Consider the following 288,358-nt stretch of genomic DNA (forward strand, 5'->3'; position numbering starts at 1 on the left):
ATATATATACATATATATATATATATATATATATATATATATATATATATATATATATATATATATATATATATATATATATATATATATATATGTATATCTTTGAAACAAAAGCCACTTGTCCCTCAGAAGCTTTGCTGGATTTCTAGGATTTATTTTTTCACCTGGCAAGAGTGTGAGCCTTTTTTTCCCACTCTTACATGTGTTTTGCTGTGTGTTTAACATTTTCTGTGTTCATAGACTGTGGAGGCTCACCTATTCCATAGGCATCATCTTTTTTTTGTGTATTACGCAGCACCTTCAGTGCAGTGACACAGGGTTGTCTTTTTCAGACTTCCCATGTTAAACTCCATTTTCTGGGACTGACTACTGTATCCCAGAAACATGTGAAGTTGCCATTGACTTTATTAGGCTTTTTTAAATCACAGACCCAGTACAAACTATCTTACATAGAGTTCTGGAAAGGGTTAATAGTTATCCCTTTTTGTCTGTTTCTCACGGAACATTGTTTCGTTCCCTTTTCATTAAGATTTGGCTGGTGGCAGTGGTTTTTTGGCACCATTTCATTTTGTAAAAGTCTTTCTCGTGTTTTTCTTTGCGCGCCAAACCGGGGTTGATTCCTTTGTTCGCCGACCTTTGGCGGGCTTCTGCACAGAAGCCCTCCTTAGGCGCCTGAATGTCTGAGTGGGAAAGGATGTGAGGGAGGGGTTTGAGACTCCCTGCACAGAGTCTCCTTGGAGACACATGTTGCACTCTTGTATGATTGGCTGTGGTGACTGTCCCGGCGGGACAACCACCCTGCTGTGTGATTGACAGCCAGGCTGTGTGAATGGGGGGAAACTGCATAAAAAGCAGGTCTCTGGGGCTGGAAAGGCAGAGTCGCCACTGGAACGAGAGAACCAAAGAGAAGCTGGAAGAAGAGGATCCTTACCACGACAAAACCTCCCAGTGAAGCCCTGCTGCAGGCCCGAATCTCCGACAGGGAAGATCTGCAAGGAATCTTCTCCCCTTGAGTTGGTGGGACCAACCAGTTCGCCAAACTGCTAGCCAGGCCTCCCTCCTCTGGTCGAATTTGCTGTACAGAGCTACAGTGAACCGGATAGCCAGGAGGAACGGACCCTGCTTGAGTTTTAAGGAGCGCACCTTTTATTTGTCGTTTTGCTCCGCTGTTGGTTTCTTCCCTGAGCAGTGCAGGACCCTACAGTCTTCCTCCTTCTTGTCAGTCCGACAGTCACGCCAGGAACAGTGAGCCTGCAGGACCTGCCAGGAACGTCTGCCTCAGCTACAGCATTCTTTCGCTTTTAAGATACTGTGCTAACCCGGTTGTTAGTTTCGTCCAGTCGCGGTGAAAGTGTGTGAAATCTTTCGCCAAACCAAGGGCTTGTCCTTCTCTATGCTTTGAAGTATTTTTTCGTCTGACCAACTTCGTTCTGAACTCTTGGCAAAGACTTAACCACAAACTACTCTGAACTGTGTGATCCTCTGCATAAGACTTTGGTCCATTGACTTTGGGCCAGGCCCCTTGAATTTCATTTCCTCATTCTAGTTCCTTTTTCTAGATTGCCCATCTTACTTACTTGTTGGTGCTGCTCAATTTTTGTCTAACCTTGTCTTTCCCTCCCTTTTAAATTGCTGAAGTGCCATTTTGCTCACACTTAACTTTGAGCCAAACTTGTCCAGAATCTATTGGGTGCGGTGTAGTGTATCTAGATTTTGATTTTTCAACTGCTTGATAATAGTGAAATGTTTAATAACTGATGTGTAAATAAATGTATATTCTTTTACTCAGAAACCTTGAGTCAGTGTTTGTTTGAATCATAGTAATTGCTGTCCTTTGTGTAACTATTGAAACTGCTCACTTTACTCATGAGATAAGTCTGGCTGCTCAGCCATCGCTACCACTTTACTGTGTAGTACAGGCTTGTACCAAAGGTGAATTTGTACTGTCATTTGTACTCTTAATTGTGTGTGGTGTTCCCAAAGGGTACTGCATATAATTCTGCCTAACACCGGTGTACAGCGGTGAGGATCAAGTATAGTGATTACACTTAGAGTGCTGCTATTACCTTGGATCAACTAACCACAAGGCTTAACATCACTAAAAAGCAATATTAATCATGTCTGATATGGAAAGCAGACCCTCCATAGTTACACTGTGGATTATCTGAAAAATCTGTGTAGATAAAGGAATCTCTCTGTTAAAGGCAAAATGTCTGAATTGATTGAAAGGTTGTTAGAGAAACAAAGTCTGGAGGATGGTTCTGAAATACCTGACCCTCAGCAAATGTGGAAAATAATGAGGATGATAATGTGTCTGTTATTGATGAGTTAGAGGAGGCAGATTTGTCTCACAATATAGGCCTCACTGCTCCCTTACCTGCTCAGCAACCTCAACCTTTGTACACTGGGACCCCTGCAGGTCCTACACTCAGTCCTGAATTAATTGCTCTAGAAAAGATGAGGCTTGAATTGGAATTTAAACGTTTAAATGCTCAAACTGAACAAAAGCATCAAGAACTTAAGCTCAGAGAAATGGAGATGAACCCTGCCATAGAAATGAAAAAGTTGTCTATTGAAAATGCTTCTCTCTCAGAGTCTTCTAGGTCTTCCAGTCCTAAGAGACCCTGTATGCCCAAAGAAATTGTGGGTATGTATGACGTTAAGCTTGCTGTCTCTATGTGACTCGATTTTCTCTGCTCTACACTCTCCTCAATGGCTATCCTTTGAATATCGTTTTACTTTTTTAATTTTCTTTGTATTGTTTTTAGGTACCTCTATGGCCTTGTTCCTCCTTATCTCTTGTCTCTTGTCTTTCTATTCTCCTACACGCTCTTTTCGTTCGGCATCTCGTATTCTTCTAACTGTACCACTGCCTCCTTCCACTTCCGTTCCTTTTCTCTTCTTGCACCTAGGCAATGGAATGTTTTGCCCATCTACCTCCACTCTGTTTCATCTTTCTCTCTTTTCAAAACTCGTCTAAATGTATATCTTCTTTCCAGCTAATTTTAATTCCATTATTTACTTACTAATTTGTTGTGCTTTTGTTGGCTCTGTAAAGCACTTAGGCGTCAAGAGCTCTACAAAAACAATAAAAATACAAAAATACAAAAAAGAGGACCTCAGTCTTGGATGTGTTAAGGTGAAAACCGCTTGTAAGAACAGAGTGACTAGATGGGGAACAAGAAGAGAGAAAGAGGAAGAGCTCTATTGCAGTCTCCACTGGTTGCAGTCCGTGGACAAGGGATGTGAAAGACCAAAAGACATAATGATATAGACAAGCGGAGTCGTGTGAAGAGAAAATAAAAGACCACGGAGCACAGAACCGTGCTGGACACAATAGGGAAGAAGAAATACTGAGCCCCCCCCACCAGGAAACCGAATAGGTTTGGTTTAAAAGATGTCAAACGCAGTGCTCAGATCCATGAAAGCCAAAGAAATAGGTTCATCCTTGGTGAATAATGAATGTGCCACCACAAAGAAGAAATTCAAGACCTGCTCTGCGGTTCCCAGACCAGGTCTAAAACCCAACTGGATAAACTACAATCTCTCAAAATGAGCCCTCCCCAAGATCTTAATACAGAATCTAAAAGAGAGATTGGTCTGTATTACGCTGGTAGTCCCCTTACCCACTTCTTATAAATTGGATAAATCACACGTGGGACCAGGAAGCAGGATGGATACCTCCAGCACAACAACATAAAACCACTGTGCCAAAATAGGGGTCCACAGACTTGGTTCTACAAAAAAACAAGTCTGCAAGAACATTATCCAGCCCTGAGGCCTTGTCCTACCTTCACTCTTGACAGCTAACACAATTACCTCAACAGTGAAAATAATGTTTCTTTTGTTGACTGACGTACTATGTTTTTCTTTTCCTTTGTAGCTTGCAGCTGTAGGACTGGCAGTTTCAATGTATTGTTAGATTATTGTCTGTTCCTGGGCTTGGGATATCCAACACATCAATTTATAATGGACATTAGCCCATCACTGCCACCTAGCCACGAAATAGGAACATAGGCCATACTTTGTAGGGGCATGATAATATTCAAGGGAATTTAGAGATGTACTTGGGAATTCTTATTAACAATGTTGGAATAATATGTGTACCAATAATACAATTATGTGATTAACAAATGTAAGTAGGTTATTCATTGCTGTGAAAATCTTAGAACTCAAGCGTAACATGTACTAGTCAGGCACCCTCTATACACTTACATGAATAATATAATTTATTGTCTATAACAATTTTCATTAGAATGTTCTAGCCTTTGTGCCCGAAAGCAGAACTAGACTGAATTTAGTCGTTTGTGGGAGTCCTGTTGGACAAGGTCCACATTAGGATTTGATCACCAATAACATTCTTATAATTTAAAATCTCTGTAGGTTATATGGAGGAATGTCATCGTAGCAAAACATTTACAAATATTATATGGATGCGTTGGATTATCATCTATTCTTGCATATGGTCAGTGTCGTATATTACTTACTATTATCTTCGCAATACTAGTCTCAAAGAGTGGCAGTAAGATTAGACTGTACTAGGTCTAACGCAGTCGAGCAAATGAGACAGCAAACCATTTATGCTGTACTAGTTCTACACACAGGATTAAATTAAACTGTGTTCATGGCATTGGTTTTTGACAAATCCACAATGCATGAAGGTTGCACCAGAGATTGACCAGAGGTTGAAAGCATAGATTAAGGTGTTGCATACATATATCGATTGATAGTCATCTGATTTTCCTTTCAATACAGTCACAGAACAGATCGACATGATGGTTGGTTCTGTGAATTAATAACCGATCATATGCATTGACTAAGTGTCTGGAGCAATATATTTGCGAATGTTCGCAATTGATAGTGTTTCTTTAAATAAAATGGCATTCACGAGATCGAGATGGGTCGTCACTGGGAGTCTCACGCACAGGTGATGACCCACCTGATGACTCATTCTCTATGTAAAGGCATGTCAAAATTGCGCCCGCTAAATTTTGTTCGCGGGCACCAGATGAGGGCTGGGACCTTGGGATGAGAAAGCACCCCTGATATTTCGAGTTAGATTCATGGACTACGGTAAGAGCACAAGAAACTACCAACTTATATTGACAATATGAAAGATATGTGACCACTCTAATGGCAATACAATTGTTATAGGACAACATTTATCAGATGAGGGCTGGGAGCTTGGAATGAGCAAGGACACGCAACGGTATCAGTCTAAGGAATCGTGTTCGGGTAAGCTCCTAGTGACTGTGCGGAATACATAGATCTTGTGGTTCAGCTTGATCATAGACTACAGAACCGTAAGGCAGATCGAGTTAGAATGGATACTCAGGTTTTTGTACGCCCAAAGGAGAATGCATCCAAGACTTCCGACTTGGCCGAACCCATGCAGATTGGAAGAGTGCGAGGGCTGTTAACCAAGGCTGAAAGAGATAGAAGAAGACAACAACAGCTATGTTCATATTGCGGCTCAGCTGGCCACTTCCTTCGAGACTGCCCTGTAAAACCACCCAAGAAGGCAGTCAGATTTGCCGGCAAAGTGGAAACGGAGCCGGAGTCGGAAAACGTCCTCGCCCGACAAGCGTAGAGGTCCGCTTGTCGAGCGAAAAGAAGGACTCTCAGACCTCGCACCTCGTCTTGCCAATGATCCTCATAAATCACCAACAGCCGTCTCAAATGCATGCAGACAGAGCATACATCGATAGCGGAGCCATTGGAAATTATATGGATCATGATTTGGCTACAAGGATGAATCTTCCTCTGTGCGAAAAGGCAACTACAGATTTAGGGCCTCATTACACGAACGGCGGTGGGCCAAGGTGCTATTAGCACCTTGGTCCATGCCAGTAAAATACTGGCACCGCCTTGGTGGAAAGGGGAATTACCGCCCCATTCCAAGGTTGGTGGGGCGGTAATTCCCCCTTCCCCCATTGCCCTTCCCCATTCCCATTTTATCCCCATAGGGCATAATGGGAATGGGGAAGGTGCTAATTACGGCACCGCAAATTGCGGTACCGTAATTAGCTCCCTGGTCCCTTTGCGGGTTGGTTTTTAACGCCTGCAAAAAGCAGGCGTTAAATTCTCCAACCCGCAAAGGGACCTCGTAGTAAGGCGGTAAGGGTTTACCGGTACCGGTAAAATACCGGTACAGGTAAACCCTTACCGCCTACCGTGTAATGAGGCCCATAGTCACTGTCAATGGAACTGAGATTGCTTGGGGTCCAGTGACGCACTCAACAACAGAAATTACACTTTTGTGCCAAGACGGACATCGGGAAGAAATTGGGCCTCATTACACGGTAGGCGGTAAGGGTTAACGGTCACCGGTAATGGTACCGGTGACCGTTAACCCTTACCGCCTTACTACGAGGTCCCTTAGCGGGTTGGTACTTTAACGCCTGCTTTTAGCCAGGCTCATGAAATGGGCTGAACTTATGGAACTACTTAATCTGCCTAGTGAGGCTGAGCCTTCTGTATATCCAGGGTGTGGCAGAGGGACTACTTTTCCTGAGAGACAGGGTGTGGTAAAGGGACTACTTTATCTGGAACTACTTGCAAGGCTATTTAAGCCACATCCTGCAGGCAGAACACGCTTCGCGTTATTCTGCACTCTCGCAGCGTAACGCTCGCCGGGTCTGCTCTGTCCTCGAGTTTCTACAGCCACGCCCGTCTGATATTTCCATCCATCGGTGCCTGGAAGAAGAAAAGGAGAAGAACAGGTGTTACTACAGCGACAAAGGCCTTACCTGCAATTCCGTCCATCGGTCTCGTCTCCAGCTGGTCTTCCAACCGCCGCCCCTGTTGGAAAAGGACTTCTGCGCAGGCATCCAATACTCACCCGGGATTCCGCATTCCTCTGGTTACTTTGGAGCGGTTCTTCCATTCTTCACCTTGCGGCCGCGCCGCGCCTGCAAAAAGGGAACAGAAAACAGCAGGTTAGTCGCGCACAATACAAAAACGAACAATTGTGCAGCCATTGTGCAGCCATCCAGCGCCACTCATCCACGCTCATACTCACCTGGAGACAACCAGTTCAGCATCCTAGGAGAGTCAATTATTCCTCTAACCTTCCGTACGAAACCGCGTCTGTAAGAAAGACAAAACACGTTTAAACCTTGGAACAATAAGACTTTGAGCATCTATACCAAGCTGTCATTGGGATAGAGACTTACCTGATTAATCCAAGCATTCCCGAAACACAGCAACAGACACTCAGGAACAGTGAAGTAATTGTGCCCAGAGAAGGACTGAGCCTACCGCGCCCCTGCTGAAGGTCAAGCAGGACGGAGAGCCAACCTCACCAAACTCAAAGGTGAGCAGGAGAGGAGTCGGGCATCAGGAGGTTGCAGGAAGTGGGACCAATCCAACCCACTCATTAGCTAACATCTTGTTTCAACATTGCAGGCCAACGCCTCCTGGGAAGATAACAGGGGAGAGGACACCATCATACCATAAAAACTACGCCAGTACAGATATCGGTCAAAAGACTAGGTGAGCGTGACAAATATGCATGAAGTCTTAATTGAAGATTCCTTTGGAGACTACTATACAGGGTAGTTACTGCACTTCACTTAAGGGTGAGTAACGTTAGAAGCAAATATGTCAGAACGAATCGTAGACTGAATAAATTATCAGGTTTGCTTTCCAATCACAACGGGTGTGCTATAATAGTACATTGTAAAGTTTCTTGAAAATATGGTAGACCCAATTAGCAATTATATGAAGTATAGCAATTATAATCCAATCACAAAGTGGAAGAAAGGATTGCGTTTGGGCATTGTACAACACACGTCTGTGTCTTTGGGTAGTTTGGTAGATATTCGGATTTCGGGCACACGTCTAAATTAGGGTTTAAAAGCATCACAGTTTATGATGCATTCGTTGTTCTGACTATCTAAACCTGTTACGGACAAAAAACAGAACATTTGGCTCTAAATGTGTGGTATGGAGAGTCAATTTAATTTGTAAGGTATTTATTTATGACATAGACTGTCACAATTTGTCTCATGGAATTACGCTATTTAATAGTAGACAGAAACTCTGCTTTATAAACAAACTATCAATTTGTATTATCAGGTGGATCAATGTCAGGATGAATTTATGCATTTGAGATCAGCGCTCTTCTAACTGGTGTTTGTCTTCTTTTCATTTTTCTTCTTTTTTTTCTCTTTTTCTTTCCTTTTTTCATTATAATCTTTGTTTGATATGATGCAATGTATATTTATTGCCATATGCAACCCCTTTCTTTTGTCTCCATTCCAACAGATATGAATTATTTCCATTCCATGTAATGTTAATGTTTTCTTTTGACCAATGATGATTGGATAATTTTGGTCATGTATAGATTAATTACGATCAATTTGAACACTGTTTAAATTTTGCCTTGAGAAAGACCAGAACGGTCGAAACATGTTTTGGCAATTGTAGAGGAAGAATGCATTGAGATAACTAGGAGAAAATATTTTCGTGAAAACTATCTTTTGTTGGTTGAATTATTCAGGCTATCTACACTAAAAATGAGTACTTAGTTGATCAAGGAATTGGGACAAGTGCATTGAGCCTTGCACATATGTTTGTAACTGTGAAAATAATGCTGTCTTCCATAGTACTTGATAACCGATTAGAATCCAAAACAAAGGGCCAATCAATAGTCCCATCCACCAGACCGTTACTACATAAAGGGAGTAATGGGCCACCCAGCCTGGGTCAGAAACTGTCACAGAAGAGCCGCCAAGCGTAAATGTATAAAAGGGCCCATTATTAACAATGTCCCAACAATGTTTGATAATATTTGTGACAGATGAATTAACTAATTCCTTCCAAGACTCTGTTTTAATTTCATGCTTTCTATGAGCTGTGGCTTTCTTATAAATAGTTTGAGCCGTAATAACATCAGACCTTGTAAACAAAGTATCCTTCAAAATTCTCAGCAAGCAAGACTTCAGTTTTACACACTCTGCATTAAACCAACTACGATGAGGACTCCTCTTACGTCTACCCAGCCTCAGGGTAAATGAGACCGAAATATTGGTCAGGAGTAGTGAAAAGTCAGACCAAATGTCACCCTGATTTAAATTGCCATAGAAATTATGTTAAAAAAACAGCCAATTATTTAAGACAATTTGCCTCATTACACGGTAGGCGGTAAGGGTTTACCGGTACCGGTTTTTTTACCGGTACCGGTAAACCCTTACCGCCTTACTACGAGGTCCCTTTGCGGGTTGGGGAATTTAACGCCTGCTTTTTGCAGGCGTTAAAAACCAACCCGCAAAGGGACCTTGGTGCTAATTACGGTACCGCAATTTGCGGTACCGTAATTAGCGCCTTCCCCATTCCCATTATGCCCTATGGGGCAGAAATGGGAATGGGGAAGGGCAATGGCGGAAAGGGGATTTACCGCCCCGCCTACCTTGGAATGGGACGGTAAATCCCCTTTCCGGCAAGGCGGTGCCGGTATTTTACCGGCATGAGCCATGGCGCTAATAGCGCCATGGCTCTCCGCCTACCGTGTAATGAGGCCCAATGGGCCTCATTACACGGAAGGCGGTAATGGATAACGGCCACCATTAATGGTAACGGTGACCGTTAACCCTTACCGCCTCACTACGAGGTCCCTTAGCGGGTTGGTGCTTTAACGCCTGCTTTTTGCAGGCGTTAAAAACCAACCCGCTAAGGGACCTCGGAGCTAATTACGGCACCGCAAAATTGCCGTGCCGTAATTAGCACCTTCCCCATTCCCATAGAGCCCTATGGGGCAGAAATGGGAATGGGGAAGGGCAATGGCGGAAGGGGGATTTACCGCTCCACCAACCTTGGAATGGGGCGGTAAATCCCCTTTCCGCCAAGGCGGTGCCGGTATTTTACTAATAGCGCCATGGCTCACCGCCTACCGGGTAATGAGGCCCAATATCACTCTGCAGGCTCCCAGTCAGCTGGCTGCCTTTTTAACCGACGCTTCAAGCAACCAGGGGACAAGTTAGACAGACCTAACCTGGAGCTTAAGCTCCACTCGGATAGGAAAATGATCGCTGCATGTATCATCCATCACCTTAGACCCAATAACACTATCCCAGAATTTTACTGGGACACAAAAATAATCCACCTCACACATAGAAAATTAGATGATACAAAAATTTATAAGATATACATCGATAATAGAATTCATTAGAAAGTCAGCACATCTCTAAAATAATTATTCTCCAATCAATACAGCAATAAAAACCTATTATATTAAAAAAAAACATTATAGAAGTCTTTCACCATCTAAGTTGAACAATTCCTTCATAATGTAAGTCTAATACAGACAATTGTAAAAGATGTAATCTCCTCCTCCGAAATGCTGGAAAATGCATCATTTAAATTCAACTGCCAGACATTGTGAAAGTGAGGAGTCAATAATCGTGTTCTTTGCTCTTTTAACACTGAACATTCCACCAAAATATGTTATTTGTTTGCAAGAAACCCACTTAAAACAGGTCACAATTGCCAGTTACGTACATGCCAGCAGCTGATCTAGCATTTTGGACTTCCCCAGTTAATAAAAGGTTTAATCTGAACCTCGAAAATTGTGTTCTCCAATATGAGTTAGGGAATCTTTTAAGATCTGCCGGTAGGGATCACAATGGTTATCAAGAACAGACATGGGAGGTCATTATGACCTCGGAGGTTGCCATGCCGCTATTTGCGGCATGGCTACCCCCATTCCGGATATCATGTCCGGGTTCCCTGAATGGGGAATTACCGGGCCATTTCGGGAACCCGGATCAGGTATTAACCAGGTTAATGACGGGCCTGTTGTTAGCATGCTGGCCCGCTCGCGGAACCCGGTAAGGACGCCTGGTTTTACCAGGCGTCCTTATTGGGTCCCGCGAGCGGACCTCGTAATGAGGCGGTAGGGGTTTAACGGGGCCGACAGCTCGGCTGGCCCTGTTAAACCCCTACCGCCGAGGTCGTAATGACCTCCATATTCCTATGCAACTTTAGGGCTCTTCCTCTTTCAATAGTACATATCCAAGCATTTAAAAACACTTTCTTTTTAACAATTACAGGATTTAAAATCAAAGTCCCTGCTGACAGGTCTCAACTCCTTAAAATAAGCACAGCCACACTTTTATAAATTATTCAATGGTTGGAAGGACGTTACCTTAAATGGACGTGACAGATCGACCAGCAGAGACCCAGCATTAGGATGCAACAATTTCAGATACCGTAATACAACTCTCCAATTCAAATGCAATCTCAATTAAAATCTCAATGCAGGCATTCGGACAGAAATGGGTACATTTATCGGACCCTTTCATATCTTTGCATTTGTATTGGTATTTGTATTTGTATTTATTCATTTGTATAGCGCATCAAGACCCTGAGGCAACTGAGCGCTTCACTTACATAGTGTATGAGTTTACAGTTTATAAACAGCAGTGTACATGGGAACATTTCAAAACATTCTACAACAAGAGTAAATATATATAGGCAGATAATATACAATTTAAAGCAGGTATATACAATCTTAGCCTTACTAGTTGTAGGGCAAATATTATGGCAGAGGTTCAGTTATTGTCCTGATCCACAAGCCACGTTTTAACCTTGTTCCGGAATATCATGAAGGAAGGCTCTGCTCTAATTGAGGCGGGGAGTATGTTCCATTGTTTGGCAGCTAGGACTGGGAAGCTGACTCCTCCCGCCCATTGTAAATTGAATCGAGGTATGACGACACAATGTGTTTGTGCTGTTCTGCTAGGTCGAGATGATGTATGGCGTGCAAACGTGTCACAGAGGTATGTGGGTGCCTGATTATGTAGACATTTATGTGTTAATGAGAGTGTTTTAAGTTCAATTCTTTGCTTAACATTCAGCCATTTTAGATTCTGTGTAGCTGTGGTGATAAGGTGTTTCTTAGGGATATTGCAGGCTGATCTTACTGCATTATTTTGCATGACTTATTATATGATTTTTTTATATTCTGTTGGGACGTTCCTAAGTATAATGCATTGCAATAGTCTAGCTTGGATAGCACAGGTGCTCTTGCTACTGATGCGTAGTTGGCTGAGGAGAGGTATGGACGACAGGCTGTAATAAGATTGCATGCATGTGCTGTGGCTGATGCTAAGGCGTTAGTTTGTCTTGTAAGCAATAGTGCAGAGTCAATATAGATGCCCAATGTTTTCACATTATTGGCAACATTGATCGTATTACCAACAATGATAAAGGTTTAGAAGGATGTTTCTAGGTTATTCAATTTAGATGGCAAATCAAGTAGGAGTAGTTCAGTTTTATCGTCATTAAAACATAAACCATGCTTGGACATCCATATTTGTATAGTACTATAGATGTCATTCTACGTTTTACTGTCAGCAGCATAGTCACCAGTGATAGGCATGAGTATCTAGGTGTCATCCGCATAGTTAGTATACGTGACACCCAGATAGTCTAGTATATCAAATAAAGGCTTGGTGAAGACATTATAGAGTGTGGGGGACAGACAGGAGCCTTGTGGGACTCCACAGGAGACTGACGTAGGCGTGGCTGAGGCAGATGGTGCAAAGACCCTCATGGATCTGTTACTGAGGAACAATTTAATCCAAGAGTTAGCTTGGACCGAGAAATGCGCAGCAGATGACAGGTGCTTGCACAGAATATCATGGTTCACTAGGTCAAATGCTGCGGATAGGTCGAGTAGTAGAAGAAGGGCAGATTTATCTTTATCTTTTAGAGTCTGGATATGGGTCTTTATGTCGATGAGTGCCGTCTCTGTCCCAAGTCCAAGTCTAAAGCCTGACTGGCTTAGACCCAATAATTTGTTTCTAAATATTGCTGAATCTGGAGATAAACTGCTCGATCCAGAATTTTCAGCAAGAAGGGGACGGTGGTGATTAGGCTGTAATTAGATGGGTTACTAGGGTCCAAGGTAGGTTTTTTTAGAAGTGGGAGTACTGAAGAATCTTTCAAATTAGTGGGCACAGTAGTAGAGTCGAAGGATGCATTAATTAATGTGGTGATAAAGGGAGTGAGTGCCGTTGCAGCTTCATTAATGAGCGTGGCTGAGCAGACATCTCCCTTGCAATTCTATGGTTTAAGTTTAAGTATAATCAATTCTACTTCTCTGGTAGATAATGGTTTAAAATTGAATTGTGGCAACATTGCAGAAGGGGTAGATGGAAGATTCTGAGGTAAGGCAGTGTTGATAAGATTTGTTTTCACACTTATTTTGTTGAGTAGCAAAGTAATTTTGTCTTGTTTGTCTCAGCATTTTCGTAATTCAGAGTCTGAGATATACAGTTAAGGTCAATACTGTACAGTAATACTGGAACTGCTTTTATCACATAGAAATCAACCAATAGCTGCACTGAGAAATGACAATATCTATGATTGACCCTTTTCATTGAAGCCCTTAGCTGTAAAGCTGTTAAGATGAAAGAGAATGTAGTTCCTATCCCAGGCTTAGCTTCAGCTGAAAACCCAGATAAATACATTCCTTAGAGGGCACCCTAATTAGGTCGATTACCTCCCACTTAAAGCCCATCTTTTTCTTACCATTCTTAGTAAAGCCGATGATGTTTGTATTTTTTTCGTTAATCATTCATTTGTTTTCATTAGCATACTGGAGTATAGTGTTCTGGGCCTTTCCAGGCCTATCTGGGTCCGGTCTAACAGAATCACGTCCACATAAGTTAAATATGGCATGGGCAGGTCTTTGCCCAAATCAGACTGGTATAGGTTGACCAGGCATAGAGCCAAAATACAACACTGACAAAGCCCTCTAAACATTTCAATTTGATATGTCAAGGCTCCCGACCTGTTCAACCTCACCCGTAAAAAGGTATTTTCATGTAAATGGTCCACCACCGAAAACAGAGTGGGGGACAAACCCATGACCCCAACTTTGCCTACAAGCATTCTCGATTAATAGAATTGAAGGCCAGGGAGAAGTCAAACGCAGCCATATAAATGTTCGCACCATCCACTGCCCCTACATATTACTGCTAACAATACACCACAAGTACGTTAACTGTTGTTGATAACCCCCTGCAGACCCCTGTTTGCTGTTTTTGTAACCGCCTGAAGTGTTCGCCCCCAGGATTCTAACTCCACCAGCACCAATTGAATCTATGTGATCACTGCACCACCCGTTATTCCACCACGGAAAATTTCGACTGCATTTACTGTGCAGCGCAGTGATCAGATAGATCACTTCTGCCCGCCTGCGCCTGCCCCGGCCCACAAACCTCCACCCTGCCCCACTTAGCTTTATCGTAATGGTAAGCGGGGGCACCCACAGAACCGCTCTGGCGCAATATTAGTAATGTTACCACAATCGTAGTGACATTATGATACGATTCCCACCAATTTAGAAATGTAGCAAAAACATTTCTATAGCAGACGAAAAGGCAAATTGTTCTATTATTCTCAGGATTGTTCCTGTCACCATTTTTAAAGATCAGTAGTAGAATAATGCCAGGACTGAGGAATGGGCTTCAATCGAACAATGTTGGAAGAAAGAATGAAGAGTACTTTAGCCCAAAGCTGTGTGTCTCCTTTAAGCGCCACATTACACAATACATTGGGACCCAGTGCCCTTGGGCTCAAAGACTGCCTTTTTATTCTCTCGATGACTTGTAACATAGGGTTATCGACCATGGATCATCCAAATGGGTGTAAGGAACAGGATGTTTTGACATTCGATACAGGAAGCTAAAACGTCTTTCCCAACCATTCTCAGACACTGGGTTACTCTGAAGGTGATGCTGACATTAAGATAAGTTATTGATTACCACCCAAACATTCATAGAATCCTTTTTCACTAAAATCTGGAGCATCCTTTCTCCTTCATTCTGTCTGTAACATAAAAAATCTCTAGGACTTGATCCAATTTTTAAATGCTTGTTTAACATGTTTAGTCTTTTCTTTATCCACTGCACCCAACAGGATACTTCTTGATACTGCTCTGATGCCTTTCCTCAATTGACTTTTCCTATCCTGAACCACACTATCAAATTGATGAACCCGGACTCCCGCCGGTTTACAACCCTGTGCCACTTCACGATTGAGATATCAATACAAATTTGAAAATCTTCCGGGGGAAATCGTCTGCATTTATTTTGTTCAAAGAGGAATTCGCAAAAATAAGCTAATAGGTCCTTGTTATACTTGCCAACATTGACAATTCTTTTTGCTAATTTCTTCCAACCTGCATTCACCACCATGTTCCCCTGGATAAACCCTTTAGCAATTGGTATGCTTAAACCAAATGTTGCCCTCCTCATGTTGTGGTCACTCAATCGTGTATCCAACATCCTAAACTCCTCACAGCCAGAATATAAAGTATTTGATAAAATTAGGTAATCAATACATGAAGATTATTTTTCACTGTTCTTCCACGCTGGATTAGATTTAAGTTACTTACCTGTAACTATTGTTCTCCAGCATCGGTCTGACATGGATTCACATGCTTATGAATATTCCCCGTTGGCAGGCTAGGAATCCTCAGTAAAAAGAAAAACAGTTTCACTTTCACTTTTAAAACTGTGTTTCTCCTCTAAACCAATCACTGTCCTTCAAGTCATACTGCCCCCATCCAATGACAGTCATCTCCCTGAGTCTCGCTTCTGGCAACCATCTTCAGATGTGGTAAGCACGTAAAGTGGCAGTATGACCAAGATGTGCTGCAGAGGGGCCGGAGGGAGGGTTTGCATGTGAATCCATGCCAGACCCATACTGGAGGATAATAGTTACAGGTAAGTAAATGTTCTCCAGCATGGGGTTTGACATGGATTCACATGCTCATGAGTAACAACTACACAGCAGTTCACATTGCACAACCACAGGAGGTAGCAAGGCTCAACAGAAGAAATTAACATTGACCCCTTTAACAGACTCACCTCAAGTGAACAGGTTGGGTAGCACTGCCTTGTCCATCTATGGACTCCTCCCTGGAATCCCTGATGCAGCAGAACCTCGTTAAGGTATGCGTGGACCTCCACGTCGCAGCCCTGCAGATGTCAAGCAGGTGCACACCAGAAAGGAACACTGTCATCGCAGCAATCGCTCTGGTGGAGTTGGCTCTCAGAAGATTCGGCAGAGGCTGGTTAGTCAGCCGATGAAAATGCATGATGCAGCCAGAGAGCCATCTTAAGATGGAAGCCTTGGGAAAGGCCTTCCACTGATTCACAGGTCCAAAGTTCACAAACAATTGTGAAGTCTTCTGAAAACTCTTAGTGTGTGCCACGTAGAATTTCAAGGCATGAGCAACGTCCAGCGAATGCAATGTCCTCTACGCCGGCAACAAAGGGTTTGGGAAGAAAACAGGCAACACCAAAGAACCTTTGGCATGAATGCGGGGTGCGTACTCAGCCCCACCCTTAATTTGTGTAAAGTCAGATATGGCAGCTTACAAGACAGGGCCTGGATCTCACCCACTTGTCTGGCTGAGGTGATGACCACAAGGAATGCCGTCTTCCACAAGATGCATAGGTTTCTAAAGGTGCCCCCCTGAGTCTTGTCAGGACTATGTTGAGTTCCCATGCCGGTGCAGGTGCCTTCACTGGTGGGAAAGATTGATAAAAGCCCCTTGAGAAACTCCTTGATGAGTCTGTGGAACCAAAAGGATCTTCCCAGGGATCTGGTCTAGCGTGAGATGCCTGCCAGGTGTACCTTGATGGATGCATGAGCCAGACTAGCTTTGGCCAAGGAAAGCAAGTATGGAAGAAGCTCTAGGGTCATGATCCTCAGAGGGGTATTCTTTTGTGACCGGCACCACATAGAAAAACGCTTCAAATTATGTCCATAGCACTTTAGTGTTGACAACCCCCTGGGTTTGGCGCGGACCCCCCTGAGGTACGCTGGCAGCGCATAACCTCCAAACTCTAAGGCTGCAGAAGCCATGCCTTCAGGTTCAGAGATCCTGAGTCATGATGAAGGATTGCGCCTTTCTCCCTCGTGAGCAGGTCCGTAAGTACTGGCAACTTGACTAGAGGAGTCACTGACAGGCTGAGTAGGTCCGTATACCAAATCTGCCTCAGCCACACCGGGGCGATGAGTATCATCTTACACCGACACTGTTTGAGTGTGTTGATCACACATAATAGAAGTGGAAATGGGGGGACAAGCGTACAGAAACAGACCTTCCCACGGGAAGGTGAACCTTTCCCCCCATGCTCCTCAGTTGGTGGAATCTGCTGGCAAACTTTTGCCATTTTGAGTTCGCCGTCGTGGAAAAATAGTCGATTGGAGGTTTGCCCAACAGATCCTGATGAAGTTCCCACTCGTGGCAGGAGCGCAGTCCCCTGCTGAGGGAGCCAGTAATGGTGATCTTGATGCCTGGCAGGTGGAACGGGACGAGGAACATCGATTGCCCGATGGTCCAATGCTACAACCCCTGAGCTTCCATGGAGAGCGCTGGACATCGGATGCCCCCTTGCTTCCTGATGTAAAACAAGGTGGTGGTGTTGTCCGTGAAGATCCTCACCACCTTGCCCCTCAGAGATGGTAGGAAAGACTTGAGGACCCAGAACACTACCCGTAGCTCCAGGATGTGGATGTGCAGATCCTTCTCCTCCGGAAGCCAAAGACCTCTAGCATGTAGTCGTCCGGTGTGAGCTCTGAACTCCATTTCATATTTTTCATTTGATATAAATGTCACACTTTCGAATCTTCCAGTCCAGTCCTGTTTTTTGTTTGCATTCTGGGAGTTGTAGTCTGAGTTTCATAATGGGAGACGTGGAGAATGCAAAGAAATAAATGAAGACTTGATAAACACCCACAGATTGGAATGGGTCATGTTGGCAAGTATGCATGTAATGCGAACACACCTAGTGCCACTTGAAATTGTTCTGCAAATGTTTTGCATCTGCTTTTTCTTTGTTGTAGAAACAAGTTAGACAGTGCTGCTATAAATGCACATATGCATTTTTTTACTTTCATCAAACTGCTTCTAAAAAACCTTTTTAAATGCACAGCATTGTGAGCATTTGCTGCTTGATGTGGGCAGGTGCTGAATGCTGCAATGCATGGCATTTGCTAGAGTGGTTAAAAAAGAAAATATGATTATTAAGACGCTTATCACAGGGTGAGTGGCAGGAACACTCTATATATATGTGTGTAAAAGAGTTGAAGAAAATACTTAAAAAAATATAAGAAATATAAGCATAGCTGTACTATGTCTTGTTAGATGCAAATGTTGTTGAATCTGGAAATCGAAATCTTGGAGAGTTTCTCAGTAGCTTTTGATGCAAATGGCTATGATTAACAGGAGATATGCACTCTCAGAGTTCAAGTGTACAGCTGAGATGTTGAACTGAGATGAAAGGGTTAGGTGTAGAGTTAGAGTTGGTGTAGAGTTTTGGATGTGCTTGATGGATGGATTGTTGTGTGCAGGGAAGATGGCTGTGGCTATTGCTATTGCAAGGCAGAAGATGAATGTATGGATGGTGGGAGATTATTACATTAATTCATTAAAAGGTTATACTGATCAGTTGGGACACTGGCAGTGCGGCTCTTCCTCTTTTTATTTGTGGTGGACAGGGACCCTTGGGATACCCTTATGGCAACCCTGTATCCCTAGTGTATGTTTTTGGGCACCTGTGTGTTGTCCACAGAGCAGGGTATGGGCTGGTGGCAGCTCCATGCTGAATTTGACAGGAGCTCTGAGTATCCTCCATTTTAGGATACCCAGGCCCTGCTATAGGAATCAGTAGATTCCTGATAGACGGCCAGATGGCCCCTGGGGTTTCTTGGTTTCCATTGCCTGTTACCTTGCTTTCCCAAAGTCCTGGGAAGCCCTGATTCTGTCCCTTCCCCTGACTGGCCGTTGGGTGGAAGAACTAAAGCAAGATGGCACATTCTAGGAGCCTAACCCCACGTTGAAGGGCAGCTGCGACACAGGATGCAGAATGTCAAATTAAGTGTGCATATTCAAGGTATTGTGGGGATGTCCAAGCCAGACTGGCTGGAGCCTTCTCAGTGACTGTATGTTGTGGGTACACCCTTGGGGTGGTACCTGTGTGAATAGAGTGTGTGACCAATATGCATTCTATGTTATGGGTGTCTGGTTTCTGTGTGTGATATACAATGAATGAGACAGCCCTGCCTGAAATTGGCATGAATGCAGTGTGGTGTGCTAAAAGGCTGGACCTCTCACTTACCAATTTGTTCAGAAGCTGAAGTTGAAACTTGAAGCTCATCCTTGAAGCCCAGCTGGAAGGAGAAGACTGCTGCTGCATTTCCTTTCGACGGAATCTAAAAGCTGTTGAGTCTGTTGAGGACTGATCCAAGAGAGGACCTGACCAGGAGACCTCTCCCCGAGTTACGAGGCATCATCGTGCAAAAACTGCTCTCCTTGATCGAGGGACCCTGGAAGCTAATACTGCGAGTCTAACGTCCGGAGAAGGGGTCCACCGAGAATCCTGAAGAGATCACCGGCACATCAAGGCCATCGAAGTCCATTGTCCTCGACCAAGGTTCGGAAGATTTCCGTGACTGCTCAAAGCCAGTCTTATCGTGTTGGCCAGAAGCAGGGACACCTTGACACTGTGCTGCTCGATGGCCAAAGCCCAGAAAGCTCCACCATTGCCTAAGAACATTTGAATGAGGGCTCCTTGCCATCACCGTTGACCACTTTGTCCCACCGGAGAAAGTCAAGGTCGTCGGCTACCGAGGAAAGTCTGCCGGTCGGTTTCCCGCCACCAGAAGCCGACAAAGCCATCCCGATGACACTCACCACGTGAAGATCTGAGCTCCAGCCTGTGGTCGAGTCCCGATCGCTGAATCTATCCTGAGGTACATGCTGCGGCTGCAGCACCGACAGGCCGGAGGACCGCCGAACGTGACTCCCAGCACCCGATGCATCCATCACTGAGTCTTTTTTGTGGCACTGAACTCTTTGCATCGATGTTTACCGCACGCATCATCTTCCCAAGACTTCCATGGTTGATCGTCAAAGAGTACCGCGAAGGTCGAAGCTGCAGTATCCGCATCCATGTTCCACTTTTCTTAGATCAAGGATCTCGATGCCCAGTGGCTCCTGGTTTAAAGGGAGTCCACCCTCAAGGGGCATCGTCGACGAACCATTGAAGAAACTCTTGAACTGCAAGTAAATTGGGGTGGTAGAACTTTGTGACCAGGAAGCAAGAGTTATTAAGCATTTATGGACTGAGCTTGTTAATAGTTTTATTACAGGTTGCCCAGGTGGTGGGATCATCACTCAGAATTGTGTCTCTATATCTAAAGAAAGCACTCTGCCATTGCTTAACCTTAACCTACCTTCCTTCCTTATTATCTATGCTGATACACCTTTCTACATGATTTGCATGCTCCATTATAACTGCCAGCAGCTGATGCATTGTAAAGGAATCTGAATCTTAAGTGTGGTACCACATAAAAATGATATATATTTGTCATTTGATAATTACCAAAGTACAAAGTGTGTTATTGAATTGTGTATATAGCTCTGAACCTTATTTTTATATAAAGAACTGTGTTAGCACATAACATAGTGTGTGGACATTCCTTTGTGGGGGCTTGGGGCCTCACTGTACTTAAGAACCAGCCCACATCACCTCCTGAGAGCTTAAGCCTTGGTTGATCATCCATAGCTACCATATAGAGAACATTGGCTGGGGTGTTCTGTGCCTCTACTCGGCCATGTAGAGGGCAGAAGTACAGATAACCCCCTCCAGTCTTTACAGTGCAGTATTGTTTTTGTTCTCAGACACAAATGGGACAGCGATGACAGCAGTGCTCACACAGAAAACGACCTTAGGGCATACACCTGTAGTTTATTACAGTGGGCATTTAGACCCAGTTATGAAAGGCCAATATCCTTGTGAACACATGCTAGCTGCTGCTACATTCGCAGAAAAGAAGTCTGCAAGTGTCCCAATGGGCTGTAGTACCACTCTATACATGGAGCATGCCCTTTTTGCCAAACTCTGAAAAGCCCAAAAGCACATTGACCACACGGAGGGCATCTGGATATGAGGTAATTATCTCGAATCCGGCAGTAAAAATAGTGAGATGCAGAGTTGTAAATTCAGCGCCATTTATAACAGAATCCATAGAGGAAGGAGCCGATGTACATGACTGCGCTACATACACAGAATATTATGATGACATTTCTAGAGCACGAGAGAATGCCCTTGAGTGGGGAAGGTACTTTTCATTAACGGGTCCTCGACCATTGACCAGACGACAGGAGAACGACATACTAGCTGTGAAATTAAAACAGGAAAGGATAGTTGAAGTAGTGAGGAGCACGAGATTACCCTCTAATTTTTCAGCACAAGGGGCAGAATTATAGTGCTAGAGTCACATGAGGATGTGGTGATCACAGAGGCTGTGGAGATCACAGTGTATTCTGACTCTGCATATGTGATGTCAACGTGCATGTAGGACTGTCACGTTGGAAAAGTAGAGGCTTTCGACGTACCTAGCCAATAGTATGCACCCCTATTGGATAGGCTCAAAGGAGCACTAGAGCTCTCAGCAGCCAATGCAGTGGTAAAGTGCAAAGCCCACATGAGGGGGGGGACGTGGGTTCCCGCGGCAACAAAGCTGTAGATTAAGAAACAAAGCAAGCAACTTATTTTCCCAAAATAGTTGAATTTGACACAGCACCCAACAAATGCATGCACACGCTCAGCATGATAATGCGTGAAGGGTACAATTAATTGCCCATTGCTCAGATAATAGAACTACAAGGGCGAGCACTGGCAGAGGAAAAGGAGCTATTGGTAAGGATGGCATGCTTAATATCCCCAACTGATGCAAGGTGGCGTTAGGAGAGCACTGTAAAGCCAGTGATGCCCCAAACATTTTTGCAAACTGCCCTTACGCAACTGCATCACCAGACCCATTTGAGCAAAGAAGTTCTTGCAACACAGAAAGCGGAAGACTGGTTCTGCCGAAACTTGGCAGAGCATGTTGACACCTTTATGAATAATTGCCTTGTATGCAAACAGTTTACAGGGGGGGACATGTTGTGTGTATTAAGAGGAGCAATACCCCGCCCTATTGGACCCTGTCAACACCTCCACATAGACTATGCAGATATGATTCAAGTATGTAACGGATAAAAAAAGTACATGCTCATGGCGTTGTGTCCATATTCTCGTTGTATCGAAGCAGGTCCATGCTCCCACCCTGATGCTGGGTGTGACGAAATTCCTCATAGGAGAGGTGTTCCCATGGTGAGGGGGTACGAAGTCCTACGTTCTGATAATGGGCCTTACCTTGTAAATGAAGTGTTTGAGCCCATCACAGCCCTGCTGGGAATCAACCACATGTTTTCTTGCGCTTATCACCCGCAAGCAAATGGCTTTGTGAACGCCTCAATGGCCTGCTCAAAGAATAAATTGCAAAACAGAAAACTACATTGAAAAAGGGATGGCTCAATTGCCTACTCATTGCACAATTAGCCTGCATCTGATCACCATTTAACCCCTGAGGTGGTGACAGGGCAACACAAGCATCTACCACTTGCTCCTCCCACTGGAGCTTTGGGGCCACTGTTCTTGGAATTGAAATGTATGAATATCTCCCTTCAATGATGGCTAGTGTCTCTTTTATATCCCAAAAACTGGACACAAGGTTTGGGAGGTCGAAGAAGGGTGATAAGATAACAAACCAAAAGAACTACACAAACCTCTCAAAATGCCTCTTTTGTGTCCTGGAGACGAATGTTATTGAAAAAATTTACAAGGGCATGGCAAAAGCCTCGTTTTCTAGGCCCATACATACACTGTGGAGCAAGCCACAGAGAAGGCTGTAAACCAACAGAACAGATGACCTTAGATAGATTATCATACATATTTTTCATTTCAGGGTGCGTAACAGGATAAAAAGCTAAATAGCTAAAGATCCAGGGGAATTCTGGATAACAAAAAGAGTGCTCTTCTAACTAAACGGTCTATGCAAACACAGGAAAATAAAGGAGAGCCTACAGTGATTATGGATTTCTCAATCAGGGCAACCTGTCTCCATCTGGAACTCTGTCTATTTCGTAGCAGCTTTCATGCATCTTGCCAGGAACAGGGTATTACAGCCCAACTCACTTCTTGTCAACTCTCACCTGAAAATGTGTCAAGCAAATAGTTAAATCTACTCAACAGCTACCTTCTAGTCTTGCCAGTCTAATTAATTCCACGCCCCTCAGATTTCACAGTCTTTTCAGTGCACTGCGGTCTCTCAACTCTCTTGGACCTTTGCGCTCTCTCCCTCTCTCAGCTCTTGCAGGCATACCAGCTGATACAACTTGCAAAGTCGTGCCCTCTCGCTCGAAGAGCTTCTTTGTCATCATGAAGTTCTTTCCACTATACCTAACTCTCCTCTTGCTATCGTTAGCTGCCCCCTCCCTCTATATATGTGCCTTTATACGTCTTCAATGGGTTAGGCCCTTTTAATCCACCTTGGTATTGTTTGGGTCCTGTCACTACTTGGGTCCTGTCTCTCTGAAAAGCTGAAAAGACACAGTTACCTACTGGAATCACCTGCTGGCTGTCACCATCCATTTGAGGCTTCACATGGCATGCAGCCATCTTGGGATGAGGTGGATGTCATCCTCCTGATCACGGCTCTGTGGCTCCAGTGCCACCGATTTTCCCAGTCTTCTCTCCACCATCATGCCGCTCTACAAGAACTCCCACCTGTTAATAGGTTCCATTGGAAAAGCATTGTTTTCTTCCTTGAGTGACAGCGTAGCTGCTGCACACTCCCAGAGTACCCAGGCCCCATGGTGGTAATGCTGGGAAATGTTGCTTCTTCTGCACGGGCCATCAAAGCTCTGATTACATGATTACTCTGGCTAGGATCAGGGGTCGGTGCCACTGCCCTCATGTACAACTGTGGTTAGGGAATAAGCATCCTTTCTGTGGGTGCCAACCTCAGGGAGTGTGTTGCATTGTTTAGGGGAAGCGGGTTCTGCGGACCCCACCCTTCGCTACCTCCAGGTAGCTCACAGCCCTGGCCTGAGGTTGTGCAGGTTTCCTGGTCTACAGACTCCCCGCCAACACTTGGGGTGGCCGAAATTACCGTCAGTGACTCAAATTGGCAAAAATCGCCAAGAATTCCTTTCCACGGGTGTGCAATTTTTCCATTTCCCCCCCACTTTTGGCAGATTTGTTTTTCAGCAGAAATGTAGTTCTTCGCCGAAATTATAATTTTATGTGGCCCGAACACAAATAAAAACAAAATTTCGCTGAAAAACGAGACTCAGAGCATCGAAATACCCCTTTCCCGCCCAAAATTTCCTTTTTTTAAAACAAAATTTAGCGAAAACGCAATTTAGGGTGTGGAAAAGCCCCAAACGGCCAATTCCGTTTGGAGGGCGACATTGGCGCATTGGGCAAAATTCCCCTGGAATACGCCAATTTTTTTCCATTTTCGCCACCTCAGGACCCTGGTTTCTAAGCGTAGCCTGCCCTATTCCATTCTGCAGATGTCTGACCAGCAACACATACTGTAGTGGTGCAACACCTTTTCATTTGAGCAGGCTAGCTACCTCCATCCTAAGAGGTCATGTAAGGGTTCAGAGCCAAGCCTCTTACACTGGGTGATTTTCTGAGCTTTTCAGGTTACATAGATGGCAACACCCTGGCCATTGAATTCTGGCGCCTCCAGAGACTGCACACTGAACCTATTTCAAGGTAAGTCTCTTAGTGCTGGGCCTTTCTGCAGTCTGACACTGATAGCAACAAAGCTACTGTGTGTGTAACACACAGGTCTAGGAGGGCATTATGGAGGTAGGTAATGAACCCACGTGTCTAAGGTCTTAGCAAGCATTCGAACCCAGGTCAATGTGCATGCAGAGCTCTAAAACAGTGCCGTGTTATTTGAAAAAAGAAACTGTGCCTGGCATGGGAAAAGTATAAACGTAACATATTCTCATGTACATTGTATGCAACAGGTTGCCATTTAATACTTGAAACTGAAACTGCACTGGTTACCTGGCTGCCCTCTGATTTCGGTCCCAGGTCTCCTCCCCACCAGTTGTACCCCTGCACTGCCCCCCTGGCAACCCTTGCACTTGGGGAGTGTTTCTGTATCCCCACAGCCCCCCACCAGCACATGACAACTGATGTCTGCACTTACCCTTGCACTTGCCACCAGCTGGCCGCACTTTCATTTATTGTCTTTCTTATTTATTTGGACTGTTTATCCTATGCACTGCACTGTCCTCTCCCCTTCCCCCTGCACCTTTCCCTTTCCCCCCTCCCCTGCACTTGCGCGATCTCAATGTCACCTGGTCTAGAAAGATCGTTGCCTCTGTTTTCCCTCTGTTCCCCCTCCCTTGCCTCGTCGCGCCTTGAAACCCTTGTGCATTGGCGCGTTATAAATGCTATATCATATCATATCAATATAGCCTTAGAGTCGCAAGGAGGGGTCATTATCGTGGGATAATGACCCGCCACCAAGTTATGCCATAAATTGAGGAAGGGTCATTATTTCAAGTGATGATGACCCCTCCTGAGGGCTATGAGGCTTTCAGAACATAGTGGAGATAGAAATACATGTCACTGGCGTAACAGGGGCCCCCGCAGCCCCTGCGGTGCGGGGGGGGGCCCATGGGGTGGGGGGCCCCGCCAGCACATGTCCTGGGAGGGGGCCCCAGTTAAAAAAAAAAAAGAAAATATTTTTTTTCTAAAAAAAAAGTTTCTTTTGAAATTCACTCTGCATTCATAAAGAACATTTCTGTAACAGAAATCATTTCTTTATGAAGGCAGAGTGACTACAAAAATAAACTTTCTTTTTGAAGTCCGAGGTCCCCCGTACCCTATGACATGGAAGACCCTAGGATGGAGGGCTCCATTTCATGGGGAGGGGGGGAGCCCTATGCCTTCAAAAAGAAATTGTTTGTTTTTGAAGTCACTCAGCGATCATAAAGAAATTATTTTGGTTAAGATTCGGTCCTTAACTGAAATAATTTCTTAATGAAGTTATAGTGACTTAAAAAAGAAACATTGGGGCTCATTCTGACCATGCCGGTCCGGAAACAATGGTGCTGGTAAGCTTACAGGCACTGTTGTTTCCGGACCGGCATATTACAGGTCTGCCTGGTGGGGCTGCCGTGCCCGACAGGTCTGACCCTGCCAGGCACAGCAGCCACGGTAGGCAGACCTGTCATGGAAGCACCGGCACCGTTAACAATGGTGCAGGTGCTTCGGTGTCCCCGTTCCCGTGGAGTCTGGGGATTAACGAAATTAATGGCACCTGATTTCCCAGCAGCCAGACTTGAAATAGCACGGTGGCACCGGGAAGTCGGGCGCTAGTAATTTTTTACGGGCCCGGCGGCAACCCGCTGGTAGCACCGGCACGGTTACTGCTGGGCCTGTAATGAGCCCCAATTTCTTTTTGAAGTAATAGGGCTCCCCTCAACTCCATGACGTGTGCGTGTGTGAGTCTATGGTGAAAGGGTGCACACTCAAATGTATAGCTGGCTGCCTGTGTGTGTATGGTGAAAGGGTGCACACTTAAATGTATGGGTAGCTGTGTGGGTGTGCCTGCATGGTGAAAGGGTGCACACTCAAATGTATAGGTGGCTGCCTGTGTGAGTGTATGGTAAAAGGGTGCACACTTAAATGTATGGATGACTGGGTGTGTATATGGTGAATGGTGTGTGTGCTTGTGTACAGGGGCACAACAAAACCTTCATTTCGGGGGGCTAACCCTTCAAATGTTGGGAGAGGCGCTAACCTCACATGCGGTGGGGAGGGGGAAACTTATTTGTGTGGGCGCATCAAATTATTTACGCATTTTAATGAGGCTATTCTAGTGCAGATTCAATGTTACAATCAGTTAACTCTCTCCTTTCAGTCTCCTGTTCCCTCTCTACCCTTCCAATCACTCCCCTGGCATGCAAGTACTAAACCCACATCACAATTTCAATTGCCTAAACAATGTGGCATTTGAATGCAGGTACTAACAGTGAAATGCTTTAAGTTGGTAATTGCTGGGTTCTTGTTAACAGCAACAACCAGGTGCCGTTTAACATCTGTGTCCTGTTCGGTCCGACAACTGCTCTAAAGGTTAGCCAGGTTGAGTCAATATAGCCCAAAATGTCAGGGGGGGTAGTGCTGAAGCCCAGTCAACTCAATGGTGTTGCGCTACTACTTGTGTTTAATGCCTTGCTTACTCCTAGCCCTATTCTTCCTCGTCCCAGTACTTATGTAAGAGGCAGTACGTGTGTGTGAGACACTCTGCCTCATACACAAGTACTGGGAAGAGGTAGAGGTACATGGAGGTAATGCCTGATTTAGCTACCTGTAATCTTCATCACTCCTAGTCCCACTGTTCCTCATCCCAGTACTTACCTATGAGACAAGGAGCCTCATACGTAAGCTCTGGGACAAGGAAGAGGGACGCAGAGGTAATTCTGGGCCAAGGAGCTGATTGTGGAGGTTGGGGTAGTGGGTGGGAGGGAGAGGGGATGTTTGGGGGGCGGTATTGTGTGATAAATCATAATGGTTGTCCATATCCAGGCTAAGCAGACATGATGTGTGGCATTAGTGGCTAGAGAGCCATTTTGATGTAGCCAGTCTAGTCATTCCTCAGTTTGGTATGACTTTCTTTTAACTGGACATTTCTGATAAAGCAGTCCTGCTAACTTTAATTACCTGGCTAGATTGGCATTTGGGTGCTGCCAGTCTAGCCATTTCTTACTGCGGCATTGTATATTTTTCTGGGCATCTGTGATAAAATGATATGATGTGATTCAAGTCATTTATAACGCGCCTGTACACAAGTGTACACAAGGGAGGGATGATAGAGGGAGGACAAGACAAACGATCTCACTAGGCCTTGTGTCATTGCGAGAATGAGAAGTGCAAGGGAAAAGGGAGGGGGGAAGTGCAAGTGAGAGGGGAGGGGAAAACAGGGCAGCAATGCTCTGAGTAAGTGCAGCCAAGGCAGAGCGGCTATTGGTTGTGCAAGGAGAACAAGGGACTGCAGGGTTACAGTTACAGCCCCTAAGTGCATGGTAGGCTCGGAGGCAGTGCAAGGGTGACTGATCAAGAAAGAGCCTGGACTCTAAGAAAATCTGAGGGTAGCCAAGCAGCCAGTGGGTACAGAAGACAGGTAGGTCAGCAGGGGGGGGAGAGAGAGCGAAAGCAGAGGGGAAGAGGAAAGTTTTTAGCTGCTTCCGAAACTTCAGGTTGTCCGCCTTAAGTTTGAGATTGGGGCATTGAGGCCATTCCAGAGGGAGGCACCAGCAGAGGAGAGAGGTCTACTCCCACTCTCTGCTTGGAGAAATGTCTAAGCCTTAGAGAGTTGGAGGTAGCTGAGTGAAGGGCTAGAGAAAGAAGGTATTTTGGAAGAGAGCATTGGATTTAGTGTGGGCACTGGCCCCAGAAAGCCTTGTGGGCAATGCAAAGGTTCTTGAACTTGATCCTTGCGTCCAGTGGAGAGATTTCAGGGCTGGAGAAATACAATCCCGGGCTTGAGGCCAAGGCTAAATCTTGCAGTCCTGTTCTGGATTATTTGCAGATGACGGAGACTAGAGGAAGACAGATTGAGAAAGTGGCTGTTGCAGTAGTCCAGCCTAGAGACAGTGGGCTTCTGGTGGAGAGTGAGAAAGGGAAGATTCCCTTTGAGGAGGAGCAGCTGGTAGTAGGACTTCTTGGTGATGTTCGAGATGTTAGGAGAAAAGGGGGTGTGGCGTTGAAGATGACACCAATGTTTTTTGCCTCGCAGGAAGGCAAAGGAAGAGGGCCCAAGATGGTCTGCTATAGCGAGAGAGGAAACGCAGAGGCAAGGGTCCCAATGAGAAGGATCTCTGTCTTACTGGCATTAAGGCAGAGATCGTTGGAGGTGCACCAATCCTGAATCGTGGATAGACAGTCAGGAATGAACAAGAGAGGAGAGGAGGCTGAGGGGAGCCTGAAGGAAAGCCGAGTCATCCGCAGAACACTGAAAGTTAGAGGAGAAGGTAGAGATCAGGGAGGCCAAAGTGGCCAAGTAGAGGTTGAAAAACTAGCGTGAGAGGATAGAGCCCTGGGGAATGCCACAGGTAGAGGTGACAGAGAGAATGGGACCACAATGGACCTGGGAGCGGAGTGGCGGTCCAAGTGGAAGTAGGTCAGTCACTCTAGGGTCTGATCCGTGATTCCCAGGTTCTCAGAGTCCATTGATCAGGATGGCGAAGTTGACCCTGTCGAAAGCAGAGGAAAGATGGAGGATGAGAACAGAAGGAATGCTGGAATCAAGGTTAGAGAGCAGCACTGGTTTTAAGGAGTGCAGTTTCCATGCCTCTAGCAGCTCTGAAGCCAGACTGATGGTCATGGAGACAACCAACAGATTCAGTGTGGAGAGTAAGCTGGGAGATGGCAAGCTTTTCCAAGAGTTTGCTCAGGAAAGTGGTGATGGAGATTGAGCGATAGTTTTCCAGGCAGGATCAGCAGACGGCTTCTTGAGGAGTGGGTGCACAAGGGAGTGCTTAAAGGGAGAGGGGAACATTGCAGTGGCGAAAGAGTGATTACAGAAATCGGACAAGGCTGGAGCGAAGGTGTCAATGTGGGCTTTGATGGTTCTGGAGGAGCAGCGGAGCACCTGTTTGGATGACACTGTCATAGATCGGACTTGTCTAGAAACCTCGTCAGGTGTTGTCGGAGAGAAAGAGGAAAAAGGAGGAGGAGAGGTAGAGATGCCAAAAGGGGCCGAGAGAGGAAGAGGACATAGAGGACAGGATGTCCTGAGATTTAGCAGAGAAATGAGAGGCCAGAACTGTAAGAGGGCCTGGGAGGGAACAGGAGAGGTATAGACCACAACAGGATTGACCAGTTCCTTGCAGATTTTAAAGTTTGGCCCTGTTGTTCGAGGCTGCGGAGGCGCATGCTTTAATGTGTGCTCTCTTCTTGAGGAGTCTTATTGCTTTGACTGGCATTTTGCTGCAACCAGTCTAGGTATGTCTAAATGTGGCCTGGCATGCTTTACTATAATGTCATTACGTGTTTACACTGGTCTACATTGTGCAGCCAGTTGGACATGTTTTCATTGTGGCATGCATTCTTAATAGCAAAGCATTAATGTTCCTGTGCACTGTTGGTGACTTGCATGTATTGGATTGTGTTACCCTACAAAACAATTGCAGACACTCTGGCTTTATAGCCAATTTATCTCAGAAAGTGTGCTGTATATTGCATTAAAACATAAATATATATATATATATATATATATATATATATATATATATATATATATATATATATATATATATATATATATATCTTTTTCCTAGTGCAGTGTACCCCTTCAGCAGCACGTTCATGCGTATTGCGCAAGCGTGACAATCTAGGCTGGCCCAGAGTGTGGCGTGACCCGTGATTTGTTGCCGAGTTGGGGGGGCCCCCTCAGCATAGTTCGCAGGGGGGCCCCCACATTTTGTGTTACGCCACTGATACATGTTACAAAGTTTTGGTGGTGAAGTAAAAACTTGACTTTAATAGTGAGTAAAGAGACAACCTGAGCTAGTAAATTCTATGTGACTATATTTTGTAGTGATTAAATAACAAAGTCGTCTTCATAAGTTAAGAATGTTAATTGCAAACTTAGTTTAACTGGAGTGTGTTTAACTTGCATTGGGCATTGTGTAAAAGTAAAGAGTTAAGCAATAAGGAAGTGAAAGCACATTCAAATGGTTTAGCTTGCTCTCCCTGGTGTGTTCAATAGGGGGTTGCCTTGAAAAACGTTCCTCCCACAAAGGAACTTCCTTTTGAAATAAACCTTACCTGAAAATTGCATTGTTGATCCCGTCTGATTCTGAAGGCAGAATGCAGTCAATACCAGTAGTTATTGACTGTACTCTGAACATTCTGATTGGTTGACAGGAGCTCAATAACGATCCACATGTGCTAATACCAAATGCAATTAAGGTTTGCATCCCTTTATTTGTATGCCCCGAAATGTAAATTTTACCAGTTACATACCAAGTTATTTCAAAGCTTTTTATGAATATTCATTTTTAAGTTTGGCTGTTTGATGCAACAAAAATTCCACCAACAAGCCGAAGCTATTGCACTGGAATACAGCTGGATGGGAGTTGATCTGAGGATGGACACATGGCTGGGAATACAGCTGGAAGGGAGCTGATGGAGGATGGACACACGGCTGGGAATACAGCTGGAAGGGGGCTGTTCTGAGGATGGACACACAGCTTGGAATACAGCAGGAAGGGAGCTGATGGAGAATGGACACACGGCTTGGAATATAGCTGGAAGGGAGCTGATGCAAGGATGGACACACGGCTGGGAATACAGCTGAAGGTAGCTGATCTGAGGTTGGACGGCTGGAAATACAGCTGGAAGAGAGCTGATTTGAGGATGGACACACGCTGGGAATACAGCTGGATGGGAGCTGATGCGAGGATGGACACACTGCTTGGAATACAGCTGGAAGGGAGCTGATGCAAGGATGGACACACGGCTGGGAATACAGCTGGATGGGAGCTGATGCGGGGATGGACACACGGCTTGGACTACCGCTGGAAGGGAGCTGATGTGAGGATGGACACATGGCTGGGAATACAGCTGGAAGGGAGCTGATGGAGGATGGACACACTGCTTGGAATACAGCTGAAAGGGAGCTGATGGAGGATGGACACACTGCTTGGAATACAGCTGAAAGGGAGCTGATGCGAGGATGGACACACGGCTGGAAATACAGCTGGAAGAGAGCTGATTTGAGGATGGACACACGCTGGGAATACAGCTGGAAGGGAGCTGATGGAGGATGGACACACGGCTGGGAATACAGCTGGAAGGGAGCTGATGCGAGGATGGACACACGGCTTGTAGCTGATGCGAGGATGGACACACCGCTTGTAGCTGATGCGAGGATGGACACACCGCTTGTAGCTGATGCGAGGATGGACACACAGCTTGTAGCTGATGTGAGGATGGACACACCGCTTGTAGCTGATGCGAGGATGGACAGACCACGTGTAGCTGATGCGAGGATGGACACACAGCTTGTAGCTGATGCGAGGATGGACACACCACGTGTAGCTGATGCGAGGATGGACACACAGCTTGTAGCTGATGTGAGGATGGACACACCGCTTGTAGCTGATGCGAGGATGGACAGACCACGTGTAGTCGATGCGAGGATGGACACACAGCTTGTAGCTGATGTGAGGATGGACACACCGCTTGTAGTCGATGCGAGGATGGACACACCGCTTGTAGCTGATGCGAGGATGGACACACCGCTTGTAGCTGATGCGAGGATGGACACACCGCTTGTAGCTGCTGCGAGGATGGACACACCGCTTGTAGCTGATGTGAGGATGGACACACCGCTTGTAGCTGATGCGAGGATGGACAGACCACGTGTAGCTGATGCGAGGATGGACACACAGCTTGTAGCTGATGCGAGGATGGACACACCACGTGTAGCTGATGCGAGGATGGACACACAGCTTGTAGCTGATGTGAGGATGGACACACCGCTTGTAGCTGATGCGAGGATGGACAGACCACGTGTAGTCGATGCGAGGATGGACACACAGCTTGTAGCTGATGTGAGGATGGACACACCGCTTGTAGTCGATGCGAGGATGGACACACCGCTTGTAGCTGATGCGAGGATGGACACACCGCTTGTAGCTGATGCGAGGATGGACACACCGCTTGTAGCTGCTGCGAGGATGGACACACCGCTTGTAGCTGATGTGAGGATGGACACACCGCTTGTAGCTGATGCGAGGATGGACACACAGCTTGTAGCTGATGCGAGGATGGACACACCGCTTGTAGCTGCTGCGAGGATGGACACACCGCTTGTAGCTGATGTGAGGATGGACACACCGCTTGTAGCTGATGCGAGGATGGACACACCGCTTGTAGCTGATGCGAGGATGGACAGACCACGTGTAGTCGATGCGAGGATGGACACACAGCTTGTAGCTGATGTGAGGATGGACACACCGCTTGTAGTCGATGCGAGGATGGACACACAGCTTGTAGCTGATACGAGGATGGACACACAGCTTGTAGCTGATGTGAGGATGGACACACCACGTGTAGCTGATGCGAGGATGGACACACAGCTTGTAGCTGATGTGAGGATGGACACACCACGTGTAGCTGATGCGAGGATGGACACACAGCTTGTAGCTGATGCTAGGATGGACACACCGCTTGTAGCTGCTGCGAGGATGGACACACCACGTGTAGCTGATGCGAGGATGGACACACAGCTTGTAGCTTATGTGAGGATGGACACACCGCTTGTAGTCGATGCGAGGAAGGACACACAGCTTGTAGCTGATGCGAAGATGGACACACAGCTTGTAGCTGATGTGAGGATGGACACACCACTTGTAGCTGATGCGAGGATGGACACACCACGTGTAGCTGATGCGAGGATGGACACACAGCTTGTAGCTGATGCGAGGATGGACACACCACGTGTAGCTGATGCGAGGATGGACAGACCACGTGTAGCTGATGCGAGGATGGACACACAGCTTGTAGCTGATGTGAGGATGGACACACCACGTGTAGCTGATGCGAGGATGGACACACAGCTTGTAGCTGATGCGAGGATGGACACACCACGTGTAGCTGATGCGAGGATGGACAGACCACGTGTAGCTGATGCGAGGATGGACACACAGCTTGTAGTCGATGTGAGGATGGACACACCGCTTGTAGCTGATGCGAGGATGGACACACAGCTTGTAGCTGATGCGAGGATGGACACACCGCTTGTAGCTGCTGCGAGGATGGACACACCGCTTGTAGCTGATGTGAGGATGGACACACCGCTTGTAGCTGATGCGAGGATGGACACACCGCTTGTAGCTGATGCGAGGATGGACAGACCACGTGTAGTCGATGCGAGGATGGACACACAGCTTGTAGCTGATGTGAGGATGGACACACCGCTTGTAGTCGATGCGAGGATGGACACACAGCTTGTAGCTGATACGAGGATGGACACACAGCTTGTAGCTGATGTGAGGATGGACACACCACGTGTAGCTGATGCGAGGATGGACACACAGCTTGTAGCTGATGTGAGGATGGACACACCACGTGTAGCTGATGCGAGGATGGACACACAGCTTGTAGCTGATGCTAGGATGGACACACCGCTTGTAGCTGCTGCGAGGATGGACACACCACGTGTAGCTGATGCGAGGATGGACACACAGCTTGTAGCTTATGTGAGGATGGACACACCGCTTGTAGTCGATGCGAGGAAGGACACACAGCTTGTAGCTGATGCGAAGATGGACACACAGCTTGTAGCTGATGTGAGGATGGACACACCACTTGTAGCTGATGCGAGGATGGACACACCACGTGTAGCTGATGCGAGGATGGACACACAGCTTGTAGCTGATGCGAGGATGGACACACCACGTGTAGCTGATGCGAGGATGGACAGACCACGTGTAGCTGATGCGAGGATGGACACACAGCTTGTAGCTGATGTGAGGATGGACACACCACGTGTAGCTGATGCGAGGATGGACACACAGCTTGTAGCTGATGCGAGGATGGACACACCACGTGTAGCTGATGCGAGGATGGACAGACCACGTGTAGCTGATGCGAGGATGGACACACAGCTTGTAGTCGATGTGAGGATGGACACACAGCTTGTAGTTGATGCGAGGATGGACACACAGCTTGTAGTCGATGTGAGGATGGACACACAGCTTGTAGCTGATGTGAGGATGGACACACCACGTGTAGCTGATGCGAGGATGGACACACAGCTTGTAGCTGATGCGAGGATGGACACACCACGTGTAGCTGATGCGAGGATGGACAGACCACGTGTAGCTGATGCGAGGATGGACACACAGCTTGTAGTCGATGTGAGGATGGACACACAGCTTGTAGCTGCTGCGAGGATGGACACACAGCTTGTAGTTGATGCGAGGATGGACACACCACGTGTAGCTGATGCGAGGATGGACAGACCACGTGTAGCTGATGCGAGGATGGACACACAGCTTGTAGTCGATGTGAGGATGGACACACAGCTTGTAGCTGCTGCGAGGATGGACACACAGCTTGTAGTTGATGTGAGGATGGACACACAGCTTGTAGCTGATGTGAGGATGGACACACCGCTTGTAGCTGATGCGAGGATGGACACACAGCTTGTAGCTGATGTGAGGATGGACACACCGCTTGTAGCTGATGTAAGGATGGACACACCACTTGTAGCTGATGCGAGGATGGACACACAGCTTGTAGGTGTTGTTTGGTCAGTTGTATCCACTTATTGACTGGCCATGGCCATGGAAATTCCTTGCTCTATCCCTTTCCGCTACCTGCCCCTCCCTGTGCAGTACATATCCTCCTTGTTTCTCTTTGTGCTAGATCTATCAAGCAGTAACATCACACTTCGTCATGACAATGTAATGTATAAGTAATCTTGCGAGTTTTCAGGGCTGAATTGCTGCTGTCAATGAGCTGCAGGTGTAATAAAACATGTTATAACCAAGTGTGCTTTCAGACACTTCATTTACGTCTGTTATTCGCACTGATGTCCTGTTAAAGTCAATCATTGATGAAGTCAATAGTTTTGGTTTGTGCATAAGCATTGGAGAGGCCTTTGTCAGGCCCTGGTACCCTATGGCAAGGTGACCACACCATCTTCCAGCTGTTGCAATCTTATGACAGGTAGTACCGTTATGGAAGTGCCTGGCAAAAGAAAAGACTATCCCACGTCTACCAACATCCAAACCTGTTGGCTTTTCCAATGCTTGTTCACGTATGCTATTTGCTTACTAGAAGCCAGCTTTGTGTTTGTCACTTGTGCAAGTGCTCAAGATGGGATATATTGGACGGGAGGACAGACTCGGTGCACGTGCTCGCTTCACTGAGCACACCTGTGGCAGTTACCAGGGCACATTAATAAGTTGCCATCAGACTTCCTCTTTTCTACTTCCTCTCACGCGCACTGAGCTCCCCCTGCACTCACCCCGAGACCCGAGGCGGGATGGCCGAGTCCTGCACATACGCGGACCTGAGGTTTCTCAAGGCGCCCCCCAAGAAGCCGCTGGAGACTCCGGGGTCCCCTCGTGCAGGTGACGTGTGCTCCTCTGCTACCCAGCGCCCCCTGCGGCCGGTGCACTGTTACCCCAGCCAGGGCTGCACTTTATACATAATGCGTCCTCTCCTTAACAGGCGCAGGCGCCCCCTGCAGAGGCGATGGCGAACTCACGTATGAAAATGTCAAGTGTAAAGGGGGTTCAGAAGAAATACCTAAAAGCAGAGCCGCAGAAAGAAGAGAATCACTGGAAAAACAAGGTAAGTGAGGTCAGAGGAAAGGGGTGCGGAGACGGCACTTGGCGGAAGGAAGGGAAGGAAGGAAGGGAGGGAGGAAGGAAGGAAGGAAGGAAGGAAGGAAGGAAGGAAGGAAGGAAGGAAGGAAGGAAGGAAGGAAGGAAGGAAGGAAGGAAGGAAGGAAGGAAGGAAGGAAGGAAGGAAGGAAGGAAGGAAGGAAGGAAGGAAGGAAGGAAGGAAGGAAGGAAGGAAGGAAGGAAGGGAGGGAGGGAGGGAGGGAGGGAGGGAGGGAGGGAGGGAGGGAGGGAGGGAGGGAGGGAGGGAGAAGGAGAAGGAGGAAGGGAAGGAAGGAAGGAAAGAAGGAAGGAAGGAAGGAAGGAAGGAAGGAAGGAAGGAAGGAAGGAAGGAAGGAAGGAAGGAAGGAAGGAAGGAAGGAAGGAAGGAAGGAAGGAAGGAAGGAAGGAAGGAAGGAAGGAAGGAAGGAAGGAAGGAAGGGAGGGAGGGAGGGAGGGAGGGAGGGAGGGAGGGAGGGAGGGAGGGATAAGGTAAGTAATAACATTAATTGGTACACCTCAGTGGCGGAAGCTTTCAAATTAATGGCTAAATGTCCACATTCAGGGTGGCAGAATAATGCCAGGGTGCCAGCCTTATACTAGCACTTTATGAAGTGACTATTTACAAGTTCAGGCAGAGATCGGGGGTGAGGACTAGGAGGGATGGGCTTCCCGCACTGTCTGAAGGCATGCTATCATGGTAAGGGAGGGCCTTAACAAGAGGGGTAGGGTGACGGGTGAAGGGAGAGGTGTAGGCGTGGTGGGGAAGGGAGAGGTGTAGGCGTGGTGGGGAAGGGAGAGGTGTAGGCGTGGTGGGGAAGGGAGAGGTGTAGGCGTGGTGGGGAAGGGATAGGTGTAGGCGTGGTGGGGAAGGGTGAGGTGTAGGCGTGGTGGGGAAGGGTGAGGTGTAGGCGTGGTGGGGAAGGGAGAGGAGTAGGGTGACGGGTGAAGGGAGAGGTGTAGGCGTGGTGGGGAAGGGAGAGGTGTAGGCGTGGTGGGGAAGGGTGAGGTGTAGGCGTGGTGGGGAAGGGAGAGGTGTAGGCGTGGTGGGGAAGGGAGAGGTGTAGGCGTGGTGGGGAAGGGTGAGGTGTAGGCGTGGTGGGGAAGGGAGAGGGGTAGGGTGACGGGTGAAGGGAGAGGTGTAGGCGTGGTGGGGAAGGGTGAGGTGTAGGCGTGGTGGGGAAGGGAGAGGTGTAGGGAGAGGTGTAGGCGTGGTGGGGAAGGGAGAGGTGTAGGCGTGGTGGGGAAGGGAGAGGTGTAGGCGTGGTGGGGAAGGGAGAGGTGTAGGCGGGGTGGGGAAGGGAGAGGTGTAGGCGTGGTGGGGAAGGGAGAGGTGTAGGCGTGGTGGGGAAGGGTGAGCGAGGTTTTTTTTTAGTGCGTCAATGGTCTAAGAGCGACTCGTCGCAACTACCAGTGTTTCCTCAGTAGCATGAACTACACAACTGACTTGGAAGGCATCTATAATGAGACACAGTGTAATGTCGGGGATTGCTAATCGATCATCAGAAATGAACACTCAGGGACGGCAATGGGCATAAAAGAAAAACTAAAGCAGTGCCCGTGCAAGTCACATTTCTGAATGTTACACCAAATATTCTGTGCCTCCAGGAGTGCCCCTATTGTATAAGGGCTGGAGGAGGGTGGGCAGAAAGAAATGTGGACTAGCAGATACATTACAATTGAACACAATTGTATCTATTAGGGGAAGAGGCATTTTAATCTGCAGTCCCAACATCTAATCGTGATGACATTCTTTGCCACACAGGGCGATGGGTTATTATAACATTTATGATCTCGAATAATCAGTGTTCAGTCGTTGTTGCATATGGACCAAACACAGATCAACCTCACAGACACTTTATAACCAGATTGCTTGCCCGTATAGTCATTGCACTCATTCTTTACAAAAGCAATACCTAAGTTCCCAATATCCCAGGCACCCACTCCTCTCCCCAGAGGTGACCTTCAGTGCTTGACCACAGCCCCTTCCAGGTGATCCAGGGACAACTTATTGCTTGCCTACCCTGCTAAGAAAAGCTTGCCCCTGATCCCTGAGAATCTCATCAGTGGTGCCCCTGATCCCTGAGAATCTCATCAGTGGTGCCTCTGATCCCTGAGAATCTCATCAGTGTTGCCCCTGTCCCTGAGAATCTCATCAGTGGTGCCTTTGATCCCTGAGAATCTCATCAGTGGTGCCCCTGATCCCTGAGAATCTCATCAGTGGTGCCTCTGATCCCTGAGAATCTCATCAGTGGTGCCCCTGGTCCCTGAGAATCTCATCAGTGGTGCCTCTGATCCCTGAGATTCTCATCAGTGGTGCCCCTGATCCCTGAGAATCTCATCAGTGGTGCCTCTGATCCCTGAGAATCTCATCAGTGGTGCCTCTGATCCCTGAGAATATCATCAGTGGTGCCCCTGATCCCTGAGAATCTCATCAGTGGTGCCTCTGATCTCTGAGAATCTCATCAGTGGTGCCACTGATCCCTGAGAATATCATCAGTGGTGCCCCTGATCCCTGAGAATCTCATCAGTGGTGCCTCTGATCTCTGAGAATCTCATCAGTGGTGCCCCTGATCCCTGAGAATCTCATCAGTGGTGCCTCTGATCCCTGAGAATATCATCAGTGGTGCCCCTGATCCCTGAGAATCTCATCAGTGGTGCCTCTGATCTCTGAGAATCTCATCAGTGGTGCCCCTGATCCCTGAGAATCTCATCAGTGGTGCCACTGATCCCTGAGAATATCATCAGTGGTGCCCCTGATCCCTGAGAATCTCATCAGTGGTGCCTCTGATCTCTGAGAATCTCATCAGTGGTGCCCCTGATCCCTGAGAATCTCATCAGTGGTGCCTCTGATCCCTGAGAATCTCATCAGTGGTGCCCCTGATCCCTGAGAATCTCATCAGTGGTGCCTCTGATCCCTGAGAATCTCATCAGTGGTGCCCCCAGTCCCTGAGAATCTCATCAGTGGTGCCCCTGGTCCCTGAGAATCTCATCAGTGGTGCCACTGATCCCTGAGAATCTCATCAGTGGTGCCTCTGATCCCTGAGAATCTCATCAGTGATGCCCCCTGATCCCTGGAATAGCATCAATGGTGCCTCTGATCCCTGAGAATCTCATCAGTGGTGCCCTTGATCCCTGAGAATCTCATCAGTGGTGCCTCTGATCCCTGAGAATCTCATCAGTGGTGCCTCTAATCCCTGAGAATATCATCAGTGGTGCCCCTGATCCCTGAGAATCTCATCAGTGGTGCCTCTGATCTCTGAGAATCTCATCAGTGGTGCCCCTGATCCCTGAGAATCTCATCAGTGGTGCCCCTGATCCCTGAGAATCTCATCAGTGGTGCCCCTGATCCCTGAGAATCTCATCAGTGGTGCCTCTGATCCCTGAGAATCTCATCAGTGATGCCCCCTGATCCCTGAGAATCTCATCAGTGGTGCCCCTGATCCCTGAGAATCTCATCAGTGGTGCCTCTGATCCCTGAGAATCTCATCAGTGGTGCCTCTGATCCCTGAGAATCTCATCAGTGGTGCCCCTGATCCCTGAGAATCTCATCAGTGGTGCCTCTGATCCCTGAGAATCTCATCAGTGGTGCCCCCGGTCCCTGAGAATCTCATCAGTGGTGCCCCCGGTCCCTGAGAATCTCATCAGTGGTGCCCCCGGTCCCTGAGAATCTCATCAGTGGTGCCACTGATCCCTGAGAATCTCATCAGTGGTGCCTCTGATCCCTGAGAATCTCATCAGTGATGCCCCCTGATCCCTGGAATAGCATCAATGGTGCCTCTGATCCCTGAGAATCTCATCAGTGGTGCCCTTGATCCCTGAGAATCTCATCAGTGGTGCCTCTGATCCCTGAGAATATCATCAGTTGTGCCCTTGATCCCTGAGAATCTCATCAGTGGTGCCACTGATCCCTGAGAATCTCATCAGTGGTGCCTCTGATCCCTGAGAATCTCATCAGTGATGCCCCCTGATCCCTGGGAATCTCATCAGTGATGCCCCCTGATCCCTGAGAATCTCATCAGTGGTGCCCTTGATCCCTGAGAATATCATCAGTGGTGCCACTGATCCCTGAGAATCTCATCAGTGGTGCCTCTGATCACTGAGAATCTCATCAGTGATGCCCCCTGATCCCTGGAATAGCATCAATGGTGCCTCTGATCCCTGAGAATCTCATCAGTGGTGCCCTTGATCCCTGAGAATCGCATCAGTGGTGCCTCTGATCCCTGAGAATCTCATCAGTGGTGCCCCTGATCCCTGAGAATCTCATCAGTCGTGCCTCTGATCCCTGAGAATCTCATCAGTGGTGCCTCTGAACCCTGAGAATCTCATCAGTGGTGCCTCTGATCCCTGAGAATCTCATCAGTGATGCCCCCTGATCCCTGAGAATATCATCAATGGTGCCTCTGATCCCTGAGAATCTCATCAGTGGTGCCTCTGATCTCTGAGAATCTCATCAGTGGTGCCTCTGATCCCTGAGAATCTCATCAGTGGTGCCCCTGATCCCTGAGAATCTCATCAGTGGTGCCTCTGATCCCTGAGAATCTCATCAGTGGTTCCCCTAATCCCTGAGAATCTCATCAGTGGTGCCTCTGATCCCTGAGAATCACATCAGTGGTTCCCCTAATCCCTGAGAATCTCATCAGTGGTGCCTCTGATCCCTGAGAATCTCATCAGTGGTGCCCCCTGATCCCTGAGAATATCATCAATGGTGCCTCTGATCCCTGAGAATCTCATCAGTGGTGCCCTTGATCCCTGAGAATTGCATCAGTGGTGCCTCTGATCCCTGAGAATCTCATCAGTGGTGCCCCTGATCCCTGAGAATCTCATCAGTGGTGCCTCTGATCCCTGAGAATCTCATCAGTGGTGCCCCTGATCCCTGAGAATCTCATCAGTGGTGCCTCTGATCCCTGAGAATCTCATCAGTGGTGCCCCTGATCCCTGAGAATCTCATCAGTGGTGCCCCTGATCCCTGAGAATCTCATCAGTGGTGCCTCTGATCCCTGAGAATCTCATCAGTGGTTCCCCTAATCCCTGAGAATCTCATCAGTGGTGCCTCTGATCCCTGAGAATCTCATCAGTGGTGCCCCTGATCCCTGAGAATCTCATCAGTGGTGCCTCTGATCCCTGAGAATCTCATCAGTGGTGCCCCTGATCCCTGAGAATCTCATCAGTGCCCCTGATCCCTGAGAATCTCATCAGTGGTGCCCCTAATCCCTGAGAATCTCATCAGTGGTGCCTCTGATCCCTGAGAATCTCATCAGTGATGCCCCCTGATCCCTGAGAATATCATCAATGGTGCCTCTGATCCCTGAGAATCTCATCAGTGGTGCCCTTGATCCCTGAGAATTGCATCAGTGGTGCCTCTGATCCCTGAGAATATCATCAGTGGTGCCCCTGATCCCTGAGAATCTCATCAGTGGTGCCTCTGATCCCTGAGAATCTCATCAGTGGTGCCCCTGATCCCTGAGAATCTCATCAGTGTTGCCTCTGATCCCTGAGAATCTCATCAGTGGTGCCCCCAGTCCCTGAGAATCTCATCAGTGGTGCCCCCGGTCCCTGAGAATCTCATCAGTGGTGCCCCCGGTCCCTGAGAATCTCATCAGTGGTGCCACTGATCCCTGAGAATCTCATCAGTGGTGCCTCTGATCCCTGGGAATCTCATCAGTGATGCCCCCTGATCCCTGGAATAGCATCAATGGTGCCTCTGATCCCTGAGAATCTCATCAGTGGTGCCCTTGATCCCTGAGAATCGCATCAGTGGTGCCTCTGATCCCTGAGAATCTCATCAGTGGTGCCCCTGATCCCTGAGAATCTCATCAGTCGTGCCTCTGATCCCTGAGAATCTCATCAGTGGTTCCCCTAATCCCTGAGAATCTCATCAGTGGTGCCTCTGATCCCTGAGAATCTCATCAGTGATGCCCCTGATCCCTGAGAATCTCATCAGTGGTGCCTCTGATCCCTGAGAATATCATCAGTTGTGCCCTTGATCCCTGAGAATCTCATCAGTGGTGCCACTGATCCCTGAGAATCTCATCAGTGGTGCCTCTGATCCCTGAGAATCTCATCAGTGATGCCCCCTGATCCCTGGGAATCTCATCAGTGATGCCCCCTGATCCCTGAGAATCTCATCAGTGGTGCCCTTGATCCCTGAGAATATCATCAGTGGTGCCACTGATCCCTGAGAATCTCATCAGTGGTGCCTCTGATCCCTGAGAATCTCATCAGTGATGCCCCCTGATCCCTGGAATAGCATCAATGGTGCCTCTGATCCCTGAGAATCTCATCAGTGGTGCCCTTGATCCCTGAGAATCGCATCAGTGGTGCCTCTGATCCCTGAGAATCTCATCAGTGGTGCCCCTGATCCCTGAGAATCTCATCAGTCGTGCCTCTGATCCCTGAGAATCTCATCAGTGGTGCCTCTGAACCCTGAGAATCTCATCAGTGGTGCCTCTGATCCCTGAGAATCTCATCAGTGATGCCCCCTGATCCCTGAGAATATCATCAATGGTGCCTCTGATCCCTGAGAATCTCATCAGTGGTGCCTCTGATCCCTGAGAATCTCATCAGTGGTGCCCCTGATCCCTGAGAATCTCATCAGTGGTGCCTCTGATCCCTGAGAATCTCATCAGTGGTTCCCCTAATCCCTGAGAATCTCATCAGTGGTGCCTCTGATCCCTGAGAATCACATCAGTGGTTCCCCTAATCCCTGAGAATCTCATCAGTGGTGCCTCTGATCCCTGAGAATCTCATCAGTGGTGCCCCCTGATCCCTGAGAATATCATCAATGGTGCCTCTGATCCCTGAGAATCTCATCAGTGGTGCCCTTGATCCCTGAGAATTGCATCAGTGGTGCCTCTGATCCCTGAGAATCTCATCAGTGGTGCCCCTGATCCCTGAGAATCTCATCAGTGGTGCCTCTGATCCCTGAGAATCTCATCAGTGGTGCCCCTGATCCCTGAGAATCTCATCAGTGGTGCCTCTGATCCCTGAGAATCTCATCAGTGGTGCCCCTGATCCCTGAGAATCTCATCAGTGGTGCCCCTGATCCCTGAGAATCTCATCAGTGGTGCCTCTGATCCCTGAGAATCTCATCAGTGGTTCCCCTAATCCCTGAGAATCTCATCAGTGGTGCCTCTGATCCCTGAGAATCTCATCAGTGGTGCCCCTGATCCCTGAGAATCTCATCAGTGGTGCCTCTGATCCCTGAGAATCTCATCAGTGGTGCCCCTGATCCCTGAGAATCTCATCAGTGCCCCTGATCCCTGAGAATCTCATCAGTGGTGCCCCTAATCCCTGAGAATCTCATCAGTGGTGCCTCTGATCCCTGAGAATCTCATCAGTGATGCCCCCTGATCCCTGAGAATATCATCAATGGTGCCTCTGATCCCTGAGAATCCCATCAGTGGTGCCCTTGATCCCTGAGAATTGCATCAGTGGTGCCTCTGATCCCTGAGAATCTCATCAGTGGTGCCCTTGATCCCTGAGAATCGCATCAGTGGTGCCCCTGATCCCTGAGAATCTCATCAGTGGTGCCTCTGATCCCTGAGAATCGCATCAGTGGTGCCTCTGATCCCTGAGAATCTCATCAGTGGTGCCTCTGATCCCTGAGAATCTCATCAGTGGTGCCCCTGATCCCTGAGAATCTCATCAGTGGTGCCCCTGATCCCTGAGAATATCATCAATGGTGCCTCTGATCCCTGAGAATCTCATCAGTGGTGCCCCTGATCCCTGAGAATCTCATCAGTGGTGCCTCTGATCCCTGAGAATCTCATCAGTGGTGTCCCCGATCCCTGAGATTCTCATCAGTGGTGCCTCTGATCCCTGAGACTCTCATCAGTGGTGCCCCTAATCCCTGAGAATCTCATCAGTGGTGCCTCTGATCCCTGGGAATCTCATCAGTGGTGCCCTTGATCCCTGAGAATTGCATCAGTGGTGCCTCTGATCCCTGAGAATCTCATCAGTGGTGCCCCTGATCCCTGAGAATCTCATCAGTGGTGCCTCTGATCCCTGAGAATCTCATCAGTGGTGCCCCTGATCCCTGAGAATCTCATCAGTGGTGCCCCTGATCCCTGCGAATCTCATCAGTGCCCCTGATCCCTGAGAATCTCATCAGTGCCCCATATGCCTCACAAACATACATATTTTATTTTATTGATTTTTTATAACGCGCCGAATACCGTACCTGAGTTGGTTTTCTATGTGCGTATCTGGACTTCAAAGCTCTGTTGCTCTGCGCGGTCTTGCTTCCAAGACCAGCGCGTTCTATCCTCCGTTCATACGTGAAGGGTCTGGCACGCTCTGGCGATGACGGTAACCTCGATAGCATGAATAAGGTGGGTCTTCAGTGGATGGGCGTATGATTTCAAGGATTGGCTATTTACGCTCCACCGCGCTTAATGTCATTGAGCCAGAGCAGAGGAAGCAGTCGTGTGTAATTTACATAGCGCTTTGAAGTGCCTCAGTACTTAGTCAGAAGTGGGAGGGCTTGGCCATTAACACCTCAGTGTGAATTAGACAGGAGGATATAGAAGTCTGGAGAAAGAAGTATAGGAAGGCTATAAGACTGAAAGACTGGAAACCTATGTGTACAGTTGGACCGAATTCCTCAGGGGACTCTGCTGTGTGCGGGAGAGAGAGATAGCAGGAGAGATGGGCACGTGGTGGCAAAGGAGCATCTCTCTCAATGTACTCTCTGCGCGCCTTGTGCCGGGCACATGGCCTCTGAATTCCAAAGAAGGGAACTCATACAAGATAGCATTGGCATGTGGGAGGTGTGGCATTCAAAGGAATGAGTGAGGTCCCTCGACTTACCTTCACTGTACTCTTCTCTTGCCGCCAAAAGACAAAGTAAGGTTTGGAGTTGAGGGGATGTGAGACGCAGACGTTGCAGAGCGAGTGAGGTCAACGGTGGTCTCTTGAAAGAGGAGAGGGTTGTGTCACAGGGCTCTACTATGTGGATGACATTGTAACGATGCAACAGAATATGTAATCTGAAACCTACACACTTGGAAACTGTGCAACAAGAAAACCATGGCTCACAGCCAGATGTCCCAGTTTCATCAAAATATGTGACACAGCCCCTTTCATGCTCCACTCTTCTATCTCCGATACTCTTGATGTTCTTGCCCCTGTCATGAGGATCTGCTTGAAGCCCAAAGCCAAGTGCAACTCCTGGTATGACTCTGACTTTGTTACCCTTAAACGCAAGTGCAGGGTTTCTGAGAGGAATTGGCTAGCTTCTTGTGCATCCTGTGACAAACTTGCCAGCTGCCTGCTCCAAAGGCAATACTGTCTCTCTGACTGCACTAAGAAGAGAGCCTGCGTATCTGCAGCACCCAACAGCTCGACCGAACTGTTTCACATCTGCAAGGAGCCGGCCAATCCTGCTGCAGTTTCTACCTCTCCTGTCCACTCCCAGACCCTCTGAATGGCCCTGGCCTCTCATTTTATCTTTAAAACCCAGGTCATCCTGTCGACCCTCTCATCCTCTACTCTTCCTCCCTCTACTCTTTACTCTACCTCCGTCCCCCCTGTGGGCACCTCTCCTCTCTCTTTCTCTTGCTTTCTTCTGTTCTCCCCTGACGAGGTTTCTAGACAAGTCCGATCTATGAAAGTCTTGTCAAAACTGGTTCTTCCCTGTTCTTCCAAAACCATCAAGGACCACATTGACACCCGTGCTCCTGCCTGGCTGACTTCTGCAACCACTCCTTTGCCACTGGATCCTTCCCTTCCCCCCTGAAGCACTCTCTTGTGCACACTCTTCTCAATAAACCCTCAGCAGACCCCCCATGCCTGGCTAACTATCACCCGATCTCCATCACACCTTTACTGGGCAAACTCCTGGAAAAGCTGGCCATCTCACTGCTTAATCTTCACACTAAATCTGTTGGTTGTCTCCATTACCATCAATCTGGCTTCAGAGCAGCAGAGAAGCATGGAAACCACTCTCCTGAACATCCGTGAAGACCTGCTCTCTAACCTTGATTCCAATCTCCCCTCTGTCCTCATCTTACTCAATCTCTCGTCTTTCTCTGACACGGTCAACCATGCCATCCTGCGCAATCGTCTCTGTGATAACTTGGGTATCACCGATCAGGCCCTGGCCTGGCTGACCGTATTCCTCTCTGATCAACACTCCAAGGTCCAACTTTTGTCCTTCCTTTCCTCTATCTCACTCTCTACCTGTGGTGTTCCCCAGGGGTCTAACCTCTCTCCCTGGTTTGTTCAACCACTACCTAGCACCTGTTGGCCACTGCATTGCTGCACTCTGCTCCAACTTTCAGTGCTATGTAGATGACACTCAGTGCGTATTCAGGCTCCCCTCTGCCACCTCTTCTCCTTCTCTGATCTCTGACTGTCTGTCTGCTACCTAGGGCCGGTGAGCCGCCAACGATCTCTGCCTTAATGCCAGTAAGACGGAGATTCTCCTTATCAGCACACCTCCACCATCCTTTCCTGTCACTCTCTGGCCGGCCTCCCTTTGCCCTCTTCCTGCTCCCACACGTGAGGCCAAGAACCTTGGGGTCATCTTTGACTCCACACTCTCCTTTTCTCCTCGCATCTCTAACGTCTCTAAGAAGTCAAACTACCAACTGCACCTCCTCAGAGGTATTCTTCCTTTCCTCTCCTTCCCCCAGAAGCTCACTCTCTCTAGAGCTCTGGTTCTCTCTAGGCTGGACTACTGCAACATCCTCTTTCTAAATCTGCCTGCTTCTACTCGCCGTCCTCTGCAACTCATCCAGAACAGGACTGTGAGACTTGTCCTTGGCCTCAAGCCCAGGGATCGTATCTCTCCAGGAATGAAATCTCTGCATTGGCTCCCAGTGTCTGCACGGATTAAGTTCAAGACCCTCTGCATTGTCAACAAGGCCTTTTGGGGCCTGGGGCCTCAATACCTCCAACTCTCTCTTTGTAAATATCTTCCTACTCGAGCACTTCGCTCCTCAGCCTACAACTCCCTCAGGGTCAGTCGCTTCTCCAAATAACGAGTTGGTGGTAGATCTCTTTCTACGGCTGGGGAATCCCTCTGAAACAGCTTGCCTGCCTCTCTGAAACTTGAGGAGAACCATCTCCGGCTCCGGAAGCACCTCAAGACTTTCCTCTTTGCTTCTGCCTTCTCTCTTCCTCTAATCTGCTGATGTGCTGGCTGTTGGACCTGCCACCTGCTGTCTGCACGTCTTGTTATTGTTTTGATCCCATGTACAGCACTGCCCCCCTTCCCTTTCACCTGGCACTTTTCCCATCCTCCCTCCCCTGGACTTGTGCGATCTCAATGTCACTTGGCCAAGTAAGATAGTTGTGTCTGTCCTCCCTCTGTTCCCCCTTCCTTGCCTCGTCACGCCTTGAAACACTTGTGTATAGGCGCGTTACAAATGCCATATCATATCTGTGATCCTGGGAAAAACGCTCAACATAAATGTGTCTTATTTTATTTTGGCTACCAAAACTGACATCACCTAGAAGTGATTATCCTAAGTGTGCACTACACAAAATGCCTCACTCATGCATGTGTAAATAGACTACAATGTTTGCACTATGTATGTTAATACTAAGAAATGGCTTAAAAGACTGTAGTTTTTGAATATATAAGAAGGATGCTGGGAGCCCTATAGATAAGGGGCGTATTGGACACTTTCACTCCCTAATAATAGACAAATAGTCAACAAAAAAAAAAGAGAGAGTAAAAATACTCCCAACTAAAAAATAGGTAAAATCATGTAGGACTTTGTGCTCCTGCTTTCACCCTGGCAGCTGCATGGATGTGTTTGGACCAGTAGTGCACATGGTACCACAGGAAGAAACGACTATTATAACTGCCAGACCGGAAGAAGTAAACATGTCTCTTTTCATGTGTATGAATAACTAGGTGCAAAGAAATAACTATTACAAAAACATTTGCGTTTTCCAGTTAAAACATTTCTACTCGCTTATAAAATACTCTCATTGGGAATTGGACATCCAAATCTTATCTGGAGCCCTGGAGGCAATATTAATCATGCATATAGCTCACACCACAGGTTGCTGATTTCACCATTACCCATGAGACATGGTTCTCTCCTAACAGTAAAGTGAAATGTTTTGTTGACTTGCCTGGGGCCTGAATATGTAAGCAGGCTGCTGGCTAGTTTGAGAATGGGGCAGCAGAGCAATGCTTGATACCTGCAACACTTGATTTGGTTTGTCTCCCCTCTCTGCCACTTCCAGTACATGTGGGCGATGGCTTCTGAACCCAATTGTCCCAGTTGGTGCACTTGGGAAAGCTACTCAGGCGCCTAAGACTTCTAGCAGTTCAGCTCTGCTTGCTGGTCTAGTTTGCCCTCTCCTCCCTAGATAGGGGGACATAGTCAATATCAATGCAAACTCAATATCAATGATTGTATCCCCCTCAAAGGGATGACATGCTATGCTTCCTCATCCAGGATATAAACAAATGCTCTACAGCTTGCACACAGCTCTCTGCATCAGGTGCAGCAAGCCACTGAGCTACTATACACATGTTATATAAATGTGCTGTTGCATGCATTTACCTACGTAAGGGTAGGTGGTAAAATATCAGTTGGCGAATGGAGAAGAAAACAGAGTAAAATCAAAAAGTGAAAGATGCAAGGGTTTGAATTAATCATAACCCCGATCATTGCTCTGGCAATGTTTCAAACTAACATTTCAAACTGACCTTTACAATTATACAAAGGGGCTGGCCCAAACAAGCAATTCTTTGTCACACTTGCAAAAGGAGCAGTCCATTAGGAATTCCCAAAGCACAGGAACACAAGCCATCCCTGCCGTTTTACAGCCTTGTGCTCCAGCAGTAGGATGCTAAGAAGGTGCCTAGAGGAAGGCTACTGACTATGATTGATGCACAGACTTTCATCAGAGAGAAAGAGAGAGAGAGAGAGAGAGAGAGAGAGAGAGAGAGATAGAGAAAGAGAGAGAGAGAATTAGAGAAAGAGAGAGAGAGACATGTCAGAGGCAAAACATCCCGTCCATACTAAACCTGTAAGTGGCAAAAATGAGGGAAAGTGATTCCAGAGAATGAATGAAACTAGAAAGGATGAAGGGATGACAAACAACAACGACAACTTCAGGATAGTGATAAATTATTCAAAATCACATAAGAAAATCCCATGTGTGTTGGGGAGGCCTCAGGCCCACAAGATCGAGGAACACTGGGACTGGTTGGCCAGTACACTTGGGCATAGATCATAATGTCCAAAGTCGAAGAACATCAACACCATGCCCCATGTTCTACCGGGAATCTGGAGCACGCGTGGGTTTAAACATCTGCTGGGTAATGGGAGTATTCGATTTGACGACTTTGACATTGTTTGCCTTCAGGAGACGTGGCTACCGGTCCAGCCCATTTTGGAAGGCTTTGTTTCCATCTTTAACCCAGCAACCAAATGTCCAAAGGGTAGACCTATGACAGGTCTTTTGACTGTAGTCAAAGAGAGCTGTGGACTAAGAGTCAGATGAGCAAAGAACGTCTCACCTTTAATTCAGATTCTTTTGCTCGAATACCAGGTTTGTGAGGGGGATGTTACGATGAAGATCCTACTTTGTAATGTATATTGGAACAGCTTGGGTCTGGCTGCAAAGTGCTTTTTTGATCAGTTGCTGGAAGAAGTGGAGACCGAAATTAATGCAAATTCCAACTTGTACATTATTCTATGCGGTGGTCTAAACATTCTTTGTTTTGATAAATCTAACATTTTAATAGATCATCGAACTAGCAAATTACAAGAATCTGAAACACAAGGATTGCTGTTTAGGAAAGAACTGCAACTAAGGAACATCTTCCTATTAAATGGCGCAATTATAGGGGACATACCGCCAAATCCAACTTGGAAGAGTAGGAAAGATTCCTATATACTGGATTATTTCTTCGCTTCCAACAACCTTTACTCGAGTGTAAGGGCTATGACGGTTATTGAAACCCCACCAAGCGATCACAATATATTGAAGCTATCCCTCTCTTTGGGTGTACAGACAATTCCAGCCATGGGTGCAGATATCTTAGAAGTGCATTCTGGAAGAAAGAGATTGAGGCTTTCTCATAGGAACGTATTGGATTTATCAAGAAAATTGAGAAATACTGTGAGGTTGAAGGATACGGATTATACAAAATTCCTGGCTGTTTACTCTGAGAACATGGGCCCAGGGAGAAAGAAAAGATTTTGCCATAGACACAAATGCGATCACAAAGTCGATGAGCGAAAAAGGAATTTAAAGACCCTAATTAGAGCGAATAAATAAAATCCCTTAAAGGGATACTCTAGTAAAAAATGTTATTTTAAAAATAGAAATGCCACATTAAAAAAAAAATACTAGCATCCTCCATTTTAAAACTTCCTATGTAAAATTTTGAGCTATTCAAGCTCAAAATTCGAAAAAGCAAGCACAGGGGGGCCGTCATTTTGTGAAATGGAGGCCCTCCTGTGCTGGCTTTTGCTTTTGCGGCACTAATGAAGGAAAAGCCACCCAGCCAGCCAGTCTACCGCTGGGTGGCTTTCCCTTCATTAGTGCCGGGACTCGGTGGACGCGGACCGGAGACCAGAGCAGGAAAGCTGCAGCTGAATCTCCGTAAGTGCTATTTATTTTTTTTACAAAAAATAAGCGCTAGCTGCGTTTTTTTTTCTAAGTTTTCCGGGCTGGAGGAGCCCGGAAAACTTAGAAATAAAACCGCAGCTTTTGAAGCGACCGTAAACATAAATACAACGTTATTGTGTTGGAAAACGCTGCGGTTTTTCGTTCCAAGTTTCTCAGGCTCCTCCGGCTCGGAGGAGCCTGAGAAACTTGGAAAGAAAAAACGCACCGTTTTCCAACACAACCGCGTGTGTTTCTGCCTGCTGTGGCTATCACTTTGGGTCTCCGGTGCTCCCAGGGGAGCACCGGAGACCCAAAGTGAAAGCCACAGCAGGCAGAAACACACGCGGTTATGTTTACATGCCGCGTAGTGTTTCTACCTGCAGCTGATTTCCCATTTGGGGCTCTCGGGCTCCCCGCGGGGAGCCCGAGAGCCCCAAATGGGAAATCAGCTGCAGGTAGAAACACTACGCGGTTTAGTGTTTCTACCTGCAGCTAATTTCCCATTTGGGGAGCCCGAGAGCCCCAAATGGGAAATGCTACGTTGTCTGCCTGAATCTGCTTTTCCATTTGGTGGGGAGCCCGAGAGCCCCAAATGGAAAAGCAGATTCAGGCAGACACAACACGGTTGTTTTCCGCCATGCCGCGTTGTGTCTGCCTGAATCTGCTTTTCCATTTGGGGCTCTCGGGCTCCCCGTGGGGAGCCCGAGAGCCCCAAATGGTAAAGCAGATTCAGGCAGACACAACACGGTTGTGTTGGAAAGCGCTGCGGTTCTAAAACCGCAGCGTTTTCCAACACAATAACGTTGTATTTATGTTTGCGGTCGCTTCAAAAGCGACCGCAAACATAAATACGTTTTTAAAGCTGCGGTTTTATTTCTAAGTTTTCTGGGCTCCTCCAGCCCGGAAAACTTAGAAAAAAAACCGCAGCTAGTGCTTATTTTTTGTAAAAAAAATAAATAGCACTTACCGAGATTCTGCTGCAGCTTTCCTGCTCTGGTCTGCGGTCCGCGTCCTCCGAGTCCCGGCACTAATGAAGGGAAAGCCACCCAGCGGTAGACTTTGTTTACTACAGCTGGCTGGCTTTTCCTTCATTAGTGCCGCAAAAGCCAGAGCAGGAGGGCCTCCATTTCACAAAATGGCGGCGCCCTTGTGCTTGCTTTTGAGCTTGAATAGCTCAAAATTGTACATAGGAAGTTTTAAAACGGAGGATGCTAGTATTTTTTTTTTAATGTGGCCTATCTATTTTTGAAATAAATTTTTTTACTAGAGTATGCCTTTAATTATATCATACGAAGCTGTTAAGAAGATCAAAACAGCTCACAACAACTGGATGAAACAACATAGATACTTGCTAGTGCATTCTAATGCGGAACATATGTTGAAACCCATTGCTTCTAAAAATTCAAGGGAGATTTGGCAAATATTTAACTCACTGGATAGCCCACAGCAGAGCCTGATGACTTATCCAATCTCAGCAAAGGACTGGACGGACCATTTTTCCTCTCTGTTCTCAAGAAAGATGGACCATGCAGCAAAGACTATAGAGAACTCTTGTCTAAGGTGGGCATTTGAGACTGAAAGGGAGGACATTGTCACACTAATTAAAACCTGTAGTAGCTCAAGAGCTGCAGGACCGGACGGTCTCACGAGTATTGGGTAACCTCTTTATATCATCTATTTCACTGATTAAAGAAAGACGTGTTATTCCGGGCCACATGGACAAAATCCATTGTTGTGCCAATCTTTCAAGAAGGGCGATAGGTCGGTGGCAACAAACTACAGACCTATCGCCCTCCTGGATGTTATTGGTAAATGGTTTGCAGCCTTGATCCTGAACCATCTTACCGACTGGAGCTGGAACTCTAAACATTTGCTGGGTTTGAGAAAGGCATTGGAACATTGTTGAACCTATTCTTAATCAACTATCTGGAATTGAGAACTGTAAAGAGGAACAGCAAAAATGTGTACCTGGCGTCAGTGGCTTTATCCCAAGCCTTTGATTCAGTTAACAGAAAGAAGCTCTGGATCAAATTAAAGGACTGGGGATGCCCTGATGACCTGCGTGAGGCAATTGAAGCCCTACACTCTGATACCCGTATCCAGGTTAAATTAAATCAAAAGGGGGACATGACATGCCCCATAAAAACAGGAGTGGGCCTCAAGCAAGGATGTTGCTTGGCACCAGCCATCTTTAAATTGTACATCTCCGACATGGTTAATGGTAATGCATTTGAGGGTAGAAGATGTTTTCCACCATTTATTGCCGGAACTCCAGTTAACAGACTGCCATATGCGGATGATGTTATTCTCCTCGATGAAACTCTGATTGGGCTCCAGCGCCAACTGGACACCCTGGCGTGTTATTTATCGTCTAATGACCTGCGAGTACACGCTGCCAAATCTGCAGTTCTGACTCTTTGGAAAACAAAACAAAAGATCTCCAAATTCAAGGGTTGGTACATAAATGGCAATCGAATTCAAGAAACAACAGACTTTCTTTACTGGGGGATATCTATTAACATGGACAACAATGATGCCCCAGGGGAAGCATGCTTGAGAAGCAAATTAAACATGATTACAGCCCAGGCAAGACTGATTAAATCCACGTACTGCAAATTTTCATTGACACTGCTGATAACTTTCTACAGCATGAAGGCTGTCCCTATATTAACCTATGGGGCTGAATGTTCACTCCAGTTAAATTGGAAGCTGTGGTAAATCTTAGAGGGGTCTTTCTGGAGATCTGTTCTTGGGCTCCCAAACTGTGTACCAATGGCGGTGATAAGAAAGGAGCTAGTTTTGACATCTCTTATCACATATGTGAGGTAGAAAACGCTATCCTTTTACAGGAAATGTAAACTGCCACCACCTGAAAGTGGCTTCATGCTGCTGGAGCGGGTGCTTGAAACAGAAAGAGAGCACTTACTTGTGGAATGGGGCAACAAATGTTTGGTACTGTTGGACTCAGTTGATGCGAGACATTTATTAACTAATTGCCATGTCATGACCAAATCCACCCAGGCAATTTTAGCCAAATATGTTCATAATTTAGGAACCATTGGCGATCGATCTTTTTGGCAATATTGAATAAACTCTGGGAATATGAGCCTATTAGTGGTTTTATACAACATATGGACAAGTATTGAATCTAAATTGGGCCCTCTGCTATAAAGTGTGATAAAAAAAACCATACTAATTGTGACTGAGGTTATCCTGAATTGAGTATCAGCATAACTTTTCATGGGCAATATTCTTTTCTTCTTTTTAACATTTCCTGTGTTAGATACAGGAAGGTATTTTATCTTGACAACTCTGTCTAGACAGTGTCACCGACAGATTTGTGCTTGTGATGCAACTTCCTGAGATGTCATATCATATGATGTCACTCCCTGTGATGTCACTTCCCAACGGTCACCTAGGTCAAATGTTGTGCCAAAGGACCAGCCTCAGTACATTTGAAAGGTAAGTGGACATCCCAGAATAACCTCCTCAGAAGTATTCTTCCTTTCCGCTCCTTCCCCCATAAGCGCACTGTCTCCAGAGCTCTGGTTCTCTCTAGGCTGGACTACTGCAACAGTATCTTTCTAAATCTGCCCGTCTATACTCTCCGCCCTCTGCAACTCATCCAAAACAGGACTGCAAGACTTGCCCTTGGCCTCAAGCCCAGGGATCGTATCTCTCCAGGCCTGAAATCTCTGCACTGGCTCCCAGTGGCGGCGAGGATTAAGTCCAAAACCTTCTGCATTGTCCACAAGGTCTTCTGGGGTCTGGGACCTAAATACCTTCAACTCTCTCTTCCTAAATATCTTCCATCTCGAGCTGCTCTTCGCTCATCCGCCTCAAACTCCCTCAGGGTCAGTCACTTCTCCAAGTAGCGAGTTGGTGGTAGATCTCTTTCCTCTGCTGGGGCCTCCCTCTGGAACAGCCTCCCTTGCTCTCTGAAACTTGATGAGAAACATCTACAGTTCCGGAAGCACCTCAAGGCCTTCCTCTTTTCTTCTGCTTTCTCTCCTCCTTTCCCCTGCTGATCCTGAAACTGCACTGGTTACCTGGCTACCCTCTGATCTCAGGCCCAGTCTCCTCCCCGCCAGTTGCACACCTGCAATGCCTCCTGGAAACTCTTGCACTTGGGGAATGTTTCTGTATCCCTACAACCCCTACTAGCACTTGACACCTGATGTCCGCACTTACCCTTGCACTTGCCACCGGCTGGCCGCACTTTTATTTATTATCTTTATTTATTCAATGTTATCCTATGTACTGCACTGCCCCCTCCACTTTCCCCCGCACTTTTCCCATTCCCCCTCCTCATCACTTGCACAATCTCAATGTCAACTGGCCTAGTAGGATCGCTGTCTCTGTCTTCCATCTGTTTCCCCTCCCTTGCCTCGTCGCGCCTTGAAACACTTGTGCATAGGCGCGTTATAAATGCCATATCATATAACACTTATCAGGAAAAGGGGGTGGCCAAGACATAGTTTTGAATCCCGGATCCGTGCTTAGAAACCAAACTCAGTTATTAAGTGTGTTATAAAAAATTCAATAAATACATAAATAAAGGGTCCAAGAGTGGTGGGAAAACAGCCTCCTAATTAGCTATTGCACTTGACATAGACTGATCTCTCAGAGCAATTGTTTGCCGAAATATGAGGCAGTACATTGATTGGTTTTATTTTAACTGTATTATTCTCATGGCCTGAAGTATCCCGCGCCATACCACGCCCTCTGGCATTTTCTACAATCAGCAGCCTGTGGGAGGACTAGTGGACCCGCTCTCTTCATTGCACATCAGCGTCCTTCCATTTGGCTTTCATACCGTGCGCCATTCACGCGCACTGCCATTTCATTACAATCAGCTGTTCCCTGCTCGGCGTGCAGGCCACACATTCTTCCCGTTGGATGGATCAGCTGTTTACCACCATCTGCCTCGTTATTGGAGCCTGCATATAGCACAGGTAAGCCTTGCTGCCCTCTCTCCCTGGCACAGGCATCCACGAGGATCTTGAACTGCGATGTAGGGGAAAGTGCTTACTTTTGACTTGCAATAAGAAAGACCATCTAACCTACGACTTTAAACAGAAGATCAGATTACGTTCATTATTTTGTTTGGTGCGCTCATCAAACGCAGCGCATTTCCAGGAAAGCACATTTGCTTGATCACGTGTTTTCTGCACAACTTTGTGCTGTGTGAGCCACTGGTTTTTGTTTAAATGTAATCTAAGCCCCGCACTGTACTCTGCGTTTTTAACTGTTCCAAGATGGTGGACTGATTTTGCCTTTGTTGTGTAGCCTTTCCTGGTCCCTTTCCTATTGGCTGCCCTCTCATTCATCTCCAAGCCGGTCGGGCCGGAAGCTGGGAGCTGGCCTTTTCTTCAAAGGCCCACTTCTAAAGCCCCTGTCAGCTTCCCTGTCCACTTATTGAGAAGCTACATTCCACCGCTACAACAGCCTGACCCTCCCTGGGGCCTCCAGCTCCCTCATCTATAGCACTGGACTTCTTAGACTCTCTTACTTCTTCTCTATTGGTTTTCAATCCCTCCTTCTGCCTACCCTTTCGGGCTCATTCATTGACCTTTCACTCTACCTTCTTCCTGTTTACAACTAGTCTCCCTTCCATGCTCTCGTGTAAGCATTCACCTTTAACCCTATCTCATTTCATTTACTCATTAGTGCCTTGAAACTGCCTTCAATTCAAATCTGAATCTATCAAATTGGGGTGTTTTTGGGGGAAGTCAAATTTGGGTGTTTTTGGGAAAGTCAAATTTGGGTGTATTTGGGAAAGTCAAATTTGGGTGTGTTTTTGGGAAAGTCAAATTTAGGTGTGTTTGGGAATGTCAAATGTGGGTGTGTTTGTAAAAGTCAAATTTGAGTGTTTTTGTAAAAGTCAAATTTGGGTGTGATTGGGAAAGTCAAATTGGGGTGTGTTTGGAAAAGTCAAATTTGGGTGTGTTTGGGAAAGTCACATTTGGGTGTTTTTTGAAAAGTCAAATTTGAGTGTGTTTGGGGAAAGTCAAATTTGCGTGTTTTTGGGAAAGTTAAATTTGGGTGTGTTTTTTGTTTTGTTGTAATTTGTAGTTTATTCTAACTTTTATTACAATACAAAACACAGAACACAGAAACAGAAAACAGATAATTATGATGCAGCAGAAGCAAAACAATGTTCTTCCTATTCTATTGATGATTTCATTACTTCTTTTGGTATAATCTTTTCCAAGAAATTAATCACTGCACATGTTAAATGAACATTGTTACTAGACAGCATCCTGGACCACCAATCGTCAACATTGTCATTTATACTTTCCTAAAAACAGTGAACAAGCTTTTACCAACTCCTCACATTCCATTATTAAATGTTTTAAGGATTCTACTGATACTTGATAAATCTCCAAGTATTGTCCCTTGTTTTTTCATCCTGTCTAGCCCAAAGCACATCTTTTGTATGATATATATTTAACCGTAGAAGCAGGAATTTATTTTGGTGAAACCTGGAGGGAAATTGCTTTAGATATTTGGGTTAATGATCCAAGCTGTTATCTGCTAGTCCTAAATCCAACGTGGTCTTCAAGCCAGCTCGGTTTTCTGAGTTCTGTTTCCAACTCCATTGACGTAATTTTATTTTGGCTAGTTGTGGAGTAGCCATCACTGTTTCCCACTTGATGTGGGCAGAGTCGACAATTTGCTTTATTTTGTTGATCCAACAGCTCAGCAGCCCTTCATGCGGTCGTAGCATTGAAGCAGACAAAATCTTATAAGCTGGTGCTGGATCGGTCAGATCTATTTTCCTTACCATACCGATTGATCTCCATAGCATTGTTGTATATAAGGAGTCAAGGCCTAGCTCATGTCTAATTGATTTTACTGAGACGTGTACAGGAAGTCTAAGTACACGTCTCCAGAACTTGCCTTCCAGTGTTTCCCAGCACTTAGCGCTCAGATTCCACCCAGTTTCTGTGCCGAAGCTGATCGCAGGAACCACCTTCTGTTTGTAGAATGTCAACAAAGGGAGTGTTGCAAATTTACCATAGTCAGCATGAATCCGGGCTCCTTGTAGAGCGTAGATGTTCATACGATTTTTTAGATCCGTCATCCAGTCCGCCTCTCTTATTGAGTTGTTAAAAAGTTTTCCCTGATAACGTATGGAAGAGACAATTTCAATGTTTTCGTGACTGATGGACCATTGAAATGCACGATCCTTCCTAGTGAAAACATTTCCCATTGCCAAGATCTTTGTCTTTTTTTCGTTTATTGTTAAGTCATTTGCTTCACAATACGCTTGGAAGCTACAGAGCAACCTCTGAAGCCTGATTTGTGTAAGATCCATTAACACAATATCGTCGGCGTATATTGCATAGCTAATCTTTTGCCCATTCACCTTTGGTGAGAAGCAATTGACGTCTCTAAATGCTGATGGAATGTCTGCGATGTACAATTTAAATAGTAACGCCGCAAGGGGGCAACCCTGTTTAACTCCATTTTTAGTCTGTATTTTATTTGTTAGCTCTCCTTGGGAGTTCATCCGCACACACACTGTGGTATTCGAGTGTAGTGCAATTACTGGATGTAATAGCGAAACTGGGCAATTCCACTTAGATAGCTTTCTCCACAATTTGTCTCGATTGACTGAGTCAAATGCTTGACGCATGTCGATAAATGCCAAAGAAATCTTTGATTTTTTCTTTAACGTCTCCAGTTTTAACAGCGTTAGTATCATCAAGTTTACCTCGGTACCCACACCTTTTGTAAAACCTGTTTGTCTACAGTCCATCAAGCCTGATTCATTAGCCCATCTTGTTAGTTTGCGTTGTAGGCAGGTTGCGAAGATTTTTCCAATAGTGTCAAGAAGCGCAATCGGCCTATAATTTGAAGGGTCGGTCCGACTGCCCTTCTTGAACACAGGTACAACAACCGCTGATCGCCAAGAGTCTGGTATTTCTTTAAATGATGCGATTATTTCAAATAGATGGACAATGAACTTGGACCATTGCTCTTTTTTTTCTTTCAGCATGATGTTAGTTATGCCATCAGGCCCTGCTGCTCTAGAATTTTTTAGATGCTGGATTATGTACGCAATGTCCTCCGTGCTCTCAATGACATCCCAAGTAACGTTGCTTTCTAATGGCAACGCAGTACTGCATGTAGAGGCAGCTCCAAATATTTTGCGAAAATGATCTTCCCAATTCGCCTTTGAGATGCCATTCGACTGGGATGACTCTTGGTTCAGCGTACCTTTATTTAAGATCTTCCAAATTTCTCTTGAATTGTGGGTCAATATTAATTTTAGTATTTCTTCGCCTCTTTCTTGATCTCTTAAGCACATGAAAGACTTCAACCAGATCCTGTATTTCAACTTCCTCTTTTTAATTTCTTGGGCAACATTATGACATTGTAATTTCTTAAGGCGTCTGATGTCTTTACGCAGACTCTTTTTTTCATTGCACACAGTCCGGCTGAAGACGTGTTTTGGATCTTTAGGTAAACTACCTCTTGACTTACTTGCGGTACTAAATTTCGTAAGCATTGGTGCGAAATTTATTTTGCTTCGTGGTGACAGATTTCCTTCTCAAAGATTTTGTGATAGCCTATCTACTTGAGCCGCATTGATTCGAAGCCTGTTCTCACCTTGATTGACCTCAACAGCGGTTACATAGGTGCTATCCGATGTGATTTTGTCACACATCCAACGCAAAACCAATGGATCATGGTCACTATTAACACTTTTACATATTTCAAGATCTTCGATGTCAGCCCATACATTATTTGAGATCCATATATAGTCAAGCATTTTATGCCATGTCCCACCATGCCAGGTTGGTTTGGGTGGATTATCACTCTTTGTCTTCCCATTCAGCATTTCACGGTCCCGGGATTCCATAGCACTATACCATAGGTATCTTCTCTCCGCATAGGGATCAGATGATTCTTTTGTGAGCCAAGTCGTAGACTGGACGTCATCAAACCAGGAACAGTTTAGATCGCCACATATAATTATCTGCATTGCGTGCCATTTCACCAGATTGTTGTCTATGATTGCTGTTAATGATTTCAAATAACAGCTCGTAGACATCATCTTCGGGTTCCAATACGTGTTTAACAACAGTAACATTTTCGAGACATCGAAGACCGTTGGTTTGAATTCCATCAAGATCCCTAGAACAAATAGGTTGGGCATATAGGTTTCTTTTTATTTCCCAACCAAAGGAATTGTTCAACATTATTAACAGCCCGGAAAATGGGCGACCAAAACGATTTTTTCCTGCGGGGTTTAGTATTATGGAATAACCATCTCTTATTGGTTCTTCTCGTAGCCACGTTTCTTGTAGACATAATGCTAGGTTGTTCTCTAGCGAGAGAGGAAGATCTTGAAAGAGATGGGTAAAACCCTGTGTGTTCCATGACACCAGTCCAGTGAGCACTTTTCCATTCTGCAAGACTAGTTACTTCCTGCGCTGACCAGTCGTATTATCTCTGAGCTTATTCTGGGCAATTTTGGCAGTTCCTGCGGGGTGAATGTTAAATACTTCTTTTAGGATATCTCTCCTCTTTTCGTTGGTAGTACGGCTATCTTCGGCCATAGACTTGCTCAAAGACCGCTGTTTCTTACTTTCTTCTCTTTGGAATGACACCTCGAAACCGTATGAGAGCAGTTCATCTTTCGCTGCTAATAGGGTTTTTTCTACCGCTTGTGAGCAGATATGTAAGAAAACTTGGTCAGAGCACGTCTCCGAAATGTATTCAACGAGATGGATATCATCCGTCGTGATTGTACGTAATGGAGGAATTACATGAAGTAAACGCATCACGTTATTTCTGTTCAGGTTTACTTCATTGCCATCTGGAAAGATGTTCACAGTCCAGATTTTTCCTGTCGCTCCTGAGTGCACACGACGATTCTTGGCACACTCCTGAGGTTTTTGATCAGCCTGTTTTGACCTTTGTGCTTGTGTTTGTCTCATTTTTATTCTTTGAGTCTTCCTTAGGTCGATTGATCCCACTCGGCGGTACACTCTTTGGTACCTTAATTAGGTCTTTATCTTCGTTTGGGAGGTGAGTCATTTTGCCTTTTTTCGCTTTGCATCCACCGGGCGAGTGGTTAGCGGTTAAGGATCTGTTCAACAACGCCCAGGAAAGCGTGCCTGATGTGCCCTCGTTTTCCTCATTTGCTGATTCCTCATCACTGTCAATTGAGTACGTAGACCACTCCTCACCAGCCAGGGTCTCCTGTATAGCCTCTCCAGAGCAGGGGACCCCGTCCAACCTGGGGCATTTATTTGGGATTGAATCCGGAAGCCGGTCTCGTCGTCCGGTTTCTTTCAATGCCCCATCATTGGTGTCGTTAACGACTTGGGGTTCGAGTGGCTTGTCTGCCGTCCTTCGCTGAAATAGTCCCACTTTTCGGGGTGTAGACAAATTGCGAATGAATTGTTTGGTTTTTACTTGTAACTGCTTACGACGCCTTTTCTTTGTACCGGCAATCGTTTTATTACTTCCATCGCTTTATTTTATGGATAGGTCCAGTGTCTTTGCATTCCCCTGAAATATACCAAAGGTATTGCACTGGATACCCTTTGTGGGCTCTTGCGGTTTCACTTCTGGTAGAATTGCCAGAGTGATAGGCTCAACAATCAATGACGGTAGAGCCTGCTCGACAGGTTTTGCAATTGTCTTGGATGCGTTATCTAATCCGACTTCTTTTTGTCCTGGTTTTGGAGGTACTGCTGGAACTCCAGAAGGTCTTAGTTGACTCGAGATACATGTCTCTTCAGCATGAATCGCTGTATTGGCCGGTTTGGGGAACCCCTTTGACTGCTGTTCGTCTTGTGGGTTATTGTAGCACAACTGGTCATTCAGGCGATTTTTGTCTAAATGGCGAAACCATTTCATGCATTCTAAAATGGCCTCCATTAGGTCAGCAGAATTTGTGTGCTCTTTCATTGCCAAATCGCCCAATCTATGTTGCCAATGCAGCGAAGGGTTAGCCTCCCCTTCACTTTTTTGTTGTAATAGCGAGTAGCTGTGAGTCAGATTGGATAATTTGTTTTCCATATTTATCAGTATTGCGCATTGGTCCCTTATTGACTCATTCAGAGCTTCATACAATTTTAAATTGACTGTGTTCTTTTCTTACCTTAGTTCGGCCCTCAATTGTTACCTGCTAGCCCAGTGACTGCTCCATACCTCTGACCTTGTACATTTCTCCTACTTTCTCCTCTCTTTACCTGCCCATGGAATTATATGTTTCTCCCATCTATTCCAACTGTTTCTCTATCAACATCCCTTCCCTTGTCACTAAGTCTGGTAAGAAGAAATTCAAAAAGGATATCTTGGCCTCCAACCCAGGTCTCCCCATCGATCATACTTATTCCAGAGCCTCTGCCAGACAAACCCTCACTGACATTCTCTTTTTCGTTCCCTCACCAGATCTCTGGACCCCTCATATGATCTCTATGCTCTGTCCTGTCTCCTCCTCTCCCATTAATGGTGGCACCCGCTGGGAAGTCCGTATGTATCTCTTTGACTCCTCCAGAGTCTTTATTATCGTCTATCTAAATGGTACCGTCATGGTGCAAGGCCCTCAGGCTAATCTCCTCCTCTTTGATAGGCGGTTCCCTTGCCTCATTAACTTCCTCCCATCTCCAGCTGGCCTCTACTCTCTTTCCCTGGCTACCTTGCCTTCCTCCACATCCTCTTCTGCCCCATCTCAAGCTCCTGCCACACCTCTGCAGGGCGTACCTCTGATCTATACCCCTCCCTGGAAGGTCTTTAAGGCTGGCAGCCTTCTCCACCTCGCCACCCTCAATTTTCTCTTGGCTGTTAAACACTCCTCTGACATCTGTCACCTCGTTGAAGAACTCGACCTTGATGTCCTCGGTCTCACCAAGACGTGGTTCACGGCCAGCTCTGTCACAAGTTTTGACACCCTCCTCCCCAATGGCTACAAGATCCTCTCAGCCCCTAGATGATCAAACCAGCCTGATCTTTCCAGAGTGAATTTTTGCCTCTCATTCCCACTCAAGCTTACTCCTCTTTTGAATGCCTAGTCTGCAGGCTTTCTCTCTCTTCTAGCCACTCTCTTACTGTTGCTACCCTCTACCGGCCCCCTGTTCAAATCACCTCTTTTCTCTCTGAGGGGCCGACCTCTCCTCCTCCCTCCTGGCCTCAACCACTCAACTTCTTCTCCTTGGTGACCTCAACATCCATCTTGATTCTACCTGTCCCTCAAGCGCACTCTTTTGCAACCTCTGCGATTCACTCTCCCTCTCTTTCCTTCCCTCCGGCCCGACTCACTTTGCTGGGCACACAATTGATGTCTTGATCTCATCCGGCCTCTACCCTCCTTACAAGCCCTCTCTCCTGGAGTGATCACTGCCTTCTCTCATCTCTCCATCTCCTCCCACAAGCCAAGTCCACTCCTAGATTGCCATCCACCTTCTCGGATATTCGTCCCATAAATCGTGTGTCAGTCGAGGCTTCGCTGATACCTTCTGCCCCCCCCCCCCTTCCTCCACCCCAGGCTGACTTACACCCTGACACGGCCCTCTCTCTTCTCTACTCCTCTATTTCTGCTACTCTTGATACTCTTTCCCCTGTCATGAGGATCCGTTAAAGTCCAAATCCAAGTGCAATTCTTGGTATGACTCTGAGCTAGCTACACTTAAACGGAGGTGAAGGGCGGCGGGGAGGAAATTAAGGGCTTCTTGCTCATCCTCTGACAAACTGGCCTACCGCCTGCTCCAGCGACAATACCGACTCACTGTCCGCACTAAGAAGAGAAAATAAAAGGGAGGGAGGGGAGAAGATAGGAGAAACAGGAGTAGGAAAGAATCCAAGAAAGAACTGGAATGGTGCAAAGCGGTGGAGGGCCAGGGTGAATGGTTGCGCTAGAAAGGGTTCGTGTGTCATCTTTGGTAGTGGATGGAATAATTTCTGATCGGGAATACATCGATCGAAAACCTGCCCACGAAATATGCACAAAGAAAAGTGCATGTTTCGGAGAGATCAGCATTTTCTGAAGATTAACATTGGCATAGACCTTGCAAGAGCTTCACATATGAGTAATACATACACTACAGTGGGGCGTACCTTCCCCCATATATGTTTTGATTGGTGAGTAATTAAATGTCTTCTCTTTCTTTTAGATCATAGACTAGATCCCTTCTGGAAGAGGCACATTGTGCATATCCTGCTGCTGATCTGCCTCATTCTGCTCACAACATGCCTGGCACTTGGGATTCAGCGTAAGTATCACATGGTCTGGCTGTTCTGCTCACAACATGCCTGGCCCTTGGGATTCAATGTAAGTATCACATGGACTGGCTTTTCTGCTCACAACATATCTGGCACTTGGGATTCAGTGCAAGTATCACATGGTCTGGCTTTTCTGCTCACCTGCCAATCTACCAGGTACCTGGCAACATGCCTGGGACTTGGGATTCAGTGTAAGTATCACATGGTCTGGCTTTTCTGCTCACCTGCCAATCTAGCAGGTACCTGGCAACATGCCTGGGACTTGGGATTCAGTGTAAGTATCACATGGTCTGGCTTTTCTGCTCACCTGCCAATCTAGCAGGTACCCGGCAACATGCCTGGGACTTGGGATTCAGTGTAAGTATCACATGGTCTGCTTTGCTGCTCACCTGCCAATCTAGCAGGTACCCGGCAACATGCCTGGCCCTTGGGATTCAGCGTAAGTATCACATGGTCTGGCTGTTCTGCTCACAACATGCCTGGCCCTTGGGATTCAGCGTAAGTATCACATGGTCTGGCTTTGCTGCTCACCTGCCAATCTAGCAGGTACATGGCAAACTGCCTGGGACTTGGGATTCAGTGTGGGTGTCACATGGTCTGGCTTTTCTGCTCACCTGCCAATCTAGCAGTTACCTGGCAACAGTACAGGAAACAGCATTCACAGACACACACAATGCAGTGAAGAGGTTGGGCATGAATTGTGTAAATGTGTGCACTGTATGGACTCAATCTCTCTTTTGATGCAGACCTGTCATTGCTAATCTTTGTTCCAGGGATATTTCTGTTCAACCCGTAATGTCATTCTGGGCAGTAATAGATTGAGAAATATGTTACCAGCATTAATTTCTTAATACATAGCACATGATACCCATTTGAAGTCTCAGTAATAGGTGTGAATATCTCATGCTTTTTTTGGCACTGTCATATTTTGGAATGAATTGTAGCCGGGGAAGGATCAGTAAAGCGGCCAGAGACACTGAAAGGTGCTTTACAAATCCCCAAATAATGAATAGATGAATACATAAACTTTCTCAGAGATGCAATATAACTAGCTGGCATAGGAGCCACTCACTCCTTCAAGCCTGTCTTAGTGTCAATGGGAGCAATGCCATGGAGGCACAATGGCGCAGAAAACAAAACTGTTTCGCCTGTGATCTTCACACCTTTATTTCTGATAATTTATCAACAAATCTTTTTTCTATAATCATAGCGCCTTTAATTAAAATAAAATGTGAAATGCCAAAATGTAAAAAGCCAACACTGATGCATGTGCTAGTCTTTCACTTAATCAAGGCTTTTTCAAGGCTGATACAGAGTACTACTCCCATTGCAATATCTAATAGATATTAGATCATTAGGTGGACAGATACTGCCCATAGTGGCACGTGCACCAGAATACCTGTACCAATATAAGAATTGCATTGTTACCAAGTGTGGCGTGGGCCGCCATTGACAAAAGCCAGCGGTCCTGTGAGAGGAAAAGGGTTGGAGCCTAGCCCACTTTGTATGTATTCGCCTTTCTGCTAAACCACCTGGGCGAGGAAGGTACGGCCCAATTGGCCCAGGAAACCAGTGGGATAAAAACAGTGGGAGTATGAGGGGTTTGGATAAAATCAGCGACAGGAAACAGGAAGGGCTGGATTGCTCAGATGAGGTCCGAGGAGGCAAAGGTGGTGGACCAAGAGATCAGAAGGATGGATGATGATGTGGAGGAGATTTCTAGAAAAGGTGCAGTATTGGTTGGTGAGAGAATGTGGCACTCTGCAGTGAATGTCCGTGCAGGTAATGTGAGTGAGAGTGGTAGTGGGAAGATATGGAGTGGGTGAAATGGTGACGGAGAGAGTGGAAGGAGGGTGACTAATTAGTAGGGGAGTGGGGAGGTGGAGAGTAGTACTCTAGGGGAAAGTAGTATTGGAGTGTAAAGGGGAGAGTAGTAGTAGAGTGGAGCGGTGAGGGTAGATGTGCAGTGGAGAGAGTAATAGTGTAGTGGAGATTGGCGGGTATTAGAAGGACGGAGAGGGAAGAGTAGTATTGGTAGGAGGAGATAGAGAGAGCATGAGGGAGACTGGGGTAGAGCAAAATACATGCAAAACATAACAGAGAGGGTGAACGCCAGGGTATCTGGAAGGCACAAAACTCAAATGTCTCCTAGGCAAATCATAGATAGGAACCCGAGATTGTTCCCTGAGGGAGACTAGATAGATAAGGCAGTTCACCTTAATCAAGGCTTTTTCAAGGCTGTTACAGAGTACTACTACCCTTGCAATATCTAATAGATATTAGGTAGATAGATAACTGCCATAGTGGCACGTGCAGCAGAATACCGGTACCAATACAAGAATTGCATTGTAACCAATTGTTGCATGCGCTGCCATTGACAAAAGCAGAAAAGGTTTGGAGCCTAGCCCACTTTTTATGTACTCGCCTGTCTGTTAACCCACCTGGGTGGGGAAGGTAGGGACCAATGGTGACGGAGAGAGTGGAAGGAGGGTGACTAATTAGTAGGGGAGTGGGGAGGGGGAGAGTAGTACTCTAGGGGAAAGTAGTAGTGGAGTGTAAAGGGGAGAGTAGTAGTAGAGTGGAGCGGTGAGGGTAGATGTACAGTGGAGCGAGTAATAGTGTAGTGGAGATTGGCGGGTATTAGAAGGACGGAGAGGGAAGAGTAGTATTGGTGGGAGGAGGGAGAGAGGAAATAGAAGAGTGTAGGGGTGGAGGTAGAATGTGGAGTGAAAACATCAGAGGGACAGAAGAGGTAGAGCCAGGGACAGAGAGGATAGACAGTGTGTGGAGTACAGAGGAGAAGAATAGGAGGAGATAGAGAGTGTGAGAGGGAGACTGAGGAAGAGCAACATACGTGTATAGGCGCTTTACAAATGCCATATCATATCACATCATATCATATCATATCATTATATCATATCATACATGCAAAAATAACAGAGAGGGTGAACGCCAGGGTATCTGGAAGGCACAAAACCAAATGTCTCCTAGGCAAATCATGGATAGGAACCCGAGATTGTTCCCTGAGGGAGACTAGATAGGCCACCACAAGAAGGTAGACAGATTTTACACTCTAGGGCTTACGCTCACTAGACCCAATCCAGGGATTGAGGGATTCCTGGTTTAGGGTGGGGTTGGCCATTCCTGCATTAGTAAGAGGGACAACCATTAGGCCTATTGAAAATAAAATAATAAAATACCTTGAATCTCATCTGGAAGTTGGTGTGTTCTTGAGTCCATCTGTGACACTCAGTAAAGCATGACATTGTTGTGCTTAACTTGTACAGCCATGCCAGGTCCTATTATGACCAGTTAGCACACATGGCCTGAATCCATTACATCTTGTTAGTACACAGTCACATTCTCATATCCCATTTTTCACCATATGGCTATATTTAATCAAATCCAGTGCATTATTTATACAGCACTTTTATCCAAAGAGCAGTTAGCACGGTACAGTCATATTCCGTAGGACCATTTATCCCTGTGCGGCCATATTCCTGTAGTATGCTCAGTAAACGCAGTAAGACATATTCAATTAGGCACAGTTAGCCCTTTAAGGGTAGATTTCAAAGGTCCTGATTCCACATTAAGGCCTAATTACATCATTATCAGTTGTCACTGTGATAGCAATTTCCATTATATTTGGTTGGCACATCAGTGCCAGTTTCCATTATGTCAGTTGACCACAGTAAGACCAGATTGCATTATGTCAGATACCAGCATGGCAATTCACCATACTACCACCAGATTACAGTATGCCCAGGTGTCGTGGTAATTCCACAGGCCGTTATACCCAGGTAGTGTTTATTCTACAATGCCCAGTTTTGCTAGCAACAGCTGATAGCTGTTTGCCATCTTAGAACAGTAAGAGTAGATGACATTAGTACCACTTAGCACAGCAGTATCAGATATTATTATGCCTCGTCACTGTACAATGATAAAGACATATTCCATTATACCCAGTTACCACAGTAGGCCGAGAATGGAAAATGAATAGTTAGCACAGTATGGCCAGACTCCATATGTGAAAATAGCATGTGAATGTCAGATGCCAGCAGAGCCAGATCATGCAGAATCCATTATGCCATGTTTTTTTGGGCAGCAAATGCAGTTTCAAGGGGGGCCCCTTTAGCATATTAAGGGCAGGCCCTTGCATGCACTGTTAGCAAAATCAATGCAGATTCAAATATTCCCTGTTTGAATAATAGTGCCTGATTCCATTATGCCCAGTTACCAGTGTAAGGCCGGATTCCATTATGCCAAGTTAATAGGTATGCCAGTTCCATAATGACCATCTAGTATGTCAGATTACAGCAGTAGGCATAGTTAACAGAGTACAAGTAGGGAGATCTGGGGCAGGCAACCAATTAGCTCAGTGGGGCCACTATTAATTATTCTTAGTTAGCACTGTAGTGGTAGTTTCCACACTGCTGAGTTTGTAAAGTAATCGATCTATGGATGGGTGTAAATAACTGTAAATAACTGTATTTACAGTTAGAAATGTAAGGGCAGCTTCTTTTTATTTATTTTTTATTGTATTGTATTGATTTAGTTGATTAAATACCTATCAACCTTTCAATAATACAATGAAAAAGAGAAACAATTCTATATTAAAACACATTAAAACAATAATTTTAATTTTTTCCAGATTAAAAAAAAATGTTCTTAATTCTTCATATTCCTTAAAAAGATCGCCAAAATAAGGGTGTCGCAAAAACTCCAAGGATAATAAATAATTGATTAATGCCAGGACCTCTGTCCGTAAAAATGTCCCTTCTTGCATCCGCAGTCAAACTTCTAAAATCTCTAAAGATACTCTGCACAAACAACTTTCTCTTTGACAGTAAATACGGAGATAGGACCACCAAATGCTCTAGAGTTTCTGTTTCCTTAACGTTCTTACAGAAGCGACAGCACTTTTCTTCTTCTGGCAAACTAGATCTAACTCACTGAACTTCTTTAGTGGGCAACAAATTAAAGCGTAACCTTAAAAATAGCATGCTTATCTTCGGGGATGGAAACTTTGTGAGGTAATGCTGGAGTCTGTACAATGGTTTAATACAGAAGTGTCGTCTCTTAAAAATGTCATATCTATCACATTGTTCGCAGGTCAATCTCCAATTGTATAGCAACAATTTAGTCTTGACTCTGCTAGGATTTTCTATCAGTGGATCTAGCTTAATGTCCAGCATTAAGGCTAGTTTCCAAGCCAACCATGACCGATCCTCTGCTGAGTCATGTACAGCGGCTATCCTTGGCACTATGGATCTATGTTCTGGGCCACACATGATACATTTCCTATACAAGTTAATCAGCTGCCATCTGTATAAAATATCCATAGCTAAGAGGCCTAGTTCAAAGCGTATTACTTGCACTGGTGCACACGCTGGAAGAAATAAAGCTTTTCCCCAAAACAGACCTTCTTCTTTCCTTAATGGGACATAGTCTGTCCCAGTCTATCATCTTAGTCTCCGCACCATAAAGGATCATTGGTATTACCTTCGGTCTATAGAACGTTATCAGAGGTATATAAGAGAATTTACTGTACTTCCTATGTACAACAGCTGCGTGCACAGCCGCTCCCTAAACGTTTGTTCGTATGTCTAGGAGTTGCGGTATCTCTCTACTATTATTGTTCATACTTATTCCCAGGTACCTGTACATTTATTACCAGCAAAGGCTTCTTACATAAAAACCATTTAAACACACATTTCTTTGAGCCTCTCTTTGACCCTAGCAGCAAGACTTGCGTTTTCTCAACATTAATACCCAGTTAGTTTACCTTCACATATCGTTCCAGGACTGCCAGAGATCTTTGTAGACCGATTTGTGTTTTGTCCATAATGACAAAATCGTCTGCCTAAAGCAGCCATTGCATGAGACTATTACCCAATTTTGGAGGGTTTGCCACAATACGGCCAGGAAGTTGCCAATATCAGAAATAAAATAATTTAAAAGCGTTGGTCCCATAAAACACTCTTGCTTCAACCCCCTTCCGGTCCTAATTGCCTCTGTTAAGAGCCCCGCCTTGTTTAATCCAATTTGTATCGAAGTGTCCGTGTATTGTTGGATAATAAAAGCAAAGATGTGTGCCAGACAAGCTGCCTTTTCTAGTTTTGAAAAAAAAAGTTCCCTTGACACAGAGTCGAAAGCTACCTTAAAAAAGCTATAATAACTATGTATACTGTTTGTCCAGACTGGATTACTCTCTTCTTAATCTGTGTGAGTGCTCATAGGTTTACCGATGTACCCAAACCCCGGACAAATCCTGATTGCTGTCTACCCCCCAGAATTACCCCCTAAGGAGCAAGCGAGCAAGAATCTTACCGGTGACGTCCAAAAGAGCCGATCATTTTCTGGCTTCTCTCTCGCGCCTTTCTTAAAAATGGGTACAGCTATTGATTTCCGGCAAGTGCAGTGAATCGGCCCTGATCTGATTACCTCATTAAAAATCGAGAATAATATCCTAGCCCATTGTTCATGGTATTCTTTCAGTATTATATCCTCCTGGTCAAAAATACAGTTTTTGGCCTCCCCAATAAAATTAATTTTGAAATCCAAATGTAGGCGCTTAGAGTATAGTTTTTGGAAATACTCTGCCTACACTCTCTTGTACAGAGTTAATCTGAAGTGCCGTGTTCAAGAGGGACCCTATCTGAGCACTGTTCTTTGAGGCATCGTTCTTAACATTTGCTCTCCGTCAGCCGGGTACTTGCAGGATCTCTGAGCATTCAGCCAATTTTTTGATGGCTTCTTATGCTTTTTAGTTCTTATTATTATTTCTCCTTCTTTACTTCATGGTCAAAAGTATGTTTATGCGTATACTTTAATTTGCTGCTAGCCATATTTATTTCCTTAAATAAAGAGAGAGCTGCCACATACAATGTGTCTTTGACCTTCGGAAAGCGTGATCCTGATGTATGTTCCTCGTCTATAAAGAAATTTAATTGGTTCAGAGATGAAGCAGTCTATCTAACCCTATTTTGGCCCTCTGTTAGTTCTAAATTGAAATTATAGGTTGACCTTCTAGGGACTAAAAATGGGATCTCGCAAGTCAGCAGTAGCAAACTATTGTCACTATGTTTTTGCAGTAATACTTCTAGGACCTTTGCTCTCCAGAAGGTCTTTCTGTCAACGTTAATGTAGTCGATGGTCAGAAATTGCCAATTCCCGGACCACGTTGGTCTCCTGGGGATATCCCCTTTTAGAGTTCCATTGAGCTTAACATGATACCGATCATCCATCAACGCGGCCCATCTATTTGCTGCCTTCGTCCTAACCGTAGCTAGATTATCGGGTTTGCAGATATTTAGATCATCCATTATCAATGTAGAGATAATGTAATTAATCACATCTAGTATCAACTCTATCCCTTCTAAAAATTGATTGTCTTGTATAGCGTCACAATTCCACTATACATTTAGTATTGCCAAATGCCCCAGTGCCGTAATTAGCTTTGAAAATTGAGTAAAGGACTTCGGAGAGGCCCAGGCGATCAATTCCACTCCTGTGTTCTCCTTAATAGCCATTAGCAAACCTACTGCTGGTCTGCCCCTATTAATTTTCACTCCTGGCACCACTGACAATATATACCCATCCCAGATTGGTTTATTTATTAGCCATGTTTCTTGTCAAACCACAATGTCTAAATCTACCAGAGGATTCTGTTCAACTACCAGGAGATGCTTAAAACCTCTGGTAGTCCAGCACCCTAACTTCCACACTGCGGTTTCCTCTGGCTCTCAGAGCTAGTCTTCATAATTACGTTTTGGACGGGAACCCTCTGCACGCCTCTCGTATCTTGTCCACTGTTTCGTTGTTCTTTGGGTTTGTCTTTCAGGATTCTCCTGTCTCATCTGCTTTATCTGCACTCTCCCACCCTGCATGAATCTTGTGTTTCTTTCGGGTTTGTACAGGAAATGGCTTTTCTTATAATCCTGCACACCCTTTCTCCTCATATTTGTTGGAGATTCTGAACCACTGCCTTCTTGAAGGATAAAGCTTTGTTTGTAGAGATGATGTCTAGCTCTCCACAAAGCCCTTGCTACCAACTGCAAGGGTAATGTAAACCTCACCTTTGCCAGGTTAAACTCCCTTAGGAACTCTAGCTGGGCTATATCAGCCGACTGGAAGTCCTCTAAGCCAGGCATGTCTTGCAGGAGGTTCGTAACACATTGTCTGTTCATAGTATATTGCGGGAAAGAGCCTTTCCTACACTCCAGCATAAAAGAACTTGGGCCTCATTACGACCCAGGCGGACTTCGCGGTGCTAAATGCACCGCGAAGCATGGCGGAAAGCCGCCGATAGCGCCATGGGGGTTGGCGGATTTACCGCCCCATTCCGACCTCGGCGGAGCGGTAAATCCCCAATCCCCATTCTGCCCTTCCCCATTCCCATTTTTGCCCCATAGGGTATAATGGGAGTGGGGAAGGAGTTAATTACGCCACCGTAAAATACGGTGGCGTAATTAACAACGAGGTCCCGTAGCGCCATGGTTTTCTCCGGCTGGTAAAACCAGGCGGAGAAAACCTCCATGGCGCTACGGGAACTCGTAGTATGGCGGAGAGGTACGCCATGCACTACGCTGGCGTAATACCCTCTCCGCCAGGGTCCTAATGAGGCCCCTTGTCTTTTTACAGCTAACTGCAGGAAGCAGACTATCTTCAGCTCTCACCTCTTTTTCTTTAGTAAATTCCCTGTATCTCCTATCCTTCATATTTTCACCTAACAGCTGTTCTTTGCTTTGATGGGAATTTCATTTTGACTCATCTTCCCTATGTAAGTGACTTTGCCGAAGTGACATATTCGTAGGCTCATATGCCCTTTGCAATTTATTGGAGCTTGAGGGCATACTGCTGGGCTACCTGTTAGGGGGCTGCAGGACAAGCTGATTGGCTACCTTCTGTGGGGGCTGCTGCTGCAGCAATGGAGCAGCTGATCGGACTAAAGAGTTACTGAGGGTGTGGCAGTGGTTCCATGATTGAGCTGTTGCAGGGGCTGTAGCTGCTTCTTTAGCTAATTTAGGGCCTTCTGTGTGACTCGCAACCCATCTTTTTATGAGTTAATTTAGATGTTATAACTTGAGTAAACAGCCATCATTATTCCACTGATAGATCCTCATTACGCGTTTGGCAATTAATTGGGTGTAAATTTGCTGATTTATTTCCTGACTTCTTACCGTTACTGCCACCCGGTGACATTACCAGGAAATTACAAGTTGTGGTATGGCTGTGTAAGTCTGCATTTTTGGAACCCGTAGGACTCCGTAGCTATTCTTGGCAGATTTATTGCTAGTGATAATTCCGCCCAGTAAATCCTCCAATTACTGGGGGTAAAGTGGCCGATTCACACCCACCTTTTTGCTGGAGGTGAATACTCCACTTTACCTACAAACATGACATTCAGTGGTGCGGTAAAAGTGATGGTAATTCCATTACCGTGGAATAACCACCACTTTTTTTATTGCAACGCCAAACTCATAATGAAGCTGTGTATGTTTATAGTTGGTGAAATTGCACGGCCCATACACTTGATGGCACCCCCTGTGCAAGGATGGTAATTCTGCATATATTTTCCATTTAATAGGCCCTCATGAGCATTACTTGTGGACTAATATAGTGCAGAGTGGATGTATCAGGTATAACGCATTTAAACATGGTGGTATCTATGCTTTTTATGGTCCACAGTCAATCAACATGAGTCCCTATGTGATTATTCTGTACCTTTCTGCATTAGGGATGAAAAAAGGCTACCAGTATCGGGCTTCGGTTGTGTACTGATACTGTTTAAAACATACATCTGTCAGGATTAAACCTAATTGTGTATGCGCTGTGTAACTGCAATGCTATCTGTGAAAATTCCTATTGGAGTTTGGATGGCCGTAGGTACTATTGAGTTCTTTAGATGAATGTGTGATTATGGCTTTCATGCCTGGGCTGGCAGGTGGACACAGCCTTTAATGGCCCATCAGCTCGTGCTGCAGGCCGTTAAAGGCTGTGTGTGCCGTCCAGCCTAGGCGTGAAAGCCATTTTCACCCCCGAGTTCTCCGGTGTGCAAATTGCTTTATTTAATTTAAAGTGCACAATTTAGTTTACAATGCAAACTTTTATCACACTGTCCTTTTTCTTTTGCTTAAAACTAGACGTGTTCTGTATATCTCACTCGCCCATCTTCATCATTCAAATTTGTTTCATGTCTGATACTGATTTGTTGTCTTTGTCTGTCAATATTTTCTCCAACAGGTTTATTCCTGCATAGGTAAATGTATGATTAATCCCTTGTATGAAGTAATCCTATCGTTCATCATCACTTCTATGTATCTGTGAGGTCATGTGGCTTCTCAACATTTGATTTCTTTCTTTTATTATTGCTGTACACTTCATCAAGGGATGGAAAGGGGTTTCTTGCTGGTTGTTGTCTAGACAAAATCTGCAATTTCCTTTATTGACTCCTCTTCGTCCTGTTCTATATTTGTTAGTCGCGTATTTTTAACAGTTTGCCTCTATGGGTGCTTGAGGGAAATTTTTGCAGGTAATCAGGTAAGACATTTCTTTTCCTGTGTTCAGGTGCCATGTTTCCTATGTTTTTCAATTTCATTTTTAATTCTCTAGTTAAAATCCAGTCATTTCTTAAAAGTTTTTCTTTTACTCCATTTGGGTTTGTTACCAACTCGTCCTCTCAAGATTCTAGTTCCTTAAGTATCCGACACCATTCGCTTTTCCAATGGTTTAGGTAGATAGACCTTTTAGCCTGACCTTTCATTCCCAGTATTTTATATCCCTCTGCCGGATTTTCTTCACAGAGTTTTCTCAGTAGTCCCAGGGATTTCCATTTAATTGTTGCCTCCAGGGACTCTAACCCGAGCTCTGATCTTATTGCTACTATTGGCAAATATTTTGGCAGTTTTAGCAAGGGTTTCCAAAAACCACTTTCCAGCTTGGGCCAGATTGAATGAGAGAGATTTACTCCGGCTTCATTTCCGAATATTAAGGAAGATATCACTTTCTGTACATAAAACATTCTTACTGGAATCAAGGAGAATTTTCCAAAATTTGCCGTTTACTACTCTTCCTTGCAATCTTAAATTCTTGACTTTTGTGAACAAAACATCTTCCCAGTTTTTCTCGAGATGTTAAATCCCACTCCTATGTATCTTATCTCAGATACTGATTCCAGCTGTTCTCCTCCAATATCCCATTTGAATTCTTTCATTGATGTTTTTTTCTTTCCACCCACGGTCATGATCTTTGATTTTTCCACATTGATCATTAAGTCATTCTTTTTCATGTATTGCTGCAAGTTAGTTAGAAGCCGCTGCAAGCCAATTCTCGTTTCGTCCATTATCACTATATCATCGACATAGCAGATTAGTGCCACCTCCTGATTGTTTAGTTTTGGTGCGAAATGCCTCACATTCGCAGTAATATCCGTCAGGTCTGCAATGTATAATTTAAATAGAGTAGCCACGAGCGGGCAGCCTTGTTTTACACCCTTTTTAATTTCGATTTTTGCTGTTAATTCTCCATCTTCACTTAACCGAATTTGTGTTGACATATTCTGATGTAACGCCCTTATTGGGTTCAATAGTTCATCAGGGTAATTCCACTTTTTTAGCTTTTCCCACAGCTTCCTCCTATTGACAAAGTCAAAAGTTTGACTTAGATCAATAAAGGCCAAATGTAATTCTCTTTTGAACTCCAGAGCGTTTGTTTTTAGCATTCATAGAATAACGAGATTTAGGTCCGTGCTGGTTCTCTTTGTGAACCCTGATTGTCGGGAATCTGTGATGTTATTTTTTTCTGCCCACTTTGTTAGACTCTTCTGTAAATCTGCTGCAAATAGTTTTCCAGTTGTTGCTAATAGCGAAATCGGTCGATAATTGCTGGGCTTACATCGCTGTCCTTTTTTGTATATTGGAACCGTTATGCTCCTATTCCAAATTTCAGGAATTTTCCTTTGTTCTTCAATCATGTTGAACAAGTTATTTATTATTATCGCCCATGTTCTTGGGTCTTTTTCAAATGAAGGTTCGATACGCCATCTGGCACTGCTGCAGAAGAGTCTTTCAATTTCCTGATTCTTTTTCAATTTCTTCTGCGTCCATCATTGCCTTCCATGCGTGCTCGGTGATCGTGTCTGGTAAATCAACATCCTCTTTCTGCGCTGTAAAGACTTGCGTGTAGTGCTTTAACCACTCTTGTTCTGAAACAACACCAATTAACCTCTTTTGTTGGTTAACTGTACAATTGTTGATTAAGTCCCATGTTTCTCTTGTATTTGTATTCCCTTGAGTTGCCAAGTATTGCATCATATTGGTCAACCTATTGGGATATTATCCTAGTTACCCACAACATTTACACAGCACTCTGCTTTAAAGGAACCTAAAAATAGGGTCTGCTTGTGAGGCGACATCCACATGAAGGTGGTAGTAAGGATTCTGGTCAATGGCCTGGAAGATGTAGGCTCAAGGCACGATGACACTAGACGTTTCGGCTGTGTGAAGGGAACAGCCTTCTCCTGGGGCCAGGTACAGCAGGGCTCCCTATAAATAAAAACAATATAAAGATATATTGTTGAATGGTCCAGGAGATGGATCATTACTAGGAATTTTTAAAAGCCTGTGAGAGGCTACCCTGAGGGCTGTCCCTCCAGTCCCCGCCACTAACCTTGCGTATGAGGGAAGAGGTTCAACCGCGCGTAGTCAGAACCCTCATGGTTAGGTGGTCGATGACCGGGTGCAAAGAAGGTTCACTGAGGGGTGATCTGGAAGTAACAGGACATGTGTTGGAAATTAAAGGCAAAAGATGCCTATTGGGAGAGAGAAAGAGCAAAGCAGAAATGGGGGTACCTTGTTTAGGCAGTAGCGAAGGGACGTTGCTGCAGGGCTCCCGTAGTGAGCGTGATGTTTTCAGAGGCAGGTGGTAAGTAGTTGCCTGTAGGTCTGGGGCTCCGGTGGAGAGTCTAGGGAGCAAGGAAACGAATGGGTGAGTTTACCAATACTCAAGGGTGCTGCACGGGAAGACTCTGGGTGTGCTACCTGGGCTGGGCAGGTCGACAGGTATAGAGCGCTCACCTGAGTATCTCTGATGAGCTGCTCGCGCTGTGTACGAACAAGAATGGCGCTCGCGTTCGTTATGGAGTGAGCTGTGTGGGAATGTAAGGAGCGTGTATGCGTGGAGGAATAGTGTGTGGTCCTCGCGCATGCGCTGTGACCACAATGTCGGGTCGTCAAGGAGACGGGACGCGAGGCAACGTCTAGCCTAGTTGGCTACTATAGTGGAATAGTGGAAGATCGCTTAGCCATGTCTCTTGCAGACACATTATTGTGGCATAATTTAGTTGAGGATTTTCTTTGTTCATCAGGTGTTTAAATCCCCTTGTATTACATGAAATCACTTCTTCAGGTCTTCTTTGTTTATCCTTTTTTTGCTATTGACATTGCCCATCATCTACCAATGCACTTGCCAACCATTTCCAATCTTTTTGGTCATTTACATCTCTCTTCAGGCTCTCCTCCTACTTCCTTTTTTATCTTCACATTTTCTTTCCTCGACTCTCTCGTCCTCTCTCAGAATCGAGTTTCGGTTTTCCACAGTTATCTTAAAGTTTTTTTTCTGATGTTTTCCCTTTTCTTTGTTTATTACTGGAGGTGCCACTTTCGGCTTTTTTTGTTTTTGGGTGGCAAATTCTTTATTCGTGCTCTCTGATTTTGTTTGTCTGTCTACATCTCGTACTTCGTATCCTCGTTTCCTCAGCTCATTACCTTCTCTCATTATAAGTTCTTTATCTGAAATCGACTTTAAGTGTAATATCACTCTGTCCACACGTTCTTCGTCTGTGTATTCTACCACCGCTATGTCCTTGTTCCTCATTCTTAACTGTGGAACACAATGGAGTAGATACATCACGTTTTTTCGATTCAGGCTTTTATCCTCATTTTCTGCTAGCATGTTTGCGATCATGACCTTCTTAGTTACATGTCCATGTTCTGCTTTTTGTGTTGGTGATTTTTTCCTATAACGGTCTTGTGTTTGATCCACGCAGGGCTGTTTTGGATTCCATTTCTTTTTGTTCTTTATTCTTTGTTTTTCTTCTCTCACTCCTCACTCCACTCCTTTTTTTTAGTTAATACCTTTCTTTTCTCGTCCATTGTTAAAAACCCTCTTCGTTCTTCGAGATCTTCCTCGTCCGAGTCAGCCTGTGTTCTCTCGAAATCGATATTTTCTCTTATTCTTGTCCTGTGAAATTTGGGTTGGTTTCGTTCTTTCTCTGGATCTTCATTAGGATTTTGTATAGAAGGTTTGCCACTTCAGCAAATTGCTTTAATACTTTTGCATCGGGAGATCGGCTGCACTGCATCCGATCTCCCGATGAAAAATGAAAAGAAGATGGCCGCCACCATATGGTCTAAGTCCCTTTTCCATGTTTATGGCGGTGGCCGGCAGAAAGAGGACCTCGGGACCAGAGCGCAATGCTCTGGTCTGCAGCTAGATGACAGGGGGTGGGGAGGGGAAGCGGGTCATTGCGGCATGGCAACAGGGAGAGGCTCCCTATTGCTTTGATGCAATGGAAAATAAAAACTGCACCAGGGAAGGGCCTAGGGTGTCATTGTGTAATCATGTCCACTGTTCCAGCCACCTGATTGGCTGAGGGCTGAGTTTCATTTTTGTTTCAATGGGCCTTATTACAATTTTGATGCAGTGGGGAAAAAAATTCCATTACCTCAATTTTTCCCAAAAATTACCACTAGCAGAATTAACGAGTGGTAATTCAGTCGATTTTTCGAGGTAAAGTGAGGGAGCTACTTTCAGCTTCATGCTGGAGGTATATCCTCCACTTTACCTAAAAAGGACGGCAGAATTATGATTCGGTAATTCTGCCAATGGCAATTCCGTCAAAAATAGGGATTTACACTGGCTACCACCATTTGTAATCCTGTGATAAACTCACTGGACCAAGTGGCAGTAACAGTAATTCTGTTTGGCGGTATTCTGCTGGATTTACTGCAGGAATACTGCCAAACTCGTAATGAGGCCCAATGTGTTTTAATCAGATTTTAACTGGTCGAATTTCTTTTCACATTTAATTTTTATTTTTAACACAGACTGCAGGGCAGACACCATATCCCCCCACACAGTCTACCACACTTCCACCCCACCCCAGACAATATTTCTTGACCCCAACAAACCATCTAACTTTTGATAGTGAAACAAAAAAACGTACAAATGATTTGAGGAAAAAAGAAAGTTGACCACTAGGGGGTGGACTAAATCACAAAACCCCTCATTTGTTTTGTCTGGTATGGAGTGGAGGCACTGTCAAATGAGTTTGTCATTGTTTTAATGCCACCTACATTAAAGTACACACCTGTATGATCTCAAATGCTCCTAAAAAGAGGGGTTTACAGCCATGCACAATAACTTTTCAAATAAACAAGAGCAGTTGAACCCAAATAATTAGTCCTGTCCTTTGCAAAAGTCTAATCCAAGCTATTTAGTGGTCTGAAATAAACGAATACCAGCACTGTAGGCAGTGTCCACATGCAACCTGATACTGTTCCATCGGTATAAGGAGGGAAGGGAAGGTAGGACAAGGAACTTGAGTGAAGTGAATACAAAATAGACATTTGAGGTTGGGGATTTTGGGAGTGATGTTTTTGGCGTGGTATTGGAAACCAAAACCCCAAGTTTAGGAGAAACTCGTATTAGTATGTGTGACTAATTTCATAGTAGCATTAATGTCAATTTTTTATACTCAGTCGTTCAGGTTTCTAAGAAACACAATCGACAGAGCAGCAACTTCACCCTCACCCTCCGAATGCAGGATGATATATTGGAAAAGCAGAAGCAAAGCTGTTGGGAGGCTCAGTTGGCAGTGAACCAAACCACCAATGAGGTCTTTCATTCCTGCCAGAGATCCCTACAGATAATCCGAGAGCAAGGGGAGCAATGCCGGCTGCAACTACAGACTTCCCAGGAACAATTCAACCAAATGGTGAACAAACTAAACCAGACAGAAACAAAACTGAAGGATATTGCAAAACTACTGACAGACACACAACAATTGCTCGAAGGTTATGACGAGACAGGTACGCTTTTTCTCTTTTCTATGTTACATGAAGAATATTAGGGATAGTTGGGCAGGAAACAAGACTACTGAAACATTTATGGACTGGGCTTGATAATACCTTTTATTAAAGGTTTCCCAGGTTGGGGGGGATCCTCACTCAGAACTGTATCTGTGCAGCTGGAGACAGCATTCTGCCATTGTTTAACCTAACATGCCTTCCTTCCTATGATCTATGCTGATACACATTGATATATGATTTGTATGCCATTATAACTGTCAGCAGTTGATGCATTTTAAAGTAGTCAGTAGCTAGGTGTGGTACCACATAGAGATTGTATATATTTGCCATATTAGAATTGCCAGAGTACAAAGTGTGTTATTAATTGATGTATATATCTTGAACCTTATTTATATATAAAGAACTGTGTTGGCACATACCATAGTGTGTAGACATTCCTTTGTGGGGGGATTGGGGACTACACTGTACTTAAGAACCAGTCCGCAGCACCTCCTGAGAGCTTAAGCCTTGGTTGCTCGTCCATTCTACCATATAGAGAATCTTGGTTGGGATGTCCTGTGCTTCTACTCTACCATATAGAAGGCAGGAATACAGATAACCCCCCTCCAGTCTTTACACTGGTGGCAGCGGTGGGATGCTAATGGTTTTAAGCATCAGTGTGTAACCTTGACACCTTCAAAATATCCCCACTTGGTTGATTTGAGGTTTTAGTTGTGTACTAGGATAACTTCACTACAAGCAATGGAATCTATTGCAAATGGCAAATTGACTAGGAAGAGCTTAGAGGCTCTCCAGCGTGCTTGTGAAGCCAGGGAGTTAGACTTTGTGGATAAGTCTAGGGCTGAGCTGATAGCTTGCCGGGTGGACTACCAGACTGATTTTGATGCTCTTAATGAAGGGGGGATGAAACCACTGAGGACCCTGCCCCTGGGGTTATTATTGAATCTGTTTCTGAGACGGCCACCTCTCCTGCTGCCTCTATTCCGAAACCCAGCATTATTTCTTCAGGGAATGCCTTGAAACTTGAATTGGCCTTTGAATATAAAAAGTTGGTCGCTGAAGCTGAACTTAAGAAGGAGGAGTTAGCACAGCAAGAGGGATCTTGAACTTAAAAACAAGGACACCCGGGACGCGTGTTTCAGCGCTGTGAGAGATGGCCGCTTAATCTGTGCATTCCTGCGCCGACATAATATTATCATATCTTCTTTTCTGCCCAGCGCATAACATTCTTGATATAATACCTCCAATACCTTAATAATACCCATTGTGGTCCGTGGAGTATCCTGTTTACCGTGCTGTGGCTGTGCTCGATGTCCTGCACATGTGGGTGGGCCAGGACTAAAAACTGCAAGGTTCCGTGACTTTGTAGCTGAAGTTCCAGTCAGCTATTCAGGTTTGTGTGTCAGGCAAGGCAAAGCACACAGAAAGAGTGGGAAGCTCTTTCCTTCACACCACAGGCCCGGCTATTCAACATAACTCTGCGGCCTTCTTGTTTTACTGGACTTAAAGGTACATACAGCATTTTAAGGTGCACCAGATTAAATATTATTACCTCATATTAAAGTTTCCTTTGCTATTTCAATTCATAGCAGTCAAATACTGTTTAAGCACACGTGGCTGATCTCTTGCTGGCTACTTTGTTTTCACAAGTATTGAAAACTCGCCTGTCATTAAAATACCACATCATTCTAATGCGCAATTGGTTAGCTATAATTTGTTCACATGAAAGTATGCTTGCCATTTTTAAAAAATAGTAGTCAAATGCCTTCAACAAAATATGGCTGAATAGTAGCTGGCTACTTTTTCTTATAACTCTGCGCAGTTACCAGGACCGCCTTGGGAGTTAAAATCTCACCTGATACGAGGGTATCTTTAACTATTTAATGCACTATTGATGGAATACGATTATTTCACATAAAAGCACAGCTGCTATTTTGAAATATAGCGGTTTATGAATTTATGGCTGAACTTTAGCAGGCTATCTGTCTTGCCAATTGACACATTCACCAAAGATACAATGAGAATTGAAGGATACATTTTTAGTGGTTCAAAACTGATGCCATTATTCCCTCGTTAGCATTTGCCATGACATACCTTTGTCTTTGGACAATTTACCTGTAAAGGAGATACCTGCTGGCGAAAGAATTGTACTAAAGACAAGTGCAGTGCAGGTGTACAATGAATAGTAGGTGTGCCGTTGGATTTAACTTCTCAATATGTCATCAAAGAAATACCTATCTCTCCATCTAACAAGAGACAGAAAAGTGAATTGCCGATGCCTAAAGAAGACGCTCCTGATTCTACTTGCAAGCCATTCTTATGGAAATAAAAGCCCTGAAACCCTTTATGGAGGCAACCAATGTTCAAGTACAACAAATCGATGACAAATGGTCCGCTTTTGAAGCAAGTATCACTGAAGTTAGTAGTACTGAGGACATTATGGGTAGAGTTCAAGTACTTGAGAATACTGTTAAATCCCTGCAGAAGCACATTGTAAATTTGGAAAATCGCAACAGAAGAAACAAGGAACAACATACAAATGGTTGGACTTCCTGAAGGCATTGAAGGAGATAATCCAATTTTTTTCCTTAATACTCTTCTAATGAAGCTCCTAGAACTCCCATTGTGAGTTAAAGTAAACATTCAGAAGACTCACCGGAGTGACCAATGAACTCAATCAATACAGCCCTCCAACAGTACTAGCAACAATTCATCTAGAACCTTTATATTTGCTCTACTAGACTACACTCATGTGCTTCTGATCTTGGAAATGCCAAAATAATAAAACCACTTGCATGGAATGGTAGAAGGATTTTCATCACTCAGGATGTATCTAATGTTACAGCGGCTAGAAGGAAAGAACTACTTGCTCTTAGACCTGCTCTTAAACAACTCAATGTGAGATATGGCATCATACATCCAGCCATTCTTAAATTGATTCTTAATGGCCACACATCTACTTTTCAAGACCCAATTTCCCTAAGACAATTCATCCAAAATCGGAGGAGAGATTACATGGATACATCAAGACCCCCTACTTGACCGTTACTACTTATGTTTCTTTAATCACTACTGATTTTCGCCATAAAGGCTCCCCATCGGAGCCGGGTGTAAGGATGGCTATCTCATCAGTGGCTCTCTCACCACCATTTTCTTCTTTTTACTCAACATGGATTGGAGTGGTTGCTTCCTGTTAGCCACAACTGTTTTCAATGTATTTTTCTCTCGTTTGATGTTATCCATGCTGAGCCTGTTGGTCTCCCCACTCCCTTTATGTATCCTACCTTATGTGTCCTTGTCAAGTGTGCTTATGAAGTCTGCCACCTTTTTGAAAACAATATCTAGTTCTTGGTTTAATATAACTCCTTCAGCATTTCTTGTGCCTTTCATAACTATTGCATCCCTACGTTTTGTTTAGTGTTTATTATCCTGCTGTAATTTCATACATTCAATGTATCAACGTGGAATGTTTAAGGGTTACATAACCCTATTAAAAGGCAGAAAATTCTCTCTCACCTTAATAGAACTAAACCCTCCATTGCCTGTATTCAGGAATCTCACCTTTCTAATGCAGAAGCGGCTAAGCTTGAGCGTTATTGGGTTGGTCACGTCTTCTCGAGTGCCTCTAATGGAAAGAAAAATGGCGTTATAACTCTAATTAATAAGAAATGTAATTAGCCAGTATTAGCAAATTAATCCAATGATATAGGTAGATGGATAATGGGAAAACTTTTAGTTGACTCGACTGAATTTACTGTCCTTAACATCTATGGGCCTACATCACAAAATCCCTCCTTCTGGGTGCAACTTAAAAACCGTTTCTCCAACCCAAAAATTCTGATTGTATGTGGAGTCTGCAATGGGATCATAGACCCATACTTGAATAGGAAATCCAATGTTCATTATGAACTTACCAAATCCCATATGCAATTCACCAAATTTATTTCACTATTGGGCCTTATTGATATCTGGCGTATTACTCATCCCTCGGACTCTGAATTCTCGTTCTTCTCTACCCCTCACAAAACTCTATCTATATCAGACTATATATTTGTTTCTATTGCGAGTTGCCTTTTACACACCAAAAATGACTGTATAGCATTATCAGATCATACACCTGTTCATATACAATTATCCTCTCCACAAAAGTTTAGAAACTCTAACAGATGGAGATTCAATTCAGCCCTCCTCAAAGATGAACCATTTACGCCCTTCATAATACAACAACACGATAATAGAAATCAAGACACCTCAGTTTCTAACAACTGGGACTGCTACAAATCAGTCCTTCGAGGACACATCATCAAACTTAGAATTCAATATAATAAAATCGTAACCCAATACTCCTGTGATAACCTTTTAAAATACAGATCTAAAATCTACCTATTTTCTCATAGATTAAGTAAGTTCCCGGCCACTATTGCAGTCATTAAAGATTGCATAGGCAATAGAACGTTTTTGGTTTAAGAAATTATTAGTCTTCTCTGATTTCTATAAGAAACGACATACTTCTGAAACATCTCCTAAGAATGAGCTAATTCAGAAGTTTCTTCATGAGACACCTCACTCTTCATATCCATTAACCAATCTTCAGTCGCTCAATGCCCCTATATCCATTAGTGAAATTCATAAAGCCATCAAAGACCTCAAAAAAGGCAAAGCTCCTGGTCCTGATGGATACTCAAGTGATTTCTATGCATACCTTAAAGAAATTTTAGTACCTAAACGTAATGAACTCTTCTCTCATTGTATCCAAGATGGTGGGGCTCAGGGATCATTTTTGGAAGCCATGCTCATAGTATTTCCCAAACCTGGTAAAGATCTTGGACTCCCCCAAAGCTACAGGCCCATCTTCCTTATCAACACAGATTGTAAAATCTTTGCGAAGATTTTAGACCACAAACTTCTATTAGTACTGCCTAAACTAGTTAAACAGGATCAAGTAGGCTATATTAAGAGTAGACTATCCTCTTCTAACAGAAGATTGGTTCTAGATTATTTAGACTTTATTCATGGCTCCAAAGATCCATATGCAACGGTTGCCCTTGACGCTGAGGAAGCTTTTGATCAGGTTGAATGGAGCTATATGTTCGAAGTTCTCAAATGGCATGGTCTTGAAACCCCTTTCTTAGAAATCATCAAAGTTCTTTACTCTAATCCGATGACCTCCATTTTCATTAATGGACACATATCCCCTTATTTCCCTTTATTTAGAGGCATGCGCCAAGGATGCCCTCTGTCCCCTCTCCTATTTATCTTTTCCGTAGAACACTTCTTGGAAAAAAATAAGACAGAATATTGACATAAAAGATATAAGATGTGGTGATCTACAAATTAAATTGGCAGCATATGCTGATGATGTCTTATTACTACTCAAATTCTCAGTTGTCTCAGGATATAAACTGAACACAGACAAGTTGGAAATATTACCTCTTAATGTACATTGTACCAAACGCCAAATAGTAACCTCAGTTATGAAATGGTGTCTGAATGGTTTTATATTTCTTGGCCTACATATTTCCTCCTACATCAAAGACATCATTAAACTTAATACTGCTTCCCTAATATATCGAATAGAGGCACACACACACTCCTGGTCCCCTCCTGTCATGGTGGGGTAGATTAGAATCCATTAAAATGATGATTTCACCTATTATTTGGTATCTTCTACTCATGTTGCCTATTCCTCTTTCCTCCTCTTTCTTAAAAATCCATTGATACATGTTTGGCTACATTTCTTTGGGGCAAAAAGAAACATATATTGGTTCTCAGTAAACTCAAACAACCGCGGGCAGCTGGAGGGGTTGGGTTTCCTGATTTTAGGAATTATCATATAGAAACATATATTGGTTCTCAGTAAACTCAAACAACCGCGGGCAGCTGGAGGGGTTGGGTTTCCGGATTTTAGGAATTATAATATAGCCTTTGTGTTAAAGCAAGTTCAATTATGGTTTACCCATGAACGTTCTATGGATGTACCCCAATGGTTATGCCTAGACAGAGCAATGGTATCCCCTCTAAGCCTTGCTAATTGCTTTCTCATTAAAGCTAAAACTAGATTTATCAAGTGTACGACTACTATTTGATCTGCCCGCTACCTAAGAATGTATCTATTCCCCCCAAATACCGAGTCCCACCTTTGCATCTCATCATAGATTTGGTTTAATCCTCTAATTAAAATCAATAAAAAATAATGTTTTCGTGAGGCGATGGCTCTCTCTGGGTATCAAATAACTTGATCAGCTATTTGTTCAAGGTGTTCCAGTCAATTTACATGTACTTGTTGACGCATTCAATGTTCCACTCTCATTTATGCAACAATTCTTGTTTATTATTGATGCAATTGTTGAAAACTAGGACTCTCACTTCAATAAAACCATTGCTCCAAATGCTGAAAGGCTACAATCTCTCTACATACCGATTATGCCTGCATCTTCATATTACAAAACTCTTCTGCAAAACTCTTCTACACACATATTGCATGACTGCTTCTTAGCCTGGCAACAAGACTGTATATTAATGGATATTCAACTGGAATGGCCTAAAGTTTGGAACCACATATGTAAGGTCACAACTTCGGCAAACATATTACATACTACGTACTTTTTTCATCACAGAATTTCTATTACCCCTTTTCATCTTTTCAAATGTGGCCTTATGCAAAATGACAACTGTTGGAGCTGCCATCAATCTTCTGGATCCTTTAAGCATATGGTTCTTGATTGTAGATGTGTCTGGTCCTTTTGGCTTGATATTTGGTAAACCATCAAAAGTATTTTCAACATTTCAATTGACTTCTGTCCTCAAGCTCTTTTGATGGAAGCTCTATTGTTCAAGATGTTACTAGTAGAAATGAGAATTTTCTGTTTCATTTATTAATTATGCTAGCTATTAGAAAAATCAAATCCAATTTGAAAAATCTAGATAAACTTCATTACAGAATGTGGTGGTATTCAATGTGCAACACTCATAGACTAGAAAGGTGTAATGCCTCTACTGTGTCTCTATTACATAAACATGAACTAAAATGGAATCCTTTTATTGAATTTCGTGCACATTCATCAGTGGTTTAACAGTCATTTATCTAATCCTTGGTACGCACTCTTCCCCATTATCTTCTCCCCTCATTTAACTCATTACTCCTCCTGTGTATTTTCTGTTCCTGTTATGTCACGTCCCTGTTCGTAAATGTATACGTATTCCCCCTCGCTCCCTTTAAAATTGAAATTTGAATGATGACGGTAAAGGCACCTGAGCCGTTAACCCCTTACCGCCCTATTACGAAGTCTGATCGCGGCACCCTCTAAGGACGCCTCGTTTTACCAGGCATCCTTAGCGGGTCCCGCGAGCAGCCCAGCATGCTAACAACAGGCCCGTCATTAACGGGTCCGTTGTTAGCATGTTCCCCATTCCCATTTAGCCCTATGGGGGCTCAAATGGGAATGGGGATGGTCCGGGTCCCCTGAATGGCGAAATACCGGGCCCTCCAAGGTCAGAATGGCTGGTATTTCCCCATTCAGGGAACCCGGACCCGAGTTTGGAGGCCGCCATGCCCTACCTCCAAACTCATAATGAGGCCCAATGTATTCATGTAAGGCTATCCTATATCTCAAAAGTTGAGTTTTATGTTGTTACTTCTTTGTGCTCAGAGTGGATATAGGATATAATGTGATTCCTTTACACCTTGTATGATTTGATATATATAAAAACCTTTAAACACAAAAACAAGGACACTGAATGTCAAAGAATCCAGCTAGAGAAAGCTAGACTGGAGACTTCAGCCAAACCAGTTCGTCCCCTGCCACCAGGTTTATGAAAGATTTGGTTGGTGTGTTTGCGGAGGGTTCCAATATCCTCCAATGGATTGATGCATTTGAAATGGCTTGTGGAATCCATGATGTTGATAAAAGAGATTGGGCAAAGTGTTTGTTAAGTAGAGTGCCTCAGACTGGTTATGACTGTATTCTGAAACTGAGTGTGGAAGAAAGGGGTCAGTATGAGTGCATGAAAGCTGCTTTGATTGCCAAGTTTGGCAAGACACCTATCCAATACTTTAAAAGGTTCAGGGAATATAAAGAGAGAGAATGTGTCTTGGGTTGGCTGGCTGAGTGCTGCACATATGAACATGATGGAGTGGATTGATGGATACAAAGTGAAAACCTTTGTTGAATTGTCCCACAGTATTCCATGTTAACAGGCTCAAGCCTTTCCACATAAGAGAGGAAGTCTCATGTCTTCTGCTAGCCTCAGAGCAAGATGAGGATGAGAGTGAGTCCCTTCCTAATTCGCTGCATAGCAACCCTCAGGATGGCTCAGTGGAGAGAGTACATCTCTCTCCCGATCTGACACCAGAACAGCAGAGGGCCTGCAGGGCTTTGCTCTGGCAGTATGCCCCTCTGTTCTCACTGACACCAGGCCTCACCCATGGTGCAGGCACGGAATTGACACTGGTGACAGTGTACCTGTCAAAAGCAGATTTGATTGAATGTCAGATACTGTTAAGAACCACATACAGGCTGAGGTCGACAAGATGTTGGATCTCGGTGTAATTGAACACTCAACCAGCCCCTGGTCCAGTCCTTTGGTCATTGTCCACAAAGCAAGTTCCCAGACAGCTACCAAGCATTGGAGGTTCTGTGTGGACTACAGAGGAGTCAATGCCATCACCAAAACTGACGCGCACCCATTGCCCAGGGCTGATGAGCGTGTGGACCCCATATGTGCTGCCAAATTTGTATGCACCTTTTTATTTTTAAAACACTCTTTATTGGCATTTATAACAACAAACCAGAAACAATCCCAACATTCCCTTAACCCCTGCCCTTCTCCCCATCATCACCGTCAACCCTCAGTTTATTTGACTGATTCCACTATGACCCTTGTAACCTCCTCCCTGTCTCCTTTTCACCAACCTCAACCCAGTTCCTTGAATAGTGGACCCCGTTCTCAGCTACCGTCCACTGAGGTTCACTCCATGACCTTTCAACCCCATTTTCTACCCCCCCTTCCTACCCCACCTCCTCCTCATCCCATGGCTCATGGTGGTTTCAGGTCTTTAGATATGGATAAATCATTCAGCAGCTGACTCCAGTCCTCTGTTATTCTTTCCTCCTTTTCATTTGTGGGTGCTGTTAGCCTGTAATATCTCCAATCCGGCCATCCCCCATTTGCGGACATCCCCATGCCATAACACTACTGACTGTTCTTGTGGATGTTTCCAGGTAATTGCCATTCGACGTTTAGCTAAGATCAAGAGGAACCTCACCATCCTATTCAGCGACTTGTATCTTTTCCCCTGCGGGAGGATTCCACGGACATTCTCTTGGGTTATATTCCAATCTTGTCCCCAATAGATCATTCATCCCTTTGACCACCTTATCCCAGTAACTTGCTATGATCCCGCATTCCCAAACCATGAGCCAGTATCCCGCTCGGCCCCTCCCGCACCCCTGGCAGTCGTCACTCAGGGTCCCCTTCATCGCTCGTAGCCTGGTTGGTGTCAACTATACCTTGTGCAGGAGGTTAAACTGAACCAGTTGGAATCTAGCATTCCATGACACCTTCTGCACTTGTTCCCAAATCTTTGTCCATTCCTTCTCAGATATCTGGATTCTAACATCCGCCTCCCATTTACCCTTCACCTTCCGTTCCCCCCAGGGTTCCTCCTCCTGTAGAGCCTTGTATATCCGTGAAATCCTCACCTTCCCCTCTTCTGCTCCAGTAATACCTGCAGTAGTGGGCTGGCCTTTGGCTCCTCAGGTATTCCCTCGTATAGCTCTGCTAACCTCTTAACTGCTGCCCCATATGTCAAGAATAATCCCTTCGGGAGATCGTATTTCGCGCACCATTCTGCAAGTGGCTACTGACATTTACAGAATGGTGCTTGAAATATGAACCCTCCCTCAAACAGGTCCCCCACCACGCAGCAGCCCTTTGTTCGAAGCCTCTGTTCCCCCACCCTCCCGATGGCCTGCCTTAATTGCGAGACCACACTTCAGGGTAAGCTTCGTATAGCCCTTTAGGCCCTCTCTTTTGAGCATATTTCCTCCATACCTCTCTAACTGCTTTGAATACAATTGTCATCCCTTTGTTCCATAACATTTCCACCCCCTGTCTGTGAGATGGAAGACTTCCCACCAGCCCTGTCAGGCCTTCCCCATTTACTTGCCCCAACAATTTGCAATTGGGCCGCTATGAAAAACCTCTCATAATCTGGCAAACCCGGGCCGCCTTCCGAACTCAGCTACCGTAATATCACCAGTGATACGCTCCTCCTTCCTGTGTTTTACAACAGTTCCCCAATTTTATCATCCAGTATTTTGAAAAATATCTTTTTGGCCATATACGGTATATAGGCGAAGTAATAAAGCAATCTTGGGAGTACCACCATTTTGCATATACCCACCCTTCCTATCAAGGAGAGGGGTAATCCTTTCCAGAACTGTATCGAATCCCCTATTTTGGATAATGCCTTCCCCATATTATGTACAATGGTATCCTCTATATCATGAAATATGCGGATGACCATTGTATCCCCCTGCCCGTTAGCTCCTCCCTCTCTCTACCATGTAGTCCTCCCAAAGGAAACAACAGGGACTTTTCCTTATTTATTTGGAAACCAGATAGGTGTTGAAAGTTCTTCAACACCTCCAGCAGCATCAGGAGATTTTCCTGAGGATTGTTCACGTACAACAATATTTCATCAGCGTATAGTGACACTATGGCCCTCATTCCGAGGTTGGTGCTAGTCATGGCACTATTAGCGCCATGACTAGCACCAATACCGGTACCGCCACTGACGTGGTGGTATGGGGACATACTGGTCCATTCCGCCCTTTGCGGGACCGGTAAATCCCCATTTGAAAAGCCATTCCCCATTCCCATTTGAGCCCCCATAGGGCTCAATGGGAAGGGGAAAGGCGTCAATAATGGTACCACAAATTGCGGTACCGTTATTGACCTCGGTATCCCTTTGCGGGTCCCGTCCATAACGCCTGGTAAAACCAGGCGTTAAGGGAGGGAACCGCAAAGGGAGCTTGGAATAGGGCGCAAAGGGATTACCGGCACCGGTGTCATTACCGGTGCCTTGTATCCCTTTGCGCCCAGGTTGTAATGACCCCCTATATGTCTCACCCCCCCACAAAGATCCCCGCTTCCCCCATTTCTTGTCACAAAAACCCTGCCAACAGCTCCAAAGCCAATGTACATCCCTGCCTTGTCCCGCTGCCCAATTCCCACCTCTCAGACACCCATTAGTTCTTACCACCGCCACTTGCTTGTTATAAAGGAGGCCCAACCACTTACGAACACAAACCGCTTCAGTACTCAAAATAACCAGTTCCACTCCAGTGAGTGGAACGCCTTCATGGCGTCGAAAAAGAGGCTAATGCCATTTCTCCCTTCTGGGTCTTGGTTTGGTCCATTACATGATGGAGACGGCTGATATTTCTTGTTGTGTTTCTCTCTCCAATAAACCCGCATTGGTCTGGATGTACCAGCTCCGGGGCCACTCCCGCCACCCTGTTTGCCAAAATGCTCCCCAGAATGTTCCCATCAATGTGCAACAGAGATATGGGGCGATATGACATACAGTATAAGGGATCCTTCCCTTCCTTCAGCAGGACCATTATAATGGCCTCCTTCATGGTGTCCGGGAGAATATCACATTCAAAAGCTTCATCATAAACCTTCTTAAACCATGGGGCTAGGAGCTGTGCTGGAGGTGGCTTGGCCTGAGGGGTAGGGTGGGTGAGGTGGGAGGAAAGGAGAAAATTATCAATCTTTGAGAGAGTTGTGGTGAGAAGGATAGAAAGGGAAAGGCCTAAAGAGATCAGAACATCCAGAGTGTGCCCTGCAGAGTGAGTCGGGCCAGAGGGGAGAAAAGAGAGTGAGAGAGAGTCGCAGAGGTCGCAAAAGAGTACAGAGGAAGGACAGGAAGCATCCAGGTGGATGTTAAAGTCTTCAAGAAGGAGGAGCTGAGTGGTCGAGCCCAGGAGGGAAGAGGAGAGGTCCGCCCACTCAGAGAGGAAGGAGGAATTCTGGCCAGGTGGCCGATAGATGGTAGCCACAGTAAGAGAATGTCCAGGAGAGAGCGAGGGAGCCTGCATATGAGGCATTCGAAAGAGGAGTAGTCCTGCGTAGGAATGACAGAGGCAGGAATCCACTCAGGGAAGATCAGGGCTACACCCCCACCGGAACGGTTGGATCTGGGCGCGGAGAGGATATTGTAGCCATCCGGGAGGAGAGTGTCAAAGCTTGTGACAGAGCTGGCCGTGAACTATGTCTCGGTGAGACCAAGGACATCAAGGTCAAGTTCTTCCAGGAGATGGCAGATGTCAAAGGAGTGTTTTACTGCAGAGCGAGAGTTGAGAGTGGCAATATAGAGAAGATTGCCGTTTTTACAGGGAGGCGTACAAATCAGCGGTACGCCCTGCGGAGGTGTAGAAGAAGCTTGAAGGGGGCAGAAGAGGAAGGAGGAGAGATCAAGGGAGTCAAGGAGGAGACAGTAGGGGGGCAGGGAAGCTGTGGGGGAAGAGAGGGGACAGCAGGAGAGGAAAGGAAATTGATGAGGCACGGGAAATGTCTATCAAAGAGAAGGTTGGCCTGAGGGCCTTGGATCAAGACAGTACCATTCAGGTAAACATTAATGATGACCTTAGAGGAGTGGGAGGGGGCCAGGAGGGCCTCCCACTGGATGCCACCCTTAATGGGAGAAGAAGAGAAAGGAGAAAGCACAGAGACCATATGAAGAGTCCATAGGTCTGGCTAGGGAACGACATAAAGGTCACTGAGGGTTTGCCTGGAGGAGGCGCTGGTATTGGTGTCAGCGATAGGGAGGCCTAGGGTGGAGATCAGGATGTCCTTTTTAAACTTATTCCTACCAGATTTAGTGAGGAGAGCAGGATAGTCGATAGAGAAGCAGTCAGAAAAGATAGGAGAAACAGAGAGCACCATGGAGTAGGTAGGGAGAGGAGGGACGAAAAGGGGGAGGGCAGAACACTAGGGAGGGGCGCAAGCTGACGAGACACAGAGACTAGACAATAGTAGATAATTGGACAAGATGACAGGAGCTCAGATAATGGTAGAAAAGTTTGTTAGATTAATGCTTTTCTAAGAATGTAAAACCGCAGAGTGGCACTACTTTCATGATGCAATTATAAATGTTTTCACAATGCAATTTTAAATACCAGAGAAAACACACCTACATCTGCGAGTCCTGTATACTGGAAAAAAGGCCTAGGTTTCACAATGCAATTTTAAATACTTTCACAATGCAATTATAAATGTTTTCACAGTGCAATTTTCAATACCGGAGAAAACACTCCCAAGTCTGAGAGTCCTGTATAGTGGGAAAAAGGCCTAGGTTTCACAATGCAATTTTAAATACTTCCACAATACATTACAAATATTAATGTTTTCACAATGCAATTTTAAATACCGGAGAAAACAAACCTAAGTCTAAGAGTCCTGTGTAGTGGGAAAAAGGCCTAGGTTTCACAATGGAATTTTAAATACTTTCATAATGCAAGTATTGCATTGTTTTCAAAATGGAATTTTAAATACCGGAGAAAACACACCTAAGTCTGAGAGTCCTGTATAGTTGGAAAAAGGACTAGGTTTTACAATGCAATTTTAAATACCTGAGAAAACAAGAATAACACACCTAAGTCTGTTAACAGCTATCTAGCCTGGTTTACAGGGTAGAGTGAAGGCTCAATACCTGGTCTGGGCCACTCCTACCTTACTTTGTCGCTGCTGGTTGACCGCTGGCAACTGGCTTCCCCTGCTGACACCTGCAGACACTGTCGGGAGCCACAGATGTAGGAGCGGCCCTTTGCCTTGGGGGCCATCGCCGCAGGGGCTGTTGGGCAGAGGGCTGCCCTGGGAAGGTCTGTTAAGTGAAACAAGGTGGCCAATAAGTGGATGTGGGCAGGCTGGGAGGGAGTTGGAAGGGAAAGGGGAAGCAAGCAGGAACACCAGAGCCAGGGAGGGCCCGCAACTAAAATTAACGATGGATTCAAGGCCCCAGGAGGGTCGAGGGCAGCACACTCACCTGGGTCAGCCCCTGTGAGAAACGGCGAATGTACGTGGATGCCGGCAGCAAGGCCTGGCACACAGATGGAAACAGTGTCCAATCAGGGGAGGTGGGTGTGCTGGGAGGTGGGAGGGAGATGGAAGTGAAAGGGGAAGCAAACAGGGACACTGGAACCAGGGAGGGCTCGCAAACAAAATTAACGATGGATTCAAGCTCCCAGGTGGGTCGAGGGCAGCACATTCACCAGGGCCTGCAGTATTTCTGTCATCTGTTGCCTTGCCGAGCAGTATTACTGTGGGCCTCATCCCTTTTGTCCATATAAACCTGAAATGGCCCTGCGATTAGGTTCCCCTGCCCCCATAGCATGCATCATCCTATTATTTTAGAGTGGTATGTGCCCACCATACCTCTGCTAATGCCTTGCCCCCATTCTCTTGCTTTGCAGCACTCCTAGACCCCGCGCCACTCAGCCAGTCACCGGGGGTATGTGGTGACCCTGTGTCTGCTCTAGGGCCTTTTAGAATCTTGCCAGCATCTTCTCCGCTCACCTCTCATACCTGGGGTTGCCTACGTGTGTATCCTCTGTGTAACTAGGCCTCTGTGACTGGTCCTTGTCTCAGGTCAAGGAATCCAGCTTCCGTTCCCTAGTGCGCTGCCCTGACGTTGTCACTCCACAGTCACCAGTTTGGTCTGCTGTCCTCCAAAACGTTGCTTGCTACATGTTCCTTTTCGGGTTAATCAGCCCAGTATGACGTCCCGGTCCGTGTCTCCACCGCCGGGCTTATGGGCCAGCCTCTCCTTGTTTCACATGGCCCTGCAAGTCTCCGCTCTTCTGGGATTATTCTTCCCCCTGATCCGACTGTGTCTCCATATAACGTGCTCCCCGCGAGGTCCGCCTTGATCACTGCGGTGTCCTGACTCCCATCTACCCGGATGTATCGGTCTCTACCGGCCCCGCACACTTAAGGCTGCGGCGAACAGCGCTCTCTCCGGGACAGCTGCCCTGTACTTGTCCTGCCCCCCACTGGCTCAGACAGCTCATTTCCCACCAGGACCGAATGCTGGCAGCCCTGGTGGACCGGCTCCCGTTTGGGCCGACTGCCCTGCATTTCTCTGCCCATTCCACCCTGACAGAAGGTCCCGTCGGATATCTTGGTTTTACTGGCTCTCTTCCTTGCTGCCAGGCGTTCGTCCACTTCCTTCAGGAGTTAGGGCAGCTTTTCGTTCCTCCTTTCCCGCTTGGCTGCTCCAGAACATACAGTGTAAGTTTTTCCCTGCTGGGCTTTTTGTCCGCCCTCTGGAGTCAAATTTTAGCAGGATTTCAGCTACGTGCTCGTACCTCGGCTGCTGGCCAAATTTGTAAGCACCTTTGACCTCAACTCAGGCTGTTGGCAAATAAATCTGACAGACCAGGTTAAGGAAAGAACTGCGTTCTCAACACCTGAGGGGCTCTACCAGTTTAGAGTCATGCCTTTCGGGTTAAAGAATGCACCTTCCACCTTCCAAGGGTTGGTCAAACATGCACTCAGTGTGCTGGAGGCCTTTTGTGTGGCCTATTTAGACAACATTGCCGTCTATAGTTCCACCTGGGAAGAAAATTTGACTCATTTGTATGGGGTGTTGCATGGCTTGCAAACAGCTAACCTCACTATTGAGGCCACCAAGTGCCAGATAGCTCAGGGGAAAGTCACTTATCTTAGTCATGAGGTAGGAGGGGGTGGAATCCAACCTCTCCCCCATAAAATCCAGGATGTACATAACTGAGAGACTTCCACTACTCAAACCCAGGTGAGAACTTTTTTGGGCCTCACTAGGTATTACCGGAACTTCATGCGGACTATGGAACCATTGTTGCCCCTCTGACATCGCCCAAGCAATGAAGGAAGCTTAATTGGATTTAAGACTGTCAGAGGGCCTTTGTTGGCTTGAAGGAAAGTCTGTGCAGGGCACCTGATTACAGCAAACCCTTTATTGTTCAAACTGACGCTTGTGACACTGGAATTGCAGCTGTCTTGTCCCAGTTTGATGACAAAGGAAGGGAACATACTATCATATTCATCAGTAGGCAACTCAAAGGTAGAGAATTTAGGGGGGCCACTGTTGAAAAGGAATGTTTCAGTATAGTTTGGAGCATTACGCGTTTTAGTCCCTACCTTAAGGGGTCTACCTCCAAGGTCCAAACCGACCATAAACCCTTAAAAGGTGGTCCATTATCTTGCAAGGGCTAGACTTCACTATTGAGCATAAACCAAGGAAGAGTCAAGATAATGCAGATGGCCTTTGCAGAAGGTATGTTGACTGTCTGAATGAGGGTGTCAATCTCGTGACCACCCTAACCTCAGTCTGGGGACGGAGGGGGTGACTGTGATGCTGGAAATGCATTGGAAGGACAGGGCCTCCATGTCCTCGTCCTGTAATCCCTTATCATGTGTGTTCTGTGATGTTTTCTGCACAGTTGTCCAGTTGGGACTTCTGGCAGTGCAGCACTTTCTCCTTTTGGTTGTTGGTGAACAGAGACCTGTGGGATACCCTTATGGCACCCATGGGTCGGGGTACCACCCTGTACTCCTAGTGTATGTTTATGGGCACCTGTGTGCGTCCCACAGAGCAGGGTATGGGTTGGTGGCAGCTCCATGCTGAATTTGACAGGTGCTCTGAGTATCCTCCATTTTGGGATACCCAGGCCCTGCCATAGGAATCAGTGGATTCCTGATAGAAGGTAAGATGGCCCCTGTGGCCTCTTGCTTTCTATTGCCTGTTACCTTATTTTACCAAAGTCCTGGGAAGCCCTGACTCTGTCCCTTCCCCTGGCTGGCTGTTGGGTGGAAGAACCATATATGGTATTGTGGGTACAACCTTGGGGTGGGACCTGTGTGAACAGAGTGTGTGACCAATATGAATTCTATGTTATGGGTGTTGGTTTCTATGTGGATGATACAATGAATGAGACAGCCCTGCCTGAAACTGACATGAATGCAGTGTGGTGTGCTGAAAGGCTGTGTGCTTGCCCCAATCCACATTCCTTGTTATGGGTATCTGGGTGAAGTGAATGGTCTGAATGCACTGTGAGCCTGATTGGGTGCCTGCATGAATGCCGGCTGTCTGAATGGCTGACGAGCTTGGCTCGGCAGTGTGAATGAGGGACAGATGTGTATATCTGGTGACCTTCCTCTGCCCAATTTGTTCAGAAGCTGAAATTGAAACTTGAAGCTGCTTATCCTTGAAGCCCAGCTGGAAGATGAAGGTTTGCTGCTGGTTTCTGTCGATGAAATCTAAAAGCTGTCGGATCTGTCAAGGACTGATCCAAGAGAGGACCTGGCTAGAAGACCTCTGCCCGAGCTATGAGGGAACATCATGCAAAAGCTGATCATCGAGGCACCTTGGAAGCCAGTCCCGAAAGGTTGTCGACTGAAGACGTGGTCGCCGAGAAATCTTGAAGTAAAGCACCAGGACATCGAGGCCATCGAAGTCCATCATCAGCGACCAGAATTCAGAGGATTTCTGTAACCGCAGGAAGCCAGTTGAGTCATGTTGCCCAGAAGTGGGGACAGCTGCTTGACGACCGGAGCCGCAACACTCCACTACCATGATCTCCGCTTCCAAAAGATCAGGACTTGCCCGACTCCCTTGGAAGCAGACCCATAACCCCGGTTCCGAGTGCCAGCCAGTCCCAATTGGGACCTTTTGGACCCTGTCCTGGCACCAGTGGCACCAGGCTCATAAAGATGCCCAGTCCCAGCGCTGGAAGCGCCGGGCTCATAATGCTTGGGTGGACTTACCTGCAGCAGACCATGCTGCTTACTTACCTGCCAGTTGAACCCCTGATCCTCTTCTGTTTGGGACTACTTTTCCTGTTGGGTGGGGCAGGAGCCACTCCCTAGGTTCAGAACACTGGAACTCTTCTGGAAAGCAGGAACTCTTTTCTTACCTAGGCGTGGCTGTGGAAGGAGACACCTAAGCACTACAGGAGGCTATTTAAACCACACCCGATGGATGAATCTTGCTTTGTGTTATTCTGCATTCTCTGCAGCAGAACGCTCATCGTGTCTTCTGCTTCTGATCCTGGGCCTAAGGGAACAAAGGCTTACCATCCTGGAATCCAGTCTTCAGCAGCACCTGTAAAGACAAAGAAAGAACAGGTTAGCACTACGGTCTTCAGTGGCAGCGCATCTCTTACCTGGTCCATCGGCTGTCACCAACGCCTCGTGCTGCATTCCGGCATCTGAAAGACAAAGGCTTACCTACTCTTCGCATGCTCCGGAGGTCTTCGCACTGCATTCCGGCATCTGAAAGACAAAAGCTTACCAGCTCTTCGCACGCTCCGGAGGCCTTCGGCGCTGCATCCCGCATCTGAAAGACAAAAGAAGGTGCGTTTAAAGACATTGGGCAACTTTATTACTCACGTGCCATTACTCCTTCCCACGGGGAATCCAGTGGGTATTCCAGCACCCTTCAGCTTCTCTAAAGCTCCGAACTTGTACCTGCAAGATAAAAGGGACAGTTAGTGCGCATCGTGAAGCAGGCTACAAGCGCTTACTTACGTGCTTCCAGGGGCTTCTATTCCTCACGCAGGTTCGATCCTCAACTCTCATCAGCCCGCCATCCGCCATCGCGGGAAACATGCAAAACAAGAGATATCATTACAAAAGACTTTTAAGACATTTGAAGTGCCCAGAACTTACTGTTTGTGCAGTTAACGACGGACAGCAGTCCTCTGAGGTCAAGAGGCCTGCACCCTTATCCCGTGAAGAAACTGGTTACGGCACCCTGCCCCGAGGCAGATGGAGAGCTCGGCGTTCACTTACCTAAGACATCTTACTCTTCGAGTCAGACATACAGTGCACAGAGGTCCAGCCCAAAGAGCCAACCGTGTGTTACACATCACCTTTGAAGATACGGCATTCACCCAGTCAAGACCGGCGCCTCTGCGGGAATCAGGTGAGCGTTACAGAACACAAAGCCTACCGCAAAACTCCCACCCAGGCGCTATGGAAACCTCGGATACCGACCAGCTAGCCCAGTTACTTGGGGAACTAAGAGCAGAAGTGCATGCAGCCCGTCAGGAAACGAATGCTCTAAGAAGGGAACTGATTATTTCCAAAGAGCGAACAGACGATCTCGCTAGACAATTGCTACAGTCACAAGCCGGACAAACTCCGTTATCCGCATCAGGGGCAAAACTTCCTTCAACATCCTCTACGAACCCAGTGCAGATAAACCTACCTGGGAATGTACCTCTGGCTCCGCCCGAACGATTTTCTGGTGACCCAAAGAGGTTTGCAGTATTTATTAATCAGTGCCGGTTGCACTTCTTATGCCGGCCAGCAGCCTTTCCATCTGATCAAGCTAAGGTAGCTTTCGTGCTTTCGTACCTTAGTGGCAATGCAGCAGACTGGTCGATCCCTCTAGTTAATCAAGATGATCCGGTTCTCCATGATTTTCAAGCTTTTCAGCTCAGTATGGAAAAACTGTTTGCAAGACATTCACAGGGGCAGGCCTTGGACAAGGAGCTCCTTTCATTGCGACAGGGTAATCAAGACCTTTTGGCTTATATTGCGTCTTTCAACAGACTGATAGTGGAAACTCGATGGCCTGAGGACAAAAGGATTACGCTGTTTTATAGAGGTCTACGTGGAGAGCTCAAAGATGTGTTAGCCCAAGTAGTGAATCCCCCGCAAGACTGTTCGGACTATATTGACTTAGTCGTTCAAATTGACCACAGACTGCAGAACAGGAAGGCTGATCATTCCAAGTTTGATGCTCGAGTATTTTCCAAACCACCAACTCCTACCAAAGGAGTAGACTCCGGGGAACCCATGCAAATAGGGGGCCTGAAAGGACCACTAACACAAAAGGAGCGGGAAAGGAGAAAACAGCTGCAATTATGCCTCTATTGCGGAAACTCGGGGCACTTTCTTCGAGACTGTCCGGTGAAACCAGCCAAGAAGGCAGTAGGAGCCGCAGTTACCAGGGTCACAAACTCTGAGCAGGGACACGACCTCGCCCGACAAGAATAGAGGTCCTCTTGCCGAGCGTTAAAACCAGTTCCGTGACCTCGCATTTCGTGATACCTATGGTCCTCATTAGCCATGAACATCCGGATCGATTACATGCGATTGAAGCTTACGTCGACAGCGGTGCCATCGGCAATTATGTGGATCATGAAATGGTTTTGAGGATGAATCTGACTCTTTGTCCAAAGGCTGTAAAGGACGTCATTACTACGGTGGATGGTACGGAGATAGCCTCCGGACCAGTAACGCATACCACCCAAGAAGTGACGCTAGTAAGTCAAGATGGACACCATGAGAAGATTGTGTTCGATGTGATCAAGGCCCCTCAGTTCCAGATTATTCTAGGAATTCCTTGGTTAGAGAAGCACAATCCTCAGATCGATTGGCGAGTAAGAACAGTTCAGTTTCCAGAATGTGTCTCTACTTGTCACCCTCGACCTGGTGTTGCACTGGCAGCAATTTCCTCGGAGGCTCCCCAGTTACCTCCTGAATACCTAGAATTCCAAGATGTTTTCCGGAAGGATCAGGCTAACTCTCTATCTCCTCATAGGTCTTATGACTGCCAGATAGACCTGATACCTGGATCTACTCCTCCTTGTAGTAGAATTTATGCCCTCACCGAGCCTGAAAATCTTCACCTCCGACAATACCTGGATCAATACCTAGCGAATGGGTTTATTCGTCCTTCCAAGTCCCCTGCTTCCTCAGCTTTGTTCTTCGTTCCAAAAAAAGAAGGGGACCTTAGAACTTGTATAGATTATCGCGCCCTGAACCAGATCACCGTTAAGAATAGATATCCGTTTCCTTTGATCCCTGAACTCCTGGACCAAGTCAGAAAAGCATGCATATATACAAAGCTGGATCTTAGAGGAGCCTACCACTTGGTACGAGTAAAAGAGGGCGATGAATGGAAGACGGCCTTCCGCACCAAGTATGGGCTATTTGAATATCAGGTCATGCCCTTCGGACTTTGCAATGCCCCGGCCGCCTTTCAATATTTTATGAACGATGTCCTCAGAGAGCTCATAGATGTGTGTGTTGTTGTTTACATTGACGACATCCTCGTTTATTCTTCATCGGAAACTGAACATCGGACACACGTGAAAATGGTCCTCGAGAGATTGCATCAACACAAACTTTTCGCTAAGTTGGAAAAATGTGTTTTCAACGTGACTGAAGTTGAATTCTTGGGATTCATATTATCACCTAGCGGAGTGCGTATGGATTCAAAGAAGGTCGATGCAATTCTCAAATGGCCATCGCCATCCTCCGTAAAAGGTGTTCAAAGCATGTTAGGCTTCGCTAACTTTTACCGCAGGTTTATCCCCGAATTCTCTCGAATAGTCCAGCCCATCACCGCCTTGTTAAAGAAAAACAAACGTTTTTTTCCAGAATTTGAAGACTAGATTTATCTCTGCACCGATCTTAAAACATCCTCGCCCAGAACTCCCCTACATCGTTGAAACTGATGCTTCGAGCCTTGCCATGGGGGCAGTTCTATCACAAAAGGACCCAGTAACCAATCAGTTGCATCCCGTGGCATTTTGGTCCCGCAAATTCTCGCCTCCTGAAATCAATTACACTATTACGGATAAGGAACTTCTAGCTATCAAGTCCGCCTTTAAGGCTTGGCGGCATTATCTTCTGGGGGCCCGACACACCGTTACTGTGGTTACAGATCACCGAAACCTGCAATATTTGAAAACCGCAAAAGCTCAATCCTCTAGGCAACTCCGTTGGGCACTATTCTTTGCCTTGAGTTTGACTTCATAATTACCTATCGACCTGGTACAAAAAACAGTAAAGCTGATGCCCTTTCTCGGATGGGAGTGGAAGAACATTTGATCAATCCTAAACCTGTACCTATCATTCCCGAACAAAGAATTCTAGGTGTAATGCCACACAATCCATAAAGGAAGTTAAGGATAAAGCCAGGCTACTGGTAACTCCAGCAGACATACAGAATTGGCATCTGCAGGGAAAGGACTTTACGGTGAAGGACAACCTATTATATTTCCAAGAACGGTTATACCTGCCCAGCACAGATTTACAGAAAAAGGTAATCTCTTGTTATCACGATTCTTTAATGGAAGGACATCCCGGTATGACCAAGACCTCGGAAAAGATCAAGCGCTACTTCTGGTGGCCGTCTTGGAAAAAAGATATCAGAGACTTTATAATGTCCTGTGGAGTATGCGCCCAAAACAAGAGTCAAAAGGAAAAACCAGCCGGCCTCTTACGCCCTATTGACATCCCGCCTCGCCCTTGGCATACGCTTTCTATGGACTTCATCACCGATCTACCTCCATGCTCCGGATACAATACGATCCTAGTAATTGTGGACCTATTCTCCAAGATGGCGCATTTCATTCCACTCAAAGGCTTACCAACAGCAGCAACTCTGGCCCGAGAATTTCTCGAAAACATCGTCCGACTGCACGGTTTTCCTTCAGTTCTAATTTCGGATCGAGGTAGTCAATTTATTTCTCATTTTTGGCGAAGTTGCTGTCGGTCGGCTCAAATTGATGTGAGACTTTCGACCAGCCACCACCCTCAAACCGACGGACAAACCGAGAGGACCAATCAAACTCTGGAACAGTATTTGCGCTGCATGCTACAACAAACTGAAAAAACTTGGAAAGATATCCTTTGGATAGCCGAATATGCCTACAATAACTCTGTCCACTCGGGAACTGGGAAGACCCCGTTTTTTCTTTTATACGGTAGTCACCCTCGAACCTCGGAGTTGGATCCACTCCAAGATCTTGGAACACCAGCAGTAGACCACCTGCATTCTACAATCACCCAAGCCTTTAAGGAAGCCGTTTCTCACCTTCGAAGGGCTAAAGAACAATACAAGAAAGGAGCAGACCAACATCGGAAGGAAGCCCCCCAATATCAAGTAGGAGATCAAGTCTGGTTATCCACCAAATATCTACCTCTAAAAGGACCACGCACATTCAACCCAAGATACCTTGGTCCCTATTCCATCACTACCATAGTAAATCCAGTAGCGGTCAAGTTGGACTTGCCCCCTCACATGAAGATACATCCGGTCTTCCACGTCTCTCTATTAAAACCCGTGCAACCTCAAACCCGACTAACTACATCTCCAAAACCTATTCTAGTTGATGGAGAACTCGAGTTTGAAGTCAAAAGCATCCTGGATTCCAAGATCTCCAAATCTAAACTATTTTACCTGATTGACTGGAAAGGCTACGGTCCCCAAGAAAGATCCTGGGAACCTGCAGAATATGTCCACGCGCCTCGTCTAATCAAAAGATTTCATCGAACATTTCCTAACAAGCCCAAACCCCCGGAGAAGCCCGGTTTGGGAGGGGCCTTGAGGGGGGGTGCTGTCATGATCTCTGCTTCCAAAAGATCAGGACTTGCCCGACTCCCTTGGAAGCAGACCCATAACCCCGGTTCCGAGTGCCAGCCAGTCCCAATTGGGACCTTTTGGACCCTGTCCTGGCGCCAGTGGCACCAGGCTCATAAAGATGCCCAGTCCCAGCGCTGGAAGCGCCGGGCTCATAATGCTTGGGTGGACTTACCTGCAGCAGACCATGCTGCTTACTTACCTGCCAGTTGAACCCCTGATCCTCTTCTGTTTGGGACTACTTTTCCTGTTGGGTGGGGCAGGAGCCACTCCCTAGGTTCAGAACACTGGAACTCTTCTGGAAAGCAGGAACTCTTTTCTTACCTAGGCGTGGCTGTGGAAGGAGACACCTAAGCACTACAGGAGGCTATTTAAACCACACCCGATGGATGAATCTTGCTTTGTGTTATTCTGCATTCCCTGCAGCAGAACGCTCATCGTGTCTTCTGCTTCTGATCCTGGGCCTAAGGGAACAAAGGCTTACCATCCTGGAATCCAGTCTTCAGCAGCACCTGTAAAGACAAAGAAAGAACAGGTTAGCACTACGGTCTTCAGTGGCAGCGCATCTCTTACCTGGTCCATCGGCTGTCACCAGCGCCTCGTGCTGCATTCCGGCATCTGAAAGACAAAGGCTTACCTACTCTTCGCATGCTCCGGAGGTCTTCGCACTGCATTCCGGCATCTGAAAGACAAAAGCTTACCAGCTCTTCGCACGCTCCGGAGGCCTTCGGCGCTGCATCCCGCATCTGAAAGACAAAAGAAGGTGCGTTTAAAGACATTGGGCAACTTTATTACTCACGTGCCATTACTCCTTCCCACGGGGAATCCAGTGGGTATTCCAGCACCCTTCAGCTTCTCTAAAGCTCCGAACTTGTACCTGCAAGATAAAAGGGACAGTTAGTGCGCATCGTGAAGCAGGCTACAAGCGCTTACTTACGTGCTTCCAGGCGCTTCTATTCCTCACGCGGGTTCGATCCTCAACTCTCATCAGCCCGCCATCCGCCATCGCCGGAACCCTGCAAAACAAGAGATATCATTACAAAAGACTTTTAAGACATTTGAGTGCCCAGAACTTACCGTTCGTGCAGTTAACGACGGACAGCAGTCCTCTGAGGTCAAGAGGCCTGCACCCTTATCCAGTGAAGAAACTGGTTATGGCACCCTGCCCCGAGGCAGATGGAGAGCTCGGCGTTCACTTACCTAAGACATCTTACTCTTCGAGTCAGACATACAGTGCACAGAGGTCCAGCCCAAAGAGCCAACCGTGTGTTACACATCACCTTTGAAGATACGGCATTCACCCAGTCAAGACCGGCGCCTCTGCGGGAATCAGGTGAGCGTTACATCCACCTTGCCTAAGAACATTGAATGAACGGCTCCCTTGCCATCACCGTCGACCGCTTTGTCCACCCGGAGAAAGTCAAGGTCTTTGACAACCGAGGAAATTCCGCCGGTGGGTTTCCCACCACCCAAAGTCCACAAAGACGCCGACAAGTGAAGATCCGAAATCTAGCCGTGGTCTATTCCCGATCGTCAACACCAACAATGACAGCGACGACCGCTGCTGGGCCTACGTTCATCAAAGAGTCTTCTTTGCAGCATCAAACTCTTTGCATCAAGGTGCACCGCTTGCCTCATCTTTGTAGGACATCCACAATCGATCGTCGACGAGCACCGCGAAGGACGAAGCTGCAGTCTCGATGCAAGTGTTCAAATTTATTCGGGGAATCTCAACGTCCTGTGGCTACGAGCTGAGAACAATGCCGTCATACAGTTCCCAAAAGGTGTAATGTAAATGCAGTGAACCTTGTGAGGTTCAGACTGAGGAGTCAGTGGTGTCCTTGATCATCGACTCCAACTCATCTAAAAGTGAAGATAAATTATCAATTAAAGAGGATAACTGATGCTCAGGGTTCAGAAACAAGAGAACATTATGGTCCTGCATATTTTGATCATCTTTGGAGAGATTTAGATCCAAAAGACTTCCATCATTTATATAGTTACGCTCTCTGTATCTAATGGGATCTATTTGCTTTGCATTTTGAGCTTTCTTTAATTTCCTCATCTTGTATTTGTGCAAGGCCGTGGAAAGAAATTGGTAATTTTGGCTGACATCACAACATTTTTAAGTTTATTGTTTTTTTTTCCTTAGGGCTGTGTTACGTTCCTCATTAGGAACACTTTCCAGTGAGGTGATGACACTTTGATGTGTAGTTAATGCATCAATCCTGATTTCATCATTTACCCCTTGAGACCAAAAGTATGGGTGCCGCAACAGAGGATACAATAGGTCTAAGCAATGTTAAAGAGTCTGGGTGAGGATCTGGTAATCCCATAGAAGTTGACTTTTGTTGTAAAGCTGAAAAAACATTATGAGGAGGGGTAATTGAGGGCTTGTACCACACTTTTTCGAGCCATGCGTAGGATATGGAATAACAGTAATGCAGTCAGCCGAGGAAGACAGCAATTAATTGCTGTTCGCGAGCTACCATGAGTGAATCTATGTTAATAAAAATTGTTAATTAACATGAAGTGTTTTGTAGACCATTCCTCTTGAGTACTTGTCGTATGTTAGCATCTAAGGTATTGACAGGAACTGTGTTACATTGTATTAGGTCCCTCGGAGAACCCACAAAGAATAGGCTTGAGTTCCAGCTCGAGCAGAGGCTGGCATTTTATTAACTCAATTGTTGACATCACATAACCGGTCATGTCACGCGTGCGAGTGCGTGCGTGCGTGTGTGACGTTTGCTCCAACAGGATGCGTATCCATAGTTTACTTAGAAAGATATGAAAACAGTACTTTATTGACGCTGAGGTTGTACCATGATTTTCATGATAAGTTAATCGTCAAACGCCTTAATGTCTGTTGTAAAGCCTCTCTGTAGTCATCAGCACCCAGCACTCATACACAGACCTGCTGTGGAGTCTAGATTGGTCCCGGTAAGGCTGTATTATACAGCATGTACAGTATGTACATATTCCAGTCACTCTTGTAGTATTTACAGTCACGTATGGACAGGACAGTAATATGGATAGATATTAACAGTACTAACAGAGGACTAGACCCACCGGCCATCCTATCATCCCAGTTCAGGCCCCCAACTGACACTCTTAGAATATTCACACACAGATCCACTCAACATTCTCCTGACCTGCATTCATGCATCAACATTCTAATAGCAAGCACTCCAGGCCAGTCACAAGACAAGACTACAATATAACAATGTCTTATCTTTTAAAGGCGATTCATGGTTATATTATATTCAAACAAGTCACTTAGGTCTAATCTTTGCTTTTAATAAAGTAAACTGTGGGAACGTAATCAATGTTATTTTATGTGTATGTTATAGTAAGCCCTTCGGATATGTGGAACATTTTAAAGCATTTTTTTTACATTGTTTCAAGAATGTTGCCAAACGGGCTGGTATTTACTAGCTGGGAGCTGTTTCAATTTTTCTGAAGATGAGAAGATGATGAGTGTGGCTGACAGAGACTGTGTATCGAAGGGTGCTCGTCTGGTTGGCAACCGAATCTGGGACGATGAAGTAAAGGTACAATTACAAGTATTTCATGATAATCAAGATTCTCCACCTCCCTACTACTCCTTGAGGAAATGTGTGACAATTGTCTTCCAGCCCCACTCTTTGCGCTTTTACTTTTTTACATTAAGTCTGAAGTCTGTTTTTTATTTATTTAAACTTACCGCACTAGCAAAACCAATTGGGAAAAACATGTAAAAGAAACATATTTACAATTTTATCATTCTTACGTAATCGAGCCGTACAATCTTTAAGAACCATTTGTTTTTTTTCGATGTTCCGCCATAATTTAGTCAGGGCTAAAAGTCAATGAAATTAAATGGCCTGATACACATTTCTGCCATAATACGTCAGAGTCGGCCATGCTAATATCATATACAAATTTACTCAAGAATAGACTATGATAATTTAATAATACCTGGCATCAGGTAAGTAAACTTCTCAGAGTTTCCAATTCCTCAATTTTCAAATCTGCAGTAACTTTTACTTATTACCATACCTACTCTTAGACCAAGGACGTCTAATGACGTCTTTGTTGACTCACGGTCGGCTTGTGACTTGTTTTTAGTTTAGCGCAGCAGCCTTAGGGTTCCCAGCATTGCAGCATAATTTACTAGCTTTGTAGCATTAGTGACGATCAGACAGGATATTTTAGACCTCGCCGTATTTTTAATGTAAAATTGTTTTTAGGATCATTTAATTTGAGTTTTACCTTGTATTACACTTTTCTATTGCGTTTAGAAATTCTTTCTTGCCTGTCTAAGCCTGCTAATGCTGTTTTACAATAATAGTTTGTGCATATACTAACAGGCAGCTTTCTAGACTACATCCCCCAGAGGACATAGCGGCTCCCGCACGTTTAAATTTTCAGAACAGGCGCGAGGTCCGTGAAGGACCGGAAGACAGGAAGCATCGAAAATCTCGGTCACTTCACTCCCTGGGTATCCCTGAAGTACTGTCTGCCATTGCTGCTGCCAGAGCCATTTTTGATATCGGTAAATCAGCTCCAGTTCACAGAAATAAGGTACATTTCTGCGTAAGTAACAAGAGTAGTTACCACCATGAGCAAAGCATTGTCACATCGCCACGTGACAACTCACAGAGAATATTAGATGGTTTGGTTATGAAAGAGGCCGCAGTCTTTTCAGGATACTAACAGCACCATGGAGGGTGCTCCTGACCCAAGCTGACCCAATATTGGGCCAGGTGGCTCCACTCCTCCCATGTGAGATGTCCACCGTCCAACAGGATGCTAATACCAAAATGTGTTACACTCATAAGGAAAACAAAGGCCTTGATATACAGATGGGTGACAGTATGAACCTCTGAGTTCTCTTACTTAATACTAAATCAATTGTTAATTGACGCTGTTGAAATAGCGGAATACATATTTCAGCAAGACCTAGATATCTGTGCTCTGACTGAGACGTGGATGCATGAGCCCACAGACCCATCCCTGGCCCTTGCTACCCCCAAAGATGATGCTATCCTATGTGGCAATAGGGAGAATCAGGGGGGCGGGAGGGTGTGGCAATCATATAAAAAAGAATCCCGTGATATATGGAAGGCAGATTTTCAGGGCCCTAGTGGGTGTGAGCCCCTCAGTCTTAAAATTAGAACGGATGCTTCCACCACTGTAAATCTCTTGTTGGTATATTGTCCCCCAAACACTATGCCAGACTTCATATCGCAACTGAACAGTGTGGTCCTGTCTCAATTTAAGGGTACTTCCAAATGGCTCATAATGGGAGATTTCAATCTTTGGAAGGATGACCCCAAAAACCTTGCGGCTAGAGAACTTGTTAGATTTATGAACGCCCTGGGCTTCTTACAACACATAGATAAGCCCACTCATTCTAAGGGTCATATACTGGATTGGGTATTCTCACTCAATGTAAAGAGCAATATATTTAATATCTCCTTATGTCCCTGGTAGGATCACACCTTTATTGAATTTGATATAGACATTCTGAGCCTGCGCAAAAGGACTACACCAAAACAAAGATGGATTATGTCCAGAAATCTGAAGAGGATCAATGCTGAAACTTTGAGGGACTGGATACCACCCATACCCCAGGGGGATCTGTCGCCTCCCATGAATGTGGAGGGCATGACTGATTCCTTTTTGGATACCCTCTCTAAGGGCCTGATTCATGGAAGTGTTTTATAATGGTGCAATTCCATCGGAAAATGTTCCATGAATCAGGCCCTAAAGCCGTTGATGTAATAGCTCAGTTAAAAAATAGGAAGGTACTAGTCACACAAAAAACACCTGGTTTTCAGAGGAACTCAAGAAATCAAGAATAGTAAAAAGGAAAACCTTTAATCAGTGAAAAAAGTCAAAGGAGGAAGAGGACAGGACAACCTATCAGGCGGCGGCAAATAAACTCAAATTGGCCGTTATAAAAGCCAAAAAAGAGTTTTATGAAGCACACATTCAACATGCCCAATATATGATTCCAAGGAAATGTTTGCTATCCTTAGGGAATTGGAGAAACCTGATATTAAATATTAGGAATCTATCTGTAAAGATAAGGTGTAGTGTACACATATTCAAGAAGCCATGATAACCAAGACAAAAAAAAATCAAAAACGTCATTGAGCAAACCTTAAATACACGGCTAATAGAAGTCCTTAAGGTCCCACAGAAAAATCCTACCGTAGTGCAATCTATACCTAAGTTTAATTTTAAGAGTATTACAGGAGATGAACTTAGCACTATTTTAGCTAAACTCATGCCATCTGCTTGCAAAGGGGACCAGTTTCTAGCCACTGCTATCAAGGCCTGTTCTGAGCTTCTGATTAGCTCAATCACCAGGATTGTGAATGCTTCTTTTAGAGAGGGAAGAGTTCCCACTAGATTGAAGGGTTCCTTTATCACTCCCCTGCTAAAGCAATTGATCAGGACCCCAAAATTGCTACCAATTACCGGCCAATCTCCTACTCTCCTACTCTCCCTTCATTTTGAAGATTATGGACAGACTGGCGTATGAACAACTCTTGTGCCACATAAAAGATCATCCTATCCTGAATGAAGGTCAGTCTGGTTTTAGACCAGGTTTCAGTACTGAATCAGCATTGCTGGAACTAAAGTCTAACATGATGACTAACATCAATGAGGGCAGAGCAATGTTGCTGATGTCCTTGGATTTATCAGCTGCATTCGATTTAGTGGATCATCCTCTCCTCATGAGCAGACTAAAGAATATCACTAATTTTAGTAACTAAGCAAGGGTCTGGATGCAATCGTTCCTAGGGATGAGGACTATGCGGGTTTGTAGCAAGCAAGCGGAGGCAGACCCGATTCCACTTAACTATGGTGAGCCCCAAGGGGCCTCTCTATCCCCGGTCTCATACAATCTCTTTACAGTTCCCTTTTTTCACATTCTAGGGGAGAAAAAGATCTGCTTCTTAAGCTAAGCGGATGTCTCATCCCCTTACAGGTACTTATGAGAAAGACGCCATAGCAGTATCAGAGGTATATGACCTAATTCATGAGTGGATGGACACAAATGGGCTGGCACTGAATCGTAGCAAGACCGAGTTTATGATCGTTGGTTCCAGGCCTAGACTCGCTAAACTTGACGAAGAGTATGAATTTTTCCGCATTTTTCCGCATCGCGAATTATGACATTACAACAAAAGAAAAAATCAAAAAATTAGGAGTGACACTGTATCATAACTTGAGCATGTCTGCTCAGGTTAACAGCTTGGTCTCAGCATCAGCCTATTATATTAGGCTTCTCTCGCATATTCACCCTTTCCTATCTCAAAAGGGCTGTGAAGGGGATATTCAAGAAACGTTGGCAGAATTTTATGAATCCCTATATACATCACAAAACCCCCAGCCCCATCTGCAAGCAGAGTTTCTAGGAAGGGTGAAGTTGCAAGAAATAGGGACGGAGGCGCAGGAGACCCTCAACCGAGAGATCACGTAGGACGAGGTAAGGAGAGTGACCTGCCACTAAACCACAGCCTTTTATAAAACATTTGTGACCGAGCTAACCCCACACCTGACATTCCTCTTCAACACCCTCAGGTCCACAGGTAGAATAGCGCCATCCATGGAGGAAGCCAAGCTAACCCTTATCCTCAAACCTAACAAAGACCCCGAGCAAAGGACATCCGATCGGCCCATTGCACTGATAAATGTCGATGCCAAGATATACACAAAAATCCTGGCGAACAGGCTGGAGGAATACCGCCCGGACCTGATCCATCCGCATCAGGCAGGCTTTATACGAGGCAGGCAAACAGCGGACAATATCAGAAGGGTGGCACACCTAGTGGAAAAGGCACAAAAAAACAGACACTCCGGTGGTCCTAATGGCCCTGGACACAGAAAAAGCGTTTGACCGGTGGAGTGGTCCTTTCTATTTCGGGTGATGCAGGAAATGGCCTCGGAGGGGAATACCTAACGATGGTACAGGCGAATTACCAGACGCCATCAACGAGAGTGGTGGTGAATGGGGTGCTGTCAAGGCCCTTTAAGCTCAGTAGAGGCACAAAACAAGGATGTTTCAGAGCTCTGGAGACAGTGTGCTTCTGGGGGAAGGAGAGGAAAGGAAGAATATCTCTGAGGCGGTGCAGCTGGTGGTGTGACTTCTTAGAGACGTCAGAGATATGAAGAGAGAAGGAGAGTGTGGAGTCAAAGATGACCCTGAGGTTTTTAGCCTCACAGGTGGGTCCAAAAAGAGGGCCAAGAGAGGCCAGCCAGAGAATGACAGGAAAGGAGGGAGCGGGTTTGCTGATGAGGAGTATCTCAGTCTTACTGGCATTAAGGAAGATATCATTGGCAGCACACCACTCCTGGATGGTGGACAGACAGTCAGAGATGAGAGAGGGAGAAGTGGTGGCTGAGAGTAGCCTGAAAATGAGCTGAGTGTCATCCGCATAGCACTGGAAGTTGTGGCAGAGCGCGGCAATGCGGTGGGCATGAAGTGCCTGTTATTGGTTGAACAGCAAGGGAGAGAGGTTATACCCCTGGGGAACAGCACAGGTAGAGTTAGAAATAGAGGAGAGGAAGGAACCAACTTGAACCTGCAAGGATCGATCAGAGAGGAAGGAAGTCATGTCATGAAGTCAGGGGCACAGACATGAAGGGGTTGCATTCACAGGAGACCCTGCTGTCCCCTATGCTTTACGCACTATATCTGGTGCCCCTCCTACAGGCTACATGGGAAGCGGAAGGAGTGAGGGGCATTCGGTTTGGGGGGGGAACATCAAAAAGTGGCAGCATTCGCTGATGACATACTGCTCCCCCTGACAACACCATCAGACTCTATCCAAGTGTCCATCCAAGCGAGCAGATCCCTGCTGGAAGACTTTTGAGAGGTCTCAGGCCTGACGGTGAATATCGGCAAATCCTAAATACTGAACCTAACCCTGAAGGTAGGGGAACGAGAAACAGTGAGGGCGAGCACCCGCTTTGTGTGGAGTCCAGGGGGTATTAGATATCTGGGGGTGAAAATCACACCAACCCTCCCAAGCTGGGTCATGGCCAACTACCCCTCAATGTTGAAAGATATTAAGCAGGACTTTCATAGGTGAAGGACCCTCTGGGTCTCGTGTTTGGGTCAGCTAGCTGCAGTCAAAATGGTTACATTCCCACGATTGCTGTATCTATTCCAAGCGATACCCCAAGAGTTACCAGCAAGCTTTTTCAGGGAGCTGAAAGCCCTAACTAATGACTTTGTATGGGAGGTAGAGAGAGCAAGGGTTTGTAGGGCTTTGATGATGGCACCCAAAGGGGAGGGTGGTCTGGCACTGCCAAATTTTCAGCAGTACTATGAGACCTCGCAGTTACGGGTGATCAGAGAATGGCTTCAGGAAGGGGAAAGCATGCAAGACAAGCAATGGGATTAAAATGGATAGAGTGGTAGCATCCCACAAGTTGGTGGAAGTTCTGTGGCTACCGAAACAACACAGGCCAAAGCATCTGTACGAGAGTACTATAACCAAATTGGTGGCGTACAATTGGGATAAAATGGTGAGAACCAGGGGATAACAACCTTCCCGTCCCCCTTTACCCCCATTTTCAACAACGGGACTTCACTCCGGGACTAGAAACAGGGGCATTTAAGCAGTGGCAGGATGGGGGGTGTAGGAAGCTGGGAGACATGTTCTGAGGGGAGGAAATACTCTCCTTTGTGGACTGTAAAAGGGAATTCTCAGTGAAGGAGGGGGAAAGGCTCAGATATGCACAAATAAGGCATTGGCTACTGAATCCCGAGAACAGGGAAGCAGCAACCAGGGAAACAACAAAGCTTGTAACGACGGGTCCAAGGGGCTCATCTCCAAACTCTATAGGATATTGAACAAAGCAAATGCTAGGCAACAGTGGCCGTACATGCGGAGATGGGAGCGGATCCTGGGGAGGGAGATTGAAAGGGAGGAGTAGGAGAGGTTATGGAGAAATATTCCCAAGTTAGCTAGGGCATCCCAGTTGCAAGAAACCTGGTATAAGATCCTTCTAGGCTGGCACTATACACCAGCCCGACTTCACAGGATGTACCCGGGGACCCCAGGGGACTGTTGGAGGGGTTGCGGGAGTGTCCTAAAATATCGGCCTTTTGGCAAGAAATACAGAGGGCACAGGACCAGGCCTTTGGGCCAGGGGAAAGCCGACCACCGGAGCAGAAACTGCTAGGAATCAGAGGGAGCACCGCAGCGGGGAGAAAGCAAGAGAGATCCTAATGCTGGCGGCCATGACATTAATAGCGCAGAGGTGGAAAAGCGTGGAAGTTCCCATGATGCAGGACAGGCTGCGGAAGATATGGGAAATTATATCTCTCGAATGGGCAATATACGCTATGAACAACAATATGGCTAATTTTGCAAAAGACTAGGGAGAAACGTTGGCATTTCTCAAGGACGATTTTAGGGTAGTGTGGTGCCCCCAGCGCCTAAAACTGTTGGATCTACGTTGAACCTTGGTGGCTGGCCTGTGGAAGGAACAGGTCAGGGGCCAGGCAGAACTGCCTTTGGTGGGTAGTCGGAGGGGGGGGGTTGTTTTGTTTTGGTTTAACATGTTGTAAATTCAATAAAAAGATTTTTTTTTAAAAATAACCCAAAAAAGGGCTGTGAAACGATTGCTCGAGCCATCATCTCCTCTAAAATTGATTACTGCGGCTCACTTCTTGTAGGGGTGGGAAAAACAGAACTCGCCAAACTCCAAGTGGTGCAGAATAGCATCATTAGAGCGATCATGGGGATGCAAAAGTTTGCATATGTGTCGGAGGTGAGAACAAAACTGCACTGGCTTCCTATTGCGGAGAGGATAGATTTTAGGTTGCCTACTATCACTTATAGATCCCTCAATGGATCTCTCTCCGCTTATATTGCTGACAGACTAAAAAGTAAACCGGTAGTGAGCTCCCTCACTCAAACAATGCAAAAACTCTGCAAATTCTGAAAACCTCACTTGAATTGGTAAGAAGGGGGGCTTTCTGGGCAGCTGCCCCGGATAAATGGAATGCCCTACCTTTAGATTTAAGAAACTAACTGAGGTTGCGCTGTTACGCTCATACGGAATGGCCGCCTGAGTGTGTAGCTCCATCCAGTGCTGCTCGACTGGTGTGTCCCGGGAGGGGACCGTTGCAGAGAAAATGCTGCTTTGCGGATTTCACGGACCATTCTGCACCGTGACAGCTCGATTCGTGACCCCCCAGATCTCCCTGCAGCGTATACTTGTGCACTAACACGGTGGGTCGCCCTGCCTGCCCTACTTCCGCAGGGCCCCAGTCAGCAGCCCGCCACTTTTGGACTGAGCTCCCGGCGCCCACTCAAGATGCACCTCACACCTCCTGAACCCCACCGGCTCTCCACTGGGTTCCGCTGAGGGCTGCATGGCCCGAGGGGAGCTCCCCCTTGGGTGACCCTGCAGACATCCTGTGAAGCATCCAGCTGCGATGCAAAGAGACAGTGCCGTGAGGTACTGCGCCATCCCGTTACCAGGATACAAGGTACGGGAGCCCCACGACTTGCAACACCGCGGGCTGTGCCGCACACCAGACATCCTACCCTACTACTGAGATATTGCTGTCGGGGAGGCATAAAGGTTGCGGCTTGTCTCCTAGATTAAAACGCATCCCTGGCCAGTCCCATTCCACCGCACCTCACTTGCATGGGCTGGACATCGCTGCAAGTGGCAGACAGCCGAATACTATGACTACAGCCAACGCATAGCCCGCGGATCCTCTAACGTGCCGGGCACCTCAGTTAATCCCTTGGACACCTCTGCTCTGACGTCCAACAGGGAGGTGTTTTGTATATGGTAGCAACATGTAGAAAATGCATCAAGCCACTGCTGAATTTAATATCAATATTACTTGGTGTTAGGGAGGTTTACTAAAGTCTTTTGGTGAGGGGTTCAAAAAGACACAATCTTTAGTGTGTGCACAGGTTGTCCACTAAACTTGTCCAAACTCTCTGTATGGTACCATGACATATCAGTCTAGTTTCACTCCGAAGAAGGCGGAAGCCTGATACCATCAGCAACACTCGTTTTCCATGGGCACTAAGATCTGGAATTCTCAGCTACTTCATATCAACAAATGCAAGAAAGCGTTCTCTAAAACTAGTATTTGGTTTGGATACTAAAAGATCTCGCCCTCAGATATATACACTAAATATACACTATATATAATATCCTCCTACATACCAAGAAATATAAGACCTTTTCTATGAAACTAGTATTTTGTCTGAGCACTATAACACACTGCTGTCACTTTCAACCAGTAAAGATAATCTGCTGCCTGCCAAGAAATATAATACTTTTTCTTTGCTGGTAGTATTTGTCTGGCCACTAAAAATTGCAATGTCATTCATAGCCACTGGATGCAATCTCCCCTTTCCTTACAAGAATGATAAGAAATGTTCTCAGTAACTAGTATTTTATTTGGGCACCAACATATATTTAAAGCCTTGGAATTTGATCTCCTCCTGTCTACCAACAATTACAAGATTTCTTTCCCTGGAACTAAAATTTTGTCTAGCTACAAAAAAATGGTACAGTCCCTTAGTCATTGAATATAATCTCCTCCTGCCTACATAGAATTATAAGAAATTTTCACTGCAACAAGTGTTTTGTCTGACCACTAAAAAATGTCTCAGTCACTCACACCCACTGAATATAATATCCACCTGCCTAGCAAAATATAAGATACTTTCTTGCTGCAACAATGGGCTAAACCTCCTCAGCTTTCCTTGCTCTCCTCCTGGCACTTTTCGGTCTGCCGGACTTGTTGACATTTAATATGGCCACTTCCCTATAACTAAAAGAAGATGGCACTTTACAGATTGATGTACAGCTACTGAAAACACTACCTTGCCTCAAAAGAATTTTAGGAATTGTAAGTCACAACTTCGGTAGATACAAGTATTATCATTAATAATCTCAACTGCCAAAGCAGCTCAGGTATTAGATGTAGTGCATATTGAATGTATTGACTGGGGTGGATCCCAATGTTTATATCCTATTATTGCTGGTTGCAGGAGTTGAGTGCACAAAAGAAATTAGATCAACACACAGACAGTGAACTACTGCTTGACATGCTTTATATCTATATAGGGCAGCGACATTGGAAACAGAAAACAGAGAAACATACAAAGAGGTAATCATAAATAAATAGCAACACAGTAGAGAAAATACAGTCCACTCTGGAGTGTCTTCTATATGTTGTGATTAAATAGCTTTGGTGGAGCTGATCAAAACTGGTTCCCAAATGACTGAGTAGTTCACCAAGTTCATTGAAAGGTTCTGGAGGAATTAAGCCTGGTTCGGAATGATTTGATGGTACGCCAACGTGGCGTTCATCAACGGGTCCACCCATATTATAACCAACGGTGGATGTCTATCTAGTATAATGTGATCTACCCCAAAGACAAGTATACAAAGGAAAACACCTAATTTTAAAATCAATACGTGAACTGAATCCTGGGCACAGCATCTGAAAGGCACAAGCAAAGAAGTGTTGAGAAGTCAACAATCGATCTACAACAAGAGTATATGTTCAACGTAAATGACAAGGCACAAAATGAAATCTTTTCAGTTACTTGAAAGTATCCAGTGACTTTTATTTAAAGTTGAATAGTCCAATCTGGGAGGAAAAGTATTTTATAGAAAAGTAAAAAAAATGAATCGTTGCTTGCATTGTGTATGTTTTCCTTTAGAGGATGAGGAATAAGCATTACAAATATAAACCTACATAAACTTGCAGTATAAGTCTTTGACATGAGTGTGATAGCAAACATACAATGTTGCCCTGTTTAAAATAACAATTGCAACACGGAAAGAAAATTACTTTTAAATGCTACATTGGTGAATGAAGCCAGCAACCTTGGTTTAGGAGGCAAATTACATTCCTTGCCCCACAGCAACTGGAGGGGGATGACTTGCTTCAGAGAAGAGAAATACAGGTTTCGAAGCTCAACCATAAACTGTATGATGCTGTTTGTTTGCCTTGTTTGCAGAACAAGTCTGGGTAATAAAAATAAATGCTTCCCCTTTACAGCTTCCATCTGCCTCAAGGCCTAGATGGAAAAACCCTTCAAAATAAAACTAATTTGCTCTGAGATGTGGACTGCAGTGGTTTGTTCTCCAAGAAATAAGATCTTCCCATCAGACAGGTCTTCATAGGAGGATGCGATTCACACCTTCAGAGACTTGGAGTCTGGCTAAAGTGACATAAAGTGGCTGTAATTACTCTAGTGTCAGGGAGCTTCGCCGACAAATCGATATAAGCAACTGGATTTCAAAGGACCTTTACCATGAAGACCTGCCCTCTCTAGGTCCCAAATGCCCAAGCTCTGAGCCTCAAAGAAGCTGATACCATATGGGCATGCCCAGGCCAGGAACCAGGGATGTCATTTAATATTTTGTAAATAAGAAAAAAAATGCAAATTTGTGTTTAGAATTTTTGAAAGAAATGTCGAAGAATGCTTATTTTTTGAAAATTGTTCAAGGTAAAAATCTAAATGAGACTCTTCACCATGTTCTGATGGTCTGCCCGGCTTTATCAGACAAAAGAGCCCTGTTTAGAGGAATGATATCTACAAGTCGCCCTGACCTGAATCCTCATGAGAGATGGAACACCACACTATCAGGGAACAACAGAAGCCTAACAACAGTCATTATTCTGTTCTGGAACCACTTAACTCTCATGGCGAATCCTGGGACCTCGGAGATTGCGGAAATAAATTAGACAAACTGCAAACTCACCTAACAGATCACAGGGATTTTCTTGTTGCTTTCTGCCTCTTTGTTTTATTATTGTATTAAATTTGCCCACAATAATTTAAATATGTATGATAACAAAATCAAAAATGAAATGTTTTATGAAAAAAACAGTACCATTGTAATTTAAATAATTTAAAAAATCTCCATCAGCTGAATGTAAAATGATATTTTTGATACTTGTTAAATCATGCAAAATAGGTAAATGTGGACATTTTTGCACAGAAACTGTGTGTGTTAGTGAGTCATATATCCTAGCATCTGCGCCAGCAAGGCCTTTATTATGCACTGAGGAAACAATCTTTGTGAGTGGAAAAGACAAACAACTGTCACACATATATCATATGTTGTTCTGAATTCAGACTGATTAGTAACATGATCACATGTGAGGAATATGATGTTTTAGAAAATTACATTTGTTTAATGTATTAATAGCCAAGATAACAGCATATTCAATGGGGGGAAACTGGTGTGATTAATCCAATGGTGTCATCACTACTTTCCCAGAGGTGACCTCTTCCCATGTGACTAGGGGACAGAAGCCGCTACCTGATCCTGACCTTGGGGGCGGCTATATGAGGGAGGATACATGGGGGGAGGCAACCCTCAGGGGAGTGGCATAACATTGTCGGATGAGACATGGTATTCCCCTTTTTCTTTTGTGGATACCCCGTCCATTCCCCATGCCTTTATGGCCTGTTGTATACCCCCCCTTACCCAACTAGGGAGACGACTGAAAACATCTTCTCATGCTCTGCACCAAGAATGGATTTGCCTTTCAAGATCACTGAGAACACTGACCCAACTTTGCATACAAGTCATTAATAACTGCCTTGCCTTTCAAGATCACTGAGAACTCTGTCTCAGACTTGGCATACAAGTTATCAAGAACTGGCTTCTATTTTCCTAAATGCGAAAGTACTTTGATGAAATAGATTTATTTATTGGTCATTTGCAATGCACCTATACACAAGTGCTTCGAGGATCAGAAAGATGTACTGAGCAATGCAGATCACTGAAGGCGAAGAGCACAAGCTGAGCTCTAGTTGTTGCAGGAACATGCCTGATGCCGTGAGATTTAAACTGGTGAACAAACTGACAATCATACGCTGGCTGGAGAAAGCCCTGACAGAGTATAGCAGGCCGTTGCATGTGTGTTCATATAAGAAAACCCTGGCAGGGGACTATAACAGGTGGATCCAAGTGCAAGTGCGTTCATGGACGAAAGCCCTGGTAGGGAAACGCACCAGGCAAGGACAAGTTGAACAAGTGTGCGTGAAATATCTCATCTAAAGAGGTCCTAAGTAGGATATATCAGGACTAGTAAAGACTGTGTTAAAGCATCTTGAAAAACAGTAGAAACATCATGTTAAACATTTCCTTTTGAACATTTGTGCACTGCTCAGGGCCAAAGACATGTTCCCTTTTCACCTTAGAATTGATTTTTAGAACATGAGGGCCAGAAAAGCACTTTGGGCACGGAACATTTTGCTTTGGACATTCTGACATCCGACAGACCCTTAGTTTTGTTTGAGGTAGGAAAACACCTCTTAGTGTAGGGCCAGAAAGGCATTTCCCAACCCCCTTTTCTTTTGTCTATAAATGTTTATGGCCAAAACCCTGAACCCCCTGTGTCCGAATCTCATTCCTGGCTCCTCACACTGGGTTTAGAAGTTAATTCCCAGTAGACAGCCCTTTTATTAATATGCTCAATGAGTACGAAGAGGATGGTTAAGTGTGATGCCACTTTTGGAAAATTGTCCAATCAAATACACTGACCAATTGGATTAACGTAATGATACACACCTCCAGAGGGAGGGGTTATTAATCTATGAAAGGCCAAGCCCATATATTTAAGGGACTCAAACACTCACTCCATAACTGACTGGCTGATTGATTCATGGGTAGATGGAGAAAAAGAAGAATTGAAAATAGTAAGGAGAAGGGGATCCATTGCTTTCCTTTGGACCCATTTTGATTCCAATCAGTGCTCTGGTAGAGAAGCCCACCTTGAGTTAAAACCCCATGCCCTCTTCAGTGGAAAATAAAGCAGACAGGTGTAAAACAGCCATGGGATCAAGAGAAGACACAGACAGCAGATTATGAATGTAACAGTAGAATCTTTGTTAAGTATCAGGATAGATGACATGCCTAACTTGCCCTATAGCTATGGTGGGGATTTCCCTACCTAAAGAAACTAAGGAAAGTCTATGTCCGTAAGTCCAAATCAAATGTCTGTCTGTGTCAAAACCTATGCTTGCCCTCACGTCTAATACAAAAATGCAGTGTGGGTTTATTTGAATCAATAGTGTTCAACACAAAGTCTGGAGCAGCCTCTAGCTCCCTTTTCCCAAGTTCAGGATACAGTTCCAACAAGTAAACAATTGTTTTGCAAACACACTGCGCATAAACACAAATTTAGTCCAAAGTGGTATAGTGAATTTAATTGTCACTGAGGTAGCCTGACACGTGTTTCGGGCACTTGCCCTTCAACTGAGGCTACAGAGTTGTACATATATACACATCCAATTTGCACACTCAGGGCAACAGTCAGCCAACTTGTGGCCAAATGGTACACCAGAGGCCTTTTAACAGATGTTGAAAAACTGTTTCTTACTGTAAATGGTCCAATTATGCCCACTGCCTACTTCCTGCCCAAGATTCACAAACCCTTTACCAGAATACCAGAAGGAAGACCAATCTTGAGTGGGGGTGGTGGGATCTTTGAGCCAATCTCCATGTACATTAATGAATGTCTTGCTCCTCTTGTGACTTCTATCCCCACCTTTATCAGAGATACCATGCACATTTTACACATACTGGATCAATTACCTGTACTTCCAAACATGTTACTAGTGACACTTGATGTCAAAGCACTCTATACCTCCATTGAGCATGCGAAAGCAATCATTAGTGTTGATCATATTTTCCGGGAGCACTCTGCCTCATTTTATGAACACATAGAAATGATTAAAGATCTCTTATCGTGTGCTCTCTCCAACAACGTATTTTTGTTCAACAACATTTATTACCGCCAACTTATTGGAATAGCAATGGGGGCAAACTACGCCCCAGCCCTTGCAAACATATTCATGCATCATTTTGAACAAATGGTTGTCTTTACAAATACTATGTTCTCACCATATATCTATATTTGGAAAAGATATATAGATGACGTAATTCTGATTTGGAATGGCTCCTGTGACACTCTGAATGATTTTGTGAACTATCTTAACACCAACATATGGGGAATTCAGTTTACACAGACTGTTAGCACCAGTAGTATCAATTTTCTTGATTTAACTATTATGATTTCTGATGGTAAACTGGTAACCAAAACTTTTCGCAAATCCACTTCAGTTAATTCTCTGCTTCATGCGAGCAGTTGCCACAAGAAATCGGTTGCACGCAATATCCCCAAAGGGGAATTTATACGTGCTAGACGCAACTGCTCAACAAATGAGGATTTTAAAATTGAATGTTCATTTATTCGCAACCGTTTTCTGGAAAGAGGTTATGATAGTCACCTCCTTGACAAAGCTCAACTGGAGGTCCAATCTCTGCAGAGAGAGGTTTTACTCACTCCCAAAGTACGCCCTCAGAGTACTCATAGCAACAAATTGAAATTTATTACCAAATATAACACAGAGAGTTCAAAACTGTATAGCATAGTCAAGAGACATTGGCACATTTTACAATTGGACAGAGATATCACCCCCTGGGTAGATGATTCGCCAAATTTCATCTACACCAAGGCTAGCAATCTTAAAAACATTCTCTCTCCTTCATTTATGTCCAACCCACAATCCAAACCAACTTGGTTACAGCTAGCCAGTATAACTGGTTTTCGTAAATGTGGGGGGTGTTCCATGTGCATGTTCGCACTTGAAACTAAGCAACTAGACTTTGGCCATTTAGGTAGATATTCAATCAACTCCTTCATGAACTGTAATACCAGATTCTGTGTATATTGCATCCTTTGTGTATGTGGGAAGCGCTACATTGGCAGTACAATTCGGCCTTTGAAGATTAGAATCAGGGAACACTTGGCTTCCATCTCTCAAGTAGATTCCAAATACCCTTTATCTGTACATTGGCAACAAGTCCACCAAATGGACAACAAGGCTGAAATCAGATTCACTGGGATGGCCAAGGTTTCATTACCACAACGAGGTGGCAATTTGGTTCTGAAACTACGCCAATTAGAAGCGCGACTCATTTGTCGTTTTCGCACGGTCATACAAGGCCTCAATACAGATCATGAACTGTCTGTGTTTTTATGAGCAAATTTGCAATATATAGAATGTTTATTTCAATTGGTATGTAATCTACAAAATTTACCCTCCTCCTTCCCCATGCGGGGGTTTCTTCGTGTGCCATACATCTAGCTGCCGACAATTCTCTCCCCTTCCTAAAAAAATTTTTCTAAGTGCCCATATGAGAGGGTTCAGGAAGGTATGATTTTTCCTCTACGTTTGTTTTGAATTACTGAGTGTCTTATGTATCATCTGCCCTTTGCTTGTCCAAGGAATCCTGATTTCTCTCCTTTTGAAAAGTCAGGCCTTTATCTTTTGCCTCCTCTATTTTCATTCTAAAGTGTCTACTCGGCACTTACCCACATGGGCTTTGTTAATTTTAATTAATTTAAACATACACCACAATGCTGGGTTAAATTTTATTGCAAATTATTGTAATTGATTAAAGTGAACTTGTTGTCTCAGCTCACTTTGAGTACATCTGTGCATTGCTCGCCTCTTCTAGTCCCTTCTTTAACCGTCTTTCGTTTTATTCGGTCGACATCTCAATACACACAACCAAGATGGCGATCGCACGTCCCTTCACGTACGGCTGCGGTCGCTTTACGTCTGCCGGCTAACATAATAATGTCAGTATGAGTCGCGGCCAGCCGGCTCCATTTCGTTCCATTCAGCGGAGACGCTGGTGAGTTCAACACTTTCACGCAGATCCCTAGTTGGTAGGGACTGCGCGGCTCGCAATTATGTAGCCAGACACGCACCCGCAGCCAATTAATCTGTCTCCTTACCTTTTCCTTTTCCCTCTCATCTTGGACACACGCCAATTGGACGGCCTCTCCCTTCAATTTCTACCTTAAAGATACGCGGAAACGCTTTTATATAAACCCTTGAGTGCAATTGCAAGTGACAGGTACCATTTTGGCACTTGCCTTCGATTTTAAATGCTATTTGACTACAGATGTGGATTTGTCTAATTAGCTGCGCCCATTATTGTCTTTCAGTGGAGCGCATGTTAAATTATTCTCTCATTTACCCTAATCAGGGTAAGTACCTTGCCAGTATTTCAATACTCAAATGATTGTAAGCTCCAATTTCTCATGGTAATAATTTATATGCTGCCCTAATTAGTTTTACGGTTTTCTACCTCAGTTCACACTGAACACACCTAACTCACAGGTAAAAAGGCTCCCTTTTCAACACCAATCCAAATGATGTATGGCCCGCTTAGAACCTCCCAGCTAATGATTTTCTGGTTAATCTTTTTCCCCAATTCACTTTGACCTGATGAATCTTACTCATACATATGGTATGTTTTTTCGTTTTTTTCTTTTTATTTATTCTTTCATTTGCAATTGCGTTTGATTGTATTCTGTCTTGTTTTGTGACTCTTTGAAATTTGTTTAAAAATTGGAAACTTGACTCTTGATATGATGTACCAAAAAATCTTGTGTTTCCGTACTATTAATGTATGTTTTTGTGGTCTTTCACCTTGGATGCACCGATACCTTGGGTCCCCACACCTTGCATCAACCTTGGTTTCAAAATTACTTTTTCCTTCTTTTTCTTGTTTTTGGTTAACCCCGTATCAAAAATGTGTATATATGTACAACTCTGTAGCCTCAGTTGAAGGGCAAGTGCCCGAAACACGTGTCAGGCTACCTCAGTGACAATTAAATTCACTATACCACTTTGGACTAAATTTGTGTTTATGCGCAGTGTGTTTGCAAAACAATTGTTTACTTGGTTCCTTACTTGGCGTTAGATTTGGCAAATCGCGCCTCCTGCATCCACCTGCAGCTTTACTCACTCCAACCAAATATATTAGATCCTTGCGCTGAACCTCAAACCCCCCCTCTTGCCACTCAATTCGGATACAGTTCCAACAATTATAGGTTTCAAATTTTCCGTCAGGACTTGGGTTTCTCTTCCCCAAGTTTCAAGTACACTTGGTTTTAGTATATAAAGTTCAAAAGGAGCTTAGGGTTCCTTTCCCCAAGCTTCAAGCACTGGTTCACAAAACAATGTTACAAAGGAGCTCAGGGTTCCTTTCCCCAAGCTTCAAGCACTGGTTCATAAAACAATGTTCCAAAGGAGCTTGAGATTCCCTTCCCCAAGCTTCAAGCATGGTTCACAAAACAACCTCACACTGTTCATCTTTATCTTGTTCCAGGGTTGTGTTCACCATTCTCCTGGATTTGTTGGGGTTTCCTGCTCTAGGCACAGTTGGAAGGTGCACACCCACCCATAATAGGTCACACAACCAGTTACCCTTACACAACTTTCTGCCCCCTTGAATTAGATTGGTTTGGCAGCGCACAACCAAATCCGAAGCTCCCAAATTCATAGATTAATGGTTTCCCTTTCTTGGCACTTCCTTGGCTCTCTTTTCCAATTTCCACTTTATTAGCTTTCATTTAAAGCCTTCACTTCCACTTATTCAGCTTATTTTTGTTCAGTCGTCATTTTTTCTCACACTTCACTGACTCCCCTCAACTGCTCAATCACAGCTTTCATTCTCGTTTTCACAGCATTAACAGTTCACATAACTTTCTTAGTATCCTTGATTGATCAGAGATTTTTGAACACGTATAATTATTTTAGACGTGACCACTCTGATGTATTGTTTCTGCAAAGTCCACGTCTAACATCGCATTCATTTCAATTCATTCTTCTGCTTTGATTGGAGGCTTTCGAGAACTTGCCGCTTGCATGCAACCACTCCGATACTGTGTAACCCAGCAAATTACACACGCGCACAGGGTTTCTCACATTTTCTGTAACTCACTGGTCGTAGCGCTCCTTTCTTTAACTTTCTCGTTAAGATGATTTCTTATATCTCAGGTCCGGGTCTCACAGCCTGCCCCTCAGACACCCCTGGACTGGTACTTCCATTCAGGGCAACAAGCACTGGTTGTCCACAGCAAAGGGACCGGCAATCTCCATGGTTTCCTTCTCCCACCTTTACCAGCACCCTAGGGACACGGCTACCTTGCGACACATTTCCACTCTGCATCACTGTGCAGTCCTTCAGCATCTCAGCGTTCCGTTCTCCTTTGGCTTTTTGCAGGTTGGGGTGGCCGTCCTGCCTCCACCAAGGCAGCCCTCTCTTGGCCTGCCATTTCTCTCGGCCCAGCGTCTCTCTCTTAGTTCTCTGGTGCTCCACCTTTTATATACCTGAGCCCCATCAAGGGGTTTCAGGTGTGATTCACTCGCCTGGTTTGCCTGATTCCAATTAGGCCAATTACTGGGACATGCCTGACCATCAGCCCTGTAGTCATCAGGATCCCTCTTCGACCATCAAATCAAAGAAAATGCTCTCTTAGTCAAGTCTTGTCAAAATAAATTGCCTATACTAAAAAACCCATTGCCAAAACCTTACTGAAGACATTAAAAGGGGGTGGGATGATGATGTGTGTAAAGAAACAATGTGCAATAAACAATATGTCTGGAAAATGGAGCAATTCGGGATTGTGGAACTATAACCTTCCAATCCCCACATTTCAGCATGGGGCAAGGTGGCCCACTTAAACCTTTGAGCACACTCTGACTTCTCCTAGCAGAAGGAGGCAGTCTCTTAAGGCACACCAGAACCTTCTAAAACAAAGTCTCTTGCTTGCACAGAAAAAGTCTCTCAGTCGTAGAAAGTCTTGTTCAACAAAAAAAGATTTATCAACTTAAAGTTCTCTTCTCTTGTTGGTAAACATTGGGTGGGATGTCCACCCCAGGTCTCCCTCAGCTTGGTTCGGACCCCCTTGTCTTGCCTCTAAGTCACTGTAGTCTCCCCTCGATCGGCCACAAGCCTATCTTTCACTACTTTGGATTTTCCTCAGGATCAAAGACTTTCGATTGTGCTAGAGACTTTTCTTAGACCATCGAAGGACCACTTCGATATTTTCTCCATCCAAAGATGTCTTTCGCTTTCACATTTGCCTCTATTTGAGATACTTTTATCAGAGACCTTCGACTGTGCACACACGGTTGCTGGACCATTCTGCAACAATATATCTCAATGCACAGTTCAAAAGAGGCCTTTGATTCACTTCTTTCAGCGTCTGTCTTTCACTTGCGTCTTTCATCAAATGCTTCAATGAACATTCTGTCTCGCAACGATGTTGCCGTTCACAACCTCCCTTTTCACACAGACCGGTATTGCACAGTTTCCTCCAACTCACTGGCTGTATGGAGTGTTTTGTTGCCAGCTTTGTTCTTGGAGCCAAGGACGATACTCCAGCAACTGCAGCTCCTCCCTGACTCAGTCGGTCGGGCAGAAGGGCCTCGGATACCATGTAGCAATTCCTAGTTTCCCGTCTTTGGCCTTGCACCTTTTGCTTTCCAATTTCCATGAGTAGAACGATCACTTGCGAAAAGGGGCCGGGGCTTCTCCCTCCTTGCACCCCGTTCTTGCTTCGTCATCTCTCCCTCTCTGGGTTCAGCTGCCACCTGGGAAGACTTGCTCCTTCCGGTGCTTTGCCTTGCTCAAAGTGTGCTCTCATGCTCCAGCTTTTAATGCCAGTGGGGAAGGGTAATGGGACTCAGGTGTGAGTCGTTACAGGCAAGTGCCTGACTCTGCCTTACTCTGATGTTTGGACATATCAAATTAAATGGCTGGGCGTGAATCTGTCTTCCCCCAGAGCACTCCATCCATGTAGTAGTGTTTGTGTAGGAAGGGTGGTGTGTAAGCTTCCTGGATGGCAGATGGGATAGGAAGGGGTAAGAGAACAATGGGATTGGGGATACTGCATCTCTCCATTGGGTGCCCCACTCCCACTACCCAGGGATCCCTCATCGGTGTGAACCTCCCGCACTGGTCCACCCCCTTCAACTGGAACCAAAAGTGATGGCCGTGTCCTGGCCACCTGGATGACCGATCCTAAGGAACTAGTCCATGAGACACCCCCTATTACCATAGCGGGAGAATGGAACCAGCCGTTAAGATGGTACCCACCTGTCTGTGAGACAGCCAAAAGACTATTTCTATGTAAGTATAATGTTAATGGAAAATATAGAGAATGAAGGGAACTATACTCTAACAGTTAACAGTTAATAGATTAAATCCCAGCCCTTTTTATTTGTGAAAGTATTGAGGGGGCATATAAATTGACTTGACAATATGGGAAATTAGTAATTATTTCAGAAATGTATGTGCTTCTGGAATCATAGATTTGATAGAATAGGGGCCTCATTACACGGTAGGCTGTAAGGGTTTACCGGTACCAGTATTTTACCGGTACCGGTAAACCCTTACCGCCTTACTACGAGGTCCCTTTGCTGTTTGCAGGCGTTAAAAACCAACCCGCAAAGGGACCAGGGAGCTAATTACGGTACCGCAATTTGCGGTGCCGTAATTAGCACCTTCCCCATTCCCATTATGCCCTATGGGGCAAAAATGGGAATGGGGAAGGGCAATGGGGGAAGGGGGAATTACGGCCCCACCAACCTTGGAATATGGCGGTAATTCCCCTTTCCACCAAGGCGGTGCCGGTATTTTACCGGCATGGACCAAGGTGCTAATAGCCCTTGGTCCACCGCCATCCGTGGATTGAGGCCCTAGGTCTGATTTTGTGTATATTGGGAGATCCCCTTACTACTTCTCTCTGTAATGCCCAAGCACAAAAGAGGTATTTTGGGAGCCAAAAGGATATTTCACTGTCTAAATGACTAAACAAATAATGTAATTGAAGTAATTCCCTGGTTACATCACTTGTTCTGTTACTGGCGCTGATCTACTCAAGAATCAGTGGAAAGGGTTATTAACTGCTCCCCATTTTTACCAACTTTATGTGCCCATTTAAAATGACAAATGCTCACATTTACACATTACGGAAATAGAAACACCACTGAAGGGAATCTAGCAAACATGCATGTACTTTTTGCAAGTGATTTACATGTAGGGATGTCAAATAGCTTATCTTTTAAATCTAGTTTTCTGGAATGCTTTTTGAGATGCTCACATGTCTAGTGGGTAAAGAGGAAGTGTTTATTTCTAGTGACTAAGTAATCGAGAGAATAATGTGAAATGTTCTGATTTAACTTTGATTTTCCTGAACCCTCATACATGTTTCAATCCATGGTGGATGTTCAGGCGACTAGTGTATTAATCATTCTTCAATGCCAGCAGCAGTCAACCAGCAGTAACTGACAAGATAAGTGTGGTGCAGGCAGGGGGTGCAGCAATCACTGCACCCCACTAAAGTGCCCCACCTCTCTAATTTCTCTTAGTTCACTACCACCCAGAAGATGTCATATAAACCAATTGTCTTAGTCTCTCACACCTAGAGACACTGGGCCTCATTACAATTGTGCCGGTCCAGAAACAATGGTGCAGGTAAAATCACTGGCATTGTTGTTTTCCAGTCCGTCACACTACGGGTTTGCCTGCTGTAGCTGCTGTGCCTGACAGGGCTGACACTGCTGGCCACAGCAGCCACAGTAGGCAAGCCATCACAGAAGCACTGGCACTATTGCCGGTTCTATAGTGGTCCTCATTCCTATAGAGTCCCATAGGACTCTATGGGAATGGGGACTTATCATGTGCTGGCGCCTGAATTCCCGGACCGCGGGGTTTGTAATCCCCAGGTGTTACCAGGAAGTCAGGCGCGGTAAATCATTACGGTCCCGGGGCAACCTGCCGGTAGCACTGGCACGGTTACCGCCGGACCCGTAATGAGGCCCACTGTGTTGCTTAGCCATCTCTTGCATCTGGGCGCACTGTGTTAGTTAACAATATCTCACATCATTAGCATTCTGTTAGTCATTACAGTACTCCATTAACTACCCCACCTGTTTCATTTCCCAATTCCCTTCTCTCCAGGCACTCAGCCTACTTGTTGCTTATTAGCCATAGTCAGCATTTACCCCACTTGTATAAGGTAGCCTTTCTGAATGTAGCCTCAATTTGTAAGGTTACCACAATTCACATCTAGACAGAATATTGAAAATAAGCTTGCGTCACATCTAGACAGAACAGTGAAGATTACCCTGCATCACATCTAGACAGAATATTGAAAATAAGCTTGTGTCACATCTAGACAGAGCCGTGAAGATTAGCCTACGTCACATCTAGACAGAACTCTGGCCACAAGAAAGCCATGATCACAGCCAAATGTTCTTTGTAAAACTATAGAATCACCAATGCCACCTTTGAATCAAAAGAGCTCTTTGCCATCTTTAAAGAAGTATCCACTCCAGCAACCAATTCACAAGAGATCGGTAAAGATAAAGCATGGCGTACTTGTGTACAAACAGCCTTGATAAATAATATTGAGCTCCTGCAAAAGAAGATCCATGAGCAGCACAAAAACCTCTCTAAACACATCATGTTAGCATCCCACCCTGACAGCAAGGTCACCAAAGACAAAATAAAACTCTTCTGCTTCAGGGAAGTTACTGAGTCCGAAGTAGTAGACATAGGACCTCATTATGACCCTTGCGGTCCCGTAATGAAGGGTGCCGGTACGGGACCGACACCCTTCATTACGGGAGCGCTGATTACAAGGTTCCCTTTGCGGGACCCGGAACAGATGTCTGGTAAAACCAGATGTCTTTTCCGGGTCCCGCGAGAGTAAGAGGGAGTTAATAACGGGCCATTTGTAATGTGCCCGTTATTACCTCCCTCCCCATTCCCATTGAGCCCTATGGAAGCTCAAATGGGAATGGGGAATGGTTCCTTCAAGGAGGAATTACCGGGTCCTGTTGGAATGACCCGGTTATTCCTCATTGAAGGAACCCGGTAATGGAGCCCGGTTTGGAGGCAGCCATGGTGCTAATAGCACTATGGCTACCTCCAAAATCGTAATGAGGTTGATAGTCAATTAAAATTAGGCCATCTAACTGTAAAGGAGATGCCTACCCAGCCAAATTAGTCAAAGGGCCTCATTACGAGGCTGGCGGTAAGGGGTTAACGGCACCGGTAAGGATGCCAGTGCCGTTAACCCCCTACCACCGCATTCCGAGGTCCCTTAGCGGGTCCCACTAAGGCCGGCTGGTTTTACCAGCCGCCCTTAGCGGGAGCCGCTAAAGGACAAGGGAGCTAATAAAGGGCCCGCAATTTGCAGACCCATTATTAGCTCCTTCCCCATTCCCATTGAGCCCTATGGGGGCTCAAATGGGAATGGGGAATGGTTTTCAGAATGGGGACTTACCGGGTCCTCCAAGGTTGGAATGACCCGGTAAGTCCCCATTCTGACTACCCGGCCCGGACACAACTCCAAAGTCGCAATGACCCCCAAAGACTGTGCAGAAACCCTAGCCCCTTTCATCAACGCCTCTTTCAACTCCAATACAGTCCCCGACAGCTTAAAAGTAGCCTGGGTTCGCCCACTTCTGAAAAAACCCTCACTAGACCCTGAAATAGCTAACAACTACAGGCCCATCACCACCATCCCATTCTTGCTCAAAATCCTGGATACGGTTGCCTATATGCAAATCCAGCAATTTCTGGAAGAAAACAAGATCTTAGGCAAAAGGCAATCTGGATTCTGCCCAGGCCGTGGGACAGAATCTGCTCTTCTCGATCTTATGTTACAACTTGGCGACATTATGGACAAAGGCAAACCGGCACTCCTCCTCCTGCTAGATCTGTCGGCTGCCTTTGATCTCATCAATCATGATATTCCCGGTTAGCAACTAAAAAACGCGGCCCACTTCTCCCCGCAAGCCATAACATGGATTGTGTCCTTCCTCAAGAAAGTCTTTTTCAGACTATGCTTGTGCTTCTCTCACCACCATACACTGTGGAGTCCCACAAGGATCATGTACTGCACCCACCCTCTACAACATCTTCACCCTCCCTCTCTTCAATGACCTTGATCGTCTTGACATAGCCTACACAAACTATGCCGACGACACGCAAGTCCTACTCCCTCTAACTGGCATGTACGAACAAGACTGTGCGTCCTTAATTAATATCTACACAGCCATCCAAACATGGATGGCAGCCAACGGCCTTTGCTTTAATGGAGATAAAAGAGAGATCCTTGTGATAGGCACCAAGAAAACGCTCAATAAACTCTCCCCCCAATACAGCACGTTTAAAATCGACAATACCATTATCACTGTTTCATCAGCAGTAAAAACATTAGGAATTTACCTTGACTCCTCCCTGTCCATGACACGCCAGGTAAGTGCCATAGCCTCCTCTGCTGCACTCACCACAAAAGTTATCAATGTGGTCAAATCATTCCTTTCAACCAAAAACTGCCTATCATTTGCCAGAGCCACAGTCAACACCAAGCTTGACTACTGTAATGCCCTCTTCCTGGGCACCACTGCCAAAAATCTTAACAAGCTACAAGTAACACAAAACAATGCCTTCAGAGCAGCACTGAGTATTCCCAAAAGGGAACACATCTCCCAGGCAAGGAAAGACAGACACTGGCTGCCGGTTAAAGAAGGCATTGGGGGTCATTACGACCCAGGCGCTAATTGCGCCAACTTTACCACCATGGTGTAAACTATGTTTACACCATGGTGGATGGCGGATTTACCGCCCCATTCCAAGGTGAGTGGGGCGGTAAATCCCCATTTCCCATTTTCCCTTCCCCATTCCCATTTTTGCCCCATAGGGCATAATGGGAGTGGGGAAGGCGCTAATTACGCCACCGTAAATTACGGTGGCGTAATTAGCATCATGGCAGGTTAGCGCCATGGATTTTAACGGCTTCTAAGAGCAGCCGTTAAAATCAGAATAGGCGTTAAGGGTTAACGACGGCGTTAACCCTTAACGCCTGGGTCGTAATGAGGCCCATTCTCTTTAAAACCATGGCCATTACAAACAAATGCCTCTTACACAACGCCCCACCCCCCTAGCTATCTGAAAGGATCACCCTCAGCTCATCAACCAGACCAACGAGATCCCATCTCACTAACAAGATCTATGTCCCTTCCTTCAAAAGAGCCAAAGCAGGAGGCTCCAGTTTTCAGCACTTAGCACCCACAAACTGGAATGCCCTCCCCACAGCACTCAGAGATAAAAAACCTATACAGTCATCTGCAAAATGCTGAAAACCAAACTGTTCAACTAATTTTGTCAATACTATGTAACCTGCAACATTTTTTCTGTCTTGTTATGCTGTTGCACTGTAAACAAGGAACATGTACAGTCCTACGATTGTCAATATTGTTTGCACTGTTGGTTATCTGATGCAAGCCTGTACCAAGCAAGTATTCTGTAACAGCGCCACGATGCCCCAGGGCTGCTGTGCGCTATATAAGTTTAAATAAATAAAAATAAGAACTCAGCAAACCGCACACACTTCACAACACAGCAACAACAAGACATAGCGCCCACAACCTTGCACAATCCGACATGACGTCCGCCACCAGAATCGCGCACCCAAGCTGAGCAAACGGTACATCCAAACTGAAGCTACCAACAACACATCACAGCTCACTTGCTCTTTCTCCCGCTCCTCCCACTAACCCACCTCCCCCCTCTTATTTTCACAGAACTGCCAGAGCGCTGAGAGACCACACAAGTGGCACCTGTGAGTGGTATATGAGCCTCTGTGCAAACATGTGTGATTCTTGTCCTCAAAGGTGAAGTAGGCTGTACAGAATCAATATTGTTAAATTGGTGGTCTTCATAAAAAGAACTTTATTAAATAAATACAAATTGTGCATGCCTAGACGTCGTTTGATCAAAACCCCTTAACAATGTTCTTAAAGAACATCTAAATTACAGTGTGCAATCGTCTTTGTAGGGTAATTCATAACAAATCCAATAAATGCAAATCACTAACACTGCACAGGAGCATTTCCCAATGCATTTTTCCTTCCCAAAATCTTTGCCAGTATATAAAGCATTTTCACACTGCCTGTGCCCATACATGTTGATGCTGACTGTACCTATATATGACAGTATTACCATTTAAGAACATACTCATATTGCGCATAATGCCAGTATTGATACCATAAGAAAACACTTCCAAACCTGCACATAAGAACAACAGTGTCATGCCACAATAAGAAAGCATATTTCAACTGGCTGATCCAATGCAGGCCAGTCCAGACACATAATAACACTTACCATGCCTGCTTCATCATAGATGATCGGTAGAAAATGACATTCTATAGTAAGATATTATAGCTAAACCGGCTGCACCAAAATGTCAGTCTAGTCATGTTGTAATGTTTATTATGCCTCGTCTATCATAGATGGAGAGCAAAAAAATGTCATGCCAAAGTAAGAAATGGCAAGACTGATTGCATCAAATGACAGTGTAGCCACATGATAGCACTTTCCATGCTTGCTCTATCATGCTTTTAAAGCAAGAATGATAAGTGTTATTACATGGCATTTTGGTGTACTAAGTGGAGCCATTTCTTACTGTGGTAAGACATTTTTTACTGGGCATCTATAATACTATAGTTAGGGTATCATATATGCCCAGTAAAAAATGGCATACCATAGTAAGAAATGGTTAGGCCTATTGCATCAAATGCCAGTCTAGCCACAAATGTGTATAATTCGTGCTTTATCATGCCTTTAAAGAAAACATGATAAGTGTTATTGAGAGGGAATTATTACTGTGACAGAACATGGAAAAGCCCACCCTAGGTGACAGTGGGCCTCATTACGACCCAGGCGGTAAGTTACCGCCTGGGTCGTACCTTTACCACCATGGCGTAAACTACGTTTACGCCATGGTGGTTGGCGGACTTACCGCCCCATTCCGAGGTTGGCGGGGCGGTAAGTCCCCAATCCCCATTTACCCTTCCCCATTCCCATTTTTGCCCCATAGGGCATAATGGGAGTGGGGAAGGCGTTAATTACGCCACCGTAAATTACGGTGGCGTAATTAACATCAAGGTCCCTTAGCGCCATGGATTTCAACACCTGGTGTTAAAACCTCCATGGCGCTAAGGGACCTCGGAATCAGGCGGTAAGGGTCGGCGCTGTTTACGCCGCCGTAAACCCCTTACCGCCTAAGTCGTAATGAGGCCCAGTGTTTACACATCTTTTAGAGGTTAGGCCTGAACCACCCAAAGGTTTGGTGGCAATGGCTGAGCAGCCAGGCTTAGTCTAAGGAGGGAGAAGGACTGTGGTGAGGCACACAGTACTTAGAGCATACAATCAGTTCAAGTAAACACTGACACACTAGCAGTTATATAAACATAGTTATTTATTTTATATCCGCTAAGGCTTTAGAAATAAGTCATGCAAGTTCTATTCACACAGTAATATCACTGTAGAATAAAAGGTAGCACACTTAAATCAAAAGGTAGAAGAAGGCTCAAGTAAGGAAAAGTCCTCATGAACAGGACTTAAAAAAGTACAGCCACAATTTTAGGAAAATGGTGACCCCTGGTTCCCCTACTGCAGCTGCAAAGACAGCCTGCGGTTGACGTCCCCAAAAAGTCATGCAAAAAGGTACACTGCCACCAGCCCTTCAGATGAACTTGTAACAGTAACTAAATGTTACTGGAAAAGTCAGCAAAGGGATACAATTGGCCTCATTACAAGTGTGGCGGTCCGGAAACAAGGGTGCCGGTAAGCTTTCCGGCACCCTTGTTTCCGGACTGCCACACTATGAGTCTGTCTGCCGGGGCCGCTGCGCCCGACAGGTCTGACACGGCCGGGTGCAGCGGCCCCAGTAGGAGACTCATCACTGAAGCACTGGCACTGTTAGCAATGGTGCCGGGGCTTCCAAGTCCCCATTCCCATGGAGTCCTATGGGACTCCATGGGAATGGGGACTAACATTTTCCGGCACCTATCCTCCCGGTCTGCCTGCACTTGTAATGTCCAAAGTGGCACCAGGAAGCTAGGTGCCAGAAATGGTGTTACGAGGTTGGCGGCAACCGGCCGATAGCACCGACAGGTTACCGCCAACCTCGTTTTGAGGTCCAAGGGCCTCATCATGAGTTGGGTGGTATATGGGCATTATTAACGTCGAGCGTTATTAGCGTTAACGTCGGGATTAGTTGTGCAGAAACCGCCGTATCACGAGTCTGCGGAAACTCGCACATGTTCACAGTGATAACACAAATACCGTCTGATGCCAATAGTGCCGGGAATAGGGCTACTATACGAAAATCCAGTGCAAAAAGCGCTACCGCCGGCAACACCCCACAATGCGCGCAAATAGCACACGCTATTAGCGCCGCGGGACATTTTTCACCACGGGAGACAGAGCAGCAGCCATGTTGGAAATTACAATACACCAAATATCAGAGCCCCTGGAAGCCATCCTGTGAATCTGTGCACGGAATATGTCACAGGAGTGTGTTAGGGGCAAGTCTGCCCTGGATAGGCAGCGCAGGCCCAAGTTCACCGAGTGGAGGAGGTGCTAGGGCACCAGGATGAACTCTATGGGTGCCAACAAAAGAAGACTGGGTACCCGCAGCGCACAAATATCTGGATAGAGATCAGCATAAAGGTCACTGCGGCCTGCCGTGTCCCCATGGATGGCGAGGACTGCCGTAAAAGATTTAATGACTTACGGGTCCGGGTCACTCTGGCACAGCACAGGACTGACAGCATGGTAACAGGGCCACCACCACCACCATCGGAACTGATCCCATGGGAGGAGCTGTGCACCAGCATAATTCAACATGGCCCCCATTGAGGAAGTTGGAGGAGTGGAGGTAGGAACTGGCATCCAGGAGGCTAAATGTGAGTCAACCCTCCCCCCCTAATCCCAATTGTAATGTGGACAGGCCACCACACCATCCCCTAGTGTGAATACCCATGAGCCAGGCATTGTGAGTGTGTGCAGTGTGTGGGAGCCACCACAGGCACCCACGGCAGCACCTATGTGCCAATGCACCCAGGCCACCCCTGTGACCCAGAACTATGGGGGGGGCAGCCAAGGGACATATCCAAGCACCATGCAACACACAGCCATGGTGGGGGCACAGCAGTGCCCCATTGGCAGGTGGACGTTTGAAGAACCAGCACCCCCCCGATCACTGAGTGCAACAGCACAGCTGGTACTGTGCATCAGACGCATGCAAGACAATGGCTAGGCCATCAATGCCCCTCTGCCATGCCACCACAGTAAATACACATTACCAAGAGCGTCCCCCCTCCCGCACCAGGCAAAAATATTTACCTACCCATTGCAAAATGCAGGCAGACCAGGTGTATGCATGAGTCCAACCACCCTGTGCAACACCCCACCCTGTAAGTACAGCTATGCATGCCAAAATACATGAGGGAATGTGCCCTAATGCCATTCCCTATGTATCCTACGCTTTTTGTCCCTCCTGTTTTTTTATTTTGTGAGATCAGCACACCCCACCTTATGGGGAGGGGTGAGGGGAAACATTTTTTATTTTTGCACTTCACACATCACATGAAATTATGTAATCTTTTGTAAATGCATTTACACAAATGTGATTTAAGATTCCCTTCTGCAAATATTTATGGAGTTGACTCCAAAGTGAATTCGTTAGTAGATAGGTTTAGGTGCTCCATTGTATGCAGGGTGTTAGGAAGGCAAAATTAATGCAGACAGGCGCATGACATGGAAAGACATTGAGGGTCATTTTCCAAGTCCCGAAGTGTAGAGGTAAGCCATAAGACCAAGTGTAAGCCGTTTATGCCTTACCACTATACTCCTTGAGATTTTAATTCTATTTGGAAGTGGAATAGGGACACACACGCGAATTGCCATTTCCACCTAAAATGACTCCTGGTTTTACGACAGCATGACATGTTGTGCTGGTGTAAAACTGAGATATTCCCATCGAATCCACATCTTTTATAGCTGCTAAAGGAAGGATTCTGTCGGAACCCATTGTTAAGTCTAAATAGAAAGCAGCATTTTGACCTTTTGCAAAAGGGAGTGCAGAAACCAATCTGACAGGCAATGTCGCTGGTTTTTACTCTTCGGTTAGTACTCCATTTTGCAAATGATTCAACTTGCACGGAGGGCACCCAAAAGCATGTGAGTGTTAATGTTGACGTTTGTTAGGCAGAATTACATGCAGTATCCTTTGGGAACACTGCACACAATTAAGACTACAGGTGTAAGCACAATCTCACCTTTGGTACAAGCCTGTACTACACATTTATGTGGTAGCAGTGGCTGAGCAGCCAGACTTATCTCAGTGGGATGTGAGCAGTACAAGATGTTACACAAAGGACTTGCAATCACAGTAGTTCAAACAATCACTTACTCAAGGTTTCTTGATAAGAAGCATCTCAATATCACACTATAATACACTACAGTACACAACCAATTAGTTTCTGAACAAGTTAGGCTCCCCTGAAGTTGGAGCAAAATGGCACTTCAGTAACCTTCAAAAGGGGTAGAAAGACAAAGTTTATAAGAATCAAAACACAATTACTTTCAGAGGCAGGGTAAATAGTTTCAGTTCACTAGAGGCAATTCAATTCAATAGGTCTGTGGCAAAGTCAATGGTTCAGTGTCTTGGATAGGATAGCATAGTTCTGGGAGTAAACCGTTAAGTCTTTGCCAATGTTCTTAGAGGTGGTTTGCCAGAAAAAGAGTTATATGTTGGATTAGGAGCGAACAAGACTCCAAAGTTGGGAAAGTTTCACAAACTTTCACCGTGGACAGGAAGGATTTCCACACTGCGTTTGCACAGTACCTTATGGATGAAGAAAAGCTGTAGCTGAGGCAGTTGTTCCTGGCAGTTCCTGCAGATCTCGCTGTTCCTGAGCTTCAGTCGTGGGGACAAGAAGGAGTATGTCGGGAGGTTCCTGCACTGCCCAGGGAAGAAGCCACAAGCTCGGCTAAACGTCAGTTTTAATGTGTGAGTGCCTTAAAGTCCACCAACTGATATCCTTCTCACTGGCTATCCGGTTTTCAACAGCAATGTGAAGAAAATTCGACCAGTATGGAGACGGTGTCCAGGTGGCTTGCGTGTTGGTCGTTCCCACCAGCACAAGAGAAGAAGTCGTCCTTGAAGGGGCTTCTCTGTCGAGGGAGTTTCAGGCAATTTGGACCTGCAGCAGGGCTTCACCTGGCAAACCAATGGTCCAGGAGTTGCAGCAGTCGTCTTCCTTCAGCTCGTCTTCGGTTCTTTCGTTCCAGTGATCCACTCTGCCTTCCAAGTCCCAGAGACCTGCTTTTAAACAGTTTTCTCCCATTCATTCCAGCCTAGCTGTTACTCACTCAGCAGAGTGGCTGTCCTTGCCGGACAGTCAGCCAGCCAATCACGCCAGAGTGCATTCGGGTCTCCTAGGAGACTAAGCACAGGGAGTTTCGGGGACCTCCCTCACATCCTGTCCACCCCAGACACTCAGCCGCCAGAGGAGAGCTTCAGCACTGAAGCCCGCCAAAGGCCATCGAACAAAGAGACAAACACTATAAGGACCTTTCCTAAAAGAAACGGCAAAAAAAGATGACCGGAGTCTGTTTTTACAGAGGGGTCTTGGGCGCCATATTGAAAAACATGGCTGACCCGATTTTTGGTTACCAGTGTTTGCGGTCTGGAAAAATCATAGTAGTTTGTTCTAAAACCACTGCCACCAGCCATTTCAAGAGGAAAGGGTAACATTTGACTGTTACATGAGAGTTTAGACATAGGGGATGCTAGGCAACCCCTCCCGCACTTTATAGGAAGATAGTTTGTGCTGGGTCTATGAATTTAAAAAGACTAGCAAAGTCTATTTTACTTTACATGCACTGGGAGACAGTAGTCAGTCCCAGAGAAGGTATTTAAACCTTGGGAAGTCTGAAAGACACCCCTCTGCCACTGCACTGAATGGGCTGTGTAACACACAAGAAAAAGATGATGCCTATGGAGTTGTCTAAAAACTCCATATCCAAAGAACACAAAAGTAAAACACACATCAAAATACATGAACGAGTGGGAAAACAGGTTCATACTCTTTCCAGGTAAAAATTAAAGTCTTAGAAATCCAGCAAAGTTGCTGGAGGTCTCAAAAGGTAAGGGAAATTAGCACATTTCTGAGAAATCTCCCTAACAGCGTTCCACACAATGCAATTATCACTTATTATAATGTAGCCCAGATTGACAGTTATCCACTGCACTGTTTTTCCTCTGCACGGTATTTCGAATGGAGACCCCAGGGAAAGGGTCTTGAGCGGGTATCAGTATTGATCTGTCCTCCTGTTCATAGCATAATCTAACTAGGGGAGGCATATTTAACGTATGTAGGCCAACCCTAGAGTGAACTAAGCGCCTCCCAACTGCAAAAAATGCAAGTATTTCCCTAGGAGGCATCTGTTGCCCACTGAAATGTACACAGCAGGCGCTGATTACATTGGCAGAGAAGAAACTGCAGAATGCCAGTACTTTCTGAAAGTGCATATTCTTCACTCGTGTCTCATGAGCTGTGAATGTCACATTTCTTGGTAATTCTGTCGAGCGTGCAGCTGCACAAATTCAGGTCGAAATCATATAAGCAACTCTTTTTTCAAGTAAAGCATTTTTGGAATTGCTGTGTAACATATTCTTTTGTCATTTTTAGGAATTCATGAAATCTCATCAATTAGAAAGAAAGAAATACTGGGTTGGTTTAAGAACTAACTGGAACAGCGGTAAATGGGTTGATAGCAAGTAAGTGCTAACATCTATGTTTGTTTCTTCAGTTAAAGCTGGAGTTCGATTTGTTTGTAAAAGAAAAGGGGATACAAAGTTTTTATAAAAATAAATATACATTGATCCTAACTGTTGATGTTTTATCTTATCTGTATTCCAGTGAAAAAAACGTTCTTAATTTTTTTGTAAAAATGTTTCCCATCTCTGCCACTTGGTTTGGCAGAATTACCGTCGGATTGCAACTGGCAGTGTGGCGGTGTTAGTCCCCATTTATTGAGTCCATAGGGCTCCATGGGGATTTCGGCGGAATTACCGACGGCGGTAATTCTGCCAATTTTGCTGAGCAGTTTTGGTACAAAAGTGGAGGATTTAACTACAACTTTTTGCTCGAGGTTTTCCTCCACCTTACCTCAAAACCCATAGTTAGGTGGTGCGGTAATGTGGCAGTAATATGGTGGCAACGGAAGTACAGCAGCATTACCACTGATATTTCCTGCACCGCCGAACTCGCAATGAGGCCCACAGTCTTTTGAATCCACTATAACAGTAAAGAAACAAAGGACAAAATTGCACATTCTCTTTTTACTTACCTACTAATGGCAACGTTTTAAAAGTAGTAGTACCAGAAGTAACAGTGCTATTAGTATTAGTATAGTATTACCCGAAGAAGTGGCACTATTAATAGTATAGTAGTAGTAGTGCTAAATATAATAGTTATGATAGCATTACTACTACCAACAGTGGAACGATCACTACCAACATTGGTGCTCCTACTTCCAGCAGTAGTGTCACTACTAAACGTAGCACTATTATTAATGATAAAACCAGAAGTAATGATTTAACTAACAATATCATACTTTTCAGTGCTATTAGTAATATTATTAGCAGTAGCATACTATTAGAATGGAAACATTAGTGGTAGCAATACTACTACTACTGCCAGTAATAAGCATGGTAACACTACTTCCAGAACTAGTGCTACAATTACTACCATTCCAGTAGCAATACTATTACTACTACCATTAATAGCAGCAACAGTGGTATCACTACTAACAGCATCAAAAGCAGCACTATTGCTACCAGTAGTACTGCTAGTACTGCTGGTAGTGCTACTAGAATGATTGCTCCTGGCAGTAATACTAGCAGTTATGGTGGTATGCATTGGTACTAATTGTAGGACTGCTTTTAGTAGTACTGTAGCAGATGTAGTTGTAGTAGTAGTAGTAGTAATTGTGATGATAACAGTAGTAATACTACCGCTAGTGGTAGTAGTGGTTATATACATGTGGTAGTAGTTGTAGTGCTACTAGTAGTGCTAATATTGCAAGCAGTGTTAGTACTGGTTGTCATTGTAGTACACATGGTACTGGTAAAATGAAGGCTTCTACTACTACTGTTAGTCATCATGCTACTACTTCTGCCTTACAACTGGCAATAGTGTTTCTACTATTAGTGGTTGTATTACAAGTGTTAATCATGGGAGTCGTACTACTAGTAGTAATGCTAGTGGTTCTGAAATTACTACTCCCTGTGTTGGCAGTAGTACAATCTATGGTACTGGTAGCTACTGCCTCTTCCTTTCTGTTCTTAGCTCTTAGATACAAGGGTGTCTCTCTTCAGACATCCAAAGAGAAGGGCAGACAAAGAAAAGGGCAATTCCTGTTGGGACTTGTTCAGACCGGGAGGCCCGAGGACCAGAACCCTTGTCCCTCTTAACATCAGATAAGCTCCCATAAATATGTGTTTCACCCCTCTCTCCCAACAGCCCATTCCTGCCACCAGCACTCATCGCCAACCACGCCGCTCACCAGCAACACCATGGACACTGCATCGCAGCAACCTCACTCACGTCACCATATACCATATCACCACTCCAGTACCAAACACAAAATGAAAAGTGAGGCTCGCCAGTGTCCGCTCAGCAATCAACCATGCATCCGACATCGCCAACCTCATCACCACACAGGACTTGGATGTCATCTTCATGAGTGAGTACAAGAATGTCCAAACAAGATTGGCAGTGGCCTCGCCATCATTCACAAGGCATCATGGATATGCACCCAACTGGACGTCGCCACCATTGTCTCTTGCGAAAACTTATCCTGCCACTTCCCACTCTCCCCAATGGACACAGTCCCTTTTCATCTCATCTACAGACCACCCAAGCCCAACACCTCCTTCATCGAGGACTTCACAGACTTGGTCACCACTATATCTCTCACGCACACCAAAAACATCTTCCTCAGCGACTGCAACATCCCCAATCCAGCAACCGAGTCAATGAAGGAAGCCTGTCTGTGCCTGTCCTTCACTCCAGCACAGCAGCGCGAAGGAGGTGGGCAGAAGCCCCCTCACTCCCAGCAGTGCCTCACCTGAGAAGCCTCCCATCGATGCTACACGCCGTGCCCTGGACAGCCACCCGATTCGCATCTGCGACGCCGATCCTCGCAGGTGAAGTCCCTCATGGCCCCCAACAGCCCTGAATAAGATCTGCCTTCTATGTGCTGTCCGCCAATTGGTTGTGCCTGATTTTGCACACTGCAAGGCTTCGGGACGCGACTCTCCTAAAATGGCCGACGTCGTTTAGTGTATGAGTTGCTAAGCAACTGCTCCTCTGGCTTCAGCCTCCTAATTGGCTGTTGCGTGCCTTCTTCCTGAGTCGCCCCCGCCGGAAGGCGACAGCCGGCCCTCTGCAGGAAGGGCCACGCAGAAAGGGTCAGGCCTGTCTGTGCCTGTCCGTGATGGACCACAGGCACAGGGCCAATCCGAGACACTGCCCCATGTATGTAAGCCTTCTGTTACTACTAAATCACAAGACATCCTGTCACCTGGGCCTCATTTCCAGCTCACCCAAGCACCTTGGTGCTCTAACTATAGGACAATTTACTGGGTGGTCTCGGTACGCTGACATTCTCTACGCCCTCCTTCAGAGTTCTAGTCCCCCATCTCCTGCCTACCTTGTTATCAGCAATGTTAACATCACCTTCTAGCGTCACCTACTGCTTCTATGAGCTACTATCTTAGTAGGCTGACCTCAAGTCTACTAATTGATTCTCCTCGTACAGCCGCCAGCTATTTATTTTGACACTAACCCATGCCTCCCAACTATCTGCTTAACTTAGTATGGTTCGTCTTAGGCAATTCATTAGTCTCCTGGCCCTTGCTACACTGTATCTATGCGTCGCCAGTGAGCTAACTGATCACCTTCCGGTCCAGAAAATGTCCTGGTCTAGCCAGATCAAACCTACACCTTTTCTTCCCTCACTAATAGCAACTTATGTGATCGCCCAGAGTAATCTGCCTCCATGTTTACCTACCCACCCCCCATCTGCAATAACAACCTAACTCGCCTGAATGCTCCCAATGACTTACCCCAGCTCACGCCGAGCCAATGGATTGAGAAATTCACAGCCAAACCCACGCCTAACAAACCATGCCGTGGACCGACCAGAAATTCTAGACTTGGGACCAGACTCCTGTAAGACACTAACCCAGTTAACCCTTACCTGGATACAGCAGTACTGCCACCTCCTACTCCACTCACTCCGTGCCAACCATCCCAGTCCTCCACTCGCACAGACAAAAAACCTAAACCTAAATGGGATAGACAGCACATCCCATTACCTACTAAATGTACTGATACCCTACTCCCCACCGTTAAAGGAGCATTAACAAATGCAAGGTCAATAGTTGCACATGCAATAGACATAGCTGACCTAATTACTAACAAGGAACTTGATTTCCCTCACTCCCAGCAGTGCCTCACCTGAGAAGCCTCCCATCGATGCTACACGCCGCGCCCTGGACAGCCACCCGATTCGCATCTGCGACACCGATCCTCGCAGGTGAAGTCTCTCATGGCCCCCAACACCCCTGAATAAGATCTGCCTTCTATGTGCTGTCCGCCAATTGGTCGTGCCTGATTTTGCACACTGCAAGGCTTCGGGACGCGACTCTCCTAAAATGGCCGACGTCGTTTAGTGTATGAGTTGCTAAGCAACTGCTCCTCTGGCTTCAGCCTCCTAATTGGCTGTTGCGTGCCTTCTTCCTGAGTCGCCCCCGCCGGAAGGCGACAGCCGGCCCTCTGCAGGAAGGGCCACGCAGAAAGGGTCAGGCCTGTCTGTGCCTGTCCGTGATGGACCACAGGCACAGGGCCAATCCGAGACACTGCCCCATGTATGTAAGCCTTCTGTTACTACTAAATCACAAGACATCCTGTCACCTGGGCCTCATTTCCAGCTCACCCAAGCACCTTGGTGCTCTAACTATAGGACAATTTACTGGGTGGTCTCGGTACGCTGACATTCTCTACGCCCTCCTTCAGAGTTCTAGTCCCCCATCTCCTGCCTACCTTGTTATCAACAATGTTAACATCACCTTCTAGCGTCACCTACTGCTTCTATGAGCTACTATCTTAGTAGGCTGACCTCAAGTGTTACCTTCATCATATGCTATAGCAACTGGAGCGCCCCACCCCATGATGACTAATAATGTTATGTACAATCTAAGCACGGCAATATGTATACCAGAACGGTCCGTCTGTGATGTTGTCTACTGCCTGTAACCAAGATTGTGGCACCTACTCTATGTACATACCAGGCGCACTTCCGCCTCCTCTATGCCTGCTCCAGCAACTATCCAGACAATGCTTTAACGCCGTTATATGCCTCTCTGTAATTCACATGCCTGTTACGTCCGCATGCCACTTTATGCTATGCTAACATTACTAATTGATTCTCTGAGAATATGTACTGTACAGTCTACTAATTGATTCTCCTCGTACAGCCGCCAGCTATTTATTTTGACACTAACCCATGCCTCCCAACTATCTGCTTAACTTAGTATGGTTCGCTTAGGCAATTCATTAGTCTCCTGGCCCTTGCTACACTGTATCTATGCGTCGCCAGTGAGCTAACTGATCACCTTCCGGTCCAGAAAATGTCCTGGTCTAGCCAGATCAAACCTACACCTTTTCTTCCCTCACTAATAGCAACTTATGTGATCGCCCCGAGTAATCTGCCTCCATGTTTACCTACCCACCCCCCATCTGCAATAACAACCTAACTCGCCTGAATGCTCCCAATGACTTACCCCAGCTCACGCCGAGCCAATGGATTGAGAAATTCACAGCCAAACCCACGCCTAACAAACCATGCCGTGGACCGACCAGAAATTCTAGACTTGGGACCAGACTCCTGTTAGACACTAACCCAGTTAACCCTTACCTGGATACAGCAGTACTGCCACCTCCTACTCCACTCACTCCGTGCCAACCACCCCAGTCCTCCACTCGCACAGACAAAAAACCTAAACCTAAATGGGATAGACAGCACATCCCATTACCTACTAAATGTACTGATACCCTACTCCCCACCGTTAAAGGAGCATTAACAAATGCAAGGTCAATAGTTGCACATGCAATAGACATAGCTGACCTAATTACTAACAAGGAACTTGATTTCCTAGCAATATCTGAAACCTGGCTCCACGCGGCGGCAGGGCCTGCCCTAATGCTCGCCATTTCCGACTCATACACCCTTATCAGAGCCGATAGGCAGACATCCAAAGGAGGAGGAGTTGCCTTCATAGCTCGAAGCAACTTGGCACTCAGACTCTGCCCATCACCCACCTTCAAGTCCTGTGAACTTATATCAGTCAAATTAACTACATCCCACTCCAGTACTATCATGCTCCACCTCATCTACAGACCTCCGGGACCTATAAAAGAATTCGAGGAGGATATTACCACATTGCTCTCTAATAGCATTAAACCATCCTCACAAACTATAGTCCTAGGCAACTTTAATCTAGGCTTCGCCGACCCTAATGACCAGGATGCTAAATCCCTCGAAAATGCCTTGGGCGCTCTCAATTTCACCCAAAGAACAAAGAACCCACTCATGTGAAAGGTCGAACACTGGATTGGCTTGCCCACCACAACTGTGAAACTTCCATAGCCGCCATTGATCCTATGTCTTGGACAGACCACTCCCTGATTACATTCAATACTAAGGCCACCCGCCCAAACACTAAAATAAGTATCATGGCTCCTCCATCACTGACCAGAAAGAAGCTTAATATAACAGCTGAGAACTTGGCCCCCATCCTTATCCCTATTGTGAACTCTTCTACCACCAAAGACCCAGAAGAGCTAATCAACCTATTCAACAACACATTGACTAAAGCCCACGACACCATTGCCCCTCTGAAACTCCGTAGAGGCAAACCTAAAGCACATCTTAACTCATGGTTTACCCCACACTTAAAAACTCTAAGAGCTGAAAAAAGGAAATGCGAGACCACCTGGAAAAATCTACCCACCAAAGAGAATAAAAACAAAATCACTGAAATCTCCGCTATATACAAAGCCGAGACCATCAGAATTAAACAGGAATTGTATAATGACAGGATCTTAAACACAACCTCTAGCACTAAAGAACTATTTGAAATTCTAAGAGAACTAGAATCTCCCACCACTCCAGACGATTCTCTCCCTAAAAATAAGGATTGGTGCACCAGCATACAAAACGCTTTAGCAAACAAAATCACCACACTACAAAATAAAATTGCCACTAAACGTCTAAATATCAACGGCCCTGAGACTCTCAACAATCCCGAAAAACACAAAGCATGTAATGGCCTGGAGGAATTCAAATTCGCCCAAGTCACCATACCTGAGGTCGCTAAGATCATAGCCTCCCTTAAACCTTCGAGATGCCAAGGCGACATTTGCCCTCCTCAAATCATAAAAGATATGGCTAGTGATCTTGCCCCCTTCATCACAAGACTCATAAACACCTCTTTCAAAACTTGTCAGGTTCCTACCAATCTGAAAAATGCCTGGGTGTTGACCTTAATCAAAAAAGCCTCTCTAGACCCCACCATCCCGACTAACTACAGACCCATAACAACGGTCCCCTTTCTCCTGAAAATTATTGACAAGGCAGCCTATCTCCGAATACAGACTTACCTGGAAACAAACAACCTCCTAGGACTTAGACAGTCAGGCTTCAGACCCCTCCACAGAACAGAGACAGCCTTAATTGACTTGAAAACACAAATCGACCTCCTGAATGACAACAGACAATGCGCCTTTCTCCTCCTGCTTGACCTCTCTGCCGCCTTTGACCTGGTAGACCACAACATTCTCTGCAAACACCTCACCTGCCAACTTTTCCCAAGAAGCCTCCAACTGGATCAAATCTTTCCTCAACAACAGAACCATGAGGGTTTTCTCCCCCACGGACTCGGCTGACCCCATCCACATCACATGCAGAGTACCACAAGAATCCTGCATCTCCCCCACGCTACACAACATTTTCACCAAACCCCTTTTTGACATTCTGGACCATCTGGGCGTCATCTACACAAATTATGCATATGACACCCAGATACTGATTCCCCTCTCTAGTGACTATGACTCTGACAACGCCCGACTTAACCAAATCTACCTTGTCATTCAAGCATGGATGGCCACCCATAGCCTCTGCTTAAATGATGAGAAAACTGAAAGGTTCCATGTAATAATGTCGCCACAAAAATCTCGCCATGCAAAAATATCGCCGAAAAATGGCCGTTTTTTGTGGCGGCATTATTGCATGGAACATGCGGGGGACACCCCCGCAACCCTCAAACTTTTTTTTTTCTTATTTTTTTTTTAACATTTTTTTTTTGCCCCTGTCCCCATATATATGGTCACCCAAATAATATCGCCACAACATTTTCCCGGCGATATTATTTACGGCGACCATATATATGGGGATATTATTACCTGATACCAACTGAAATTCCTATCTTAGGTGCCACCCATTACCTTAACAAACTGAATAATAAATACACCTCCTTCAACATAGACGGCAACACAATCAGAACATCCCAGGAAACCAAGACACTAGGCTTCTATATCGACTCTACTCTGAGCCTGAGGAAACAAGTTAACGCCACCGCTTCAGCCACAGGCTACACTTGTAAGCTGATCAATGCCAGCAAAGCCTACCTATCAGTAAACAGCCGCATCACACTAGCTTGTGCTGTAATCCTATCCAAACTTAATTATTGCAACGCACTATACGCAGGAGCTAATAAACACGTTTTAAATAAACTACAAACCCTACAAAACATTGCGCTGAGAACAGCTCTCTGTATTCCCAGGAATGCACACATTTCTGAATTAAGACAGAGCCACAAATGGCTCTCAATTAATATTCTTCAAACTTGTCTCCACTACCTATAAATGCCTCAATAATGCTGCCCCCCCATATCTCAAAGAGAAAATTACCAGGAGAACTTCCTCCCGACCCACCAGATCAGTCAACTCCTGCTGCATTATCACTCCTCGCTACAAACTAAAAAAAGCAGGGGGCTCTAGCTTCCCGGTTCAAGCAGCCTTAGCATGGAATGCCCTCCAATTTAACTTAAGAACTGACCAAACCTTCCACTGCTTCAGACTGAACACCAAAAAGTGGCTCCTCGCCAATGACACCACTATGTCCCTTGACAACTGACCTTCCTCTGACCTCTCCTGCATGCTACCTCGAGCACTTATTGCATTACTGTCTGATTGTAAAATATTATCCTACTGCTGTACTGTTCGCAGTCTCTTTCCTGATTGTGTATCTTTCTATGTATGCCTCTAAATCGTCTCTGTATATGTAACCTAAGCTGTCTTGCTATGCGCCCAATTACCTCAGGGTCCGGTGCGCTCTTTAAATAAATAAACAAACAAACAAACAAGTTCTCCACTGGCTACTCGCCACACTGAACCTCAAACAGCACACAAAAGAACCAACTAAAGGAAAGATAATAGCCTCGACCTTATCATCACCACACTGCCCACCATCCATCACAGCTCTCCTATTCCCCTTGACTGGTCGGACCATCTGGCAATACCCTTTGAAATAAGTCTGACTACACCTCTCAAACAAACCATTTTCAAACCAAGCAATCAAGCCTTCAGATCTTTCAAGAACTTCCCAGTGGAGGCTCGCACAGAAAACCTCACCAAACTCCACCTCACATTGGCTGATGTACCTCTAACAAACCAGGACTGCAACTCGCTTCCCCAAGAACTCAACACCACCCTCATAAACAACATCAACCACCAAGCCCCCATGAAATGGGGCACCCCCAAGCCTAAACCTTCAGCACCCTGATACACTCAAGAACTCAACCTCAACAAATGAACCATGAGAAAACAAGAAAAGTATTGGTGAAAATCCTGAAGCACATCCGACCTTGGGCTGCTCAACGAACTCTGTGCTAAGCGCAGAATATTGATCAACACTCCAGTCCAACTACTACCAAAACACCATAGCCAAGGCCAACAAGGCCATAGCCAAGCGAGTCCTCTTCAAAGCCTTCAAGCACTGCATCAACCCTCTGGCCGACCCACCCTTAGCACACCCCATTGAAAAATCCACCACATTCAGCTCTTTCTTCATCAATAAGATCCACATGATCCACCAACACATAGACACCAGTGCGATAACTGACAGCACACTACACATCCCATCTCACAGGGTTGCTGCCGGATTCGTAATGAGGCATTATGTCCTGGCACGCTTTCCTTAAGGTTCGAGCGATCATGGAGCTTGAAAGATACCATTTACGCATGTTCACTCTATAACAACATACTATCTAAACACCTGCCTTAGCCATCTGTCCTGGTCAGTGTGATAATTTCGACCTGTTCTCACTTATAGGGGCTGCCTCGCCCACTAATTGGGCCTGATCTTGCTCCCTTTGATGAAATATCCACTACTTGATTAAATCACAAGCCCTTTTGAAGCATATCAAGTAACTGGAGGTTACATCCATATGTCTAATTTTGGTGTCGACACTATGTTTCAAATAAAGCACCACAACAACTCCTATTTATCCTTTTATTACACTAGCCCTATATATGAGTGTGTTTTTGTAGGGAATAGCTGCAGCTTCACTGAGAGTCTGCAGCCAGCACTGGTGGATTACCCAAACTGAAAATTGGTAAGCATCACATGTGTCTACTTTAAACTCTTAATTAGTATTGGAGACCATATAAAGGAACATCTATCACTAATAAGGTTTTTACCTGACGGCCACATCATTTGCAGGGAATGAAGGTATTTGGTGGAAGCGCCTGATTACAGGTGAAAAGACTCGATGGCACACGGCGACTGCTAAACTTTTAAACCTGGCTTTGGAAAGAATAAAAGATACTCCAGAAGTTAGGATCTAAATGCACAAACAACGAAGTAAAATGCAAGGCACGAATCACTCATCAGACAAAATCAGAAAGGACTTCTCTCAGTTTAGAAAGCGCTCTTGTAAAAATCTTTTTTATGATTAAATACAAGTAAAAAAAAACAAATAAAAAAAAAATAAGGTTTATTTCTATCTTGTGCTATGGTCTAGGGAGTTCCACTGATAAGGAAGATACAGAGGAACTAAATTAAGAATACCCCTGTGCTTGTATCATATGTCAGTCCATGTTAGAGACTGCTTACGTTTTGGAGTTTCACAAGTGCCACGCACAGCCACCACATGATAGACTGATTTAGTTATTATTATTGTTGTTCACCCCTGATGAAGTTCCCAGAATTACCTGTTAATTAGATTAGAGAAACGAAACATTTTGGGTTTTTTAACAATCCAGGAGAAGGTGTTGTGTTATGATTCATATTGAAAATATCAATTGAAAGGCTTATAGAAACAAAGCCTTTATATGTATTGTTGAGCAGGTTTGTCGAACATGTTGTTGTTCTAAATGAGAATCATGGTCTGTAACATAATACTTGTATCTTTACTCAAAGTCACTGATAAGGTGTTATGCACTGGTCACTTTATCTAGCACGAGTCACTTTAATATGGTTTTAAATTGAAAATGTATTTTAAACTTTTTTGTATTAAATAAATGAGAATGTTCTTCTAGTTATTATTGATGGTTAACTTTGTTAGTCAGGTTGAATACTCTCTCAACAATGTTAACTTAACCACATGGAGCTCTACATAGACTTATTCTAAGTCCCCAAACCCCTAGAGACCCATATCATAGGCCACAAGAGATTGGGAGCTGTTATTGTGTTTTACTTTCCCTTGACCCTCAAGACTGGATAAATCCTCCTGCTTCTTAAGAAACCAACACTGGACCCTGTAGATCTCAGCAACTACCACCCCATCGGCCATCTTCTCTTCCTAGATAAGATCCTTTAGAAAGCAGTAGCCAAGCAACTTCTCCAAACCATTGTAGCCACTAACCTCCTTCAGTCCTACCAATCTGACTTTAGATCCTGATGCAGCACAGAAAGGGCTACCATCAAGGTGATCGACAATGCCCTTAACATCCTTGATATTGGCCATCATTGCCTCCTAGTTCTCCTTGACCTCTCAGCAGCATTTGACACAGCAGACCACCAGACACTCACCGACAATCTACATCGCTGCATTAGGATCATCGAGAACATCCAGAGCTGGTTCACGTCCTGCCTTGCGAATTGCTAACAGTTTGTACAAATGGATTCTTCCAGATCACCAACTCTACCCATCACCTGTCGAGTCCCACAAGGTTCCATCCTGTCCCCCAAGATCTTCATTCATTGGAACGGTTCGGAACCCTACTCGCTCCACACAACATCCACATTCACCAATACGCAGACGACACACACAATAGCCCTAATACCGTCACAGTGTTAAAGTTGAACATACAGGGTATTCACAACATCAATGAGTGTGCCCTTATAGCATCACAGTGTTAAAGTTGAATCTAGAAAGTATGCCTAGTAGCGTCTTCTATGGTCCGGATAGAGACAACACCTGTTCACCAAGTGCATGGAAAGGATGGGATGGATGGAGTGGATGGAGTGGATGGAGCGGATGGAGCAGATGGAATGGATATATCTCTCTATATCTCTGTATCTCCTATATATGCTATGTATATGCTATGTACCTGTATCCCCATGTTATCTGAATCACATGTCTACCCCTATCCATCCTATCGCTTTATATATGTATGCCTCTATGTATGCCCCTGTCCTGCTCTCATGCTTGGTCGCAGGCGCTTTAATGATAACCACAATATCACACTACTACGCTTACTCTCTCCTATACACCATCATTCAACTAGAACACATCTATGCTATGACACATCGGCCTAGCTGTTCTCATACTAACATGACCCCATGAACACCTCATCATCCTAATAAAGCCCAACTAGCTGAGCACATTCCGGCTAGCTTAGGCGTCTCCTCAGGCCTAATGCAGCCATAACTCAATATGGGTGTCCACTCTCCAGACTGAACACATCCAACTGATTTCCTCAGCACCTCACCTCGCACTAAGAAGCAGCTATCATGCAACAGCCACACCAGCTACACACATATTCGGGTGTGCCCACGCACCATACGACACTCTCTCCCTCTACTGACTTAAACTGCGGTTCCAGAGAACATTCAACCTACCAGCGCGTTGAGGTCATACCAATGATACACAAGGCGCTATATAAATGCCAAGTAACATAACATAACATAACATCTACCTCAAGATATCCTCCATCGAAGACATACACAGGCTCAAGGCCTGCCTCATATTGATCCAGTCCTGGATGTCCAGTGTTTACCTGAAGCTCCACCCCTCCAAGACTAAATTCCTACTGCAGACTAAGAACACCGAACACCCTGACATCCAGACTTGGCTCTCTGCTATGAACCTAGAGTGATTCACACCCCAGCTGGATACCAGTGCCAAGTGCCTTGGGTTCAACATCGACAGACCACGCACGTTGAAACAGCACATAGCAAGGAAAACACAAACGGCCTGGTACCAACTTTCTCTCCTGCGGGAAATCAAGCCCTTCATCACAGAAAACAACTTCAGATCCGCTGTCCAAACCTTGGTCCTCTCCTACCTGGATGGTGGCAATGTCCTTTTGGAAGGCCTTGCAGTGATTACCCTGGCACCCCTTAAACGTGTCCTGCAGCAAGGCTCATTAACAGACTCCGCAAATTCGCCGCAAACCTCATTGAACTGCATTGGCTCCCACTGCAAGCCTGTATCATCTTCAAATCCTGTTGCATCATCTACATCCTGAAGTCTCCAAGCTATGTCACTGAGAAACTCAGCATCTCCGGAGGACTACTATCCACAAGAAGTAAGGAAATGTGCCGGCTTGAATTACGACGGTGCAAGAAGGAAAGAACCAGAAGACAGGCCTTCTCTGTCTACATCCAAGACTCTGGAACCTCCCCCACATAAACATCAGACTTTCCCCATCACTTCTACAGTTCAGGAAAGAGCTCAAGACTTTCCTCTTAAAGGAATGTCTCCTCTTTAACACCTAGGTCCACACACCCCGCTCTCTCCACCCTACCTGAGACTCTGTGATCGTCTCCCCCCTGGTTGCTTAAATATCCCCTTCTGCCAATTTCCCACCACCCTCAACCACCCCTCTTAGCTCCCCACTGCTTTTTCTCTGTTTCCCTCACTTTGTTCTCCCCCCTATGATTTCAAAGTGCTCTGTTGCTTCACAAAGCTAGGTCCGCACTGAATATATAACCTAATAATAATAATAATAATAATAATAATAATACTGCTACTATTGGTGGGGACTGTCATTAAACCAGCACTAGAACTAATAGAGATACCAACTTTCTTTTCATTTATTATGTTGCGCACAATACATCAAAATAAAATAATAGTATGTGTTGCATGCATTGTTTCATTGTTTCACACATGTTTGTAGTTGTTACAGTTTAAGGAGATGGTTGCAAAGTTTTTCCAATTGACATTTGCTGCACAAAAACTGTATTTGTTGAAATATGTGTAGATTCACGAATTTGTGTTGTCTAGTTTGTAATGACAGCAGAGTTATACTATATATAAAGGTATGGCCATGGAAGTCCATGATATAATATTTCCTAATTTTGCAACCGACAATTTACTTGCATGATTTAAAATATCTGTTTCTCAAAAGGTTATTTTACAATAAATGTAAATATTTGGGATTGGTATCTAACCCTTTTTAAAATATATTAAGTAAAATACTAGTGTGTTTCTAAATGTGATGCTTTAGAAGGGACCATGAACAACTGATACATTTCAGAAATTACCTGTTGCACATTTTAAACAAACAGTCCAAGAAACATTTAGAACATTTACTATAACAATTCAAATTCCCTAAATCTTCTCCTCTAAATATGTGGTTACCCATTGATTATGAACAATTTCAATTTTTCAGCCTCTTTAATAACATGTATAACATTTCAAAAAGTCCTAAAATCATTTGACAATTTTCCCACCATTATGTTGGGTGCCTCTTTGCCCCCTCTTTAAAGAGGGTGAGGGTTATGCTGATGCATAGGCTGATTACAGGCCTCCATGTAAACTGTCATCAATTGTTTTGGAACCCCCATAATGTTTTTGTGAAGACCACAGGTTGCCTCCTATTCTAGGCCATAATTCCTCACTGTGTGCCATGATGGAGAGGGAGATTTGATGGTCTGGATTGTCTCTTTCCTAGTGACATAGACACTTTCATTGGGGAGTAGTAGTCAGAATATCACCACATGACCGCCTTTGGGGGTGGAGGATTAAACATGCAGGGTTTTTTCAAAGCATAGTGCGCCAAGTACACCTGTTATATCAGAAGGCAATGTGCAGGCTTTAGCGCTAAGGACATTAGGGTCTTGCAGCAAAATGTCAAAGCAGAGCCTGCCAAGTCTGTAATTCTCCCTTTGAAGACATCAGAAGAAATGTTCTTGAAGGATCTAGTCAAAACAGTAAGACCAAGGCCCAATGGAGCATAAGGGACTATTTGAAAATGGCAAATGTATAGTATCAGTAATTGGCCATATAAGTCCTGGCATGTCTCCAGATAGGAAATAGCTACTAATGGAAGCAAAATATTACTTTGAGAATGAATTAACTAGTGACTACCTGAAGGAAGTAAGTGAGAGAGGTTTGGGATAATTTGAATGCATATTAAGAAAACACTTCCCCCAGAAACATATCACAAAAAAGGGTGCATAGTAATGTTATTAGACATAATATACTCCAACATATTCTTACAAATATTAGGAATATCAATGTATGAATGAGAAGCTCAGTACAATTAAGGAAAGCCTAGATTTTGGATGGAAATATGATCTAATATTCCTTGAGAAGGCCATTTAGAATAGAGTGATTCTTAGGGCATTCCTAAACGTTAGCTGATTTACATATAATCTCAAACCAGATGATAAACTGTTCCACAGCTTTTGGGCAAAGTCAGGCCCTTCCTCCGTTTTTTGGGCGTGCAACGTTTGTCGTTGTTCATAAGATTTCCCCGCCGCACGGACAAGCACAGGATCCAGGGCATGAGTAGCCTTTGTATTTATTTTATGTTTGCCTGTTTCTGCCCCCAAGTACCTCCACCATGCTCCTGGCCCCTCTGACAGCTCCACCTCCCCCTTCCACTACCCACACTCGTAGCATCCGATTGGTGTTCTCCAGGCCACAAGACCAGGAAAACCAAGAGACCAGGCGACAGAAGCAAACTCTCCCATTTCCCTGTTGCTGCCAGAACAAGCACAGGACCCAGGGCATGAACAACCCTTGTTTTCATTTTATTTTACCCCTCTTGCGCCTGGTGTGGCCTTAAATGACGCCACTGCTCTCCTGGGCCCCTCCGAGGCAGCTCCACCTCCCACGGCCTGTCCTTGCAGCATCAGATTGATGTTCTCCATGTCACAAGACCCAGAACACCAAGAGGACGCAGCGACCATGAGAAAACTCTCCCATTTCCCAGACACTGCAAGGATGAGCACAGGACTCAGGGCATGAGTTGCCCTTGTTTTAATTATTTATTACCCATCTTGGGCCTGGTGCAGCCTCAAGCGCCCCCACCGTGCTTCTGGACCCTCCAAGGCAGCTCCACCTCCCCCTCCCACTGTCCACCCTCGCTGCATCTGATTGATGTTCTCCAGGTCACGAGACCCAGAACACCACATTTGGAGCTCTCCCCCCAGGTCAGCCTTGCCGGGCAGTTGGGGAAGGGCACAGGCTAAGGGTGCCGCATTAAGATGCCTTTCGTCCCTGTTTGCCTGTTCGCCTGGCACCCTAGCCCTACCAGATGTCTTGCTATCCATCTACAGCTACTTTCAGGTAAGGGATGTCTACTTTGAATCTCGCTGCTGTTGTATTTTGCTACATCTGCATAGTGCTTTCCCCGAGTGTTCCAACTGTAGGTTTGTTACATTAATTCTCACCACTGTTTGTATTTTGCTAAACTAGCATTTTGCCTGACTAGGCTTTCCAATTTAGTTTGCTACTTTAATTCTCGCCACTGTTTCATTTTTCAAGGCTAGGTTTCCACTGTGAATCTCACCACTGCTTAAAGTTTTGCCAACTTTGCGTTCTGCTTCTGAGCGTTCCAAATGTAGCTGTTCACATCGCCTCACACATATTTGCATGCACACTATTTGGCTATATCCTACCCTTAACATACACCACCCAAGGCCCGAGCACAATCACCCATAGAATGCAGCTGAGTCGCACGTAAAATTCGGTCGAGCTGTTCACATAGTTTGACCCTTTTGATAATTTGGCACAGCACCCACCCACACACCTGTTTATATGGGCTGCTGTTAGGGACCTAGCCATTTACCTACCTCTGATTAGGCTGTAAATGCACACATGCATTTTATCACTCCTCTCACTACTTCTCAACTCAGACGATGGTCTTCCAAAGGGCGTTCATCCTCACAGTACTTCGAGGCCATACCAAGGACTGGTGAGTAACACAGAGTACTTTGGAGGTAACTCTTGCTTCATTTGAGAGTCAAACAGTGAAGTGATCTTAGTGCTGGGCTTGTGTGCAGTGGCGTCGCTACGGGGGGCTTGGAGGGGCCGGGCCCCCCCCCTGTGAATCCCTGTGCCCCCCCTTGGCCCCCCTACCTAAGACGAGCAGTGACCATGTTCTCCCCCTACTTTTGTCTGTGCCCCCCCTACTTTTGTCTTTGGCCCCCTCTGTGCCCCTCCTAAATTTGATTCCTGGCAACGCCACTGCTTGTGTGCATTCTATAATACATGATCTGTGGTTTTGTGGTAGTTGTAATTGCTTTTCAAATTAAACAAGAGTGTGGGACCCCATCTATTGAGAATGAACCTGGGTCCAAAATCTTGTTCTGTGGAATTGCATCAGCAAAGGCAGGTCTACAACCACATGTTAGCTCACTGCAGTCTTCACAGAGGGGAAATAACCATTTTCATATCATTCTGGCCCCACCCACAAGAACAATCCAGCACCGACATGCTAGGCAATTCTTCTCTGAACAAGAGTACCATCAGTAACCCCAGACACGTGTTTTCGACTTTTTTGGGCCTCTTCAGAGAGGTGAAGCTGAGCCTTTCTAAGGTACAGTGAGGAAGGGGGCCACATCTGGATTACCTTGGGTTACTTACGGTGAACACCCAAGTTTTACAAATTAAGAACCTCCATACAACAGGTTTGTTCTCAGTACAGGGGCCCCCACCCTCTTTCCTAATTTTTAATTGTTTTACTGTTTAAGGCAGGTATGCATATGTCCATTTACAGCCGTTTTTTCTATTGTGGTATACTTAATCTTACACAAAAGAAAATTACAATAATCAATTTCCACAACAAAATTAACCATAATAAAGCACTTAGATCATAGGTCATGATAAGATTAGCCAAAATCATACGTCACACTAAAAACAAAATTAACATCCACTAGTTACAATTGGGATGTCATTAGCACAAATGTTATATATATATTTTTTTAATGATATGTTTGTTTCCAAACTTTTCATTATCTTAAGGTTTTATGTATAACTTTGTCTATTATAGTTATTTTATTCGGTTACATGAAGCCACAATTTTACGATGGTAAAAATTAGGGCTTTGTCCGTTCCACCAAGAATCTGAGTCCATCTTTCCTGCGTTGTTATCTGTTTTGACGAGATTTTGAAGAAGTCTCGGAAGAGGTTTTGTTTCTGTGTCAGGGCAGGGCATATCATTATTACGTGATAAAGAGATTCAGTTATACTTTCTTCATTACAGAATCTACAGTGTCTTTGATCTGTGGGTATTTGTTTGATTTGTGCTAAATATTCTCGGGTAGCGAGTATATTAAGTCGAAAGCGCAGGTAATGGTCGCAGATTTTCTGATCTGGGAATTGAATAAGATAAGGCGGTAATTCATTTAAGGCTCTGGCTTCTGTGTCACAGCGAAGAAATCTTTTATAGTTCATTTGATATGCTTGAGTTTTAATCCAGTCATTGCGTTGGAGTTTTCTTTTTGCATATTGTGGAGTTAACGTGAGCAATTCTTCAGAGATTTCTTCGTGTTGCATTCATTTCTGTATCTGGATTGTCCATAGGGTGAATGCAGTGACGCGCATTGCGCTTTTTTTTTTTCCGGAGGATGTCTATTGCGGGTATTTTTTCAAACGTTATCTTAAATCACCACCTAAAACACACCAGGCTTGTCTGATGAATCATTTTAACTACAGTAAGAGTCACAACAGTCTCCTCACCACTCGAGATACATCTAAAAAAGTCCCCAGAATGTAGGCAATCTGGGTTATGTATGAGCAGGCCCAACCAGAACGCTCTCTTGCAAGATTGGACAATTGACCAGAATATGCTCTCTAGTCTGCTCATTGTCCTCTTCTTGCAAAAGGTAGACACCCTGGGATACCCATCAGATGGTGTTCTGGTAGAGCTAATTTCACCAGCAGGCAACTAATTTAGCGTGAGAAATTGAGAGCACCAAAACACTTAGGGCATATTTTGTATAGATGCTTAGGGATTACCCCCAAAGGCTTATCACAAAATGACAAACTTTAATATAGCTTTGTGGATCTAATCTTGATCATTGTCAACATCCAGTCGTATTCAAAAAGCTTTTTTACAACAACCGGATTATATACAAGATCATTAGATGTCGAGTGCCAAATGCCCAACACCAATTCAGGACACTTTTTAAGATTGGTCAGCGGCTAAAGGTCAAACACTGTATGGCATCTGCAAGATCACTTTATAAGGAACCCGCAGAAGGGGCTAACCGCTTCCTATACAAGATCAAAATCCTACAATCCAATTGGCTAATCAAAGAGATCAATCCAAGTTCCAATCGAAGAGCTGTGTTTGGTAAACAATCAGGCAAATTCAAAACCTGCTTCCACACTCTGGTTTCCAACTTGCCGTAATTTAAAGCTCTAGTCCTGTAGCCGATTTCTATGCCATATAATAGCTTTGGTGTGATTTTCATCTTATAGTAGCTTTGTGATGACAAGATGCCAATGTTATTGTCAACATCCATAGTAAAACCCGAATAGGTGAGACTTTGAGATTAAGTTTCTGTCTGTGTTCCCATTGTCCAAGTATAGCCCTTTCTATTTATGTTACTCTTAAATCTAATAATGCATGTTTGATTCTCATTTATACTCAACTCTGTAGCCACCGAGTACTCACGCACAAGGTTCAGTTGCCTCTGTAAGCCTGCCTGGGCTCAGTCTAGGATTATCACGCCATACGTGTACGGTGGGTACGGAACTGTCAAAGTGGGAATCCTCGGAGGTGCAAAAGAGGATTGGGAAAGAATCCTCCCAAGTCTGAACAGGCAGGGGGCAAGTACACAGTCCTGACGGAGACCCCTCCTGGTTCGAAAGCTCTCCGTCAGTGCATCATGCCTGCTCTACCTTACCTGAAGAAAAGTGCTCTCATGAACATGAGAGCAGGGTGGAAGGTATTTGCCAGTCCTTTAATTTTGACCATAAGAGATTTTGATGAATACAGTGAAACGCTTGACAATAATTAATCACAGCCACCTCGGGGTCATCTTCGACTCCAAACTCTCCTTCTCTCCTCACATCTGACGTCTCTAAGAAGTCACACTACCAGCTGCACCTCCTCACAGGTATTCTACCTTTCCTCTCCTTCCCCCAGAAGCTCACTGTCTCCAGAGCTCTGGTTCTCTCTAGGCTATACTACTGTAACAGCCTCTTTATAAATCTGCCTGCCTCTACTCTCCGCCCTCTGCAACTCATCCAGAACAGGACTGGGAGACTTGTCCTTGGCCTCAAGCCTAGGGATCGTATCTCTCCAGGACTGAAATCTCTACACTGGCTCCCAGTGGCTCCCAGTGGCTGCTAGGATCAAGTTCAAAACCCTCAGCATTCCCCACAAGGCCTTCTGGGGCCTGGGGCCTCAATACCTTCAACTCTCCCTTCCTAAATATGTTCCTTCTCGAACTCTTCGCTCACCCGCCTCCAACTCGCTCAGAGTCAGTCGCTTCTCCAAGCAACAAGTTGGTGGTAGATCTCTTTCCTCGGCTGGGGTCTCCCTCTGGAACAGCCTCTCTGCCTCCCTGAAACTTGAGGAGAACCATCTCCGGTTCTGGAAGCACCTCAAAACCTTTCTCTTTGCTTCTGCCTTTTCTACTACTCCCGCTGACCTCCTGGCTGATTCCAAACCTGCACTGGTTCCTGGCTACCCACTGATCCCAGGGCCCAGGTCCCTCCCCCGCCAGTCACACACACCTGCACTGCCTGCCTAGGCAACCCCTGCACTTGGGGACTGTTTCTGTATCCCTACAGTTCCACTACCAGCACTTGACACCTGATGTCTGCACTCACCTTTGCACTTGCCACCTGCTGCCCGTTACCTTTACTTATTGTTATTATTCTATTGCCATGTACTGCACTGTCCCTTCCCCCTCCCCCCACTGCACTTTTCCCCCTCCCCCCTCCCATGCACTTGCGTGATCTGAATGACACCTGGCCTAGTAAGATCGTTGTCTCGGTCTTCCCTCTGTTCCCCCCTTCCTTGCCTCGTCGCGCCTTGAAACACTTGTGTATAAGCGTGTTACAAATGCCATATAATATCATAGTGGTAGGGTGCAATAGTGAGACCCAAATGTTGCAAGTAGGGGGCCTGCCGCTGGAAGCGGGGTATAGGCTCGGATGATTTGTGCAGGCGGCCATCAGTGGTAGAGGTAGGAAGGAATGGAATTGTGTCGCTGTAAGCAGGGATGTACAGATTGGCGCATGGTTTAGACATGGATATTGGTTGGAATGCGATCACAGAATCAACTTAGCGACCACCTTAGTAATGGAGCATTGTAGAATGTCACGAAACCGGGGTGACAGTGGCAGATTAGCTGTGAGGCAGAGGATAATACTTGGAGAAGGGAAGGAGTGAGGCCGGTGAGATAGGAGTAGCAAATTATGCGTGCAGGGGATGTCTTACCTGCCAAACGGGCTGTGAAGGCGGCAATGTTAATGTCATGGTTTGGGCTAAGCACCGGAGGTGTGTAGTAGCCGGGATGGCCCATTCAAGGCCCAGGTAGGCCACGGCAGCGGATGCTCGCCTTAAGTCATGGCCTTTAGTTGGGGCTCAGCCGGCCTTTGCTAGAAGCAGGCAGCTAATTGGAATTCAGCATTCACAGAGGTGCCTGCCGGGCTGGCAGTCCCCCGGAACTTGCAGGGATAACATGGCAGCCATCTTTGGATGCGGTCTCCAATTCTTTTGGTAATGCAAGAAGGCAGATGTAAGTGCCTGGCCTCCAGGCAGCACTGCTCTCCTGAGCAGTAGTCTTCATCTGAGTCCACGACAGGGGATCCTGGCCTTAAGTCACAGCCTTTTGTCAGGGCCCGCTTTGCCTTCCGGCTCAGCCGGCCCTTGATATTAGATGAAGCGGGCAGCCAATTGGAATTGAACATGCACAGAGGTGCCGGCCGGGCTGACAGTGCTCCGGGAACTTGCAGGGAGAACGTGGCGGCTATCTTTGGATGCAGCCTCGGATCCTTTTGGTAATGCGGGGAGGCAGATTTAAGTGCTGTTGAACTACTCTGTGTGTGGTTGTTGCCTGATCGTTGATTAATAAGATATGCAAACCTCCCCCTTCTGCTCCTGAGCTAGGGGACAAAACTGAATGTGCAACCTCTGATGGTGTTGGTGAAAATTCGTTTTAGTGCAATACCCAGGCATCTACTTGCACTAGTGCATTTAACCCAGAACAATTGTGAGACGGATTTGGAAAGTGAGTTGAATGATACCATCAATTATCCACGTGAACTTCTACTCATGATCCGGCGCAAATTGCGCCAGACTGAGTTGCGGTAACGCTAATAGCGTTGGCGGGTATCCTGGCACAATTACCGCCGGAATACCGCCCAACTCGTGATGAGGCACAATGACTGGTGTCACACCCACATCCCTGAATCTCAACAAATCCTACTTAGTGAAATCAGGTGTGTGTTAGTCCTAAACGCTCCCCTCAGAACTTCCAGGTTCCACTCGCTCCTCCGTGTAAGTTTCATCCGATGGCACATTTCTACATCCATTAACTCAGACACTGATTGTGTACTACCCACCTTCTCAAATCTCTCTTCCTCCCACCAGGCAAAATCAGGTGAGCATGTCTCTTGTGCAAGCTACCCCAGTGCTTTCTGGCTCCTCTTGCCCCTGCTCCCAGTTGTCAGACAATGGCATGTGTCTCTTCCTCTTCCTTCAAGAGACAGACACTGACTGGTGTGTCAACTGCTGCCCTGAATCCCAGCTGCTCCTGGCCTGCAGAATCGGGCATGCTTATCTCTCCTACTAGCTGGCCTCTGGAAATCCCAGTACACCCTACTACTTCTACATGTCGCACAATGGCATATTTCTCACCCACTAACTTCAAGAGAGAGACAGTGATTGGTGTACCACCCACCCACCCAACCTCAGATGATCTCTCCCACTGGTAAGCATGCCTCTCCCACAAGCTGCCCTCTGAGAGTGCTGGCTCACCCCGCGCCTTCTCATAGGTATCGCCCCATGGTACGTGTCTCGTCCAACACTGAAAGATACAGACAATGGGCCTCATTACGAGGTTGCCGGTCCGGTAACAACGGTACCGGTATGCTTGCCGTACTGTTGTTACTGGACTGGCAAACTCTGAGTTGTGCCACGGGTGCCTTTCATTCCGGCAGGTCTGCCCTGGCGGAATGAAAGGCACCCGTGAGCACAGCATGCCAGTAGCACCGGCACCGTTATGAACGGTACCGGTGCTACAGGCATCCCCATTCCCATTGAGCCCTATGGGAATGGGGATCTATCGGCACCGGCACCCGTGAAAGGCCAATTACCCGGTCCGGCGGGGTCGGAATACCCCAGTAATTGCCAATTCGCGGGTGCTGTACTTTCATGCCGGTATGGAGGTAGCCTTGCCGCTCTTACCGGCAAGGCTACCTCCAACCTCATAATGAGGCCCAATGACTGATTTGTCACCGGCCTCCCCGGTTCTCAGGTGTTGTTCACCAACTTGAAATCACTGAATGCATCGCACATATCTGTATATGCACGACCAAACCTAAATCCGACCCTCTAACTGGGTCACCACTCATTCACTTCTATCCTCACCCAACTTTCTACTCATCTAATCTACTCGAGTTCATTAACCCGCCCCTATATTTCCTAAGCCTGCCTCAAGCAACAACCTCCTGCCTTTCTGATACTGTAAAGGAATTCCAATCATGTGTCCCCATTTAAGTCATGTGGTCAAACTTCAGACAAACCCTTGAAACATTTGTCAGAGTTTCGACCAGGTCGAATCACCTGCAATTCGGGCGATTCCAAGTTTGTGCCAGAAAGTTCCAATGAGAACAATAATAATAATCATCCTAATGAAAGTAATAATAGAATCATGTTTTTAATATAACTCTTCATGCCATATTGCTATCCCTTCAAAGCATTGTAATCATAGGTGTTCTATTGCACAATTTATAGGCATTGAATGTATCAACCTTGGAAGGATGAAGAGCTTAGTCGGCTCGACCAAAGATTTGACTTGTGAAGTTCAGGCTGGCCCCATGTCAGTGTTGGGTGAAATTGTATCCGCTTCTGGTTGCTAATAAAGTTTTGTTAAATAATATGCATTTCTGTGTAAACATTTCTGTGACCCATTAGGATAGGCATAAGAGCAACAGGGAGCACTTGGTGGTATAATGATGTACGATGAAGAAGCTGGAGGTTCAAACAGCAGATGCAGCAGTACTAGTTTGTTGAAGTTGATGCGACAATACACTTTCGGTTGGTGCAGTGCGGCAGTTTCGAGCGTTCGGGACAGCGGTTCGAAGATCAGCGAGTGCTAGATAGCTCCAGAGGGTCCTGGTTGCTCACAGCAGTGTGAAGGCACAATTGCAGGAATCCTGGCTGTCCTGGCTCTCAAGAGCTGTGAGTCTCATCCCAGGGTCTAAAGGACAAGATAGGTCCTTTTCTCTGTCTCCCACACCTGAGAGACGCTGGCACACCTTCAGGGGCAACACAATTAGGTTCTAGGTATTGGTGTGGCTGGCAGAGATGCAGATCTTTTTCCAGCAGCATTTCACCCTCAATGGTCCCTGTGGATGGTTAGGGGAACACCTGCTTTCACTGAGTCATGCGCAGAGTCAGTCTGCGTCAGTCCACTTGCAATTTCTGCATCGAGAGGAGCTGCTGCGACGTGTTCTTGCCCGAGTCTGAATCCCAGCATTGTTGCTTTAAAATCTGCTGGTTGAGGGCTGTGGGCGGATACTATAAAACTTCTAACCAGGCGCGGAGCGTGCGCAGAGTCGTGCGCAGAGTCAGTCTGCATCAGTCTGCGACTGATCGTGCGTAGTGCTGTGTCCTCTGCTATGAACGCTCAATCAGGCCAGGGGGGCCCTCAAACAAGGTGTAAGACGATTCAACAACGACGGATGCAGAATCCGTGGACAGCCTTGAAGGCAGACGTTGCCTCCGACACCTCAAAGGTAAGCTTTTTGTTTTTTATTATTGAATTAAAGTGTTTTTGGTTAATTAAAACCTTATACACTACAAAATTATTACATCAACCATACGTAATTACACATTACACCTAAGAAACATTAACCAACAAGTTTATAATCAAATCTCATTTACAATCTAAGTTCTAAAAACACATTACAAAATACATCACATTACTCGCTTCCAGATATAAAGGGCTGCCCCAATAAAGACCTTGATTTCTCCGTCATAAATGACTGACCAAAATTGGTCCGATTCAATTCTTCGCATATCCCCTACCAAATTTGAATACCCTTTATTGTAGTATTCCTTTAGATTAGGGCATAGGGTTAAAATATGTCTTGCTGTCTCCACCTCTATGTTACAGTGTCTACACAGTCTTTCTGCACGGGGGATTTTTGTTCTTACCCCGATAATTTCATTACACGGGAGAGTGTTCAAACGTAATTGTAGAATGAATCTTCTCATAGTTTTATTTCCCGTGTTAAGCAGATACTGTCTTGGTGTGGCAGGCTTAAGGCCTTGAAGAGCATAAACGGAGTATCTAGACTTTTTGTGTAGATAGGATTGATTTTCACACAAATCCCAAATAAAAGCCTTATCTTTAAGATTTTTCTTGATGTACATTAAATTTTCTTTTCCCATATTTACATTATATCCTAGGGCTTCTAGAAATGATAATACTATTTTTTGTAGGTTTAAAAAATAGGAATTCTTAAAACTGCATTCACTTTTATTTAAACCTATAAGGTTGAGCAAGTTTCCTTCATCCCCATCCCCCAAAATTATTCTTAGATAGAGTTTGCAACATTCTATTTTCCACAGGGTCGAGAGGGATATAAGCCCCAATTCGCATCTTATTGCTTGTATTGGTACCAAATTGGGGAGTCCTAAGGCTGGTCTCCAAATCTTCCCTTCAAGTAGGTCAGTTTACTCAGATATTTACTTTCTACTGTTTCCAGCGCATACAGAATTCCTGGGATAATACAGCTTTTATATATCTCAAGCAAACCTTCTATAGAATGGCCACCTTTACTGGTAATGTAATTTCTTATGACTTTCCATTTCTTTAATATTTTTAGACTTACCGCCTCTTGGAAAAAATGTATGCAGGGATTGCTCAGAATGGGCATCGCCAAATAGGGGTAAGCCTCCACCACCTCCAATTTTATAGAGTTTATCTGCCATCTAGAGAAAAGTTTTTTCTTTTCTAAATTGGTTGCTCCAAATACCATTACCTTAGTTTTATTAATATTAATACTTAGGTTATTCTCTTCAGAGTACAATAGTAATCCATTCAGCATTCTTTGCAACCCTACTGGCGTTTTATCCAAAAGGACGGTGTCATCTGCATACATAAGACCACAGATGGGTTTTCCCGCTACTATTGGTGGGAAATTATTTATAGTGGAAAAACTTTCCCACATGTCTGAGACATACAGATTGTACAGTATAGGAGATGTCACACATCCCTGCTTCAGTCCAGTATTAGTAGCGATATCTGGAGATATCATCCCTCCTTTGCCCAAACAGATGGAAACAGTAGTATCCCTATACATTTCCTTCAAAAAGTGCAAAATTTTGGGGCAAATATTTTTCTCACTTAATTTCTTCCACAGAAGCCCCCTATTGACACTATCAAAGGCTTTCGAGTAATCTACGAAGCACACATACAGTTTTTCCCCCTTATCCTTTGACCCTGCTATGATGTAATTCAGCATTGTTAGGTTATCAAGGGTACTGTATCCTTTACGAAAGCCAGTTTGGAGGGCGGACAGAAGACCCTTTTCCTCTATCCAGTTATTTAAACTCTCCACTAAAAGGGAACAAAAGATCTTACAACTACTATCTGCCATGGCCAGCAATCTATAGTTATCGGGCAGTTTTCTATCCCCCTTTTTAAAAATAGGGACCACTATTGCTTTCCTCCAGCTATCCGGTATGCGGCCTGTCTCCCATATACCGGAAAAAAGCTGGAGCAAAATCACTGCTCATTTCATAGGGTTTTGTTTAATGACAGCATTAGCCAGCCCATCCGGGCCTGGAGCGTGTGAGGATTTCATTTTAGAGATCACTTTCGTAATATCCAGGATACCAAAGGGGATAGTATCTTGTTCATATAGATTTGTCCCAGTGGGATTAGCAGACATGTCACTAGTCTTGAAGTAGAGGTCGGTAATATATTGCTTGCATTCATCTTGACTCACATTTGTATTTTCCCTACAATCCCCGTCCATCAGGAATTGTCTATATAGATACCAACATTTTTTTGAGTCATGAGTTTTACATATCTTATATAAACACCTCCAATTGGCATTATTGGTATTATACTTATAATTCTTGATCCAATTTTTATACTGAGTCTTTATGTTTCTAATTCTCTTACTTCTCTCTTCTTCATCCAAGTCACATGTCTGCTTAAGTTTGCTAATCTCACCCAACATTTCTTTTTTTCTATCATAGATCATTTGATCATATTTGTGGGAGTGATTTTTACCCCTTATGTTTTTCACAATAAACTTGCTGTTTGACCTCCGTATTATACCCAGCAGATTTGTTTCAGATTAAGACCATTCAATGCAATATCTTGCCCATCAATGGGTAATCGATCAAACAGCTCATTAAAGATGGTTAAATTTTTGTCCGACCAAGTGATCCTATTTCCGCCAGCTGAAAATTGTATTTTCCTCACATTACTCACATCCCAACATTTCTTTTCCAAACCCTTAGTAAAAACACCCCTAATGGGTGTATGATCACTCAGAGTGGTATCAATATGTTCAAAAGAAATAGTGGACAGGCTTAGTTTTTTGTTTACAAACATATAGTCTAACCTATAGCCTACCTTCCCATTAGTCAAAGTTGCCCCCACACCTGGCCCTATATTCGGTTCTAAATATTCGAGATCCCAGCTAGCCATAAGGTTCATCCACCGACAACCCTGCATAGTCTGTGTATTTAGACCGTCCGCCAGGTTACCCTCTTTAGTTTCCAGAGATGCAATAATGGCCGTTTCATCCCACAATTCTTTACGCCTATTCATCTCCCTTACGGCGGAATCACAGTGGGCATTAAAATCACCCACTATACAAATATCAGACTCAGGAGATTCCTGGATCGAACTTTCAATAGTGCGGTTAATATACTCCCCAATCTCTTGAATATCTTCCCGCCCCGGTTGGGAGTAAATGTTAATAAGAAGGAAATTCCCTAATTGATTTCCCCTATCTATAATAGCACACATAACATTAGGTAGATTCCCATGCATCTCATACTGTTTAAATGAGAGATGATTTTTTACCCCGATACATAGTCCTCCATAAGGCCTGCCTTTTTCACCTTAATGGGCAGCTTTGTTCCAAATGCTATACCCGTCTAGTAAGATTTCCCCAGTTACCCAAGTTTCTTGTAAAGCAAAGATGTCACTCTCCAACAGCAATTGAATACCTTCCTTGTGTAGTAGAGATTTAAAACCTCTACTATTCCAAGAGAGGAGATTAAATGTTTTAGTACATACCTTATCTCAATACTGATTTATAGTATTTGCCTCCAAAATGTTAACTTGTGCATTTATATTTCTTGGTTCCGTAATAGTAGAGGGAACTCCCACCCCTTCTGTGTTTTTGTTATTCCTACCATTATGAAAAGCAGAGTGGCATATCACAATTTCATAGTTATTGCCCCATACTCCATCAGAGTATTCTCTTATGAGGTCAACAAAAACCGCAGATCTAAATTGGACAATAACCCAGTTTTCCCAGCTTCCATATTCAGGAAGGATAATCGATTCAATATCCCCTGAGTTAATATTTTGTAGCTGTGGAATCTGTGACAGTTTATTAAGTAGCCAGGCCCGGTTTAGGAATGGGCTTTTATCTGTGCAGGATTTTTCTGTGATTTTAATACTTTTCCCCACTATAAGTAGGGGTTCTTCATTATTTCCCACACTGTTTACCCTACTTGTTTTTTGCTTACTATACATAGCCAGTCGTTCCATCTCTTTAGTATAAATTTCCCTCTCCCTTTTAGTAAGAGGCATGATGTTATTATTATATGGGATTTCAACATATTTAAAGTTATTTTCTGTAGATGCCATATCCTCAAGTTCACTTTCCTCAATAATATCATCCTTGCCCTTTAACCAGTTTTCTAGCCCCTTACTTTTAATTTCCACTTTTTTCCTTTCATCCGATTTCTTCTGGTATTCCAAGATTTCATAGTGGTTCCCTACTTCTACGCATTCAGAATCTAATGGGGCAGTATTAGCAAGGGCCATAGAATTTCTTTTCACAGTTTTATTCGCTTTAGTCTTGGCTATCACCATCCTATTGCGAGAATTATTTTTATTTTTTTTTCTATTTCGCCTAGTGCGCCTCTTAGAGCCTTGGGCTAACCTTATTTCTATCTCACTCGCACTAGTATTGATCTCTTCAGCCAGGTTTTCCCTAGAATTGAGTTGTTCCGTATGGGAAGTATTAGGCTGTATCATGGTATTCTCATTTTCTTTTTCAACTGCCAGTACCAACTCACTCAAATCTCCTATAACATCATTTTACTCCATGGTATGCCTTTTCCCCTTATTAGAGTCATTGCCACAGTATTCCTCTATCATAATCCCAAGTGATCTGATATTATCAATATTCTGTAGTACCAATGATTTTGTGTCACTCTGTTCTTTAAGCAAATTAGTGCAAATGGTCAATAGGACATCCATCATGGTAGTTAGGGCGTCTAATTTCTCACCTGATTTCAGTGAGTTTTCACTCCCCCTACTTCTATTACTGTTATCAACAATTTCAGAATGGTTTCCCCTAGAATAAGATGACTCATCACACGAATTAGATTCATCTTCTTTGTGTGCAAATTTATTCAAGTCTGGGGAGACTGACAAGTTAGACCCGATTATGTTATTCATATCTGTATCTTCAACTACAGAGATTTCCAGGTTAGTACCTGTTCCCATAGATTGTCGCCTAAAGTTATGTACTAGTGTCAATAGCGAGTTATTATCTATCACGGAGCTATTAAAGGGGGGGGGAAAGGTTCTATTTTATCAGATACCATTACTTTTTCTTTTATAGTTAGGAAACTGAGTATTTTAGGTTGTTCTAATACACCTTTACCATCGCCAGTAGGTTAATTCTTACCACCCTTCTTAGATTTTTTCCCATTACCAGGCTTCTGAGTGGCTAATTTGGTATTCGGTGTAGATATGTTATTCTTCCCCTTTTTAGATCTCAAATTGTGAGAGCGTGTACTTGGGGCCATATTAATATAGCACAGAGGGGGAAACATATACAAATGAAATATAAAAGAGGAAAAAATGAAATTAGTATTATTATATGTTATTTATCCTTAAAAAGTCACATCACCATACGATCAAACAAATAGAAATATTAAATCAGTCCTACTCCAACGGAGTCTTCAATATATATGTCCAGGGCTCAGCCAAGACAGTAGTGCAAAAACACTGCACCTATTAATAATTAACAGGGAAGGAGAGAGAGCCTTCACAGCCCCTATTGAGCTTGTAGCAATTTCAGTGGTCAATAAAGGACAGGTCTATATAATGGGCAGCCAGTACCATCAATTAATAAGGAAGCGAGTTAAAACCTGGGAATAAACAATTTCATACAAATTATTGGTTAGGGATAAAAAAGTTAGCTTACTGCTAGTCCTGAGTATTAATTGTTCTATAACGCACTCCACGCATATAACAGCCGTATAACAGCCGGCGCCCTTTACCCCTGACGGGCTTAACGCCGCAAGGGTGCGTCGCAGTAGTTTAAATTTCCCTGAAGGGTCACGTGATCTTCCACGTGACCGCAAAAGGCACGCCTCCTCCAGGAAACGTCGAACGGCAAGAGCAGAATGCTCGCAATGCCGTGGAAGTACTTTAAAGGGGCAGCGCTCAGGCAGCAGCGTTATGTCCACAAATTAGAGACCCCACACAAGTGCAGGATTATCAGCGCTCCGGCGCCTCGCAGCAGTTTAAATTTCCCTGAAGGGTCACGTGATCTTCCACGTGACCGCAAAAGCCACGCCTCCTCCAGGAAACGTGGGACGGCAAGAGCAGAATGCTCGCAATGCCGTGGAAGTACTTTAAAGGGGCAGCGCTCAGGCAGCAGCGTTATGTCCACAAATTAGAGACCCCACACAAGTGCAGGATTATCGGCGCTCCGGCGCCTCGCAGCAGTTTAAATTTCCCTGAAGGGTCACCTGATCTTCCACGTGACCGCAAAAGCCACGCCTCCTCCAGGAAACGTGGAACGGCAAGAGCAGAATGCTCGCAATGCCGTGGAAGTACTTTAAAGGGGCAGCGCTCAGGCAGCAGCGTTATGTCCACAAATTAGAGACCCCACACAAGTGCAGGATTATCAGCGCTCCGGCGCCTCGCAGCAGTTTAAATTTCCCTGAAGGGTCACGTGATCTTCCACGTGACCGCAAAAGCCACGCCTCCTCCAGGAAACGTGGAACGGCAAGAGCAGAATGCTCGCAATGCCGTGGAAGTACTTTAAAGGGGCAGCGCTCAGGCAGCAGCTTTATGTCCACAAATTAGAGATCCCACACAAGTGCAGGATTATCAAAGGTAAGCACCGTTTCAGGGAAACGTGTGTCTAAAGTGTTACCTGAAATTGTCGAACTAATAGAAAACATGCAACCATCGATAGTCTCTGCGATCTCCCTTGTGATCCCCCTGAGACATCTGTGACCCCCCTTTCATTTGACAAATCTTCTGAAGTTCTTCCTGCGAACACGTTGTGCTCATTAGTAAGTGCAAAGGGGGAAGAACGAGCAAAAAATGATTGCCTCTTGTCATCCGGTAACCTCGCTGATTCCGACAGCCCGCCGTCTCAAGCCCCCACTAATTCCAATGCCCCAGTGCAGTCTGTATTACCTCTCCAAACCGCGGACAATTCAATTGTTGAAGCTGGGGAACATATCGCACTTGAGCCTGTTTTCGAGGAGTCTGTGGGCCTCATTACACGTTAGGCGGTAAGGGTTTACCGGTACCGGTAAGGGCACCGGTACCGGTAAACCCTTACCGCCTTACTACGAGTTCCCTTTGCGGGACCCGTCCTTAACAGCTGGTTTTACCAGCCGTTAAAGTAGGGTACCGCAAAGGAACCTTGGAGCTAATTACGGTACCGCAATTTGCGGTACCGTAATTAGCACCTTCCCCATTCCCATTATGCCCTATGGGGGCAAAAATGGGAATGGGGAGTGCCTTCGCGAATGGGGAATTACCGCCCCCGCTCACCTTGGAGTAGGGTGGTAATTCCGCCATCCACCAAGGCGGACACGGTAAAATACCGGCGGCAACCATGGCGCTAATAGCGCCATGGTTACCGCCTACCGTGTAATGAGGCCCTGTGTCTGTGTCTGTGTCCGAGGAAGCCGAAGCGGGTGTCTCACTTGATAAGGCCATCCTGAATACGGACGCACCTCTACAACGACCGTTATTAACTTTAAACAATTTACTTCCCATCGGCCTAAGTTCACCACAAATATTTTCATTTAACAACACTACGTCAAACCAGATCACTTCGGAAACTGCTGATGAATTTGTTTTGCCCTTCGAACTTATGGACGTGGAAATAATGGAAGCTTTGCAAGGCGACGAAGAAAACGAAAGTCTGTACGTATCTGAAGTAATTATGTCAACTGTGACGTCCATAGATAAAGATCACGTGGTTGCGGCTGACGGCTCTTTAACTGTTGATATTGAAAGACATCACATGCACCAAGTTCAAACGAAAGTATCATCTGAAATTTCAAACTCAGCTGTCTGTGCAACGAAAATACCAGAAATGATGTCACACGGTACTCCTGAGTTTACTCAGTTCCAACAAGCCGAGGAACAAGTGATGCCACACACTTTTCAGTTTCCTCATGGTTGTACGAACTCTTATGCTAATCAGCGACAAACAGTCCACCAATATAGTCGCAACCATGACGCCTCTATCGAATACCTACAAGGAATTCGTGGAAACACTGGCCGTGCTTCGACGGGAAAATGTAACAATACTTGTCTGATATCAAGCGACAAACGAAATTCTGGTGGTGCAGCAGACGGAACCACAAGTACAACTCACACTAAGATTGCAATCTTTTAACATGGATCCCTCCAGCATCCCGAGAAATGGAAAATCATGACCAAAATCAACACAAATTCTTCAAGACACCTTTGCCACTGCGGCTGTGAATTCGTCACCATCTAGTGATCTTCAATCTGAGAACGTAAACAGCTTGCACTCATGTCTGGCTGAAAAAACTAGCTCTGATTCAAAACCTATTCTTTCCTCAGCAGCTACAATGCAGATTTATAACAATGTCTTGGCAGCTTCATCTGCAGCACTACTTCCGTTCCTGAAGACGTACGAGTCCCTGCATGAGGCATACAAAGACCAGACATCACTCATAATAAACCTAAAGGAAAAGATGGACTAATTTGACTCTGTGACAAACTTCTTGCAATCACAGGTGATACAAGAAGCTGAACATACGATGCGATGGCAAGAGCGGCTAAGTGATCTCGCTGCACGTCACCATTGTCAGAACGACACTCTATCCGACGGTCTGCTCGATGCCGTAAAATGGATGCGACATTCTTCAACTATGATGAGTTTAAACATTGAATCAATAAATCTTCAAGCAACTTCACAACCAAATCAAGACTTTAACGAATTGCAAGAATGAACACAAAACACAAATGACATTGTTCCATTATTGAAGCCTCCAGCTGCAGCAACAGTTCCCTCTGGTTTGGATGCTCCAAATGGAAACAGAGACCTGGACGTGCCCCATTCCGAGTCTGCTCCTGTTTTAATGCCGAGTGAACTAGCCAAATGTCAAGCCCCAAGTACAACCTCTGTAATGCCTTTGGTCTCTTTTGGAATCTTTGAAGGCTCAGCAAAATCGATAAAGGCCACCATAAGGTTGGATCAAAAAACTTTGTCAACACTAGTTCGGCAACCGGTGCCTGGGAAAAGAGCGCATGATTTCAAAAAACGTGTTCAGCAAACAAAGTCACAGAAATTCATCCGAAACGTAACTTCCCATGGCAAGCCTGGTTTATTTTGTAGAACAGAATTGCCAAAACCAGATGAACAAAAAACTGTTCACTTAGACAACAACTCCAGGGGACACGGCCGTCCTGTTGCTCCAGCAAGTAAGCTACAAAGAGTCGAATCAGACCGAGAAAGTTTTACGAGCAAATCATAGGGTTCAGCAATCGACATCTGTAACCTTTCTACATACTCTGACGAAGTCTCATCTGACCATCCTACTGTCCTCCCTGGTGTGGTTCCTGATGCCTCTCATCCTGGATTTCCGCAAACAACAAACTCTGAGGCGTGGCAGGATACGAATCACGATAATGGGCTGAAGAATTTTGAGTAAAGCTCCAAAATGCCCGTACGGTTGAATCCCAAACATACCCGATCTCAAGAAAACAAGCAAGCCCGTTACACCTCACGTGCCTTTTCATCTTTAAGTTTTGGCACAAGTTCTCTGAATTGTAAATTGAGATTACAAAATCTACATCGGGAAGATCGCGACTTGAATCTGAACCATAAGAACGTACTGAAACTGTTTTCCAGAATTCCATCTCTTCGAACGATAACATCTGAAGACATACGAATTGTAGAGTACGCGACTGAAAAGTGTTGCGACCAGGTCCTGCTACATATCACTTCAGCATCATTTCGTAATACTATTCTGAATGCATCAGAGGAACTGCTAATTTTTGGGTTTGACATATCTGTTGAACTGATGAGCTTCAGGTCTGACACGTCGGCTACAAATTTAAAGAACATCTCTCAAGAAAATCAAGAGCAAAGACGTGCTGAGCTACGTAGAGCAATGGTAACCTCAGAGATTCCAAGACCAAATACCAATTATCCTGCAAAAAACGTCACTTATAATAAGGCTGCTGATCGGCGTTAGCCACCAGCGACTGGAAACGAGTGCATTCGTGAATTTATATCTTGGAACACTAGAGGATTTATCCACCTATTCAACAAATTTGATGCAGACCTGGAAAGGGTTTTTGTCATCTGCCTTCAGGAGACAAGGTTGTGCGAGCCACCGTCCAGGGACGGCTTTTTGACTTTACTAAACCCTGCAATCAAAAACACAAAGGGGCGACCATCTTCTGGCTTATTAATGATGATCAAAATAAACAACGGGTGGCGCCTTGTGGACTCGTTCAGCCCCAACCCTTTTGTGCAAGGTGCATTGCTCCAGACTACCTGCAACAAGGAAAAACTTGCTTATCCTGAACGGGTATTGGAATCCGAATAAAATAAGCACAAAGAAATTCATAGATTCAATGACATTCTGCATTGATAAGGCTATAATAAACAACAAGAACCTATCAATAATTTGTGCAGGCGACCTAAATTGTTCATGGTTTAAATACGATCATGCCAATCAGTTGTATAAACTGTTAACATACGATGAAATAACAAGTCAGGAGCACCAGTGGAGTCAGGCATTATGCAATCGTAATTGTAATGTGGTGAATGGACAAGTACCAGGCGATCAACTGCCTCAGAATACCTGGTCATCTCATAAAGCCCAGTCAATAATTGACTACTTTTGGGTATCACAAAATCTATTTGAAAGTGACCTGACACTGACAAAAAGTTATATGTCAAGTAGTGACAATAACCTTCTTCGGTTGGCCTGTATGGTGGAATGGACAACTGAGCAAAGAAAATACGATCTTCCAATCTCGGTAAACACCGGTGGCAACTGTTTTAGGATTGAGAGTTCCAAGATCGAGAAACTAAGCCAGAAATTTCTTCAGGACACAGTACTGTCTGTTAACTACGCACCTCTGCTTTCTGACTTCATTATAGTCAAAGTCCCTGCTCGTATAATAGGTTTAAAACATAAACATCTATCGTCCATGATATTGACCCAAGCCAAACAGGCGATGCGACGTGACCTTAGAGCCTTAAAGAATTCAGCCAGTGATGTAATTGCGACTAAAATCGCAATTCGCATGCGTCGCCAAGCATACCGCAACTGGCTAAAATACCAAAAATCAATAATAGAGCAAGATAAAGCTGAGAACCTAATGAAGCATTTAGTTCAGAAGAATTCCCGTGAAATCTGGGCAATCCTGAATACAGGAAATTCGAGACATCATTCCATACTGTCTAACGCGATTGATGTCGTTACATGGGAACAACATTTTACCAACATCTTCAGCAAACCTTCTAACGAAGACATGAGTGCTCCTGCACATGAGCTGACATCATGGAATCTCCAAATAACAGTGGAAGATATTAGGGATGCAATACGGGCCCTGAAAAGATCTCATGCAGCAGGCACAGACCTAATAACAAACATGATGCTGAAAAAGAACGAGGAGCAATGAGCAATCTTCATCGAATTATTATTTGCACGTTTATCTACATCAATGACGATACCAGAATCCTGGCGCAAAGCGATTATCGTGCCAATCTACAAAAAGGGCAATCGAGCGGATCCTACCAACTATCGCCTGATTGCCCTGTTGGACACTATAGGAAAAATGTTTGCCTCTTTTCTACGACAAAGGCTAGCCGCATGGTCAGTGTCTGAGCAAATCTTTGATATTCGGCAAACAGGTTTTACAAAAGGTGTTGGTGTGGAGGTAAACCTGTTGAAAGCTTAAAGGCAAAGACGAGATTATACCTAGCTTTCATTGACCTGCGGGGTGCCTTTGACAGCGTTAATCACAGTAAATTGTGGCAAAAACTGGCAAATTGGAACTGTCCTAGTAACTTGGTTGAACCAATAAGAGCTCTACACACAGAAACCACAGTCAGCATAAGATTAATTAATCAAGGTACCCTATCAAAGCAGATACCAACGAACTTGGGAGTGAAACAGGGATGCCCATTGGCTGCTGAACTTTTTAAATTGTTTATTAATGACATTCCAGCACATCGCAAGGACGTGCAATGTTTTCCACCAAAATTAAACAATAATGAAATAGGATGCATTATATACGCTGATGACGTGGTCCTACTGCATCGGACCCAGATAGGTTTACAGCGACAGCTAACAAACCTACATGAATACTTGAATAGAAATGACTTAGAATTAAACATCGAAAAAACTAAGATCGTCATCATTGGTCAAAGTCGCTCCAAAAGACAGAAAGTCTTCACGTGGAAAATTGACGACAAACATCTAGACGTAGTCAATTCAATTAGATATCTGGGAATTACATTTAACAGTTCCCTGCATGAACATCACTGGAAGATCGATATGATAAACCGAATGATCCAATTTAGCATACAAGGACAGTTGCTGAATAGAAGTTTTGGCAAGTTTACCTTAGCGCCGGTTTTGACTTTCTACATTCAAAAGGTGGTACCTGGAATCACTTTTGGTTCAGAATCTGGGTGGAACATTGACGTCTTGTTTTGGCAAAAGCTGGAAAGAATCTTTTGGCGGCGTGTTTTGAAGCTTCCGCCTTATATCTCGATGATCCACATAAGACACGAACTTTCATTAAATTCCTTACACGCCCATGTACTGTGGAAATCTTTAATGGAAATGCGCAAGATGAATTTGATTCCCACAGCTCCCGCATTTCAAATTCTTTCCGTGAAAAGAGATTCAGGAAAATCGAAACTCTTAGAAGAGTGGAAACAAATCATGGTGTTAATTCTATCTAGTGCTGATCTCAACCTGAATGACTTAATAATGAGACCACAATCTACCCAAAAGTTTTTTTAACAATGGTGTTGGATCCAGAATAATGATCAACGTCTTTTGATGTCGACCACTTTAGACTCTGGAATAGGAGCACACAAGCTAAATGTCACAAGTCGATATCTAACAAACTGCCCATCTCGACATCATCGCGAGCAGTTTTTAAGGTTTTGTTTAAATGCAGTTAAAACAAAAGAAATGATGTGGTGTCGTCACTTCAATGAAGTAAAGGATAACCTATGTCGCTTCTGCCACAACGAAATCGAAACTTCTGAACATCTCCTTACCAAATGTACAGAGACTACCTCAAAACGGATGCAGCATCTAGGAAAACACGTTCGAGCCGATTGGAATAGCCGAGATTGGTTGGCATATGCTGCAGCCGGTCATTGTATCAAGTTAAGTTGTGCTGTAGTAGATTACATGGACTCTTTACGGCTCAAAGTGAACTTCTAACCAAATTTAGATCTTTTTACTTTGGGACAATTAAGGTGGATTAGTGAAATGGCCACTGTTTTAGCGAATTTAGGAATATGTAGCTATGTTGTAATAAAAGTCTGATGCCATAGCAGGCTGATGTTTCAATAAAAAAAATAAAAAAAACTCAGGCCATTAGCAAGGACTACTCTCCCAACAGGGTGCAAGGAAATCTTCTTAAAGGTTTAAAGTCCAGAGATGATTCAAAGAAGTGGTGTGAGACCCTTTCTTTTAAAGACAAAAGTCTACAGGTGATTGCCTGCTTCAAGGGTCCAATACCAGCCCTTGGGACGATTGGACTTTTCCATCTGACATCACACTCAAAGTGCTACCATGGGAGAGGCTGGCCACCAAGGTATGACTTATATTTAAAGTTTAACTTGCCACCAGGACACCAATATCATAGTTACGTAGTTTGTGGAACAGGGGTGCATATCTAAATGCAGCCTCTGTACAGTAGTGTCACTGCATCCATGGGCACCTATAACCTCTGACCCTGCTCTGTGCCACTGGAGATGAGGTGCTCCAGATCAGGAGACTGGTGCAGCTGGCAACAGGTGTAGACTATGCTTTTGGCAGGGGGTTTATGAAAGTGAAATCTGATCAGCAGATGGAATGACCTGCATCATGTTATCACAAAAATGCCATGGTATAAAAGCTCTGGGTTCCCAGTGATGACTCTTGATATATCTTGATGTTCCAGTTGTTCCTTTAATGAGTTTCCAGTACATCTTTTATGTTTCATTTGTCAAGTTCATCAGAGCTCAAGGCAAACATGCACCGGCATCCTCCCAGGTAGGCTACATCTCACCAACTCTCTCACTCAGAACTCTCAACCATATAACAACATTCTCACCAGCAAGATTCCATGTTACTCACTCAGCATTCTACTCATTCTGCAAAGACAACATGGAAACCTAAATCACTACACAGGGCTTCTACACCCTTGCCAGATGGCAATTCCTCACAGGAACAAACAGCATTATCTCTCTACAAGCCAGCCAGATTGCGTTAGGTGCTAATAGAAATGACGTGGTACAAGGGTGGGCTGAGGAAGAAGCCAGGACCGGCCTGTGCCACCACCATAGGTAGAGCACATGTCAGTGATGCTTTTCCCACAGTCCCCATCCTGCCGCAATGTCCCAACCGGCCTCAACTCACTGCAAATCTAACCTGCCTAGACCCTCCAAAGTACTTCCGCCAGCAACCAGAATCTGGCAACACCCCAGTATTTAGGAGCTAGAACCTTTACGACAGGAGTGCACGACCTTGGTCCTTGAATGACGCCTTACTGTTTTCAGGATCTCTGTCATGGATAGCAATTAGATTAATTTGCATCTAAAGGATACAATGAGGATTCATTTATACAAGTTGGGCGACCCTCGGTACCTAGTTGTGTACCTCCACATTAAAGTAATTATAGGGATGGGAGTACCATGTGGGTGTGAGAAGGGTTATCTTGCAAATAACTGCTATACAAAGCAAATGATATACTAACGGGCATACAGTGCCATTAATGGGTAATTTGACACTGCCCTTGACATGGGGTAACCTGCATCTAGGCATTTGAAGTTATACTGTTTATCTGATTAAATAACTATTGTTTTACTAATGTAGTGCTATTATTATGGCAATAATAACGCGTTCGGTGGATTCTCTGGCCAGTCCAGAGCCCAAGTTATAGGGCTCCAGTGCCATTACCGAGCCGGTGAAGCAGACTGAACGTGTTATTATTGCCATTAGCAACCCAAGACAAACCCTTGAAGTGCTGATTTTTTAAATCTTTTAAAAAACGACCTGCGCTGCTTTGTATGCTGCAGCGGCCGGGGACAGTCATGACATTGCCATGAAAAGTGGAAGGAGCCCCTCTTCCATTTCCCTGGCGCTCTGAGCCCCTCTTCCATTTCCATGATGCACACAGGAAGCCAAGCGGTACGGCCGGGCAGATGAGCCCTGTTAGGGTAAGGATAGGGGAGCAGGGTGTTGAGGGGCTGGATATGGGGGGTGGGAGGAAGAGAGAGAACAGGCAGCGCCGGGTGAGGGGCAGGTGCGCAGAGCACTCCGGTTGCTGCAAACCCGGGCTTGCATCATTGAATTCTGCCCGGTTATGGAGCAAATTGATTGGTTTTACATCAATAATGTGGCTCACACTACGCCATCTTGGGCAAACATCATATGACACCAATACCTCAGATGATATGAGGGTCAAAGGACACAGTCATGTGTTTCCTGTGAGGTCATAGGGCATGTGATATCACTTCTACCACCCGAAGCATCTTGAAGAATCTATGTTAGGGAGGCTTGCACAAGATTGTAGCATCCCAACTCAGAACTGGTTGTTTGACATTTTGCCTTTGAGGCTGGCAAACTAATCATCACACTGCTAGATATTCGAAGATAAATAAGATATTTAATGAGAATTCCAAGTTACAAAAGTGCAGGAGAATGAGTATTGTTATGTTTTGCACATGCTTTCTTATTTCATGATACTATTTTCTCCATCATACTTCGTATAGGTATACTGGAAAATATGATACATGTGGCATCACATATCAAGGCCAGTTACAAGAAAAATCATGCAGGGACTGGTGGTCCAACACATTTCAATGGATCTGCGAAAAAAGAACAACAAAGATTAAGGCATCGGACTTGCTCCAAAGAACCCAATCAAAGGTGTTTATGAGGTATTGTTGATGCCCAGTTTATTCATCATTGATAACAAAAATATTTAGCATGTGGAATAGTGAGATCAGCTTAGAATGTGCATGTTTGTAGACCAGACAATTTCTTGACTTCAATATCATCTCATTTAAAGCGATATCTATTTAGCTTTGCTTTCCTCAGAAGTCATCAATGATATCATAAGGATAATTAACACAAGATTTGTTGAGGAGATCTCGGGCAAGCTGAGACCACCAAAAGACACAGGGCCTCATTACGACCCTGGAGGTAACCATGCCGCTTTTTGCGGCATGCCTCCCTCCATTCCGGGTACGGGGTCCAGGTTCCCTGAATGGGGAAATACCGGGCCATTCTGACCTTGGAGGGCCCGGTATTTCCCCATTCAAGGAACCCGGACCCGGTCCATCCCCATTACCATTTGAGCCCCCGTAGGGCTCAATGGGAATGGGGAGCATGCTAACAACGGACCCGTTAATGACGGGCCCATTGTTAGCATGCTGGACCGCTCGCGGGACCCGCTAAGGACGTATGGTAAAAGCAGGCGTCCTTAGCGGGTCCCGCGAGCGGACCTCATAATGAGGCGGTAGGGGGTTAACGGGGCCGGCAGCTCTATCGGCCCTGTTAACTCCCTACTGCTTTCCTTGTAATGAGGCCCACAGTCTGATGTCAGCAGAGATATATGAGTCTGTGTCAGACATAGGTTTACAGAAATCACTTGTATTAGCAAACCCAATACTCCGGCAACGGAATTTCATTTAAGCGAGAGTTTCAACAGGTCAGGCTTGTTTGTTTGTCAGGAGTGGCACAGGAGATAGATGAGGATGGGTTGCCAGAGAAATTCTAAATTGTGGTGGGTGTGCACATGTTTGTGGGAAAGGTGCCATTGGGGCAATGAGGCAGTTAGCATGAGAAATCAGTTTGGGTAGCCATTTGTAGGTATGGGTCGGTGCCATAAGGGATGATTGGCAGGGGGCACTTTTTTATTATTTATTTATTTATCACATTTGTGTAATGCCCAAACTCGGATGTATCACAGCATTTGTACAGTGGTATAGAACAATGGGTACAGAAATAGACATTAATCATATTTGTTGAACAGCCAAGTTTTCACAAGTTTTTTGATGGTTGGGTAGGATCAGTCATTTCAGAGATTTGAATGTAAAGAGTTCCAAAGAGATGGTGGAGTGACACAGAAGCTTACGCCTCCTGCTCTGTTACTTTTGTATCACGGAGTAAGCATGTTATTCCCGGATCCCCACCAGACTCTACCTCACTGCTTGCACTAACTGACCAAGATTTAGTACTGGACGCGTTCTGTGTTGCTGACGTTGTCCAGGAGTCAGGGAGATCATTTGGGCCCTCCAGTGCTCTTGGTTGATAACCCCAGATTCCCCATGTGGAGGTTTGGCACTCCATATCCAACCCCAGGGTCAGAGGTCATAGCATCAGCAGCTTTACTCGCAATATGTTGTTTTTACTCTGAACTTTACACCTCTTGCCCCTCCCTTAACAAATCAACACCTAACAGGAGTCTACTAGCATGGAAAGGGTGTGACGGGGAGACTGAACTGTGACAAATTGACTTCTTTCCTGCAGCAGTACAAGGATGAGTAGAGACTTAAGCACCCATTCAGCCCTCACACTTCTACCAAGCAATTGTAAAGAAAAATAGGAACAGTTAAAACATATACCTCCTTCACCTTTTGTGGTAACGTGGGCCCAGGGAAGGCTTTTCTCTCAAGAAATGTGTAAATGTGGTTCAGCAGAATCCTAAAAACGTTTAAGGCTTTCAAGGAGCCTAAATCATTGTTAGGTCTTGAGAATCCAAGACACCAAATTGAAGTGTGCTGGTACAGAAAAATAGGCAAAAACCAACTGTCTCAAAATTGCGGTATAGCCAGTTTAGGATCCAGACACTAAAACCTAAGTGGTGAGGACCAATATTCAGTTTCCAAGAAAGAGATACAAGGCTGTGATGAGGGACAGAAAGGACAGAGCGAATGTCTAACTATCTGTACCTCAACCCCAAGTCTCAACTAGATAGCGATGACGTGCCGCTTATCTAACAGAGATATTAAAAGAGCGAAACTAACTAACTTCTAGATGTTGTAATGCTTTCAGCCTTGTTGGTCCTTCACCACTCTCTTCCACTATGTGTATGCATGTATGGAGGAGAAGAAATCGTTTTTAAAACAGTGCACCAGGAGTCAGTGGCATAGACACTAGTAGGGTATTTCCTATTTAATTAACCTACAGATTGTCTCGTTGACCCTGGGGAATTGAGGTTTTAAGAAAACACAATGGCACCAAGACAGACAATGTTAAAAAATAATAAACATTCAACAAGAAGACACTAAAGTCCCACTCTCCATCTGTCAGTAGTGGTGTTTGGTGGGGTGTGGGATTTAGAATAAAAGGTATGCTCAAACTACAAGGTAGGCCAAACTTATGCCTCTTGTGTGAAACAAAGACTGTCGACCGGTTTCAGTGGCAAGAATGTAAGTGAAGCCACTTTCATCAGGACAGTCTTCAATTTCCATCAACTGGTTCAGTGCGAAAAGTCCTGACCACGTTGAAGGAGCAAAAGATACGACACATGGAAGTATAAATACTTTACCACCTCGTTGTTGGTAGCAAAGGGCTGGATCAGTCTAGGAGGAAACCTATGGGCAAAAAGAAAATACACCATAGTTACCTCAGGGCTGATAACTTCAAATCAATTGGCTATGAAAAACACACTATTCCATGTTTCATGTTTCACTTGTTTCATCGGACGGATGTTGGCAGGGCTGGGGGAGGTGCGGTCAGAGGGCCGAGAGGACCAAGGTGAGAGGAGAGGAGAGTGGTCTGACCAGGAGAGTGGAGTGATCAGTGGGGAGGAGAGTGAAAGATCAGTGTGGATGAAGGCATCAAGAGTGTGTCAGCAGACTGGGTAGTACCAGAAGGGAGAATGGAGAGGGAGAGCGAAGTGCAGAGGTCACGGAGGAGTGGATGCCGTGATTGAGGAGTCAAGTTGGATGTTGAAGTCACCCAGGAGAAGGAGTTTAGAGCTGATTGTGAGGAGAGAGGAGGAAAAATCAGCCCATTCAGAGAGGAACAAGCTAGTAGAGCCAGGTAGCCTGTAGATAGTGACAATGGTCAGAGAGGAGGTGGGAGAGATGACCAGCTTGCAAACCAGGCTCTCGAAGGAAGAGTAAGGCTGGGTGGGTATGAAGGAAGAAGGGACCCACTCAGGGAAAATCAGAGTGACCCCACCACCAGCATGGTTAGGGCGAGGTTTGGAGATGATCTTATAGTCATAAGGAAGAAGGGAGTCAAAAGCAGTGACTGAGCTGGCATTGAACTACGTCTCGGTAAGAGCGAGGATATTGAGGTCAAGGTCTTCAAGGAGGAGGCAGATGTCGGCCTAGTGTTTAATGGCAGAACGAGCATTAAGCGTGGCTAGATGCAAGAGGTCTCCACCTTTGAAGGTGTTCCGAGTAGTGGTGCAGGTTCGTGGTACACCAGTCAGAGGGTGGGAGACAGAGAGACTAGAAGAAGGAGTAGCAGATGTGGGAAGTAAGTTAATGAGGGATGGCAGGCGTAGATCAAAGAGGAGGAGGTTGGGTTGAGACCCTGAACCAAGATAGTGCCAGTGTGGTAGACATTAATGACACATCTGGATGCTGCAAAGCCCGCCAAGAGGACTTCCCATTTAGTGCCACCATTAATGGGTGAGGATGTGAGAGGAGAAAGAGTAGAGATGAGAAGTGGAGTCCATACATCTGGAGAGGGGACAGAAAAGAGGATATCAGTGAAGATCTGTCTGGAAGTTGCACTGTCATAGTTGTCTGCGATACTTATACCAGGTTTAGTGGTAAGGATGTATTTTTTAAGCTTTTTTCTTCCAGTCTTTGTGAGAGGGGGAGGATAGGTGATGGTGCAGCAGTTGAAAAAGATAGGGAAGATGGTGAGTGCCATAGGGGTGGTGGAGGATAGCTGGAAGAAAGAGGAGGTCCGATCACAATCTCACCAGGTGGGCTAGTAATCAAGGGAAGCAAGAAACAGATAAACTGGGAATAGCAATCAAAGCACACAAAACATAGGCATGTGCACCTAAATTCGATTTTTGATACAAGGCACTCCGGAACATAAAAAACAAAATAGGCAACACAGATGTAAGGGCGCCAAAATTTCTATTTTTGAGACAAGGCACTCTTAATACACAAAAAGAAAATGGCAACACAGATGGAGGGTGCTTTCGAAAAAACATTTTGGCTAGGCAGGCATTCAGAAGCATGGAGAACAAGGTGGTGATGACTCATGCTATGTGGGAGTAGGAGAAAGTTAGTGCCTCATGGTAGCTTACCGTGGCTGGCGGTAGATCTTTGGCACTTTCTTAGGGGTGAGAGGTCGCAGGAGATTGCTGGGAGAGATGCCCCATGATGCTCCTACAGGCTCAGACAGTGGCCCTAGAAGAGGGCCTTGGAAGGCGGACCAGATTTCGCCTGCCGTCCTGCCTGATTGGGCCTTAGATGAGAGAGGGGCCCAATCAGAACAGGGCTTCGCACAGCAGGGCAGGCACCCCAGTGTCTGCATAGCCAGCATCGGCCATTGAGGGAAGGATGGCCCACCACCGAACCACAGTGCAAGGTAGAGGGCACACAGCCACATTGGAACGCTGCAGCAAGTGTTTTTGGCAATAGAAGTCTTTAAAAAAATTGATAAATGATTTTAATGTTGTTTCGGCAAAACGGATGTGCGCACAGTGCGCCACTTCTGCAGGGGGTGCTTAAGGCCCCATACAAGCCTAACAGGGCTTATTTTTCATGGCGGTGCTGGGGGAGTCCTCCAAGCCTCGTGGTGAGCAGAGAAAGCCTGTGCTGGCAGTGTTTCTTCACAGAAGAAAGGAAATTGACAAACCAACCTCTTATCACTTTCTGTGTCAAAGTGGGCTGAGTATCCTCAAACATGGGTCTGGGACCTGCTCTACCTAGGGTCTACAGCTACACCTCAGTGACAACTCTCAATGAGGCCAAAACATGTCTTGAATGGCATGTGGTCTCATGCAGAAAGGGTGTGACCTGACCTCGCATTTTTTACTAGATGTTTCCTTTTGGGATCAGGCGAAGCCTGATTTGTATGTGGTCTTTCTCCTTCTGTGTTGGCACGAGAGGCTGAAAAAACGTGGTTTGGAGGGTTACCCAGAGAAATGGCAGTGGTTATGATGCACTCAAAAACATCCAAACATCACTCTTCAGTTTCGCAAAAAGTCACCCACGGGAGTGGTGCATGGCCATACATGTGTCCCGATACTGCTGTGCCTGGATTCTAGCGACACAAACCACGACTCACTGCTGATGCCTAATGAGGGCAAACCACGTGTAATGTTGCTAGGGGTCTTGCGTGGAGCCAGAGTGATTTCACAGTTGGGTGCTGCACTGCCCCTTTTTTGGTGGAACCAAACCTTATTTGCAAAGCCATTGGGTATTATTAATTCAAATGACTCAAGCCTTTCACTCTTAAATTTGCTTATGGTTATTTATGGCTTCACCTTAAAAAAAAGTCCTTCATTCTCTCTGCTTAACTTTAGAAATGGTAAGAGCCCTTTACATTTTGGTGTATTGTGTTGTGTAGCACCTAGAAGCACTTCAGGTGCTATTAAGCCTTGTTCTGTCCCAATCCATGTTGTAAATGCAGGTTTAATTTTCCATCCTAGGTTCCCATCCAAGGCATGTATTCTTACTTTGGAACGTTCTACATAGGTAAAGACGCCTCGCTACATAAGCTCTCTCTACTGCCTTACACCGCCCTGTTGACCTCCCCTGTGGTTACCGGAATGCACAGAGGGCGATGCTTGAGTGGACCCTCACTAAAGCACACATATGCAGCTGGGAACTTTTAACTGTGGGAAGCACTGGATCTGCTTTTGCACATTGCTGTGCCCTTGAGTCACCACTTGTATAAACATGTTTTCGGCTGCAATGGATCAGCCTGCATGCCAGATCACCCATTCACCTCAGTCCTGCTTTGTAGGGCAAAGTGCATGTAAGGCTTTGGCGCGTCATCGCACAGCAAGACACATATGCCTGAAGCCATGAAGATTCAACTCAATCTCCGGTCTCATGTCATGACCTTGGGGCGTTCCATCTTGTAGAGTGAGTCTCGGCTGGCCTTTGCCCTTTTCTTACGGGTGTCTTGAACAACAGAATATTTGGCTGTCTCACTTCTCCAACCTATCATCTCCTACTCATTCATTTATTTTACCTCTCACTTGCACTATGGGCACTATACAGTAGGCCCCACTTTCTTCCTTGCTGACCAAAGGAGGGGGAGAATGGTGGGAGACTCTTGATCCAGCCAAAATCCCCCATATAATTATTTACGAATATGTGTGCTTTGGGGACTGGGCATATGAAAAGCCCCATAGCACCCCCTCCTATTTCAAAGAAAAGAGACGTATGCTTTAATTCCAATGGAATGACATGTGTTGCGTCCATTATATCCTTAACATCCAAATCCTGAGTCTAGTTGCATGTGTATGCATGGCACATGGTGGCATACTCTTTAATGCTAAGGTGGGTGCTGAGAATAAGGAAATGAGCACCATCCCCAGTGTGCCTGAGTAAAATATGAAGATCTGTGGTCAATTGTATGTTTTTGTAATTGCACCTATACAAAGAAGCAGGAACCCTCATCAGTGCTATTTGTACCTTTTCCCTTTCTCGTAGAGGTATTTTGAAAGTGTATAACCAGAGTGTACCAGACTGTCCATCCTGGAATGACAGCTTTCTATGAGAAAATATGTTTTTTCTAGATTTTTATATTTCGCTTTGTGCAGCTGGACAAAACATGGATTTAATATCACTATGATATTCAGTGCAATTCATCACTGAAGATGAACATTGTACATTTAAGCAAAAAAAGCCAGGTTACAATATTAGCTCAATTAAGTCATTTCCATTTTATATAGCTACTTTTACAGCAGATACATCACAGCAAGGGGAACTTTCGTTTTGCCTGCCGGCACTGATTAAACAGCAAGGGGAACTTTCGTTTTGCCTGCTGGCACAGATTAAACAGCAAGGGGAACTTTCGTTTTGCCTGCTGGCACTGATTAAACAGCAAGGGGAACTTTTGTTTTGCCTGCTGACACTGATTGTCGGGCAGTGCCATGCATTTGTGAAAATGGTTGTCGGTTAGGATCAAATCCAGCAATCTATAACCCGCCGTTTTGGAACCAAAATGTCTAATCACTGACAGTGTGGGAGCAGTTTTCTTCTGCTTTTGCTCAATAATAGTGTGCTTAGTAGTCTTTAAGGTTATTTCCACAATGTTGATTTCTCACTTTTACTGCCAAAATGTATGATCTTGGTTTTACTCACATTTACTTGCAAGTAGTCTTTAATAGCATAATTGTGAATTGCAACCACACTCCTGGCCATGATGAGGCAGGTGCGGTGTAACAAAAACACAGCATCCACGTAAGTCAGTCATGGTATATGTTTGCACCCCAACTTGGGGGTAGGGGGAATTGTGAACTACCCATAAGTGAGTCAGTCAAATTTGACATATATAGGTTGAATACATTTATATATAATAGAACTATTCTAAAATGACTAATGTTGTTACTGTTTTTGAAAGGTTGATAAATGTTTTCAGCTGTAACAAATTAAAAAAAATAGATTGAATTTGAGGGGCGCTAGCATGCAGCACTGCTTCAGACATCTTGTCCCTCAAATCTAGGCGACCCTCTGAAGTAGCTTAAGTATGAAACTGATTTATCATGTTACGTATGTGTAATGGTATTCCCCATTTTAATAATTTGGCCCACAGAATAGTTTTCGGCAGAGCCAAATGCAGCTGTACAATCAATAGACAGTGCGTATAAAGGGGGGTTCTCTTTCTTGGGAACCTCTTTGATTAACATATTTAGAGCTAATATGTTCTGGACGGTTGAGGGCCCTTTACGAAAGCCTATTTGTAAGGAGTTTAACTAATTCTCGTTATCAGCCCATGATGTAAAGTTCTCACAATAATCGATGCAAAGATCTTACTGGGAGAATCTAACAGTGCCAGTAGCCTATAGTAGCCTATAGTTCCCCAGAGTCAGGTGTACCCCTTTTTTAAAAGCAGGAATCGGAAAGCATGTTTCCAAGATTGGGGGATTGTTCTTGAGGACAGCATTAGCCAAACTCAAATCAATAAATAGGGCCTCAGTATACGGTAGGCGGTAACCATGGCGCTATTAGCCGGTATTTTACCATGTCCGCCTTGGTGGATGGCGGAATTACGGCCCTACTCCATGGTGAGCGGGGACGGTAATTCCCCATTCACCAAGGCACTTCCCCATTCCCATTTTTACCCCCATAGGGCATAATGGGAATGCGCTAATTACGGTACCGCAAATTGCAGTACTGTAATTAGCTCCAAGGTCCCTTTGAGGCACCCTACTTTAATGGCTGGTAAAACCAGCCGTTAAGGTTGGGTCCCGCAAAGGGAACTCGTAGTAAGGCGGTAAGGGTTTACAGGTACCGGTGCCCTTACCGTTACCGGTAAACCCTTACCGCCTAACGTGTAATGAGGCCCACAGACACAAAATGGCCACATATCACAACATCACACAACAAATGTGTCACAAAACCACATATTCCCCTTTGTGGAAATTTTATGAAAACATAGTGAAGTATAGGTATTGGACATAATCAACTTCTGTGTGAGTTTAGGATCTGTAAAATTTAAACATTTATTTATAATAAATCATATTTTTGGGATAAATTTTGTTATGTATTGTACCATATCTATTTTTTCAAGATATACTTACCGGAACGACAACTAGAGAGGCATAAGTGTTCTTAGAGGATACCAGGATTTGTTCTTTCATTCATGTTCCTATTTCTTTAAAATTGATACGAATTTATATCCCCTGATATTAGAGATAGGAGATCTTGTGAAAATAGGGGACTGCTTTTGAACCTATTAAAAATCACTCTCCAGTGCATAATAAACAGAGTTCCTTTTGATTCCCTCTATTAGGTTGCATAGAGGACATTTTCCATGGAATTGCTTAGTTTTTTGTTGCACTTTTGTGCTATATTTTAAGTTCCAGTTCATTAAAGTCCTCACAGGGTGCTCAGTAGTTTGGCAATATTATGCCCTTTTAAGTTTCCAGAGTCCTCATTGCACTGTTGTGCTATCTTTTAAGTTCAAAAAGTCCTCACATTATCCTCCATGGTTTGGCAATTTTGTGCCCTGTTTTAATTTACGCTCACAAAGTCTTCATTGCACTGCTGTGCTATCTTTTCATTTCATAAGGTTCTCACAGTATCCTCCGTAGTTTGGCAATGGTGTCCTCTTTTTGATTTACAGAGTCCTCACAAAGTCCTCGACACGTGTTTCCCCGCTGAGGATGGCAGCGGTTCTTCAGGAGGGTGATAGATTTAAATCCCTGTGCTCTGTAGATTTGAAACAGATATTCATTAAAAGTTAGTGCTGTTCCTTAAAGTGTGTTGAAAGGAAAATAGCCCCAATTACATTGAAGCTGGTCCTGTTTTTTCGGGTTGTACATCTAAATGTTTTTTTTTTTATTTGCAGTCTATCCGTTTATCTGCATAGCACAACAGTGCAATGAGGACTCTGGAAACTTAAGAGGGTATAATATTTCCAAACTACTGAGGACCCTGTGAGGACGTTAGTGAACGGGAACTTAAAAGATAGCACCAAAGCGCAACAAAAAAACTAAGCAATTCCATGAAAAACTTCCTCTATGCAACCTAATAGAGGGAATCAAAAGGAACTCTGTTTACTATGCACTGAAAACTGAAGAAATTGTACACACAAATACGACTATTGCAAATCTATAAAAATGGTATCGCCATTAAACATTTCATTGGTGCAACTTTCTTGATCTCCACTTTTCTTTCTAAGTGTTAATACATTTTGCGTGGAAAATGTATATCTTTTCAGCCAACTGTGCTATTTTAGTTTGGACTTTTTAATTAAGGACACCTTGTCCAGGTCACTAAAAAAAGGCCCTGTGCCTGATGTTTCACCCGTTTTGTTGTAAGATTGCTTTTTCACCTCACAAGTAGCTGATATATAGAGCCTGGTTGCAAGTCCGAGTGATTCAGTCAACTTTGATCTGAGTATTGGGGTGCAATACAATCAGGCATGGGCTGTTTAGCACTTTATGGCTTGTAATAGTTTTTATCTCACCATATCTTTCCAATGAAATACAACAGTTGGTATCTTGCAGAAATTGACACCTTGAAAATTCTTGTATGCCCCAAGTCATTATCACTGATCTGCAGACTGCTACTGCTCAAGTACACTTCTGCTCCATGTCGCGTCCACGCTTTCCGCAGCGCTGATAGTTATGTAGTCTGGCCCGGATCTATGTGATCATTTTGGAGAGAAAAAAAGGCTAATCCCAAAATACCCATTTTCTTTTCTTTCACCTCATTTTACCATATATATATATATTTATATATATACATGTGTATATATATATATATATATGCGGGGGGAGGCCCCCTGCACCCCCCATAACCCTTAACATTTTCTATTAACTTTACCAACCGCCCCACATATATATGCAGTGAAATGGGTCACCCGTAATTCTGTATTTTGGGATTCGCAGTGATTGTGATAATTTGGGGTGATGCCGTCTGGCCCCAGCGCTGGAGGGAGGGGCACGCGCCCCGGCAGCAGGTGAACAGTAAAGCTGAAGCAAGCTGGTAAATATAAGAACCAGAAATACTGCTCAAGGTGTGTTGGCTCAAAGTGCTCCACCAACATCTTAGCATCTAGTTATTGCCATAGCGTATTGCACAGGTACTACACAGGTAATAGCAACGTCAATGTACAGCCGCTGCTATACCCTGCATAAATCTTGTACCGGAAAGATTTACCGACCCTCTTGGTCTGTCCACAATGACCAAAGTAGGGAGTGCAATTGTGCCCAAACTACTCGTAGGGCCTTACTGGACGGCGTCTATCTTGTATGGTTTGTATGCATGTTAGTGCCAAAATAACAACACAACATATGCAGTTTAGAACCTGCTTCAGTATGTGGTTGTTGAGGCTGAGTTACAGCTGAATCAAGCAGGAAACCCCAGTGGTAGAGATGGTAAGGATATGAAGTCAGTTGGCCTCATTAGAACTATGCCAGTCCGGAAACAACAGTGCTGGTAAGCTTACCGGCGCCAGTTACCACCAGACCATAATCAGGCCCATTGTCTGAAATACATTTTTTAAAACGTATTCTTTAAGGTTTTTAAATGATTTTGTATAATGTGTGGAAAGTTAGTAATTAACTGTATTAGACTTACGAAATAATAAACGTAAAGACATATTATTTCAAAGCCTCTCTTTTTGTCGGGCAGTCAGATTTTCTGTCTAATAGCATTTATAATTGTGGGCCTACCAGACATTTACATTAGATTAATTGCTTTACATAGAGCATTTGCTTGCAGCTTATTTAAGATCATCGCAGGTGCTCCATTGTACAAACTCACAGATCTGTTTTGTAAGAGGTGAGCAACTTTACAAAACATGACACCGCTAATTCAGTTTTATTTTGTTATAAGTTGTATGCATTTTATTATGCAGACATTTGACAATTCTGGCTGTCTTAAATAAGCATTAAAAGCAAGATAATTTGTACGAAACATAAATCAATACTCTAGTTTCTACTGAATTTGTTATCTAGTTAGGTGCCTCCCCAAACAAGCACGTCAAGTCACGTGAAGCAGGGCACAGTCAAATAAGGCTCACAGACTTCCTATAGTTTATCAAAGTCAGTGATAAAAGGATGGTCTCCTTTAAGTTCATCCATAGCAGTTGGAAAGAATGGTGGATTCTAATATAAACAGAAGCTTCCAAACCAATGGAGCACACACAAAAAAGGAGATTTCAGGGTGAGAAGGACAGGGGGAGCAGTGTGTGGAATCGGGGTGTAGGGAGAGGAGACATCATGGGGGGTGTGTGTGTGTGTGTGTGTGTGTGTGTGTGTGTGTGTGTGTGTGTGTGTGTGTGTGTGTGTGTGTGTGTGTGTGTGTGTGTGTGTGTGTGTGTGTGTGTATATAGAGAAGCACAAGGTCTGTTTTCCGTTTTTTTTCCTTCTTGCATCTCTTATATTCTAGTCCGGCAATCTTGCGACTTCCATTACTGCATCCAGCGAGATTTTCAGTCAGACGCAGGGAATTATCCCTTTCTGCGTTGACTTTATGAGTAGGGCAGACAGAACTGACCCCTTTGGGTAGCAAATGGGGTCAATACAGTCAGAGAAGCAATTATTTTCTTTTAGCTAGTGTTGACCCGGAATTGTTCAATGCAGTGAGGAGGGTCATTGGTTTAACACTGACTCACAGACATTCAGCGAATGGGGCCTCAAGTTGAGAAGGGTTCCAGCTAAATGAAAGTGATTATTCCGTGTCTTACTTAATGACAATCCCACTGACTTATTGTAAAGTTAATACAATTGTATGCAATAAAAAAGCTAAACCTTTTAAAACGTCTAGTTGGTAACATCCCATTACAGTCAAGATTGACACATATACCCAAAGGTTCATCTTTTGTTTTGAGATAAACTTTGCATTATTTCTTTCTACTGGTAATTACTGTTACCTCATGTGGTAGGTCGGGTTTGACAAAGTCCGCATTTGGCCTGAGATGTACCTGGAAATGATCGCTGAAAGTTGCTTTAGAATATCTTCTGATAAGGTAGGAAACGGGGACATAACGGATATTTAGGGCCCAAGCTATGGAATGTGGATTAGAGTACCAGGAATGGTTGGCAGAGGGCACCTAAACTACAGGCCCACTGCCCGAGTCCCTTAGAGCCTTGACAGCATCAAGAATAATTGTGACCCTTCTCTGTACAGCAGAATTGGAGAATTAGATCCAGGTGCATTGATTTGTGTGCAACTGGAAAGCCTAGATTAGTGGGCGCTACATCCAAACTGATGGTGTGGGTGGGATCCCAGAGGCAAAACAGGGTCTTATGATGCATCGGGCCAACAGGCGGTTCAATCTCGGGTCTGCAGGCTGCTTGCTGTCTCCAAGTTGTCTTGAAAGCTAATAATGAACTGCCTGGCAACAACAATGGCATGGATGATGCCCTTGGAGGTTAAAGGGCACTGGGGGCCAGTACAGGAAACCTACAAGATCAGGTGCTCTATATTGCCCCTCCCAAAAGCATTTAAGTAGACAAGGTTGTCTGCAGAAGCACTGTCCCCTTCTGGGCAATTGAGTTGCCCGGTCAAAGGGTAGTTAAGGCAGACATGCTTCAGAGTTGTTCCAGCAGAGAGGCCAGTGAAGGAAAGGGTTTCTCTTCCCTCTCTGATATGCTACTTGACCCCAGTGGAAGGGCACTTTGAGATATGAACACTCCAACAAGAATCACCTGAGCGGAGGATTCCCATCTAGACTGACATTTCTCTTGACTTCTGAAGGCGCTCACTCCACACATCACCAACAAAAACGCAGGATACAGGACACATCCCAGTAGGGAATGAAACCAAGAGATTGGTTTGGAGATTCTGCAAAGGTTTATATAATATTCAGCATCCAGAGAACTCTGCTGCCTCGAGAGCGCTCTGGCGAACAATACAAAACAACATATTTTAAAGGGTTACAGTGTCATCAGTGACGATTGCTATACAGTCTACAAGTTACATTTCCATTGGTTCGGGAGGGGGTGCACATATTGTTCTGTATGGGCCGGCTCCACGGGATTGGCTGATGACTTGGCGGGAGGATGGACATCACGTGGTTCAGCTGGGCCGGTCCATGCGAGGTGAAGGTTGGGTCAGGTCCGGAGACGCGGTTGGTTCTGCTAAACTGATCTACACACTTATCCTAGACATGCAATAAAGAACGATCATCACTATACCTTTTAAGTATGAATAAAGGGCGTATAAATTGTACACGTGTGTTTGCATTATTCCACTTTAAGTCACTGGTGAGGTGAATGGTGCGGGAATCTTGCCCCTGAGATAACCTGTGGGGGTCGGTATTGATAGCTGTCAGGTCTGGCACATCAGAGCGGGACGGGGATGGAGTGACACATGTTAGTTTAGGATGGAATATACTGTGACAGGGTTTGTGTTTAATTGGGGGCACTCTAGGGTGGTCAGCAAGGAAAGGTCACACTTCTGGTACATCAAAGGAATAGCTTTGGTGGGGAACAAGGTTGAACAAGTAGTAATTTTCCAGCAGCGGGGGTGAGAGGTGCAGGAGCAGGTTTCTTGAGATGGATGAACTACAAGTCAGGGTTCGGCTCGGTCACACACGGGACAGTGATCTCAGAGGAAGAATGAAATTAATACATTGCTTGCTTGCAACATCTTCTCTCAGTGCATCTGTGAGAAAGGGACTTGGGAGGCACGGGCACAGATGAAAAAGGTGGGGGCTGGCAGTGTTCGCTGTGTGCTCGGAGCTGCTGAGACCAGAGGAGACTTCGCACTGCCAGAATTGGCCTAGTCCAAAGATGGAGTCGAGGGTGCACAAAATGGAGTCCAAGGGCCTCATTAGGACTCCGGCGCTAAACCATGGTGCTATTAGTACCATGGTCCATGGTGGAGTCCGCCATGGCGGACAGGGGAATTACCACCCCATTCCGAGGTTGGCGGGGCGGTAATTCCCCATGCCGCCATGACCCTTCCCCATTCCCATTTTTGCCCCATAGGGCTCAATGGGAATGGGGAACGCGACAATTACGGTACCGCAAATTGCGGTATCGTAATTGCCATCAAGGTCCCTTTGCGGGTCCCTACTTTAACGGCTGGTCTTGACCAGCCGTTAAGGTCGGGTCCCGTAAAGGGACCTCGTAATTAGGCGCTAAGTGTTTAACAGCGTCGCAGCCTTTTACGGCGCCGTGAAACACTTAGCGCCTGGGTCTCAATGAGGCCCTCAGTGTGTCTTGCGATAGCCCCACCTCTGCTTAAGCCTCCCAGGACACTGTCGACAGGTATTTGCTCTGAGCATTAGGTTTTTGAGATACTGACATCAGGGGTGCCAACTGAGATCTGTGCATTATTAAGTCACTTTTCCTAATACCAATAAATATTTTCTAATATATTCCATTCATGCTGATTTTAGCATGAGATGTGTATATTTTCGCTGCTGAGTGCCCCTTCAATTTTAGCTAGTTATGCTCTCAGCAGTTGCTGGCATGCAGCAAAAATGGACATGTGAGACTCTCTATGGATGCCAGGTGTTTGGTTGCAACCCTATGAGCTGGCAGGACCTAGTGGTAAAAACCACCAACAACCCTTTAATGCTTTTATACCTTGATTTACCTCTCAACCCCAATTGGGCCACCGAGCAGAGATAAGATCTCTGCCGTACATACCTATTCTGTGTCGGTTCAGTATTACTCCTGCATACAAATGACATGACAAGCTTTAGCACAAGTTAGTAGTGTTAAGTATTATTAACGCGTGTTAATTCTTGAGGGTTTTCTTTAATCTATTTACCTGTTGGGGATTTGGTAGGAGGGACAGACTGTCAGAGGCAGACTGCCCGGGCACCAAGGATGAAATCAGTAGAAGCAATAGGGAGTGTGGGAGAGTTACAGAGATACTAAGGGGCTCATGCTGAACTGGAGGCACTGTAAAATAATGTGTAAAAGTCATGCATAAAACCTTTATACACTATTTTTACGTAGCACCTTATTTTCATGCATTCATATGGTGGAGAGGGTGCATGGCTCGTAAGTTACAATTCCGCCTCCTTCAACTCCGCTATACAAATACTCCAGCATTTCACGCCATCATTACAATGGGCCTCATTACGACCCTGGCGACCGCGGTATGAACGGTGCTGGTAGGGTACCGGCACCGTTCATACCGGGCCACCACATTACGAGTCTGCTCGTGGGTGGCGGTGTGCACATCTGGTCTGGCCAGACGTGCATACCGGCACCCGCGAAAAGACCAGGATACTAACAACGGACCCGTCATTAACAACGGGTCCGTTGTTAGCATCCTCCCCATTCCCATTGAGCCCTATGGGGGTTCAAATGGGAATGGGGACGTACCGGGTCTGGGTCCCGAAAATGGGAATTACGGGGCCCGCAAAAGTCAGAATGGCCTGGTAATTCCCTTTTTTGGGGTCCCGGACACGAGTTTGGAGGTAGCCATGCCAGTAATGACAGCATGGCTACCTCCAAACTCGTAATGAAGCCCAATGTTTATTATATAGATTCCTATTTTTTTGGTAGGTGGCAGAGAGGCAAGTAGCAGAGAGTATAGTGAACTCAGATGGGTAGGCGGAGGTGGGAGATCATGAATGAATTTAAAAACAGGTAGCAGAAACATAAAAAGGCAGTGGTTTGCTGAGCCTTCCTGCGTGGTGGTATTGGGTAGAGTTGAGAACTTCGTTGAAGGAAGCAAATGAAATATGTTAATGATGCTGCTTCCAGAATATATCTCCTCCTGGGTCACACTGGCTGAAAGTGTTTTATCTTTCCAAGGTCCCTATCGGACCATTCACCTTTGTTATTGGCCCAACCTCTCTCTTTTCATGTCTGCACTGAAAGGATTTTGAGAATTAAGGTAGATAGTTCAAATGATCCTGCTTTCAAAACGTGTTTTCAAAAAGATATCTCTGGTATTTTCCAGTGATATGAGAATCTACAATGATGCTCTGGGAATTAATTAAGGTTTATATACCAGGGATTTTTATCTCCAAGGAGGAGAAGTGCTGTGTTCTATTGGAGGGGAGCTGGGTAAAATGGAAAGCAAACCAACAGAACTTGAGTCTTTTTATGCCAGCTTCAGGGATTGGTCTGGCCTGGCCACAATTTAAGACATCGTCGGAAAGTTTTATGATCTTGCTGACAAAGTGAAGTTACTCAGTTCCCATGTCTCAGACCCTAAGGTACTGAGGTGGGGAGAGCTCCCGTCACACCTTCACCTGTTTGAAATGGGGTGAAAGAGGTAGTACCATTACCTCCAACAGTAAAAACATCATATTTTAATTCATGTATTTATTTATTTTTGCTTTTATTTACAGCGTGCATAACCCGTACATATCTAGGCGCTAGTTTCATTGTGGAAGGGTAGGTTATTTATAATGCGTCTTTTATTTTTTCCCTTCCAAGCGCGGGTGCGCGACTCAAACCTGTGTTTGCTCAGCATGGTCTTGCTTCCAAGACCCGCGCGTTGCCACAGAGCTATCCTGTCATGATGCCTACCCCCGGACATCCAGACCAAGTCCATCAGTCCAGGGAGCAGGCATCCAGACACCTATTGAAAACCCAGCCACCCCGGTTAGGGGCTATCTGGGTTCAGTCTTGGCACCGTAGGCGCCAGACTCATATATGGGATCAGTCCTGGCGCCATAGGCGCCAGGCTCATATGAAGAAACTTACCTCATGCAGACCATGCTGCAAAGAATCCAAGCCAACGTGAGGCCTGGAAGGAGCTACTTTGTTTCAGGGACTATTTTTTACTCGGGTGTGGTCTTGGGGAACTTCTTACCTGGGACTACTTTGGAGGCTATTTTAACCACGTCCGATGGGCAGCACACGCTTCGCGTTATTCTGCATCCTGCAGCGTAATGCTCACTGTGCCTGTCAGTCCAGCATCCAGTCTTCTGCCACGCCCGCCTCGAATCCGGAGCTCCTAGAAAGAAGGGAAATAAGAAGAAAAGGTTAGAGCAAGAACATTACCTTCATTCTTCATCTGATACTGGATCCTTCGCGCATTCGAACAAGGAAAAGACTTTATTTTGTGCGCGTCGCACTGCCAGCTGCAGCGCCGCGCTATACTTACCAGTCTTCACAGCACTTCCTCGACCCGGCGCTGCTCATCATTCATCGCCGAACTCCCGGCACCTAAGGCGATGAAGAAAGACAATAAGGTGAGCCGAGAAAACCAACAAAGACAATTTCTATTATCATTATAGACTTACCGAGTTACCGCCGGAGATATTATTCTTCTACACGCCACATCGTTTTACGCTGCACCTGTAAGGAGAGAGAAAGCACCAGGTAAAGCACTGGAATTTTTTACCAGACAGTGTTGGTTAACACAGACTCTTACCTAAACGCAATAAGCTGCTATGGGACAACTTGCTCTCGAATCAAGCTGCAAGACAAAGGAAGGAATCGGACAAGAGTGAATAACAGACATTTTGAACTCTTAAGAACCAAATACTTACGGCTTCTCGCCACTTACCTCGGAATATTCGTCTAGAACTCACCCAATTCCTTCGGACCAGTGAAGTAACTGGTTAACTACGCGCCCCTGCACTCCACGCAGGATGGAGAGCTCATCATTCAAAACCATAAGGTGAGACTGGTGAAAGGGAATATCGGAGGTAATTAGTGGGAAAACGTGGGGGTGTGCTCGCTCAATCCACGGGTGGCTAATTCCTTTTCTCCGCTTTCAGGAGAATACTCCTACGGGTCAAGCAGACGAAATTGAGCAGGCCAGTCCAGTCAGTCATCTCTGCACTACAATACACGTTACTGGAGGCCGCAGCTATCCAGTTCCGACCGCAGCTATCCAGTTCCGACCGTCGCCCCTGTGGGAGCCAGGTGAGTGTAACAGAACGCGAAGCCGCCCAACAAATTCCCACCCGGGCGTTATGGAGACCTTAGAAACTGACCAACTGGCCCAATTATTAGGGGAACTTAGGGCAGAAGTACATTCCGCCCGCCAAGAAACTAATGCTCTCAGGAGAGAACTGATTGTGTCTAAGGAACGCACTGATGATCTTGCTAGGCAACTGCTGCAAAACCAAGCTGGGCAAACACCCTTACCTGGACTCAGGGGAAACCCAACTCCTTCTCCATCAAGCAACCCTGTGCAAATAGTTTTACCTGGAAATATTCCTTTAGCAACACCAGAACGCTTTGCCGGAGACCCAAAAAGGTTTGCTGTATTTATGAACCAGTGCCGCTTGCACTTTTTATGTAGACCTGGAGCCTTTCCGAACGATCAAGCCAAAGTAGCCTTTGTACTATCGTATCTCAGTGGCAGCGCAGCTGATTGGTCAATTCCACTAGTCAACCAGGATGATCCTCTTCTTCAGGATTTTCAGGGCTTTCAAATAAGCATGGAAAGACTATTCGCCTGACATTTACAAGGACAGGCCTTGGATAACAAAGTTTTGTCCCTACGACGGGGTAACCAGGATCTGCTCACCTACATCGCAACATTTAATAGGTTGGTGGTGGAAACCGGATGGCCTGAGGCAAAACGAATTACGTTATTTCATTGTGGACTCCGAGGAGAACTCAAAGATGTGTTAGCTCAAGTGGTGAATCCACCCCAGGATTGCGCTGAATATATAGACTTGGTAGTCCAGTTAGATCACACACTTCAGAATAGAAAGTCTGATCGAGCTAAATTTGAGAATCGGGTATTTATTAAACCCAACGTTACCCCCAAGAGAACAGATGCATCAGAACCCATGCAGATCGGGGGGGTTAAAGGACCCTTGACTCAAAAGGAAAAAGAAAAGTGACGATAATTGCAATTGTGTCTGTACTGTGGAACTTCGGGACATTTTCTACGAGATTTCCCTGTTAAACCACCCAAGAGGGTGGTAGGAGTTGCGGACAAAAGCCATACAGAGCCTGACTCGGGAAATGACCACGCCCGACAAGCGTAGAGATCCGCCTGCCGAGCTTAAAAAAGGACACTCAGACCTCGCACCTAATTGTGCTAATGGTCCTTATTGATCCAAGGCAGCCATCACGTATGCACGCAGTGAGAGCATACATTGATAGCGGGGCCATCGGAAACTACATGGACCACGAATTGGCTACAAGGATGAACCTGCCTCTTTGCAAAAAGACCACAACTGATGTCATCACCACTGTCGATCGGACTGAAATTGCCTCTGGGCCAGTAACTCACTCCACTACAGAGGTGAAGCTGTTGGGTCAAGATGGGCATCGAGAAAGCATTGTGTTTGACTTAATCAAGGCCCCGCAGTACCAAATAATTCTGGGAATGCCGTGGTTGGAAACACATAATCCTTGTATTGAATGGCGAGAGAAGAGAATGACCTTCCCGGATTGTGCACACACCTGTTACCCGGAAAAAACCTTGAATAAAGGCTTGGCCACTGTCGTTACTCCAATTGCGCAGTTAGCTCAGGAATATCAAGAATTTCAGGATGTTTTTCAGAAAGAACAGGCAAACAGGTTACCGCCTCACAGATCATACGATTGTCAGATCGATCTTTTACCCGGTGCACAACCTCCATGCAGTAGGATCTACGCCCTTACGGAGCCCGAAAACCGTCATCTACGACAATACCTGGATCAATACCTTGCTAATGGATTCATTCGTCCATCCAAGTCCCGCGCAGCCTCAGCTTTATTCTTCGTGCCCAAAAAGGAAGGTGACCTTAGAACGTGCATAGATTACCGCGCATTAAACCAAATTACGGTAAAAAACCGAAACCCATTGACTCTAATCCCCGAATTACTGGACCAAGTAAAGGATGCTTGTATCTACACCAAGTTAGATCTCCGAGGGGCATATCATCTGGTACGTGTAAAGAAAGGCGACGAATGGAAGATTGCCTTTCGCACCAAGTATGGATTGTTCAAATATCAGGTGATGCCTTTCGGGTTGTGCAATGCACCGGCAGCCTTCCAGTATTTTATGAACGATGTCCTTCGAGAACTCATTGACGTCTGTGTTGTTGTATACATTGACGATATCCTTGTGTACTCCTCCTCAGAATCAGACCATGTTAAGCACGTTTGTGCCGTTCTTGAAAAACTACGCCAGCATAAGTTATATGCAAAATTGGAAAAATGCGTTTTTTACTCTACAGAAGTCGAATTCCTTGGATTTATCCTAACCCCAAAAGGAGTTCGAATGGACTCTCGAAAGGTGGACGCAATCCTCAAGTGGCCATCACCTAGTTCAGTTAAAGGAGTACAAAGCATGCTCGGATTTGCGAATTTCTAATGCAGATTCATTCCAGAATTCTCACATATTGTACACCCTATTACAGCACTCTTGCAAAAGAATAAGCGCTTCCTATGGACCGAAGAGGCTGAAAGGGCCTTCCAAGAACTAAAATTGAAATTCACGTCTGCACCTGTTTTAAAGCACCCACGCCCTGAACTTCCATACGTAGTTGAAACTGATGCATCCAGTTTAGCCATGGGGGCTGTTCTTTCCCTGAAGGATCCTAAAACCGCCAACTTCATCCAGTAGCATTCTGGTCAAGAAAATGTTCGCCACCCGAATTAAACTATGCAGTTACCGATAGGGAGTTATTGGCCATCAAATCTGCATTCAAGGCTTGGCAGCATTATCTTCTCTGTGCCAGGCATACCATCACTGTAATCACTGATCACAGGAATTTACAATTTTTGAAGACAGCGAAGGCCCAATCATCACGTCAACTTAGGTGGGCCTTGTTCTTCGCGGAATTCGATTTCGTGTTTACTTATCGACCGGGTTGTAAAAATGGCAAAGCAGATTCCTTATCTCGTATAGGAATGGGAGAAGCATATTCGAACCCTGAACCGGTGCCTATAATTTCAGAGAAAACAATCCTGGGTATAACTACTTTACAAACTCTAGAAGATATCCATTTAAAGATCCAACAACTTTTTGATCCAGCTGCCTTGCAGGAATGGCTAAAGAAAGGCCAAGATTATTCAGTCATCGATGAACTACCCTACTATCAAAGTCGTCTATTCCTACCACACAAGGAACTACAAGGACTAGTTATCTCCAATTATCACGATGCTTTGATTGAGGGACACCCAGGAATTGCAAACACAGAGGCCAAACTTAAAAGACAATTCTGGTGGCCCACCTGGCGAAGAGATGTAAAGTCATTTGTGCAATCTTGTGGTATCTGCACCCAAAACAAGAGTCTGAAGAAGAAACCAGCTGGTCTTTTACAACATTTGGATATTCCGCCTACACTATGGCACACCTTGTCCCTAGATTTTATTACTGACCTTTGAAACTTTGCATTATTTCTTTCTCCTGGTAATTACTGCTACCTCATGTGGTAGGCCGGGTTTGACAAAGTCCGCATTTGGCCTGAGATGTACCTGGAAATGATCGCTGAAAGTTGCTTTACAATATCTTGTGATAAGGTAGGAAACAGGGACATAACGGATCTTTAGGGCCCAAGGTAAGGAATGTGGATTAGAGTACCAGGAATGGTTGGCAGAGGGCACCTAAACTACAGGCCCACTGCCAGAGTCCCTTAGAGCCTTGACAGCATCAAGAATAATTGTGACCCTTCTCTGTACAGCAGAATTGGAGAATTAGATCCAGGTGCATTGATTTGTGTGCAACTGGAAAGCCTAGATTAGTGGGCGCTGCATTCAAACTGATGGTGTGGGTGGGATCCCAGAGGCAAAACAGGGTCTTATGATGCATCGGGCCAACAGGCGGTTCAATCTCGGGTCTGCAGGCTGCTTGCTGTCTCCAAGTTGTCTTGAAAGCTAATAATGAACTGCCTGGCAACAGCAATGGCATGGATAATGCCCTTGGAGGTTAAAGGGCACTGGGGGCCAGTACAGGAAACCTACAAGATCAGGTGCTCTATATTGCCCCTCCCAAAAGCATTTAAGTAGACAAGGTTGTCTGCAGAAGCACTGTCCCCTTCTGGGCAATTGAGTTGCCTGGTCAAAGGGTAGTTAAGGCAGACATGCTTCAGAGTTGTTCCAGCAGAGAGGCCAGTGAAGGAAAGGGTTTCTCTCCCCTCTCTGATATGCTACTTGACCCCAGTGGAAGGGCACTTTGAGATATGAACAACTCCAACAAGAATCACCTGAGCGGAGGATTCCCATCTAGACTGACATTTCTCTTGACCTCTGAAGGCGCTCACTCCACACATCACCAACAAAAACTCAGAATACAGGGCACATCCCAGTAGGGAATGAAACCAAGAGATTGGTTTGGAGATTCTGCAAAGGTTTATATAATATTCAGCATTGAGAGAACTCTGCTGCCTCGAGAGCGCACTGGCGAACAATACAAAAACAAAATATTTTAAAGGGTTACAGAGTCATCAGTAACGATTGCTATACAGTCTACAAGTTACATTTCCATTGGTTCGGGAGGGGGTGCACATATTGTTCTGTATGGGCCGGCTCCACGGGATTGGCTGATGACTTTGCGGGAGGATGGACATCACGTGGTTCAGCTGGGCCGGTCCATGCGAGGTGAAGGTTGGGTCAGGTCCGGAGACGCAGTTGGTTCTGGCTAAACTGATCTACACACTTATCCTAGACATGCAATAAAGAATGATCATCACTATACGTTTTAAGTATGAATAAAGGGCCTATAAATTGTACACGTGTGTTTGCATTATTGCACTTTAAGTCACTGGTGAGGTGAATGGTGCGGGAATCTGGCCCCTGAGATAACCTGTGGGGGTCGGTATTGATAGCTGTCAGGTCTGGCACATCAGAGCGGGACGGGGATGGAGTGACACATGTTAGTTTAGGATGGAATATACTGTGACAGGGTTCGTGTTTAATTGGGGGCACTCTAGGGTGGTCAGCAAGGAAAGGTCACCTTTCTGGTACATCAAAGGAATAGCTTAGGAGGGGTACACGGTTGAACAAGTAGTAATTTTCCAGCAGCGGGGGTGAGAGGTGCAGGAGCAGGTTTGTTGAGATGGATGAACTACAAGTCAGGGTTCGGCTCGGTCACACACGGGACAGTGATCTCAGAGGAAGAATGAAATTAATACATTGCTTGCTTGCAACATCTGCTCTCAGTGCATCTGTGAGAAAGGGACTTGGGAGGCACAGATGAAAAAGGTGGGGGCTGGCAGTGTTCGCTGTGTCCTCGGAGCTGCTGGCCTAGTCCAAAGATAGAGTCAAGGGTGCACAAAATTGAGTCCAAGGGCCTCATTAGGACTCCGGCGCTAAACCATGGTGCTATTAGTACCATGGTCCATGGCGGAGTCCGCCATGGCGGAATGGGGAATTACCACCCCATTCCGAGGTTGGCGGGGCGGTAATTCCCCATGCCGCCATGACCCTTCCCCATTCCCATTTTTGCCCCATAGGGCTCAATGGGAATGGGGAAGGCGACAATTACGGTACCGCAAATTGCGGTATCGTAATTGTCATCAAGGTCCCTTTGCGGGTCCCTACTTTAACGGCTGGTCTTGACCAGCCGTTAAGGTCGGGTCCCGTAAAGGGACCTCGTAATTAGGCGCTAAGTGTTTAACAGCGTTGCAGCCTTTTACGGCGCCGTGAAACACTTAGCGCCTGGGTCGCAATGAGGCCCTCAGTGTGTCTTGCGATAGCCCCACCTCTGCTTAAGCCTCCCAGGACACTGCCGACAGGTATTTGCTCTGAGCATTAGGTTTTTGAGATACTGACATCAGGGGTGCCAACTGAGATCTGTGCATTATTAAGTCACTTTTCCTAATACCAATAGGTATTTTCTAATATATTCCATTCATGCTGATTTTAGCATGAGATGTGTATATTTTCTCTGCTGAGTGCACCTTCAATTTTAGCTAGTTATGCTCTCAGCAGTTGCTGGCATGCAGCAAAAATGCACATGTGAGACTCTCTATAGATGCCAGGTGTTTGGTTGCAACCCTATGAGCTGGCAGGACCTAGTGGTAAAAACCACCAACAACCCTTTAATGCTTTTATACCTTGATTTACCTCTCAACCCCAATTGGGCCACCGAGCAGAGATAAGATCTCTGCCGTACATACCTATTCTGTGTCGGTTCAGTATTACTCCTGCATACAAATGACATGGCAAGCTTTAGCACAAGTTAGTAGTGTTAAGTATTATTAACGCGTGTTAATTCTTGAGGGTTTTCTTTAATCTATTTACCTGTTGGGGATTTGGTAGGAGGGACAGACTGTCAGAGGCAGACTGCCCGGGCAGCAAGGATGAAATCAGTAGAAGCAATAGGGAGTGTGGGAGAGTTACAGAGATACCAAGGGGCTCATGCTGAACTGGAGGCACTGTAAAATAATGTGTAAAAGTCATGCATAAAACCTTTATACACTATTTTTACGTTGCACCTTATTTTCATGCATTCATATGGTGGAGAGGGTGCATGGCTCGTAAGTTACAATTCCGCCTCCTTCAACTCCACTATACAAATACTCCAGCATTTCACGCCATCATTACAACAGGCCTCATTACGACCCTGGCGGCCGCGGTATGAACGGTGCCGGTAGGGTACCGCACCGTTCATACCGGGCCACCACATTACGAGTCTGCTTGCGGGTGGCGGTGTGCACATCTGGTCTGGCCAGACGTGCATACCGGCACCCGCGAGAAGACCAGGATACTAACAACGGACCCGTCATTAACAACGGGTCTGTTGTTAGCATCCTCCCCATTCCCATTGAGCCCTATGGGGGTTCAAATGGGAATGGGGACGTACCGGGTCCGGGTCCCGAAATTGGGAATTACCGGGCCCGCAAAAGTCGGAATGGCCTGGGAATTCCCATTTTTGGGGTCCCGGACACGAGTTTGGAGGTAGCCATGCCAGTAATGACAGCATGGCTACCTCCAAACTTGTAATGAGGCCCAATGTTTATTATATAGATTCCTATTTTTTTGGTAGGTGGCAGAGAGGCAAGGAGCAGAGAGTATAGTGAACTCAGATGGGTAGGCGGAGGTGGGAGATCATGAATGACTTTAAAAACAGGTAGCAGAAACATAAAAAGGAAGTGGTTTGCTGAGCCTTCCTGCATGGTGGTATTGGGTAGAGTTGAGAACTTCGTTGAAGGAAGCAAATGAAATATGTTAATGATGCTGCTTCCAGAATATATCTCCTCCTGGGTCACACTGGCTGAAAGTGTTTTATCTTTCCAAGGTCCCTATCGGACCATTCACCTTTGTTATTGGCCCAACCTCTCTCTTTTCATGTCTGCACTGGAAGGATTTTGAGAATTAAGGTAGATAGTTTAAATGATCGTGTTTTCAAAGCGTGTTTTCAAAAAGATATCTCTGGTATTTTCCAGTGATAGGAGAATCTACAATGATGCTCTGGGAATTAATTAAGGTTTATATCCCAGGGATTTTTATCTCCAAGGAGGGGAAGTGCTGTGTTCTATTGGAGGGGAGCTGGGTAAAATGGAAAGCAAACCAACAGAACTTGAGTCTTTTTATGCCAGCTTCAGGGATTGGTCTGGCCTGGCCACAATTTAAGACATCGTCGGAAAGTTTTATGATCTTGCTGACAAAGTGAAGTTACTCAGTTCCCATGTCTCAGACCCTAAGGTACTGAGGTGGGGAGAGCTCCCGTCACACCTTCACCTGTTTGAAATGGGGTGAAAGAGGTAGTACCATTACCTCCAACAGTAAAAACATCATATTTTAATTCATGTATTTATTTATTTTTGCTTTTATTTACAGCGTGCATAACCCGTACATATCTAGGCGCTAGTTTCATTGTGGAAGGGTAGGTTATTTATAATGCGTCTTTTATTTTTTCCCTTCCAAGCGCGGGTGCGCGACTCAAACCTGTGTTTGCTCAGCATGGTCTTGCTTCCAAGACCCGCGCGTTGCCACAGAGCTATCCTGTCATGATGCCTACCCCCCGACATCCAGACCAAGTCCATCAGTCCAGGGAGCAGGCATCCAGACACCTATTGAAAACCCAGCCACCCCGGTTAGGGGCTATCTGGGTTCAGTCTTGGCACCGTAGGCGCCAGACTCATATATGGGATCAGTCCTGGCGCCATAGGCGCCAGGCTCATATGAAGAAACTTACCTCATGCAGACCATGCTGCAAAGAATCCAAGCCAACGTGAGGCCTGGAAGGAGCTACTTTGTTTCAGGGACTATTTTTTACTCGGGTGTGGTCTTGGGGAACTTCTTACCTGGGACTACTTTGGAGGCTATTTTAACCACGTCCGATGGGCAGCACACGCTTCGCGTTATTCTGCATCCTGCAGCGTAATGCTCACTGTGCCTGTCAGTCCAGCATCCAGTCTTCTGCCACGCCCGCCTCGAATCCGGAGCTCCTAGAAAGAAGGGAAATAAGAAGAAAAGGTTAGAGCAAGAACATTACCTTCATTCTTCATCTGATCCTGGATCCTTCGCGCATTCGAACAAGGAAAAGACTTTATTTTGTGCGCGTCGCACTGCCAGCTGCAGCGCCGCGCTATACTTACCAGTCTTCACAGCACTTCCTCGACCCGGCGCTGCTCATCATTCATCGCCGAACTCCCGGCACCTAAGGCGATGAAGAAAGACAATAAGGTGAGCCGAGAAAACCAACAAAGACAATTTCTATTATCATTATAGACTTACCGAGTTACCGCCGGAGATATTATTCTTCTACACGCCACATCGTTTTACGCTGCACCTGTAAGGAGAGAGAAAGCACCAGGTAAAGCACTGGAATTTTTTACCAGACAGTGTTGGTTAACACAGACTCTTACCTAAACGCAATAAGCTGCTATGGGACAACTTCCTCTCGAATCAAGCTGCAAGACAAAGGAAGGAATCGGACAAGAGTGAATAACAGACATTTTGAACTCTTAAGAACCAAATACTTACCGCTTCTCGCCACTTACCTCGGAATATTCGTCTAGAACTCACCCAATTCCTTCGGACCAGTGAAGTAACTGGTTAACTACGCGCCCCTGCACTCCACGCAGGATGGAGAGCTCATCATTCAAAACCATAAGGTGAGACTGGTGAAAGGGAATATCGGAGGTAATTAGTGGGAAAACGTGGGGGTGTGCTCGCTCAATCCACGGGTGGCTAATTCCTTTTCTCCGCTTTCAGGAGAATACTCCTACGGGTCAAGCAGACGAAATTGAGCAGGCCAGTCCAGTCAGTCATCTCTGCACTACAATACACGTTACTGGAGGCCGCAGCTATCCAGTTCCGACCGCAGCTATCCAGTTCCGACCGTCGCCCCTGTGGGAGCCAGGTGAGTGTAACAGAACGCGAAGCCGCCCAACAAATTCCCACCCGGGCGTTATGGAGACCTTAGAAACTGACCAACTGGCCCAATTATTAGGGGAACTTAGGGCAGAAGTACATTCCGCCCGCCAAGAAACTAATGCTCTCAGGAGAGAACTGATTGTGTCTAAGGAACGCACTGATGATCTTGCTAGGCAACTGCTGCAAAACCAAGCTGGGCAAACACCCTTACCTGGACTCAGGGGAAACCCAACTCCTTCTCCATCAAGCAACCCTGTGCAAATAGTTTTACCTGGAAATATTCCTTTAGCAACACCAGAACGCTTTGCCGGAGACCCAAAAAGGTTTGCTGTATTTATGAACCAGTGCCGCTTGCACTTTTTATGTAGACCTGGAGCCTTTCCGAACGATCAAGCCAAAGTAGCCTTTGTACTATCGTATCTCAGTGGCAGCGCAGCTGATTGGTCAATTCCACTAGTCAACCAGGATGATCCTCTTCTTCAGGATTTTCAGGGCTTTCAAATAAGCATGGAAAGACTATTCGCCTGACATTTACAAGGACAGGCCTTGGATAACAAAGTTTTGTCCCTACGACGGGGTAACCAGGATCTGCTCACCTACATCGCAACATTTAATAGGTTGGTGGTGGAAACCGGATGGCCTGAGGCAAAACGAATTACGTTATTTCATTGTGGACTCCGAGGAGAACTCAAAGATGTGTTAGCTCAAGTGGTGAATCCACCCCAGGATTGCGCTGAATATATAGACTTGGTAGTCCAGTTAGATCACACACTTCAGAATAGAAAGTCTGATCGAGCTAAATTTGAGAATCGGGTATTTATTAAACCCAACGTTACCCCCAAGAGAACAGATGCATCAGAACCCATGCAGATCGGGGGGGTTAAAGGACCCTTGACTCAAAAGGAAAAAGAAAAGTGACGATAATTGCAATTGTGTCTGTACTGTGGAACTTCGGGACATTTTCTACGAGATTTCCCTGTTAAACCACCCAAGAGGGTGGTAGGAGTTGCGGACAAAAGCCATACAGAGCCTGACTCGGGAAATGACCACGCCCGACAAGCGTAGAGATCCGCCTGCCGAGCTTAAAAAAGGACACTCAGACCTCGCACCTAATTGTGCTAATGGTCCTTATTGATCCAAGGCAGCCATCACGTATGCACGCAGTGAGAGCATACATTGATAGCGGGGCCATCGGAAACTACATGGACCACGAATTGGCTACAAGGATGAACCTGCCTCTTTGCAAAAAGACCACAACTGATGTCATCACCACTGTCGATCGGACTGAAATTGCCTCTGGGCCAGTAACTCACTCCACTACAGAGGTGAAGCTGTTGGGTCAAGATGGGCATCGAGAAAGCATTGTGTTTGACTTAATCAAGGCCCCGCAGTACCAAATAATTCTGGGAATGCCGTGGTTGGAAACACATAATCCTTGTATTGAATGGCGAGAGAAGAGAATGACCTTCCCGGATTGTGCACACACCTGTTACCCGGAAAAAACCTTGAATAAAGGCTTGGCCACTGTCGTTACTCCAATTGCGCAGTTAGCTCAGGAATATCAAGAATTTCAGGATGTTTTTCAGAAAGAACAGGCAAACAGGTTACCGCCTCACAGATCATACGATTGTCAGATCGATCTTTTACCCGGTGCACAACCTCCATGCAGTAGGATCTACGCCCTTACGGAGCCCGAAAACCGTCATCTACGACAATACCTGGATCAATACCTTGCTAATGGATTCATTCGTCCATCCAAGTCCCGCGCAGCCTCAGCTTTATTCTTCGTGCCCAAAAAGGAAGGTGACCTTAGAACGTGCATAGATTACCGCGCATTAAACCAAATTACGGTAAAAAACCGAAACCCATTGACTCTAATCCCCGAATTACTGGACCAAGTAAAGGATGCTTGTATCTACACCAAGTTAGATCTCCGAGGGGCATATCATCTGGTACGTGTAAAGAAAGGCGACGAATGGAAGATTGCCTTTCGCACCAAGTATGGATTGTTCAAATATCAGGTGATGCCTTTCGGGTTGTGCAATGCACCGGCAGCCTTCCAGTATTTTATGAACGATGTCCTTCGAGAACTCATTGACGTCTGTGTTGTTGTATACATAGACGATATCCTTGTGTACTCCTCCTCAGAATCAGACCATGTTAAGCACGTTTGTGCCGTTCTTGAAAAACTACGCCAGCATAAGTTATATGCAAAATTGGAAAAATGCGTTTTTTACTCTACAGAAGTCGAATTCCTTGGATTTATCCTAACCCCAAAAGGAGTTCGAATGGACTCTCGAAAGGTGGACGCAATCCTCAAGTGGCCATCACCTAGTTCAGTTAAAGGAGTACAAAGCATGCTCGGATTTGCGAATTTCTAATGCAGATTCATTCCAGAATTCTCACATATTGTACACCCTATTACAGCACTCTTGCAAAAGAATAAGCGCTTCCTATGGACCGAAGAGGCTGAAAGGGCCTTCCAAGAACTAAAATTGAAATTCACGTCTGCACCTGTTTTAAAGCACCCACGCCCTGAACTTCCATACGTAGTTGAAACTGATGCATCCAGTTTAGCCATGGGGGCTGTTCTTTCCCTGAAGGATCCTAAAACCGCCAACTTCATCCAGTAGCATTCTGGTCAAGAAAATGTTCGCCACCCGAATTAAACTATGCAGTTACCGATAGGGAGTTATTGGCCATCAAATCTGCATTCAAGGCTTGGCAGCATTATCTTCTCTGTGCCAGGCATACCATCACTGTAATCACTGATCACAGGAATTTACAATTTTTGAAGACAGCGAAGGCCCAATCATCACGTCAACTTAGGTGGGCCTTGTTCTTCGCGGAATTCGATTTCGTGTTTACTTATCGACCGGGTTGTAAAAATGGCAAAGCAGATTCCTTATCTCGTATAGGAATGGGAGAAGCATATTCGAACCCTGAACCGGTGCCTATAATTTCAGAGAAAACAATCCTGGGTATAACTACTTTACAAACTCTAGAAGATATCCATTTAAAGATCCAACAACTTTTTGATCCAGCTGCCTTGCAGGAATGGCTAAAGAAAGGCCAAGATTATTCAGTCATCGATGAACTACCCTACTATCAAAGTCGTCTATTCCTACCACACAAGGAACTACAAGGACTAGTTATCTCCAATTATCACGATGCTTTGATTGAGGGACACCCAGGAATTGCAAACACAGAGGCCAAACTTAAAAGACAATTCTGGTGGCCCACCTGGCGAAGAGATGTAAAGTCATTTGTGCAATCTTGTGGTATCTGCACCCAAAACAAGAGTCTGAAGAAGAAACCAGCTGGTCTTTTACAACATTTGGATATTCCGCCTACACTATGGCACACCTTGTCCCTAGATTTTATTACTGACCTTTGAAACTTTGCATTATTTCTTTCTCCTGGTAATTACTGCTACCTCATGTGGTAGGCCGGGTTTGACAAAGTCCGCATTTGGCCTGAGATGTACCTGGAAATGATCGCTGAAAGTTGCTTTACAATATCTTGTGATAAGGTAGGAAACGGGGACATAACGGATCTTTAGGGCCCAAGGTAAGGAATGTGGATTAGAGTACCAGGAATGGTTGGCAGAGGGCACCTAAACTACAGGCCCACTGCCAGAGTCCCTTAGAGCCTTGACAGCATCAAGAATAATTGTGACCCTTCTCTGTACAGCAGAATTGGAGAATTAGATCCAGGTGCATTGATTTGTGTGCAACTGGAAAGCCTAGATTAGTGGGCGCTGCATTCAAACTGATGGTGTGGGTGGGATCCCAGAGGCAAAACAGGGTCTTATGATGCATCGGGCCAACAGGCGGTTCAATCTCGGGTCTGCAGGCTGCTTGCTGTCTCCAAGTTGTCTTGAAAGCTAATAATGAACTGCCTGGCAACAGCAATGGCATGGATAATGCCCTTGGAGGTTAAAGGGCACTGGGGGCCAGTACAGGAAACCTACAAGATCAGGTGCTCTATATTGCCCCTCCCAAAAGCATTTAAGTAGACAAGGTTGTCTGCAGAAGCACTGTCCCCTTCTGGGCAATTGAGTTGCCTGGTCAAAGGGTAGTTAAGGCAGACATGCTTCAGAGTTGTTCCAGCAGAGAGGCCAGTGAAGGAAAGGGTTTCTCTCCCCTCTCTGATATGCTACTTGACCCCAGTGGAAGGGCACTTTGAGATATGAACAACTCCAACAAGAATCACCTGAGCGGAGGATTCCCATCTAGACTGACATTTCTCTTGACCTCTGAAGGCGCTCACTCCACACATCACCAACAAAAACTCAGAATACAGGGCACATCCCAGTAGGGAATGAAACCAAGAGATTGGTTTGGAGATTCTGCAAAGGTTTATATAATATTCAGCATTGAGAGAACTCTGCTGCCTCGAGAGCGCACTGGCGAACAATACAAAAACAAAATATTTTAAAGGGTTACAGAGTCATCAGTAACGATTGCTATACAGTCTACAAGTTACATTTCCATTGGTTCGGGAGGGGGTGCACATATTGTTCTGTATGGGCCGGCTCCACGGGATTGGCTGATGACTTTGCGGGAGGATGGACATCACGTGGTTCAGCTGGGCCGGTCCATGCGAGGTGAAGGTTGGGTCAGGTCCGGAGACGCAGTTGGTTCTGGCTAAACTGATCTACACACTTATCCTAGACATGCAATAAAGAATGATCATCACTATACGTTTTAAGTATGAATAAAGGGCCTATAAATTGTACACGTGTGTTTGCATTATTGCACTTTAAGTCACTGGTGAGGTGAATGGTGCGGGAATCTGGCCCCTGAGATAACCTGTGGGGGTCGGTATTGATAGCTGTCAGGTCTGGCACATCAGAGCGGGACGGGGATGGAGTGACACATGTTAGTTTAGGATGGAATATACTGTGACAGGGTTCGTGTTTAATTGGGGGCACTCTAGGGTGGTCAGCAAGGAAAGGTCACCTTTCTGGTACATCAAAGGAATAGCTTAGGAGGGGTACACGGTTGAACAAGTAGTAATTTTCCAGCAGCGGGGGTGAGAGGTGCAGGAGCAGGTTTGTTGAGATGGATGAACTACAAGTCAGGGTTCGGCTCGGTCACACACGGGACAGTGATCTCAGAGGAAGAATGAAATTAATACATTGCTTGCTTGCAACATCTGCTCTCAGTGCATCTGTGAGAAAGGGACTTGGGAGGCACAGATGAAAAAGGTGGGGGCTGGCAGTGTTCGCTGTGTCCTCGGAGCTGCTGGCCTAGTCCAAAGATAGAGTCAAGGGTGCACAAAATTGAGTCCAAGGGCCTCATTAGGACTCCGGCGCTAAACCATGGTGCTATTAGTACCATGGTCCATGGCGGAGTCCGCCATGGCGGAATGGGGAATTACCACCCCATTCCGAGGTTGGCGGGGCGGTAATTCCCCATGCCGCCATGACCCTTCCCCATTCCCATTTTTGCCCCATAGGGCTCAATGGGAATGGGGAAGGCGACAATTACGGTACCGCAAATTGCGGTATCGTAATTGCCATCAAGGTCCCTTTGCGGGTCCCTACTTTAACGGCTGGTCTTGACCAGCCGTTAAGGTCGGGTCCCGTAAAGGGACCTCGTAATTAGGCGCTAAGTGTTTAACAGCGTTGCAGCCTTTTACGGCGCCGTGAAACACTTAGCGCCTGGGTCGCAATGAGGCCCTCAGTGTGTCTTGCGATAGCCCCACCTCTGCTTAAGCCTCCCAGGACACTGCCGACAGGTATTTGCTCTGAGCATTAGGTTTTTGAGATACTGACATCAGGGGTGCCAACTGAGATCTGTGCATTATTAAGTCACTTTTCCTAATACCAATAGGTATTTTCTAATATATTCCATTCATGCTGATTTTAGCATGAGATGTGTATATTTTCTCTGCTGAGTGCACCTTCAATTTTAGCTAGTTATGCTCTCAGCAGTTGCTGGCATGCAGCAAAAATGCACATGTGAGACTCTCTATAGATGCCAGGTGTTTGGTTGCAACCCTATGAGCTGGCAGGACCTAGTGGTAAAAACCACCAACAACCCTTTAATGCTTTTATACCTTGATTTACCTCTCAACCCCAATTGGGCCACCGAGCAGAGATAAGATCTCTGCCGTACATACCTATTCTGTGTCGGTTCAGTATTACTCCTGCATACAAATGACATGGCAAGCTTTAGCACAAGTTAGTAGTGTTAAGTATTATTAACGCGTGTTAATTCTTGAGGGTTTTCTTTAATCTATTTACCTGTTGGGGATTTGGTAGGAGGGACAGACTGTCAGAGGCAGACTGCCCGGGCAGCAAGGATGAAATCAGTAGAAGCAATAGGGAGTGTGGGAGAGTTACAGAGATACCAAGGGGCTCATGCTGAACTGGAGGCACTGTAAAATAATGTGTAAAAGTCATGCATAAAACCTTTATACACTATTTTTACGTTGCACCTTATTTTCATGCATTCATATGGTGGAGAGGGTGCATGGCTCGTAAGTTACAATTCCGCCTCCTTCAACTCCACTATACAAATACTCCAGCATTTCACGCCATCATTACAACAGGCCTCATTACGACCCTGGCGGCCGCGGTATGAACGGTGCCGGTAGGGTACCGCACCGTTCATACCGGGCCACCACATTACGAGTCTGCTTGCGGGTGGCGGTGTGCACATCTGGTCTGGCCAGACGTGCATACCGGCACCCGCGAGAAGACCAGGATACTAACAACGGACCCGTCATTAACAACGGGTCTGTTGTTAGCATCCTCCCCATTCCCATTGAGCCCTATGGGGGTTCAAATGGGAATGGGGACGTACCGGGTCCGGGTCCCGAAATTGGGAATTACCGGGCCCGCAAAAGTCGGAATGGCCTGGGAATTCCCATTTTTGGGGTCCCGGACACGAGTTTGGAGGTAGCCATGCCAGTAATGACAGCATGGCTACCTCCAAACTTGTAATGAGGCCCAATGTTTATTATATAGATTCCTATTTTTTTGGTAGGTGGCAGAGAGGCAAGGAGCAGAGAGTATAGTGAACTCAGATGGGTAGGCGGAGGTGGGAGATCATGAATGACTTTAAAAACAGGTAGCAGAAACATAAAAAGGAAGTGGTTTGCTGAGCCTTCCTGCATGGTGGTATTGGGTAGAGTTGAGAACTTCGTTGAAGGAAGCAAATGAAATATGTTAATGATGCTGCTTCCAGAATATATCTCCTCCTGGGTCACACTGGCTGAAAGTGTTTTATCTTTCCAAGGTCCCTATCGGACCATTCACCTTTGTTATTGGCCCAACCTCTCTCTTTTCATGTCTGCACTGGAAGGATTTTGAGAATTAAGGTAGATAGTTTAAATGATCGTGTTTTCAAAGCGTGTTTTCAAAAAGATATCTCTGGTATTTTCCAGTGATAGGAGAATCTACAATGATGCTCTGGGAATTAATTAAGGTTTATATCCCAGGGATTTTTATCTCCAAGGAGGGGAAGTGCTGTGTTCTATTGGAGGGGAGCTGGGTAAAATGGAAAGCAAACCAACAGAACTTGAGTCTTTTTATGCCAGCTTCAGGGATTGGTCTGGCCTGGCCACAATTTAAGACATCGTCGGAAAGTTTTATGATCTTGCTGACAAAGTGAAGTTACTCAGTTCCCATGTCTCAGACCCTAAGGTACTGAGGTGGGGAGAGCTCCCGTCACACCTTCACCTGTTTGAAATGGGGTGAAAGAGGTAGTACCATTACCTCCAACAGTAAAAACATCATATTTTAATTCATGTATTTATTTATTTTTGCTTTTATTTACAGCGTGCATAACCCGTACATATCTAGGCGCTAGTTTCATTGTGGAAGGGTAGGTTATTTATAATGCGTCTTTTATTTTTTCCCTTCCAAGCGCGGGTGCGCGACTCAAACCTGTGTTTGCTCAGCATGGTCTTGCTTCCAAGACCCGCGCGTTGCCACAGAGCTATCCTGTCATGATGCCTACCCCCCGACATCCAGACCAAGTCCATCAGTCCAGGGAGCAGGCATCCAGACACCTATTGAAAACCCAGCCACCCCGGTTAGGGGCTATCTGGGTTCAGTCTTGGCACCGTAGGCGCCAGACTCATATATGGGATCAGTCCTGGCGCCATAGGCGCCAGGCTCATATGAAGAAACTTACCTCATGCAGACCATGCTGCAAAGAATCCAAGCCAACGTGAGGCCTGGAAGGAGCTACTTTGTTTCAGGGACTATTTTTTACTCGGGTGTGGTCTTGGGGAACTTCTTACCTGGGACTACTTTGGAGGCTATTTTAACCACGTCCGATGGGCAGCACACGCTTCGCGTTATTCTGCATCCTGCAGCGTAATGCTCACTGTGCCTGTCAGTCCAGCATCCAGTCTTCTGCCACGCCCGCCTCGAATCCGGAGCTCCTAGAAAGAAGGGAAATAAGAAGAAAAGGTTAGAGCAAGAACATTACCTTCATTCTTCATCTGATCCTGGATCCTTCGCGCATTCGAACAAGGAAAAGACTTTATTTTGTGCGCGTCGCACTGCCAGCTGCAGCGCCGCGCTATACTTACCAGTCTTCACAGCACTTCCTCGACCCGGCGCTGCTCATCATTCATCGCCGAACTCCCGGCACCTAAGGCGATGAAGAAAGACAATAAGGTGAGCCGAGAAAACCAACAAAGACAATTTCTATTATCATTATAGACTTACCGAGTTACCGCCGGAGATATTATTCTTCTACACGCCACATCGTTTTACGCTGCACCTGTAAGGAGAGAGAAAGCACCAGGTAAAGCACTGGAATTTTTTACCAGACAGTGTTGGTTAACACAGACTCTTACCTAAACGCAATAAGCTGCTATGGGACAACTTCCTCTCGAATCAAGCTGCAAGACAAAGGAAGGAATCGGACAAGAGTGAATAACAGACATTTTGAACTCTTAAGAACCAAATACTTACCGCTTCTCGCCACTTACCTCGGAATATTCGTCTAGAACTCACCCAATTCCTTCGGACCAGTGAAGTAACTGGTTAACTACGCGCCCCTGCACTCCACGCAGGATGGAGAGCTCATCATTCAAAACCATAAGGTGAGACTGGTGAAAGGGAATATCGGAGGTAATTAGTGGGAAAACGTGGGGGTGTGCTCGCTCAATCCACGGGTGGCTAATTCCTTTTCTCCGCTTTCAGGAGAATACTCCTACGGGTCAAGCAGACGAAATTGAGCAGGCCAGTCCAGTCAGTCATCTCTGCACTACAATACACGTTACTGGAGGCCGCAGCTATCCAGTTCCGACCGCAGCTATCCAGTTCCGACCGTCGCCCCTGTGGGAGCCAGGTGAGTGTAACAGAACGCGAAGCCGCCCAACAAATTCCCACCCGGGCGTTATGGAGACCTTAGAAACTGACCAACTGGCCCAATTATTAGGGGAACTTAGGGCAGAAGTACATTCCGCCCGCCAAGAAACTAATGCTCTCAGGAGAGAACTGATTGTGTCTAAGGAACGCACTGATGATCTTGCTAGGCAACTGCTGCAAAACCAAGCTGGGCAAACACCCTTACCTGGACTCAGGGGAAACCCAACTCCTTCTCCATCAAGCAACCCTGTGCAAATAGTTTTACCTGGAAATATTCCTTTAGCACCACCAGAACGCTTTGCCGGAGACCCAAAAAGCTTCACCGTATTTATGAACCAGTGCCGCTTGCACTTTTTATGTAGACCTGGAGCCTTTCCGAATGATCGAGCCAAAGTAGCCTTTGTACTATCGTATATCAGTGGCAGCGCAGCTGATTGGTCACTTCCACAAGTCAACCAGGATGATCCTCTTCTTCGGGATTTTCAGGGCTTTCAAATAAGCATGGAAAGACTATTTGCCCGACATTTACAAGGACAGGCCTTGAATAACGAACTTTTGTCCCTACGACAGGGTAACCAGGATCTGCTCACCTACATCGCAACATTTAATAGGTTGGTGGTGGAAACCGGATGGCCTGAGGCAAAACGAATTACGTTATTTCATCGTGGACTCCGAGGAGAACTCAAAGATGTGTTAGCTCAAGTGGTGAATCCACCCCAGGATTGCGCTGAATATATAGACTTGGTAGTCCAGTTAGATCACAGACTTCAGAATAGAAAGGCTGATCGAGCTAAATTTGAGAATCGGGTATTTATTAAACCCAAGGTTACCCTCAAGAGAACAGATGCATCAGAACCCATGCAGATCGGGGGGGGGGGGGTTAAAGGACCCTTGACTCAAAAGGAAAAAGAAAAGAGACGACAATTGCAATTGTGTCTGTACTGTGGAACTTCGGGACATTTTCTACGAGATTGCCCTGTTAAACCACCCAAGAGGGTGGTAGGAGTTGCGGACAAAAGCCATATAGAGCCTGACTCAGGAAACGACCACGCCCGACAAGCGTAGAGGTCCGCTTGCCGAGTTTAAAAAAGGACATTCAGACCTTACACCTCATTGTGCCAATGGTCCTTATTGATCCAAGGCAGCCATCACGTATGCACGCAGTGAGAGCATACATTGATAGCGGGGCCATCGGAAACTGCATGGACCACGAATTGGCTACAAGGATGAACCTGCCTCTTTGCAAAAAGACCACAACTGATGTCATCACCACTGTCGATGGGACTGAAATTGCCTCTGGTACAGTAACTCAGTCCACTACAGAGGTGAAGCTGTTGGTTCAAGATGGGCATCGAGAAAGCATTGTGTTTGATTTAATCAAGGCCCCGCAGTTCCAAATAATTCTGGGAATGCCATGGTTGGAAACACATAATCCTTGTATTGAGTGCCGAGAGAAGAGAATGACCTTCTCGGATTGTGCACACACCTGTTACCCGGAAAAAACCTTGGATAAAGGCTTGGCCACTGTTGGTACTCTAATTGTGCAGTTACCTCAGGAATATCAAGAATTTCAGGATGTTTTTCAGAAAGAACAGGCAAAAACGTTACCGCCTCACAGATCATACAATTGTCAGATCGATCTTTTACCCGGTGCACAACCTCCATGCAGTAGGATCTATGCCCTTACGGAGCCCGAAAACCGTCATCTACGACAATACCTGGATCAATACCTTGCTAATGGATTCATTCGTCCATCCAAGTCCCCCGCAGCCTCAGCTTTATTCTTCGTGCCCAATAAGGAAGGCGACCTTAGAACGTGCATAGATTACCGCGCATTAAACCAAATTACGGTAAAAAACCGATACCCATTGCCTCTGATCCCCGAATTACTGGACCAAGTAAAGGATGCTTGTATCTACACCAAGTTAGATCTCCGAGGGGCATATCATCTGGTACGTGTAAAGAAAGGCGACGAATGGAAGACTGCCTTTCGCTCCAAGTATGGATTGTTCGAATATCAGGTGATGCCTTTCGGGTTGTGCAATGCACTGGCAGCCTTCCCGTATTTTATGAACGATGTCCTTCGATAACTCATTGACGTCTGTGTTGTTGTATACATAGACAATATCCTTGTGTACTCCTCCTCAGAATCAGACCATGTAAAGCACGTTTGTGCCGTTCTTGAAAAACTACGCCAGCATAAGTTATATGCAAAATTGGAAAAATGCAATCTTCAAGTGGCCATCACCTAGTTCAGTTAAAGGAGTACAAAGCATGCTTGGATTTGTTAATTTCTACCCCAGATTAATTCCAGAATTCTCACATATTGTCCACCCCATTACAGCACTCAGAACTCTTGCAAAAGAATAAGCCCTTCCTATGGACAGAAGAGGCTGAAAGGGCCTTCCAAGAACTAAAATTGAAATTCATGTCCGCACCTGTTTTAAAGCACCCACGCCCTGAACTTCCATACGCCCTGAACTTCCATACGTAGCTGAAACTGATGCACCCAGTTTAGCCAAGGGGGCTGTTCTTTCCCAGAAGGATCCTGAAACCGGCCAACTTCATCCAGAAGCATTCTGGTCAAGAACATTTTCGGCACCCAAATTAAACTATGCAGTTACCGATAAGGAGTTATTGGCCATCAAATCTGCATTCAAGGCTTGGCTGCATTATCTTCTCGGTGCCAGGCATACCATCACTGTAATCACCGATCAAAGGAATTTACAATATTTGAAGACAGCCAAGGCCCAATCATCACGTCAACTTAGGTGGGCCTTGTTCTTTGCGGAATTCGATTTCGTGATTACTTATCGACCAGGTTTTAAAAATGGCAAAGCAGATGCCTTATCTCGTATAGGAATGGGAGAAGCATATTCGAACCCTGAACCGGTGCCTATAATTTCGGAGAAAAGAATCCTGGGTATAACTACTTTACAAACTCTAGAAGATATCCATTTAAAGACCCAACAACTTTTCGATCCAGCTGCCTTGCAGGAATGGCTAAAGAAAGTCCAAGATTATTCAGTCATCGATGAACTACCCTACTATCAAGGTCGTCTATTCCTACCACACAAGGAACTACAAGAACTAGTTATCTCCAATTATCACAATGCTTTGATTGAGGGACACCCAGGAATTGCAAACACAGAGGCCAAAATTAAAAGACAATTCTGGTGGCCCACCTGGCGAAGAGACGTAAAGTCATTTGTGCAATCTTGTGGTATCTGCGCCCAAAATAAGAGTCTGAAGAAGAAACCAGCTGGTCTTTTACAACCTTTGGATATTCCGCCTACACCATGGCACACCTTGTCCCTAGATTTTATTACTGACCTTCCCCCATGTAGTGGATTTATCACCATTTTAGTTATAGTGGATCTTTTTTCCAAAATGGCTCACTTTATTCCTTTAAAAGGATTACCTTCAGCTTCAACTTTGGCCAAGGAATTTCTTGAAAACATTGTCCGAATACATGGATTTCCTTCCGTGTTGGTCTCTGACCGAGGTAGTCAGTTTATTTCGCAGTTTTGGAGGAAATGCTGTCTATTGGCGCAAATCGACGTGAGGTTATCAACCAGTCATCATCCCCAGACCGATGGTCAGACAGAGAGGACCAACCAGACTCTTGAGCAATACCTACGTTGCATGTTACACCAAACCCAAGGCAATTGGAAGGATATTTTATGGATTTCCGAATACGCATACAACTCTGTACATTCAGGAACCGGACAAAGCCCCTTTTATACCATATATGGGCATCATCCTCGGACCTCAGAACTCGACTCGCCCCAACATTTGGAAATGCCTGCAGTAAACCATCTACACGCTACTATTACACAAGCCTTTAAGGAGGCAACTGAACATTTGAAACGAGCAAAAGAAAAATACAAGAAAAATGCAGATCAACATAGAAGTGAAACCCCACAATACCAGGTTGGGAATCAAGTTTGGCTAGCTACAAGAAACCTACCTCTAAAAGGAACTCGGACTGTTAACCCTAGATATTTGGGACCTTACACCATTAAAGCCATTATCAACCCGGTGGCCGTCAAATTGGAATTACCTTCTAATATGCGAATTCATCCCGTCTTTCACGTTTCACTTCTGAAGCCAGTACAACCCAGAACCAGGTGAACCAAACCACCCGACCCCATCCTAATAGACGGGGAACCCGAATTCGAAGTTACAAATATCCTGGACTCTAACACGGTCAAATCACAACTTTTTTATTTAATTGACTGGAAGGGTTACGGGCCACAAGAAAGTTCATGGGAGCCTAGTGACCACGTTCATGCACCTCGATTGGTGGAAAGATTCCATTGGAATTTCCCAGACAAACCAGGACCAAGGAGAAGAACGACCTTAGGAGGGGCTTGGGGGGGAGTGCTGTCATGATGCCTACCCCCGGACATCCAGACCAGGTCCATCAGTCCAGGGAGCAGGCATCCAGATACCTATTGAAAACCCAGCCACCCCAGCTAGGGGCTATCTGGGTTCAGTCCTGGCGCCGTAGGCGCCAGGCTCATATATGGGATCAGTCCTGGCGCCATAGGCGCCAGGCTCACATGAAGAAACGTACCTCATGCAGACCATGCTGCAAAGAATTCAAGCCAGTGTGAGGCCTGGAAGGAACTACTTTGTTTCAGGACTATTTTTTACTCGGGTGTGGTCTTGGGGAACTTCTTACCTGGGACTACTTTGGAGGGTATTTAAACCACGCCCGATGTGCAACACACGCTTCGCGTTATTCTGCATCCTGCAGCGTAACGGTCACCGTGCCTGTCAGTCCAGCATCCAGTCTTCTGCCACGCCCGCCTCAAATCCGGAGCTCCTAGAAAGAAGGGCAATAAGAAGAAAAGGTCAGAGCAAGAACATTACCTTCATTCTTCATCTGATCCTGGGTCCTTCGCGCATTCGAACAAGGAAAGACTTTATTTTGTGTGCGTTGCACCGCCAGCTGCAGCGCCGCGCTATACTTACCAGTCTTCACAGCACCTCCTCGACCCGGCGCTGCTCATCATTCATCGCCGAACTCCTGGCACCTAAGGGGACGAAGAAAGACAATAAGGTGAGCCGAGAAAACCAACAAAGACAATTTCTATTATCATTATAGACTTACCGAGTTACCGCCGGAGATATTATTATTCTACACGCCACATCGTCTTACGCTGCACCTGTAAGGAGAGAGAAAGCAACAGGTTAAGCACTGGCATTTTTTACCGGACAGTGTTGGGTAACACAGACTCTTACCTAAACGCAATCAGCTGCTACGGGACAACCTCCTCTTGAATAAAGCTGCAAGACAAAGGAAGGAATCGGACAAGAGTGAATAACAGACATTTTGAACTCTTAAGAACCAAATACTTACGGCTCCTCGCCACTTACCTCGGAGTCAATATTCATCTGGAACTCACCCAATTCCTTCGGACCAGTGAAGTAACTGGTTATCTACGCGCCCCTGCACTCCACGCAGGATGGAAAGCTCATCATTCAAAACCATAAGGTGAGACTGATGAAAGGGAATATCGGAGGTGATTAGTGGGAAAACGGTGGGGGTGTGCTCGCTCAATCCACGGGTGGCTAATTCCTTTTCTCCGCTTTCAGGAGAATACCCCTACAGGTCAAGCAGACGGAATTGAGCAGGCCAGTCCAGTCAGTCATCTCTGCACTACAATACACGTTGGTGGAGGCCGCAGCTATCCAGTTCCGACCGTCGCCCCTGTGGGAGCCAGGTGAGCGTAACATATCCTCCTATCCCCGCTGTAAAAAATGCATTCTGTTAGATCGTTCTAACTGATAAACAAATACATTCGCATCTGGACCATGTTGCTCTGTATTAGATTGAGGATCATGGGAGGAATACACTGAACAGTGTTGGTAACTTGGAAGAATATCTAGGGGCTTGCTTTAGCTGGACCGGACAATCTTGCATTCGATTTTTATAAGACTTTAGCAGCGCTGCTCATGCCACACTTTGTAGGGATTTATGAGGAAGTTATTACTTTGGGTTCACTCCTGTGTTTCACCCATGAAAAATTGATCACACTTTTGTGAAAACCCAATCAATTCCGTAAGGGATGTTCTTGCTATCGCCCTGTTCAACTTATATACATAGTCAATAAGATTCTAGTCTAGGCACTAGCCCACTGTCTTCTTCAACTCATGCTGCAGATTATCATGTCCCATCAATGTGTCTTTAGTCCAGTTTGCTCTGTGTTTTATAATCTCAAAAGACTCTTCTCTGGGTTGCATCATGCTCGACCTGACCTTCCTTTGGCAGCCACACTGCTGGACGCTGATAGTCCATTCGACTCTGTGGAATGCCCTTTCACTATAACAGTCCTGCAACAGATATGTTGGGATCTCTTTCCTTGATCAGGATGCTATGTAATTACTTCTAGATATGAAATGTATGTACATTGCTAGTATGTGATCCCTCCTCAGAGAAATATGCTTGATCCATATAACAAAACAACAACAAGACTTTGGCCGAGTTGCGCTCTATAAGAAATAAAACAATAACAATAATAATAATAATCCCAGCCCAAACTCTGGGACTAGGAACAGTGTGTTTTTAATCTGCTTTATTTAAAATGATAAATCAAGAATTTTTGTCTCAGTAATGTTTTCATGCCAGTTTGCACAAACATCTATACATAAAAAAACAAATATGAATGGCTAGGCTATTCTAGAGAACAGAATTAAATACTCCACAATAGTGACATGTACATTGGCACATGTTTAATAATGAAAAAAACAGATATTTAGAGACAGTTTAAACAAAATAATTCACATTTTTTTTTTTAAACCATTGACAGGTCAGGGTCAGGTCAGAGAACAATATTGCCTTAAAATACGGTTCTGTTATTCTTGGGCTAATTCTCATATGAAATGCTGGACACAATCTGTGACACTCTATTCCAAGTGCAGGCACAGATAAAAACATGTTATTTGTGGGGTTGACTTGGCTCCAATTATTTTAAAGTCTTGGGATTGAGAATTGTGGTTCTGCTTGGAATGCTGGGACAGTAGTGTCTAACTTGCTCACTATTCTCTACACCCCAACCCCATCTGTTCTAATCAAAAACGATTGCACTGGAGTACAAATGGGAGGGAGATGGCATGTGAGGAGGCACACACAGCGCGGGGTTGGGGGGGTTGTTTGGTTATTCACCTGTCCATTGACTGCCTGTGGCAGTGCTAAACCCTATGGCCTTTCCCACCCACGGCCTGCCACTCCCCGACAAAAACACATCCTCTTGAAATCTCTTTGAGCTATATCTCTAATGCAAGTGACTGCAAGTGCTATTTCTAAGCAGTCCTCTGAGCGTTAATGGCTGAATTCCAACTAATTTTATTTCTTTATTTATTTTATTTATTACATTGGTTACACGCCCAGACCCTCGGGTATCACGGCGAGATTACATAGATCATTATTCACATTTGCATACATAATAAGCACATGGTTACACATTGAGTTAAAGCTGAATACATTCTAGACATTCTTTCTTATAAAATGGAGAACACAATACGCATAGGTAACAGGATAATGCAAGAGAGAAGGTTACAGCTATATTTACAGTTGCCCAGGGTTGTTGGACATCATGTTATTTGAAAAGCCATGTTTTGAGTGATTGTTTGAAGACAGCAAGGGAACTCACTTCTTTAATGCTATTGGGAAGGGAGTTCCAGTGTTTGGGGGCTAAGTGTTTGAAGCTACTGCCGCTCGCTTTGTGGTTCTTGAAGCGAGGGATTTCCAGTAGTTGCTAGTAGTGTGATCTGAGTGTTCTTAAGACAGTTTTTTTGTGTAGAACTTTATTAAGATATATGGGACCTGAGCCCTGCTGGCATTTGTAGGAAATGCACATGGTTTTGAAGATGATTCTCTCTGCAATTGGTAGCCAGTGATGCTCTCTTCTAGTCTTAGAAATGTGGTCGGATTTCCTTATACCGAGAGCTGCTCTTAGGGTTTTATTTTGTATGAGTTGTCGTTTTTTTAGATTAGATTTGGAAGTGCCTAGTAGTAAAACATTACAGTAGTCAAGTTGTGACACTATTAGAGCTCTGGCCAGGGTGACGCAGTTGGCAGGGGTGAGAAATTGTCTACTTAAGGCAAATAGTTTCGCTGTGTAGAAGGTGGTTGATGAGAGGCTACTAATGTGTTTATTCATTTTTAGATTAGCATCCAAGTAAACTCCTAAGGTTTTTACTTGTTTCAAGACAGGTATCATGGTACCATCGATGTTAATAGAGGTGTAATCAACGTGAAGGGCACTGATTTTAGACTGTGATCCCACTATGAGGATCTCAGTCTTCTCATCATTTAGACAGAGGCTATTTAGAGACATCCAATGTTATTGATGTCGGGTATAGTTTCCTGAGAGCGGGATGAGGATCTGGGTGTCATCCGTGAAGTTGGTGTAGAGGACACCCATATCGTCTAATGCTGAGAAGAGGAGTTTCATATATGCATTATACAGTGTAGGAGAGAGGCAAGAACCTTGGGGAGCTCCTATAGGGATGGGGATGGGGTCATCAGCTTCCTTACCTTTAGCGACTCTGGATGTACGGTCAGCTAAAAAGGATTTAATCCACAAGGTGGCATCCATGAAAAGTTGAAGTCTTTGGCTAGGGTGTTGCAGAGTTTATCGTGGTCCACGAGGTCGAACGCTGCAGAGAGGTCTAATAAGCGGAGGATACATAGTTTGCCTGAGTCTCTAATGGTATCCATCTGGATTTTAGGGATAGGAATAGAATAGGGCTGTTTCTGTACTATGGTTAGGCCTGAATCCGGACTGTCTTGCTCCGAGGAGATGGTGGTTTTCTAAATGAGATTGGACTTGGTTATAAGCTATTTTGTCAATGATTTTAAGTAAGAAGGGAACTGTCGTTATTGGGCGGTAATTAGTGGGAACAGTCGGCTCTAGAGTAGTTTTTTTTAGTAATGGGGTGACTCATGCTTCTTTGATGCTGGCTGGGACCAGATTGGCTTTGAAGGACGAGTTCACGAAATTGGTGATGATGGGAGTGAGGGTGTGGGTGCAAGATTTGACTATTTGTGCTGGGACTGAATCTCCTTTGCAATTAGATGCTTTGTGTTTGGAGATTGTGTTGTAGACAGATTCTTGGGAGACTGGGGTGAAGGCAATGGGTGGGCTGGCTGTACCAGCAGTGTTGAGAATATGTTTGACATTAGGGGGTTTACTTGCTAGTACATCTTTTTTGGTGGCGATTTTGGATTGTAGCAGTTTGATTTTGGCGGCTAAAGCATTTTGTATGGTGGCACACCAATCTTTACTTGGTTTGGTGGGGTTTGTGACTGGGATAGAATAGTTCTTTTGAGTCAGATGCAGCGTTGCTGATCCTTGTGTTGTAGGCGTTTGCTTTGGTTACGATTATGGCTGATTTGTAATTATTATTTGATAGGAGAAAGGCATTTTTTGATTCAGGTGTAGGGGTTTTTACTAAAGGCATGTTCTAAAGCAGGTTTCCTTCTTCTGAGGGCAACCAAGTCCTCGTTAAACCAGAAGTACAACCTTTTTTCTGTGCGTTTTGTTTTAGTGGTTAGTGGTGCTAGTTCGTTGATTGTGGAGGTGAGACAGTTTTTGTAGATGTCTGCTAGGTGACAAGGGTTATCACTGGAGATTATCGCAATATCTAAGGCTTTGCTGAGCAGGGGATTGATGCTGTCAGGTGTGAGGTTACTGAGGTTTCTAACTTCGTGGCTGTGTGTAGATTTTTGTACAGCGAGGGGGGGTTCGGCAATGATAATGGTAAACTGGATGATGAAGTGGTCCGTCCAACTGAGTGGGGAGAAATCCAGGCTTCATTGAGTGACAAGATGAGGCAGACACTGTCTATGAGTTGCTAGTGTTCTATTCTAGTCCCATGGACCTCTGGGCCTCTATATATTTCACATAATTGACAGGGGAGCCTCACCGCACACTGCTCATAACGAATCTGGACAGGCATGTTTTGCAACGAGCCAATAGCACAACCATTTAAGATGACTTGTGGGCAGAATATACATTGTTTCAATGAAGCTTATTGGTGGTGTTCTGCCTCATTCTAATACTAAGAGTCTACAACCAGTGTAGCAAAAATGTATTAACCAAGTGTGACTTTAGACACTTCATTCATAAGCTTTGAAGCCCTGTTAAAAGCAAGTATTGACAAATAAATGGTTTTGGAGTCAAATTCCCAGGTACTCCCACCATTTTCCAGTTGTTCACATCGTATGGCCAGGTAGAACCAGTTCAAGCCAAATGCCAATCCCATGCCAAAGCAACATCCAGAACTGTTGGCTTTACCAATGCCTTGGTCTTGGGAGGATAGCTCAGGGCCAACGTGCTCGCATTGGAGGGAAGACGACATGGAGCACCACAGGTTCGATCTCCGAGTCCGCGCTTAGAAACCACTAGGCATTAAGAGCATTATAAATAACCTACCATATCATATCGATTTCACTGGAGTACAAATAGGAGGGAGGTGGCATGTGAGGAGGGACACACAGCGCGGGGGTAGTTTGGTTATTCACCTGTCTATTGACTGCCTGTGGCAGTGCTAAACCCTATGGCCTTTCCCACCCACGGCCTGCCACTCCCTGACAAAAACACATCCTCTTGAAATCTCTTTGAGCTATATCTCTAAAGCAGTAGCATCAAACCTTGTGCTGCAAGTGACTGCAAGTGCTGTTTCTAAGCAGTCCTCTGAGCGTTACTGGCTTAATTCCAACTAAGAATCCACAACCAGTGTAGTAAAAATGTATTAACCAAGTGTGCCTTTAGCCACTTAATTTATAAGCTTTAAAGCCCTTTTAAAAACAAGTATTGACAAAGAAATGGTTTTGGAGTCTACGTAGGTAGTAGGCACATTGTCCAGCTCTGGTATCAAATTCTCAGATACTACCACCATTTTCCGGTTGTTCACATCGTATGGCCAGGAAGAACCAGTTCCTGCCAAATGCCAATCCCATGCCAAAGCAACATCCAGAACTGTTGGCTTTGCCAAGGCCTTGGTCTTGGGAGGATAGCTCAGGGGCAATGTGCTCGCCTTGGAAGGAAGACGACACGGGCCACCATAGGTTCGATCCCCGGGTCCACGCTTAGAAACCTCTGGGTATTAAGTGCGTTATAAATAACCTATCATATCATATCAAGAGTTGGCGGAGATCTTTGTGCCTGATGATTGTTTTAGGTTGCATTTGTATGGCTAGATCTTGGGTAAAAAGGCTGCTCCCGAAAATCCACGCTTCATTGAGTGACAAGATGAGGCAGACACTGTCTATGAGTTGCTAGTGTTCTATTCTAGTCCCATGGACCTCTGGACCTCTATATATTTCACATAATTGACAGGGGAGCCTCACCGCTCACTGTTCATAGCGAATCTGGACAGGCATGTTTCGCAACGAGCCAATAGCACAACCGTTTAAGATGACTTGTGGGTAGGATATACATTGTTTCAATTAAGCTTATTGGTGGTGTTCTGCCTCATTGTAATATTATTATTAGTTTAAGTACCTGTTAATTTGTTAGTTTAGTTTGGCCGATAGAAGGCGTCTTGTGCGAGTCCAACTGCCTAATGCATGTTTTTCCATTACAGAACCCACTTGCCTGGTTTTGATGTCAAGTAAAATGGATTCATCCAGAAAAAAATTGCAAACATCAAGAGCCTTAGAATTACAATGCCAGAATAATTCACCCGGAATAACGAGCAATGAACGAACTAAAGATCAAACGTCCTCATATGTTATATCCAGCAAAGCACTTTTCACAGGTTGATCTTGCACGGTTGCTGAACACGATTCCTAACTATGGCAGATATACACTTAAATATTCAATTTCCTTGAGCAGCCTGTACAGAATGCCTCCAATCCCACTGCTCAATTATATTCCATTCATTCTGTAGCATATAGTAGGTTAAAAAGTGTAGGCAAGTATAGCTCTCAAAAAGGGAGGGTAGGGTGATGTCTGCCTGATAACAGCACACCAGATCAGTAAAAGACTGTATAGTAAATATGCATTGTGTGGCACAATTAAGGTATATAGTTTTGCAAAATGATCTAGGTCAGAATTTGTTAGCACACTCTTTTGATTCTCAGAGCAATTGTTTGGACGCACTCCACACCTCGCTCACATAGACTTGTGTTCTGAAGGTTACGCCAACACCCCGCTAATGAAAGCATTTTTAACCCAAACTGGATATTTTTGTATTTCCAGTTTTTATTGTGCACAGTTGCAAACATCTCTAGCACTTGGACACCCTGAACACATTTCCTATAAAACAATCATTTCAAATATTTCCTTATGTCTAGCAGAATTAGCAAATTACACTATTTCTAGAAAGGATGCAACTTGCAAAACTGATTACATTAAAATGTGTGGATTTCTTTTGTATTTATGTCAATGTGTAATTTACAATACAACTTGTAGAAGTGTATTACATTCTGAAGCAACTCTAAAAAAAATATACAAAAGTCCTCATCATTCTGTCCGCTAAAAAACAAATTGTCCACCAATGGCTGAATAATATGTGCCTAAATGCATTTGATCCGCAGGTCATGGATTTAGCAAAATCCTTAGGATTCACCATTTATAGCAACCTATCCTTCCAAGAAGGCCCAAACAGCTTGGCTCCAAATCTCCACCCTTTGCAAAATTAAACCCTTCATCCTGTCGCAGGACTTCAGGACTACAGTGTAGGCCCTTGTGGTCATGCACATCAATGGAGCAAAGTCCCTTTTGGAGGGCTCCTAGCGGCTCACTTGGTTCTTGTAAAAGAAGTCCACCACACTGTAGCCCATCTGATAACAGGTGTGCGGAAATTTGACCGAATCACACCTGTCCTATGAGGCTTACACTCAAGACCAGGATACTGTTCAAGACTATTTGTATCATCTACAAAGCAGTCACAAGTAGCACACCGGCGTACCTGTCAGCTAAGCTCCACATATCTGATGGCACACGCTCCTTGTGCAGCAAACCGATCAACTGACTCAAACCACAACTACTCTGCAAAGAGATGAACGACAGACAATCCTTCTCTTGTCACACACCTACCATCGGGAACGCAATCCCTGTATCTGCTCGAAAGGCCCCCAATTCTTCAATTTCGCAAACCTCTCAAAATGTGGGTTTTTCAACAGCACCTGACCATGAACAAAGGGATACCGATAAAGGGGGGGGGCGAAGACTAAAACTCTGAAATATAGTGTGTTGACAAAAGTGAACACGGCTGAGGGATGTCCACAGTTCAAAAAGAAATAAAAGGATTTGTAAAGGTGACAGAAGCAATTACATGGAAAGCCGAACTGAACCTATCGAGGGAGAAAGTCAAATAGGATCTGAGCCCGGAAGAGAGGGATCCAAGGGTGAGTAGCCAGCAACCACCGACCCGTGAATGATACAAAGAAAAGTACAAGAGGGAAAGACCTTGAATGCATGCTATGCCTGAGTGAACCAGACAAAGAGAAAAGAAGCTGATATTTGAGATGGTTTTGAGCACGGAAGAGGGGGAACAAGGGTGAAGAGCTGTCACCCAAATAAAACCAGAGAAGAACTCTAGAACTTTTTGCTGAACTTTAGTGTTGATGCTTTGAACCTGTCAGGCCCTCAGAATCAAGAAACGTAACTACTGATGGTCCTGATATAGCAAGGAACTTTCTAGGTATCTGCGCTGTGCACGGAAGAGGGGGATCCAAGGGTGAAAGGCATCACCCAATGTGCAAGAAGAAAGAAACTTTTTGTTTATTATGTTGAATACATCAGGTCCACGGCGACAAGAGACATTTTGTAGAAAAGAGATTTAACCACTGAAGGCCCTGATTGCTGAGAACAGAACTGTTGACTGTTGCTGAGAAAGCTCGAGCGTGTGCTATGCTCTGGAATCCCACCTTATCCTGTGCTTAAAACCTGGGGAAGGGAAACCCCGACTACTGCATACTGACTTATTATTTGTGAACTCTTCTTTCTTTCTTAAGAACATTATCCCACACTTAATTTGTATATAGCGCAAGGATTGGCAATCGTTTTTTTAGCATAGGCCTTTTTATTTGACAAGACGCCGCAAGGACTGTATTATTTTCATTTGTGGTTGAAGCTTGCTTCCATCTTAGATTTAGGTTTAGATTAGGTGTTTTTCCAACCTATCTTTGCAGTTTAATAAACACCCTTGTACTGTGATCACTTGTGTCTGTCTTTGATGTTGCCACCATGTGTTCCTTACAGAACCTTCCTTAGTACGCTCGCATCTCATTTAATTCAAGTCCTTCAGACTATATTCACTATATGAAAAAGGCATCTCATCCTTTTTAAAATTCTTTTGGATATGTTTCAATCTTATAACACCTGAGCAATTCTTCACGGTCTTATTGGCTTTACCTCACTCGTCAAAGTGATTGCAATTCAATCAAATAGACTGCAAGGTCTCTATCAAAAGAATTTCTAAATTAGCCATCTTGCTCCACAAACACAGGTAAGCTTATGAGGGCTTCATTCACCAAGGAATGCTTGCCTAATTCTAGACAGATTTACTGTTTTGAAAGACCACTGCGCAGGCCGAGTGTTTCTTTCCTAAAATTTCTCTCTGGTTTTCTGCAATGCTTCTTCTGTTCACAACAAACTCATCCCATCCCAAGAATGGCTGCTAGTTTTGACTTCCATACTTTACGGTAGGTCACAATTCTCAATTTCATAAAAGCGACAAGATTCAGCGTTCCTCATCACCAGAAAACACCACAGGGAGTGTTGCAGATGGGAGCAGATGTGCATTCCAGCCGATGTGGCAGCATGTTTCTTACAGAAGTCAATATAAATCATAAACTGAGGAGTAGCCCTTTACATCACTTGATCCACTTTAAATATGTGTGTGTCCTGAACAGTAGACATCTAGAAGAAAAACATACCCCTTTAAAAATACATAGTTGTGTCTCATGTTCCCAGGGGCAGGACTGCCATGAACTCCTAATGTTCTAGTTGTACCCTTCTATATGGGAATCTTTTAAGCCATTTTCAGGGGATTAATGGCAGTACCCTGAATGAATGACACATGAATGACAATTGTCCCGACACATCAGGACTGTCTAAATGCCTCGCATGAGCTCTCCTTGTGTTATCAGCATCAACTGGTAAGCGCAACTCAAAGTAAGAATGAATGCATCATACATGCTTGCCATGTGACAGATTCCAACCAAAGCCCTACTGGATCTTCCAAGGTAATTGCATGCAAGCCAAGGGAATCAATGGTACTCTTAGAAGCATTCTCGAAGGGCGAATTGCTGCCTCATGCACACTTAAACGGCAACGGACTCAGCCCGAAACCTGTAAGCCCATCTTAGTTACCTGTCTGCAATGGAATGACCACCCTGTAATATGTCCCCCTTCAATCATACTCATTTAAACAACCTTAAGAAAGAGGAAGACAAGGCGTGTCTGCCATGTTTGGCAGGTGGTCCTCGCTATTTGGCTAAATTTCCCTATCAATTCTATATTGGTCCAAGTGCTTAGCCTCTCGGGTACCTTATAATCTTGACAGATTCTTAAACGTCTTGCCTTCTCCTCTATTTGTGCTCTATCCATCTCTGCTTATTTAATCTCTTACTTAAACCTACAACAACACTCATTCCCAAACTCTGTCAGTTTCTACAGTCAGGCCCATACCTGGCCTGCAGAGTCTCTTGTACCTCTTGCAGGAGTGAGAGTTATAGCTACACCTTGTCGAGCAGACTGACATCCAACTCCGGTACCAGCATAGTAAGCTTAGCTGAGACCTGGACTTCTGCCAGCTTGTGGAGACACCAAGGAGTGTCCCTTGCCTATCAGGATCTGTGTTGAGGTCTTTCCTTTCCCCCCATGCCCTTCTCCTCTCTGAGTCTGTCCTGAGCTCCATTGGCTCTGCTCATTCCTCCTCCCACCGTGTTCACCTGCCTTTGACTAATTTAAAATCTATATAACGTATTAAATATATTTTCCATCGCAATCAGAATTAATACTCCCAATTATCGATAGCTCCCACATAGAATTCTAGCATCATATTGATGAGTCAACATTCACCTTAAACATAGGACTGGAGCATTGAAGTGCATTGCTTATCTCGCTTAGGGACCCTACTTTAGTATTGTATTATGCAGCGCTTCTACTGGTGTTAAAGGACCTGACATTTCCTTTTCTCTCCCCAGAGTCCACGCGAGTCCCAGATAATGTGCCATAGTGACATCTTCAGTGTTTATTCAGATACGGTCTGCCATTACCATTGTTCTCACACCTGTTGCTAATAGAATGTGATTTAAATGTTGAGTGTGTGTATTTCTGTAAACCGGGCAGAGAAACTGTCAATGTTGCATGGACTCTTTCGTATCATGGCAGAATCGACCATTTGGTGAATACCGGATTCCACCTATTCATAACTGAGTCAAGAGGTAAACTACCCAATCGACATTTTAGATAGGTTCTTTGAGTACTGCATGGATATATAAAGCTCTAAATCACCTGTGAATTTGTCTGACAAATAAAGTTGACCAATCAAGGTATTAATGGCTTTCTCTAGAAACTGAGACCAGATCATGTCCTTAAGGGCAGCTTGAATATGTCTTATTATTGTCATAAAAGTATCAGGGCTTGAACAAAGAGCAGGCAGGTCCAATTTCATCACAGATGCCTTCAGATGTATGGCCCATTTGAAAGGTCCCAACCTCTCTACTTCATGTACTTCATCAGTTCCTCCTTCCACTCCAGCAATGATAGAGTAGGCCGGAATCAAATCCACTCTAATAGATAATGCTCCCCACAATGATAAGGCCCAGCACAAAATGCATTAGTGAATTCAGGGCATTTTTAGAAAGCCCTGATATCCTCCTTAAGAAGACATTTTGAGTGTTTACCAATTTCTTACAGGCTTCAGAGTCCCATACCTCTGCTCCATATGTCCCACTAGCTACAGCCTTCTTGTTAAAGATTTCCATCACTGTGGTTATAGATCTGTTTCCAATGCTGAGGTAAAATCTGGCCAATGCAATTTTTCTCCCTATGCAAACCCCATTCGTCAATGTTTTTAGTCTGAAACCTGTATAGTCACACTGGTTGACTTCTTCAATACTATTCTTTTTTTATTTTTTTTATTTGTTTGGTTGAATAAATATACCTTTCAAATTTTTCATACAAGAAAGAAAAGAATACATTCATACATTTTTAAACATTTTCAGTTTACAACATTCAGTTTGTGTTTTCATGAATACACTTCCATTGTATACACTTTATGATTAATTAATTATACAGAATTAAATGTTAATCTCAAAAAGAGAGTGCAGTCAATGAATCTCTATGGCACATAAAACAATATTCAATTATTGCACCTTTCTCCTTCTAACCTTTCTCTGTCGGGGAGTATTGCTTGTACATATTGGGCTAGTGCAATGTGTACGGCAATTCGCCGGCTAGATAATATCTGACTCAATATTTCATCTTCAGTTTGGTAGAGATTGAAATAAAACAAATTGATAAAATGCCTTTCCTGCATACTTGTCAGAGCTGGCCAGCTAACTACTAGATGTCATAGCGTTTCTATGTGCAGTTGATTATTACAAAAACGGCAAATGTTATGAATTTTCAAAATGTGCCCCCTTCTGGCAGGGATGTCATTTATCGGACACAGATTTAAGCAAATTCTTAACAGTTGTATACGAATATGATTAGACAGAGATTTTACCAAGTAGCTTTCCATTGTGCACAGACTTTTATGACTGAATAGTGTGGTATAACAGTCCACATATCATTTACATTGGTCCATGGTTTGTTTTCAGTCATATCGATACAAAGCTACTTTAGCTTTTACCGGATTCATTAGTAACAATTCAATTGAGACGTTTGCATCTATTAATGCATCTAATACACAACTATTCCATGCTTTGGGAAATGTATCTGACGATGTCAAGAGATGGTGTGCCACTCAACTTAGGATATGTTTTGAAGCGGCTCCTATTAAGCATTTTCGATATAAACGCACATTTTCCACACCACTTGACTATGTATAGATATTGCACCCAATTCATAGCGCAATAAAGAAAGAAGTGTACAATTAGGCAAGCCTAGTACTGCTTTCCAAAATGTGCTCTCATACCTCTCCCAGACTTTTCTCGATTTGGGTATCAATGTGTCAGAAGCATACGTGATTATAGGAACCACTTTTTGCTGAAAAAAGGTCATTATGTGAGCAGATGTAAATCTACCATATCTATTCATAAGTATTTTAGCTTGAGAAGTCAATGTTCTAATTTTTGCATCCAAAGTATGAGCATAAATTGGGTCGTTTATGGTCCCCGAGAAAGCAAGGCCCAGGTATTTATATGATGGCACAACCGTAAGTGTGATGTTTTGAAGATGCCAAGAACACTTAGATTTGTTCTTGGTACCTTTTTTCCGGCATATTACAACCTGCGTTTTATCAACATTTATCGTTAGATTGATTTCAGTCACGGATTTGCCCAATTCATCCAATAAGTTTTGAAGACCCTGAGGAGTCTGCGATAGATATTAAACACCACCAGACCAACAGCAAAGTCACCATCATACCTATTGCTCCGACTCAGGACAAGGCATCACCCAAATCCAACTACTCAAATACCCCCAACAACCCCCCCGCCACCTCCCATCTCAGACTACAGCCAAGAAAGCCTCACCACAACCACTCCCCATCAATAGCTTGTCAACCAAAGTCAATACACTAAAAAGTGCCCTTCTCAACGTCAGATCTCTAAGCGCTCACGCCATAGATACCCACGATTTGATCCTTGAACATGACTTAGATTTCATCGCCATAACTGAGACTTGGCTTCACGCAGCCTCGGGCCCACTGCTCTCCTTAGCATTACCTTCTGACTATTCAATACTCAGATCAGATCGACATGAAACCACAGGAGGTGGAGTCGCCATAATCTTTAAAACAATTTTCAAGTTTAGAGAATGTAAAATAGAAACATTACCAGGCTATGAACCGCTATCGCTCAAATTTGCTACAGACCCCAACACTACTATCATCTTCCTAATAGTATATAGAACACCCAGTACCACTAACAACCCAGACTTAGAAATACCACTACTTATCACCCCTCTCATTAAGCCAAATACCAAATGTATCCTCTTAGGTGACATCAATCTCGGATATGAGGACCCCAGCGACCATAGAGCCACTGCATTCCACAACGCCTTACTAGAAATGCAATTCAAACAAAATGTCAAGGCTCCAAAACATAGAAAAGGTTGCACACTCGAATGGATCCTAACGCTAAACACTACAATACATATAGAAGACATCCTAGAGTTATCCTGGACGGATCACTCCCTCATTAGATTTAACATCATTAGAACAAGAGACCCCCCACACACACTCCCCCTCCCTTACCCACCATGATGAGAAATTCTAAGAAACTCACAGCAGAAAATCTATCTCCTCTACTTAACAAACTACTCACCACTCATCTTTCCCCGCTACATAACCCAGCTGAAATCTCATCACACTACCATTCCTGTCTCAAACTAGTCATTGATGAAATAGCTCCACTCAGGCCCGAACAACCAAAACAAAAGCCCAACAACCCCTGGTTCAACAATGACCTCATTGAACTAAGAAGAAAAAAGAAAGCACTAGAACACCTATGTAGAAAAAAAACAACAATGGAAAACAAAGAAGAATTACATCTAATCTCCAATTCCTATAAGACACAAGTATACACACAGAAAACCAACTCACTCAATACCCGCATAGCAAATGCCTCATCTAACAGCAAGGAATTATTCTCCATCATAAAGGAACTAGAAACACCCTCCCACCCTCCCAGCACATCTGTAGTAAATAAAACCTGGTGCACTACCATCCAAGGTGCTCTAGCCACAAAAAATAAGACTCTGCAAAATAAAATTGAATCGCAAAGAAAAATATTAGATTCTGCCAACAAGACAATACCATTAGTAGTCACCACTCCTACCAACAATATACTAGAATTCCACTTTACTTCAGTTACCATCGAGCAAGTATCTAAAACAATAGCACCACCGAAACCCTCTAATTGTAAAGGAGATAACTTCCCTGCTAAACTAGTCAAAGATTATGCCCCTACCCTAGCTCCCACCATAACCAACTTTGTGAAAGCCTCCTTCAAAACTAACTTTATCCCCCCCAACATCAAAGAAGCATGGGTCATTCCATTACTTAAAAAACCCACATTAGACCCTACCATACCAACCAATTATAGACCTATCACCACAGTGTCCTTCCTCCTCAACATTATAGACCAAATAGCCTACACACAAGTTCAGGCCCACCTTGAAAATAACCACCTATTAGGAGAGAGACAATCAGGCTTTCGCCCAGGTCACAGCACCGAAACAGCACTATTGGATCTGAAAAATCAAATGGATGCATTCAGGGACGGAGGCAAACTCTGCATCCTATTATTGCTGGACCTGTCCGCTGCATTTGATTTAGTCGATCACAGTAAACTGTGCCAAACCCTAACAGATAATTTCCACTTCTCCAAGGAAGCATCCACATGGATCAACTCTTTCCTCTCTGACCGAACCTCTAGAGTAGCCATAGGTGACATAGCAGCTGACCCGATACCAGTACCAATAGGAGTCCCCCAAGGATCCTGCCTCTCACCAACGCTCTACAATGCATACACTAAATTACTCTTTGCAGCTTTAGATACTATGGGAGTAATTTACACTAATTTTGACAATACACAAATACTTATCCCTATCTCAGGCATCATAGAACAAGACACCATCTTAGTAAATAAAATATACACCATCATCCAAATCTGGATGGCAGCCAAAAGCCTCTGCCTAAATGGAGAAAAAACCCAAATTCTCATAGTAGGCTCTCCCACCCATCTAGCCAATCTCCACCCACTCCATAAAAGTCTTATCATCGATAATACCTCAATACGCATCTCAAATCAAATAAAAACTCTAGGAGTTTACCTTGACTCGAGCCTCACCATGAATAAACATATCAGCGCCCTGGCTTCTTCCACAGCATACACCACCAAGCTGATTTCTTTAAGCAGGCCCTTCCTCACACAGCAAAATTGCATAACTCTAGCAAGAGTGTTGATACTAACCAAACTAGACTATTGTAATATACTCTTACTAGGCACCTCCAAAAAAAACAAGCTACAAAAATGCAACTACTGCAGAACAAAGCCCTAAGATCAGCACGAGGCATAAAAAAAAGGGAGCACATAACTCATCTTAGAAGAGAAGCACACTGGCTTCACATCCAGGATACACCAGAAAACGCTCACACTCACACACAAATATGTAACAGGCCACGCCCCCAGCTACCTTAATAATTGCATTAGTTGCAAAGAATCTATCAGGACCCTGAGATCCACTGCCAACTTACACTTGCATATACCGCGCTTCAAAAACACCAGAAATGGCAACGCCAGTTTCCCTGTAGCAGCCCCTAGACTATGGAACACTCTGCCAGCCAACATAATCAATGAGCCTTCCATAGTCAACTTCAAGAAACTCCTTAAAACGTGGCTCTTTAATGAATTCTAAATTCCTGCCACCATTGCCCCTGTAAATACACAGAACAAATGGAAATATTGTTAATGTAACTACCAAGCATATTCCTTTGTACAAAGCGACCTGTAACTATTAAAGCTTGTACAGTTTATCATTTCTGTACTGAGATCACCTAAATGTAATTTTGTGCTAATTGTCATGTAACCTTAAGCCTAAGTAATATTGTAAATACGCCATGATACCCATGGGTCTGGGCGTACAATAAATGTTATAAATAAATAAATAAATAGAAGGATGAGGTTGTCCGCATATAGGAGCCAGGACATTTTTTGGTTTCCTATTTTGGGAGCATCAGCCATGAAAGAGCGACCTATTTCTAAGGTGAATAAATTGAACATGGTTAAGGCTAAAATGCATCCCTGCTTCAGCCCCCGTTCTGTCCTAACAGTCCCTCCAAACTTAGCCTTACTTGGATAGTTGTTTCAGTATGCAATTTTTTGATTATAGTTAGCAGTGATGATGGACATCCAAATTGTTCTAACTTAGTAAAAAGCAGTTGGCAATCAACAGAGTCGAAAGCTATACGAAAGTCAACAAAGGCCATGTATAAGGCCTGCTTTTCCCCCAAATATTTAGATGCTAGCATGTTAAGCGTTATCATGTTGGGTGAAGTGTCCAGACCAGAAACAAAGCCCGACTGGAAGGGATCCCTTCTACATTTAGACAGCGGCCAATTATTGATTCCTTGTAGTACTAATCGACTATAAATTTTGCCGGGGGCATCTAACAATGCAATGGGTTGATAGCTTTCAGGTTTACAGTGATCACCCTTTTCATAAATAGGAACAATTATAGAGTGTCTCCACGATGCAGGAATAGTTTGAGCATAATTTATTTGTTCAAATATAAGATACAAAATATTTGTCCATATTTCAGGATGTTGCTTCAGACTATAGTTAGAAAGACCATCAGGGCCTAGGTCTTTCGATTGACTAGCCAAATTGATGTAGTGCAAAATGTCTGCTTTGTCAATATGGAGATGAAAATGTTCTGGTGCTCTGCTGTCATTTTTTATTAAGGATGTTACAAGCCTGTCATAAATTCTTTTAAAATATTCCAGCCACACTGCTTCTGGTACGCTATGCACTTGAGATGCTATTTGGGGCGTCACTGTGGCTTGATTTAATGTCTGCCAGATGCGAGCTGTGGACTTACCTCAAATTAATGTGAGCATCTTTTCTCCATCCAACTGATAGAGTTTAACACAATATGCTTTTAGCCAGTTTTTGTAACTTGTGTTGATGTTGGCAAGAATTTTAAATCTTTTTTGTACCGGACGTTTTAAAGCCTCACACTTTTGCTGGCGAAAGAGTGTTTTTCTGTTTTTCACAACAGTATCGAAAGCGTGACGTTTGCGTGATAGGCACCCCTTAGTAACATTTCTAGTGACATAGCTTTGCATAAGATTGAAATATGGTACATCACACATATGTTCTCTGGTGCCGGAGTGTGCAAAAATGGTGGCGAGAGACTCTTCGAGGTGTAGTAAAGACTTATCTGACCACCTTAATCGATTTTATCCGGTGTTGACAATAAGAGTTCCCGCTATCTTTTCAGAATTTGTCTTTGATTGTCAGGCAGTGGTACACCACTTCATTGTAAGCATTTTATGATCACTATGGGAAGCATCCTCTATTTGAAATGATGTAAGTTTGGATAGTAACCCGCTATCTACTTAGATATAATCAATTGTAGCTTTGGCGGTGCCCCGAGACCATGGGCCTCATTACGACTTTTGCAGAATGGGTTAACGGGCTTCGCTAATGGAGGCGGACCCGTAAAACCCATCTACAAAATTACGAGGTCCCCTTGCGGGACCCGGTAAGGACGCCTGGTAAAACCAGGCGTCCTTACCGGGTCCCACGAGGGGACCATGGAGCTAACAACGGGCCGGTCGGAATCGGCCCGTTGTTAGCTCCCACTCCCATTCCCATTGAGCCCTATGGGGGCTCAAATGGGAATGGGGAAGGTCCGGGCCCAGGTTCCCAGTAGGAGGAATTACCGGGCTCTCCCAACTCGGAATGGCCCGGTAATTCCCCATTCAGGGAACCCGGACCCGATTTTGGAGGCAGCTATGGCGCTAATAGCGCCATGGCTACCTCCAAAGTCGTAATGAGGCCCCATGTGTGCTGAGATGAGCTGTCGGTAATACCAGCCCCATTTAACATGTGTAAGGAGCAGGATTTCATAAAATGTACCCATTGAATTTTCCTCGCTTTATCTTGCATATATGTGTGATCTAAACAAATGTAAATTAAGATCTCTCGACACTATTGTATGCAATATATCAGGAACTAAAGCAATATAATCCAGCATGGTTGAAACAGCGTATATGACCTTTTGATCATCAATGCCTTTGGGGTTCCAGTACAGGTTTACAAAAGCATAGAGTGTAACTCGGTCAGAAACAATAGATAGCTGTGAGTCGTCATTAGGAGCATGAGAGAATATTATACATAGATTGGCACTAGTCTTTGCACTTGTAAGGAGACCTGCCCTCGGACGACCTTTGTTGCCCTGTAAGGCAGCAGTTGAGGGGACTTCATGGTCATTCCAAATTGGTGAATTAATTACCCACGTTTCCTGCAGCATTACTATATCAAATTGATCCAGATTGCCACTTTGGTTATTAAGTAAATGATGATGTCCACATGTGTTCCACAATATATGTGCAATAGGAGTTTTTACATCTTGTTGCTCCAGTAAACTCCGGGAGCTACCACAATTGCAAACACAGTTTGGAGTAGTTTTCACATTTGCCAGACTGACGATAAACTAGGAGCTGTTTTTCCATGACAATTTGCAATTAGCAGGTCATCAACCACCTCCACCGGTCCTACTAACAGAAGGAAACCCATCCGAAACAGTTCCTCCTTTGCCTGCCAAATAACATTTCTTACAACTCTGGAACACACCCATAATCTCACAGTGCTTAACATTTTGTTGTTAATAAATTCTACTTGCTCTATATCTGAGCTATTTATGTCATCCAGCATTGGAACATCCAAAAACGGTTCCATTATGCTACGCCAATTTAGATCATACTGCGGATACGGCGCCGGGCGGCATCCAAGTATTAAGGAGCTCATGTTCCCATCTCGTGGGAGTGACTTCGATTGTGGAGTCATTAATGGTTTAGAGTTAAGAGGCATAGCTGGATTAGTAGTAGTTACTGCACACAGCGATTTTTTGGGTAACAAAGCCTGAAGCATGCATGCTATTTCAGCGCCATTTTCCAAAGATTGTGGGGCCCCTACTTTCGAGGGTAGATTGTTTCCCATAGTCATTGGAAAATGCACATTCTTAGCAATCTTGCTCATTTCCAGCATACCCTTCTGCATTTTCCATGATTTTTCGAGTACCAGAGGTGCGGATAAGGCCGGATAGTATGCTTCAGACTCTGATGTTTTGTCATATATTTGGGTGGAAAGATGTATATCAGAATGTCCAGTCAGATCGTCAAGTGGGGCGCTCAAGTTCTTGGGGTCAGAGAATCTAACCATTTAGGCATCCACCTCACGCCTAATTTCTTGACGCCGAAAGTCTTTTGTAGCTTGTTCCTCTAAAGCCGTATTTGAGTTTGTCGGCAAGAGAGGAGCGTGCTATCATTCACCGCAAGCGACGGCCCAGAAGCATTCTTATGAGTTTTCACAGCTTCTACAAGCTCGTCTAACGGAACATAAGAAGAGATATTTATGTTTGCTTCTCTCCCAAGAGGTGTACATTTGTAATGTGCTTCTTGTTTTTGTTGGGTTACCATCGATTACATCTTGGCCACATTGACCGGTAGACCCGAAGAGAGGTCATGGAACAAAGCACAAAGCTTGTCATTTCTTCAGGCCGGAAGGATACATGGATTTCAGTACCGCAGCATCATCATGTAGCGATATACTTGCTTTCGTTCAATTTAAGCTTGGGATGTCTGCATTCATTTTAATGTTTTCAAAAGCATATTCTTTGATATAAAGACAAATTAAAATAGGGGCCAGCTGTGGCAGACTCCTTTGGCAAGAAGAAATCTTTCATCTCCTTGTTTTAGCAAAAACAAAGAGGTGATGGCCGGAAGGTTTAGAATGAATCTTAACCTCTGGCATTGCTCTGGGCAAACCTCCAGACCATCGTTCTTTGCTTGCCAAGCAATTACAGAAGGGGAGAGACCATATGCAAATCAGGATTGGTCCCACCACAAAAGGGTCAACTCCGGCCTGAACTGCTAGGTCACATCTCTTCTGCACGAGACCACAAGCATCCCCAGACAGGTTTCAGCCTTGTTGAGCCTCATCGGTGAGGAGTAGCTTGGGTCTCTAGGCCCAGCAGGCATTGGACTCACATCTGGGCATACCCGTGCCACTCAGGGTGACAAAGCAAAAACAAAGAGGTGATGGCCGGAAGGTTTAGAATGAATCTTAACCTCTGGCATTGCTCTGGGCAAACCTCCAGACCATCGTTCTTTGCTTGCCAAGCAATTACAGAAGGGGAGAGACCATATGCAAATCAGGATTGGTCCCACCACAAAAGGGTCAACTCCGGCCTGAACTGCTAGGTCACATCTCTTCTGCACGAGACCACAAGCATCCCCAGACAGGTTTCAGCCTTGTTGAGCCTCATCGGTGAGGAGTAGCTTGGGTCTCTAGGCCCAGCAGGCACTGGACTCACATCTGGGCATACCCGTGCCACTCAGGGTGACAAAGCAAAAACAAAGAGGTGATGGCCGGAAGGTTTAGAATGAATCTTAACCTCTGGCATTGCTCTGGGCAAACCTCCAGACCATCGTTCTTTGCTTGCCAAGCAATTACAGAAGGGGAGAGACCATATGCAAATCAGGATTGGTCCCACCACAAAAGGGTCAACTCCGGCCTGAACTGCTAGGTCACATCTCTTCTGCACGAGACCACAAGCATCCCCAGACAGGTTTCAGCCTTGTTGAGCCTCATCGGTGAGGAGTAGCTTGGGTCTCTAGGCCCAGCAGGCACTGGACTCACATCTGGGCATACCCGTGCCACTCAGGGTGACAAAGCAAAAACAAAGAGGTGATGGCTGGAAGGTTTAGAATGAATCTTAACCTATGGCATTGCTCTGGGCAATCCTCCAGACCATTGTTCTTCGCCTGCCAAGCAATTACAGAAGGGGAGAGACCATATGCAAATCAGGCTCAGAAGCACCGCGAAAGGGTCAGTCCAGCCCAAACTGCTAGATCTGCCTATTTGAGCCATATCTAAATGGGGCCCATGTATTGCTGTATGAATCAATGATACAGACAAGTAGGCTGACAGGGATGACAAGCAGCACCAGAGCTCTTTTCCTGGGACACTATCAACTGCCACCTTGAGGAATAAAAATAAAATGTAAACACAACATTTGATTATATACACATATTTGTAGATAATGGCTGGAGCCGGGACACCTGGTCAGTCAAATTATATCTTTTTCAAAGACTGCCTGCCATGGTCTACAAATGTTACTTGCTTCCAGCCAACCATTGAATCAAGATAATATGACCATCCCATAGATTTTTTACATTGCCTCATTTAATTTGAATGGTTGATAATTACCGGGATTACACTTAGCACCTTTCTTAAATACAGAGGTAATCTCTGCTGTTTTCCATGACTCCGACACTTGTCAGGTTTTTTTAATTGAATTTAACAGTACAGTAATATATTGAGCACACATTTAGGATTCTCTTTAAAGATCCATTTGAATCTGGGCCCAGTGCCCGCCCATTGTTCTGAAGTTCATGTGCCCTTCTAATTCTTCAAAGTTTTTTAATGTTATATTAAAATATAGTGTGTTACAGTTTATTACAAACTTTTCACACTTACAAAATGTAAAAGTATTTCACAAACATATATTTAATTCAATCATTAAATATTCCATCATCCTTCAATATCAATTATATCACATTAGAACACTTAAACCACTTAATAACTCCAAAATATTTTACGATAACCTTGTTAATGCTAGTATGGAGGAGGCACTTCTTCCTAAAATACATCTTTACCAAAATTCATTTATATCAATCATTTTGATATCATGCACAAATTTGCTTCGAAATAACCAATTCATCTTCACCAATTTCACACATGAGATAAGCAGTCTCTAAATCATTTTTCTTTTTGCATAGTCTGCAGTATATTTTATCAACTGACAATCATGATCTCGCCCCACTTATGCGTAAACAAGAAATTAAGGTTGAGTCAGTTTCCAGTCTGGAAAACCTTATTACATATGGTTGAGGGTACATGAATGTATAACGCATCTCATCCTGGATGCTTAAAGTTTTTAAAGTAGTAAGATGCCAAAATCTCTCAAGCCAATCTCATTACATGGCTTTTCTTCATTTGCTTAATTGGAATATCACTCCTTCATTGTCCTCAACCGTCCAGTCAATCAACTTGAGCTACAGATTATTCATTTTGACAACATTGTATTGATCACTCTACTTGTTCCACTTTTCATAGCTGTCTGAATTAATACAAGAATTAGGTTTTCTGCAACAAAACAGGCTTTCAAATATAAAGTGCCCCCCTGAATTGATAACATCATATGTAAAGAGGCAAGTCCCAATTCTAGCCTCAACGCTTGCACATGGACACATTGAGGAAGTCTCAAAACTGATCCACATACCGTACTCTCGATTTTATTCAGTCCGACGTTATAATCCACCAAACTAGTGTCCATCCCATACAGTATGGTAGGTTCTACACTTGGATATATGCCAAAATAATAACTTTTAGGCTCTACCGGGCAGAAGTAATTAAAGATTTATTAACTGCAAGCATCACTGACATTACTTTTGCAGATTTTCACTCAAGCAAAGTAGTCTCTTTAATGAGCGTATTTGTTATTATTCGTTATGGTGGCACCAAGAAAATCATGCAATTTGGTTTGTACCTTCTCATGGTGCCATGCTGATTTTCTGGACCCAGATTTACCAAAACACATTATATTTTTGAGGTAGTCACTTTCAGATTGTTCAAAGTAGTATAGTTATGTATGGCTACTATGTTATCTGCCATCCCCATAGCTATATGATCAAAGATAACATCATCTGCATAAGCCATCCACTATATAAATTCCAGGCCCAATTTTGGAGGGTAGTTATTAATGCCAATTCATTTCTTTCGACAAAGGTAAATTACATTTCTGTAGCATATACGTCAATTCCCAGAGCGCCTATTTCACAGGAAGTACAGTTAATTTGTGAATCGTGATACACCACTAAAATGAACAAACCATGACATTTTGGTAATACGATTTTCTGAATTGCCCACATTTGATCAAGGTTGAAGAGGGATGGGGAAGCCTACCACCTCCTCCCCCTCCTAGAACATTTATGACAAGGAAGAAGGCCAGGAAAGACTGAAATCACCCATTCTATTTTGGACGGATTCCCAACGGACCAATGATTGACAAGTATGTTGAGAGGTACCCACTCAGCCAGCCATACTGACCAAGGGCGGTGCAAACCTATCCCTTTGTGGATGAAGAGCCACGGGCCATGATCAGGGAAACCTCTATTGACAGCCTGGACTAAAACACCAAGAAGCCACGTTGCTGACATCGTTAGAGACACCACGACATAGCAGCGTTAGACATGAAGCACATGTGCCATTCGCACTTCGGGACACAAACACACACTCGAATACATGAAGAACTCGAGCATACAGTTCTATAGTTAGAGGACAGATACATATACATACTGTCATTGATTCTATTATTTTGCCATTAGCCAAACACAGCAATGTAGAAAATGCAAGGCACAAGAGTCCCTGAGCAAAGCTTGCAGATGTTTACATGCGAATAACCCTATGGATGTCCAGGACATTGGAAGTATTTGTATAACAGCAATTCATCTAAAAGAAGAATATACAAATCACATTCGAGAACAATAAGGTGGAGAAAACGCATTGCTACTAAAAAAAAATGGATTTGGCTAAAAGCTTTGAAGACTGGTCATGGGTGGCGAGGTAATTAACCAATTCGAAACAGGCTTACCATAAAAAGGAGGTCACTCATTAAAATGATTTTGTACTGTCATGGAATACGAGAGGGTTTAGACACCTTTTTAATAAACCAGACAAAAACTTGATGAATGCCACAATAATATGTCTACAAGAGACTTGGCTACAAGAGCTCCCAGTATGCCCAAACTATGATGTGCTGATGAACCCAGCTCAAAAAGGGAAAAATGTAACACCATTTGGAGGTCCTCTTTTGCTGATGAAACAAAATAAGAGAAGAAGCATCAACATAAAAGGAAACCTGAGTACATTTGGACAATGGGCAATAATTGAAACAAAAAACCAGGACCTAAACAAAACTCTAAGAATCTTGCTCATAAATATCTACTGCAATAGAGCGAAAGTTAATACAGCTAATCTGCTTAAAAAAAAATCACCAACTTAATAAAGAAAGAACAGCAAAAATAACTACCTACCCGGATTATACCCTGATTGTGCAGCAGAGCCGTATGAACTTTGGGACGGTCAAGAGAAGACTGCAAGAGGCGGGCCACAAGTACATGTTGTTATACCCGGCGAAGCTGTACGTTTTCCACAAAAACAGAACCTTGTTTTTTGAAACTCCGGAAGAAGCTATGGGGTAGCTCGACATGCAAAGCTGCCCCCAGGAGTCGGACATCCAGATGGGAGAAGGAGAAGGAGGAGATAAGTAGTGTGCAGGGGGGGCACCTGAAGGTGCCGTGGCTTAAGACTATGGGACTTGATTATAGTAACTGATGCATCTTATAGGGTGATACGGACAGGTTGGAAAGGAACATGATCCGTGAGCACTTTGAATATTGCTTCATTAGGGAGCCTTGCAGGGCTAATTCTTATAACCCCATTTAGAATTTAGTTAGGTCACCGACAGGGCGGTGACACCCTACTGGGGTCCTGGCCTGGGTGCTCCAGGGTAGGACCAAACTCGGGGGAGCCTGAGATCCAGGGATGGAGCTGGGCATCTGTTGGGGTTGCAGTAGGGTGGGGAGGAGGGAGGGAAGGGGTTGTGTGCAGTCGTTTGTACAGTTGGGGTATGAGCCTACACACCGAGGAAAACGATATGAACCATGGGAGACCTTAAGATAGTTACTTGGAATGTCAGGGGGCTCAACAGTTATTTGAAAAGAAACAAGGTTATGATGTACCTGTGCAGACAGAAAGTGGACATAGCCTTGTTGCAAGAAACTCATTTAACGCAGGAAAAACTGGAAGTGATACGGAAGAAGTGGAAAGGGACTGTAGTATGGGCAGCATACTCAGCCTACGCAAGAGGGGTAATTACATGGGTGGCCCCACATGTCCCGTTCCAGTTGTTGCATTCTGCAGTGGAGTCAGACGGTAGGATGGTGGTTATGAAAGGGCTGGTGGAAAATAGGGAGATATGTATTGTAAATACCTATGCCCCAAATCAGGACACTGCTGCGTACTTTAGAACCCTGTATGGTAAACTCAAACGTAGTGTAGGGGAGGCTGTACTGTGGGGGGGGGAGGTTATAATTGTGTGTTAAACCAAAACAATGACAGGTCAGAAACTAAGGTAGATAGATCCACACCGGCTGCAAATGCATTGCAGTCATTATTGGCAGATTTTGGGCTGGACGATGCATGGAGGTCACACCATCCACGGGATAGACAATATTCACACTACGCGGCCCTCCAGGGCCTATATACTAGACTAGACTATGTGTTTGTCACACATGAACTAATGACTGAAATAACACATGCAGAATACAAAGCAAGGGTCCTCTCAGACCACTCGCCACTGATGTTAGTGTGGCAATACCGTCCCCCGAGGGGAAGGATACCTACATGGCGCATGCATGCAGAGGCACTGAAAGACAACGTATTCAGGGAGGATATGCGAGAGGAGATAATAAGTTATTTTGAGATAAACACTGGCAGTGTTAAGACAGCGGGCACACTCTGGGAAGCCTTCAAGGTGGTGGTGAGGGGGATTGCCATAGCCAAGACTAAGGGACTGCAGAATGGGATCCTGACCGAGTTGCAAGAAGCCGAAAAGGAGCTGGAGAGGGTGTCAGAAAGTAGTGGTAATACGAAGGAAGATATGGAAAAGGCACTTGGCCTGCAGCAGAAATGCGCAGTATACTGGGAGAGATTATGCAACCTTAATTATAAAAAGTATATAGAGAGACAACATGCAGAAGGGGACACACCAGGGAGGGTCCTGGCATGGCTATATGAAAATGAGGCCCCTAGGCCCCCAATTAGAACTATAGTGAAAGAAGATGGGAGCATAGCAGACACACAAGAGGGAGTTAATCAGGAATTCGCATGAATATTATAGACGCCTATATGGGAATGAGACAGGAAGCGACAGTGAACAGATAGGAGATACATTGGAAGATATTGGATTACCCCAGATCAGCGCAGAGGAGAGGGAGGAGCTAGATGCCCCGATCACACTGGAGGTACTAGAAGAGGTAGTGAGGCAGTTGCCGATATGTAAAACCCTGGGAACTGATGGACTCCCAAGAGAATTTTATAAAGCATATAAAACAGAGGTACTCCCCCCGCTGCTGGAGGTGCTTAATGAAGCATATGAAGCTGGGAAATTACCGGGATCCTTACGTGAAGTGGTCATCAACCACTTCCCAAACCCAATAAGCCTGGAAGTGACTGTGGCTCTTATAGGCCCTTGTCGATGTTGAACCAGGACAGCAAGATTCTAACGGCAGTCCTGGCAAATAGACTGAAGAAGGTCATTAATAAGTTAATACATCCCGATCAGACAGGATATGTCCCGAATAGGAACATCTCAAACAATCTTAGGCGACTCCATCGAGTCATTGAACACGCTAATGGAGATGAAGGCGAGATAGCAATAGTATCATTAGATGCGATCAAGGCATTTGGCTCAGTCAAATGGCCCTGGTTAACGGCGGCCCTAGCCAATTATGGCATGGGACCAGGATATCTCAAATGTGTCAAACTGTTATATAGCGCGCCACTAGCTAGAGTGAAAACAGGAGCAGTAGTTTCAGAAAGATGGCAACTAAGTAGGGGTACTAGACAGGGATGCCAATGGTCCCCCATGCTGTATATTTTAGCCTTAGAACCCCTGGCTATTTATTTATGGCAGCAATATGGTGCAATAGGTATTGTCGGAGGGGAGACACCACATTTAATTTCAATGCATGCAGATGACATGTTACTATATTCGCGCTATCCAGAAGAGAATCTCCAATACATATAGGAAGTGATGAAGAGGTTTGCAGAACTATCAGGTATAGCTGTGAACCCCAGTAAGTCCTGTATGTTCCTGTTGGGTAGATATAGAGGGCTTCTGTTGGAGAACTTGCCGATCCTACTGATACCGTGGGCGGTTACCACATTCAGATATCTGGGAGTAGACATATATCATACTGTAGAAGCTGAACATAGGCATAATAGTCATAATATGGAGAGAACAGTTAAGAAACTGGAGAGTAGCATGAAGTTTTGGGTGAAGCTCCCCTTGGTAATGATGGGACGGGGGCGATGCTCAAGATGGTGGTGCTTCCCAGATTGTTGCACTGCTTCGCGAATATCCCATACTCAATACCCAGGAAATTCTTTGCTAGGCTGGACGGCAAATCGCAGGGAATTCTTATGGCACGGGATGAGGAACAGGGTAGCCCTGTGGAAATTAAAAAATCCATAAGGGAAAAGAGGCATTAAATTACCAAACTGGGAAGTCTATTATGCAGCGAGCCAATTACAATTCATGGCTAAATGGCTCTCTGAGGAGCCTACCTTGGAACACAGGCTGTTTCAGGGGGACTGCGTCCCATACTTTCTACAAGAGATGATATGGTTGCCTAAATTGGAGTTGGAAGGCCGCCCGGGGATGATGGCACTTGGATGGGGGATGTGGCAAAGAGCATGTCGGTTAATGGAAAACCCATCCCCATGCTCCCCCCAGATCCCATTGGTCACAGTGTTGGATAGAGAAAAGCAACTGAGGTTAATGATTACGAAACACTGGGAATCGGTGGGGATAGTTACAATGGGGGATGTGTGGCAGGAGGGGAAGATATTGGAATTTGGAGAACTAATGGGGTTCAATGTGGGGCAATACATCACCTATCACGGGGTAGTGCAACGAATTAAAGATACCTGGTCGGAAGTGGAACTGGCCGTAAAACCGGACGCCACTATAGATACGATATATGACATAGCAGAAGGAGGACATGAAACATCTAGATTATATGAAATGATAATGTCCCAAGTGGGCAAGGAGGTGGTGCAACTTAGGCTGGACTGGGAAGAAGAAATAGGGGCCCCGATGAGTGATGGGACGTGGGAGAGAGCACAGGGATATCATAAAAAAGTATCGAGAAATGCCAGGTTACAGCAGATACAGTTGTACATAACTCACGGGGCATACCTGATGCCTCAAAAGATAGCTAAATTTAAAAAACGCCAGGCGTCAGGTGTGCCCAAAATGTAGTGAAGAAAATGTAGGAATGGTGCATATGTTTTGGGCGTGCCCACTGTTAGGAAGATACTGGGGAGAAATAGCTCAGAAAATGGAAGACAAAGGGATCCATATGAAGGTGGATACTGCATGGGCTTGTTTGATAGGAGGGTTTCCCAGACCACGTAAGCTTAAACATGTAAGCAAACTGAAAGATCTAGCGTATGTCCTAGCAAAGAGAAGGATTGCAATGGGTTGGAAGGCATGTCATAGACCCAAAATGGAAACGTGGTGGAGGGATCTGCAGAAGTGGGCAGAGGCGGAAACAGTGCTATGGCAGGAAGCGTGTAAAGGGGAGATAGAAAAAGAAGAAGCCGGAACCCTATCGGGTTGGAGGCAACTGATTGCTGAATTATTTGGGCCTTTGCATGATAGACCAAATGATGGAGACACGACAAGTTCTGTCGAAGAGGAATCCCCACTGTAAGGGGTAGAGACTGGAAATGAGGGGAAGTAGGCTGGGGACGGGGGAGGGAAGGGGTGATGCAGTGGGCTAGAATACAGCAATTCATGTTTCTTTGTGATTGACATTATGCATCCACTGTATGTTTGGTTTGACTTGTGCTTTGTTTGTTCACATGAAATCAATACAATTAAAAAAACAATTAGGTGATAAGAATGATACCTCTTATGCTCCCCTACTTAAGGCCACTTCTAGAGCAAAAACATCAGTAGATAAGGGGAAACAACTGAGACAACAAATAAAACAAATCAAGCAACATGTGAGCCTTAGTAACCAACTTACACTAATTAAACTGGCAAAGCAACACTACAAACACTGTGGTCAATCATCAACAAACTAACCCTAAACCAACTAAGTCGTTTATTATGTGGTGTATCAGAGAAAGCCTGTGTCAATTGTTATTCTAAGGTATTTGGGAGCCTGGGTGTATTGGAAACTGACGATTTGGAAAATAAAAATTTCCCATGGAAAGTCATGACTGATGAAGAGCAAATAAAGCTGATGATACTGAAACTGAAAAACCCATCTGCAGCTGGTCCGGATGGGCTCACAACCTCCATCTTAAAAATGATCCATTAAAATGGAGTAGATTGATTAGTATGATCATCAAGAACATCGAGAAACATAAGCAGGTACTAGACTCATGGACAAACAGCATAACGGTTCCAATTGTTTAAAAAGGAAAGAGAAACGACCCAGGAAACTATCGGCCCATAGCCCTGCTTGATACCATTGGGAAGTTGTTTGCAGGTGACCTACAGAACAAGCTAAGTGAGTGGGTGGATAAAAATCAAATCATCGACCCTCATCAGACGGGCTTTACAAAAAAAACAGGGACAGAACTAAACCTGTTTATTCTTTCTCTATTGAAACTGAACTCAACTGAAATCAATGCAAATGAGAAATTCCATCTCGCCTTTATTGATTTAAGGCAGGCCTTTGATGGAGTGAGTAGGCCCACATTATGGGCTAAATTACAGACCTGGAAGTGTCCGGACGATATATTACAACCAATAATGGCCTTATATGTAAATATCTCCACGAAAATCAGGATCAATTATGAGGGATTGCTATTTTCAGATATTCCAACTAAAAAAGGGGTCAAACAAGGCTGTCCCTTAGCAGCCACTCTCTTTAAGCTCTACATTGCTGACCTCCCAGACTCACTAAAAAATATAAGAAACTTTCCTCCGAAAATAAATAACGTAGAGATTCCAATTATATGCTATGCAGACGACATAGTTCTAATAGACCAGATCCAGATCGGTCTACAGCATCTGCTGAACAACCTGCAAGCATACATGGAGAAAAACAATCTGGATATCAATATTGGCAAGTCTAAAATATAGACAATTGGAGTAACCAATAAGATGAGTGACAAACAATTCAACTGGAGAATTGGCAAAGAAATTCTAGAAAAAGTGAAAGAAATCTTGTATCTAGGAACCAGATTTAATCACTCAATAGCAGAAACCAATCGGGAACAAGAGCTATGTATGAAAGCAAAATGATTAAGCTCCCAAGGTGCAATACTGAACGGGAGATTTTGAAAGTTTTCAATAGTGCCTGTGAGATCCTTCTATGTGCAAAAGGTGACACTAACCTAGACACATGAAGGAGAAGCAGGCCTACATTTATCTTGAAAACTATGGACAAAACTAGAAAGCCTATTTTGGAAACCAATACTGGACCTCCTGAGCTATACTCCAATTGCTTCTATGAGAGCAAAGTTCGGGCTCCAGTCCCTTTACTCAGTAATAAAATGGAAATCTATTGCCCTTCTAAGAAAACGTATACTGCCAAGCCAGTGATAGGCTATAATCTGCCAGTAAAGCGTGGCATGGAAAAAGTGCTGTCATGCTCAATAATTGGAAAGATCAGTGGTCGCAAGAACTACGCAATTTAGGGACCTTACATGAAGAATTCATTGCTAACCCAGAGCAAGTAAGAAAACAAATGGAAAAACAAGACTGGATCAATACAAGAGAACAAAGGTTGTCCTATAAAACACAAAAAGATGCCGCACTTGAACATCGACAAAGAGACACAATACCATGGCGAAATTTCCCACAAAACATCTTCAAGAATGACTGATGCAAATCAGATTTGGAGTCTATCCAACAAACGCATTCAAATACAACACTGGCAGTGGCATGGATAAAGGGGCATGTCGATTCTGTAAGAAACAAGACAAATTGGAAATTACCAAACATGTCCTTCTAGAATGTAACGCAGTTCTGACGGAAAGGTAATGCTGCATACAAACCTCTCTGACGGCATTTAAAACTTATGACCAAGACGATTGGTGGAACTATTTCATCCAAGGAAGAAATCCACATTTTACAGTAGCAGGAATAAACCTGCTTGTTAAATTAATGAAAGAACAGGAGACAGAAACCAGAAAAGAGGAAGTAATAAGAACTGAAGGCCAAAATATCAATGCCCAAGTATACAAACGAAGCTCGAGAACATGGACGAGAAAGTTGCTTATGAAATTTTGAAATAAATGATGCTAAAGAAAAATGGACAATCCTTTTGGGATCTAATTGAGAAATGTGTAAAAAGTTTATTTTAAACTATAATCACAATTAAAAAAAATGTAAATAAAATAATAACCCTATAGAACTGCAAGAGCACCTCTGGGACCAGACAGAGCCAAGTGTGACTAACCCATGGAAATATAGCATAGTATGGACACTGTAGAAACCACATTATAAGTTTAGGGAAGTTACAGCAGGCCTTGAGCCTCCGTGCAAGAGACAAGCTGAGCTGATTCAAGCTGGACAGAGGGCAAGACATGTGAAACAGGACTCACAGCCAAGGCCAAGAGATACGGATGACATTACAATCCACAGACGACAAAGGAACAAGCTGCAGAAAGCACTAATAAATCCTCCTAATTCAGCGCTGCACAGCTCAAATTTGTTGCCTCTGAACACGTGACGCAGCCGAAGCAGACATTGGACAGCGAGCAGCGGTGGGAAAGGAGCCCTAGTCCCAGGCCGCCAGACACAGGCAGCGACAAGTATGCAACAATATGTAACAAGTGTTGTACCGATCAGGAGAGCACTCTCATGAGCTAAGCTGGCATACACAAGTTACAATGCAGACACATAGTCAATGTGTGCTTTCTGAAAAAAAAACCTTCTTAAATACACCCAATCGTGATGTCAATGAATATAATTAAGAGCTTATCAGCCAATTGTTGAAATGGTCAAAAGTAAATAAATGTTGATCATCAATTCTTTAAGTCTTTTTGTTCTTAAATGATGTATAACGTGTGATGTAAATGTAAACATTCTGCTTTGTAAGATAAGTAAAGTCCACGAAAACTAAAATAGAAAGCGTGTGCCATATTTACTGGAGTTCTTTCGATGAATAGGGTATTCAAATCTTTAAAGCGAAGTGTCAAGCTATTGAAAGCAGTGACTTTCGTTTTGGGCATTTCAAAGCCACAGAACATTTGGCTCCAAAGAGAAGAACGGTCTTGTTCCTGAACATTCACAACACTTTGGTAGGCTATAAATCAATCTTCTTTGACATTTTCAATGTCTATAGTAATTCCTTTTCCTTTAGGGACTTTGCATTATTTTTGGTCTTTTTCCATAAAGGATGTATATAATCTATACCTTAAAAACAAAAAGACTTAAAGAATTGATGATCAACATTTATTTACTTATCTCATATTGGGACCAATGATTTAATCTTTTGACAACAAGACTTTTGACCATTTCAACAATTGGCTGGTAAGCTCTTAATTATATTCATTGACATCACGATTGGGTGTATTTAAGAACGTTTTTTCCAGAAAGCACACATAGAGGTAGATGTTAATAGATAAACTCTATCACATGAGTTTGTGATTGAATGGCTTCACATTTTCTGGTACATTTCAAATCATTGTGTGATCATATAATTACATAAGAAAATGAGACTTTGATAGTCTAAGGTATAAATGAATACTTTTAAAGGGTTTGTTACAACCACGATCACTTATCACATATATAAAAATGTTCTTCCCCTCCACCCCGAACCCACCCATTTCATCTTGTCTCGATGGTGTGACTCAAATATGGTATGTTTTTTAAACCTTTACTTATGTCCATCCAACCTTCGATTCCTATTTGATACATGTATTTATGAAAAATTCATATATGCTCTTTAATTTTTGGAACCAATGTATTGAAAACAAAATACTCTTTTTTCTTTGTTTATTGGTATCTTTCTGTATATCTTCACGAATGAATTACTATGAAAAACAGCCTTGTAAACGACCATGGGTCAAAACACGTGTCGGCTGTACATCATATGGCTGTACATCATATTAAAAAGAATTTCTGAAACTTTTGGATTTTTTTTCTCTTGAATGATTTTGGCAACATTGCCTTTTCCTTTGGACTTTGTAATTTATAGGGTTTGAGCGCGGGACTTGATAACCCTCCCATTCTTTCAACGAATAAAGTATCAAGTACAGAACTTCGTGGGAAGCTCTGAGGGAGGTGTTTTTTCTGCAGCCACCCATCTTTTCGCCTTAATTTTGTCATTTCAATTTGAGGAAAATATTATATTGCTGAGTTATCATAAGAGTGGTCGCTAGCGCACATTTCATATACGATGCCACATCACACAGATACTGCAGACACATAGTCATTCTTGTTACCTTGAAGGGGTACACAGCGAGCTAAGAACCTTTGCGGGTCCCAGGCATGGGGAACGTCAGCTCTAGCCAATCACAGTATAGTACCCTAGGGGTGGGTAGCAACGGGCAAAAACCAATGGTAAGTCCACCACAATGCAACAATGTTATAGCTAGTGACTTGGGGATGGGGCCTTCTATAGCGTGCCAATACACCGGTGGCAATATGATCCGATGTGCTTGTCCAAAAATGTTCATCATGATTGACCCTCACTGCTGGCATGCTTGCAGCGCCATGGCCGACTACTGGCACATGTGGTGGGGCTGTCCCGGGGTACGGGTGTATTGGATGGAGGTCCTAGGCTGGATCAAGAGGGTGGGGGGAGGGGAATGCATGCTCAATCCCATGTTGGTATTGTTTGTGTTAGAGAGGCGGGAGGATCAGTGGCATCCCCTTACACTACTGGTGCACTTTCTCCTCTTCGCGGCTGTTAGGGAGAATTGTCATAAATGGTTGATGTTCCTTACCTAAAGAGTCCCCAGCAGTTTTGCTGGATTTCTAGGATTTATTTTTTCACCTAGTAAGAGTGTGAGCCTTTTTCCCACTCTTACATGTGTTTTGCCATGTGTATTTCTACTGCTTGTGTGATCTTGGGCACTGGATCCTCACCTACTCCATGTGCACCACATTTTGTGTGTGTTACACAGCACCTTCAGTGCAGTGACACAGGGTTGTCTTTGAGACTTCCCACTGACTCCATTTTTCTGGGGCTGACTACTGTCCCCCAGAAACCGGTAAAGTTTCCATTAACTTTACATAGTCACTTTAAAACACAGACCCAGTACACCCCATCTTACATGGAGTATTGGAAAGGGTTAACTCTCATCCCTTTTTGTCTATGCCTCTTGGAGCTTTGTTTCGCTCCCTTAAAATTAAGACTTGGCTGGTGGCAGTGGTATCTATCCTAACTTTTCTACTGCGATTATCTTATATAACGTGGTAATGTTTTAGGCTATTATATTAGCCTCGAACATAAACCCGCTTGACCAAATACATTTTATTTTGGTTCCGGCTGGGTTTATTCGCCATTTCTTTTTGTTAAAGTCTTTCTTGTGTTTTTCTCTGCGCGCCAAACCGGGGATGACTCCTTTGTTCGCTGTCTTTTGGCAGGCTTCTGCACAGAAGCCCTTCTTAGGGCTCCTGATAGTCTAGAGGGGCAGGATGTGAGGGAGGGATCTTCGGACCCCTGCCATGGGTTGCCTTAGTAATCTAAATCGCACTCTTGTCTGATTGGCTGAGGGGACTGGACTTGCCAGGCCAGCCACCCTGCTGTGTGATTGACAGCCAGGCTGTATGAATGGGGGAAAACTGCATAAAAAGCAGTTCTCTGAGACTGTAAGAGCAGAGTCGCCACTGGAACAAAAGAACCAATGAGGAACTGGAAGAAGAGGACCCCTACAACGACTGAACCGCCCAGTGACAGAGAAGATCCTTCAGGAAACTTCTTCCCTTGAGCTGGTGGGACCAACCAGTTCACCCAAACTACAAGCCAGTAGACCTCCTCTGGTCAAATTCGCTGTACAAAGCTACAGTGGGCTGGATGGCCAGGAAGGTCGGACCCTGCTTGGGTTTTAAGGAGCGCTCCTTTTATTCGTTGTTTGGCGCTGCTGCTGGTTTCTTCCCTGGGTAGTGCAGGACCCTCCAGTCTTCCTACTTCTGATCAGTCCGACAGTCGCTTCAGGAACCATGAGCCTGCAGGAACTACCAGGAACGTCTGCCTTAGCTACTTCCCCCTCTCCGTTTTAAGGTACTGTGCAAATCCGGTTGTGCGTTTCGCTCAGCCGCGGTGAAAGTGTTTGAAATCTTTCTCCAATCCGAGGGTTTGTCCTTCTCTTCTCTTTGAACTATCTTTTCTACAAACCAACCTCGTCCAGAATCTGTGCCATGGACTTACACATTGAACCTATTATCTTGAGCAAATGACTTTTTGACCATTGACTTTGGCCCTAAGCCTTTGCTATCTGATTTTAACTTTGTAGCCTGTCTTGTTCAACTTCTCAAAATACTTACCTGTTGGTCTGACCTAATTGCTGATAACTTTGTCTTTCCCTCCCTTTTAAATTGCTAGAGTGCCATTTTGCTCCCACTTCATTTTGTGAGCCTAACTTGTCTAGAAATTAAGGGAAGTGGTGTGGTGTATTTATGATTTTGATTTTTAACTTGCTTAGAAAGGTGAACCGTTATATAACTGATAACTAAATAAATATATATTCTTTTACTTAGAATCTTTGAGTCAGTGTTTGCCTGAATCATAGTAATTGCTGTCCTTTGTGTACCTATCTTGTACTGCTCATTTACTCTTGAGATAAGTCTGGCTGCTCCGCTACTTCTACCACTATGACTGTGTAGTACAGGCTTGTACCAAAGGTGCAATTGTGCTGTCACGTGTAGTCCTAATTGTGTGTAGTGTTCCCAGAGGGAAATGCTTATAATTCTGCCTAACACTGGTGTACAGAGGTGAGGATAAAAGTATAGTAATTACACTTAGAGTGCTGCTATTACGTTGGATCAACTAACCACAAGGCTAACATCACTAAAAAGCAACAATAATCATGTCTGATATGGAAAGCCACAGTCAGGAGACCCTCCTGAGTTACACTGCTGATTATTTAAGAAACATGTGTAAATAAAGGAAATTCTCTGCCAAAGGCAAAAAGAATTAGTTAAAACATTGTTAAAGAGTCCAAGTCTAGAGAGTGGGTCTAAAATACCCGACTCCTTAGCAAATGTGGAAAGTATTGAGGATGATAATGTATCTGTTACTGATGACGTGGAAGAAGTAGACATGTCTCCTAATGTAGGTCTCTCTGCTCCCGTGCCTGCTCAGCAAACTCAACCCTTGTCCACTGGGACCCCCACAGGTCCTACACTCAGTCCTGAATTCATTGCTCTAGAGAAAATGAGTCTTGAACTGGAATTCAAACGTTTAAATGCTCAAACTGAACAAAAGCATCAAGAACTAAAGCTCAGAGAAATGGAGTTGAATCATGAACTTGAAATAAAAAGATTGTCTCTTGAAAATGCTTCTCTCCCAGAGTCTTCTAGGTCTTCCAGTCCTAAGAGACCCTGTATGCCTAAAGAAATTGTGGGTATGTATGAGGTTAAGCTTGATATTTTGGATTGGTTGGTGATGTTTGAATATAACCATGGTATTCAAGGTCTCATAGGGAATCAATTGCTTCCCTGGCTCTTCTCTAGGCTACCCACTGTTGCATCTGATGTTGTAATGGAGATGGGGGAGGTGGATAGGGTGGATGGATGGATAGCTTTAATTGCTAGATTTGGGAAGACCCCTTCCCAGTACCTCAAAAAGCATGATAGTACCCCTTGGGCTACCTGGGTATGTGAGTGTTTGAAAAACATAGATGGTTGGATTAAGGGTTACAGAGTGAACACTTATGAAGGAAGGAGAAATCTTGTAATGTTGGAGTCTATTTTTGTTACGCTCACCTGGCTCCCACAGGGGCATCGATCGGACCCGGACAGCTGCGACCTCCTCCAACGTGAAGCGTAGTGCAGAGATGACAGACTGGACTGGACCGCCTAATCTCGTCTCCTTGACCCGTAGAAATATTCTCCTGCAAGTGGAGAGAGGGATTCAGCCACCCGTGGATTTTTGTAATGGCACTCCACTGTTCTCCCCACTAATCACCACCGATATTCACTTTCTGTAAGCTCACCTTATGTTTGTAAATGATGAGCTCTCCATCCTGCGTGGAATGCAGGGGCGCGTAGATACCAGTTACTTCACTGGTTTGAGGGTGTTGGAAGAGTTCCGGATGAATATTGACTCTGAGGTTCCAGGCGAGAACCCGTAAGTATAAAGTTCAAAGAGTTCAATATGTCCGATGTTCACTCTTGTACATTCCTTTCTTGTGTTGCAGCTGGGTCCAAGGGAAGATTGTCTTGTGGCAGCTGATGGTGTTGAGGTAAGAGTCTGTATTACCCAACACTGTCCGGCAAAAGATGCGTGTGTTTAAATTGCTGGTTTCTGTCTCCTTACAGGTGCGGCGTAAGAAGTTGCGGTTTGTTACAGAATAATGCCTCCGGTTGTTAATCAGGTAAGTCTAGGGTGGAGAGGTTGTATTTGTTGGCTCTCTCGGCTCACCTTATGTTTCTTTTGTCCCCTAGATGGTGGAATTCGGCGGAGAAAATGATGGATGCTGCGCCGGACCGAAAAATGCTGTGAGGACTGGTGAGTATGGCGCGGCGCTGCAGCTGGCGATGCGACGCGTGTAAAATAATGTCCTTTTCAAGTTCGAAGAAGTGATGGATCCGGAATTCAGGTAAGGATTGAAATAATATCTGTTTTCTAACCTTTCCTTCTTCTTTCTTCTATTGCTAGGAGCTCTGGATTCGAGACGGCGTGGCTGAAGACTGGATGCTGACTACAGGCACGGTGAGCGTTACGCTGCTGGATGCAGAATAACACGAAGCGTGTGCTGCTGTTCGGGCGTGGTTTAAATAGCCTCCAAAGTAGTTCCAGGGAAGAAGTCCCTAGAACCACACCCGAGTAAAAAATAGTCCCTGTAGAAAAATAGTCCCTGTAGAAAAATAGTCCCATCCAGGCCTCACGTTGGCTTGGATTCATTTGCAGCATGGTCTGCATGAGGTAAGTAAATTCTTTGAGCCTGGCGCCTATGGCGCCAGGACTGATTTCTATTATGAGCCTGGCACCTAAGGCGTCAGGACTGAGCCCAGACTGCCCCAAGACTGCCCCGGGGCTGCTGGGGCTTTATTAAATACCTGGATGCCTGCTCCCGGGGCTCATGGGCTTGTTCCGGATGCCCAGGGGTAGGCATCATGACAGCACTCCCCCCCCAAGGCCCCTCCTAAAGTTGCTCTTCCCCTTGGTCCTGGTTTGTCTGGGAAGTTCCGATGGAATTTCTTCACCAACCGAGGTGCATGAACGTGGTCACTAGGTTCCCATGACCTTTCTTGTGGTCCGTAACCCTTCCAGTCGATTAAATAAAAAAGTCTTGATTTAACCATCTTAGAGTCCAGGATATTCTTTACCTCGAATTCAGGTTCTCCATCTATTAGGATGGGGTCAGGTGGTTTGGTTAATCTTGTCCCAGGTTGAACTGGTTTTAGAAGTGAAACATGAAAGACAGGATGAATCCGCAAATTAGAGGGTAATTCCAATTTGACGGCCACCGGTTTGATAATGGCCTTAATGGTGTAAGGTCCCAAATATCTAGGATTTAAAGTTTGAATTCCCTTTAGAGGTATGTGTTTTGTAGCTAGCCAAACTTGATCTCCAATCTGGTATTGTGGAGTTTCACTTCTATGTCGATCAGCATTTTTCTTGTATTTCTCCTTTGCTTGTTTCAAGTGTTCTATTGCTTCCTTAAAGGCTTGTGTAATGGTAGAGTACAGATGAGTCACTGCAGGCATTTCTAAGTGTTGAGGCGAATCGAGTTCTGAGGTTCGAGGATGATGTCCATATATGGTATAAAAGGGGCTTTGTCCGGTTCATGAATGTACGGAGTTATTGTATGCGTATTCGGAAATCCATAAAATATCTTTCCAATTGCTTTCGGTTTGGTGTAGCATACAACGTAAGTATTGTTCAAGAGTCTGGTTGGTCCTCTCCGTCTGACCATCAGTTTGGGGGTGGTGACTGGTTGATAGCCTTACGTCGATTTGCGCCAATTGACAGCATTTCTTTCAAAATTGCGAAATGAATTGACTACCTCGGTCAGAGACCAATACGAAAGGAAATCCATGGATTCTAACAATGTTTTCGAGAAATTCCTTGGCCAAAATCGAAGCGGAAGGTAATCCTTTTAAAGGAATAAAGTGGGCCATTTTGTAAAAAAGATCCACAATAACTAGAATGGTGTTAAATCCATTACATGGAGGTAGATCTGTAATGAAGTCTAAAGACAAGGTGTGCCATGGTGTAGGTGGAATATCCAAAGGTTGTAAAAGGCCAGCTGGTTTTTTCCTCTGATTTTTGTTTTGGGCGCAGATACCACAAGACATCACAAATGACTTTACGTCCTTTTTCGCCAGGTGGGCCACCAGAATTGTCTTTTAATTTTAGCTTCAGTTTTTTGCGATACCTGGGTGTCCTTCCATAAGGTCATCATGATAATTGGAGATGACTAGTTCTTGTAGTTCCTTGTGTGGTAGAAATAGACGTCCTTGATAGTAAGGCATATCATTGATGACTGAATAATCTTGGCCTTTCTTTACCCAGTCCTGCAGGGCTGCTGGATCGAAAAGTTGTTGGATTTTTAAATTAATGTCTTCTAGAGTCTGTAGAGTAGTTATGCCAAGAATTCTTTGTTCTGAAATTATAGGCACCAGTTCCGGGTTCCAATATACTTCTCCCATCCCTATTCGGTATAGGGCATCTGCCTTGCCGTTTTTACAACCTGGTCGATAAGTGATCACGAAATCCAATTCGGCATAGAATAATGCCCACCGAAGTTGACGCGATGATTGGGCCTTGGCTGTTTTCAAATACTGCAGATTCCTGTGATCTGTGATTACAGTGATGGTATGCCTGGCACCGAGAAGATAATGCCGCCAAGCCTTGAAGGCAGACTTGATGGCTAATAACTCCTTATCAGTAACCGCATAGTTTAATTCAGGTGCTGAGAACTTTCTTGACCAGAATGCTACTGGATGAAGTTGACCGGTTTCGGGATCCTTCTGGGACAGGACAGCTCCCATGGCTAAACTGGATGCATCGGTTTCAACTATGTATGGAAGCTCAGGGTGTGGATGCTTTAAGAAAGGTGCAGACGTGAATTTCGATTTTAGCTCTTGGAAGGCTCTTTCAGCCTCGTCAGTCCACAAAAAACATTTGTTTTTTCACAAAAGTGCTGTGATGGGGTGTACAATATGTGAGAATTCAGGAATAAATCTGCGATAGAAATTAGCAAATCCAAGCATGCTTTGTACCCCTTTAACAGAACTGGGTGATGGCCACTTGAGGATTGCATCCACCTTTCGAGAGTCCATTCAAACTCCTTTTGGAGTCAGGATAAATCCCAGGAATTCAACTTCTGTAGAATGAAAAACACATTTCTCCAATTTTGCGTATAATTTGTGCTGGCATAGTTTCTCTAGGACTGCACGAACGTGCTTCACATGGTCTGATTCTGAGGAGGAGTACACTAGAATTTCGTCTATGTATACGACAACACAGACGTCAATGAGTTCATGAAGGACATTGTTCATAAAATACTGGAAGGCTGCTGGTGCATTGCACAACCCGAAGGGCATCATCTAGTATTCTAATAACCCGTACTTGGTGCGAAAGGCAGTCTTCCATTCATCGCCTTTCTTTACACGTACCAGATGATATGCCCCTCGGAGGTCTAACTTAGTGTAGATACAAGAATCCTTTACTTGGTCTAGTAATTCGGCATTTCAGAGGCAATGGGTATCGGTTTTTTACTGTAATCTGATTTAATGCGCGGTAGTCTATGCACGTTCTAAGTTCACCTTCCTTTTTAGGCACGAAGAATAGAGCTGAGGATGCAGGAGATTTGGATGGACGAATGAAGCCATTAGCAAGGTATTGGTCCAGATATTGTTGTAGGTGAAGATTTTCGGGTTACGTAAGGGCGTAGATTCTACTGCATGGAGGTTGTGCACCGGGTACTAGGTCAATTTGACAATCGTATGATCTGTGAGGTGGTAAGGTATTTGCCTGTTCTTTTTGAAAAACATCCTGAAATTCTTGATATTCCTGAGGTAACTGCACAACTGGATCAGTAACGGTGGCCAGGCTTTTGTTCAAGGTTTTTTCCAGGTAACAGGTGTATGCACAATCTGGGAAGGTCACTCTCTTCTCTCGCCAATCAATACAAGGATTATGTGTTTCCAACCATGGCATTCCCAGAATTATTTGGAATTGCGGGGCCTTGATTAAATCAAACACAATAGTTTCTCGATGCCCATCTTGACCCAACAGTGTCAGCTCAGGAGTGGAATGAGTTACAGGCCCAGAGGCAATTTCAGTTCCATCGACTGTGGTGATGACATCCGAAGCAGTCTTTTTGCAAAGGGGTAGATTCATCCTTGAGACCAATTCGTGGTCCACATAGTTTCCTACGGCCCGCTATCAATGTATGCCCTTACTGCGTGCATACGTGATTGATAGCTACCTTGGATCAATTAGGACCATTGGTATAATTAGGTGGGAGGTCTGAGTGTCCTTCTTTAAGCTCGGCAAGCGGACCTCTACGCTTGTCGGGCATTGTCGTTTCCCGAATCAGGCTCTATTTCACTTTTGTCAGCAACTCCTACTACTTTCTTGGGTGGTTTTATAGGGCGATCCCGTAGAAAATGTCCTGCGGTTCCACAGTACAGACACAATTGCATCTGCCATCTCTTTTCTCTTTCCTCTTGAGTTAAGTGTCCTTTAACCCCCCTGATCTGCATAGGTTCTGATGCATCTGTTCCTTTGGGGGTGACATTGGGTTTAACCCATACCCAACTCTCGAACTTAGCTCGCTCAGCCTTTCTATTCTGAAGTCGGTGGTCTAACTGGACCACTAAGTTTATATATTCTGCGCAATCCTGAGGTGGGTTCACAATTTGAGCCAAAACATCTTTGAGTTCTCCCCGAAACCCACGATGAAATAATGTAATTTGTTTCTCCTCAGGCCATCCGGTTTCCACCACCAACCTATTGAAGGTTGCGATATAGGTTAGCAGATCCTAATTACCCTGTCGAAGGGATAAAAGTTTGTTATCCAGGGCCTGTCCCTGTGAATGTCAGGCGAATAGTCTTTCCATGCTTCTTTGAACACCCTGAAAATCCCTGGTTGACTAGTGAAATTGACCAGTCAGCTGCGCTGCCACTAAGATATGATAGTACAAAGGCTACTTTGGCGTGGTCATTTGGAAAAGCTCCAGGTCTGCATAAAAAGTGCAAGCGGCATTGATTCATAAACACTGCAAACCTTTTTGGGTCCCCAGCAAAGCGTTCGGGTGGAGCTAAAGGAATAGCCCCTGGTAGGATTACTTGCACAGAATTGCTCGATGAAACAGGAGCTGGGTTTTTCCCCCGAGACCAGGTAGGGGTGTTTGCCCAGCTTGATTTTGCAGCAGTTGTCTAGCAAGATCATCTGTGCGTTCCTTTGACACAATCAGTTCTCTCCTGAGGGCATTAGTCTCTTGGCGCGCAGAGTGCACTTCCACCCTAAGTACCCCTAATAATTGGGCTAGTTGGTCTGTTTCAGAGGTTTCCATAACGCCCGGGTGGGAATTTGTAGATAGGCTTCATGTTCTGTTACGCTCACCTGGCTCCCACAGGGGCGTCGATCGGACCCGGACAGCTGCGACCTCCTCCAACGTGAAGCGTAGTGCAGAGATGACAGACTGGACTGGACCGCCTAATCTCGTCTGCTTGACCCATAGAAATATTCTCCTGCAGGTGGAGAAAGGGATTCAGCCACCCGTGGATTTTAGTAATGGCACCCCACTGTTCTCCCCACTAATCACCACCGATATTCACTTTCTGTAAGCTCACCTTATGTTTGTAAATGATGAGCTCTCCATCCTGCGTGGAATGCAGGGGCGCGTAGATACCAGTTACTTCACTGGTTTGAGGGCGTTGGAAGAGTTCCGGATGAATATTGACTCCGAGGTTCCAGGTGAGAACCCGTAAGTATAAAGTTCAAAGAGTTCAATATGTCCGATGTTCACTCTTGTACATTCCTTTCTTGTGTTGCAGCTGGGTCCAAGGGAAGATTGTCTTGTGGCAGCTGATGGTATTGAGGTAACAGTCTGTATTACCCAACACTGTCCGGCAAAAGATGCGTGTGTTTAAATTGCTGGTTACTCTCTCCTTACAGGTGCGGCGTAAGAAGTTGCGGTTTGTTACAGAATAATGCCTCCGGTTGTTAATCAGGTAAGTCTAGGGTGGAGAGGTTGTATTTGTTGGCTCTCTCGGCTCACTTTATGTTTCTTTTGTCCCCTAGATGGTGGAATTTGGCAGAGAAAATGATGGAGGCTGCGCCGGATCGAAAAATGCTGTGAGGACTGGTGAGTATGGCGCGGCGCTGCAGCTGGCGATGCGACACGTGTAGAATAATGTCCTTTTCAAGTTCGAAGACGTGATGGATCCGGAATTCAGGTAAGGATTGAAATAATATCTGTTTCCTAACCTTTCCTTCTTCTTTCTTCTATTGCTAGGAGCTCTGGATGTGAGACGGGTGTGGCTGAAGACTGGATGCTGACTGCAGGCACGGGGAGCGTTACGCTGCTGGATGCAGAATAACACGAAGCATGTGCTGCTGTTCGGGCGTGGTTTAAATAGCCTCCAAAGTAGTTCCAGGTAAGAAGTCCCTAGAACCACACCCGAGTAAAAAATAGTCCCTGTAGAAAAATAGTCCCTGTAGAAAAATAGTCCCATCCAGGCCTCACGTTGGCTTGGATTCATTTGCAGCATGGTCTGCATGAGGTAAGTAAAGTCTATGAGCCTGGCGCCTATGGCGCCAGGACTGATTTCTATTATGTTATGAGCCTGGTGCCTAAGGCGCCAGGACTGAACCCAGACAGCCCCCGGCCGGGGCTGCTGGGGTTTTATTAAATACCTGGATGCCTGCTCCCGGGGCTGATGGGCTCGATCCGGATGCCCGGGGGTAGGCATCATGACATTTTTGATGTTTGCTCTCCTGAGCTCAGACAGCACTTGGCTGATTCTAAGGAGATAGATCCAAAGAAACTAGCTAAGGCTGCTGACGCGTGGGTTGCCAACAGGGCTACTCACAAGGATTCTGGGGCTACTCAGAAAAACAATGAGGGGAAAAAACCAAAGAAAGACAACAAAGAGAATTCTAATACCTCCAATCCAAAAGAGGGCCACAAACAGCAACATAAGGGTAAACCACAAGGGAAACCAAATCAGGCTAGTGCACCATCTGGACCCAAACCAGATGGAGGTCAGAACAAACCCCCATTCAACAAAATATTTGGGAAATGTTATGGTTGTGGGTCATCTGACCATGTGAAAGGGGATCCCAGATGTAAGGATAAACCTTCAGGGGTCTACACTGTCTCCTTAGCCTTCTCCCCAGAGGAAGAAATACCTATGGCAAGTGGAAACTTTCACTTAATGGCTGATGAACCCATGAGAGTCTCAGCCAGTGTTTCCTTAGTGTCACTGGGCTTGTGGGAACAACAGAATTTAGATGTCTATAATTCCATCCCAGATAATACTAAAGAGTATTATAAAGATCGTGTTCTTGTGAATGGCCAGGAAACCCCTGCCATCAGAGACACTGGAGCCAGCATAACTGTGGTGGATGAATCATTTTTCAAGGTGGAGGATGTAGCTAAGGCACCCACATACCTCACCAAGTTAGCTGGATGCCCTGTGCAAATGCTTCCCCAGTTACCAGCTCTCATCCAGTGTAATGATATGACTGTCAAGATACCTGTTAGTGTGCAGACTGAAGTGCCTGGGAGAGTCCTGTTGGGTAATGACCTTAAAACCCTTGGAGTTGTGTCAAGCACCCCAAGGCCTCACAGTAAAAGGAAACAGGAGCTCACAAGGTCTGCAAGGGAAAGAATCTTGAGAGGCTCTCCAGAGGAGATGATGGAAGAAAATATCACTCCCACTCCACAGGAGTTGCTCACTGCCATTTCTAGAAAAACAGAGGCAAAGGGGAAACCCAAGACCTCCAGGAAAAAGTCAGACAGCACCCCTGTGCTACCAACAAGGAAATCACCAAGATTGTCCAAAGTCACACCTGTGATTACTCCAGCTGCTAGTTGGAGATCTTGACCCTGTTGAACATCCTGAGCTGCAGTCTTTACTGGCAGAAGGTGGACCCAACAGGGCAGACTTTAGCAAAGGACAGAGAGAGTGTCCTACTCTCGAAGGTCTTCGACAACAGGCTGCTAACCGACTTGATGGGCAAGAAGTTGGAAAGAACAGGTTAAGCTGGGAAGATGGCCTCTTCTACAGTGAACCAACTGATTCGACTCCTGGGGACTGCAAAAGAATTGTAGTGTGTAACGCTCACCTGATTCTCGCAGAGGCGCCGGTCTTGACTGGGCGACTACCGTATCTTCAAAGGTGATGTGTAGCACCCGGTTGGCTCTTTGGGCTGGACCTCTGTGCACTGTATGCCTGACGTGTAGAGTAAGATGTCTGCAGATAGAAAATATGGGGTTAATGAACTGGGGCTATTGGGGTGTCCCTATCTCTTTCCTCTTCTCCTCTCCTGTAGACCCCCAAAGGTTAACGCTCTCACCTTAGGTAAGTGAATGCCGAGCTCTCTATCTGCCTCGGGGCAGGGTGCTGTAACCAGTTTCTTCACTGGATAGGTAGCGCAGGCCTCTTGACTTCAGAGGACTGCTGTCCGTCGTTTACTGCACGAACGGTAAGTTTCGAGTCATTCAAATGTCTTTAAAGTCTTTAGCAATGATGTCTCTTGTTTTGCAGGGTTCCGGCGATGGCGGATGACGGGCTGAAGTGAGTTGAAGATGGAGCCCGTGTGATGAATAGAAGCGCCTGGAAGCACGTAAGTAAGCGCTTGTTGCCTGCTTCACTATGCGCTCTAACTGTCTTTTTATTTTGCAGGTACGAGTTCGGAGCGGCTGCAGGGTGCCGGAATACCCACTGGATTAGATGTGGAAAGGAGTAATGGCACGTGAGTATTAAAGTTCCCCAATGTCTTTAAACGCACCTTGTTTTGTCTTTCAGATGCGGGATGCAGCGCCAAAGGCCTCCGGAGCGTACGAAGAGTTGGTAAACTTTTGTCTTTCAGATGCCGGAATGCAGTGTGAAGACCTCCGGAGCGCATGAAGAGTAGGTAAGCCTTTGCCTTTCAGATGCCGGAATGCTAACCTGTTCTTTCTTGTCTTTATAGGTGTTGCTGAAGACTGGATTCCGGATGGTAAGCCTTTGCCTTTCAGATGCCGGAATGCTAACCTGTTCTTTCTTGTCTTTATAGGTGTTGCTGAAGACTTTATTCAGGATGGTAAGCCTTTTTCCTTAGGCCCAGGACCGGATGCAGAAGACACGATGAGCGTTCTGCTGCAGAGGTTGCAGAATAACGCAAAGCAAGATTCATCCACCGGGTGTGGTTTAAATAGCCTCCTGTAGTGCTTAGGTGTCTCCTTCCACAGCCACGCCTAAGTAAGAAAAGAGTTCCTGGTAAGAAAAGAGTTCCTGCCTTCCAGAAGAGTTCCAGTGTTCTGAATCTAGGGAGTGGCTCCAGCCCCACCCAACACGAAAAGTAGTTCCAAACAGAAGAGGATCAGAGGCTCAACTGGCAGGCAAGTAAGCAGCATGGTCTGCTGAAGGTAAGTCCACCCAAGCATTATGAGCCCGGCGCTTCCAGCGCTGGGACTGGGCATATTTATGAGCCTGGTGCCACTGGCGCCAGGACTGGGTCCAAAAGGTCCCAATTGGGACTGGTTGGCACTCGGAACCTGGGTTATGGATCTGCTTCCAAGGGAGTTGGGAAAACCCTGACCTTTTGGAAGCAGAGATCATGACAGTACCCCCCCTCAAGGCCCCTCCCAAACCGGGCTTCTCCGGGGGTTTTGGCTTGTCAGGAAATGTTCGGTGAAATCTTTTGATTAGGCGAGGAGCGTGGACATATTCAGCAGGTTCCCAGGATCTCTCTTGGGGGCCGTAGCCTTTCCAGTCAATTAGGTAGAATAGTTTAGATTTGGAGATCTTGGAGTCCAGAATGCTTTTGACTTCAAACTCGAGTTCTCCATCCACTAGGATAGGTTTTGGAGATTTGGTTAGTCGGGTTTGAGGTTGCATGGGTTTTAATAGAGAGACGTGGAAGACCGGATGTATCTTCATGTGCGGGGGCAAGTCCAACTTGACCGCTACTGGGTTTACTATGGTAGTGATGGAATAGGGACCAAGGTATCTTGGGTTGAATGTGCGTGGCCCTTTTAGAGATAGATATTTGGTGGATAACCAGACTTGATCCCCTACTTGATATTGAGGGGCTTCCTTCCGATGTTGATCTGCTCCTTTCTTGTATTGTTCTTTAGCCCTTTGAAGGTGAGAAACAGCTTCCTTAAAGGCTTGGGTGATTGTAGAATGCAGGTAGTCTACTGCTGGTGTTCCAAGATCTTGGAGTGGATCCAACTCCGAGGTTCGAGGGTGACTGCCGTGGGTGACTGCCGTATAGAAGAAAAAACAGGGTTTTCTCAGTTCCCGAATGGACAGAGTTATTGTAGGCATACTCGGCTATCCAAAGGATATCTTTCCAAGTTTTTTCAGTTTGTTGCAGCATGCAGCGTAAATACTGTTCCAGAGTTTGATTGGTCCTCTCGGTTTGTCCGTCGGTCTGAGGGTGGTGACTGGTCGATAGTCTCACATCAATTTGAGCCGACCGACAGCAACTTCGCCAAAAATGAGAAATAAATTGACTACCTCGATCCGAAATTAGAACCGAAGGAAAACCGTGCAGTCGGACGATGTTTTCGAGAAATTCTCGGGCCAGAGTTGCTGCTGTTGGCAAGCCTTTGAGCGGAATGAAATGCGCCATCTTGGAGAATAAGTCCACGATTACTAGAATCGTAGTGTATCCGGAGCATGGAGGTAGATCGGTGATGAAGTCCATAGAAAGCGTATGCCAAGGGCGAGGTGGGATGTCAATAGGGCGTAAGAGGCCTGCTGGTCTTTCCTTTTGACTCTTGTTTTGGGCGCATACTCCACAGGACATTATAAAGTCTCTGATATCTTTTTTCCAAGACGGCCACCAGAAGTAGCGCTTGATCTTTTCTGAGGTCTTGGCTATACCGGGATGACCTTCCATTAAAGAGTCGTGATAACAAGAGATTACTTTTTTCTGTAAATCTGTGCTGGGTAGGTATAATCGTTCTTGGAAATACAATAAGTTGTCCTTTACTGAAAAGTCCTTTCCCTGCAGATGCCAATTCTGTATGTCTGCTGGAGTTACAAGTTGCCTGGCTTTATCCTTAACTTCCTCTATGGATTCTGTGGCGATTACACCCAGAATTCTTTGTTCGGGAATGATTGGTACAGGTTTAGGGTTGACCAAGTGTTCTTCCACTCCCATCCGAGAAAGGGCATCGGCTTTACCGTTCTTTGTACCAGGTCGATAGGTAATTATGAAGTCAAACTCGGCAAAGAATAATGCCCAACGGAGTTGTCTAGAGGATTGGGCTTTTGCAGTCTTCAAATATTGCAGGTTTCGGTGATCCGTAATCACAGTAACGGTGTGTCGGGCCCCCAGCAGATAATTCCGCCAAGCCTTAAAGGCAGACTTGATAGCCAGAAGTTCCTTGTCAGTAATCGTGTAATTGATTTCAGGAGGCGAGAATTTGCGGGACCAAAATGCCACGGGATGCAACTGATTGGTTACCGGGTCCTTTTGTGATAGAACTGCCCCCATGGCAAGGCTTGAAGCATCAGTTTCCACGATGTAGGGGAGTTCGGGGCGAGGGTGTTTTAAGATTGGTGCAGAGATAAATTTAGTCTTCAAATCCTGGAAAGCTTGTTCCGCCTCGGTAGACCATTCCAAACGTTTGTTTTTCTTTAACAAGGCAGTGATGGGCTGGACTATTCGAGAGAATTCGGGGATAAACCTGCGGTAAAAGTTAGCGAAGCCTAACATGCTTTGCACACCTTTTACGGAGGATGGTGATGGCCATTTGAGAACTGCATCGACCTTCTTTGAATCCATACGCACTCCGCCAGGTGATAATATGAATCCCAAGAATTCAACTTCAGTCACGTTGAAAACACATTTTTCCAACTTAGCGAAAAGTTTGTGTTGACGCAATCTTTCGAGGACCATTTTCACGTGTTTCCGATGTTCAGATTCCGATGAAGAATAAACGAGGATGTCGTCAATGTAAACAACAACACATACATCTATGAGCTCTCTGAGGACATCGTTCATAAAATATTGAAAGGCGGCCGGGGCATTGCAAAGTCCGAAGGGCATGACCTGATATTCAAATAGCCCATACTTGGTGCGGAAGGCCGTCTTCCATTCATCGCCCTCTTTTACTCGTACCAAGTGGTAAGCTCCTCTAAGATCCAGCTTTGTATATATGCATGCTTTTCTGACTTGGTCCAGGAGTTCAGGGATCAAAGGTAACGGATATCTATTCTTAACGGTGATCTGGTTCAGGGAGCGATAATCGATACAAGTTCTAAGGTCTCCTTCCTTTTTTGGAACGAAGAACAAAGCTGAAGAAGCAGGGGACTTGGAAGGACGAATAAACCCATTTGCCAGGTATTGATCCAGGTATTGTCGAAGGTGAAGGTTCTCAGGCTCGGTGAGGGCATAAATTCTACTACAAGGAGGAGTAGATCCAGGTATCAGGTCTATCTGGCAGTCATAAGACCTATGAGGAGGTAGAGAGTTAGCCTGATCCTTCCGGAAAACATCTTGGTATTCTAGGTATTCGGGAGGTAACTGGGGAGTCTCTGAAGAAATTGCGGCCAGTGCAACACCAGGTGGAGGGTGACAAGTAGAGACACATTCTGGAAACTGGACCGTTCTTGCTCGCCAATCGATCAGAGGATTGTGTTTCTCTAACCAAGGTATTCCTAGAATAATCTGAAACTGAGGGGCCTTGATCACATCGAACACGATCTTCTCATGGTGTCCATCTTGACTTACTAGCGTCACCTCTTGAGTGGTATGCGTTACTGGCCCGGAGGCTATCTCCGTACCATCCACCGTAGTAATGACGTCCTTTACAGCCTTGGGACAAAGAGTTAGATTCATCCTCAAAACCATTTCATGATCCACATAATTGCCGATGGCACCGCTGTCGACGTAAGCTTCAATTGCATGTAATCGATCCGGATTATCAGGGCTAATGAGGACCATAGGTATCACGAAATGCGAGGTCACGGAACTGGTTTTCACGCTCGGCAAGAGGACCTCTATTCTTGTCGGGCGAGGTCGTTTCCCTGCTCAGAGTTTGTAACTTTGGTAACTGCAGCTCCTACTGCCTTCTTGGCAGGTTTCACCGGACAGTCTCGAAGAAAGTGCCCTGAGTTTCCGCAATATAGGCATAATTGCAACTGTTTCCTCCTTTCCCGCTCCCTTTGTGTTAGAGGACCTTTCAGACCCCCTATTTGCATGGGTTCCCCGGAGTCTACTCCTTTGGAAGGAGTTGGCGGTTTGGAAAATACTCGAGCATCAAACTTGGAACGATCGGCCTTCCTGTTCTGCAGCCTGTGATCTATTTGAACGACCAAGTCTATATAATCCGAACAGTCTTGTGGGGGATTCACTACTTGGGCTGAAACGTCTTTGAGCTCTCCACGTAGACCTCTATAAAACAGCGTAATCCTTTTGTCCTCAGGCCATTGAGTTTCCACTATTAGTCTATTGAAAGATGCAATATAAGCCAAAAGGTCTTGATTACCCTGTCGCAACGAAAGAAGCTCATTGTCCAAGGCCTGCCCCTGTGAATGTCTTGCGAACAGTTTTTCCATACTAAGCTGAAAGGCTTGAAAATCATGGAGAACCGGATCATCTTGATTAACTAGAGGGATCGACCAGTCTGCCGCATTGCCACTAAGGTACGAAAGTACAAAAGCTACTTTTGCTTGATCAGTTGGAAAGGCTGCTGGCCGGCATAAGAAGTGCAACCGGCACTGATTGATAAATACTGCAAACCTCTTTGGGTCACCAGAAAATCGTTCGGGCGGAGCCAGAGGTACATTCCCAGGTAGGTTGATCTGCACTGGATTCATAGAGGATGTTGAAGGAAGATTTGCCCCTGATGCGGGTAACGGGGTTTGTCCGGCTTGTGACTGTAGCACTTGTCTAGCAAGATTGTCTGTTCTCTCCTTGGAAATAATTAGTTCCCTTCTTAGAGGATTCGTTTCCTGACGAGCTGCATGCACTTCTGCCCTTAGTTCCCCAAGTAACCGGGCTAGGGGGTCAGTATCCGAGGTTTCCATAGCGCCTGGGCGAGAGTTTTGCGGTAGGCTTTGCGTTCTGTAACGCTCACCTGATTCTCGCAGAGGCGCCGGTCTTGACTGGGCGACTACCGTATCTTCAAAGGTGATGTGTAGCACCCGGTTGGCTCTTTGGGCTGGACCTCTGTGCACTGTATGCCTGACGTGTAGAGTAAGATGTCTGCAGATAGAAAATATGGGGTTAATGAACTGGGGTTATTGGGGTGTCCCTATCTCTTTCCTCTTCTCCTCTCCTGTAGACCCCCAAAGGTTAACGCTCTCACCTTAGGTAAGTGAATGCCGAGCTCTCCATCTGCCTCGGGGCAGGGTGCTGTAACCAGTTTCTTCACTGGATAGGTAGCGCAGGCCTCTTGACTTCAGAGGACTGCTGTCCGTCGTTTACTGCACGAACGGTAAGTTTCGAGTCATTCAAATGTCTTTAAAGTCTTTAGTAATGATGTCTCTTGTTTTGCAGGGTTCTGGCGATGGCGTATGACGGGCTGAAGTGAGTTGAAGATGGAGCCCGTGTGATGAATAGAAGCGCCTGGAAGCACGTAAGTAAGCGCTTGTTGCCTGCTTCACTATGCGCTCTAACTGTCTTTTTATTTTGCAGGTACGAGTTCGGAGCGGCTGCAGGGTGCCGGAATACCCACTGGATTAGATGTGGAAAGGAGTAATGGCACGTGAGTATTAAAGTTCCCCAATGTCTTTAAACGCACCTTGTTTTGTCTTTCAGATGCGGGATGCAGCGCCAAAGGCCTCCGGAGCGTGCGAAGAGTTGGTAAACTTTTGTCTTTCAGATGCCGGAATGCAGTGTGAAGACCTCCGGAGCGCATGAAGAGTAGGTAAGCCTTTGCCTTTCAGATGCCGGAATGCTAACCTGTTCTTTCTTGTCTTTATAGGTGTTGCTGAAGACTGGATTCCGGATGGTAAGCCTTTGCCTTTCAGATGCCGGAATGCTAACCTGTTCTTTCTTGTCTTTATAGGTGTTGCTGAAGACTGGATTCAGGATGGTAAGCCTTTTTCCTTAGGCCCAGGACCGGATGCAGAAGACACGATGAGCGTTCTGCTGCAGAGGTTGCAGAATAACGCAAAGCAAGATTCATCCACCGGGTGTGGTTTAAATAGCCTCCTGTAGTGCTTAGGTGTCTCCTTCCACAGCCACGCCTAAGTAAGAAAAGAGTTCCTGGTAAGAAAAGAGTTCCTGCCTTCCAGAAGAGTTCCAGTGTTCTGAATCTAGGGAGTGGCTCCAGCCCCACCAAACAGGAAAAGTAGTTCCAAACAGAAGAGGATCAGAGGCTCAACTGGCAGGCAAGTAAGCAGCATGGTCTGCTGAAGGTAAGTCCACCCAAGCATTATGAGCCCGGCGCTTCCAGCGCTGGGACTGGGCATATTTATGAGCCTGGTGCCACTGGCGCCAGGACTGGGTCCAAAAGGTCCCAATTGGGACTGGTTGGCACTCGGAACCTGGGTTATGGATCTGCTTCCAAGGGAGTTGGGAAAACCCTGACCTTTTGGAAGCAGAGATCATGACATAGTGCCCCTTGCTAACAGACTCCAGTTCCTACAGTTAGCCCATGAGATACCTTTGGCTGGTCACTTGAGTTTCAAAAAGACCAAGGAAATGCTCTCTCTCTACTTCTACTGGCCTAAGATGGGTTCAGAAGTGGACAAATTCTGCAGAAGCAGTCACACTTGCCAAACCTCTGGCAAGAGTGGAGCCAAGAATGTGGCACCCCTGGTGCCTCTCCCAGTGGTGGGAGTTCCTTTTGAGAGAGTGGGCATTGACATTGTCGGTCCCCTTGACCCTCCCACATCTTCAGGGAATAGGCTTATCCTGGTTGTAGTAGAATATTCTACAAGATACCCAGAAGCTATAGCTATAAGAACTGTTACGGCTCAGGGTGTGGCTAAGGCTCTACTTGGTATTTTTACCAGAGTAGGGTTTCCTAAGGAAGTGATATCCGACAGGGGAATCCAATTTTATGTCACACTACATGCAAGCCATGTGGAAAAACTGTGGTGTCACTTACACGTTCTCTACAGCATGCCATCCACAGACAAATGGCCTGGTAGAGAGGTTTAATCATACTATGAAGAGCATGATAGGTGCTTTAGAGGAACCCCTTAAGAAAAAGTGGGACCTTCTACTACCATGCCTTCTCTTTGCATTTAGAGAAGTCCCTCAGGAGGGAGAGGGTTACAGTCCCTTTTGAACTTCTCTATGGCCATCCAGTCAGAGGTCCATTGGCCCTGATAAAGGAAGGGTTGGAGAGTGCTCCTTCCCCCAAGCCAGTCAGAGTGACTGACTATGTGATAGTTCTCCAGAGGAGAATGGCACACATGATGGCAGAAGCAAGTGAGGCTCTGGTCAAATATTGGCAGGACCAGAAGGCCAACATGGTTGAGTTTCTCAAGATCAGCTTGTACTAGTTATGGTGCCAACAAGGCAGAGGGCCTTGCAGGACAAATGGATAGGACCCTTCAAGGTTGTGGGCAAACTTGGAGAGGTGAACTATCTGGTGGACTTAGGCAGACCTAAGGAGGCTCCCAGAGTCTTTCACACCAACCGTTTAAAGGCGTATGTCTCGAGACCAGATGTAAGAGCTTTGCTTCTAGCTTCAGCTCAAGAGGAAGAGGAGAGTGAACCTCTACCTGACCTCCTCAGAGGCCAACCTTTAGATGAACAGATAGAAGGAGTTAATCTTTCTTCTCAACTGACTTCTGAACAACAGGAGGAGAGCAAAGTTCTGTTGAATCAGTTTGCCTCCCTGTTTTCTCTAGCATCAGGCTTGACCCCTTGGGGCCAGCATGATATTCTCACTGGTGACTGTTTACCTCTCAAAATCAGGGGTTACAGAGTGTCAGAACATGTGAGATCCCACATCAAAGGAGAGGTCAACAAGATGCTTGATCACAGGGTTATAGAGCCCTCTACAAGTCCATGGTCTAGTCCAGCTGTTCTAGTACCAAAGGCAGGATCCAAGGAGTTGAGATTCTGTGTGGACGATAGAGCTCTAAATGCAGTCACTAAGACTGATGCCCATCCTTTGCCAAGGACAGATGAACTGGTGGATAGACTTGGCTCAGCCAAGTACCTCAGTACATTTGATCTAACCTCACGCTATTGGCAAATAGCACTGACAGACCATGCCAAGGAGAACACTGCATTTTCTACCCCAGCATGCCTCTACCAGTTTGAGGTAATGCCTTTTGGACTAAAGAATGCACCTGCTACATTTCAAAGGATGGTTAATCAAGTTCTGAATGGGATGGAGGACTTCTGCATGGCATACTTGGATGACATTGCAGTGTTCAGCCCTACATGGAAAAAACATATTTATCGCCTTGGATATGTTTTGCAGGCTCTTGAGCAGGCCCATCTGACCATAAAGGCAAGCAAATGTCAAATTGGTCAGAGTAAAGTGCTCTACCTTGGTCATGAGGTAGGAGGAGGTGAGATAAGGCAATTGCCCAGCAAAGTACAAGCTGTGCAAAACTGCGCCACCCTTACTACTCAAACCCAAGTTAGAGCTTTCCTAGGTCTCACTGGGTACTACAGGAATTTCATTGAGAACTATGGGACCATAGCTTCTCCTTTGAATGTGATCTCCTCTCCAAAATTCCCTAAGAAGGTTAGATGGAATGAGGAGTGCACTCAATCCTTTGAAAGCCTGAAGAAAGCCCTTTGTCAATCTCCAGTCCTAAGAGTTCCTGATTACCACCAACCCTTCATTGTGCAGACAGATGCCTCCAATATAGGTATAGGTGCAGTCCTTAGTCAACTGGATGAGAAAATTAGGGAGCACCCCATTTGCTTCATCAGTAGGAAACTGAAGGAACCAGAAACAAGGTGGGCAACCATAGAGCGTGAATGTTTTGCCATTGTGTGGAGTTTGAAGAAGTTTAGACCATACTTTTATAGATCTACTTTTGTGATTCAAACTGACCACAAACCCTTGAGATGGTTAATGCAAATGAAAGGGGAAAACCCAAAACTGCTAAAATGGTCAATCTTCCTACAAGGGTTTGATTTTACCATTGAGCTCAGAGCATGATGTCACCACCAACATGTTGATGGTCTCTCTAGGATGTTTATAACCAAATAGAGGTAGAGATTCATCCAGGAGTGAATTAAATCCTCCTATCCCTTTGTCTGGGGGGCGAGTGTTAGTTAGAATGATCATAAATGGTTGATTCCCTTACCTAAATAGTCCCCCCAGCCGCTTTGCTGTATTTCTAGGATTTATTTTTCACCTGGTAAGAGTGTGAGCCTTTTTCCCACTCTTACATGTGTTTTGCCATGTGTATTTCTACTGCTTGTGTGATCTTGGGCACTGTAGCCTCACCTACTCCATGTGCACCACTTTTTGTGTGTGTTACACAACACCTTCAGTGCAGTGACACAGGATTGTCTTTGAGACTTCCCACTGACTCCATTTTTCTGGGGCTGACTACTGTCCCCCAGAAACCGGTAAAGTTGTCATTAGCTTTATATAGTCACTTTAAAACAGAGACCCAGTACACTCCATCTTACATGGAGTGATACATTTTTATTTTTGTTCCGGCTGGGTTTATTCACCATTTCTTTTTGTTAGTCTTTCTCGTGTTTTTCTCTGCACGCCAAACTGTGGATGACTCCTGTGTTCGCTGTCTTTTCGCGGGCTTCTGCACAGAAGCCCTCCTTAAGGCGCCTGATAGTCTAGAGGGGCAGGATGTGAGGGAGGAATCTTCGGACCCCTGCCATGGGTTGCCTTAGTAACCAAAGTCGCACTCTTGTCTGATTGGCTAAGGGTACTGGCCTTGCCAGGCCAGCCACCCTGCTGTGTGATTGACAGCCGAGCTGTATGAATGGGGGAAAACTGCATAAAAAGCAGGTCTCTGAGACTGGAAGAGCAGAGTCGCCACTGGAACGAAAGAACCAATGAGGAACTGGAAGAAGAGGACCCCTACAACGAATAAACCGCCCAGTGAAGCCTGCTGCAGGTCTAAATCTCCAAATCAGACGACAGAGAAGATCCTTCAGGAAACTTCGTTCCTTGAGCTGGTGGGACCAACCAGTTCACCCAAATTACAAGCCAGTACCCCTCCTCTGGTCGAATTTGCTGTACAGAGCTACAGTGAGCTGGATAGCCAGGAAGGTCGGACCATGCTTGGGTTTTAAGGAGGGCACCTTTTAGTCGTTGTTTGGCGCTGCTGCTGGTTTCTTCCCTGGGTAGTGCAGGACCCTCCAGTCTTCCTACTTCTGATCAGTCCAACAGTCGCTTCCGGAACTGTGAGCCTGCAGGAACTACCAGCAGCGTCTGCCTCAGCTACAGTCCCCTCTCCGTTTTAAGGTACTGTGCAAATCCAGTTGTGCATTTCGCTCAGCCATGGTGAAAGCGTTTGAAATCTTTCTCCAATCCGAGGGCTTGTCCTTCTCTTCTCTTTGAACTATCTTTTCTACAAACCAACCTCATCCGGAATCTGTGCCACAAACTTTACCGCAAACTACATTGAACCTATTATATTGAGCAAAATACTTTTTGACCATTGACTTTAGCCCAAGCCTTTTCTATCTGATTTTAACTTTGAAGCCTCTCTTGTTCAACTGCTCAGAATACTTACCTGTTGGTTTGACCTAATTGCTGATAACGTTGTCTTCCCTCCCTTTTAAATTACAAGAGTGCCATTTTGCTCCCATTTCATTTTGTGAGCCTTTCTTGTATAGAATTTAAGGGGAGTGGTGTGGTGTATTTATGATTTTGATTTTTAACTTGCTTAGAAAGGTGAACTATTATACAACTGATAAGTAAATAAATATATATTCTTTTACTTAGAAACCTTGAGTCAGTGTTTGCCTGAATCATAGTAATTGCTGTCCTTTGTGTAACTATCTTGTACTGCTCACTTACTCTTGGGATAAGTCTGGCTGTTCCGCTACTGCTACCACTATAACTGTGTAGTACAGGCTTGTTCCAAAGGTGAAATTGTACTGTCACTTGTAGTCCTAATCGTGTGTAGTGTTCCCAAGGGGTACTGCATATAATTCTGCCTAACTGAGGCTCAGACCTGCCATGCTAGATATTGGAAAAGAATGATACTTCCCACAGTAAAAGAGTGGTCAAATACAGCAAAGGACATATACACCATGGAAAATGGAAAAGATCAGAGCAGCGATTCACGGGAGAAGTGCATCCATAGAAACGGAATGGCTCCAATTTTGCAATGCATTTGGGTGAGGTGGAGGAGGGCCGATGGTTTGGAAAGAGAATACCGGCCCGGCCCGTAGAGACTTTAAAGTATAGGGGCACATCAAGGACATTGATAAAGGCTGAAGTACGTGTTTATGGACCACTTGACATTTATCGATTTATAAGTGTATTGTTTGTCGAATTCAGTTGCCTAAATAAGAGTTTAATAGACACTAACGGAGGGTGGGGCGAGGTTGGGGCTTTCGGGAGGGATAAGTAGAGTCTTCCGGAGGATTTGTAGAGGATGAATTCCTCATGTGGTTATGTTTTTCTCAATGCGTGTGACTGTTCAAAACCAATAAACCTCGATTTATAAAAAAAAAGGAAAAGGTTGCCCTGATGGCATTGGACTAAGACGGTGCCATTTAGGCAAACATTAATGATGGTCTTGGAGGAGTGGAAAGATGCCAGGAGGGCCTCCCATTGGGTGCCACCATTAATGGGTGAAGAGGAAAAAGGAGAGAGAATAGAGACCATATGGAGGGTCCAAAGGCATGGAGAGGGAACGACAAAGAGGATGTCAGTGAGGATCTGTCTGGAGGAAGCACTGGTGTAGGTATCAGTGATGGGGAGGCCTGGGTTGGAGACCAGGATATCCTTTTTAAACTTCTTCTTACCAGACCTAGTGAGAAGGATAGGATAGTCGATAGAAAAGCAGTTAGAGAAGATAGGAGAGACAGAGAGCATCATAGAGGGTGCTGAGGGCAGCGTCGAGAGAAGGAAGAGGGGGAGTCGAAGGGGGGTGAGCTAGGGGGCTAGGCAGTGGGGGAAGTAGGACGGGGCTGACACAGAAGGAGGATGGGCACACAGCAGACAGAACAATGAGTGAAGCTCCTAAGATAAGCGGGAGCACGCGTGGCCTAGGGTGCGAGTAAGTGAACGCGATCAGGCACTGGGAGGGAATGCACGCAGCCTAAATTCGCGAGTGAGCGAGCGTAATCTGTATTGCAAGGGAACCCACGAAGCCTAAAATGGGAGGGTGCACACGCGGCCTACGGTGCGAGTAATCACACGCGATCAGGGATAGCGAGGCAACGCATGTGGCCTTAGGTTGCGGAGGAATGAGTGTAATCTGGATTGCAAGGGGACGCACGCAGCCTAAAATGGGAGGGAACACATGTGGCCTAGGATGTGAGTAAGCGCACACGATCAGGGATTGCGAGGGAGTGTAGTCAGCAGGGGTTGGGGGAAAGGACAAGGGCAGGTCACGGAGGAAACAACAACACAAGTGCAAGAGTGCGAAGGGGCACCAGGTCAGGGGGGTTACATGGAATGAAGCAAGCTAAACTCTCCCTGCAGCTTCTTATCTGGTGGACGCAGACAGGAAGGTGAGTCGTCCACACTCACTGCCAATGCCGCAACCCCATCGCAGCCAAACACCTACCTCGCTCAACACTGCAGCCTTTTCCTGCAAGGGCTTTGCCGCAGAGGGTCCATACCTCGGTTCTTATTGGCACGGAAGCGTGCATGTAGCGAAGCATACTACATATCGTCTTGCAACGCCTCCTGCGCACCGGCGTTGCTCAACACCACAGCCTTGTACTGTGAGGAATTAGCCGCAGAGGGTCCGCAACACGTTCTTATAGGCACAGAAGCGTGGATGTAGCAAAGCGTACTATGTATCATCGTGCAACACCTCCTGCACATCTCATCGCTCAACACCACAGCCTTGTCCTGCGAGGAATTAGCCACAGAGGGTCTGCACCTCAGTTCTTACTGGCACGGAAGCATGGATGTAGCGAAGCATGCTACATATCGTCGTGCAATGCCTCCTGCGCACCTGCATCGCTCAACACCACAGCCTTGCCCTGCGAGGAATTAGCCGCAGAGGGTCCGCAACTCATTCTTATAGACACGGAAGCATGGACGTAGCGAAGTGTGCTACGTATCATTGGGCAGCATCTCGTGCGCACCTGCATCGCTTAACACTGCAGCCTTGTCCTGCGAGGGCTTTATCGCAGTGGGTCTGCACCTCGGTTCTTATAGGCTTGGAAGCATGGATGTAGCAAAGCGTGCTACGTATTGTCAGGCAGCGTCTACTGCGCACCTGCGTTGTCAACACTGGGGCCTTGTCCTGCAATCGCTTTGCTCAGAGGGTCCGTGCCTCGGTTCTTAAGGCACAGAAGTGTGGACGTAGCAAAGCATGCTACGTATCGTCAGGCAGCGTCTCCTGCACACCAGCGTAGCTCAACACTGCAGCCTTGTCCTGCGAGGGCTTTAATAAAAATGAGATTAGGTTGAAATCAGGAGCAATCATGACCTAACCACTCTCTAGGGCCCAAGTGGACCATGAGTTCAGTTCTGGGTGGACTGATGGCTCAGACCCTGGTTGGAACGTTGATATGAGCTGATCATACTCAGGCAGGCATGTAGGATCATGGCCGCACTGGCAGTAAGTAGGCGTCAGGGAGGGTTGAATGCAGGTTCAATGAGGCAGTTTTGGGTGGTCACAAGAATGCTTCACAGTTAGCCAGGCCAAGTCGGGCTTTGGTGCTGGGAGAGTACGGCAAGTGACGCTTCAGCAGTGCAAGTCTGTGGGCGATAGCCGTTGAAGTGTTGATTGAGAGTGCAGTGATGTGCAGTCAACGAGGTGGCAGATCTCCGGCTACTTGGGCCGAGATGTGGTTCTAACCCCCATTTAGAGGCGGCAAGTTACACTCCAGGGATTCGATTTGGTTTCCAGTTTGGAGCAATCGATTCGGGCCTAACAACTGACTTGTTTCACTAAGACAATGCAGTGCCGAGGTGGTTTAGATGCAGTGCAATAGTTCGACTGGTTGGAGGAACGCAGACACCAGTGCCTTCCATATTGTTCAGGATTGAGGGAACATAGAGCGACCGGTTCAGTATGGGAGAACAAGGAGCATTGATTGGTCTGGGCCTCCGGTCGCTGTAGGACCTTCACAAAGGACTTGATGGCAGCATGTTCCAGTTCAGGGTCTCCTCTTCGGGCACAGAAGATCTGTTGCAGAATGGTTGGTCCTGGTCCACAGCACTGGTCACTGCCGATGTTCCCTGGGAGTGTTTGCGGGACAGATCTTCTTTCTGTCTTGGATGGCTGCTTCTTCACCTCCGGCGCAGGGCTTTGGACAATGCAACTGTCTGAAAGGAAGTCCAACTGAGAATCTTCAAACCGTCTCTTCGGCCTTCAAGGATCCTTGAGGAACTGAGGCAATACTGCTGAACTGGATATCCCTGCCCTTTAAGATGAGTAGCAATTACCCTGGAGATGGATGGGGATGAAGCTTTTTATTCATACATCAATAATCGAAACGACTCAGGTAGTTGGCAAAAGGAAGACTGTTTTAATATCAATTATCTAAAACAGGGAGCATAACAAACATCAATGAACTCGCTTGATCCTCTTACTCAAACATTCTTAGTAAAAACTGAGATCTTATAAGCAAAACTCGTCACCAATGACGTTAACCTACGTATGAACCAACAAACTACAAAACTACGTGGCAAACTACAAAAACCTATGAGTAGGGGTGATTGGCTCTGAGTGAACATCTAAGTATACGATCCATACTAGTCTAAAAAGGTGTGAATATGTGATTGGTTACTTAACATCAGGTGGGGCAAATAAGCCCTCCCCTAAAAATGACCACTATGAATGTTACTAAATACATGACGTCCCATTCGTTTACACAACTATAGGACCCCTAAATACGCAGTCCTCTGCAATTGGTTGGCATTATAACCTCCGTCAGTACTTTTCCATCTACGTCTAGCAGCATGCAGGCTGGCCATCCAGGTGCAGGCTGGCCCCAACCACGAAAGCGCATGTAAAACTCCCCGCGGACACCCCAGAATACAACATGATTCTCCGATTTTTGCACAAACACCTCCATCCATTGCTGTAATCATATCCAAGACGTATCTCTTCTGAAGAGTCATCAGTTGTATAGCTCTCATTTCTTCTAGGATAGCATTGAACACCTTTATGGTTGTGTTGATTGTCTGTAGCAATTCCCATCTGGTGATCTGAAGCCATTTTGTATTTGCTCCAACCTGGATTCTAGCATGAAAATTAAGGTGAACACTGATGAGGTCTGGCTGAACAGCCTGTGCTCATATGGAATGGAGTCAAAAGCTTCTATGGACTTAGCTGAGAAATAGTTCTCCCTTTTCATCCTCTTTATCAGCTTCATAGATCTCCTCTTCTTTCTCAGGTGGGCATATGTTTTTGGGAAACTGTCAAGATTTAGAAAACTTTTTGGAATTACCAATGCCGGAACATGGACATTCACTAATCAGCATCGTCCGGCCCAATCCTTGGGTAGCGTTGTTGTATGCCCTGGATCCACAAGCCCAATAATGACCCCTGATAACTGCTGTTCCATGTATCATACCTGGTACATCAAAGATTCTCCCAAAGTTCTGATTCTCTCCAACCTTTCTTGTGGCATTATTTCTGAAGCATAGCTTTGAACTTTCCAATGGCACTATCTGCAAGGGTTCTCCTCTATCTTTGACCCAAGTCAGTAGCTTAGCAAGTCTTGGCCATAATGTAATATAGAGAATGACCCGCAGATCACGTATAAGGTAAGGGTATATTTTCTAATATAACCTCTATAAAGAAGAATACTAATATCCATATACTAATAGGTAGTTTCGTATTAAACAAACAGGTAAACTGCAATGGATAAAGGATAACGGCAACAACAAATCATATGAAATTAAAACATACATTTTATTCGTGAGCCTAAACCACACCGGCATCTGGAAGGTAAGCATATATGAATATGGGCTATTTATATGAAACGAGTTTCAATATAATATCGATATGGAGTTACATAAAGGTTTTACTCTCATGTCTACAGGCCATACTAGAGTAATACACACGTCATGGATATAATCACTTCAGGACATACTTTGGAAAGTTACATTTGTTTGGATATTGTCCACAACAAAATCAGCAGAAGATAGGTGAGAATCCACTTTTATATCAATTCAATACCATATTGATTGTATATTAAATTAAATAGTTATTCACATTTACTATACACATCTAATCAGGGCAGATGAGGATAAATGGTGTCTTTTGGGTTGCTGCACGAGCATGAACAATGCATGATTAATGTGACATCTGACATATTAATAGTGATAATGCACATAGTAACATATTGCCATTGTATCTCACCCTGCTCCTTTACTACATTGAACATATCGATCTTCATAATATGGGTATGTGAATCCTATTATTTATCTATTTATTTATGGATTGTTATTCTTTAACTCACAATTGTTGATACATTTTTACATGAATTGGTTTTGTGTATAATCCTTTTACTGAAATGTATCTATTTCATGTGATTGGTATTAATTTTGATTTTGTCAGCCTTGAGAATGACGCTTTAGTCGAAACACGTGTCGGCTGACACAGGGTGCTAAGAAAGTGCATCGATTTATGGACTCATGAACATTTTTTCTCATATACTTGATGAATTATATATAATTAACAATTAGGAGAAGCGCGATCTGCGGGTCATTCTCTATATTGCTGTATTGTTTTTACTGTGTATTAGTAGGTGCACACAGTATTGACCACAGCAGCGCAGCCCAACTCCACAATCTCTAGTTTGGGACGTGCAGAGCGCATACATCAGGCCTTTCACCTACCCACTTTCTTCTTGGCCATAATGGCTTGCAGCCGTTCTGCACTATGTCAATGGCAGGTTTGTAAAAAACAATGACCACCCAGGCTCTGCAGATCACCACTCCTTCTTCCCATCCGTCTGGTGATAACACTGATCCCAAGATCTGCATTTGTCCTCTGTTCTTCCATCTTCAAATATCCTCTGCAGATTTTCCTGGACTCTCCAAAATTTTGTCTACCTCCCATCTGATTCCAGCTTCTTTCACTCCAGGCTTCTCATATCTGATCACATGATTCTTAGTATGGGCTCTGTTTCCCACGCAAATTGTAAAATAATTGACTCTGGGCTGATTTATCTTATGTCTTTGGACCTCTCAGTGCCTTTGACACTGTCATTCGCAAATTGTTATGGTCTAAATTATTGCACATGGGTTTTCCTGTAAACCTAGTGCAACTGATTGGAAAACTACATTCTAACACCACCTTTCAAGTCAGAGTGTCTAAAGAGGGTGTCATGACCCTTCCTATACCAACTTGTGCTGGTGTAAAGCAGGGGTGTAACCTCACCGCAACAATGTTTAATTTATACATCGCGGACATGGAAGAATTGTGGCAGGATTCATCTATGTATCCTGTTAGACTGGGGGCGTCGAGGTTGCCTTGGCTGTGCTTTGCCGATAACATAATCTTGATGGATCGAACACCCTATGGCCTGCAATTAAAACTTCACAAATTCTATGCATATGCTAACAACCACAATCTTAAGGCTAATTCAGCCAAGTCCAATGTTATCATCTTTGGTAACAACAAACGGTTTAAATCATTCTTAGGTTGTATGTTGACTGTGGTCAATTCCAAGAAATCATGGGCAATTAGTCTTACAGAAAAGGCGCGTCCCTTAATCTCCATTATGAGGGTCATTTACAGTAAGTTCTCTTTACTTCCTGTAATTGAGTTTTATATGAAGAAGGCGGAGCTCATTTTACTTTATGGTTTAGATCTTTGTTTACTGGAGATAGATGAGATGTTAAATATTCTACAGGGCAAGATGTGGAAATGTCCACTGATTTTGGCATCTGCAATTCCAAATTCTATTATTATCCATGAACTAGGTCTGTCATCCCTTGCCGCTTGATGGACCTGGCGTAAATTGTCCAGATATGTCAAAATATTGGTTACGCCATGTAATTCGCTTTTTGAGGATCTTAATAAGACTATGCAAGATGGTAACTTCCCCCCCATGGTGACTTTCATTGATCAGATGAATCACACTTTGGTAAATATAAACTCCTCTCAAGAGGATTTAATCTTGGGCCTACCGAATGTTAAAAGCAAACTATATCTCTACGATTGGGCAATGATGTGTGACAACAATCGCTCCTATAAGTCGTATTCTGACTGTGCTC

At 45.0% G+C, this 288,358-nt stretch overlaps 1 protein-coding gene across 2 annotated transcripts; it reads left to right on the forward strand.

Annotated features, from left to right (window-relative positions):
• Positions 1–35,923: 35,923 nt before the first annotated feature.
• CD72 (CD72 molecule) lies at positions 35,924–232,177 on the forward strand. 2 transcript variants are annotated; one of them, XM_069626763.1, is made up of 8 exons: positions 35,924–36,034; positions 36,135–36,257; positions 64,009–64,107; positions 79,879–80,208; positions 107,045–107,190; positions 140,077–140,165; positions 180,618–180,785; positions 229,599–232,177. In XM_069626763.1, exons 1-8 carry the CDS (start codon positions 35,947–35,949, stop codon positions 229,627–229,629), a joined length of 1,074 nt encoding a protein of 357 aa, XP_069482864.1. In that variant the 5' UTR covers positions 35,924–35,946; the 3' UTR covers positions 229,630–232,177. The 2 variants fall into 2 exon arrangements, with proteins under 2 accessions (XP_069482864.1, XP_069482863.1); XM_069626762.1 differs by lacking the exon at positions 229,599–232,177 and adding an exon at positions 190,357–190,613.
• The last annotated feature ends 56,181 nt before the right edge of the window (positions 232,178–288,358 follow it).

This window comes from Ambystoma mexicanum, chromosome 6p (assembly GCF_040938575.1).
Source record: "Ambystoma mexicanum isolate Mex_15411 chromosome 6p, UKY_AmexF1_1, whole genome shotgun sequence".
NCBI classification, from domain to species: domain Eukaryota; kingdom Metazoa; phylum Chordata; class Amphibia; order Caudata; family Ambystomatidae; genus Ambystoma; species Ambystoma mexicanum.

Bases quoted from the DNA above. Each gene is read 5' to 3' on its own strand.
- CD72 (XM_069626762.1), top strand. From the start codon at position 35,947: ATGGCCGAGTCCTGCACATACGCGGACCTGAGGTTTCTCAAGGCGCCC. The intron at 64,108-79,878 runs GTAAGTATCACA...TTTTATACTCAG, and splicing joins CCTGGCACTTGGGATTCAGC to TCGTTCAGGTTTCTAAGAAA. The intron at 140,166-180,617 runs GTAAGTGCTAAC...TACTTCGTATAG, and splicing joins GGTAAATGGGTTGATAGCAA to GTATACTGGAAAATATGATA.